General features: G+C 47.4%; 3 protein-coding genes across 7 annotated transcripts; 1 reads left to right on the top strand and 2 right to left on the bottom strand.

Annotated features, from left to right (window-relative positions):
• Positions 1–275: 275 nt before the first annotated feature.
• DSCAML1 (DS cell adhesion molecule like 1) lies at positions 276–162556 on the top strand. Of its 2 annotated transcripts, XM_082200201.1 has the most exons (33): positions 281–477; positions 10797–11114; positions 14008–14154; positions 105574–105720; positions 107351–107629; positions 109120–109395; positions 111148–111444; positions 113815–114087; positions 118334–118612; positions 121757–121876; positions 122196–122372; positions 132811–133010; positions 133315–133411; positions 134295–134423; positions 135826–135993; positions 137079–137149; positions 140644–140884; positions 142677–142823; positions 143897–144052; positions 148825–148964; positions 150524–150677; positions 150779–150896; positions 150984–151147; positions 151537–151635; positions 154475–154663; positions 156267–156554; positions 156655–156810; positions 157403–157433; positions 157782–157900; positions 158819–158971; positions 160454–160648; positions 161132–161443; positions 161983–162556. In XM_082200201.1, the coding sequence occupies exons 1-33, from the start codon at positions 426–428 to the stop codon at positions 162471–162473; spliced, it is 6183 nt and encodes a 2060-aa protein (XP_082056327.1). In that variant the 5' UTR covers positions 281–425; the 3' UTR covers positions 162474–162556. The 2 variants fall into 2 exon arrangements, with proteins under 2 accessions (XP_082056328.1, XP_082056327.1); XM_082200202.1 differs by lacking the exons at positions 118334–118612; positions 121757–121876; positions 122196–122372; ... (20 more) ...; positions 161132–161443; positions 161983–162556 and having other exon boundaries at positions 276–477; positions 111148–111437; positions 113815–113953.
• Positions 162557–163043: 487 nt separating this feature from the next.
• Positions 163044–168730, bottom strand: LOC309519588 (uncharacterized protein). The gene is made up of 4 exons (XM_082200738.1): positions 168124–168730; positions 167202–167312; positions 166357–166408; positions 163044–164214 (listed from the first exon to the last, which is right to left on the bottom strand). The coding sequence occupies exons 1-4, from the start codon at positions 168175–168177 to the stop codon at positions 164093–164095; spliced, it is 339 nt and encodes a 112-aa protein (XP_082056864.1). The 5' UTR covers positions 168178–168730; the 3' UTR covers positions 163044–164092.
• Positions 168731–168880: 150 nt separating this feature from the next.
• Positions 168881–205524, bottom strand: CEP164 (centrosomal protein 164). 4 transcript variants are annotated; one of them, XM_082200207.1, is made up of 31 exons: positions 205391–205524; positions 204933–205044; positions 204627–204738; positions 203412–203625; positions 200407–201954; positions 198085–198243; positions 197843–197950; positions 197046–197123; positions 195957–196031; positions 194944–195045; positions 193587–193666; positions 192061–192201; positions 190552–190767; positions 189287–189418; positions 187988–188204; positions 186683–186760; positions 185994–186125; positions 184719–184841; positions 184370–184513; positions 183195–183278; positions 181362–181430; positions 180446–180624; positions 179287–179416; positions 177551–177612; positions 177116–177323; positions 176213–176317; positions 174933–175047; positions 173381–173734; positions 172218–172280; positions 171246–171353; positions 168881–170311 (listed from the first exon to the last, which is right to left on the bottom strand). In XM_082200207.1, the coding sequence occupies exons 2-30, from the start codon at positions 205018–205020 to the stop codon at positions 171295–171297; spliced, it is 5175 nt and encodes a 1724-aa protein (XP_082056333.1). In that variant the 5' UTR covers positions 205021–205044; positions 205391–205524; the 3' UTR covers positions 168881–170311; positions 171246–171294. The 4 variants fall into 4 exon arrangements, with proteins under 4 accessions (XP_082056333.1, XP_082056331.1, XP_082056334.1 ...); XM_082200205.1 differs by having other exon boundaries at positions 172218–172284; XM_082200208.1 differs by lacking the exon at positions 200407–201954 and having other exon boundaries at positions 172218–172284.
• Between the last annotated feature and the right edge of the window lie 62649 nt (positions 205525–268173).

Genomic DNA, 268173 nt, shown 5'->3' on the forward strand with positions numbered 1-268173 from the left:
TCCTCCGGGCATTCCTCGGGGTGGTCTCCGGAAGGGCGCGGGAGAGCGGGCGGGCAAGCAGCGCGCGCCCAGCCCCGGGAAGGCACCTGCCCGCGAGCGCACCTGCCCCTGCCTGGCCGGAGGTTAGCGCTCGAGGAGAGCGAGGGAGGCGTCCCCTTCCCTCTCGCCTCCCCCCGCGGCCTGTGTGGGCGGGGATGTGGGAGCCCGCCCCGCTCCTCCCTTCCTGCGCGCTCGCTCCTCGCTGGCTCGCCGGCTGACAGTAGCAGCAGCTGGGCGCAGCGCTAGGCGGGCAGGCGAGCGAGCAGGAGGGCAGGCGAGCGCGGAGCATCCGACGACGGGGGAAGCTGGCGAGGGCCGGCCAGGGACACGGGCAGCGGCAGAGGCAGGGCGCCCGCCCGCCCGCGGCACCGGCCCCCCTGGATGGCATGTGGCTGGTCACTTCTTGCCTCCTGCTGCTCAACTCCTGGACCAGCCCAGGTAGGCGAGGGCGGAGGCGCCCCGTCGGGTCGGGAACTTTTCTAGCCGAGCCGCTCCGGAATGCCCGGCGGCTCCCCAACGCCACTTGCGCCCGGCTCCAGGGAGCTCTTCCTCCTGGTCAGCCCCTCGCACTTTCTGACTCTTTCGCGGTGGAAGCGCCCTTCGGCTTCGGGGAAGAGGGTGCTTCCTGACCTGCCAGCGACGGAGGGGGCACCCTACACTGGCGCCCCCACCCCTCCCGTCGCCGGTGCTTGGGCTAGTTCAGACTTGCACTTTGGTCTGCTTTTGACCAGTGTGTAGCTCCTCTTTCTCCAAAGGTGGTTGGTGGGCGTTGTGGAAAACGATCCTAATGTGATCCAGAACTCTAGGGTTTTTTTTGTTTTTGCACGGGGAGTTCTCAGATTTGTCAGGGATGCTATGCTGCTAGCTGTGTCCCCCCCATCTTGAGGTGGGGATGGCCTATATTTTGCTTTGCTTTGTGTGTCTCCCCCCCCACATTCCCCCAAATATATATGTGTGTGTGTAGGGCACCCCTTCTGCCAGGCTCTCCCAGAAGAAGCATCAACCCTGGGGAATGTTGGTGTTGTCTGCTTTTGGGTTTCTGTTCTGGTGAATGTGAATTTTGGGTTAGCAGGGGCTGTGCCCGGGAGCCTGGCACAGGCTGGGCAGGCAGAGAGCAAGTCTGGATCCCTGAGCTGGCAATTATTGCCATTAACTCTTTGTAGCCTCTGAAATTCATTCATCAGGGAAATTAAAAATAACGCACCCCCGCCTCTCCTCAGCCCATCTCTGCAGAAATGTATTTAATTACGTGAATGTTGAATAGATACCAAGGCAGCATCTCCCTGTGTGTTCGAGCAAGAATTCCAAGGCTTAAAGCTGCCAGCGATACTTTTAGAGCTTTGTTCTTCTGTCCCCAGTTGTCAAAGTCAACGTTGAGCCATATTCTAATCCCATAAGATAGTTCAAACCCTGATATGCCTTTAAAATAACAGCCTCCCCTCTAGGAGTGCTTTACTAAATCTAGCCCAGCAGTTGGAAAGGAATCAGATTTGGAAAAGGGGGGATATGAGCCAATTCAGTTGTCAGGGCAATGCAATTCTTTAAGAAGCAAGGTTCTGTTTGGAACTGGAAGCTGGGTTTTGGGGGTCTTCTGTACAGAAATTGGGCCCCGACTAATGAAGCCATTGTAACCAGAAGGGAATTGGATGTTGCATCGGATGAAATTACAACCCGGTTTAGTGTAATCGATCTGTGTTGCATAAAAGGATGGGCAATTTGCAGCTTCTGCCATCTGTTTGGTGCACAATCCACAAGAACAATCATGCAAGCGCTGCAATTTGGGGGGTGCCTGCCTGCCTGCCTTCCCTTTCACAGGTTCCACTGTGAGATTTTATCCTGTCATGCCTTGTGAGCAAAGCAAAGTGTCTCTCCTTCTTTTGGCTCCAATCAGACAGACTGTTAAGAGAGCAACATACAGAAATTGGGTGGTTGCTGTAGAATGAATACCTATTTGTTTGTTTTAGCACATTTTAAATGTTTTGTTTGTTTTGGGCAGAATAGTTATGTGAATGCCAGTTATTAATCATAAAGTAACTTTTTAATTAAAGCTAGGGCTAGTCTGTTTTTGCGGGTAGCATCCCCCCCCCCAGATCTCTCTGTGTTGAGGTTCTGCTTGTCTCTGTCATCCATGCCAGCATCTGATTTGCCTGCATTTGCATTTTGACTGTGCAAAAGGAAGAGGGGGGAAAACACACACAATGTGTGCTATATTCCCTTTGATTTTTTCACAGGCAAAATAATAATTGTTTGTACTAGATTGATTGATTAGTTTCATTCCCAGTGGTTTGGGAAAGTGTCTTTGGTGGTAGCAGCTGTTCAGTCTTTGAGAAGACCAAATTGAGTCTTCCTCAACAGAATCTCGCACAGCCTCATCCCCTTTTTGGAAGCCATGATTTTTTTTAAATGGACCCCTAACTGCTTCTTTGTTAGAAAGTGTTAAAATGGAGCAGTTCCAGAAAGTGAATAACAATACGATAGGTTACATTATATTAGGGTGAGAAATGATATTGCTTAATGCATGAAAAGCGTTTTGGATACTTAATATATTTGGGCATCTAAGCACAACAGTTTAATGGGCTTCTGTTGTAGAAAAGGGCTCTGTTATAACAAAAAAGCAAATAAACATTTGATCCAAGGGAACACTAAAGTTTGAGGGGGAAACCGTCAATGGGTTGGAGCCCATTTCCCAGATTTATATACAGGCGGCTAACAAGTGTATGTGGGTATCTCACTGGGCAGAGAGCTCAGTGTCACTGCTTTTACGACTTGGGAGCAGAGGAGAGGGATGTGAGCAACTCTGCTTGCTTTGCAGACATGTCCAGTGTCATGGCTGGGTATCCATGGCTTGGCGCAGGGTGGTGGTGGTGGTGGTGGGGGGATGCTTGCAATTCTGTTTCCACCCCACCTCTGCCTGCTGCATCCTATTTATGTGGAGCTTTTCTCATATTAAAATCAGGCAGCTATTTAGTTCCCATTTGCACCACTTCTGTTCCCTCCCTTGTGCCTCCCCCTCATTGTGCTTTGTTTGTCTTAGAAATTAAACATGGGATCCTCATTAAGCTGTAGAGAAAGGGCTGGTTTGACATGTTCCAGGTTCTGCTAAATAGCAGCGGCATTGGAAGCTAACGGATGGGGGCAGGGGAAGTTGCCCACCCCTGCATGACTGCTAAGCCTTGATGACCCATTGCCTGGGGTCCTCCAAACCCCAAGTTGGCTGCCAAGCAGCATACCTTTAAAATCTAGGGGGTGATGCCCCCATTATCTATCTCGGCTGGAGCTTTTGGCGCTCTTGAGAGCAAGCTGGGCACAACTTGGCTCCAGGCTTGGTGATGGAATTTAGTGACACGTAGCCATCTCTCCCCCCTCCGGTGTTAACTGCACCGGTGAGAGTGGGCAGAATTTCATATTTGTTTCGTAAGCACCCTCCATACCCTTCTCTTGTCATTATTTCCCCCCTGCTAGGCTGGCATTGGAGGGGCTGCCTGAGCCCCCCTGTCTCATTCCCAGCAGCGGAGGAGCTCTGTGAGAGAGGAAGAGCTGAGGCGTCTCTCACATTCTGTGGCTCAGATCCTCCCAACATGGCGGCCCACACGTTCTGCAATGTGCCAGGAGGTGTGATTTCTTCCCTTCTCCAAACAGCATGGACTAACCACCTGCCACTCTATACCAGAGAAGGAGGCAATTGGGAAGCCAGTTTTCCATATTAGGAAAAGCAGTTTGAAAGGCCTCTTCAATTTCAGTTCCTTGAGAAATCGGAAAGGAGCAAAAATATTTATTGTATCTGAATGGAAGTGGAAAAAAATCTGCTGGATTTCAGCTTTTTCTTCCATCTGTGTTTGTTGTTTGTATTTCCTCATCCTCAGTAAGCCTTCAATTTGTGGCAAATCATGCAAAGAGGTTTTCCCTTAAAATGTAGCTAAATATTTTTCCTTTAAAAAAATGATATGGTGGCCTTTGCCAATGTGCTGAATAGCATTGCTTGGCTGTAATGTCCCCACCAGCTCACTTTTAGCTTACCCTTGATGGAGGTGTGTGAGTGTGTGCATTTGAACCCTGTGTGCATTATCTTGAAGTGCCTGGTAGACATGGCGGTTGGGTGAGATGAACAGAACTCTGGAGAGAGGCTTCTGAAAGCTCCTGCCTTCTCTAGACTTGCAGAATAATAGAGCTGGGTCAGAGCTTCTCCCAGCAAGGGAAGTTGTGGTGGCAATTAGTAATTTGTGTATTCAAAATGGTGCAAACAGCTTATTGCCCATTGCCTAAAATGGAATGGAGCTGAGAGAAGCTGAAACAAAACTCACACTGGGTGCCAGAAATTGGTGCACTGCCCTCCTATGGCTGATCAGCCCAATTTCAAGCAGTGCATAGCCTCTCCTTGTATGTTTTATATTTTATTTTTTCAACTTGTATTTTAAAAAATTCCAGAGTCATTAACATAACAAATCTTTAAAACACAAAAACACCCACTCCACAGATTCACCACATTATCCTTGTAAATTTAATGTGGTGGTTGGTGAGTTTTCCAAGATATATATATGTGTGTGTCTGTGTTTAGCAAGGGGTGTGGGATCTTAGCATGAGACATCGGTGGCAGGGAGGGGAGATCTCATTGGGGCCATTGGGGCGAGGCATGCATTGGATGCATGACTATGCAGATAGTGTTCTGGGTGTGGCAAAGGAGATGCTTGTGCTTCTGCAATTCTGTAATTGCTTCAATTGCACCACAGTCTCTTCCCTGCTGCCGCTTGATTTCCAGTGTTTAGCTGTCTCTGTCCCAGTCAAGACTTCCAGAAGGATGCCAGCTCCTCATTCCCACACAGGGAACTGTTAACCTGGATGCTCTTGATCAGGGGTCAGCAAAGTTTTTGTGGCTTGGGCTGGTTCATGGTCCTGCAGACGCTGTGGTGGGCCGGAGTGCAGGCACACGCACAAATGCGCAAACGCTATTTCCGGCACTCCTTCCGGTGCGGAGGAGGCATGCACAGCTTCCTGCAGCCAACGGGATGCCTGCCAGTGTCACGGAAGGCGTTCCCTGCTTTGCTGCACACTGGTTTAGCGTGGCACACGGGAGATGACTGAGCGGGTGACAGGGGCCCATGGGCCGGTTTTAAACGGCCCCCATGGGCCGCTTGTGGCCCATGGGCCTTAGGTTGCCGACCCCTGCTCTTGATGGATGTAGAGTCTTCAGCACAGAGCGCTTTGACACATGCTGTCCTCTGGAGCAAGAGGCAGGGAAGTACTCTGTCAAAAAGTGCAATGCCCTCCAATATCTTAACCAAAGGGTTGAGGCAGTGGTTGGCTTGCGTGATTTTGGGTGAAATCCTTCCCTTCTCCTCACGGTTCAGATTCTGATAATGAGCCATTGGGAGTGATAGCTAAAAGGGGTAAGGGTTGAAGGCTCCCAGAGGGAGGTTGATCCCTTAGAATTGGTTGTTTGCCTTGTCATCTCGGCACTGGTGTCCCTGACACACTCACTTATTCTGACAGCTGCTAAGGTTGTTGTTTTTTTAAATTAAGAAGCAAGTTATTTAAATTCTTCCTAAGCTCTACGCTTACAGCAGATAGATTGCATCCAAGGAGAGAATAAGTCTCCTAACATAGTCCAAGGGTGGCTGGTGTAATAGCTGGTTATGTCTGAAGCCATTTAAGGGGGAAATAAGGTGGTCTTTGCCTTGCAGTGTTCAGAAGTCCAGTTTACCCCCCTTTTTTAAAAAAAAGAGGGCATAAACAAGCTATGAGGAAGCAAAGGTTGCTGGCAGCTTCTTGCACCTCTTGTCAAAAAGCTGTTTGTGGCTCATTGTTAACTTAGCTTCTAGGTGGGAATGGCAAGGCAGGTTTGGGGGTTCTCCTGCTTCTTCTTGCTCCCCTTTTCCCACTGAACATGTTGTCCAAGTCCATCTTGTGCATTAACTCCACTATTCAATCCCTTCACCATTCAGTGTGCTTTCAGAGAATGCTACTTGGGTGTGGGGGAGCAAGGCGCGAAGGAGGAGGAATTGCTGCCTGGAAAAGACAGCTTACCCTAGAGATGCTCTGCACATTTTGCTGTTGACTTGTTACCCCCTACCCATGAACAGTACCTGTGCACAGTAAAAGCCTGTGATCAGTAGGGCGGGCAACAAGGATGGAGCAGCTTTCTAAGCTCATGGTGAGGTTGAAATTTCTGTACCTGCAAACCACTGCATCCTTTGAAGTCTGATGGAGTGGACAGCTGCCCCACTTTTGCAGCCATCATTGCTGATTCCTACTCAACTCTTGGTGGCATTTGTATCTTTTACCTCTTGTTTTTGAGGATTGCAGCTCCATTTGGCAGAGACCTGCCAGGAGCCTGTGACTTAGGTGAGGCCCTATTGACTGCGGTATTCCCTGCTGAATTCATCTGACTGGTAAAATATAAAATCTCCACTAAAGGCTGCTAACTGGTGGGCTGTAAAAAAATAAAATAAAATAGCCCACTTCCCCTCACATCTCTTCAGTAGGTTTAAGCCATCGTAAATGTCTTTTGACCCTTGCAAAGAAGAGCAATGTTCTTGTCATGCAAGATCATTTTTCCTTGTGGTCTCACCTGTGGACCAAAGGCTGGGCCAGTGTAGCATCTCAGTCTATGATATTTAGAGGGTGTGGTAACATGTGGAAGGGTGAGAAGATGACTGCTTGGAAGGGCGTCAGAAACATCTCTGTGCTTTGCCCCCAAGACGTGTGCTGGATGCAGACGACTGCTTTGACAGAAAGGGACCTTCACCTTTCTTTGCCAGGTTCCTTCTAGCAGTGCAACACTTGAAGAAGTCCAGTGAGGAAGATGAGTAAATATTATGGTAGAATGATGACAAAATGAATCTCTTTCCCCGGACAAAGCCGAAGTATTAATATTTCAATACCTCTAGGTTGTAATTTCCTACAATTTAAGAAGATTGCTCTGTGAGAACTCGAAATGTGTTTTCTTCAGCGCTGGGAACACAGACTGTGCATCTTCGCTTTGGTGCTGCTTCTGTTGCCATCCCATCCTCCCTTCTGTACCAGTGCCGAAGGTTGGGTCTAAATTAATGCCTTTGATATGTAGGTTACAGCCAAGGATTGTGACCAGATGCCAGAAGTGATTTCTGTTTTAAAAATATTGCAAGGCTATTTCTATGTTTTTAATCTCTCCTGGTGATTTGGAGGCAGTTTTATGAAACATGGAATTAGGATGGTGCTCACCGTTAAATGGTAAAGGAGATTAGATGGATTTAACTCTATGCGTCTGTCTCATAACTACTACCAATCCCATAACTTCCATTTTCTATTAAAAATCCATTCCGCCCCTTTTGACCTGCAAAAGCTTTACTAGTAATTTGAATTCCTCTCCTTATTTATGAGGATTTCCTCCCCTCTTTTTCCCCACCCCCATATCTGTGCAACTAACCTTAACATGGTGAGTAGGGTGGGGGACTCACTGCAGAGAAAATGGTTATCTCCCAAGGGGTTGCTGCTCATGGGAGCACTGAATGCAGTGGTGAGAGAATGGGGGTCCTCCTACTGGACCTGAGTGGGCTTTGCTAGCAGCTGCATGAACATGGCTGCCTCCTCTAAGGGCCCCATTTTGACCCTTAAAGCCATTCTTGCAGTGAGCCCAGATTTCTGTAAGCCAGGACCAGGGCTGTGTCTGTTCTTCCCAGTTCTGTGACCCGAATACATTATGCAAATATTTGCTTGGCTGGCATAATTCTGTTTCTGGCAGGAGGTACGCAGAGCTTGTGTATTTATTTATTTGTTATGAAGATTTATATCCTGCCTTTCTATAATATATCCATAGTGGCTTATTAGCAGGGCTGAAATAGAAACACAATAGTAAAACAACAAGATGAAATGCTGTATCAAGTAACAAAGCTTCAGAGCTTTGATTGCTGAAAGTCCAGCTCTTCCCGCCTCCTCTGTTCGAGCTTATCTGCTAGAAATGCCTCTCTACTCTCTTACCAAAAATCTGCAATTCTTAGGATGCTGAATTTTATGTCTTGCACCAAATCCCACTTTTGCACAACTGGGATTCTTTTTAACAAAACAGAAATGCTGGACTAGGTTGATCGAGATTTGATCTATGAAGTGCTTATTTTGGTCTTAGGAAAGAGGGCAAACATTGTTAGCCATTGGAAGGATAATGTGTATTCACTCTACCTCTGTAAAACTCACACATGTTGGCGGGCCAAGGAAATTCTTGTAGGGGAAAAAGCAAGAGAAAAGGGGAAAAGAAAGCAAACCAGGGATGGAGTTCCCTCACTTCATGGTTGAAGCAAAGCTGTGGACACCCTGGAGTGGAGAGGGACTGCCAGACAGTGTTCACACAATAATGGACTAGATGGTTGTTTTCTGACACTCTTCTAGTTAAATTTGCTGTTATGTAGTTGTGATGACCCTGAGTTGATGGTGAGGAGAGACGCAGGAACTCAATGGGTAGCATGTCTTAGGTATCGTGGTAGCAGTAACTGGGAGCTGGCTTGTGCCTCTTCCCTATTGGCAAGGGCCTGTGGTGAGTGTGTGTTGTCTGCCTGGAGTTTCAGAGAAGGGGATCCTTGTGTTTGGGTTTTGTCCTGGGGAGGCTTGGAATGAATCTAGCAGAAGCATTGTTTGGGCCATAACGAAGTGCCTCCTGTGGGCTGGTAAATAGCGGGAAATGGTGTAGCACATCTTGTCCCCCCAAAAATCTTCTCTTGCAGCAGAGTGCCTCCCCACCCCAGCAGTTTTGTCAGGCAGATGTTTGTATCCAGAGCAAGGAGCTTATTCTGAGAGAGGGGCGGGTGTGTGAAGAGCCTTTCCATCGCCTCCTGTGGCTCCATTCAGACAGTTTTTGCTGTCTTGCAGCTCTGTTAACTGCTTCCTTGTTTCTAAGAGATGCACATTAATGTGCCTGTACTATGAAGTAATTAAAACATTCTAGATATTATTTTTCTAATGCCAGCCCAAGAAAGCTGCGTGGTATTTGGACCCATGGTATTAGAAGAGGAGACGGCTTCTGAATATTCACCATCATGATGAAAACAAAAATATTTTTTCCCATCTTGCTTAGCGTTTACGGTCTCATCCCTGCTTTGTGTTGAGATGTGAATTGCTGTGCCCAATAAGGCTTTAATAGCCTTTCCTCAAATGAGCAGTTGGGATGGAGGCATCCTCCCTGGAGGGGCTGGTGGTGGTAAAGTGGTCTGTTAAGAATATTAATAGATGAGCCATTTTTTGCCATTCGCTGCCATTTGTCTCCCTCCTGCACCCCCCCAAGCAAAAAAAAAAAAATACTGGGGAAAATTGAGGTTGTGGAAGGTCCCTTGTGACTTTGTCCAAAGCGATAGTGCTTTTTCCTTCTTTGCATGGTTGTAGGCGCAGCTGGGAAGGTGGCTGGGCTCTGAGCCCGAGGAGGAGCTGCTAATTCCCTGGCACAGATTGCTCCGTCCTCGATCTTTGTCCTTCCACCTACTTAAAAGTAGCACAGCTAAAAAAAGGAGTCAAATCTGAATGGCTTTGGGGACCTCCAGCTGATTCTCAGGAAATATCTGGCCCCATCCAAGCACATTGCAGCCTCCAGCATGTATATAGGTGTTGGTGTAGGTGGGTGTGCTTGTGGCCCTTGCAGAGAAGACAATAGTGCTTCTTTCCCCCAAGTAGGGTGCTCTTGCCCATATCTGAGATTTAGGCACACTGCCCCGTACCCCGTGAATGGCACAGTAAATGGTAGAAGTGACACCAGAGCAACTGACTAAGCCTTCCTTGTTGGGGTGGTGGTGGTATCAAGAGGCTTCCTGCTGGACACTGGAGGGCAGCACAGAGGCCTGGCAGATCTTGAAAAAGACACTGGAGGGAGATGTGGGTGTAATTGGCTGAACTGGCTTAACCTAGATCCTTATTCCTGTGCATGATATTCCTGTGCAAGAGTGGGGTGGGGAGGTCCTTGTCCCTCAACTCCTTCCATTATCTCTTCCCAAGCTACCCTCCACCTGAGCAGCTGTAGATGTTTCCCTCCTTTGATAGCTATTGTACCCTTGAGCAGTGATTCTTCTGAAAATCTTCATCAGTTTTCTCTCTCCCCTCCCCCTGGTATATGTGCTAAGTTACACATGTTCTCAACAACATGACAAATTGGATAAATGGGAAGCTCAGTTCTACCACTCATGGTTATGTGAGATTCATTAAATTGTTTGCTGAAATGTTTAGGGTTTTTTTTGTTTTTTTAATGGGTTTATTCTTTCTGTAAGAGGGCTGATGGAAAACATCACAGGGATCTGGAGTATGTACTTCATGAAGTCCTGGCTGCCCAGTCAGTTATTGAGTTTTGAACATTTGGCAGATACTTCCTCTGAAGGCATTTCAGAAGCTGCTGTCCTTGTGGTTTGAGGGATGCCTGCTGAAGCTTCTGATTCTGTGGTTCTTGTCAATAATTGGGGCTGTAAATCCTGCCCCCAGAGGGCAGACCTCCTGGCATAGCCAAACAGCCTCATTCTGATGTGGCCTTGAGGGTCTGTTTGGCACTTGTAAGCCAGGACCTTGTGAATTTGCACTGGGCTCTGAAACGGAAGTTTAGCAGGCCTCTGCTGGCCTTGCCTTTGGAGAAGGTGTCTCAGCAAGTATTCCTAGAAAAGAGCCACTGTCTCATTTCCTTGGTGCTGTGGGTGAGCTAAGGTAGTGGAAGTATCCAGTGGCAATGACTGGGCTGGCTTTTGGGATTTGCATGAGGGCGCTCCTGGCACCACTCCTCATAATGCTTGATCTCCCATTTTCTTTCCTCTCCTCTGCAGCGCATACAGAAGATGTTGGAACCAGCCTCTACTTTGTGAACGACTCCATTCAGCAGGTGACCTTCTCCAGCACTGTGGGGGTGGTAATCCCCTGTCCAGCAGCAGGGTCCCCCAGCGCCACCCTTCGCTGGTACCTCGCCACTGGGGATGACATCTATGATGTCCCACACATCCGTCACGTCCATGCCAATGGGACGCTGCAGCTCTACCCTTTCTCGCCATCTGCCTTCAATAGCTTTATCCACGACAACGACTATTTCTGTACTGCAGAGAATTCTGCGGGGAAAATCAGGAGCCCAAATATCCGGGTTAAAGCAGGTATTGGCTGACTGGCTGCTCTGGGTCTTGTCTTCAGTATGGTTGACTTCACTTGTAGCGGAGGGAGGATGGTGGCAGTCTTTGGGCCTGTGCCCAGTTACTTTTTTAGCAGAACATAGACAGCTGTGGCTGTGTTTGGTCCCAGACAATCAGGAATATTTTCTAGGAGAGGTAAATGAGTGTCTGTTGGATGATTGTCTGAATGCTGACTTTTGAATTTCAGAGAACTCTTTGTTATGCTGGCTTCTTTAGACACTTTGAATGAAACCTTTTGGTGAGGTCTGAGCTGGGCCAAACTCCTGTCACCTGTATAGGAAATGTTCCTTTGCAGCCATCCTACTTGCTTTGTGAGCTGCAGCCTAAACAGGCTGATGGCTAATTAAGCAGAGGAAAATGATGAGCAAAGTAGCAGCGCTCTTCTGGTCAATGATTGTCAGAGACTGGGTGGGCTGAGTACCCCCAGTGGTTCCATTAGGTAACCTATTAAGCATTGGACTAGCAAAGTGCATACTACCCCAGGGACCAAAGGAGCTTTCTTCCTTCATTGCCTTGCAGCAGTGTAGACTGACATTAAATATCCAGAAGTGAATTATTTACCCGAATTACAGCATTGGTTATAATATTGGGGAGGTGCAGGGCGAGAAGAATGTAAGGACAGAACTTAAGGGCACGGGTTGCACTTGGCCAGAGGAGCATTCAGAATTCTCTTTATGCATTGGTTACCTCCCTGCTTGTGGCTCACACCTGTGAGTGCTGAAGGAGCAATGTGGGAGGGAGGATACAAGTTGGACCTTTTTATGGCAGATGCTTACTTCTTCCCTAAACCAGTAAGGACTCTTTTCTGGTTGACATTTTACCTTTGTGACTCTGAAGAAATGGGACTGGTAGTTTTTCCTTCCAAATCCACAGCTGGAAATAGGCCCTCCCAGGTGTGGAGGTGGGTGGGCAGGCTATGGTTTCTGCTATGGGTACTCCCCCCCCCCCGAGTGCCCTTGTGGGCTGTTGCCGGGCCTGGGCAACACCACCTCTTTCTCCTGCAGTTGTCTGTGGTGCCCTTGGTTTAAACTGCATGTTTAGGACGACAAGCGTTGATCAGCAGTTTCTTTTTGGTGGCTTCAGCATTGTAAAGTATTACTTTATAAAAGACTGATTTGGATTCTGAATATCTTAAAGGGCCTTGTTGGGGAAATCCACCTGTTTCTGAATGCCAAATATCAATTTGCATTCTAACACATATTTCCCAATGGGAAGGGAAGGGTTGAATCATTGAACCCTTAACTCCTCTAACATTTGTTACCAGTTACATCTTCTGGCTAACTTGAGGGTCAAATATCCCTCTTTCCCTGTGGCGTATTATACAATTACGTGAGGTATGAAGAGAAAAGCTTTTCTCTCTTTCTCATATAGTACTGGAACCTGAGGGGATCCATTGAAGCTGAACAGAGGACAAGGCACAAGAGGAACCACTTCTTCACACAATGCGTTGTTAAAACTATGGTTTTTGCTGCCACAAGCTGTAGAGATGGCCACCAACTTTGGAACACATAAGTCTTCAAAAGGAGATTAGATATATTTGTACAGCATAAATCTCTCAAGTAACGGTATCTATATGCTACCTGCAGTATTGGAAGCCGTGTGCTCTGAATGCCAGTTTCTGGGGCACAGCATCAGCAGGAGGCTGTGACGTTTATGACCTCCTTGTAGCCTTTATTTCACCTGGGTCAAAGACCCAGTTTGGCACCCCCCCCATGCACATTTGTGCAAACACATACACACAGGCTGGGAGCCTCAATGGTGACCCTCTGGAGGCTTCACCTGGGGCAAAACCCCCATCTAGCCCCCTCCTCCCAGGTACATCTCTGCTTTGGAGCATTTTCTGGCTGTAGTGAGAAGCAGGATGCTGGACTAGATAGGCCCCCTTTGGTCTGATCCAGCTTCTGCCGGACACTTCTTATGTTTTTCATACATTGTATGTAGGCTGCCTTTGAAGGTTGTCTAGAAACTTCAGAATACAGCTGCAAGATTGCCCACGAGCTGTAGTAGGAACAGGTCTCACACTAGTGCTTCACTGGCTCTCAGCCTGTTTCTGGACCCTATTCAGAGTGTTGTTTTCCACCTTTAAAACCTCTTGATAACTTGGGACCAGGATCCCTGAAGGATCAACTGTTTCCCCATGTACCAGTCTGCACACCAAGGACTTTGCAGGAGGCCTTTTTCTGGTGGTCCTGCTGAGTGAGGTGCAGCAGGTGGTTCCTGAGGAAAGGAGACAGCAGCACAGAGAGTCTTGCCTTCACTTTACTTTGTTATCGTTTTGGCTCCTGGTCTTATTTCCCCAGGCCTTTTAATCTCTTCTAGATTCAAATTGTTTTTTTTTTTATCCCCCCCGTTGTCTTATGCTGATTTAATATGTTTTGTGGCTGATAGTTATTATTTTATGTGTTTTGAATTTTTACTCCTGTTGCAACTTGGCTGTAGGGCATTATATACTTAAAATAAATTTTAACTGCTGGTGTTCGTTCTTCGACCAGCTTTCAGCATATGACAGGATAATTTATTTTCTGCACTGTGATACTTTGTGCCTTTGTTTTACTGAGGTTCTTGTTTGTTTTACTGGGTTTATTGTGTGTTAGGCTAGGTGGCGGTTTGTTGGCTCTGGAAAAACAGCTGGTAATACATCCTGCCCCAATGCACAATGCAGGCCAAAGTCTCTGGGCGCTTCTTGGAGGAGTGCTCCCAATTGAAAGCCACGTGCGAACCTGGTGTCATGTGTGCTGTAGGATGGATGACTGTGCAGGGTTGTGAACAAAGGGGATGAAATTCTGCTTGAAGTGCAGCAATGGCTTCTGGTTTCCACTCTGTCCCAATCACCACCTCCCTGTTTCTTTCTCCCCAGTTTTCAGGGAACCTTACACAGTCCGGGTGGAGGATCAAAGGTCAATGCGTGGAAACGTGGCTGTTTTCAAGTGCCTCATCCCTTCTTCGGTGCAAGAATATGTCAGTGTTGTGTCCTGGGAGAAAGACACGGTTTCTATCATCCCAGGTAAGACAGGAGGCATTGCTGCCCCTCACCCCCTGGTCCTGCTGCTTCCTTTCTTCTATCACATGATATCTGTTGTCATTCTATCTCTAGTGATCCCTGGCCAAGGGGCACAATGGATGCTGGCCAAGTCCCAATGCCAATGGGGCCACAAGAGTGCCCCCCCCATGTTTTTTAGGAACAGGGCCCCAGGGTGGATTCCCTCCTTCCCAGAGCTGGGCTGCCTCTGCATTTAGTCAGCTCTGTAAGGCCCCTTAGAGCTTGGATCTGGGGGCTATGGTGGTGGACTAGCTGGTGCCACGCTCATGCAGAGAGATGAGGGGAATGTGAGGAGGTGATAGTCTTGCTCAGACCACCAAGAAGAGACTGGCTGCTTATCCAGGCCAGCATTCTGTTCTCAGAGTAGACAACCAGATGCCTCTGGGAGGAGGCCTGCAGGCAGGACCCAAATGCAGCAGCTTGAGCTCCTCTCCCTGCCTGAGCTTCCCAGCAACTGGTCTTATTATACTGAGACATGCATTGGCTGATGCCTTCCTCCCTTCAAGATAGTGCCCTTAAGCCAAACAGGAGCCACACAGAACCAAAGATTGTGTTTAGCCTGGAAGTGCCTTAGAATGAAATCCATCAAATGGTTGGGGATGTTACTTTGAATTGTTCTTGGAAGTAAACACTCAAATCAAAGAATCTGACTTGTGTCTTGCAAGACTTTAATTGGTCTTTAAAGGCTATCTGGAGAGAACATTTGACCAGCCCGCCTCAAAGCCCTACTTCTGCAGAGACTGCCAGGGTTTGGGCAGACCCAGAAGAAGGAGGGGGGGGTGCACCAAGGATTGCGAAGGGAGATCCTCCTCCCCCTCTTTGACCTTTTCAGTGCACACTCTGTATTATTAGAAGGAAAAGAAAACTGATTTTATAAATTGCTCATTGATTTGAGAGCAGTGCTTGCCTGAGGCAGCGTCTGCTTTGGTCTGTTGGATAATTCTCCTGCGCAGCTTCTGTGTTGGCTCCCGAAAGCTGGGATGAGCTTTCTGGGGAGCACACACCATGTGGTGATATGCTGTTATTTTGGTTGCATTTCTGGAGTTGAGGTTCCATATTAGAAGACTAACCCAATCAGAGAACAGGCATAGAAACTGTGCCCTGATTTCCAGAGGGCAGAACATGTAATGACTGCAAAAACTAACTGGGAGAGAGAGAAACTATTGATTTGTTCTCATGGAAGAACCACCTAGCCATAGTTCAAAGCCTTAGAAATGCAGTGAGATTCACCAGCAAGTTCTCATCTTATACCTTGTGTTGCATCTTCCCTTTGAGAAGGCTGCCATTTGAGTAGAGGGACTTAAGGACAGTGGGTAGGAGAGGGTAGCTGAAATGCTCTTCTCTGTTGCTGTGTTTCATGACTGCTTTGTGTCCATTTGTTCCCTTATTATATAAGGACTGTTCTTTCTGGATGATGTAGCTACAGACATTGAGGTGCTATCTGATGCTGCCTCTAAGTTTCTTTAGTGTGAAACCATCTTGTGAAGCTGCTTTCTCAACTCTCCTGCTAGATCTTCCTGAGCTGAAGTGGTTAAGGCTGCTGTTGTGAGCCTTGAGTACTGGTGACTCAGAGGAGCCTGAAGGACCTGGGGGAATGGGCTGCTGCACCCTAGCAGACCTGAGACTATGATAGGGCCATACAGGCTATCCAGAGAGCCCTGCCTTTGTAAGCCAGTAGTGTTTGGCCAACCCTGCAAAGACTTGGCAAGGGCTTTGCCCCAAGGCCTGTTCATTGCTGCTGGATGTTTGTCCTTGCAAGGGTCAAGAAATGCCTCTGGTCTCAAAGCTGCCTTGCAGAAGCCTACGGTGGAAGCTGAGAGTATTGGATGTGATGCCCGAGACCTCAACACTTTTTTGTTGTTGGAGACCTAAACTGTGGGTGTTTCCATGGGCAGGCAGTGTACTCAGGTTTTTCCTGTTCTTGGGGAGTGAACAGGCCTCCTTGCAGAGAGAGAAGCCTGTTTTCTTTCCTCTGCTCAGTAAACTTGAGCAGTTGCTAGCAATCTCCTTATCCCTGGGTGGGCTGTGCTTCTCACAGTGGTTGGGGTCCTCAATGTTCCAAGCAGCAGTGGGATTGCAAGAGGGGCTTGTGGTAGAAGGGGTGACATCATACTGTAGTGTCTGCTATTGGGTTGCTCTGAAACCTCTTTGGAAGCAGAAACATACAGTGGCTGCTCCCCTATGTATGTTTGCATTTTTCTGCATGAGAAACACCTAATTCAGGTTTATTTGAATGCTGTCTTTCCAATCCCTTACTCCTTCTTAAGACTTTTACAAGATGCAGGAGTAGTGGACTTCACCACCACACAAACACACACACACACACACACACACACACACTCATCCCCATCCTTGTGTTTACCATCTAACTCGATGTAGAATTATGGAGAATTTGAAAGTTTGCACACAATTTTGTGACATTTTGTTTGGCCAAATAAAGGTATTGCCCTAATGTGTCTATTTGAAGATAAAACCACTCATATCCAGTAAGACCTGTAAACAGTTGGAGCAGTTAGTATGAAGTTTCCAGAACATGGAGTGTGAATGTACTCATTCCATGATAATATGCATTCATTGCTAGGTGCAGACACATTTTGGGGAAGCTGTACCCAAGACATTGTCTCCATGCCATCCTTGTTCCACACTATTAGCTGTCTTAAGCGCATTCTGCAGGATTGGTTTTAATCCATTTTGTGTTGAGAGCATTTGATGCACACTACTATGTAAACTCGGCCACACAATACAAATAGTAATTCCTGTTTTTAGCAACTTTATTACGTGAATGTATGCACAATTGCAAAGCCCTATGTATAAGACGGCTCTGTGAAAAAAAGAGCCTCGTGCATTCCTACATGTGTACATAGGCATGATCTAGTTTGGTTGTTTGGGATTCGTTTCTGTTCTTGTGGCCAAAAGAAGTAGACTCGGTTGTTGCAGGAGGTTCAAATAAGTGTGCATTTGGTTCTTGCCTAATTACTTGTAGCTGGAGAAGACTATGTGAGTCCAGGAGGTGATTAATGCCTCCTTGTAAATAGCAGTCACTTCAGCCTTGAAGGAGGAAGTTGTTTGGTCTCTCCTTAAAAAACCCTCTCTGGACCCGGAAGACTGCAATGTTTATCACCTACTCACAAATATCCACTTTTGGGCAAAGGGCTTGAGTGGGTAGTAGAAGGCTTACTTGTATGCTGCTTGGATCACTTTTCGTTCCTAGTGGTTTACCAAACTTCTTAATGTATACAATGGATTACCTACACATCCATTTCAGTTTCGTTTCAGGATTGACGTCAATGCCAAAACCCTGATGGATGATCTTTGTAAGGAGAGAAACAGGGAAAGTGTGACCTTGTGAATTCTCCATGATATATCAACACCTTTTGATACCATGTGGAAGGCATGGTGATACAGTGTTTCTGCTCCTACCTGCACTGTAGGTTCTATAAATTAGTGATGGAGGATTCCTGCTTGAAACCATGACCCTTGTATCATGAGGGTTCTGCAGGGATCCACCTTATCCTACACACTCCTCAACATCTGTGTGAAGCCTCTGTGCTTCAAGTATTTGGAATGCAGAGCTTTCAGTATGTTGATGGCCCTCAACTCTGTTCCTTCTTGTTGGGTGAAGGCTATGAATATACCAAACCAGTGCCTAGGTACAGTAGTGAGCTGGATGAGGGGTAAGAAACTGAAGCCGGGATCTTTTGATAAAGGGCAGTATATAAATCAATTAAATAATCATCATAAGCTGGATGCTGATATGATAGAGGCACTGTGAATAGTTGGTTCTCAGGCTAGGGAGATCCATGGTTGCCTTCTTTTGAACAAAGTTACATTGGCCATGAAAAAACAAGTGCACAGTTTGAGGGTACCCATAGAATCAATGTTGTCATCACTAGAGACCTAGGTGGCCTTGGTGACACGGAGTGCTTTGGTTAGTCCACTAACTGTGAACACATCTGATCCATGCTCTGGAAACCTTCTGGAAGGATCACTGCAATTTGTTATATGGGGCTGCCATTGAAGATGACACAGCAGCTTCAACTGTTGCAGAATGTGGCTGAATGCAGAAGGTGGTACTATCTGACTTATATACATTACATTAATTTGAAAGAAGCTCCCTGGCTTCCTTTTAGCTTCCGAGCCTAATTCAAGGTGGTGTGCTTACTATTAAGGTCCTAAATGGCTTTCAATGCAAAGACGCGAAGCAGTGGTTCTTCCCCTATCAGCCTGTCTGTGTCTTGGGAACTTCCGCCAAAGCTCTCTTTTAGGGACCTCCTTGCTCTGAGATCCGGAATGCAGCAACAAAAGAAAAGGCCTTTCTTGCAGTGGGTTCCCAGCTGCAGAACATCCTCTCTAGAGAGGCTCACCTGGCACCAACATTGCTATCTTTTCAGTGTCAGTCAAAAATGTTTATTTCTCCCTGGGCATTTTAATCGGCTGTGAATTAATTTTATGGATTGTATTTATTGCTTTATGGTTGTACTGTTATATTTATTGATTGCACATTGCCCTTGTACATTCAATCAAAAAGAATGAAGGGCAGTATAAATACGTTAAAACAAATAAATGCTTGGCTCTGTTCCCAGGAACTTGTGTGATGAAACAGTGTCTAGGGCAACCTGGGACTGACAATGAGGGCCTCCAGAGGTTGTTGGACTCCAACTCCCTGGCCAACAGGGCCAATGGTCAGGGGTGGTGGGAGTTGTAGTCCAGCAACACCTACTATAGAGACTCCTGGTGGCCCAGGCTGTCCCTGGCCACTATGAAGACTGGTTCTTGCCTCTGGGTTTCTTGGTTGCACCTGCTCAAGTTTCCTTGGGTCACCTTTGGGCCTCTGTAAGGTTTTTGTAAGGAACCTATCACGGCATGAATGGAAACTAGAACAAACCTGCCAAATAGTGAATCATGCACCAGGTGTGATGTTCAGGTGTGGGTGGGAAGCAGGCTGTCTGTCAGAAGAGGAGCCCTTTGTCTTTCAAGGCAGTACATGGTCTGTTTTAGTGAAGTTCAGTGGCCAAGTTCAGCTTTCCATTCCAAGTTCAGCTTTGGAATGTGATTTGCTGTGAGACAATGTGCTTCCCCAGTTGCCTCTGCAGGGAGTGTGGGTGGCTGTTCTTCTTTAGCTCCCCAGAAGTATGTATATTGTGGAGAACCCACTGAGGACCTGTCTTTAATAGCCCATCATTGCACAGTGGCAGCTGCCTGCTTTGCATTGGTTCCAGGCTGCTGCAGCTGCAACGGTCTCTCCCCCACCCCAGCATTTGTTAAATTGCTGGCTGCATTATTTGGTTAACTTGGTAACATTGAAATTTACCCTGAAATCAAATATAAATTCTCTTATAGAAGGTTATCCTATACATAAATCACCATTAGCCTGCCTCGTTTTTGTTTAATGCCTGCCTAACTGTGCTGCTGTCTAAAAATGTGTGTTTAGTCAAGTCAAGGGTTGCAGAGAAATTATAGGTTTTTCAAAAAGCCATTTGCTTTGTAGGTCCTCACATCAAAATCAATCTTGCCGTTAGTTCTCCCTCCCCCTACAAATATAAGGTCCCACTTCCTCAGTTCTGGCATTTAATGAAGGGTCATGTTAATTCTGAATTAAGCCAGTGGCACTTACAGAATGGTGGGCCTTTGGTGAGGCTGTCCTGCGCTTTAAGGTTATGGTATTGAACTTTGTGGCTGGCTATGGATCTTGATCTGTTGTGGTTTAAAAATCCGTTATTTATATTAGGGTCAGCTCTCCACCTTGAGTGGGATGTATTCAACTGATTTTTTTTTTCCTGTTTCAGAAGCCCCAAGGGAATGAGGTTCCGTTTTTGTGAAATATGCCACCTTCAGCTTGCAAAAAAGGGGCATTTTTTGAGCTGAGGCTCTGTCCTTTTGCCAGGCAGTGCTTTGGCTAAGTGTGGTTGAGTCAGGAGGTTCCTGATCCCCAGTTTTGAAAGGGAAGGCTGTGGATCTTTCATTGTCGTGGGCCTCAATATGCCCAGATGTCAGTGGACAGCTTGAAAAATACACTCTTTGTTCCAACCCCCTGTGAGAATGTCAGGATTGGGCTTGCTTTGGTACTGAAGGTCAGGAGCGTGAAGTTTAGCCGCATGCTGGATTGTGCTCTCTGCCACCATTGATCACCAATTTGAGGACATCACAGGGCAATGAGTTTGCAAAGGAGAAGAGCCTGCACACTGTTTCCCTCCATCGCTGCCATGAGAATGGTTAGGTAGAAAGCTTAGAATAATGAAATAAGTAAATGGTCCGTCACTGACTTGTTATGAACAGAGAGCAGGTTGTTTGGGCCTGGAACAACAATGCGCTTTGGAGTCAGATATGGATAAAAGGTCAATTGTGTGAATCTGAAAACTTCTTCATGTGAGGAAAGCAGAATAAAAGCCTCAGTGAAAGTAAGGAGCTTTTATTGGAAATTGGTTGAGGTGGGCTTTTCCAGAATCCTTGCTCAGACATGGTTGGAGCATTTGACCTGTCAGAGCTTTTTTCTCCTTCTTGTACCCCAGTGTGGAGTTTCCCCCTCCCTCCCTCTGCTCTTTTAATTATAAACCTCACTATAATAAATAGTATAGGAGTGCCTGTCTGCTCTCCTCCTATGAGGTGAAAGATTGATCCAGTTAATTTGGCTCATCTTCGTGTGTTTGGTGGAGGGGTAAGGTTAACCCATAATTTCACAAAGAAAAATCCTTTTTCTGCATGAGCTCTTCTTGCACTCTTTTTTCTGTCTCTGCCATGTGCTAACATTTAGTCTTTAATAATCTGGAAGCAAATGAAATTGTATATTTTAAAAAAATCATTTTATTTTCTCTGCAAATATAATGAGTGCCTGGAGACTCAGCGTGAGGCTACCCAAAATTAAAGCTACCAGGAATATTTATGGTTGTTGCGCTCCCATTCATATTCAGCTGCCTGCGCTGAGCCTTTGCATCGCGGCTTGGCTGCCAGCCCCAGCCAGGTGGTGTCAACAGGCCCCCAAACAATGCCTACGCACAGCCTAGCGGGCAGAGCTGAAAGCTGATCCAAGGCACGGCCTCGCCTGGGCACAGATAATTCCGCTTTGTCCTTCCTCAATGAGCATTCTCTTTAGAGGGCAGTGATCTCCTGCTACCACAAAAGGCTGGGGTGCTGACACCACAATGGGGGCTGAAAGATGATTCTTGTTTGCATGTCTTCAGGGAGGGGGCAGGCAGCAATCTGTGGCAGAACATTTCCAGCTGCTGGCTTTATAACTCTTTGCCTGCCTGCCTGCCTGCCTGCCTGCCTGCCGAACAGGACTAGTTGGGCTTAATGAAATCATTTTCTGTGGCGAGCTGCTGCCTGAGGTTTGCAGTGTCAGGATGAGGAGCAGCAAATTTGCATGCCTTCCCAGGTTGCTCCCAAGAGTGCTTGTGATGTTTTGCATTTGCAAGAGAGGAGAGCAAGTGAGAACGGGCACCAGCCTTTTCATGCAGGAGAAGGCCATCAAGGGCTTCTAGCCATGATAATTCTGTTTTACCTCCACTGCCATTGCAGGGAATTGCAAGTATGGAGAATGCCATTTGTGTACTCAGGTCCCCATAGGAATCTCATTGTCCACCCTGAAAACAGGATACTGGACTACATAGGCCTTAGTCTGATCCAGCTGCATAGCTTGTCTTAAGTTATTAAGTTCAGTGTGATGCAGGCGTGGAGGTGGGCCTGGGTGAAGGAGGAGGAAACACCAACGAAGGTGTTTCCTCCTCTAGCTGTTGGGGATCCTGAGGTTTCAACTGCAGATTTTTGCTGCCCAGAGAGCTTTGGTTATGGTGTGGACAGAAATGCGATAAATATGTAAATTAACATTCTTAGGCAGTTTACAAAGGCTGTGTTGAAGGCAACTGCAGCTTCCTCTTGGGAGCTGCTAGCTGAAAGCAGGTGCATTGGAAAATGTAAACAGCTGAGAAAGTGAAAACGGCTTCCAGCCTCACTTGCCAGCAGCAGGTAAACTTGCCCACCCATCTCTGGGTGTCTTGCACAAGCAAGGAACCTATATTCATTGCTTGCTAGGTGTGGGAAAGTTTGCACATAAAGGCTTCCTTCTAGAATGTTCTCTTTGGTGACATTGGCACTAGTGGTGTCCCATTTCCACCTGGACAAACAGTGGTTGCCAATTGCAGCTGTCCTAGTGAGCATTTGCTGCAGGTTTGCCTGGCTTTTCTCCTCTGCCTCTTCACAAAGCGACTGTTGTGCTCTGGTGTAAAAGGGAGAGACCTCTGCAGGGAACAATACATGTGACTCTTTCCCAAAAACTTACAATATAACCATATTGCTTTTGAGAAGACATCAGATAGACTCCCTCCTGTGACTCAAGTATCACCATCAAGATCATCACATTATCCTTGACCATTGGCCATTTACATCTGAAGAGCCACAGGTTTCCCAGGCCTGGTCTAGGCCAAAGCTTATTCGCTTGGAGAAGAGGAAAGATCCTACCCAATAATGACTGGAAGCAGTTTTGGAGTGCCAGGACTTAAGCCTCATGGAGAGCATGTCTATGGAATCAGAGACCTGTAGGATGCAGGACACAGCATGTCCTGCAAGGTGACCCAGACTAGTCTCCCTTCCTAGTTTTTGCTAGGATCTTCTGTGAGCTGGCCCAGGTTACTCTGCAGAAGGGACTTGTTTCAAATGTTTGCCACGAGCATGCAAGCTGCACTTTTTGAATGAGGTCAGTCTTTTGGAAGACTGGAGGCAACCTGCAGCTTTTGATTTAGCTTCCCTTCCCGCCAAACCTTGCAAGTCTTGACATGTATGTTAAAAAAAGCTCTTCTGGTCCTTGGTGTAAGAGCGTGGTGAATGTGATGTGCAATGTGAATGATCTGCTCCCTTTGTTTGAATATATTCAGCACATCTCTTTGGGAATTCCTGCTTGTGTTTGATGCATTAAAGGAATCTCTTTGGGGGTCTTGCATGGGAGCTGTTTCCGTACCAGGTAAATATTCCCTGGTATTGCGCTGATTGGTTGATTCGTCACTCCACCTGCTTCCTGCAAAACCCACCCCTCCTGAGGCATCTTGCCTCCTGCCAAGTTCCCTCCCAGCCCCCTGAGAAATTGTGCTCAGGCCAGTTACGGCAGCGGGAAGGAGCTGAAGGTGTTGTCGTCGTTCTCACCAAATGGGGTGAGATTCTGTCTGAAATAATCCCATCCTTCCCCGGAGTCTTGGTGTGAATTTTATCTAATCACCATGGCAACAGATAAAAAAAGGTGTGAGCACCACATCTCCCTCTCTCTCTGCTGTGATAATTCAGATTTAGATATTCAGATAAGATGGAAGATGGAGATTTCAAATGGAAGAGGAACAACAGAATGTTGACTGCTGTTCTGGGCCCTGGTGTGTGATGATCCTGCCCTTTTGGAGGATGGGATGCACACATACTTCCTGCTGGTGTGTTTGAAATATAATTAATTTGTCAAATGTGCCCTGATAATCCAGTTTCATTTTTGATGCAAACATGAAATGTAACCTAAAATAAAATGCATGTTAGCATTCTCGGGGAGGGATTGCTTACTACTTCTGGATGCTAGACAGCAGCCAACCTTTCTTGAAAGGTCTGGAAGGGTTTAAGACAGGGGTCTGCAACCCGCGGCTCCAGAGCCGCATGTGGCTCTTTTACACCTTTGCTGCGGCTCCGGGGCGGATACTAGCGAGGGGAGGAGGCACATTGTGCGCCCCGACACTCCCCACTGTGGCGGGCACTGTACTGGCTGTGACGTCGCATGGGGGCGGTGCGTAACTTCCGCCCCGCTACATTGTAAGGGGCATGTACGCTGGTCACTGTTTTGAAGGGGAGTGAAGAACACACACACACAAAAAGGTAACTTGTTAATTTAACGTTTATTTCTATGAGGAGTAGTAATTCTGAGGGGTCAAACAAAGAAATAATAAAAAAGTGACAAAAAAGTTATTTTTATAATGACGAGTTTTGCGGCTCCCAGTTTTTTTCCCTTCGGAAACGGGTCCAAGTGGCTCTTTTTGTCTTAAAGGTTGCAGACCCCTGGTTTAAGAGAACCTGTTTGGAGCAGGTGTTATGAAGTAAGAGGTGGTTGTTGCTGGCCAGTATCTTCTGCTCCTTCCTGCCGGCTAATCCATCTTGCTCCTTTTCCTTGGCCACCCATTCATGTCCTTTGTAGAGAGAGCCGTCCCCTATTAGTACTTCCTGCTCCCAGAGTTTTAATTGGCAATTAACTCCTGTTAGCTTTCCTATGGCAGGGCCAGGCAATACAAGTCCACTCCACGTGTAAAGGGCTCCTTTTGCTTCTGGGATTTCTGTATTTATTCGTTTTAATGTTGATTCTCACTCTGGGCTCAACATGGTTCCCTGCAGATGCTGCTATGTTGGCTATCACTGGTTTGGTGGTTAGAATGTTGGGCGTTAACCATGGAGGCCTGGCTCAAATCTTTGCTTGTCTACAAAGCTTACTGAGATACTCTGCTCTCTGCAAGGTTGTTGTGAGGAGAAAAGGGGAAGCGTGTTTGCTGCCATAAGCTGCTTGGTGGAAGTATGAAATAAGGAATAAAATGAATGTCTGGTAACAGTACATTGTTAGAACAGTGGCTTATTTTCCTGCATTTAAATAAAAGAAGAAGTAATGCAGTACATATTTATATTCACAAAAGAATCATACATATTCATGACTGCAATGAAACAAAAGAAGTATAGGGTTGAATAGTATCCTGATGCTTGTTAACCCAAAACATCACAACTGAAACCCGTCTTTTACAAATACGTTTGAAAGCTGTTTGTTACTCATTCTTCTGTAGTATATTAATTTAGATAGTATTGCTGTATTTCAAGTTATTTTAATACCAGTACAAAACCCGAGGGTCAGTATTATTCTTATAATTTGGGGCTATAAGAAGGTTAGCTATAAGAAGGTTAACTACCAATTCCAAGTCCACATCAATAATTTATTTCTTTAGATAGCCTAATAACAGTATATTTGGATCTAATGGTAAAAAGATATCCAGTCATTACTCTGATTAGATTCTGAATTATACTCCAGAAAGTCCAGATCATAGAGTATTCTCAAAATATATGTTGAAAAATATGTCCGTACTATTGTGTAAATGTGGTTCAGTCTGTATGGTGTTAAATGCCATTGAGGGCTTGCCTATACTTCTGTTTGTGCCACGATTTCTAGGCACAGGTCATTGATTTGTAGCATGGATCCAAGCAGGGGTTTTTTTTGTCCCATCACCTTCCTTGGGAAAACCTGCTGTTTACTGCTGAACTGGAAGAAATGTTAATTGAGTTTTCTGCGGATTGACGTGTTCGTTCTGATTCAGTGGTAAGCAAGCGGGTTTTCCTGGGGAACACAGCAGGACAAAACAACAACAACAACAACAACAACAACACAACCACTCAGACCCATGGCTACAAATCATGGACCTCTGCCTAGAAATTGCCGCACAAACGAAAGTGTGGATGAGCCTTGATACTGAATTTTAAAGACTTTTTTTGAGAAAAGTCTGCTGTTATTAAATTCAATAGAATTTTAGTTCAATTCCATTGCCTTGGTCTGATTCCTGCCTAAATGTTTTGTCATTTCCCCTATATACCCAACATACAGTATATACTGTTTCCCTATCAGAGTTTGGCTATCTTTAGACCTAAACAATTCGCTCACATTTATTTCTTCCCTCAGCCCTTCCATAGTTCTTAAACAGTGTCAATATTGTCCCTCTGTCCTGGAAGTATTGGAATAACAGGGGTCTTACCCCTCCCCTAGCTTCTGTTGTTGCTTCCTCAGATGATGCTATATTTTGTCCATTCATTCTGTTAGCATTGGAGCTGTGGTTTCAAACTGCGTCTTGTGTAATCCCTGAAAGACTACTCAATTTCTGCTGTTTGTTGTATTTATTTGCTAGGAGACTCCAGGCGACCTTCAGTATGATTTAAAACACATAGTTTAAAAGTTCAACAAAACATTATTCAAGAACAATAATGCTTGAAAAGCCAAGAAGCCTATCTTTGCCTAAAATGTGAGTGGTTCCACCATAGAAAAGACAATCTGGGGCTCCTGCCATCTCTCTCTCCTGGCATTTTAACCTGAATATCATCTGTTCTTTTGTGCCCAATGCTGCTGAGAGGCCCTGTCAGGTCAATTGGACATATTTCCTGTGGTGAGCTGCAGATGAAGAAGATGATGACAGTCCTCCAGAGGGACCACAGGAGGCCTCCTTCTCCAAGCCAGAAACCAGGCCAGTGTATGTAGAGAGGAGAGGAGATGGACTATCTTGGAATGATGGGAGTTGCCTTGTAGTCCATGTCCAAAAGAGTCCATGCTTACAAGGGTGAGGTGAGGCTCTTGCTGGTAACTAGTGTGCAGCTTGGAATAAATGGTGCATGGATTCTCTTTTCATTCACCATTTGCTAGGAGTTTGTCCTCCTGTGGCAGTTACAGGGATCCGTGACTTTTCTTGAGAGGCTGAGGTTTTCAGCCAACGGATTATTGGCTGCTGAGAGAGTAGCTCCAAACTGGAGCATCTGCTTTCCATGCAGAAGGTCCCAGGTTCAATCCCTGGTAAGGCTAGGACTGGCCCCTGTCTAACATCCTGCAGAGCTGTAGACAATATGAGCTAGATGGACCTGAAGGTCTGACATGGGTATAAGGCATCTTCCTGTGACTGAATGCCTTTGAGCAAACTCCATGCTATATGTCAGCCAGAGAGAGGGGCTGGGTGTGTGCATGTGTGAAGCGTTGCCATTTGCGAGGGACAGCAGCCAACCAGATAAGCTTAGTGCTCTCTCCTGCCCTCACCAATCCGAGCACTTAAAGGCCAATTGCTGGGCTCCCTTAATTCCTGTGTGTGTAAATCTTTCAGGGGCTGGAGAGTGATGGCGAGGGGAGTGACATGCTGAGCCAGGAACAGGTGGCCATAGATTAGTGGAACTGTAGGGAGCTGAAGCAAAAGCCAAGCAGCCGGTAAATCTCCTGTCTGCCACCTTCTGCCTGTCTTGCAGGGGAGACGAAATGTTTCAAGCCCCCTTCAGGAGTAGTTCCTAAATCTGCCTAGCAGGCTTCAGCTGATGGCATCAACTCTCAGCGAAAGCCTGCCAGGTTCCATATGGGGTGGGGGGAAGGTCTGTGCCTTTAAAGGCTGTGCGGAAAGGCGGATTTGAGCATATGTATCCTCTTGGGATGACAGGAGAAACTGCAGCGGCCCAAATGCGCTATGTCTGTGCACTGTGTATAGACGCAGAGGAACGTTGAGCTCAGTGGCATTTGGCCACTCTCAGGTAGGAACTTTGGGGGACAGCCAATGAGTGAGGTCCCCATTTGTTGGCCCTTCCTTCCTTCCTTCCTTTCTTTCTTGCAGGGTAGTATGCAGCATATGTGGGCATGGGAGGTAAACAGGGGCCTTTGCTCTGGAACCTCATGCCAGGCTCTTGCTGGAGGAGATTTTCTACCTCCAACAGTAGCTGTATGGCTTCTGCTCTCTTCCTAAGTCTGCAATGCTAATTGCAACCATTCCTGACAGCAACCAAATAAACAGCAGCACATGCAGCAGCACATGCATTATACAGGGCGTTTCTGTGTCCAGGGATGCTTTCCCCCTGTGTTAGATGGACAAAGAAGACTTGGGCTTGTGATGGGACAAGGCAGGTGTTTCGGGACTTTGAGGCAGTTGCTGGATGGATGCTCATTCCTCCCCACCCTGGTTGTTAGTGAGCATGACATGGGTGGCAGCAGAAGCACAGTGATGCCAGCCTCCTTCCCTCCCCCCAGAACAGGCAGTGCTTTATTCCCAAGCCTCTGCTTTCAAATTCTCTTTCATTTTGCATGAGAGACAGATGTGAAAGGCTGCAGGCCTTTTAGTCCCCAAAGAGAGAGGCTGGTTGTTCACATCCTCATCTCTGCACATTTGGGGACAATGGTCGCCCTTTCTCTGTCTGTCTCATGAAATGCACCCTCTTCTTCGAGTAAGAAGGGACTCTCTCCTGGGCAGGAAGCTGACCCAGGATGCCTGTGTAGGTTTCTGTCCTGGTGTGAGGGTGCAGGAATCAGATGATGGGACTAAGGGATGCTTCCCACGGTAAGAGTTCAATGAGCCCTTGTTGCAGACCCATGTTAGGTACCTGCTAAAGCTGCAACATTCAAGGGCAGATGTCCTTTTGTGGATGCTACAGAAACATATTCCTTGCCACCTTGACACATTTGTAAAGGGCTTCTGAGGTGGGGTATGCGTGTGGCAGATGTATGCGAAAGCCCCTTCAGCATCATCACACAGTCGGCTGGCCCCAGGTTCCTACTTAAAAATCCAGTTTGTGGCTTTGACACCATAGCCAAAAGAACCTATTGTGCTCCAAGCCTTGATAGTTTAGTTTTCAAGTTTGCCCATCTTGAGAGACTCTCCACTTAATTTTCTTTCCCAGAGGGGATGGCTTCATTCTTGCTTTTCAATTGTAAGCTGAAATCATAGACTCAAAAGACTTGGAGAAAGAGGTGTAGTAAGCCACCTAGTCCAGGCACGTCCAACAGGTAGATCGTGATCTACCGGTAGATCACTGGACGTCTGTGGTAGATCATTGGTAGATCACAGACTCCCCCCCCAAGAAGCTCAACAACTTTGGCTCCCCTAAAAGAAGCTCAACATTTTTGCCCTGCACCCCTCAAAAACGGGGCTTTCCTCCTCCCTAAAAAAGCTGAACAACTTTGACCTGTACTCCAAAAAAGGGGGTAGATCAATGCCAGTTTTTAACTCTGTGAGTAGATTGCAGTCTCTTGGGAGTTGGCCACCCCTGATAGTCTAATATCCTGTCTCATGCAGGAAATGTAGGACTTCTTCAATTTCCACATGTAGCTGTGCAGTAGCTTCTGCTTGAAGAACTCTAGGGAAGGAGCGCCTTCCCATCAGGGTGACTTGCTTCATTTCTGAACAACTTTTGACAACAGTGCATTAAGTGTTCGACTGAGAGGGACCCTCTTGTAATTTAAGCCCCTCAAATCTGGTCCCGCTCTCTGGAGCAGCAGAGAGCAGCTGTTTGATCTGGCTTTTAGTGAACTCATTGGAATTCTCAGCCCGTTGATGTTCTGGGGTGCCTGGTAATGTGTGGTGCTTCCACACTAGGCCTTGAGTGTGGAATTGTCATTCTTCGTCCACTCTTTATGGGGCACCCTCATGATACTGTCATTTTGAACTTTCCCATTGTTTTCTTCCATCTTTTCCCAGACTTCAGAAAGTCTGACATTTTTCAGAGAAAAGGACAAGTTGCACAAATCTCTACAGGTGTAGATGCCCTTAGTACTATTCTGCCAATATTTTAAACAGGTCGGGCTTTGATCTGGTCAGAGATGTATCAGGTGATAAACCTATCGCAGCTCTGCCCGCTTCCCCAGTAACCTTTACAATGGGTTTTATTTTATCACCCCATTCAATTATTTTTTTTAGTCAATAAGCTGATTAGTGCTCAAATGCTTTTGCAGCTATAATGTGTTTCTGACCCAATTTAAAGTGCTGGTATTAACCTTTATTGCACTAAATGACTTGGGACCAGGCTACTAGATATATTGCCTTCTCCTGACACTTAAGATTTTACTCTTCCTCACAAGCCCTGTCCTGAGTGCCAAATGAAATGAGGCTGAAGTGGTTCCTAGAAGGCCTTTGGGCTGGTGGCACCCCAGTTTTATTGATTTGTGTATATCTGCCAGAACCAAGTTTTATACTGCTTTTATGGTTTTGTATTGCATTTTTCACCTTTTCATTTTTGTGAACTGTTCAGACTATGTTCTCGGGCGGCCATACAACTATAGAAAATGAGTAAAGCTGAAGTCCTAAACCCACTTACTTGGGAGTGAGGCCCATTGAACTCAGTAGGACTTAATTAAATAACTTTTATTGGGTTTTATAAACCAGGAACATAGGAATAATAAATGCTATGAATAAATAGACCAAGTCTTCTCATGTCTTTTGTACATCACAATAATAGCATAAGAAATAGGCAGCGATATCTACAGCATATGGCTAATTGTTAATGGTCAGTGTACAAGTTCTTGGTTCATGGCGTGGTTTAAATAAAAACAGTAACAATAACGAAGGGGAAACAGGATAGAAAAGAGTTAGCAGATAACATTCAACATTGCATAGTTAAACGCCTAATCAGCAGCCCTTGTGGTTGTGTTTAGCTTGAGTATGAATAATAGTCATTTTCCCTCTTATGTTACCCATGATGAATGTGGGAGAGGGGGTTTCATAGTGAATATAATAATTTATGTTTAAATTTAAATTTAGATCAACCAGATTGAGCCAAATGATGGGGTTGTGGTTGTGCATTTTCAGGAATCTTGGCAATGTTATAAAATTAAACCACACCAGGGTAAAGCCATATTTCTTGATCTGTCTGCATGTCAACCATATAGTTTATTTGTTAATCTCTCAAGGAGAGCTGTTTCTGAAACTGTTTTGCACCAGTTGTCTATCTTTGTGCCAGAAAGGTATTTCCAGTATCTTAGGTTATGTTACGTTTCGCTGCTTGTAATAAATGGCTTATTAATTCTTTATTATGTATTTCCAGATTGTTGCCTTGAAATATATTTAATAAAGCTAATTCTGGTTTGACTTCCAATTGTTATTATATTCATTTCTTGAAGTATCAAATTCTGGAAAGGCTGGATTTTTCTACATTCTGACCACATCGAATCATAGAATTGGAAGGGACTCCATGTGGAAATTTCAACTGGGTATGAGGGGGTCCCTCCAGCAATGTGGTGCCAGGATGGATCATTGTCAACTTTCTGGGGGTTAAGTACCACCTGTACAGTAGAGCTTACTGCTGAGTTGATACGGTTATGACTGTAAGTCAGTAACTCCCCCCCCGAAAAGTAATTAAAACAGCAGAATTCCACTTAAGTGAAAGAGTGTTAATAGTGCCATAAAACTAGGCCAATCAATTAAAAAAAATATCTTTCCAGTCACTGCCATTAGCCACCTTGCTAAAATTATAGGGACCAGAAAGTTGTTTCCCCCAAGATTGTCATTTTAAAATTTATTTATTTATAGCATTTGTTCTCAGCTTTAGGCAACCAGTGTACAATAAATTAAAACAAGACAATTCCTGTCTGCAGGGTTACAATCTAAAAAATGTGGCATGCAAAGGGAAAGGGACAGGAAGGGAAAGAAGGTAGGAGAATCAAACTCTGACATTGATTCTTAAGCAGTTGTTGTCATAATGACCAGTCTGCAGTTTAGTGGCAGGCCTGATGGAGCAGTCACACTGTTTCCTTTAAGTTCCATTTTGCTTTTTTAGTATCAAAGAAATACAGAATTGTTGAGTTAATAAATATATTTTAAAATACAATCAGAAAATGTTTTTCTGCTTTATAAAAAGATTGTTATTTTATTATTTTATTTATTAAATTTAAATACTGCCCTAAAAAAGAATAAACAGGGTGATAAAATGGTGCCCACTGCAAAGGCTATAGCAGGCATAGGCAAACTTGGCCCTCCAGATGTTTTGGGACTATAACGCTCATCATCCCTGACCACTGGTCCTGTTAGCTAGGGATGATGGGAGTTGTAGTCCCAAAACATCTGGAGGGCTGACTTTGCCTATGCCTGGGCTATAGTGGATGTGTGCTTAGGCGGTTGCTCAGGTGAATTGGACAGCAGCTAGAGTGCACGGAGCATATTGAGGCACACCCCTAGGAAGAACTCAGTACTCTCAGTAGTGTGGACAGTCAATCGCAATACAGTAAGCTCTCAGCTTGTGTGTGGGTTGTGTTCTGTGGATTTTACCTATAGCCAAAACGACGTATAGCCAAACACGTTGGGTTCCATGCAGGTGGGATTGCCAAAGTCCTTTCCCCCAGACACATGTAAATCTGAATGTGCACAAATTAAATGTGCGTATGTTGCGGGCTTACTGGACTGCTTTGTAGCTTCCAGCTGAAGAGCACTGCTTGGGTAGCAGCCATGGAGAGCATCACTCTTCCTTTTGCAGACATTTTTCTTGAGGAGGGGTGTGAGGAAGGAAACTGAGGTCACAGGCAGGAAGTGCCTACTGTTCCCTGCTGGTCTTCAACTCTTGAGACAACTAGCATTGGGGGCCAATGGCTGGCAAGCTTTTGGAGGCCAATGCTGAATGTGTTCTTTCTCAGCTAGATTGAGGCTGAGAAGGGCTTTGTTTTGGGAGCTATGTTCTCTAGAAGTATGTTCTTTGTGCAGTAGACTTTGGTCAATAAAGGCCATGAAATTAAAATAACTGAGCTGTCCTGTGACTTCAGTTCCAAAACACTTGCCTGCTGATCTTGGATTGGGGCCTCTGCCTGTCCTTTGATATCCTTATGGGGAGCCTCTTCTGCCTGGGAAGCAACTGCTTGTTTGTGGAGCTCTCTCAAAACCTCCTCATTGCCCCTTACATTTCACTTCTGCTTTTGCTACTCCCACTTCCAAACATAAAAATTCTCATCTTTTAATTGCAGCCTAAATAATTGCTTGTTTTGTGTGTGTTTTTTGAGCTCCGGCTCTATGAGGCCTGAAGAACAAGGCATCACCAGGCTGCAGGTTTTCTAACTTATAATTATTGCTTCTTTTGTCATTCTGATGAATCTGGGAGAAGGCCCTCCTTTTAGTGTAGGATTTCTTCTCTGCTGCTTTGTTTTGTAGACAACTGAGGACATAGGATGGACTGTTCAGATGCTGTGCTTGTGTGCATTTACAGAGGAGTGCTGTATGAAAGCAAAATCCAGAAAATCTTCCCAAGACCTTTTTACTTTTGGGAGCTGCGTCATTATGTGTTATGGAGGAGTGCTTGTGAAAGGTGTGAATCGCTGCCCATGGCGGTGCTCTACTTCTGCAAGCAGTACCATGCTGGCAAAGCTGAGTCGCAGAAGGCGCAGCAGCTTCCATGCACAGGGCTGACTTGTCCCTATGCTGCATCTTCTGTGAGTATGCCTTGCCGACATGGCACTGCTGGGACAAGTAGGGCACTGCTGTGAGCAGTGATTCTCAGGCTTCAAAGCTGCTTGTTACGTATGAATCAGCTGTGGGATGCAGCAGTTCCACGTAACAAGCTCCCAGTTTGAATGAAAGTCCAGCTCTGCTTTTGAAGAAGTAAATTATGCCCCATTATTAACCTTTCTATTCTTCAATCAAAAGTTTCAGGCAAGAACAAAGTTAGAGATTTGCACTGATATTTATTTTTGGGTAAAGACGTTAAAATCACAATTATTTGCACAAGTGCTGAATTGTCCATAATAGCTCATCTGTGTTCTTCTCCAAAGTGGAAAGGAAATACCTTCCTGTGTAAAGCTCACATTGCAAATCCACAGCAAAAATCAAACATATATGCCCATATATGAAATCTGAAATGTGGGTGTCTTTTGTCTACCTTTAATACTTTTTTCACAACTGCTCCCATCCCTACAACTGTGCTGCACAAGAGGGGCTTTGTGGCTTACAGAGGATTAAATCCTGGATTTGCCCGTGGCCTGGCTGCCCGAGGCCCCAGAGTAGAACCTCCAGGGTGTTGGAGGGTGCCTCTCCAAGACCCTATGTAGCACCCAGGTGGCAAGGCTGGGAGGGGAGACGACTGTTCCCTTCTTGTTTTGAAATGGCAGTGGCTCCCTTAAGAGGGAGCTCTTCATTTGAATCTCATCTGCATTTCATTTGAAGCAGCTCCATGCTGGGCTCCAGCCTTGTTATGTTTCCTCTTGAGCAATCCCTTCTCTCTGCAGCTGCCCTTCAGTACTCTGCTCTGGAAATGCAGTAGCTTCCTCGCCACTGAATCGTCTCTCTGTGTGGCAGAGAAACAAACAGCTGCATCCATCATAAACAGTGGAGCAGAACTTTCCTGGCTAAATCACTGTGCTCTTTAGCACTTGGGTTGTGGGCAAATTCAGGCGTCTCCCAGTCAACCTTGCCTCCATTGCCCAGCCCTCAAATGGTCGTTTGGCCTTGCAGATTAAATCTGGCCCCAACTGCTGTCCTTAAGTGAACACAGCTTCAGGCACCATGCCCTTGACACCATTGCCAACAAGGTGCACAGTTCTGCTCATTCTGCCATGGCTGCACTAGCTAAATTTTCAGAACCAGGTATGAGCACCCACTGTGGGGTGAGCAATCCTGTTTGAAAAGCTGATCTGAAGGGGGTGTGCAGCTGCTGCTGCCCCTTGTCATCTCTCGACAAGTATCTCATTGGTTGGCCTTTGGGGCGAAAGAGTTAATCCTGCTGCTGCTGCTACTACAGCAGGGCTGTGGACTTCAGAGTTGTTAACACTTGTGCCTCTTATTCCCCTGTCCCTTCCATGAAAATGATCCTGACAACACTTTGAGTGTGTAGGAGGTGCAGCAGCAGTAGCAGCAGCAGCTGGGCTAATCCAAAGTGCTTGTGGCACAGTTCTTTTCTATGGGAGGGGGGAAGTGGATGACTTCGGGAAGTGCCAAACAGGTCTGGTGGAATTTCCATCCATTCATGTAAGCTCCTGCCATTCTCATGTGTAGGAAGGTGAAATAAATTCAGGGGAAAGTTTGTTCATGGGGCAGCAGCACATTAAAAGGTGCTTAGCCAGCTGCTTGGTGCTTGACTCCTGGTGATCCTTGGTAGCTCTGCTTGTTTCATAATTTTCCTTCTCTCTGTGGGCTTGGCTGGCAGTAGGGCTGGTAGTGCCACCTGCTATTAGATGCTGCTGCTGAAGAAGGAAAGGAGAGAACATGTGGACTGGCCTCATGGCTGAGGCATGGCAGCATCGCACCTAGGCTTCTGGGGTGCTTACGGTTCCGCTGAGAGTCCGTTTGCTGGGAGGTCTTGGCCAAACCTCCCCTTTATGAAATGGACTCTAGTCCCTGCAAGCTTTTATCTTAATTTGTTAACATTTTTAAGGTGCCACAAGACCCTTCGAACACAGTTTAGCCTCCAAACGAAAGTCTTGTTCGCCTGGACCATGAAAACCCTGCTGCCCCCTGAGCATAGGATTTTCACCAGGTGAAAGCCATAGATGGCAGCGCTTTTGTTTTGAGCTTTGGTAATACACTGCAGAAATTGTGCTCTTGCTTCCTTGTGGAGAACTGCATTTTGTGTGCAAGGCATGAAACCTTTTGCAACACTTCCAAATGGATCGGCACCTTGAAATTCTGGGGTATTTGCTGTATGGCTTTATATAGCTTGTTTCCCTCCCTAGCTCTTTAAAGCTTTTCATGCAAAATCTGGTTGTTGTGAAGGTGTTTATCCTGAAAGCACAATACAGTTTAGGGTTTGGGTTTTGTTGGCTGATAGCCCGCAGGGACAAGGTGACGTGGCGGGGTGACCGTTCTCTTTTTCTCTTACTGGCACCTAACACTTTGTGCTGGTGCTTGCGTTACATCCCAGCAGAGTGACCCTCTTTTCAGACTGGTGCTTATGCAGGGGGGGGGGGAGAGCTTCTCTCTGAAATGTAGATTTCAGTTGCAGTTAGGAGGCATGTTCTGCTGCAGGCTTTGAAAATTGGTGACACCAGCAGAATCACTGGCTGCGTGTTGTCATTGAATGTCCATTGGATGAGTGTGTTCTGCACTGTGCGTTTAGCCAGGGGTGTGTGCCGGAGCCCAGAGGCATGTGTGACATCTGCCCCTTTCCCTTTTTGGCTCCTTCCGCCAATTGTTCTCTCTCTGCCTTTGTATTGCCAACCTAGTTTCAGCATCACTCCCTTAGCAGCTGTCCATTTTCTCCATGTATGAGAAAACTTTGGCGGCAAAGCCTCACCAAAGCTGATCTCATATTCTCCTGGTTCTTGGTGTGGGCTGGATCATGTGTGTGCATGTGTTTGTGATTTGAATGTGCTTCTAGGTGAAAACCTTAAAAGCGAGAAAGGGTATCTCCTTCTGAATTGGTGGTTCCAATTCAATTCTTATGTCTGAAGAAGAACCGAATGGGGGAATGAGACAGCTGCTCATATAAAATGGAGGGAGGAGCGTGTGATTGTGCTTCTGTGCTGCATCTAGGAGCTATCACTGTAAGTGAAGCAAGTCTTTAGTTCTCGGTGCTTCAGAGTAATATTTCATAAACATCAACTTCTGCCCCTTCCTTCTCTGGATGCAAATCTTCCATTTATCTCCTCTCGCTGCTAACCTAACTCCATGTGCTTTTTGAAGGAGGGGTTGAGTGGTTTGTTCAATCTCCAGATCTGTCCTAGCTCTTTCAGATTCACTGAAAGCTAACAGAACTTGTAGACTTTGGTGCAAGTTGGACCCCACCTTCCTTGGAATATTGATCATTGCCCTCTCCTCCTCCTGATGCTTCCCCTCTCTAGCTCCCACACAGGTGGAGCAGCAAGTGCTTTCTAACATCATCTGGGAGAGAATGCAGTACCAACATTCACTGCAGGCTTGTTTGCCTCTCTGTATGCCTAAGGAGGAGCTGTACAAATAAGCAAGGAGGGGGTAATGGTGGTATCAGCAACATCCGCACCATATGGGTAGGCGGTGGTGCCCTTGGCCCGGCAGATCTGCGTGTCAGAGGCAGGAACCAGGATGTAGGGAGTGGAGATGGAAATACAGCTGTCATAGCTGGGTGTGTGTTAGTTTCTGTGCAGGAGCAGTTGGGTGTGGTTCCTTCCAGGGCACAAAGCTTGCTTTGGATAACTGGGGCTTGTTCTTGTAGTTCTGTTGCTCCTTTGCTATGTTTCAGCCTCCTCAAACCCCATTCTCCCCTATGAGCCATCTTGTGCCTGTTGTTTAATGCAGTTTTTGTTGTCAGGTACCTCCTGCCTGGGTGAAGGGATGGCTCTTCTTCTTTAATTAATATTTTATTATAATAAATGGGTGGGGGAATAGTTCTAATGAGAACCAGCTGGTTTTCTACTGGGATTGCATGGGGAAGTACCCTGATATTTGACCTGTCTTCAGATTTAGATCATGGTAGATTCTGCAGGCCCAGTCCATGCTGGTGGTGGCTGTTGCAGCTAAGGCAGAGAGAGGAAGCTGCATTTCGCAGGGGTTACAGATGCATCCCCTTGGGCCTCCAAGCTTGAGTTGGAAGAAGGGGCTCAGTTCTCCAAGCCACGTCTTGTTCACTTAGGAAGCTGGTAGTTCAGTTCCTACTGTGCAGCTCATCTATTCTCTTACAATTTAATGTGAATTACTGTCTTTAGGATAGGGGAGTGTGGAGAAAAGAAGCTGGCTGTTTAGAAGGTTCCCCATCTGACATATTGCAGCCCTTTGCTAAGGAGGAGAGCGTTGATGAGGCAGCTTGAGTGCACTTTGCATATGACAGTCTGGAGTGTGTTTGACCTTTGTTTACCTTGTAAGACAGTTAGCCTCCCTTGGCAGAAATTAACTTCCTTCCTCTGGCCGAGTCTTGCAGTTTTGACTTTGTTCCAGCCTCCTCACAAGGCCTTGCGTGATAATGCGCTGCAACCACAGGTGATGCCAGAGAGAGAGAATGCTCACTGCCCTTGCTTCAGTGCACATTGAGGCCTCTGTGTCCCCCTCCCCTGCCCTGTAATGAGAGCAGTTCTAGTAATGAGGCTCAGAACAATCTCTGGGATCATTTTCTGCAAGGTGCTGGGCCTCTGCCTCTATCCCTTTGTTTGCTGACACTGGTGCCATTCCATAAGAGCAAGGTTTATTGCTGACTTCTCAGATAAAGCCACTCTCCCTCTCTAAGGTGCTCAGCTGTTGTCCTCCTAGGTCAAACTGGATGCTTCTTGCATGTTGTTCACCAGCATACCTGGAACATTCTTGAAAGAAATGGCCTTGGCATAGATGGATTCACAGCGTATTCCCTGGCTCAGACCCATGATGGCTGCAACATGGCCCACTCAGGAGCCTGGAGTGGCATTGACTGGTCTCCTGTGAAAATGTACAACCAACTCACTTGTGTTGGGCTAGTGGTGGATTTCCTTAAGGCTGCTTTCAGGTGGGGGAGGGAACTCAAGAGGTCTGTTCCAGAGTCTTTGGGCCTTGCACAGAGACCCACTCTTCCAGTCCAGGTGACAATGGATCACTTCTGAACCAATGTAAACAAGACACATTGGTTTCCCCATTAGATTCCAGTCTTCACACATTTGAGCTTGTTTTCTGATGCTTGGATCCAAACTGTCAAGCCCATTTTCTCTAGGAAAAGCCCTTTTTTTCCTTAGTGTTGATAGAGTCCCACAGAATTTCATTGTAGTGCATGGATCTAGCCTAAATCTAGCAAAAACAACAAGCAGTCTTGCAGCACCTTAAAGACTAGAAAAATTATTATGGCATAAGATTTCATGAACTAGATTCTGTTTCACCAGATACATTTGATAGAGTAGCCCACAAAAGCTTCAGCTGAAATAAAACCATCAGACTTAAAGACTTAAAGTGCCACAAGACTCCTCCTTGTTTTTGCTGCAAGAGAGTGGGTGAGACGGCTGCCACCCCTTCAGAAATTGTTGTTGATCCTGCAGAGAAGGAAGCATGACACTAATGCACCGATCTGCCCCACTGTGATGCAGGCAGCGAAATCCTCTGGCTGGGCCTTCATTATCCTATAATTAGCCAGCAGCTTCTCCTGAGTGAGGCCCTTGTGAACAGTGTCTGTGAGCAGTTGGGTGGGTGGGGGTCTTGACTTGCTCTGGGGTCCTTACTCATAGAGGGTGTAGCGGGAAGTCCATCCATAGTGTTACTAGTTGATATATCCCCCAACCTTGAGGAGCTGCATCGTTTGGATGCTTCATGGCTGATTTCAGTGATTTGCAGCACTGGCTGGGTTTTTGGGTAGCAGTTGAAACCAAGAACCTGTGAAACCTAGTTTAAAACTTTTAAAAACAGTTTTATTTCTGATTTGCAACAGAATAAAAACACACACAAAAGAATCAGGAACTCAATCAAGTACATCAAGCAGAGACACTAAGGATAAATTAGGACACATTACTGAATATGTTTTTCTTTTGTTGATGGCCACATATTTTTAAATCTAAGACTGTCTTTCTATAACTGACCATGGGTAAATGGTGAGTGACTCATTGCAAGGGATAACAACAGGCCTCTATTGACTGCTTGATTCTCTTAAGAACTGATATGAAAGATTGCTACTAAGCAAGACAAGGCATACACCAGAAGAGGAGAGAATTCTTAGGAAACCACTCATTTGGAATTGCTCCCACCATGTATGGTGAACTTATCTCTTGCACATGGTTCTGTCCAGGAGTCAATCTCTTCCTCTGCATATGATCCCAGTCTATCCTGACAGGGATCAGGGTTATGGCTTGGCTGTTTCAGCCACCATGCCAGGAGACTTGGGTGGAGCTTGGCCCAGTGACAGAAGACACAAACTTTTGTTTGTGCTTTGTTAACTGATGTATGAATCCCAGTGAGCTATTGACATCTTTAGTTCCTGCTGTTCTCTTCATAAGGGAAAGGGACCTTCCTTCTTCCTGTAGGGAAGAGCCCCAGGGCCTATGTAGCTGAACAAATGACAGAGCATTCGTAATACTGAAGTCCAGAAATCTTGGGCTTAAAATGCTGTTGATTTTAATGGAATGTCTTGTTTCTGAACACTTTCACTTGGAAGTATATTCCACAAAAGGAATCCCACTTTCCTAGTACATGTTTTTTATTTTCTCACATTTTACAAGTTTATATGGTGATTTGTTAAACCCTGAGAAACATGAGGATAGTGTGAATTTACGAAGATGCTTCCTTCTCACCAGGATAGTCTCCAACTGGCACCTCTCTTCAGGATCCCTCCAATTGCCTAAGATGTCAGAGGTTGACCTGGGGATATTAGGCATGTAACACAGGCGCCCTCCCACTGAACTCCAGGAGTTGCTGGTGCTCGCCTCTGTGGTTCACCCTGTTACTTCTATACTTTTAGTTTGTGGGCAGGTATAGAAGAAAAGCTGAATATGAGGGTGAAGTTGTCATTGCCCAAGACCTTTTTATATTTTGAGTGTTCAACTTACACTTGTCACCCGGTGTGAGGAATGGCAACAGGTAATGAAATGATCTTTGCAACCTGCTTCTGGTGGCCTGTGACTTGGCTTTCACTCAGGAAAACAGGTTCCTAAATGCATACTGTAATGCCTGAAGCTCCATGCACCTTGAGAATCTTCTCTTCTTGGCTTAAAGATAAAGATATTAACAAATGTAAGGGAGTAATGAGCGGAGATGCAAAACACAGCTTTTGTTTCAGTTTTCTGTGATGCAAATGGATAAAGGAATAAAGGAGGAGAGGAGAAAATAATCGGATTCCCATTAACCTTCATAGCCAACCAGCTGTGAGCTGGCTCAGAAAATAGGGGATAGATTGCAATGTGTTTCCGAGCTCTGCTTGCCTTGTTGTGCTTATGACAAGGCCATAAGGGGATAAGGTGAGCATCCTGAAATGAATGCTTTGCTTCCTGCATGCATGCTAGCAATGGGATAGGGACGTGTCTCTTGTACAAAAAGGGACCTTGTCAGAACCTTCAGTGTAAGGGAAGGTGACTCTTTCTTAAACTGAGACTGAGAAATGCCCAGGCTTCACTCCACATTTGCATGAAGGTAGGGAAAAGGAGTAGAATTGGACAGTCTGGGAGATGTCCCTGATGGACCCCTGCCTAGGAGGAGGGGTTGTTAGTGCCAGCATCTGATTCCACTGAAGTTATTGACTCATTCATTGGGGGAAAGTAGGCAGGTTTGGGAGACCCACCATCCTTACCATCACCCCTTTGAATGGAAGCTCTTCCCTCTCCACCCCTAGATCTAGAGCAGTGATGGCCAAACTTGGCCCTCCAGCTGTTTTGGGACTACAACTCCCATCACCCCTAGCTAACAGGACCAGTGGTCAGGGATGATGGAAATTGTAGTCCCAAAACAGCTGGAGGGCCAAGTGTGGCCATCACTGATCTAGCGGATAAGAGGACAAGAGGCACACGCCAATTAGGTGAGCTCCACAGCTGTGTGCATTGTGCTTTCTCAGAACTTGGTCTGAAATATCCTTGATCGAGCATTGTCACTGGAGTCTCAAGTGCCTTCAGTGTCCAGGGGTGGTGTTTACTAGCTTTGGAGGGTTCACCAGCCACAGCTGTTCTTGACAGGGATAGTTTGGCGACTGTGGCCCATTGCATAGGTAACCTGTAGACTTGGTTACTGTAATGTGCTTTATGAGGGGCTGTCCTTGAATATGCTCTGTAAGCTGCAGCTAATGCAAAATGCTGCTGCATGATTACTCTCTGGGGCAACCTACTGACAACATGTGACTCCTTTTTTGAAAGTGTTGTGCTGGGTGTCAATTTGCTACCCAATTAGTTTCAAGGTTTTACTACTACTTGTGTATAAAGTCCTGTAGGGTTCTGGACCAGGGTATCTGAGAAGCTGCCTCTCCACCTATATCCACTTGTATTTGTTAGTGAAGATCTGTTGATGGTGCAGTAAAGTACTTTATGACTCAAGCACATGTTTTTAGTTTTCCGGCACCAGTTTTGTGTACTTTAGAGTTTGAGACTCTCGTTGGAATACCTGCAAAACATGTTGTGATTCTGTGATCTCGGGCACACAATCTTTTTTTCAGTAGGACTCTCCCCTCTTTGCACCAGCCCAGAGCATGGAGGGAGGCTTGGCAGGGGCTGAATGTGCTGTCTTGAAGGACATGTTAAGCCATAGTGCACAAATGTTTGTGGCCTTCCTTTCATCCTTTCTTTTGGAAGGTGCGGGTATGAGCTAACGCATCTACCCTCTGAAATTTATAGCTTTTAATTAATTCAAAATTGCAACATAGCTTTTTATGATAAGTGGAGGCATTTCAGCAAGTCAGGGAATGAGCCTTCGCAGTGATCCACGCCAAATCTTGCAGGACTTAAGTATCAGTGCAATAAACAAATAAAGCTGGAAGGTATAAGAAGGAAGCAGCCCAAGACACCTAAGTATTGTCTAGAACTGAGACAGAACTGATTTTTCCAGGACCCATTTCCCACTTCCAAAATCTGTAACTGTAAGACCCATTACTTCTGCACAAGCCCCACACATAACCTTCCATGGCTTTTTAGAAAATTCATTTCTGCTGTGCATATTGACAATAATTTCTTTTCTCTGCTTTAACTACCCACAAGCACTAGTAAATTTCAGTGCTAGACTGTCTTGCTTCATTAAGGTCTTTCATTGCACTTCTGGCGTCCTCATACTTGTAAGCCTGGTGCTCTAAACTTGGCTTTTGATGACTTCTGAGCCCAGCTTGTTTTAGAACCATTCAAAGGGCTCAGATGCTCATAGTGTGTGCCACTCCACAAGCTAAATACAATGAGATCTCTTGGGCCAAAATCCTGCTCAGTGTAGTGCAACCAGATCCTCACTGACCAGGGGCAGCCCATCCTATTTTGCTGCCTGAGGAGAAATGGGAAGGTGTTACCCCATGCCTTCCTGCCCCACTTTGCTGCCCCTGCGGAGGCCTCGCTTACTGGGGGCATGGCTGTGGCTTTCAGGTTCCAGAGATATGTTGCGAGAGCCCCACAATATCTTGTGGTGCTCTCTCACCATCTTGTGAAATGGTTCGAGGAAGAGAGGCTGCACACTGCCAAATGAGACAGGAGCTGCCATGGAATGTGCTGTTGGTTTCCAGCTGCCACTCAACTCTCCCAGGCTGGCTATGAGATGTACTGAACGTGTGGCAGAGGTGAACTTTGTGGCTCGCTTCCAGATCTGTAATACATGTTTATCTGTGTTCCGCCACAAGGGTATTTCCTGGGTGATTTTAACCCACTGACCTGCTGCTCCCCCAAGGGGACAGAATAAACTAAGAGAAAGCAAGTGGATTATTTGATGTCTGCCATAAAGCAGCTGTAAATTGCTGTCAAGGGAGGGGAAATGAATATGGGGATTTATCGCTGATGGTTTTGAGGAGCAAAGAGCAAGTGCACCTTGTGGATTCCTTGCAGTCCTTTGAGTGCAGGCCTCTAGCCTCTATCCCTATAGATGTTGCTGAACTACAACTTTAATCAGTCCCAGCTAGCATGGCCAATGGTCAGGGATGGGTAGTTGTAGTACTGCAACATGAGAAAGTGTTAATGTGAGCCTTCCCACTTCTCTATGGCTCCCTCTGTGTGAGTCTTGTAGGGTGAGCTTAGGGCCATGCCAAATTTTCTGTTAAATGCATTTTCACATGTTCGTGTTTTAGTAGTACTGTAGCTGTGAAACCCTGATTTGGATTACACCGTGGAGGAGGGGTAAAGACGTTTCCGTGCACTGAAATTCTGACACGGGCAACTTTCCTCAACCTGCAGTTTTCTGCAGCAGACATTTTCAGGGAATTCTTGGGATTGTAGTGCAAGAGGAAAACATCCCCTCTACTTATGCAGTGATTTGGATCAGAGGCTAACCCTCCAGGGGCTGCATGCTGATTGGCCGGATGTTGCTGTTTTCGGAGGCATGTGCCATTTGTACTTTGTGTGTCCTTCATGAACAGCTTTGCATGTCCTCCTTATGTTTCCTTCTGTTTGGAGAGACGGAACTCTTGGAACCCCTGAGTGTTAAAGGGCGACCATACCTGCCCATCCAGCATGTTCCTTCTGATAGGCTTCCTTTATTCCTAAATAGTTTTCTGCTGGTGGTGGGTGAAACATGCTTTTGAAGATTCTTCTGCCATTGGAGGGAGGTGCCAGACTCAGTGGGTGTTTCCTCTGGCCTATTAGCAGTGCTCTAGCGGTTGCTGTCTTTGTCTAGGGGCCCCCAGTTAGCCTTGGGTGAGCAGCACTGGAGAGCAGGGGAAAGGCACTGGAGGTGCTGGGCACACTGGCTGCCTAAGTTATCTGAATGTAAAAATGGGTCAGTGGGGGAATGCTAGACTGTGTGTGTACCCAGGATGAAAATATTGGAATCAGCCTGCCAGCGCTGTAAAGTGAAGTTTCTTAGCTTGCAACACGCTGTGCATTGGGTCTCTCCGGCTTGGACTGATTAAGCTTGCTTGAGCTTTTAAGTGATTTGGGGAGGAGGGGGCAAAGGGGGTCGTTTCTTGTGCGTAATGGCTCCATCCTGGCAAGAGCTTTGGACCCACATAGCTCCTCTGGAAAGGGGCTCCTTATGGCGTGAAAAGCCCATCTGAAGAGAAGCCGAGTGTGGGGTTGGTCTTGGAATGTGCTTTTAGCATCAATATTTAGAAACTGAATATGTAAATAATGGATCACCTGCGTTTGTTGGAGCTGCCGCCCAGTCACCAGTGGTGACACAGAGACCTTCTTTGGTTGGGATTTTGCCATCCTACTACTATAAGGAGGGAACGTGATGCTCTCCTGCTGCTCAAAGTCCTAGGTTTGCTGCCTTGCTTTAGAAATGGGGTAGGGATGCGGGAGATGTTTTGTGCAGCCCAGCATGAGCAGATGGAAAAAGGCTGAAGTCTCTTCAGCACAGACTTCAGCTGTGGTGCCAGTGGAGTGGAGGTCTATCTGCAAAGGCATAGCCAGGCTGGAATTGGCTAGCTGTTTATTCTCATAAACAAGTTCCTGCATTAACACTGAATATCCTTGTAGTGGCTGGGAGCACTGTGGTTTGTGGGAACTGACCTTTTCCCTTTCTTGGCCAGAAACAAATAATGCCCCCAGCCGATGTAAGGACTTGGTTTGGCCATGGAGTCCCTCTGGACCTTTTCCTAACATCCATGTGCAGGGAAAGACAAGATGGGGAAACCAACAAACATTTCTGCAGAGCTGTACCTTTTATTATTAATTATTATTTTACGTGTCCTTCACCCTAAGGTCCCAGGGCAGGTCACAACAATTTAAAAAGAATGTTTAAAACAGTTTAAAACAAATTAAAGTAACAAGAACGGGGGTGGGGGTCCTAAATATTCATCTCAGGTGTAAAAGGTCAGGGAAAAGAGCCGTGTTCTGCATTTTAGCCAAAATATAAAATGCATAGGTATAGGATAGGGGATACCTGGCTTAGCGGTAGGACATGTGGAGAAGACTTTGGATTTGTAGTTGATCACAAACAAAATATTAGTCAGCAGGGATGTGGCTGCAAGATGCAATTTTAGGCTGTGTTAATAGAATCATAATTTCCAAGTCATGGGAATAGTTCTGCTTTATTATGCATTAGTCAGACCTCACCTGGAGTCCTGTGTCCAGTTCTGGGTATTGTACTTTAAGAAGAATGTATTGCAGACAAATTAGAAATGAGTTCAGAGGAGAGCAATGAAGATGGTAGGGAAAAGGAGTCCTGCAAAAGGAACTTGCTTTATTCATTTATTTATAGCCCCACCCTTTACCAGATGGTTCCAGGGCAGGTTACTAAAACCTAAAAAATAAATTAAGTACAATGTACATTTAAAATCATAAAAAATAAAAACCACAAAAACAGCCAATGCCAGAATGAGGAAGGTTGAAGGAACTGAGCATATTTAGCCTGGAGGAAAAAGACGGGGTGGGAAATGAGAAAATCCTTCATATCTCTGAAGGACAAAGACTAGATCAGAGGACTTAAATCTTAGGAGAGTAGATTTCAGTTAAGAATGAAGGAGGAATTCTCTCTGGTAAGAGCAATTGGACAAAAGGACCAAATTAATGGTGATATTTATGATTGTCCCTCACTGGAGGCCTTCAACAATCTATTGAGGATGCTCTTGCTATGGAGTTGGATGAGGTGGCATATTGTATGATTCAGTGAATTTTGCTCTGCTTAACATTTTAGAATGGAAGTGACCCCCCAAGGGTCATCTAGTCCAACCCCCTGAAATTCAGGAATCTCAACTAAAGCATCCATGACATGTAGCCAGCCAACTTCTGCTTAAAAACCTTCAATGAAGGAGAGTCCACAATCTCCTGAGGGAGCCTGTTCCCTGTTGAACAGCTCTTAATCTTGACCTCTTCTGGTTTCAAAGGGATGGTGGTTTGTGGGATGGAGTGGATGGGAGGTAAAATGTAATGTAACCAGTGGGGTTTCTATGCCTATCTTGGAACACGGTAGGAAACATTGCATGCCCACCACACTTGTGTGTGTGTGTGTGTGTGTGTGTGTGTGTGAGAGAGAGAGAGAGAGAGAGAGAGGATGTGCCTAGCTTCTGTTTGCACTGTTTACAATCCCTGCTGTGCCTGGCAATCTCTTCTTGTTGCTGCTCCTGCTCCTGCATTTTCTTGGGCTATCTGGGATAGCAGGCAGGTTATTCAGAGGGATGATGGGTCTGCTGCAGGGTTTGCTTATCAGCACCATCTTTTTTGCATCTCTCCCCGCCATCCCCAAGAATTGAGCAATTGTGTGATCATGCATGGTAAGCAGCATCTGCTTTCCAGTGAGCGTTGTCTGCATTTTCTGTGGTTCACACGACAGAGGCTCCAGTCCATTGAATTTGCAGGCTTGAGCGGCTGTAAGCAAGACATGCTATCCCCAAAACCCACATGCTCAACCCCACATAATAGCAAATGGTAGAAGAGGCTCTACCCCAGTTGCAAGCAGAAGTTCAGGAAACTACACCCTTTGGCATTGGGCAAGTCAGGGTAGAGGATGGAAACTGAGTGGGCTGAAGCTTGTGTGGGCTTTAAATTGTCACAGGTTTAAAGTAAAACTTTGCCTGTCTCCATATGGGTTCTCACAGCTGTTTGTGTGTGTCCCTTTAACCACACAGGACAAATTCTAATCCTGTGGTGGCAATGTAGCCTTCAAAACATTAGCTGCAAGCTTTTGGGTAACACTGACCTCTTCTGCAGGCTCTGGATTTCAGAGTACCAAGGATCATGAAATACCAAAGATGTTTCAGCTTCAGGCTGTGAGACCAATAGTGACCAGCGGTCCTGACAACTCCTTGTTGTGCAGCGCAAAGAGGAAAGGTTCTTGAGTTGCCAGTTATTTGGTCTTAGAATGCCTGACAGTAGGGCATTGCGGGGCTTCATCTTCATCATCTTCTAATGACCTGAAATCAGGCTGGAGGGTTGGATGAGTGCCATTGGCTTGGATCCCTGCTGCTGGCCAGTTGGCTGGATAGCCTCTTTCTGGATCTTTTGCACTCATTTCACTTCTAAAATTTCTCTCTAGGCTTGGCTGGCTGTCACAGGCAGGGATGAAGTCTAAGCCAGTCTCTGATCTGCAAGGCTCTCCCAGCCCTCTCTCGGTTCTCTGTGGCTCAGCTGCCCCTTCGCCAGCTCAGTCTGGCCTCCGCTTTCCCCCCTAAGCGAGTGGTTTCCTCTGCAGCTGCATCTTCAAAGCTTTGCACTTGTACTACATAAAGAACTTTCATGCTTTTTGCTGAGAAAAAAAGACGGAGAGACTGAGTGTGCATGTGTGGTGGGGAGCGCAAGCTGAAATCCTGAACGGAAAGGAGGGGGACACGAGCAGCTCCCGCAGTTTCATCTGAGTGGCTGTATAAAGCAGCCTCCCAGCTTGGCAAGTAAGATACAGTCAGAAGGTTTAAAGCGGTGACCTTAGCAAATGTATTAGACGGGAGGAGAGAGCCTTTTTGTTCCTCTCTGTTAGGGTGTCAGGGCAGTCGTGGCTTTTAAACCGCATTACATGGGCTTGTCAGCCAAGATGAAATGTTATTAAGATTAAATGCTACATGGAGAACAGTTGGGGACTTCCCGCTGTTGTATTTCAGCCTGGCGGAGGATTGCAGTCTGCTGCATGCTCCTGGGCAGAGCCTGTCAGTGCTGGAAAGATGGATGTCCATCACCTGGAGCAGCAGCAGCAGTACCACCACCACCAGAGGCTTCCAGCTCCTCTGTGCATGCACGGGCTGCATCGGGGGCTGGCTTGTTCCCCATAGCCTGATGATGTGCTGCTTCTTGACCCTTTTCTGGCTCTGAAAATTCACAGTTTCTTTTGTTCTTTCTGAAATGCCCTTTGTACATGTACCTGTTAGGGAATGAATCTGCTCCTCACAAGCTGCAGCAAATACGTCTGTTGGTTTATAGGTTCTTTATTTGAATTTGAATTCTTGGGTCTTTACTGACTGACTTGTGGCCCCCAACATTCTTGGAGGGTTTCATCAGCTCAGACTCTGGAGTTCAAGTGTCAAGGGACTAACGGTCTGCCTCTGGATGGCACGGGTGAGAAAGCAGAATTTTGCAGGTATTTGGCAGCAAGGAGTTCTTTGTCACTGTCAGCAGCCTGTCAGGCTTTCTGTGAGTTGTCATCCTCCCCCATGGGGTATGTTCTGTGGGGGGCTTTTCCTCTGTTGTTGTTGCATCATCAAAACACTTCTGTGCAAGTGTATGTGTGCGCGCATGCACATTCACATTGTAACCTGATGGGGCCTCTGGCCCACCTGTAGAAGATTCACTGTTGGTATGGAAATAGCACACGGGCAACCCAGGGGCCCTGTGTCCCTCATCATGGTCACAATTAGCCGCCACATTCTTAACTTTGTGAGTCTTGCTTGTACTGCAGGTGTTACTTCTATCCACCCCACCCATCTCCTCCTCCCTTTGACTTGTCCCAGATTTTGGTTACCTATTCCTCCCTGTCTTGTCTTTGGACCAGAATGTTTTCAACAGAGCTGGACTGGCCAATAATGCCTCGGTCACTTGTTGTTGTTTTGCCCAGTATTGTGTTGGATTTCTCTGCAGGGAATCCAATTCTTGGCTCTTTTACCTATTGTCACACCCTCCCTGTGTGTTTGAGAAGGGTGGGGGACCAAGACTAAGCTTCCCTTCGCCCCACCTGTAGTGATGGGGGAGCTCTTCTTTTCCACAGATCATCTTGAGCATCAGTCCTTGGCTGTGAGACGGCACAGGAAGCATGTTACAGGAAGGCCCACAGACATGCTGGGAAGGGTAATTGAAAATGAGCAAATTGGCTGCACAGAACATTGAAGGAGCCTGCCGAGCGCCTGGCCCCCTGTTATTAGCAAGACGAAGCCCACATTTAGGGCCGCCAGCCACTCCTTAGTCTAACAGGCAGCACATCAATAAATATTAATAGACTCCAGGCTGTGCCAAAGGCCCCCTTTCTAAATGGGGCTGGGGCTTCATTTGTTTTAGGTGTGTTTGGTTTCTCTGCTTTTCTGCCCGACTGTAGGGTTAGCTAACTGAGATCCTGCTGGCTGCATAGTGGCCAAAAGAGCCCTGAGCAGCTTGCATTCATGGAAGGAACATCAGCAAATGAATATCACTCCTGTCAGTGACCTAGTTGCTCCACGGGATGCAAAGATGATCCACAAAAGGGACACCATCACATGCTAGAACCCTCTCCTGCAATGCAGAGCTTATTCAGCCCCTTAGTTTCTAGTGGAGCTCTTGACAATGAAGCAGGTAGGGAGGCTGTTAGAACACAGGTGTTGGAAAACTCAGTGTGAATCTGAACAGGTATACATACAAGCTCATTACCAAGCCTACAGGGTGGAGGAGACAGCTACAAAAAAAGGAAGAAATTTTATCTGCTACCATTGCTTGCATGGAGTGCCCTCTAGTAGACCCCAAGTAGTTCAGGGCCTGATAGCAGCTTGGCTAACAGTATAATGTGGAGGTACCTGTGGAGGCAGCCTTGGAATCGCACAATGACATATTTGCTAAGCACTTCGAGGCTAAAGCTGTTTGTATCCACCTCGACTTGGACATTATGCTTTTTGCAGATCATTAACGTGTCTGAGCAACATCTAGTCACATTTTCTGGGAAGATTTTCAGTTGCTGTGGTCTGAGTACATGGGCAAGGTGCTTAGGGGAGTGTGGCTTACAGTGTGGCTGCTCAAAGTTTGCCCATACCAGGTAGTCCACAAAATGTAGGGATGGCCATCAACTTGAATGACTTTTAAATTGAGTTAGACAAATTAATGGAGGAAAATGCTGTCAAAGGTTACTAGCTATGATAGTGGTTTATTGCCTTCACAGTTGGAGGCAGTAAGGCTCTGAATACAATTTGTTGGGAATCACAAGCAGAGAGATCACTGTTGTGCTCTCAGATCCTGGTTTCCTGGGAACATCTTGGTGGCCACTGTGAGAACAGGATGCTGGACTAGATGGGTCTTTGGTCTGATTCAGCATCCAGGTTCTTCTTATGTTCTTAGCCATGGCCTACATAACATGTAGCAAGATTGGGTTGACTGATTATCTCCAGAGGTAGGACCTCATTACGAGAGATAGAAGAGGCCCTAGCCACTTTGGAGGAAGTGGTTGTGAAGCTACTCCCAAAGAAGACTTTCCTGGGCCTCAAGGATTTCAATAACTATTTGGCAGGAGGACAAGGTGCTTGACTGGGTGGTTGCTGCGCAGCGCCAGGCTCTCTGCTGAACCTGGTTATCTGGTTCTGACATAAAAATGGCTTTGACCACCCTTATGGAGAGGAACTGGAGAAGTGGATAATTAATGAGCCCGGGACTGGCTAGATGGGTTTTGCAATAGATGGAAGTTTGTTATTTTTAACGATTTGCTGTGTTTTAGCTGCTCTTCTAATTGTCTTGGAATATTGCTGTGTTTGCTTTAATTGTATTGTGGGATTGCCTCACCCAATATATGCCCACCCAACTGCTTCGATCTGTGGAACTGTCATTGTTACAGAAGTCCATAATACTTATTCTGCACTTGTAAAAAAACGATAATTTAGTTTGGCAGTACCTGCACTTTGAAACTCCTTGCCTATTGACATCAGGCATGTACCTTCACTGTACTCTTTCTGGCGCCTGCTTAAAACATTTTTGTTTAGGCCAGAGCAATCCAATATACTGCCTGGGCATGCAGCCCTCCAGGCCTTTTCTGGCACCCCTTGGCAACATTTGACACCTCCACACTTGCACAGCTCTTTTCAAAGCCTGGCACCTCACTTATCTGGATTTGGGAAGACAGAGCAAAGGGCATCAAATTTTGGCCTTGTGTTCACCTCCCATTCAGGCGACAAGATGGTATGAAGCCCAAAGGTTCTGTGTCGAAGTACCACCAGCCATGCTATCCTTCTGGGATGGACTGCTTGGTGGTTTGGGGCACAGAGTTCCAGTAGTTTCTGGTCCTCCTTGAGATACTACTTGGAGGTTTAGGAGAGGGGTGGTGTCATCAATATCCAGGGCCAGGGAAATTATAGCAATAGGCCCTCCATATAGGCTCGGGTAAGTGAATGAAGTGATAATGAGGCTTTTATATTTACTATTGTTTGTAATAAATAGCTCAGTTTCAAAAAAGTACAGAGAGCAAGTCACTCTCTTAGGAGAGTACCTGTTTGCTTATCTTATCTAATCAGCTGAATCATGCCGGAATTCCAGCTTTATAATAAGGCTGGGCAAAATGGAGGGTGGAACTTGATCCTCTCTTTTGATCTGTAACTTTTTTCAGTTACTGAGGGTTCATCCACACTCAGCTTTGCTCCACATTTCTAGGCACACGTCCCAGCCTTCCAGGTCAGTGTGAGTGTCGTCCCCGGTCCCCCCCCCCCTTTCCCAGTGAAAATCCACTCTTTACTGCTTTCTGGACAATCTGTAGAAAACTTGGGTTGCCATTTGTTGCGATTCAGCAGATCAGGTTTTCCTGGGGAAAGTGGTGGTGGTGGGGAAAAAGCACTCAGACACGGCATGGGAGAGTGGGGACCTGTGCCTACAAAGCATGGGGCAAAAAGTAAGTGTGGGTAAGCTCTCGGTTTTAATATTTCAAACTGCTGCTTTGAATTGCAAGGGACTAAATATCCAAAATCAATGCACACAGAGAGAGTGAGGAAAATAACCAAGTGCAAGCTGGATACACTTCTCTTTTCCTTTGGTGGATTTTCTTACTTCAGACTAGAAGTTTAAATCAGCATAGGCAAACTCGGCCCTCCAGATGTTTTTTGCCTACAACTCCCATGATCCCTAGCTAGCAGGACCAGTGGTCAGGGATGATGGGAATTGTAGTCCCGAAACATCTGGAGGGCCGAGTTTGCCTGTGCCTGGTTTAAATGCATCTCAGGGATCCAGCTACCTGAAGGAAGAATCTTCTTCCATATCAACCTGCTGCAGATGCCCTTCTGATCCTCTTCCAAGTGTCTCCTTTGGATGCTGCTCCCTGTCTAAATGGAGGTCTGTAGTGATGGGAGAGACAAAGGGTAGTCTTTTCTGTTTTGGCCTGTCTTTCATTCTTTCCCCAAAGAGGTCTACCTGACAGGTTATTTAATTTTGCAGCCAAAAGAAGAGCTTTCTATTTCCCCAGACTTTTACTATCTGAGTAGTTTTACTATCAGATCTCTTTTTACAGCTGACTTTAGTTCACTGTGCTTTGTTGGTTTGTGGTTTTGTAAACTACATTGACAATTCTAAATTGAAGAGCATTGTGCACAGTTGATTGATTGATAAATAGACAGAAACTGGCCCCTTCCTGCTCTATTCCTGTGGCATTATGGCCAGCAGAAGGGACTCCAAGGAGCCCCCTGCCAATCCAGTGGCCACAGAGCAAAGCAATTGCTATACCATTGCATACATGGCCCATTTCTTCTTTTTGGAGAGTTGACTCTGCTAATGGCCCTTGAGGTGTGCCTGGTAAGACCATTTGAAGCTCCTGGCCAGGTGATCTGCACCTTCTGCTTAAATGCAGAATTGCTGAGGTTGGCAAATTCTTGCTTTTGAATTCTTTGCAAAGGACCAGTGATGTGCGTGTGTGTGCGAAAGAGAGAGGGGAGGGGGCTGGATGCTGATGTGAGCCCTGAGAAGTCATGTTACTTTGATCTCCATGGCAAAACGCAAGAGAAAAGAGGGGGCAGAGCCAGGCTGACCTTGCACCAAGCAAGTGCCGTTCCCTGTAGTTACAAGGCCTGCTAATCCCCCCTGTTGAACTGGTGAGCTTGTAGCTGTAGCTTCAGCTTGTAAGGATGAATATAAAGGCATGGCTGTTAGCTGCCTTATTAAAGGCATGGCGGGCCTGAGTCAATAGGCATGCTTCCCCGGGGCTTAGTGCTGGGATTGTGAAAGCTTCTTCCGACACACATCCTGCCTGGATTGAATGTAAATCCTCCTGCCCCTTCCTCCCCCCCATGAAAAAAAGCTAGAGAATAGTACACTCTCTGCTTTGATGTGGAGACCCACCTAGTCTTGAGTTCTGGGAGGTTTGCCCCACCATGTTCTCTAAAGGAGCCTATAGAATGGCTTTGCAAGGGGGGACATGAGCAGAGGCTACATGATGTGCCCCATTTTGTCCTGGTCCTCCACATCACACGAAGAACTCAAACTTACAGCTCGAATATTGCCAAAGTCTTTAATGCGTAGATGATAGGGGAAGTTACAGGTTACAGAGCTGAGCATGTATATATGAGAGGTAAAATGCATGGCTAAGCACGAGCTAAGACCTGGATCCAACAAGTAATGCCCCCCTCCCCCACTTTTGAAGTGATGGTTGGGCACTGAAATCCCAGGACTGGACAAGTACCTGTAAATGGGCACTCTTCCTAGTGGGTTGGCTAGATAAAGTTTGTTTGCACCTGCCCTGGCATCTCTGTGTCTGTGGTGTCAGAGGATGAATCCACGCCAGAACAGCATCAAATTTACACTCAGAAGGGGGAAGCCTCTTGCATGACAAGATAAGGCAGCGGATACAGCTCCTTCTTGGAATGCAGTGAACTAGGTGTCTTGGAGGGGAGAAGGATGAAGTGCTCTCTGGCTAGCCCACTTGAGCTTTCTCTGCAATGTAACTCCTCCCTGGGATAAGACACCTCCTGTGACTCAGAGGACCCTTAACCCTCTGGTGGCCTCCCCAGGATCTTCAAGCACCAGCTCCCCAAGATCTCCCAACACCTCCAGATCCAACCATGCCCTCCATGACATCTTCATGGGACTCATGACACACTCTGGTCTACTTTATAGTAGCCAGGACTTCCGTGGGTGCCCTGGTCTTGTAGATGCCACTCTGTTTGTGGGACTTGGCATGTCACTGTGGTCTCTAGTGTCCAGACTGGCTATAAACCAAACAACACAGTTCTGGAAGCCTGCCTTTTTTGATGAATTAGGGCCCAAATAAGAGTATAAATGCTGTCCTGGGAAGGAATCTGGGCTTTCTTTTTGGCCTTCAGGACCTTTCTTGGGACTTTTTGCTTTTACTGGGAAGTCCACAGTGACTTTTACTTTAGGAGAACTTCTCTTCCCAATCCTCAAATGATAGTGAGTCATCCATGGCAGGCTTATCTCCAGATTGGTCACGTGATGGCCAAAAGATAATAATTTGTCATGTGATTGCTTGCAGTGACCCTGGAAGTTGCAGATGCTTTTCTGCCTCCCCCAAACATTGACAAGAATTTAATTCATCTCCAAGCCAAAGAGGGGGATTGGCTTATGGTAGTCATTGTCAGGCAGATCCAGGTGAGGTTTGACAGCTTGTCCCTGTGCCTGTTCCCTTCCCCACTCTACCCCAACAAGGTCAAAGCTTGTCATGATGTGGGGTGGGGAGGCAGAAAGGCAGTGCCTGACTAGCTGCATGAATGAATGAATGAATGGCAGATGCCACCATTTTAGCACATGTTCACTACATTGCTTGTAACCAAACTGACATCTGGAATTATGTTTGTGCTTCCTTGAAATTAAATTACTGGCAGCAAGTGATTGATCAGTGTATTGATTGATTGGAATGGATTAGCTCGACGTGACGTGAAGATGGCTAGGAAGAATCTTGAGCATAATCTCTCTGTAATCACTTTGCGTTGCCACAAGAGCCGTCTCCACCAAGCGGTTTCCCTCCATCTGTGGAACTAGGAAGAGGAGACCTCATTGATTTTGTCCCTGCCAAAGACCTTGCAGCTTTTATGCACTTCCCTTCTCTTCTCCCTGCATGCCCCATGCCACTTGGAAATTGAAACAGAGGTGTCTCTATTTCATTGCTTCACTTCCCATGTCAGAATCCGTTGGCCAGGATCTGTGTTTCTTTAAACCTCTCTTTGCTTCCTACCAGCATAGATGCTATTGCCGCTTGGCACTAGAGATAAGCTTCACTCATTAGGCATGGAGGGGTAGGGTAAGACCACAGCTATAGCAGCAACAGCAGCTGTTGGGGAGACCATGTTCCTGGACCCTGTTCTTACTTGATTCGAGTGACCTTCAACAAAGGGAAATGAATTCCCAGAGGCACCTTTGCAGGCTTCTGTACATTGGTTCATTCAGCCAGCACTGTTGTCACAGCTGTTCTAATTGGCTGTATATGCATGTGTGTGCATGCTCCAACACAATGGTTGCGGGGCTGGGTGCTTCTGAACAGAGTCATCATGGAGGGCTGTGTGTGCTTCACACATGTTCTGCACTTGCCTCCATGGCTCGCTGGGCAAAAGGAACACCACAGTAGCCCTTTCCTAATGCTTGCAGCTTTGCAGACTTTGTGAAATAGAGAAGTAGGTAGCTGAGATGCAGGCAACCTATTATTTGCTAAATTGGCTTTGTATGAGCTAACCCAGGGGTCAGCAAATTTACCGTTCCTCGGGCCGGTATCTCCAGTGCCGATCGCATGGCGGGCCGGAGGGCGGGGGAGCACGTTCCCATATGGGTACGCATATGCTATTTCTGGCGCACTTCTGGGTCGGAGGAGCACCGGAAATAGCTTGTGCACATGTGCACGGGCCTCCTCTGACCTGGATGCGCACTGGAAATAATGCGTGCGCATGTGCACAAGCTATTTCCGGTGCTCCTCCGGCCTGGAAGTGTGCAGCTGCTCAGTGCAGCACTGGTAAGAGCGGGCGGTGGTGGTCACCATGGGCCAGATAAACGAGTCCCTTGGGCCTTATCCGGCCCACGGGCCTTAGTTTGGCGACCCCTGAGCTAATCCTTCGTCAAGGCTACACTTGCTGTCATTTCATAGAGAGGTTTGTTTTTAGAGTGGTGATTCTATAGAAGGTGTGCATGTGTGTTGTAGGGGAGTAGGGAAGAACCTAAGAATAGTTCTGCTGGATCAGGCCAGTGGCTCATCTAGTCCAGCTTCCTGTTCTCATGGTGGCCAACCAGATCCCCTTAAGAAACCTGCAAGCAGGAACTGAGTGTAACAGTGTTCTCCACTCCTGTGGTTTCCAGCAACTGGTGTTCAGAAGCATAGTGCCTCCAACACTGGAGGAAGAATGTAGCCATCATGGTTTGTAGCTGTTGATAGTCTTATCCTCCATAAATTTGTCTTTTTTCAAACCATTCATTGGGGGCCACTGCTATCTGTTGTGTGAAGAAGGTCCTCTTTTATCTGCCCTGAATCTTCCAACATTTGCCTTCATTAGATACCCCCAGGTTCTAGTGTTGTGATAGAGGGAGGAAAACTGCAGCGTCAGACTAAAGGCCTACTAGTCCAGCAACCTCACTGGGCAACCATACATTTATGGGAAGTCCACAAGCAGGACCTAGTGCAGCAGCAGACTTCCCACTTGTGATTCCCAGCGATGCATAGTTAAACTTTGCGATTGGTATTCAGTAGGGTTTTCCTTTATAGTAGGCCCACTGACTCGAGAATAAAATTGCCTCTGCTGGTGCTGAGGGCACCGGAGGAGAAAGCCTCCCCACCCAACTCCAGAGTAGGAAAGATCACTGCTGCGTGTGCAGGGAAATGCTACTTCCCCCACCGCAGCATAAGTCACCCTTGTAAAAAGGACAAATTGGTGCCAAGACGTTCTGTTTTTGGGCCCATAACCTAGGTTCCAGGAACTATGTGACAAATAGCTTTTCTGTCCTAATTTCTAACACTGCTTGAATACCACCCTGTAATTCCCTCCCACAATACATAGGGGTGGCTACCAATTTGGATGGCTTTAAAAGAGGATTTGGCAAATTCATGATGGACCCTGTAGTAGTGAATTCCACAGTTCAGCTATGCACTGTATGAAGTAGCTCTTTCTTTTGTTTGTCCTGAATCCTTCAATTTACCACTTCATTGCTTGTCACTGGGTTCTAGTGTTACACACTGTACATCATCTTAATACACTTCTATCATGTGCACCCTGGCTCACCTTTTCCCTAAACTAAAAAGGCCCCCAGATGGTGTAACCTTTCCTCATAGGAGAGTTGCTTCAGCCCCTAGATCATTTTGGTTGCCCTTTTCTAAACATTTTCCAGCTCTACAATTTCCTTTTTGAGGTGAGGCAATCAGAACTGTATGCAGCATTCCAAGTGTGGTTGCATCAAAATGTATAATGACATTTTGATATTGGCACTTTTATATTCTGTCCCGTTCTTAATAATCTCTAGCATGGAATTTGCCATTTTCTGGCCTGCCACACACTGGGTTGCCATCTTCATCAAGCTATCTACTATGGCCTCAAGGTCTTGTTATTGGTCAGTCACTCCCAGTTCTGACCTCATGAGCATCTATGTGATATTAGGATTTCTTCCCCAATGTGTATTGCTTTATTTTTGCTTATATTGAATTGCATTTGCCGTTGACTGCCTAGTCGCCCATTCTGGAGAGATCCTTTCGTAGAACCTTGTAATATCTTTTTGTTTTAACCAACCTGAAGGATTTGGTATTGTTGGGCAAACTTGGCTATCTCACTGTCCACTCCAACTCCTGAAGATTTATGAACAGGATAAAAAGCAACTGGAGGCGCCAAGATGGCGGCGCGCATAGACGCTGCGGCTTAGTGCTATAGAAACATCAAGTCAAAGACAAATAGACTGAAAAACAGTTTCTATCCAAGAGCTGTGGCCCTTTTGAATGCTGTAACTCGTTAGTGTGACCTGGGAGTTTGATGGGTGTGGTGTGGGTGTGGCTGGAATGTGGTTTGTTTGGTTGTTGTTGTTGTCTTGCTTTTGTTGTTTTAAGGGATGGCATCCAATTTCGTTGCACTTTGTGCAATGTTGCACTTGTGTAATGACAATAAAGAATCTATCTATCTATCTATTTCATATGGCCCTCCATTATGAGAACTGTCCAGTCCTACTCTCTGTGTCTGTTTCTTAACCAGTTCCTGATCCACAAGAGGACCACTCCTCTTATTCCATGACTGCTAAGGAGTCTCAGGGACTAAAGCTTTTTGTAAGTTTAAGTGCAAAATGTAAGTTGGATCACCTCTGTATGCTTGTTGACACTATCAAATAAGTCCTCAAGGTTAGTGAGACAGGACTTGCCCTTTTAGAAGCCAAACTGCATCGGGTTCAGGAAGGCTTCTTCGGTATGGTTTGTAATTACCGTATTTTTCGTCCCATAGGATGCTCCGTCCCATAGGCTGCACCTAGTTTTTTTTGGGGGGGGAAATAAAGGAAAAAATTTTTTCCTTTATTTTCCACCCCAAAACCAGGTCGGGGAAACCGAACCAGGTCGAGGAACAGCGGGATGGCGGCACTGCGCCTCCCTGCTGTCCCCCGAGCTTGTGGGGCTGGCCGATGTCTGCCCGGCGCGAGGGGCGCTCTGCTTCAGGGCGCCCCTCGCGCCGGGCGGCAGGCTGCTATCTGCAGCCTAGACAGCCCTGCGAGACCTCCCGCAGGGCTGTCTAGGCTGCGGATGCGTTCCCGAAGCGCCAGGCACTCTGCTTTCAGTGCGCCCGGCGCTGCGGGAAGCAGGCTGCTATCCGCAGCCTAGACAGCCCTGCGGGAGGTCCCTCAGGGTTGCCTAAGCTGCGGGTGTCTTCCTGAAGCCTGGAGAGCGAGAGGGGTCGGTGCGCACCGACCCCTCTCGCTCTCCAAGCTTCAGCGAAAGCCTGCATTCGCCCCATAGGACGCACCCAGATTTCCCCTTCATTTTTGGAGGGGAAAAAGTGCATCCTATAGGGCGAAAAATACGGTATATCTTTAAAAATGGGTTTCAGCAGTTTTCCTTAACAAACATTAAGCTAACCAGTCTGTAAATTCCTGGATCTCCCCTGGATAACTTTTTTTTAAAAATTGGTGTCACATTGGCAACTTTCTAGTCCTCAGGTATGGAAAGCTGATCCTTGGGGACAGGCTGCAATACAGATCTTCCTATGGGAGAGCTGAAAAATAAGTTTCTACAGGCTTATCACCTCTAAGAGTTTAGCTCCCAGCACACAATGCCTTTGCTATGCCCTTGTCACAGTTTAAGTGGATGCCTTAATTAATTAAATTCCCACAGATGGGAGGAGACCTAGGAAGTGAGTGACCTGTCAGCTGCTTTCCTGTCAGCCTGTAAAATTTCTTCATAACAGTGGTCAGCATTTTATTTAATAAGAAGATTTATCTGCCACTTTTCAGCCCTAAAAAGGTGTATTGCAGAATAATTTTTATACAATAAAAACCCTCTGGAGCAGAATAATATAAGAACAAGATAAGCAAGAGGTGGGAGACACACGCACAATTAAAAAACAAATAAGCCCCAAACAAAAAGCTAGATAAAGTTAAAAGGTCAGAACAGCTCACTGAAAGCTGGAAGGGCAAAGGCCAGCCAAATCTTCCTGGGGTGGAAGTACCACAACATGGGTGCCTCAGTAGAAAAGGCCATGTTTTATGCCTCACCTGAATGAGACTGTGGGGCACACAGCAAGGTCTTGGGTGCTGAGCACAGTGGGTGGGCAGGATCATATGGGAGGAAGCAGTCCTTCAGATATCATAGCCCCAGATGGCTTACGGCTTTATAGGTAAGAACAAGCACTCGTACCTTGAAATGAACTGGTGGAGATGAAACAGAGCTGGAGTAATTGCTGAAAAGTCAGCTGAATTTTGCTCCAGCTGAAGGTTCAAAGCACCCAGTGAAGCATGTTTCAGTAAAAAACAAAACAAAACACCTTAAAATGCCCTCCCAAGTTTTCACTAAAAGGTGGCTTCACCAGTGTTGTATGCTGAGGCGCTGGAAAGTCTGACTTGTCTGGATTCTGTTAACATTTCAGACATTTATCCACTCTTCTTGAGTGCTTTTCACATTCATTCTTCTGCCCATACCATGTAGTCCACAAGATGTAAGGATGGCCACCAACTTCATTCTTCTGCCTGTCCATAGTCCCTGGTTCCTGTATGATGATTTTTTGAGTTCCCAAGAACCCTCAAAGCAGCAACCCCACAAAGTTGCCTCCAAGGCTCTGGAAATGTTATTTCTGTACTTTTATTCCATTATTCAGTTAGCAAACAACAATAGATCTCTGAACTATGTACAAAAATGTTAGCTTGAGGAGGGTGAGTTCTTCCTGGCGGTTCTTCTGCTTAGGCCTACCTGCAAAGGTCTGTGGGAGGCTTGTACTTGGCATCAAGTCTGCATAGCGATTCCCTTGTGTGAAGCATGGAATTAGTCTTATAATGTTTAGTACCTGTAGCTCAGCCTTGTCTGCATCAGGAGGTATGACCTTCCAGATTTTGTTGGGACTGAAACTTCCATCGTCCCTGACCACTGGCCATGCTGGTGGGAGCTGAAATCAAGCAACATTTGGAGGGCCACAGATGTGAAAATGAAGGCAGGCCATTAGGCTTTGTACCCACCCTGTTGTGCTGTGGCAGTTGTGTGTGCCACCAGATTGCCCCTCTCCTTGCCCCTCCCCACAACCTCCCAGTGCTTCCATCATCATTTGTGTGGTGTTTTGGGTTAGGACATCTAGCATTTTAGCAGCTCTCCATAGTACTTGTTCTGCCTCAACAGGAAAGCCGGGTGCTCAGTAGTTGCAGCAGAGAAATAAATGTTTCAGTTGTGCTATAAATAATGGAGTGGGTAAAGATGTTGTATAAGTGGTGCTCTGGGTTTTGCCAGAAGGTATGTTTTCTTGTGTTTTACCTTTTTCTCCCACCCGCCAGTCCAATACAGAAGGCTTCACACTGGGGACTGATGGGAAAGCAACACCTCGGTTGGGGAGGCAGCAAGCTACTGCAGCAGTGCTGAAGTCAGTGGCCTGGCCTCTAAGGTCAGGGCTATCCATTTTAGAGGCCATGGAAGCAGCTTTTCGTCCCTTCCTCTGCCCCTCCCTGCCTGATAGGAAAGAGGACAATTCTCAGGATTGCTGTTGCTTTCTTAGCTGAGCAAGTAAGGGCATGGTGGGGACAGGCGAGGCTATAAGTCCAGCCATTCCCTTGAGGCCAGGAGGCCTGTTTGTTGGTAAAAGCAGTGCCTGTCTGTGGAGATCTTGAGGACCAGAGTTGTGTGACTCATGGACTGTTTTTCCTCAGCGGGTTCATATTATAGGGATCTGCAGTTTGCTGAGTATCTTCACATTTCCAAAAGTAGTAATAATAATGAAAGAATGGACTAGCCCCTTAAAGGTTACAATTTCCAGTGATCTGTGACATGGAGCTAACAGTTGAAGCAGCTCTATCTGATCCACAACAGTCATGAAGAACTCCCCTGGCACCAGAGGGTATATCCATTTTGTGCATCAATCTGACAGAAAAGTGTCAAAGGTGTACAAGAGACCCAGTGTGGCTCTGTAGCTCCAGGGCTGGCTGAGAGCAAGGAGTTTTGACTTCTGCCTGGTGTGGTCCCCTCTCTTCTGTAGCGACTGTTGTACTTAGAGGATCCCCAAATTTAGTTTGTGGCTGGGAGTTTCATCAAGAGCTGGGATGGGGAAATGTCCTTCTCTCCAGCCCTTCTACCCTGTGAAAGCTCCTCACCTATCGGCTGTCCTGAGTCACTTGCGTCAGCTTGTGAGTGAGACGGATTACCCAGCCTCATTGCATCCTATGCATAGATTTTCTCCAGCTTTCTTGTGCTTGTACATAATGGTTGCCATCTTTCCCAGCATTCTCTCCTGACCAGCATCCTCAGGTACATATTCAGACAGCAGGTGAGCCCAAGCCCAACACGGAAGGGTGGGGGGGGGAAGGAGGAGGTTCTTCTGGAGAGGTGGTCTCACAAAGAGCTTTTAATAGGACCTGTCTGTCAAAAAGACCTGGTTGCAGCTGCTGTGTGGTAGGGAAGAGAGCAGAACATCTGCCTAGTTTGGCAGCCGAGCAGATGCTGGGAAAGACCTGTAATTTGGTGTTAGAAGATATGGTTTCCAGAGAAGAAGTCCCAGGTTCAGTCTCTGGCATCTGCAGGTAGGTTAAGAAAGGCCTGAAACCATAGAGAGCCACTGCCAGTCAGGGCAATAGTAATTCCCATAATCTCTGACTCTGCAGTGCTGGCTGCTCTGGCTGATGGGAGAATAAGGCTGTTTTCTATGCTCTCTTTTATGCTGCCACCAATATAGCCTTTCAGTTCCAGAGGAGGAGGACCCTGACGATCTGAAGGCATAGGGGTGTTTAAACGCTGGCCTTCTACCAGCCTTGAACCGCAGCACCAAAAAAGTAGGCTGGTGCAGTCTTTGAAATGGGGACACTGATCCTGTTTAGCCAAGCTCACAGGAAGGGAGACAGAAGCCTTTCATCAGGTAGTGTCTTGGTGAAACAAAGGGTCTCATCCTAGACAGGCAAAGTCACATCCAGAGAGATGACAGTGAATCGAGTCGTACCTGTTCAGGGAACCGTAGCACAGAACTCCAGGCGGGTCTCAGTGAACTTATGCTGGCTGGAAAATAATGAGTCTCTGCTGCATTAGGCTCTTGGAAGGAGCTAGCTGGGTGCCTTAAAGTGCCCTGTGCTAGTTTTGGATCCTTTGTCTTCTATAAGGGGAGGAGGGGAGCTGATGCCGGGGATGGCTGGGAGGGCAGGGGACAGAGTACAAAAGGTTCTCTAGGGAAAGTTGCCTGAATCTTGTCCTTATCTAAATATTCCTCTGCCCAGTGTAGGACCCTGGGTTCAAGGGGCTGTGTTGGTGCTGCACCAAGCATCTCTGCAGATTCATAGTGGATGGGGGAATGACACCCACTTTCTGCCATCTCCTGGTACAAAAATGCCAATTTGTGTGCCCCTTATCTGATTGCCTCAGCTCCAAAGTGCCATATTGGAAGGGTTTGTCACTCATTTGTTTATTTTCTTTTGCTTGCACAAAGTCTGGATGTTAGTTTGTTTTGTTTTGTTTTGTTTTGTGGTGGTGAGGGGTGTGTGTGTGTGTGTAATTCATACTATTCTAAAAAAGAGGAAAGGATCCAAATGATCCTTTTGCTGGATATGGAACAGCTCAGAGGGTGTGGGTTAAGCTAGTTGGTGCTTCCTCCTTCCCACTGTGCAGACTGCCACGGAATCCTGGGGTGACCTCGCTATCTGGGCTTTATGCTTCAAAAGGAGCTTGCTAGAATATGGTGCCCCCAAAGTGTGATACCCAGGCCCTTGCTGTGACAGGATGCCAAGCGTCTGCGGACTCTTGAGCAGGCTGGGACTGGGTTCCTTCCCCACAGCTGCTGCCTCCCTCTTGCTGCTGAGATGGGACGGGGGATGAGTGTGTAGCCCTGCTTGTTCTACCTCTTGTTGGCTGATGGGCTGAAGTGTACCCTTGTCCCAGAGGACCTGCCTCCCTCCCACCGTTTTACACTTCATTCCTTTACTAATCACCAGAATCCATTTCTGCCCACTGTCCTGACCTGAAACTGCAAAGCCACTGCCTAACCTTGGAGCCCTGAATGTGCAAGAAGGTGCCACAGACAACCAGGCAGCCCTCATTCAGCGGCCTTGCCTGGGGACTTGGCTTCATACTGAGAAAGCAGGGAGGGGGTTGTGTGTGTTCTTTCTATTGCACCCATTGTTCTTTTTCTTTCTTTCTTGGGGTCTGCTCAGAGTCAGGATCAAACCTGCTCTGTTTGCTTCTCCTGGAAGCTCCTTTTTCTGGTTTGGTTTGAGGAGTGAATGTTCAGAGCAGGACTAGAAGTGAGAGGCTGTGATGGAACCTTTTAATGTGAAAGGCAGAGCACATTAATATTTAACCTCTGCCTCTGGGCTGTGGTGCAGATGGACGTGGCTGCAATTTTGCTTGACAGGTGCCACCCTTTCAGAGTCCTCCCCCCACTGCCTCATTTCCTAAGCCCAGATCTTTCTCAAGTTGTGTGGGTGTGTGCACGTGCACACCCACACATGCATATGCATAAGGGTGGGGTAGCTCAGCCTTTCCCATTCGGGCATAGCTTCCTCTGTGGGAGAACTGTACAAGGCTACCTATATCAGAATGCAGAACAGCAGCGGGAAGATTTTATAGGGAGACAGCCTTGGGAAAGGTCCACAGCTGAGTCGGAGGAAGCCGTCTGCAAGATCTCTGGGCACAGAGTAGTATCTTTTGGCCTTGTGCTGCTGAGATGTACAAAGAGCAGGTGTCTGCATTCAGTCCGAATGGTTTTCACTGGTTGGTTTTCCTCTCTCCTTCCTCCTGGCCTGAGGTGGCTTACCCTTGGCTTGAACCTCCCTCCACTGGCCTGCTAGTGACCCAGTGAGAGCCCTCCTGCCTTTGAGACTCAGCTGGTCTCCGGTGGTTGGAGGCTGCTGGGACTGGTGAGACAATGCTGTAAAGGGAAGTGTCATCTTTTAGAGGTGTATTGAGGATGGGGCGCAAACCCCATGTGCCTGTTAGACACCTCTGTGCTCTGGCAAAGACCCTTTTGGGCTGGATTAGTTAGGCCTGCAAGTGGAGGATTATGCTTATTCCAGCGGGATCGGCTAAGCTTGTCTGTTAAATGCATGTGACCTGAATGGGGTCGTTAGATTGACTGGCCCATAATTATCTTTCTGCCTTTGGTACTGCCCGGGCCTGGTATCATTGCTGTATGCTTGACAATTTTCTCTCTTCCTAGCCTTGCTTTAGAGGGTTCTGTGGGGACATATTACTGATATTTGTAAGCTGCTCTGGGAGTCTTCTGCAGCTTGAAATAAATATAATAAATAAGAGATATAATAAATAAGTTGTCTGGTAGGAATCCATAGTAGTTGGTCCCTTTTGAGGGGAAGGGTCGGGGTTAAAAGAAAATGAGATTTCCCTTTGCTAGACTCTGTGCTCCTGGAGAGCTTGGTCAGCTTTCCATGGATAGATCTTCTACTCCTATTTAATGCCAGCTCAGTTAAAATGCGGCCATTGTTTATAGACTCTGGTGTGTATCACAGAGGTGTAATAGTGCTGACCTGGTGTGTATTACAGGCTTGGAACCTGCAATAGTGGGCAGGAGTGGGTTGGGGGGGGGTTGGATAACATTTTCTAGGAGGGGAGATGGAGTTCCAGGTGTTTGATTCAAGATACAAGCTCTTTTGACTGCAGCTGTTCTGTGATAAGAGGGAAGGACAGTTCCTGTAGCCTGACGGACTCCTTGACTAGGCTGACTGAGGTGGCGTTCAAGACTCCTCCTCCAGCCCCATTACTATCAGCATGCCCATGGAGTCCTCCCTTTAATTTTTTATGGATTTATTTGTTATTAAAAATGTGAAAACACGATGGAATAACTAACATGTTAGAAGCAGCAAGTCTATAAAAGCACCATCAAAATAAAACAGATCGACAAATCTAAACCACTAAAGTGGTAAAGAAGCCTGGGAAATAAAAATGGGGGTACTTGTCTGGAGCTGGAAAGGCATTGGAGTAGGTGTCAAGGTGGCAAATCTCTCTTGAGAGAGCATCCCAAAACTGTGATGCCTGCCACCCCAGGAAAGCCTCTCCCTTCCCTTTCACCCCAAAAGCTGCCTCCCGCACCACAAAATATGGGGGAACTTAGCAAAGGACTCCTAACAGGTACGGCTCAGGTTTTTACATGGTTGTCATGGCAATTTTAGACTTGTCCCAGTGTTTGCTGCAGCTCATGAACTTGTTCTGGCTTCCAGCATTGGACAAAGTGGGAGTGGTCCATGGGCGAGTCTTTTCTTACTCCTTTTATCTCGAAGGGATTTCCAGCTGGTGAAGGTGGTGGTGCTGTGGGGTGTCAGTTCATTTTAAGCTCCATGTGGATGGCGGATGAGTTAGCATGGCCTGCTCTTGAAGTGCTGGGCTGACGCTGCCAGCTAGGACTCACTTAAGAAGTTGACAGAAATGCTTCTCTTAGTCAAGCATCTCCCTGGCTCACTGAAGAGCTGTGGTTAATAAGTCTGCCGGAATAGCATCTTGAGTACAAATAGAGCCCATTTTGAAGGGCTGCTCTGTCTGTGGCAACAAGGATCTTCCCCCCTCTGCCACCCTGGAGCTCCATTCAGTCTCATCTAGTCCATTTTCTGTGGTGAAAGCAGCTGTTTCAGCCCAACTCATAGAGACAGTTTAGCAGAGATCTGTGTAGATAATGTTGCTCCAAAGGGCAGAGATACCTCTTATGGTTTTATGTGGCGATGTTTAATTCTGAATGCATGAGGATGTTTTTTATTTTGATTGTAGGGGGGGGAACATCAAAGTGGTTTACAAAAGGAATAAAACAATGAAATTATCGGTAAAAACAGGTGTTTGAAACTTTTTTAAAAAACAATCCCAATGATTAGGTAAAAGTGGGAAAGTCAGAGGTGACCGCTACTCTTGCCAACTCTGAGCTCAGCAGGAGGGTGGGCTGGAACTTGTCCAAGGTACTCTGAGCACCACCTAGGTGCTCCCTAGCTCTCTTCCATGCTCTGAGCTGGGGAGGGGTACTGTGGTTGCTGTCACGCAAAGTACAGCACTGCTGCAAGGAAGATTCTCCCCTCCTCTCCCCCTTCCCCAGCTCAGAGCTGGGGAGGAGGGCTGGGGCTTGGCATGCATACTAGAGGGGGAGGGATGCTCAGTGTGGCAAGCTAATGTGTGGACCTCTGCCCTGAAGGGAGAGGCAGCTGTTGCTCTCCACGGAGCTGAATATGGCAGCCCTTCTTCACTCCTCAAAGCTGATGAGTGATGTTCTTCTCCCAGGTGTTGAGATGGACTTCTGTTTGCTTTCTGGGACTCCATATGAACCCTTTTTGGGCAGTAAAGGAAGAATTCCATCCCTTGATGGAGCCAACTGCAACACATTTACCTGACTTATTTTAAGACTAGAGCTGAGGGCCATCTAGCAAAACTGAAGATTTAAGGCAGACAAAGTTGTGTGGAGGCACATTGGAATTTCTCTCTCACAAAATGTAGAGATGGCCAACTAGGATGGCTTAAAAAGAGGATTAGAACATTAGTGGAGGATAAGGGAATTGATGACTACTAACCAGGACTGCTGGGATGTGGGTGGCGTTGTGGGTTAAACCACAGAGCCTAGGACTTGCCGATCAGAAGGTTGGCGATTTGAATCCCTGTGACAGGGTGAGCTCCCGTTGCTCATTCCCTGCTCCTGCCAACCTAGCAATTCGAAAGCATGTCAAAGTGCAAGTAGATAAATAGGTACCACTCCGGCGGGAAGATAAACGGTGTTTCCGTTCGCTGCTCTGGTTCGCCAGAAGTGGCTTAGTCATGCTGGCCACATGACCCGGAAGCTGTACGCCGGCTCCCTCAGCCAGTAAAGCAAGATGAGCACCGCAACCCCAGAGTCGGCCATGACTGGACCTAATGGTCAGTGGTCCCTTTACCTTTACCAACCAGGATTGCTATGCCCTGTCCTCAATGCTGGAGGAAGTATGCTTCTGAATACCAGGTTCTGGCAATCACAAGTGGGGAGAATGCTGTTGGACTCAGGTCCTACTTGTGTACCTTCCAGAAGAGGCATCTGGTTGGCCACTGTTAGAGTAGGACACTGGGCTTGATGGGCCCCCTTTGGTCTGATCTAGCAGCCAGGCTCCTCTTATGGCTTGGCATGCCTTGTCTTAGGCTTTGCAGCTTGGTGTTTGCCTAGACCCAGTGGGTGTGTCTCAGCATCTGCTGATTTGCCAATTTGGGCTCAGTGAACAGAATCCCGAGAGCTCGTTTCTGACTGTCAGGTCGGATCCTTGTTGAGGCAGCTGGCGGACAAAGGAAACAAGGCTGAGGGGTTCGTCAGCTAGAGACGGCAGTGGAGGAGGCATCGGTCTGTTGGCCATCACTTCGTGTAGCCGATCACTTCACTTAGCCAGATCCAAGCGTACAGACAGGCCGCCTTCGGGCTGCCCTCCGCTCTCCCTGGGAAGACAGAGTCTCTGACGCAAATAGCTTTTCACGCTCCCTTAATTGAAACTGTCAGATGGGCTTTACCTATTCCTCCCCCCCACTCCTTGGAGATGCCAACATATTAATCCCAGCACAGATATCCCAGCCGCTGTGCAGGATCGATACAGCCAGGTTATAGCTGTGACATTTATATTATTGCAGCGGCACCAGCAAAGTGTGGCTGAAGACGGCTGCAATGTGGCACAACTATTTCTTCTCTGGACTGTGTCTTTTGCGGACAATAAAGGTAGATGTGCTGCCACCACGTCTTGTATTTAGTGATGAGATTTATTGGGCATTTCCCCAAGGATCAAGGCGGCATACAACAATCTTAAGAAAACATAGCTGCAATTAACCTACCACTTTTAAAAACAAAATTTCCAGCACCATGTCAGTATTGTGCAGTGCGCTGCTTATTTGGCTATGCGGCATCACTTCTTGTATCGGATCAGGACTATTGGTGTGTAGCACTAACTATGAAATTGCAATTATCTTTAAATTAGCATTCAAGTATCAGAAAGTTTCAGGAACTAGCAAGGAGGTTGTGTGTCTGTGTCTATGCAAACCTCAGATTTGCTGGATCAGCTTGTGTAGATCCTGTGAGATGCCTATATAAAAAGCAGGCACAGCTGGAAAAAGAGAATGTCATCTTCCAGAACTCCCAATGTAATAGTAAATAATTAATAATAATAATAATAATAATAATAATAATTTATTTATACCCCGCCCTCCCCAGCCTGAGATGGGCTGAGGGCGGCTAACACCAGTAAAAATTACAGTAAAAACATAATTGGGGGCGGGGACAAAAAACCCAATTTAAAATACAGATTAAAATGCAATTTAAAATGCAGCCTCATTTTAAAAGTAGCCCATAGATCACATAAAGGGAGGGAAACATAAGGCTCAGACTGAGTCCAAACCAAAGGTCAGGCGAAACAGCTTTGTCTTGCAGGCCCTGCAGAAAGAAATCAGAAATCAGAGTGTTCCACCAGGCTGGAGCCAGTATTGAAGAGGCCCTGGCCCTGGTTGAGGCTAATCTGACTTCCTTAGGGCCCGGGACCTCTAGAGTGTTGTTATTGATGGACCTTAAGGTCCTCCATGTGGCATACCAGGAGAGACGGTTCTGTGGGTACATGGGTCCTAGGCTGCATAGGGCTTTAAAGGTCAAAACCAATGTTGTCTTAAAGATGGTGGTGGAGGGAAAATGGAGCCAGGTAGTTTCTCCAGGATGAAGTTACTTTAGAGATTGGCTTACCCCTTGTAGACCTGCCTATTCACTTCAGTTAGCTATGCTGCCACTTCCAGGGGGTTCACTGTGGCTCAGGCTGTGTCCACTGCTAATCTGATAAGCTTCCTCTCCATGACCTCATCCATGTCCTTTCCGAAGAAGTTGAACATGGCATCTTATTGGCTTCCTGTTTTTGTTGGCTCCTTTATGGGGGTCTTCACTGAGTGATGACAAACTGAATTACAGGAGCAAGGCTTGGGACAAGGATTGATATTGGCGTGACAGACTTGCGTGCTGCAAAGTGCTCTACTGCAACTAATTCATGCTTATTCGTTAGCAGTAGAGGGAGTGATTCAGTGTGGATTTTCACATTTCTTTCTCTGCTCTGTGCATCTGAATAATATTTGTGATGGTGTAGCTGCTTCAAACTAGCCAGATGTACTCAGCTTGGTGGCTTCCAGAGAGTTTGCTGGGGCATCATCAAGCCAGTCAATTCACTATTATCTGTTTTTTTGCACCTGTTTCTCTGCATGCGTCTTTAGAATGCCTGTAAGGAATTGGGTTTTTGGAAAAGTGGGAGGCCTTCAGAACAGTAAATCTCCCTCCACCCTGCCTCAGAGATGATAGTGCTGAAGTGCAAAAGTAGCTGGTTGAGGGACACATAATGAGATTTCCTTGCCAAGTGTTATGGGGACTGGACTACTTCTCTGCTGCAAGGAGATGATGAGAGCAGAGCCCCTCTAAGGGCTCCTGTTCTTCCTCTCTCCATAGGTGCCAACTCCCTGGGGCCCTGGGTGCCTGAGCACTCACAAAATTCCCTATGAAGGGGCTGGGAACCCACAAATTTCAGTGCCAGGGGCATGCACACTGCATGGCACCCATGGCCCCAGGGACCCACAGTCATAGGGCCAAGCTGGCACTTTCGCCTCTCTCTCTTAAGGGACTTCACTCTCTTTAGCTCTTTTCCATAGGTTTGCCCTACCCTTCTTTCTTGCTTTGCTGCCCTGGCATATGTGCAAAACCTGGATTTGACACTGTCTAGCTGAGCCTTAGGGCTCATATACACTATTTTTCCTCCTTGCTTTCTAGGCACAGGTCTGCACTTTTCCCATTCATGTTCAAGTGTTTTTTTACCTTCCTGGGGAAAGTGGCAGGGCAAGAAAGAAGTGCTCAGACACGGTCTGGGAAAGCCTGTGCCTAGAAAGCATGGGGCAAAAGGTGAGTGTGGATGAGGCCAAAGAGGCATTTCCCATCCCGTTATCTCAAAAATAACATCCCAAATAGTGCTGTAGTGACCTTGGAAAGTGGGGAAGAGTTGGTTTTATTTTTCCCTGTCTGTTTGGTCTCTCCAGCTGCTTTGGACCCCCACCTGCTGCAAAGCCCTTGGCCCAGAGTCTGTCCTTAGTCTGCCTCTGCTGATTGTGATGGATCCGGGTTACAGGTGGCTTCCATAGCTGTTGCACAAACTTATGTTGGCAAGGTGCATGTGTGTGTACTTGGAAACTGAGTGACTGCGTGCCCAGCCTTGCTTACTCTCTGAGGTAAGCACAGGGGCATTACTCAAGTGTCCCACTCTGGGCATGGTGTGTGTCTGTGTCTGAGCAGAATTGGGGTCAGGGGCTGTTTGGAGCTTGGCTTTGCCAGCGTTGATGGTGAGTCTCTGCTCCGCTGACTCCTTCCTTTTCACTCTAGGGCTGTGGAGTGGTGCTTTGATTGTTTTTAAATATCGCTTTCTGTAAAATTTGATTTGAGGAAATGTTTCTCTCTCTCATGCTGTAGGATTGAGGCCGCGTAATCCCTCTTAAATCACATGGAAAAGGTTTGTAGTGCAGTGCGGGTATCAGACCTCACACAAGGGGATTAGCCACGGAAAGTCTCTGGGAAAACCTGCCACACTCAAGGGCTTTTAGCGCAAAGCAGATAAGAGGTAGGACAGAGCCATTTTAACCCAGTTTCTAAGGCTGACAACTGAGCCGAGGGGCCGACTTTAACCCCATGAAGGCTGCCTTCTGCTTGCTGCCCTTCTGCATCTCCATTGCTTTGGCACCAAACTGTTTGCTGCTTCATTGTTGGGGCTCACCCAACCAAGGCTCTTAGCTGGCGAGAGTCACTGTCTTTTGGGGGTGATGACAAAAGTAAGGAATTTAAACTAATTTATATGAATAGATAAAAATTCAAGGCAACTTTAAGAGGGGGGAAAGCTCTGGCTCTTGCTGTCAGGATTTACTGTAAAGTATGGGGTGACAACTGGATTGTCTAGGCCCAGTATCCTGTGGATTGGACCCTCTGCATTTCCCTATGGTAATCTATTGTCGAGAACTGCTGCTTAAGTACATATTTAACCAAAACATGTGTACATACTTGCACACATAAAATCTTCTTCCCCATCCAGCTATTGCGTGTATTTAAAAATGGCAGTGTGCCTCTGGGCAAATTAAGATGGTGGCTGGCTGATGGGGTGTCTCAGGTGTTGCAGTCAGTAATTCTATGAGCACAATAAAAACGAACTAGAATGAAAAAGAATGGGAAATGGCTGTAGGTCTGAGTCCTGGGACTCAGTCGCCCTGGCCTATTGCTGTCCATGGGAGGAGGGTGCCCACCAATGCATCATGCTTTTGTCCTGAACACTGGTCTCACCTGGGCCCTGTGAAAGGGCTGTGGTCTCTTTGAGGTGCCGCGAGTGCCTGCTGATTTGGGAACAGGCTGCAAGCTTGTTTTGTTCCTTATGTGTCTGGGCTTGGAACTTCTCCACAGTAGAGCAGAGATCTAGCACAAGTGGTGCTGTAGTGGTGGAAATTATCCTGTAAAACCTCCCACACTCTGTGGGCTTGGTACTTGAATGAAGGCTGACTCTCTACTTGGAGCCTTCTCAGTGAGCGTTTGAGACAAGACAGGTCAAGGATGCCAGCATCTGCTTTCTCTGGGCCTGACTGTTCTGTCTACTGGGAAAGAGCCTCTCTAATATTCTTCCATTATCTGCCCCTCCCCCCTGTTGCTTGCCTCCTGTGGTGGGGGCAATAGAGTGGGGGCAGGAGTGTATTTAAGCTGTAGCATTAACCATTTGCTGACGCATGTCACTATGACGCCAGAACTTCCAGGGATGCATTAAGGACCCCTTTTCCATCTGCTGCTCCTTAAAAGATCACCCATCCTTGTATGCTGTTAAGATCAATTACTGCTAAAACCTGTCTGATACTGAGATTTGCCAGATTGCTCCATTGTCAGCCAGCCTCCTCTCTCTTTAACAGTGGGGTGGGTACCAGCTTGCACAGGGATCAACCTTCATATCCCATGAGTTTGATGTCTGGGTGAATATTGTGTGGCTACCCGAGCTGAGATGCATTGGTTCTGCTGGAGGTGTTGAAGGGTGCAGAGGTGAAGCAAGCAGTACTGTGTAGGTAGCAGGTGGGCTTGAACCAGGACTTGGCACGGAGATTTTCTTGCCTTCTCTCATTTTGTTAGCTGGTTTCAACTTTCCTGAAAGAAAGAAAAGGGGGTATATAAATACGTAAATAAAAATAGAACGTGAATATAAAATAAAGGAAGACTTGTGAGATGGGTGTCTTTTTGGAGAAGATAAATACAACAGCAAAATACAAAGCACAGTTATCCAGGTATCCTGGATTGTAAGTTTCTCCTTTGGTCTTGTTACTTGCCAGGGATGCCCTCTGGGTGGTGTGGGTTGTCCTTTCCTAACCAGGGTGGGCATGCAGGGCAGCCGGAAGCAGCCGGTGCTGGATTTGGGATGGAAACACTCCTCTGCCTGTTCTTCCTTCCTTCTGCTTTGACAGAAACAAAGCCTGGCTGCCTGGCTTATTTGTTTGTGTCAAGAATATTTTGTCCTGCCTTTCTCAAGGCGACTTACAACAAACAGATCACAATTTCACAGTGAGACTCCAATAACAAGAGAAAATAAAGTCAAATACAATAAAACAGAGCCAGGCAGCACTGGCTTGTGTTATTTAAAAAAAAAAATGCCGATAAAACATCAACTACTCAGCAAGGCAAAAAAGCTGCTGAAATAAAAATGCACTCACTAATCATTGGAAGCGAACAAGCGAAGGGGCAAGCCAGGGTTGCTAAGGCAAGGTGATTTACAGTGTTGGTGTGGCAACCTAGGGGGCTTTGACTCTCCTGCCAGTCAAAGGAGCCTCTTCCCTAGATGGTACACAGGGAAGGGCATCTCTCCCAGATCCTAGACAGCAGGTATGTATGGGAGAAGGTGGTCCCTGAGATATGCTGGATCCAAGCCCTGTAGGGCTTCAAAACCGACAATCAATCCATTGAATTGAACCAGGAAACAAACTGTTAACTACTGTTTCCGTTGCACGATCCCAGGCGTGAGCACCCACTAGCCACTTTGTTGGTGAACTCTGGAATCACTGATCATTCCAAAGGCTCTTTAAAGGTAGAGCCTGCATGTAGAGTGTGTTACATTAATCCATGGGCTCATCCAGACTTCCTTTTGCACCATGCTTTCCAGGCACAGATCCGCCCTGTAAAGCTCTGCTGAGCATGGTGGGCTGGTGGGGATCCAGCTACGGCTGCTTGGCCAGACTGCATAAAGCATGAAGTCAGTGGGAGATGCTAACAGCGGTAAGTTCCACTGATGATATACAGAACAATCAAGGGGAGAGAAAAGATGCTGGCGCGGAAGATGTGGAGGAAGATGGACCTTGAAATTGAAGGCACCTTTTAAAGATCACACTAGGACGTAGATTGTGGGATACATTGCCCTGTGACTTTCTGTATAAAGCAATTAATAAGGAAATTAATAGTGATTAATAATAATAATACAGGGGAGAGGGAGAAGATAAGTATTTTTAGTGTATGATGCTTGGGAAGGCCCCCTTGGGAGTTAGGTCAAGAATGCGCAAGGATGTTCCAGAATGAGTTATAAATGTCTTAGGCTTTTAGTCATGCTGGGAAGTTTTTCTCCTGCCCCTGTGCAGGGTACCCTGACCCCACTGTAGCACAACAACTCCTTAGGTACTAAGTGGCAAGGCAAAGTGCTCAAAAACAAATTTGTTCTGTGAGAGGGGATGCCCAGCATTGCAAATAAGTACTGGGGCTAAGCCCCGGAGGCATACCTGAGAGCTCTCCAGAGCAGTTGAATCAGAAAGGTGGGTCTGGAATATGGGAAAGCAGGTGAAAGTTGCCCAGAAACATAATGAATTGTGTACTCCAAATGATATGTAGTGGGCTAACAAGAATTAGGAAATCAATTATCTCCTGTAATTAGTGTAATGACCTATGCTATTAGAGGTTATTTACACTGGGAATAAAACTCTTGACTATAAATGTCGGCGTGCCCTATCAGGCAGGAAAGGCTGGTGGCTGGCAGGCTTGGGCAGGATTTGGAGGATGGGCTTTGAGCCCCCATAATGCACCAGACACAAAACTCTGGGGACTAATTTGTGGCTCTAGTGTCTGTCTGGTCACTGCCTGGAGGAGGGAGAAGGGGAAGTAGCAACCCCTTTCCAGATTCCTCTTTTTGACTGGAAAAGCCAGAAACTTTGTCTCATGGTGGACTGAGTAGTTTTAGAAGAGGGGAAGACACATGTGTGTGTTGCTGGGCTTGTGGTGGCAGTGCTTGCAGCATTTGGTATTTTCAGAACAGGATCTGGAGCTGGCCTTGTACAGTTTGGCATAGAGCACACTCTTGCGATTATTGAGATATTGAAGCAGCCAGAAGTGGGAGGTCTGCCATTGCCTAGAGGGCAGTTCTATCACCATGGCTCAAACATCACTTTGCATGACACCTTGCAGGGTTATGTAGGCAAAATGGATGGGTCCCTCTCTGCTCATAAGGCAGTTACTATGGAAGCAATGGAGGGAGGTGTTGTTGTTTAGTTGTTTAGTTGTGTCTGACTCTTCGTGACCCCATGGACCAGAGCACGCCAGGCACTTCTGTCTTCCACTGCCTCCCGCAGTTTGGTCAAACTCATGCTGGTAGCTTCAAGAACACTATCCAACCATCTCATACTCTGTCGTCCCCTTCTCCTTGTGCCCTCCATCTTTCCCAACATCAGGGTCTTTTCCAGGGAGTCTTCTCTTCTCATGAGGTGGCCAAAGTATTGGAGCCTCAGCTTCAGGATCTGTCCTTCCAGTGAGCACTCAGGGCTGATTTCCTTAAGAATGGATAGGTTTGATCTTCTTGCAGTTCATGGGACTCTCAAGAGTCTCCTCCACAACCATAATTCAAAAGCGTCAATTCTTTGGCGATCAACCTTCTTTATGGCCCAGCTCTCACTTCCATACATCACGACTGGAATGGAGGGAGATACAGAAGGACAAAATGCCACAACACATAATTTGCGTGCACTGCTCCAGGAGAACTTTGCCCTCAGAGTCTTCATACTCTGGTTCTTTCTGAAGATAGGCAAGGGAGGGATGACAGAAAGGAATGAGCCTCCACCTGTCAACCAAAAGGGCCCCCAGGAGCCATTGAAGGCATACATAGTGCAGCTGGAGTGGTTTCATCTGATGGGAGAAGAAGTAGGAGGCTGTTCCAAAATATGTCAACAAACATTGCCTGACCCTGTTCTGGTTCATGTGAATCAGGGATGTCTGCTTGAGCATCCACCACCATCACTATTTCCCTTTGCGCAAAGGCCTCTGGATAATAAAGTCCTAGGTGGGGCTGGGTGACGTACGGTATCGATACATCGTCCAAAATCAGTTTGAAGTCCACATCGTGATAAAAGTTTCATAATATTTGACATGGCGATATAATGTGAATCACAGTGTGGGAATATGGGGGAAACCGTGAAGCCAGTAATCACTTCTCTCATGATCACTGCTGTCCTTGTTGCTCTGAACTACAGTGGTACCTCAGGTTAAGTACTTAATTCGTTCTGGAGGTCCGTACTTAACCTGAAACTGAGCTTAACCTGAAGCACCACTTTAGCTAATGGGGCCTCCTGCTGCCACTGTGCCGCCGGAGCACGATTTCTGTTCTCATCCTGAAGCAAAATTCTTAACCTGAAGCACTATTTCTGGGTTAGCGGAGTCTGTAACCTGAAGCGTATGTAACCCGAGGTACCACTGTATAAAATAACAGTTGTAACAATATGTTAAAGGTGAGTAAAAATGTATCAGTTTTTAGATCCCTAAGTAGAAGCAGTTGCCAGGACAATACCCCGTTCGCCCCTACGTAGTTACATCCTTATTTCAGAAATTGTGATATATCAGTATATTGTGATGTTTAGCTGGTGATATATCACGTCGTTGAAAGCCAGACATCACTCAGTCCTTCTGGGGACTGAACCTGGGACATTGTCCATGCAAAATATGTGCTGTTCCACTCAACTCTGGCCCCTCTCTGGAACATAGGAAACTGCCCTTTTAGTCCAATATTACCTGCACGGACTGGCAAAATCTGCCCATGGTCTTGAACAGACAAGGCTTTTCCTAATGCTGTTAACTTGAGATGCCTGGGATTGAACCCAGCACATGTAAAGCATGTACTCTGCCACTGAATCATGACTCTTTCCCCAGTGTTACAAGCCACTTAAGGACAGCCTAAGAACGATTTTCAGTGCAGCAGTACTGCTGCCTGAGTCTGGTGGATACTTTCCAGCTGGAAGTGCATGCTGTGACCTCCAGTGGGGTTACAAGGAGGAATGTTTGGCTGAGGCACTGGGATGTGTAGCCAGGCTTCAGCCATACTGGGAGACCACCTCCCAGTCTTGGTTAGAGTAGGATAGGCTTTAGAATTTGCCAGACTTCCAAGGACACTTGAGAAATAGCATTTATTTCCGCTTCACACGGTCTACTCATTTATTTTTATAGCGGCAACAAAGAATGGGGATGTGGGCACGAAAGAGTTAGCAGGTGTCTTAAGTAATGACACTCTTATATGACATTTCATGGCAACCATTCGGCAGGAAGATTCTTTAGCTCCCATGGATCATTGTTCTCTTGTGATCACAGTGAGCCACAAAAACATTTTCCATTTCAAGCTGTTCCTCCAGTCGCCTCTCGTCTGCTTCTAGGGGTATGACAATAGGATTCATAACATAAACACCCTTTATTTGGGAAAGATCTGGATATTTGGTCCCATCTTTGTAGAAAGCCAGAATATGTCCTGGCACCATCCGTTGCCTGAAGAAGCCTGCCTAATTTTTGTTCCTGAATGCATCCCATGAGAAGCTGGTTGGTATAAGTCAGATGAGCAAAAGGGCCTTGGCAGTTTGATTGGTGCAGCTGCTAGATGCTGAGAAGGTGGGAACCATGTAGGTCTACTTTAAATAGGAAAGAGTTGTACAGAGCAGAGAACTCTCATTTTCTGAAGGGTCCCACCATGAGTATGTTCCAAATGTAAAAATTGCCTTCTGGGTGAGAGAATATAATTTTTATCAGCCGACAATACTGTCCTTTTAGATGTGTCGTTCTTGACTCCAGAGGTTATATGTTTCTCTTTAAGTTGGTTAGTATGCTTTTTCTTTTAATGACACATTCTGGTTGGTAAGGCTGAACAAATCCCTTTTCTAGTTCTGTTGAGGGAGGATGAAAGCCTCCCCCAACAACCTCCAGACATATTGTCAGGTGATAGTCCATGACTTCTGACCAGGAGGTGGCGCCATTCGAGATGCTTGGGCACCTAGCATCATTAAATAGCAAGACCCTGTTTTGCTTTCCATGCCCGCCCCATCCATACCACTGGCCATCTTCACAATGCTATATTTGATGTGGCCTGCGAGAGTTATGAGCTTCTGTATGCTTTTGCTAGCTTTTAAAATAAAGATTTTTTTTTCTGATTTTCAACATATTATAAGCACGACAAACAAAGTCCTCTTTTACTCTCCCCCGCTTCCTTCCTCTCGGAACAGACGGTCAATTTATCAAATCCTGTCACATCCTTGTTTGTAAGCTCAGTGGATGCCAATCATTAGAATGTTCATTACAGAATCTTATAAAAGGACACCACATTTCAATGTGCTTTTGGTATTTGAAGTGCCTATCCATTCTAAAGTCCTGCTTAGAAATCTTTGTGGGAGTTATGAGAAAGCTTGATGTTTTTGCTTGTGTCCCTCTTTCCCTTGTGAAATAATGGAGTAGCCTTGCACTACAATGGGCAAATATTTTTTTAGAAGTGATATAAGAAAAAATTGGGGTTGGCTTTTGCAGCCCAGCTCCCCATCGAGGGACCCAGTATCCCCATTTTTCTTATATCAGAAGGAATAGCGTCTTTCAGAAAAGTAAATAGTGATGAGGTTCTCCCATTAATTGATCTATTCAAAGTAACTGTATAATGAGACTTGGATCTCATAGCCAACTGTCCCCATTCTCCTGGATTGGTGAAAATAAATGAGCTTAGTATTTGGCTGTTCTTGCGAGCTAAACTTAACAGGTGCTAAAAATGTACAAGGCAGCAGCTGCCTAAACTTGCAGAGTCGTCGCTGACACAGCTAACATTTGTGTGAATGACTTTTTTTTAAAAAGCTAATAGCAGACTTGGAAACCCTGAGCTTGACGGGGACCCTAGGGTGAGTGGGCAGGGTGGCTTTGACACTTGCTGCAGTCCTGATTTGGATCAGGTCCTCAGATGCACTATTTGCATTGTAAGAATCCTTCCCTTGGCACGAATGTGAGCTTTTCCTACAAGCAAACAACAGACTTGGAGCTCCCAATCAAGATTGGAGCACAAGGGCTGAAAAAGTCGTTGACACAATTGCTAACTGTGAGAACAGCATCTTGTCTAGTCTGGCCTCATGTGTTTGGGGATGGCAGTGGGGGAGGCGGAGGTGATAAATTGTGCACTGGTTGCATTGAAGTTTTTGGAACAATCCACCAATGGACGGCTTGAGGGTATTCCTTCCTGGCAGAGCAGAAGAGCAGCTGCATTCTTGAGCAGCGTCAGCGTCCACTTCTGCTAACTAAGCACACTTGGATGAGTTGTAGGCATTGATGCTTACACAAAAAGAAGCAGGTTCCCTCCTCCAGTGTCTGCAAGCTGAAGGTTTACAGCAGCCTGAGTTTCATGGAGCATCCCAGGGCTGACAGTGGACAGCTCTGAACTTCTCTCTGCTGGTACATAAGCTGTGTTTATGTCTGTATGAATGAACCTCTGCAAATTAAGCACCCCTCTTTCTTTCCTTTGGTTTTGGATGTTACATATTTTTGTTGTAAGACCAGCATTTTCACAACTGAATTCTTTAAGATGCCACCTGAACCTACAGATTTGTTCATTGTTAATCTGTCAGTAAGGCCTAGAACTCTATCTCTTGTCACTATTATTTTCCTCAGTTCTAAATACTCCCTTCCTAAGAAAGTTAGTTCAGGCACAGGGATCTGCCATATATTTTCTGCTGTAAGACAGATGCAGATAATTCCTTCAGCTTCTCTGCAATCTTCTTATCTTCATTTAGCATACCTTTGACTCTCTTGCCATCCAAAGGTCCACCTCCCCAGGCGGTCTTTTGCTGCTAATGCATTTTTGTTGTCGTTGGCCTTTATGTTTTTAGCAATTCACTCATATTCTTTTTTTGTGTCCCTGATTGTCTGCATGCATTCCTTTTACTAAAGAAGACGCTTCTTTTTCTTCTCATTTGGACAAGATTTGTGTTTTCTGAAGGAAGCTACATTGCCTCTAACAGCTTCTTTGACTATGCTCATTAAGCATATTGGCATCTTCTTGGCCCTGGTGGTACTTTTCCTGATCTTCAATACTTTGCCTTACCTCATCCTCTTTTGGATGCCTCCTTGACCATATGGGCTTCTCCCACTTGTCCCATGCATAGAAAGCTCCAGTGTGCCTTTCCCTGTGCCCTGTAGAGCTCCTGCCCATGACCGAGGCTGCCTAGGTTGCACTGCATTTTTAGCTGGGGGCCTTCTTCCAGATATTTTGGACTACAGCTGATGTCAGCCTCAGTCTGCATGGCCAATGATCTTCTTCTTGTTCGAATCATGTGTGTTGCTCCAGGTTGGGGAAGACTGAGCAAGGGCAACAAAGGTGGGAGTGGAAGTGGCCGGGTTTGGTGGTAAATGAATATTGCTATGAGTCTGAGCACAAGGTAGCAAAACCTTCTGATCTTGGAGTTGGCACCTGTGCCTCAAACTGGTGTCTGGGTGGCCTTTGGGCATGGCAGCCCAAGGATTTGTTATCCTTGGCATTTTGGCTGAAGGGATGAACTGGAGCACCCATTGCAGAATCTCAGCTTGGCACAGGGCTGGCTCTAGCAGTGGGGAGTTGCTCCATTTTAGAGTTCTTAATTTTTTCCATAGCCATCCTGGTGTGAGGCTACAAACGCTGTGTGAGTTTTCACCTTTGAAAGAGGGAGAGAACTGAGTTTGTAGCTGATAGTTCTGTCTACTTGAGTTCATCCTGTATATGTTTCATGCGATGTGTTTGTAAGCAAGTTTGCTTTGATTAGGAAATTACCATTTGTTTCAGCTGAACAGACCATGGGCTAGAAGACTGGCTGGCAAGTGGGGGGGAATGTATCATGTGCATTTGGAGTCTGCATTGTGAAGTTTGCATCCAAGTCTGTCCCGAAGTTGCAGCTGACCTACCAGGACTTGACATGATTGTGCCCCTCTGAGCATATGCATAGTGCCATTCTTTACCTCTGAACATCCACAGCTGTCCCCAAGCAAATCTTCCAGGTAGATTTGACTCTGTTTGGAAGATTATTATTTCCTGCAAGGCAGAGAAGAAAGCCACTCATGTTTTATTTAATCAATTTATAGACTGCTTAATATATACTGTATAAAAAATACCCCAGTGGTTTGCGAAGCAAAAATAATAAAACCACAAGGCTAGAATACAAATACAATTAAAAAAACACTGTCCATAAACATACAGAATCAAAATAGTAAATCAAAATACTGATCAGTGCAATCTAAATATTAACAGTCAGGAATGCTTGAGCAAATAACGTTTTTAATAGGTGTGTAAATTATGTCCTGGGGTTGCAAGGCGGGGTGGGGTGGGGGTGTTCCACTGCGGAAAGGAGTTCTGATGCTACGTTGCCATTCAGCAGCAATCCACTAGCTGTGGTATGAGCAGCAGGATACCTCCTCCAATTAACATAATGGTCAGCTGGGTCTGTACAGGGAAAGCTGGTCTGCCGCCCGGTATCCTGTTCTTAAGTTGTTCAGAACTGTGCGCCTCAAGGTGTCCTCATCATTGGAGATGGAATGGGGCTAGTTACTGAAAGACTTGTACCCTTGGGAGGGGACATCCCTTTGCAAGCAGAAACCCTCTGGCAGCCTCCGAAACCCCGCATTCCCTGTTCCCCATAGAGCAGGGCTTGGCACCCTGCTAGCCCTCTTCAGATTGGCATTTCTCAAAGATTTTAAGGACCTCTGCTTTACTGCAGAAATTCTGCATTTAGGTAGGAAGAATCAGATGCAGATTCTGATACACAAATACAGGATGGAGGGTACCTGGCTTGACAGTTGCACATGTGAGAAGGACCTAGGGGTTTAAGTAAAGCACAAGCAAGATTTGAGCCACCATACTTAGGGACTGTGATGTGAAGAAGACTGTCATGTCCCAAACAGGACAAGCTTCTGGCTTAAGTCTAATGCAGTTTTGCATCTCATCTGCTGAAGTATAATGTCCAGATTTTACAAAGTAATGGTGTCACTCTGTTCTGCTCTGGTCTCTCTTCACCTGAAGTCCTTGTCCAATTTTGGGCAGTTAAAGAAGAATACTGAGGGTGGCAAAGGGGTGATATGGCTGCAGACCGATTTCTATGAGGTAAGGCAGAAGCTGATCAATATATTTAGCCTGGAGAAAAGATGGTTCATAGGATGGCCATCTTCAATTATTTGAAGAGCTGACGATGAAGCAGATTGAACCAGTGGGTTCAAATTACAAGATAAAGAATTGATAAAACATTAGGACGAAACCCCTAATGTAAATATGAACTGTTTGGCATTGGGATGTACAGACAGCTGTGGGGAGGTGGCAGTAGACTCTCCTTTGGACAAAGCTAGGGTGGATTTCATGCATCAGCAGAGGGTTGGACTTGACTTTTGAGGTCTGTTGCAACTGTGACTCTATGACATTTTCCAGCCTACGCAGCAGAAAGGATTCTGCTTGGTAATTGAGCAATTGTCTGCATTTTGGTCAGCTGATTGCAATGCTTCAAGGATGCAGAAGCTGCATGCCCATGCTCAGGGAAGAAAGATGTACTTTTGACCCCGAGGCCCAGAGCTCTTCCTGCCACGTTCCACTTCCAAATGGCATCAGATTTGGGTATCAGGTGGACCAGATGTCTATCAATCCGCAGCCTTTTTCTGTGTGTCTGTGATAAAGGAAGATGAGAATTATGCTCTGGGAACCACAGTATTGTGTGCCATTTCCGCCATTACACTAGATTTGATTTTTTTTCTTCCTCCAGGAGACAATAGAAGGCAGCTGAAAAGGCAGGGCCTAGCCACTAATCAGCTAATTTCCCTGTGCCCAGGTTTGATACTTGCCTGCTTGACGAACACCCCCACCCCCCGCTATGCTTCCTCTTCAGCCCCTGACAAGCCAAAGCTTTGGATCATGGAGTCCATTGCTACAGCATCCTGCTCATTAGGCAACCTTGAGTCGGCCTCAGATGTGGTAGTTTGTTGTCATTTTAGCAGAGATGAAAGCAAATAGGGTGGTGGCAGCATGGTGTGCGCCTGCGCCAACTGTTCTCACCTCCTGGTGCGCCGCCACTGATGCCAAATGATAATGACAGGTTCAAGCTTCTCAGCATCACAGATGAATAACATGCAAATGACTCATCTCGGTTGGCAAATAATTGTCACCATTCAGCCCCCTGTCATCCTAGAGGTCTGGAAGAGCCCTGAAATGGTTAATGGGAAGCACAGCCCCTGGACAGCAGGGAGCTGCCTTTCCGCTCTGCTAGAGAGAGAGCCTGGCCGGTTAGTGCAGCGCTGGGTGAAGAATGTCAGGGATTTGTTCCAAGCACTATCGAGATGTGGCTTTACATCTGTAAATCCTTTTACGCATCAGAGCCCAGCCGCGAGGCTCGGCCCACGTGACAGGCAGATCGTGGGGCTCGGGCTGCCTGGCCAGCTGCGGCCGTTGCCCAGCCTGGGTGCCGTGGGGGCAGGAGGGGGAAGGAGCAGGCAGCGCTAATGAGTCGTATTCACTTCTCAGGGTGCGTCTGCCTTGTTTGGGAGGAGAGTGAGTCGTGGGGAAAAGCTGACACTCCTGCCTGCCACCACTGGCTGTCATTGCTTTGCCCATCTTCTGCCCTCCTATGGCAAACAGGCTGGGCTGTGATCCACAGAAGCCACAACATGTTCTCATCGGCGGTGGGGGAGGCGGGTTTAGGTGAAGAGATGGGCTGGGCTGAGCTTTCGCTGTAGGAACTGATTGCCCCCTGAGAGCCAGTGTGGTGTAGTGGTTAAGAGCAGTGGACTCGTAATCTGGGGAACCGGGTTCGCGTCTCCGCTCCTCCACATGCAGCTGCTGGGTGACCTTGGGCTAGTCACACTTCTCTGAAGTCTCTCAGCCCCACTCACCTCACAGAGTGTTTGTTGTGGGGGAGGAAGGGAAAGGAGATTGTGAGCTGCTTTGAGACTCCTTAGGGTAGTGATAAAGCGGGATATCAAATCCACAATGGCAGGTGATAGATTTATTCCTCAAACTTGAAGAAAGACTTTCTGCACTTTTATCAAGGCCAGCCTGCCTTTGATCCTAGAGCTAGAATGAGGTACAGTGGTACCCCTGGTTACGAACTTAATTCGTTCAGGAGGTCTGTTCTTAACCTGAAACCATTCTTAATCTGAGGTACCACTTTAGCTAATGGGGCCTCCCGCTGCCACCACACAATTTCTGTTCTCATCCTGGGGCAAAGTTCTTAACCTGAGGTACTACTTCTGGGTTAGCGGAGTCTGTAACCCAAAGTGTTTGTAATCTGAGGTGTTTGTAACCTGAGGTACCACTGTACATTGCCTAGCGGCAAAGTGATGTGGCAGTAATACATTTGGGTGGTGGTGTTGGCTGGAGGGTTTTGCTCCACTGTAGGAGCTGGTTTGTGTTGCTACTTCAGGTTCACTGGCACCATCAGAGAGCCAATAACTTCCCTTCTGAAAGCCAGTAAGCTTCTAGATGTTGGATTGTCATGAAGGTCTTGTGGAGAGAGGATGGGTTTCATTCACAAATGGATTCCAGTTTTAAGAGCTAAATTGGGGGAAATGTGAAAACAGTGGGAGCGAGTGCCCAAAATTATGTGCTGCATGAAGAAGTACTTTCATTTATCTTTACTGAATCGTCCAACGTTCAGCTTCATGGTTGTCCATGCGTTATAGTGTCCTCAGAATCTTCAGTTGGCATAAGACATGGTAGCCACAGGAAACCTCTCAGCTCGATTGGCTCCTGCTCAGGTTCCACACTCTCCACACCCAGTTCCAGGTGTAGCAGATTTGTTGAGTTTCCCAGGGAGTCCAAAGGATGGGGAAATTCCTTCCCCCCTCTAGTCCCATCTCTTTCTTCACCCTCTGTCTCCTCCTCCTCCTCCAACATCTTAGTGCCACTCTAGTGCTAAAATTTGCAGGATTGTTGCTTTGATGTGTATTGCCACACATTCACACATGTGAACAACTCTTCACACTAGTCAGTGGCCCTTAGCCACTGCTTGGGACCAGTGAAGGTGGCTCAAGTCAGCATCTCTGTTAGTGATCCTAGCAGATGACAGAATGAACATATAAAAATGTATTATACTTAAACAAGACATTGGCTCATCTAGCCATAGTGCATCTGCTGTGATTGGCAGCAAAGAAAAGCCTTTCCTGAGCTTTTGACATTCAGTGCCTTTGCTTAGCCATTGAACTTGGGTCCCTCTTGAACTGTAGCAGCAGCAGCAGCAGCAGCAGCAGCAGCAGCAGCAGCAGCAGCAGCAGCAGAGATTTCCATGCTACCCCTGCAGAGGAAGGAGGGAGGGACAGATGGCTGCAGGGATAATGCCTACACCCCACCGTTGGCTTGTGTGCTCTGACCTGGCTTTATCTGTGCCCAAGCCCTGGCAGGTAGACAGTGACAATTAAGGGGCGAGAATATGGCTTGAGAGTGAAGCCGCTGTTTTGTGTTAGGGTGCTCCCGCTTTCCATCAAATCCTTGTTCTCCCTTCAAAATGGCCTTCTGTCCCTTGCCAAAGGTTAAGCCATGTGCCCTTCCCCCCAATCTTAGGGCTCATCCAGACTTGCCCTTGTCATGCTGTTTTTCCCTGAGGAAACCTGATCTTTACCACTGAATCAGGGCAAATCTCAATTGGGTTTTCTCTGGACTGACGTTTGCTCAGATTTATCACTAAAGACTGGGTTTTCTGGGGCAAAACCGCTCAGACCATTTTTTTCTAGGTGCAAGTCTGGATGAGCCCTTAGTGCTGTCCATCGTCCTCAGTAGCATCTGGTTGCTGCCCATATGATTAAATTCATTCCCTAGCTATACTTTCCAGACTGCCATTTGTGCGGAGACTAATTTCCATATAATAACATTTTGTTATTTGCAATAAATCATCCCTACAGTAAGGTGACTGGGTTATGTCATTATTTGCAAACCTACCGAATGTAATTACCCTCCGCCTGAAAAACCTCCATGCAGAACTGTTGGCAATGCCAACCAGTAATGATGATGATGATGATGAAAATCTATATTGAGCTTGATGTAGTGACCCCTCCCAGGTGCAATTAAACAGCAAGAAGTGGGTGAGTGTGGGCAGGGAAAGATCAAAATGTGTCTTTCCTCATCCCTGCTCCCCCCAAGAAACCATCCCTAAGAACATATGCCTGCACCCACCCACCCTTTCAAGTCTTGACAAGGGTCGCTATTTGTTCTCACTGGGCCCCTTTCCAGCCTTGGCCAGCTTCCCCAAGTTGCAGTGCTACTTCTTAGAAGGAAGCAAGAGGCCTCCTCTGTCTATAGGCAGGATCTTGGGAAGCCGGAGTTGCAGAGACAACTATCAGTGCACTGTGCTTTTCCCTTACCTGTCCCCCAACCCCGAATGAAGGATGGAGCGTTGAATAGCTCTTGGGTCTACTGATCTGTGAGAAGAGCTTCTCTTGGGAGTTTGCCAGTAGTAGCCTGAGTGGGCTGTTGCTGCTGTTCTTCCAGCTCCGTACAACTCGCCTGAGTGCCATAACTGCCAATTTATCAAGTTCAGGACAGTCGCAGCCCCTCTCAGGTGATTTTCTTTAATGTGTTAAAAATGACATTGAACCAGTCTGTCCCTTTTCTGTTGCAAGATAGGCCCAAATGGGCGCATCTTTTCAAAAGGTGCTTGCTGCTGCTGCTGAGTACAAGTGTATATCACAAACCGTATGGCGTAGGAAGCTATTCATTAATAAGTCATAGGAACATAGGAAGGTGCTTTCTTTCGAATCAGACCTTTGGTCCATCTAGCTCAGTATCGTTTATACTGATTGGCAGTGATTCTCCAGGTTCCCAGGGAATGAACCTGGGAACTTTTGCATGTAAAACTTATGCCCTCTCGCTGAGCAGATTTCTTTAGTTGCCTAAAATGTGGCCGTTTCTTCCTAGCCTATATTTGTGTTGCGTGGTTTTGGAATTTTTAGGTTGGCTCGGCTGTGTACAGGCTAAGAATAACCCATAAAGAACACCTGTTGAACAGGTGCAGCTTCAGCATTCAGCACAGATGTCTGCTGTTGGGAAAATGCATCTGAAGGGCTAGCTCAGTTGCCCCATGTAGGTGAGCAGCCCCAGAGGCAAGTGGTATCTATTTCTCATTGCACTCGCATTGGAAGTGGGGCAGCTGCAGGCGAAGATTCTGGTGCATCAGACTCATTTTTCCTCTCCCTCTTTGGATGGCCTCTTTGTGGGGCCTTTATTTCGCCATTGGCTTGGATGGCTTCACAAATGCAATAGTTTTGAGAGTTTGCTTTGTCCTGTCCTAATCTGTTACCAGTTCTGGGATCCTTGCAGGGAAGCCTCACACACATGGCCATAATAATAGTAATAGTAATAATAATAGTAATAGCAATAGTAATAGTAATAGTAATAATAAATTCATTATTCATTTCAAAGTAGTAGTACTATTCCTCTGCCCAATGCTTTTCACTCCCTCCCCCCCAAAGATGGAAGCCAGAAAAAACAAACAAAGGCTTTTGACCCAAATGAAATCATAGCAATGGTTTCATGTTGGCTGACATTTTCTGGCATTTCAATTAAAAAACAACAACCAGTCAACCCAGTGGTGATGAGACCAGACTTGATTCAGAGGATTGCACTTTCTCCATAAACTCTCAGACCCAAGAGGTGTGGATGGTTGCATGCTACAGGTTTTTGCTTTGTTTTTAAAGAAAGGACTGGGAAAAAGGTAACTTGATCCTCTACTCACTGCCACCATGAGGAGACCTGGAGTTGCAAGCTGGACCATGTCACTGGTAACAGAATTCCCTGCTTGTCGAAAGACAGAACATTCTTTATGTATGCTACAACAGCAGCAAGAATACTCATCGCAAAGTATTGGAAGACACAAGACCTACCCACCTTGGAAGAATGGCAGATGAAGGTGATTGACTACATGGGATTGGCAGAAATGACTGGCAGGATCCGAGACCAGGGAAGAGAGACGGCGGAAGAAGATTGGAAGAAATTTAAGAACTATCTTAAGAACTATTGCAAAATCAATGTGTGTTAGAATGAGGCGGCTTTAAAAATTAAATGGAGTACAGCTGTAAACATTAAGTTAAAAGAAAAGAAAGGTTGACAATTAGATAAAATTAAGGGTGAGGATTTGCTGAACTAAATTTTTAAAATGGGAATGCGGAAAGGGGAGGTATGAGGAGGTCGGTGAAGTAAGTTTTAAGAAAATAAGGTTCTGAAATTATACTTGTTCTTTTTTTGTTTGTGTTTGTGTATTGGTTTGTTTGATATTATTTGTAAAATTTCAATAAATATCTTTTAAAAAAAACAACAGAATTCCCTGCTTGTCTTTAGGGAAAGGGTCATGGCTCAGCAGTTGATCAGCTGCTTTATTTGCGAAAGGTCGTGGATTCAAACCGTTAGCATCTTCCAGCAGGGCTAGAGACATCCCTTGGCCCCAGTTCTTGAGCCTTAAGCCTCCTTTCTTTACAACCACTACCACCACCATCTTTTTCTTTGTTTGATGCTTTTAGCGCTGCATTCTGCTGCCATTCAGGTTTGCCATGGTGCCCCAGAGCAATGCTAGGTCACAGTATGCTGCTGCCACCACAGTTGCCCACTAGAGGGAAGGGAAGAACGCACTAGACTAGAGGCATGGCGCTCAGGGCCCCATCAAACCTGGAAGCCAGTCCAACCTCTGGGTAGGTCTGGCAAAAACTCCTGCCTGAGTCCTGGGGAGCTGCTGCCAGTCGGTGAAGATGAACCTTCCCTAACCTTGCACCCTTCAGATGCTTTGGACTACAACTCTAATCAGATCCAGCCTCCATGCTAGTGCAGATACTAGGTTTGATGAACCAATGCCCAGCTTGGGTGTAAAGTACCTACCTATCTTTTGCTTCTTGTGCATTGAGGTCATCCACTGTTTTTCAGCTACTCTCTGCGGTGTACAGCGGTACCTCGGGTTAAGAACTTAATTCGCTCTGGAGGTCCATTCTTAACCTGAGGTACCACTTTAGCTAATGGGGCCTCCCGCTGCACTGCCACCGCGTGATTTCTGTTCTCATCCTGAAGCAAAGTTCTTAACCCGAGGTACTATTTCTGGGTTAGTGGAGTCTGTAACCTGAAGCGTTTGTAACCCGAGGTACCACTGTATTTTAAAGCATTATCTCACCAGAGGGTGTGTTGTGGTGCTATCCCTGGCTTTTGTTGCATTTCCAAGTAGATTTAGGCGGCCTAAAGGAAGGATCTGTCTGGGGCAGCAGATATTCACCTCCTCTCTTGTGTTTATCATTTTAAAGCTGGACGGGGGGGGGGGGGTGTGTCTTTCATGCCCACCCAGCACTGCCTCATCTCTGCTGAAAGAGTCATTTGCTCTGCATGGAAACCATTCCCAGAATTAATTTACCAACTGCAAACAATTTATATTAATGAAAATGCATTTTTCATGGGCGGTGTTCTCGCGAAGGGAGGTGGCTGCTGTTGCTGTTCATCATACAAAGGAGATGGTTGCAAATTAATAAACAAGCGCCTCCCCCTCTAATGCTGCCTGGCCAATCTGCAGTCTCTGCAGCAGTGAGCCCCGTCCATCCACATCGTTTTTAATATGCAAGCTTGTCTCTCTCTTTTAATATCACCCCTTCCTCGGGCTCAGTTGCGTTTTTCTGCTTGAAATTAACTGAAGCTGAGATGGATTCCACTCCTGCACCCCTTCCCCCACATTAGCATATATATCCCAGAATAATTGATACTGAATTCATTTTGCAACCTCCTGGCTTTTTTAAAAGTTTTTTTTTTTATATATTAAGGATCTTGTCATCTGTCCAGATAGCAGCTGGGGCTCTTGACTGCATCACTGTCACCAAAGCTCTCTTAGGCTGTCTGCTTTCTGGCAGGGAAGAGAGGTTGGTGCCACTGTGGGCTGCAGAGCTAGAACCAGCCTCAGCTTTTAGCAGCAGCTCCTCCATAGCGCTGCCCTAGCTTTGAAGAAACCGGGTTCCTATCTTGCGGGGCTCTCTTTGTGGGCTCTACCAACTGAGCACCATCCCAAGCCCCACAGTGACACAATCGCATCTTGTGAACCAACTGCCATATATGAAATGAGGAGGAATCACCCCCAAGGCCTGTGGATGCTAAGTAATAAATAATATTAACAACTCACCCTCTACTTTACCTCCATTCAGCAGCTCTTTAAACCTACAATGCACAGTGGTGTAGGAAGGGGGGGTGCAGTGGGTGCAGTGGCCCTGGGTGTCATCACTGAGGGGGGTGACAAAATGGCAAAAGTATGTTTTTGAAAAAATAACTCCCGCACCCACCACACGCCCCTTTCTACGCCACTGCAGGAGCACTCTCCTCTCGAGTGATTTCCAGAAGCCTGAAGCATCGCTTCCTCCAACTTTGCAGACAGAGCACAGCCTTTATGGCTAGTAGCCTTTGACAGCCCTCTCCTCCATGAATCTGCCTGATCCAGAGGTGTAGCTAGGTGAGGTGGAGGGCACTGGGTGTCACACCGCGGGGTCTGCAGTGTGTCTGAGCCACGCTTCTCTTTTGAGCAGCACGGGGCTTGCTTCTGCCCACTGCCTCAGCCGTCCTACAGCTGAGGGGGAGGCGGCGGAGAGGCTCCACATGGCGTGCCCTGCCTTGGCTCGCCCCACCCCCATGGGCAGCTTGCCCCGCCCCCATGGGCAGCTTGCCCCGCCCCCATGGGCGACTTACTCTGCCCTCTGCTGCAGGGTGCGCACGCTGCCCCGGGCACCCAAACAGGTAGGTACGCCACTGACAACACAGGCACTGTATTCTAGGAAGCAGGATAGTTTGTTAGGGGATGGTACAATAGTTTGGCTCTTAGGATAAACAGAGGCAAGCAAGAAATGCCATTACACAACGCAAGAACCCAGGCGTGACACCTCCTAGCTCCAGATTCAGATCTATCTAGTGGCTGCCTGCTTGCTGGATCTCCAAATTCTGATATCTTTGCTCTTTCCCTTCTTTTATTTAGTCACCCCTGGCAACATCCCATCTCTCAGCTCTTTTAGTCCACTTGCCCTCATCTTATAACTAGGGTTGTTGTTGTTGTTGTTGTTGTTGTTGTTGTTGTTGTTGTTGTTGTTGTTTTGCTTTCTGTTTTTACTTCTCTGAATTTGATTAATTTCAGACGACTATGCCTATTTCCAAAAACTCCACAAAGGTGCTTGAACATGTGAGGAAACTTGCAGCTTAATTTAAAGGACCCTAGGTTTTGTGAATTTATTTAAACAAACACACCCTTGGGCCTTAATTATGTATCTGTTCATGTTAGATCCTTTAATATCTGTGAGGTACAGCCCTATCCTAATTTCGGATTATTCCTAATAAATCACTAGTCATTTTTAGAAGGAAAGCCCCCCTGATTACTCAACCAAGTTAAATTGGTTATAGGTTTTAGCCTTACATGAAATCAAGGCATTTTCTGGGGGTGCAGAAACAAGGGTTTTCCCCCCTCCTAGAAGGGGTCTGAATACTGTAGCTTGCATTGTGTTTCTGTGCAAATTTGGGACAGGTAGCAGTGTGTGTATGGAGGGGCACTTCACCTTGTATCCTTGAGTGAGGGGTAGAGAAGACTTTTTATTACCATCTACTGTTGTGCTTGCCTGCTAAAAGCTGGGGAGTTGTATTGAAAGAGTTGCCTTTAATAAAAGGAAACTTTTCTAGTTGAGGCTATTGGGCTGTACTGGTGGCTGCTCTGCGTCCAGAGCCTTTGAGCGCTTCCAGCAGCCGCCTTTTTCTCTAAGATACAGGTCAAAATGACAAGAGCCTCTTTCTGGTCTCTCAATGCTCTTTGTGGCTTTGTGGGAAGCCCTTTGTGGCTTGTTGCCAGCCGGAGCTTTACTATACTGTTCGGATTAGCTCTTGAGAATGATTGAAAATGTGGAATTACTCGCACACGCTCATACATCCCCTCCCCGGTCTTAGCTTTGTGCTCTTTTTCCCCGGAGGGAAGTGCAGGCGCCTTCATGATTCCTACCTTTTAGACATGCTGGGAAAATTCAGCCTTACTTTCTGTGGAAGCATGTGCTGGTCTGATGTAAAATTCATTCACTCTGAGTAGGAAAATGCCTGTTGCATCTACCCTTGCTGTTTACGTCCCCACGCCTCTGGGCAGGTGTAACAGAGCAGGAGAGAGAGAGAGAGAGAAAGTTGTTGTGGTGTTGTGGGTGGGTGGGTGTTTTTGCAAAAACCTGCGTGAATACATTTTTGCAGCAAAATTTTTCAGAGACTGCCTCATGCAGCTTTTTTGCTTAGGTGGAGTGTTGAAATTCTTTTGTGTTCTAGGGCAACTGCCCTGGGAGCTGGGAGCCCATAGGGACATCCTGCACTCTGCTGCTCCACTTTGCCAGCCAGCCGGCCAACTTGCCTTGTCACCACCACCCATCTCCCGCTCCCAACCTCTGTCCCCTCTACTCTACACTCCCCTGCAAGCTTATAGTGGTGTCACGAAGGGGTTCCTCTTTCCTTTTCTGGTCATTTTGGAAAACAGCTGCATGACAGCAGGCATGCTGCTGAGCCAAGCAATAGGTGCGCATGGCTGGTGGAGCTGGCTTTACAGGTGCTTTGCTGAGCAGGATGCCTGCTGCTGCGGCGGCACTCTTCTTAAAAAAGGAAAACAGAACAAGGAACCCTTTCCTGGTGTGGTGGGGATAGATGCTGGGGTTGTTCTTCTCTCCCACCCGATTGAAAAGGGCTTCCTTTCTCTTCTAAGTTCTTCAGCAGCAGGCACGCTGCTCAGTGAAGCACCTGTGAGCCAGTCCCAGCCACATGTGGCCACCTTCGTCTTCATTTCTGTAGAGAGCCTTTGGGCTCCACATGGAGCTCCAAGGTCCGCTTGGAAACAAAGCCAGAGATCAGGTGTGGTGGTGGCAGCTGGTTCTGCAGGAACTTTGCTGAGCAGCTCACCTGTTGCACATGGGTCACAGTGTGAGCACCAATAACAGCTGATGGCACTTGTTTAATAATAATAATAATAATAATAATAATAATAATAATAATGCTTTGTTCATGAAAATGTCTCACAGTAACTTACAATAGAAATACTAAAGCCAGCTACAATAAGCACAATAAAAACCAACCCCCCCCCCAAATAAAGCACAGGTATAGCAGCTCCTGCCCCACCAAAAGAAGCCACAAAAACTACCACCACCCCCTCCCAAAAACCCCATCAGCCCATCAAATTAAGGGCCAAAAACCCAGGTTAAAAGAAAAGTCTTTGCCTGGTGCCTAAAACTAGACAAAGATGGCACCAGGTGAGCCTCCCTGGAGAGAGCATTCCACATGCTGGGAGCTACCACTGAAAAGGCCTATTTTTGTGTTGCCACCTTTTGGACCTCCCATGGAGGGAGCACATGAAGAAGAGCCTGTGATTATGATGGTGGGGTCTGGGTCAGTTCATGGGGCACCTTCAGATATTGGGGTGCTGATCTGTATAACACTTTATATGTCAAAACCAGAACCTTGACTTGAGCCTGGACACGTAATTGCCAGCCAGTGCAATTGGGCCAGGATTGGTGTTTTGTGTTCAGTCTTGCCCCAGTGAGCAACCTGGCTGCAGAAACCTGAACTTCCTTCAGTTTCTGGACCATCTTCAAAGGCAGGCCTACATATAGTTCATTGCAGTAATCTAACCCAGAGGTTACCAGAGCATAGGCAACAGAAGTGAAGACCTTGAGCTTCTTCAGATCCTGGAGCAAAATGCCAGGAACAATGTTTGTCAGACATCTCTTACCTCTAAAGAGAATTTGTGTTCCATGAAAGGAAGGAAGCATTTGATTTGCACAGAACTCTTGATCACAATGAGAAGGTAGATTTTGTTCAGTTGGCTCCCAAGAAGGTGCATCATGCAGACCCATCAAGCCGTACATGAAGACTTCTTGGCATGGACGATAGCTGAATCTGTCCAAAGATCTGTTGCAAAGGAAATGTTTGCTGGCGTGTGTCTGTGTTATTTCTATCAAGTAAAGCATTCTTGGTGTCTCTGCAAAAATGGATAAGTATATCCAACTAGTCCTTTCCTCTTGAGGTGGGGAGGGTCATTCCCCCCACATTTGAGAGCCTGGCCAGGGAGATGAACTGCTTCAGTGCTTGGAAGCATGTGTTGGTCTCTACACAATGATCCAGAGTTTACTGCTGTAGCAGCAGCAACAGAGAAATGACACTTCTCCTGCAGACAAGGTTGGACCAGCAAATTTTGGCATGGTCTCAGGGGCTGTTGCTTTGGGGAGCTGACTAACCTGGAAGGATAGTTGATTGCTGAATGGCGCCAGCCCAGCTATGTATCAGGGTGAAACTGACCTGCTTTGGGCAGCAACAATAAATTGGGGTGAGGGAGATTGGAGGAAAGAATGTATTCTGGAATTGGTGTCTGACTACTGTAGAAAGACTGAGGCAGAGCAAGACTGCTATTTGGGTTCCACTTCAGGCAGCAAAATGTCTTGTGGGCCTACAAGGTAGCAAGGTTGAAGTAGAAAAACACCCCAGGGAGGGGCAAGGGAAAAATTGTGCTTTCTTAATCTTCACCTAGGGACGCGGGTGGCGCTGTGGGTTAAACCACATAGCCTAGGACTTGCCGATCAGAAGGTCGGCTGTTCGAATCCCGGCTTTATTGGCTCGCTTGGCCAATAAAGTGAGATGAGCGCCGCAACCCAAGAGTCGGTCACGACTGGACCTAATGGTCAGGGGTCCCTTTACCTTTAATCTTCACCTATGGCCTATTTCATACTGTGGGTGCCCTCCATCGGCCAAGTACCGGCAAGCCTTTGAGAACCCTCCTGAGAGAGGGAAGTTAGGCTCCTGCCCATCTATTTAGTTTCTCTGTAGGACCTCCCATTCTTTGGTTGGACTTCTTCTGGGCTTTGGATGGCGACCTGACTGCTCCAGAGTTTTCATTTCCCTGTGATTTCCTGACCATAAAGGGATAATTTAATGAGTATCTGGCTTTCCAGCTAGCTAATTCAAAAGAACTCCCCCCCCCCAATATCCCAGTTAAGCCATGGCTTCTGATGCCAGGGTCTAGGGGAGGTAGGGGTCTTGCTACTGTTGGCAAAGCTCTTGGCTAAATTTAGAACTAAGCGAGAAGGCGCGTTTGTGACTGGGCACCCTTTCTGCCTTGTTAGATGGATTTCCTGGCGTGAAATAATGAGCAGACGTGCACCCCAGTGCTTGCACAAAACCCCCGGGTAGGAAGTTAACCCTGGCATGGAGTGGAGATTTACATAGCAAGCAGCAAAAATCATTAGCCATGCTGCTAGTGTCCTGCTTAATTAAGACATACATCCCTTCATGTGCAAGGGGGGTGGGAGGGAGGGTGGGGAACACAACCTATATTTATTGTAGGTAGGGAGGCATCTGTCACTGAGAGGGAGGAGGAAAGGGGCTTGTTAGCGCCAGAGCAGCTTTGTCCTGGATTTCAGCAAGCTCATATTGCAGTCCATTTCCCCCAAGCATGCAGAGTGGATTTAAAGAAGACAATTTTTTTATTTTAAAGCTATTTTAGACTCTTGATATCTTCATTCTTGAGGACGGAACAATCCTGGAATGCTTCTAATAATTCCCTTTCCTGTGCCCCAACATTTCACAGCAACAAGGAATCCTGCTTATTTTCTGTTGGAGAATATGTTCCAGGGCTGTTGTGAAGTAGATTATTTTTAAATCTGCAGATGGTTTTCACATATTCTGTCCTCAGCTCTTGCTGCAGCTTTCCACCTCAGTAAACTGCTTTATAATTTAGCCAGGGGCTCTGGAGCAACTGTGCTGTCATATTGGGTTGTTCTTTCTAATTTCCTTTGCGTGTTCTTCCTTTCCTTTCCTTTCCTTTCCTTTCCTTTCCTTTCCTTTCCTTTCCTTTCCTTTCCTTTCCTTTCCTTTCCTTTCCTTTCCTTTCCTTTCCTTTCCTTTCACTCTTTCTCTTTCTCTAATAATGAGCTGCCATAGTTAAAATCTGTGCCAAGCTGCCACTTAGGTTGCTCACTTTGTAATTCTCCTGCTTGCTGGACTTAAGAGCCTAAAATCAGCCTCGCACGACACATGTTGACAATCTCTGATGGAGCTGCAGCTTTTGGCTCCTCCCAGGCTTCCTGAAAATATTATGATGAAGACAATGGCAACACTACAGACTGTTGGGGACATTAACTGTCAGCTCTGGGGTGCACTCTCTCTCTCTCTGTGTGTGTAGAGGACTCATCATGTGTCCTTTGTCTTTTCACAAACTTGGCCAGTCTGAGTTGAGTTTATTGATTTGTCTTACTAACAATACTTAAATGCCACCGAAAAACAAAATCTCTAGGTGGCTCACCAGTTTTGCAACAGCAGGAACAGCAGTTGTTCCTGGGTTTCTTGTCTGAACCCCACAACACCAAAGGCTGCATTCCAATGCCCTGCCCGCACATACACCCCCCCTCCAAGTCCTGCATGCGTCCTCCCTTGGGTGCTGCTTGCGCCCTCAATACCTGGCTGTGAAGGGGTGTGTGTCTCCTGCCAGCCACACCTTACCTCAGTGGTAGGGACTGGAGCTGCCAACTTTTTGGCAGGCAACAGCACCGTGTGTTTCTGCGCGCACTTGGCTTTTCTGGAAAGGAGTTCCTTAACCGTTTTTCATTCATTTTTAATTCTCTTCCTTTCCAGTGACTGACTTTCACTTTTTTGACGGGGAGAGAGGGGGAAGATTTGCTTTTGGTGGTGCGGTTGCAAGAAGGGCTGCTGCCTAAGCGGGAAGTCAGGCAGGGCTAGTTTGAACATTTTTCCGGCCTTGCTTAAGTGAGCGATCGAAGAGCCCGAAGCGACCGCCGAGGGAGACCCCCTGCCCAGCAGTTCCTCGAGCAGAGACCGCTTCGGGGAGGGAATAGCCTGGAGGTTCGGCCTGTGGCTTGACTGCCTCTTGGTGGAGGTCCCGGGGACCCTCCTTGGAGCAGATTCCGCTGCAAATCGGCTCTCTTAATGGCCGAAGGGGATGGGTCGCCCAGTGCAACTGGGTCCTCGAAACGGGTCGGCCTGCCGTCTCTAGGCTCAGCCTGCGCCCAGTGTGAACAGAATAGGGCCTTCAGCCTGACGCCCTGGCTCCATAGTGCGAAGGGTGGGGAGGCCGCCGCGTCTTGCTGCGTCGCTCTGCCCCCTTCCTGTCCCAGCGAGTGCCGGAGAGGCCAGCCGTGCATCGCGGTCCCGGCAGCCCGTGGCTGGACTGGGATCGCCATGCCCCCATGCCCCCTGCTGCCCCGGGCGTCCGTGGCGCACCGAGGAGCCCGAAGCTCAGGCGCGCCGAAGTAGGAGAAGGAGCGTGGTCGGAGGAGCGCTGGCCCGTTCTCCTCCCCCGTCGCGGCCGCTGCTGACCGAGCTGACCGGCGTCCCGGAGACCCCGAGAGCTGCTCGCCGGCTCAGCAGCAGCAGCAGCCGCCGGCGCCGGCGCGGGAGGTGCCTTCTTCCTTCGGTAGCTGGCGCCCTGTTTTCTGCTTTGAGATGCAAATTTCTGCACAAGCCCGATCAGATTTTCGCTTCATTAGCATGAAATCTGACTCGTTCCACATTTCAGCTTAAAAAGGGGTGAGTGGGGAGGAGCGCCGCGGGGGGAGCGTTTGCTGAAAACAGCAGGCTCAGCCGTGGTGAAGGGAGAAGGGGGGTTACCCCAGTGCCTCCGTGTACTACACCCCCCTATGTATAGCTGAACAACGAGCTGAGGGGTGGGGGCGGTCTCTTAACCAAGGACTTTTGAGGATGGGAGGCAGACAGGCATTTAGTTGCGCTGCTATCCTGGTGGACGGACGGTTCACCCCCTTTCCTCCTTAGTGAAAAACACACCCCATATATAAAGTGGGCAAGCTTCCCCCCGCGCCCGACGGCTTCGTTTAGGGCTTTCCTCTGTGTTTCTGCGTGGACTTTTGGCAGCGGCCAGCCGCGGAGGGGCAGCTCTAGTGAGGAAAACCCCAGCCTGAAATTTGTATCCTCCCAGGCAATTGAAATACGTGGCTTTAGGAAAGAAAGAAAGAAAGAAAGAAAGAAAGAAAGAAAGAAAGAAAGACAAATTTGCAGGTGACTTGAGGTATTTTGACTTGTGCAAGAATAGTGGAGGACAATGGATTCAGATTTTGAGCCACTCTCTGATCTTTGCACTAAGACTTATCCCTCTCACATAGCAGGGAGGCATCTCAACACCCCCTTCCTCATCAAGGCAGTGCCCCCCCATAAGACACTGACTGTCCTTTTCTTCTGTGTGGCTCCTTTGGCTTCTCTTAGAAACATAAGAAGACCCTTGAAGCTGCTTCTGATCCTGAAGGTCAGACGTGGCTATCAGGATGAATAGACATTTGTGCAAAGATGCAAACCATTAGAATTTTGGACTTCCATTGAAAAGAATCTGTTGGGTTTTGTAGGAGAAATGCTTAAGTCTCTCCCCCAACCCCCAGTGTCTCCTCTGCTCCCAAGGTGCAGGCCTGAGGCTCAGGACCTGGGCTCCGTAAGCAGAATGCATATTTATGCACCCATAAGCAGGTGCATAATTATGGCAAGCAGCTGACAGGAAACTCTTGTCACCATTGGCCTAAGCTGCTTAGCAATGCAGGAGGGCAAAGGGCATCTCCTTTCATAAGGGCATCTGGGTGAAGCTGTGATACAACAGTGTCAATGGGGAGGATGTGCATGACCAAGAGCAGCTCAAATTTGTGGAACCCGCCCTTGACGTTGACTCCCCATTGGTTTTCCTCTAGCCTCCCTTAGCAAACGGGCATTCCAGAGTCTTTTCATGTCCATCAATTGTATTTAGGATTTGGGGGCTCCATAGGGCTTTACTTAGTTCATCTCAGTTCAGACCTGACCATGGTCATCCATTCCTTAGCTACAGCCACACTTGATTATCATAGTAGGTGGGTCTGAAAACTTCAGCTGGGATATTAACTGGAGTGCTCTCCATTTGGAGCATAGCACTCCAGTTTCTATTGTTGTCTGTCTGTTTCTGGACCCAACATCTGAGGCCCTACTCTGCCCCCTACCCTCCAGCAGCACAAAGGGCGTGCGATGCCTTACTGGCTCCCTCACGTTTTATAATTTGGTGAGTAGTGCAGTCTTTCTTGCTCCAGTAGGTGTTTGGCTCTGCATAAGCTGGAATTCTGTCTTCTTGTTCTGCATTTTAATTGTTATTTTAAACTCTCATTTTTGGGGGTCTGTTTTAGTTTTGTTGTAAGCCACCTTGAATGATTCTTCACCAAAAAGCAATGGGGTTCAAAGAGCTTATAAAAGAGAAATAATACTTGAATGCATAAATAACTCACCATCAGTGTATACTTTCCAGACAGGTCTCTGTCCCCAAGGGTCTTACAATCTGGATGTTGCAGCTGAAAACAAATGAGAAGACAGAGAGAGAGTAGAAAGATTCTGGAGCTCTTTGACACAACCTCATTCAATCCATGGCCACACTATGGATCCCCCCCCCCCGTAGCAGGGAACCTCCATCCATGCTCAAGGCACAATTACCCCACTTTACAAAGACATTGGCAATCCCCCCCATCCGCCTCACCCCCTTTCACTCTCTGACACATAATGAGTTTGATAAGAAATTGTCTCACTAACAAGATTAGCCATGGGAATCTCGAGTCCCCTCCTCTTCATTTCGTAACATTCCTCATCCTGTTCTGTAATTTTCTGCTGGTATTTGGCGCCTCTGGACCACCTCTGGGAGCTTAAGTTCTCCTTGTGTTTTGACAGTGTGCAGGCTAGGACTTGGCTGCAGGTGCTGAATGAGAGCGGGGAGCCAGTGTGCATCGCTGTTGTGCATGCCCACCTGGGTCCTTGCTGCTGTGAGCCTCATCCCCTCTGAGGAGCTGGACTACCTGTGTATGTGCCTGCTTCCCTGGAGTTCCTGGGAGTTGGCAGCCATTAGCTGCTCCCTCTCTCCCTCCCTCTCTCTGGCTTTTCAAAGCAAGAGGCAGCCTTTATTCTGACACAGGTGTCACCTCAGGCAGGCAAAGCAGCAGAAACATTCAACAATCTGCTTGCTAAATAACATTAACTCAAAGAGGGAGGGAGGGTCTGGTGGAAACCTGCAGAATTTCCTTTGTTTCTCATCTCCCTTGCCTGGGAACTCTGTCTGCTGTGGACTCCTGCCTGTATTTGGGGTTTCTTCCTGTATAAGGTAAAGGGACCCCTGACCATTAGGTCCAGTCGTGGCCGACTCTGGGGTTGCGGCGCTCATCTCGCTTTATTGGCCGAGGGAGCCGGCGTACAGCTTCCGGGTCATGTGGCCAGCATGACTAAGCCGCTTCTGGCAAAACCAGAGTAGCGCACGGAAACACCATTTACCTTCCCGCCGGAAGCACTGGTGTGCTTTCGAACTGCTAGGTTAGCAGGAGCTGGGACCGAGCAACGGGAGCTCACCCCATTGCGGGGATTCGAACCGCCGACCTTCTGATCGGCAAGTCCTAGGCTCTGTGGTTTAACCCACAGCGCCACCCGCGTTCCTTCTTCCTGTATAGGGCCTGCCTTATTGGTTCCCACAGCCAGTTCTGCGGCATTTTGGAAGATCTCTAGGCTCAGCTTGGCCCGGATGGTGGGCTTCGGACACTCACATGCCTCTTCCTCTTGGCGAGATTTTGTTTTATTTGTTCGTGTTATTCCCTTGGTTGAATGAAAAGTCCTAGGTGTTTTGAGACTCCAGATGTGTTGGAGGTGTCCACTCTTGCATCCTGTTGGCTTCTCAGTTGTTTTTTGGGTGGGCTCAGTGGCAGGGATGGCACTGAGGGCACCCGGAGGCCTGTCAGGATTGCGAAGGGGGAAGGTGCAGGAGAGGAGCAGGGAGCAGCAGCAAAGCACTTCAGAGCCCCAGAGTGTGTGCTTGAGGACCCTGTAGCACCCTTGAGACTAACCCGTGTCATTCTAATGGAAGATTTTGTGGGCAAGAGTCCATTTCATCATCAAATGCATGGCGTGTCATCCTAAGTTGGCAGGAGGTATCTGTATACACACACATATGATTGCAGAGGAAAACAGGAAGTAAACAATGCAGTTGGGTGCCGTGGATGCAGAAAGCGCAGCCTGTGATGATTCAGTCTAAATTTAAATGCATGCAAAATAAACAGTGTCCATTTGCAACAGCAGTATTTGGAGCCATCTTCATGTTCTAGGGAACATCAGCCCCCCACCCCCTTCCCTTCACCACCAGGGGCTGACTGCCAGTTTTGTCTGCGGAGCGCCTCCCCCGCTCCCCTCCCCCCTCCTCCCCAGGGATCCCAAGCAGCACCCAAGAGGCAGCAGCGCCTTCATGGTTTGCTGTCCCTGCACATGCTTGGTTGTGGGGTGGGGGTGGGAGGGACCAGGCTTTATTTCAATTCCCTCTGATTATTACATCCTGTGTTCAGCCCTTTCCTCCTCCTCCTTTCCCCTTTTTTCTTCATGCCCGTTTTCATCTCCCTCTCTCAGAAAATCCATTTAAATGCAATTCCATTCTTCAAACCTCTCCTTCATGCATGTCTAATGAATGTCAGGGAAATGCTATTACAATGCAGCCGAGTAGGATCCAATCTTGCAGAGTGTCTACAAGTCATTTGGAGAAAACCCTGGGAGCGCTCCCAGTTTTATTACGGCGTAATTAGAAATAAAATCTCATTGCAATAGTTGAATGAGAGATGGGTGTTAATCCTTTAACGGGGGAAGATAGAGCTGTACTTAGAGAAGAGATTAAGGGCAGGAGGAAAGAGAGCCGGCCAGGCGAGGAGGCACCACCACGGAGAAGGGAAAGCCCAGGGGTGGGGGTGGCGCTGTGGCGGCAGTGGAGGAGGGGAATACATCTTTTCCTTCTGAATTGTGGCTCCGTGTTTCACCTCACCTCGCTGGGGGTGGGGAGCTGATGCTGCGCTTCGGCTGGATGGAGGAAGCGAAGCTTGCTTTGCCCCTCCACACAGCCATCTTACGGGGCAGACCCTTTCTCCTCAGGTGGATCGCTCCTTTGCGGTTTCATTTTATGTGCATTTTAAAATAATCGCCTCTTGGAGACAAAACTGAGGATGGGAAGCGCAGAACAACCAAAATGATGCGTGCTGTTTACTTTCATGTATTTATTTATTATTTTAAAAAAACATAATCATGCTTACTGCTGTTCCTATTTTTCTTGGGGGTGGGGTTATTGCTTTATTGCTTCACTTGATGACTTTTTAAAAAGAAATGTATGTAAGTGGACAGGAGACATTCTGTTTTATGGAGCAAATAAATCAAATAAATAAATACTAGGTTTTAAAAAGATTCCTGCAGCTGGATCAGACCAAAGGTTCGCCTAATCCCGCATCCTGTTTCCTTGCACTGGGCAACCAGCGAAGGCAATAGGCCTTTCCTGCTTAGTGACGTTTGGAGCCTGGAGGCAAAATAGAGCAGAGGTTCTTAACCTTTTTTGGGTCTCAGACCCCTTTGAGAATATGACGAAAGACCCCTTCCCCAACACAAGGCACATAAACACACACAAGGTTTTGCATACAATTTTGCATGGGAGGGGGGGAATTGTGCCTAGATTATGGACCCTGCCCTGAAGCCCATCCATGACCCACAGGTTAAGAACCCTGGTATAGAGCCATCATGAGTAGTTGCCATCAAGAGCCCTACCACAGATTTGTCAAATCCTCTTCTAAAGCCATCTGAGTTGGGTGGTTAGCATTGGGGGCCCTTGTAACCTTCTGCTCTCCCTTCGTTCTCTCTTCCTCCCTCCACCCCCCAATCAGTTTATCTCAACAAGACCTGGAGGCTCTATAAACAGTGCCATGTTTATCCTCGGTGACGGGATATGCAGAAGCTCCTCTGGCGGCTAATTCATAAACGGCGGCGGCTTTGTATCGATCCCCCCCCACCCCGCAAGCCATTGAAGCCGTGCTGCGTGTAAGGAAACCTGGCCCTGGAGGATGAGGGGGAACTTACCTCATTAGTCTTACGAACTATAAAACATGCTTCCTCTGGCTGCCACGGAGGCTGCGACTCGGATGCCATTGTTTTTATAAATCTATATCGGAGAGCGCAGTAACTGGCAACCCTCATCGATCCTCGTTTCCCCTCCTCTGTATTGAAGTGGTTGTTGTATCCAGGAAGGGCTCAGCCCTCTCAGGGTTTGCAATTCCTCCTCTCTTTGAAGAGGTGGCTGTGTTCTGCGCCTCTCTGGCTCCAGCACATGTCCGCACTGGATCTGGGGTCACAACCTAGGGTGGTTGCCCAGCGTGGGAGGCTGAAGGCCGGTCGGTGGTGGAGCACGTTTTATTTTAGTTACTTGTTTGAGAAATCGCGCTCCTGCTCTTCTCCTGTAAGAGCATGCTAGCTGGATCACAGATATAATTAAAAACAAAACCACAGGTCTCCAACCGCAATCAGATTATAGGATACATAAGGCAAAGATGCTGAGAGTAATGATGATAAACGCTACTGGTTTTCTAAAAGCAGCTGCTTTATGCTGAGTCAGACTATTGCCCCATCTAGCTCAGTATTGTCTGCACTGACTGGCAGTGGCTCTCCAGGCAGAGGACATTCCCAGCAGTACCTTGAGATGTCACTGGGGCTTGAACCTGGAACTTACTGCATGCCAAACTGATGCTCAGAGAGAGAGAGAGAGAGAGATCTCCACCATACTACCTGCCTACATGGGTGTAGCCAGGATTTATTTGGGGGGGGCGCAGGGGGCTTTATGTTGGTTGGGGGGGGGAGGAAGAACCGAGTTATCTGCAACCAGTTGGTCCGTTACTTAAGTATTTTTATGGGGGGGGGGAGCAGCTGCCCCCCCTGCACCCCACCAGCTACATCCATGCCTGCCTAACCTCTGAAGGAAGGCATCCAGAAAATGACAGGCAGGTTTCTATGGGGGGAAGTGGTCCTTTCCATTACATCTGAGGCCCTGCAGGTCATGAGGTCGAAGCACCAGAGGGGCAGGGAGAGCCACACAGCAGGGAAACTGATTCCTACACCCATTTTACAAATGGGGAAACTGAGGCACAGTGTACATCCGTTGGAAAGGAATAACAGCAGGTGAACTAGCTCCTTGTCAGATTTATTTATTATTTATGATTTTATTCGACAAAATGCATGTATTTCTTACTAGAACAAAATAATATGATTGCATTTTATCTCTTGAGGGTAGCTCAGAGTCAGTCAGCCAGCCAGCCTTTAATGCAGTCTTCTAGGGGCGGTAGGCTAACGTGGGGTTATGAGACAACCTTGTTTCCCCAGATTCAAGGGTGACTGATCAGCAAAAGCTTTTCATTTTCCCTCTCTCCTCCCCCCCATCCTTTTTGGTAGAGGGAGTTTGGGCTGATGTTCCTTTTGTAGCAGTGATACTCGGCTGCCAATCCTTTCGGTTCCTTCTCCCATCACTCTAGAGTAGGTCTCTGCTTGATTCCTGTTGAGTGTGGAGCATTGAGCTAGCTGGTGCTGCCAAAGATCTCTCTTGGGTCTTCTCCCTTGAGCTGCTTTTGCTTGCAAAACCCTTCGTGCCTAGAAGAGAGACCTGATGCTGCTGAAAAAGCACCATCAATTAAATGTGCACAAAAATGGGAAAGGGGGGGGGGAGAAGCAGCAATTTGCAAAGCAGCAGTTGCTCATTGCCATAGCAACTACATCCCTCACCTCCACCCTTTCCTTAAAATTCCAGGGCAGCCAAGCTCCCGTGCCCATTGGTTGATAAGAGGTTCTGGGCCGGCTTGTCTCCTGTGTGTGCTGCTGGATGTCCCTCCCAACCACAATACTGTATTTGCCTTCCCTTTGCAATAAAAAGACAGAACGAGGCATGCAGACCCACTTTGCCCCTCTCCTCTTTTGGTTTCCTGCTACTCCCTCCTGGCATGATTTGCACCTCTGGCTTAAACTCTTGAGGCTGCCTAAGTATTTGGGGAGTTCCAAATGTGTTGCTTGCAGGCTAGACCAGGATGCAGCAGGGCTTGTGTGAGTGAGAGGAGATCTCCCTTCCTGGTCTCATTTCTCTCCACACTCTTCTCTACAGGCTGTTTCCAGCACTTCCTTTCCTCCTTGTATGCCAGAGCTGGGTCCTGTACTAGTTTTGTGTTGGGACCAGTCTCAATCTCTGAGTGACAGATGGGCTCAAAGCAGATGAGGACCACTGGGGTGGCTGCATCTCTTGCCTGCACATGATTACGCGAGAGCCCTGCCTTCTGGCAGTGCTGGGGACTAGATAGTATCTGGCCGGGTCAGCCATGGAGCTGCTGCTGCTGCCTGCAAGCCACAGATGAGGCTGTCTTTGTTTGCCTCCTTTAGGCTCCCTCAGGGTCTATTTGTTTTCACAGGCTCCTCAGTAATTTGAGCAAATTATTAACGCAGCAGGATGGATTTCCTTTTAATTGTAATGTGGTTGTTTCAGCGGAGGGCTGGGGTAGTGTGCAGGAGATGTCAGCAAACTTTAGGTTGCTGCTTCCTCTGTTTAGGCTCGTTCTTTGTGCATGATCTGGGGCTCCAAGACCAGAAGTGGCTCTCCTGAATGGTCTCTGGTTGCCATTCATAGAAGGAGGGTGGAAACCAAAATGACTCTGAGGCTGCTGTCATAAGAGGAGAGGGTGGGTGGATGGATGGTGAAGCAAGCCCTACAGCTGGTATCTCACCAATGGCAAAACAGTCCATTGGATGGGAGAGAAGGAGCGAGGGGTGTATATATGAATTTGTGCGCGCGCACACACAGTAGTTCTTGCTGTCCTCTTTGTGTATATATCAAGGGAGGATCCTGCCACCATAAATTTGTTAATCATTTATTAGTATAGAAGTGGTTGGTAAAAAATTCCAGCCTGGCAAGGATGTGCTGTTGCAATATAAGCAGACATCCAGCCAGCAAGAAAGGAAAATGTGGGTGCCTGCTCCTGGCAGCTGCCTGGCCTCCAAGCAAGAGCTCTGCTTTCTTGCCTTCAGACCACTCTGTGGAAGTTCCAGACCTGCCTAGCTTAGCAGTACTGTGCTGGCTCCCTGTTTTTCTTCCCTACCCGTAGCCAGGCCGGGGGGGGGGGGGCTTGGTTTCTCAGCACATGAGCAAGAACACGAATGTATTTTCATTCATTTTCTCTATTTATCTCTTTCAGAAAATAGGTTTTTCATTACTTTCTATGGTGGGTTGTACATATCAGACGTCCAGAAGGAAGATGCCTTGTCCACCTATAGGTGTATCACCAAGCACAAGTACAGTGGCGAGACGCGGCAGAGCAATGGAGCCCGACTGTCCGTCTCAGGTATGTTTTGCTGGGCTGTTTCCCAGGTCACTTAAGCTGGATCTGAACCTTTGTGTCCCTCCCAAGAGAAGAGGGGCATGTGTGATTGTGGCATGTTGGATGGCTTAGGAGTGCTCTTGGGATTTGATGGGCCTTGCCTTGTTTGTTGAAACAGCTGGTTGTCTGTGGTTGGGCTTTCCACAAGGATGCACTGTAAGGCTCACAGCTTCTCCTGTGAAGGCTGCTCCGCTTCTTAATTCCCTTACTCGGGTAAAGATGAGAGCCCATGATATAATAAAGAGGAGGCATTGGATTTGTGGAATGTGTAGCACAGCACTGGCTTCCCCAGTGTCTACTCTGGACTACCAATGCCCTCATGGCTCTCAGAACCACTCTGGGGTGAACATGAGCAGCAGTAAGCAAGTCTGATTGTAGGACAGCCCCAGACCAAACTCTGGTGCTTCCTGACCATTCCACTGTGTTTGGCATAGAACTCCTTCCCCCTGCCCAACTAGGCAAGAATTGCTTCTGGAAGCCTTAATCTAATCTTGAGTTTCCTTAGTCTAAAATAAAATCCAGGGATGTCAATTCAGGCACCTAAAAGAAAATGCCACAACCATGGGCATAGACAGGATTTTTTTGGGGGGGCAGGCTTTTATTAGGGGGGGACAGAACCTCGTATTTTTATTGATTTAGGGGGAGCAGCTGCCCCTCTGCCCCGCCCCCCCCGCTACACCCATGGCCATAACAACATGCCTGGGTAAAATTCCCTTAGTGTTCCTTAGATTCTGAAAAAAAACCCTAAAGGGCTCTCCTTCAGCTGAGCAGACAGACAGGCCTTTGCCCAAATGAAGGCTAGAGGAAGCCTGGGAGAAAAGAAGCCTTGAGTGTTTTTTGTGTATATGTGGTTGCATTTTCCTAGGGTTGTGGAAGAGCTTGGCATTTGGCAGTGGGCATCCAGGCCCTTGGATGGTCTCCTACCTTGCCCCAGGCAAGGAGCAGTGCCCTCCCCAGAGCTTGACCTCTTCCTAAGCAGCTCCTCCCCTGTGTGTGGCCCTTAGTTACCTTCTTCTCCTCCTCCATACCTGGAGCAACTTGAGAGGTTTCTTACTGCCCACCCCAAACCCCACCAAGCTGTATTGCATGTGTGAGTTTTGATCATTCATCTTCCGCTCTCGATGGTAGTCTGATTAGTAGCTTGTGGATTACAGAATGTATTGAGAAAGTTGTGAATGCCACACCAGTTGGGATGCTCTTGAGGGACTCTTAATAAGTTGTGTGTCCATTTGTCACCAGCTCCTACTGAAGGTGGCCTTTTAGGTAAGAGAGGGTGCAGACATCCTGTCCCTCTTATTTGGAACAATTTCCCAGTATTGGGCTTCCTTCCCCTTTGTTCTCCCAGTGAGAAAACTCAAAAGATCATGTTTGGAGTTCTGTCTGGAGCACCACAGTTCAGAAAGGATACGAACTTGCAAATGGATGCAAATCCATTGAGGAGAGAGGAAAAGACGATTAAGGGGAGGGGAGACTAAGTACTTAAAAGGATTTGAGATTTCCAAGCTTGTATAATGTGCTCCATTCACAGAATTTCAGGGCTTGAGTGCTTGATGGTGAAAGTTCTCCCCCCACCTTTTCCCTTTTTTGCTCTCAGACCCTGCAGAATCCATCCCAACCATCCTAGATGGCTTCCAGTCCCGGGAAGCAAAGGCAGGTCAGCTGGTGGAACTTCCATGCATAGCCTCTGGCTACCCTAACCCAGCCATCCGATGGATCAAGGGTGGTCGGCCACTGCCTGCTGACAGTCGATGGACCAAACGTGTCACTGGGCTGACGATCAGTGACCTGCGAGTAGAGGACAGCGGGACGTACATCTGTGAAGTCACAAATACCTTTGGGTCTGCTGAGGTCACCGGGACCCTCACAGTGATAGGTAGGTGGAGGAAGAGCCGGATCTGCAGGCTTCCCATTGAGGCATCAGGTTGTTGGCCCCTGTGAGAACAGAGCGCTGGATGAGATGTGCCCTCCTCTGGTCTGATCTACCTTAAAAGATATTCTTATGTACTCCTGTCTGAACAATGACACACCTTATATTACATAAGATGGGAAGCATGTGGGAGCTGTGTTCATGTAGTTCAGTTTCACTCTACTCCAGGGTACAAGGCCAGTGGTGTGGTGCCTCCTTCTCTTGCAGGCATTGCCAAGCTGGCAGGAGCCAGCCCTGGCCTAGGAAAGAAGGTTGCAGGCATCATCCATGGGATCTCAATGCATGGAAGCTTCTTGCATGGATAAGAGTGACACAGCCCAGCACTGGGTTCTGGAGCCCAGTGCCTCGTTCCTTCCTACTCAAAGCCTGGGTGGTGGGAAGTTGTTCCCAGCAAACATTTGCTGCCACCCTCAGATTTCCCACTTTACTTATCTTGGGGGTGAGGGAAGGACTGGTCCTGCTTTGTGCTGGGCTGCTTTCCTTTGTGCTTCCCCTTTCTCCCTCCCGCCGTACGCTTCTCTGAGCCCAGAAGAAGGGTTCTTTTCACTCTCTCTTTTTTTGCAAGAGAGGTTGCCATGTTCTTGAGCCCTCAACAGTTGCAAATGGAGTGGAGACAGGCAATCCTCTGAAGACCCACTCCCTCCCCTAGATTGGCTCCATGCCTAAGGAGATGAAGGGTCAGAGTTGAGGTGCAGCATGGTGATGTGCCGTGCAAGGAAGTGGTGTTTGCTCCAAGCAGGTCTGTCACACCTTGTATGTCAGCCCTGGTGTGACAGCTCCTTCGTTCTCTAAGTTGACAACTCCTTCATAGCCTGGGAGGGAAACTGATACACCGAGAAGAAACTGCTGGCAGGAGGCGGGGCAGGGGGAGCACTGTGTGCACCTGCCTTATTACTCAGTGACATTTCTCTGCAGATGGGTGTGTGTGAGAGAGAGGAGCCTCTGTTTCTCAAGGGCACCCTCAACTTGCCATCTCCTTGCCTGCACTCCCCAATGGAAGGCCTTGGTTGCTCGGGGGCGAAAAATGAAGGCCACTCTGCCTTTCCATTGCTCAGGCAAATGGATGACAGGAAGAAGAGACTGTGGCTGGATGTGGGTCAGAGACAGGCATTGGGATTTCATGGGGGCATTGCAATGAATCTCTCTCTGTCTTATGGGCTCTGAGCAGCATCTGCTCCCCTCCCCCTGGCCCTGCACCAAGGCAGCCCAGCGCCTTGCACCGCACCCAGTGATCCCTAGCACCTAGTACCAATAAACGGCTGGTACTTGCCTTGAGGACTGCTGTCTTTTCAATCCTACCCTGTGTTGGTGTCTCTGTGAGCCTTTCATTGTGGTAAATGTTGGAGGGGTGGTGCTGTGGGCCATTAGTGGGATGGCCGCTTACTCTGCATGGTGTCGGCTAGCTGCTCTGAGCATGGACCCTGCTTTTCCCGCAGACCCTCTGCACGTCACCCTCACACCAAAGAAGCTGAAGACCGGCATCGGGAGCACCGTCATTCTCTCGTGCACGCTCTTGGGCTCACCAGAATATACTCTCCGCTGGTATCGCAACACAGAGCTGGTGGCGCCAGATGACTTCATCTCCATCCGGGGAATCAACAATGAAACGCTGCTCATCACAGCTGCCCAGAAGAGCCATTCAGGAGCCTATCAATGCTTTGCCAGCAGGAAGGCTCAAACTGCTCAGGACTTTGCCATCATTGTGCTGGAGGGTGAGTTTGGCTCCTTGGTGGTTTCAGTATCCTTGACATACTGGTGTGTGTGTGTGTGTGTGTGTGTGTGTGTGTGAGAGAGAGAGAGAGAGAGAGAGAGAGAATGAGAGCAGGCAGGTGGGCAAGGAGATTCTCTCCTGGCAGGTTGGCTGCCTGATTCCATGTTTTGCTGTGGATGAACATATCAAAGTAGCTCCTAGGTAGGAAGTAGGAAGTGTTCTCGAAGCTACCAGCATGAGTTTGACCAAACTGCGGAAAGCAGTGGAAGACAGGAGTGCCTGGTGTGCTCTGGTCCATGGGGTCACGAAGAGTCGGACACGACTAAACGACTAAACAACAACAAGGAAGTTAAACTCCAACATATTCAAGTTAGCTTTCTTAGAAGTATTTAAGTCTCTTTCCTCCTCAGATTTCTATTTAGATATATTGATTTAACCATGCTAATTTTATGTCTCCTACTGAAATTCTCTAAGGGTTTATAAGTATTTGGGGGGCATCATAGGGGTGCACAACAAATACAGAAGGTGTGTAGAGAGTGGGCAGAGAGGAAGTTTTCTGCAGCTGCCACAACTAGGTCCAGCCAGTGAAGTGGAATGTCCAGAGATTTTGGGAAGAATCAAAAGGGAGGACTTATTCACACAGCAGAAGCATATAGCTAAACTTTGGCATTCATTGTCATGAGATGTGGTGGGGGCCACAGGCTTAGATGATTATAAAGGGGCTGTTAGGCATAGAAGAAACTTGGAGGTCTGTCACTTGCTACTACAGTCATACCTCGGGATAAATACGCTTCAGGTTGAGCGCTTTCAGGTTGCGCTCCGCAGCGACCCGGAAGTAATGGAGCACGTTACTTCCAGGTTTCGCCGCTCGCGCATGCACAGTCAAAATGACATCACGCACATGCGCGGAAGCGGTGAAATGCGACCCGGGCACGTGCAGACACGCTGTCACGTCTTACGTTCTGCTCGGGATGCGAACGGGGCTGTGGAACGGATCCCGTTCACATCCCGAGGTACCACTATAGTCCTCAAGTTGATAGGCACCCTCTTTCAGAGGTTATGTTTGATGGTGGTCGACCTGGAGCAACAGTTAGAGAGGTCTATTGCATTCAAACTCTGCTTGCAAGCTTCCTGATGGCCACTGGACTAGGTGGTCCCCCTTAGGTCCAATCCAGCAGTACAGCTGCTTGTATGTTCTTATAGCTATGGAGTGCTAGAAGAAGGCAGCCAATCGGCAAGCAGGGCCTGTCCATTTCTGCAGTTGGCAGGTGATGTATAGGACATCGCTCCAGGAACTCCATAGCACACTTAGGAACATAGGAAGTTGTCCCATCTAACTCAGTATTGTCTACACTGCACTGACTTGTCAGTGTTTCTCCAGGGTTTCAGGCATGGGTCCTCCCCAGCCCAACCTCGAGATGCTGCCAGGGCTTAAATGTGGGCCCTTCCACATGCAAAGCAGTAGCTCTAGCACTGAACTGCAATGCTTCCCCTCTTCTCCTACTTGAGGCTCAAATTTAGGGAGAGGAAGAGAGAGAGAATACCCTGAGAAGGTATATCCACTGCAAAATGTGGTGGCTGGAGCTCCCCCACAGGCCTTGGACAAGGTTGCAGGAGTTGACCTACTCAACTTGGCTAGAATTCTCCAGCTTTCCTGTCGCTGAAGATATGTGGGTGGGAGGGGAAATGGGTGCTCAGACTTACCCTCACCCCTTTATCTAAAGTCCCTCCCCCTGTTGTGGGCCTCTCTTAGATGGGACCCCCCGGATCATCTCATCCTTCAGTGAAAAGGTGGTGAACCCAGGCGAACAGTTCTCCTTGATGTGCGCTGCCAAGGGGGCCCCTCCGCCCACGGTCACTTGGGCACTGGATGACGAGCCCATTCAGAGGGACAGCAGCCACCGCACCAACCAGTACACCATGTCAGATGGCACCACCGTCAGCCACATGAACGTGACAAGCCCGCAGATCAAGGATGGAGGGGTGTACCGTTGTGCCGCGCGGAACTCGGTGGGCAGCGCCGAATACCAAGCGCGAATAAACGTAAGAGGTGCCTGTCTACTTTTAAATATCAGAATAGGTTCTTCTTGCATTGGGTTTTGGTTCTGGTTTGGTAGAATGTCCCCTTTGTTCTTTGTGGCTCCCCACCCCCACCCACCCACCCACCCCCTTTTATTTTCTCTGCAGTGTTGTTTGGCAACAAGACAATCCAGCAGTTTACAGAGTAAAGTGTTGCTAGAGGATGGTGGAACTCCTGGCCACCAGGACAGTTTTGCAGGGATCCCAGCATATATATTGGTGATTTTATATTTTGACATGTTACAAGTTATGGAAGCTCCAGGAAGGCAAAGGGATTTAGAGAGATGGCAGGGAAAGCCCTAGATAGCTTAGGACAGGCTTCCTCAACCTTGGTCCTCCAGATGTTTTGAGACTACAGTTGCCATCATCCCTGACCACTGGTCCTGCTAGCTAGGGATCATGGGAGTTGTAGGCCAAAAACATCTGGAGTACTGAGGTTGAGGAAGCCTGGCTTAGGACCAGACTACACAAAATGTTTCTGCCTCTGGCAAACACTTACCCAAACCTTAACAGCCTCTTTGGAGGCCCTGATCCTGACCAGATGAAATGGAGCAGGTGACCAAGGAAAAGGCCTTTTTCACTTCTGATATGGATTAGCCTCCCTAGAGAGGCTTGCCTGGCACCTTCTCCATGGTCTTTTCAGTGTCAAGTGAAGACCTTTTTATTCATCAAGTATGTTTTAAATCCAAGCTTTAAGTTGCTTTCTGCTACCTCTGTTGTAATGAAGCTTTTTTGCTGACTTTTATTATTGATTTTAACTATTATTCAAAGTTTATTTAATATTACTTTGAAGGCAGCTAGAGAATATTTATTGATTGGCAGCTATATAAATTAAACAAAGTATCCTAAAAACATATTTAAAGGGCTCTGTAAGCACAGTGGCAGATTTCTTCGCCATTAAAGAACTCAACAGACACTGGTAATAAAAAAATAACTAATCAAAACCCAACTTTTCCTAACCAAGGCATAGCCTTGAGGGCATATCCTGGCATCCTCCACTGTGAGTTTTCCATATTCTACATAGAACTCAAGGTCACTTTGGGCAGATACGGTGGGTGGAAAGGGCAGATTATACCCTTTCCAGCAACAAGTAAGTTTCTATATGCTGGGAAAATAGGAGATCACTGTAAGAGAACATGTCCATATCATGCTGTGCATCCTGTTCTGTGGGCACTTGAGTCTCACAAGGGAAGCTGGCAGCAACTGATGAAGTCAAGTAATAATATGCCAGGAGAAACCAAGTCAATAAAGTCTAGTCACGATAGGGAGTCCAGGCATGGGATACAAGGGCAGATCAAGGCAGGAAAAGTCCACTTAGAAGCTTTCCTGTGCAGAGGGCAGAGGAAAACAAGACCTCTATTAGCTTCAGTTGAACCCTGCTGGTTGAAGGTCTCTCCTACTGAAATAGCAGTAGGAAGATATCCCACCAGGGAACCAAGCCCTTGTGCTTGCTGAGAAGACGTGTAGTGTGGGTAGCTCCACCTCCCGAAAGTTGTTCCCCTATGAAGAAAGGTTGCAGCTTTCAGGACTTATTAGTTTAGAGAAAAGGTGAGTGAGAAGTAACATGATAGAAACTTATGCAATTACGCATGCCATGGACATAGTGGATAAAGTTTGTACCCCTCTCTCTTAATGCTAGTACTCGTGATTCATCAAGAGAATCTGAATGTTCCTAGTTAAACTATAGAACTTGCTTCCTCAACAGGCTGTGATGGCCACCAATTTGGATGGCTTTGAAAGAGGATTAGACAAATTCATGGAAGAAAGCTCTATCTCCACCATCTGCCTCCACAGTCAAATACAATATGCTTCTAAATACCAGTTGCCAGACACTGCAGGAAGCGAGGGTTCTCTTGGGCTCAGGTTCTGCTTGCAGGTTTCCTACAGGCATCTGGCTGACCACTTTGAGGACAGGAGGCTGGACCAGATGGGCCCTTGGCCTGATCCAGCGGCAGGCTCTTCTTATGCCCTTATGCAGTCTTGACTTCTGTAAGCCTGGAGGTATTGCTGTGGACTCATCCTCTGAGTCTGAGGATGGTGAAAGGGCCGAGTCCTTTGGCTGAAGGGGCCCTCAAGACGGAACTGAACGTTGCAAGGTATTAGGGTTGGGACTGTGGCACTGTGTGGGTCTTTTTGCCCCATGGATAGCAGGGCCCTCAGAAGATGTGTACAGGTTTAATGGAAAGCCATTTTGTGATGGTCTCCACTCAGCCACCCAAGCTCCACCTTCTGCCAATTACTGAGCAACCTTGCCTCCAGTTCTGTCTTCTACGTGCAAAAGCCTTTTGCCTTTGGAATTCACCTAGCTTGCTCCTTTCCTCTCCCTCATCCCTCTCTTTAGGCCCCCCCAGCATCCGCGCAATGAAGAACATTACAGCCGTGGCAGGAAGGGACACTTTCATCAACTGCAGGGTGATTGGCTACCCATATTATTCCATCAAATGGTACAAGGACTCACTGCTCCTGCCTGACAACCACCGGCAAGTGGTCTTTGAAAATGGCACTCTCAAGCTTATGGATGTCCAGAAGGGGATGGATGAAGGGGAGTACCTATGCAGTGTCCTCATTCAGCCACAGCTTTCAATCAGCCAGAGTGTCCATGTCACTGTGAAAGGTGAGTGGCTGGAGGCAGGAGCCACAGCAGGGCTGGTGGATCTCCAGCCCCCTCCCAGTGCTGTCCACATCCCTCTAGTCCAAGCAATGGCTCAGCCAGCTCCTGGAGAGTTGGACATGCTGCGGCTATGGTTGTGCCTTCTCTGATGGTAGGCAGTCACAGCTGAAAGGATGGGATTCAAAACTAGGATCAGGTGTTGCTGTGCAGTTGCCTGGTCTAAGGGGAGCCTGAAGACAGCAGGACCTTGGCCAAGCCAAGTAGGATCTCAGGCTCAGATGTTGGCTGTGGGATGTTGGTCTTTTGAACCAGCTACCAAACCCTTCTCTGGCACTGGAGGGCTTTGAGAGGGAACTGCCTCCTCTCAGATGTAAGCAAGTGAAGACAGAGGCTTCTTCCAGGCTTTGCTGTTGGGTGTGTTCCAGGAGCTCAGCTGAATGGGAAACCGCAAACTATACAGCCCTGTTGAAAGGGCCTCACTCTTTAAGAGGGTTGGGAGAGCCAGATTTAGTTCCCCCGCAGCTGTGAAGCTTCCTGGGTGACTGTGATGGACCAGCCCATGTGTCTCAGGCCAGCGTAGTAATGGAAGAGATCCATGTTTGCCACACTGAGCTCCTTGGAAGGAGGGGTCAAAATCTGATAATAGATAAATAACAATGCCCAGGGCAATTTGACTGGGCAACCTGGGCACACTTGGCTACACTGTTGATTCTGTTGCCCTCCTTTGCAACCCAGCCTGCTGAAGAGTCATCCCATCAGTCTCTACTCCAGCAGTCTTTGTGTTTGGCATGCCAGAGGCGTCTGTGTTGACCCATCCTCCCTGTGTGCAGTGTGACCTTGTGGTTCACTTCCTGCCACCAATATCTCCTCTGAGCTGCCCCAGGTTGGTGGAATGGGGATGGGAATGCAAGGATCATCTTTGTCTCCCAGGGAAGAGGGACCCCCCCCTCTCTGATAAAGGCAAGTGAGCTGGGCAGAGAGAACCATGTGGGGTTTGTGTTCCTGCCCTGCCCACACATTAGTTCGGTTACTGGCCTAGGTGTGCCCCCCCCAGGCTGTCGCCAGCCCTGGAGTATCCATTTCCCCCGACAAGCAGCGGAGCAGAATGTACAGTGTAAACATACCAGATTAAAACATCTAACCTTTGCTCAGAGCACCTTTGTTGGTGGTTTTCAGTGTGTAGCTCTTAAAAAAATAATCCTCTCTGTCTTCCAAGCACGCAGAACATCTTAAAAGCTTCTCCAGCCCATCAATTATTCAGCCCCATTCAGGGAGCCATCAGCCCTAATGAATTGCAGTAGTGGAGAATCCCGTCCTTTCTATCCCAGTGACTTGCTGAGATTGAGCTCCATCTCAGGCGCTGCCCTCTTTAAAGGTTCGCAAACAGGGTAGCTTGAGTGAGGTGGTCTGCTCTGTGTGGATGTTGCCTCCCTTTCCCACGTGCTGCTGCCCTGCTCAGTTTATGAAGGGTGCAAAGTATCCTGGAGACAGGCAGGAGGCTGCATGGGCTGGGGAGGTCACCGGTTGTTGTGAGAATTTGCTGCTGCTGCAGCAGCAGCATGGTTTATCTCTTACAAGCCCTCTCTTGCTTAGGATGGTGCTTCTGCTGGACCCAGAGATGGCTCTGACAGCTCCTTCAGCTTGTCTGGATGTGTGTGTGTGTGTCTTGATGCCAGCAGACCTCGATGCCTGTGCTTACACACTGGAAAACCAGCCAAGATGTTCTTGGGTTTTTTTATTAAAAAAATAAATAAAATCCCCCCAGCGCTCCCCCTCTAGTTTTCCTCCAAGGAGCTTAGATTAGTTTACAAATGATTCTTCAGAGCCCGCCTCCCTTCACTACAGCAACTGAAGCCTCTTTTTTTCAGGGCGAGCTTCGTTGTCAGCAGGGTGGCACTCGGCAGTTTTGTTCTCAGAATCTTTGGGGTTTCTTCCCTGGTTGCAGAAGGCAGTTGAGGCGTTGTCTTTTCTCTCTTTTTTAAAAAAATAATATTTATTAATTTTAAAGAGTTACAAAAAGAAAAAACTAAAAAACCCCAGCATATTAAAAAGATACAAAACATCACATCGCAATAATAAAAAAGAAAAGAGAGAAAGAAGAAAAAACAAAAAAGAAATACAAAGAATCTTCCCATAACTTATCTTTCGTTTGCTTAATTCCTTGACCTCCTCACACCTCCCTTTTTTGTATTCTAGTTCAGTTAACTATTTCAGCAAGTCCTTTCCATCTTTTCCATTTTTTGTCCTCTATTTTATCTTAATATAATGTAAATTTTACTTTGCCTCCTTCACCATTTAGCAATCTATTTTTTCTTAATCCTTTCTAGCATTTCTGCTAAAACCACATTATTTCATTCCAACATCCTTCTAACATTCCTTAATTTTACAATGTTTCTGTAAATAAGCTTTAAATTTCTTCCAATCTTCTTCCACCAACTCTTCTCCCTGGTCTCGGATTCTGCCAGTCATTTCCGCCAGTTCCATGTAGTCCATCACCTTCATCTGCCATTCTTCCCGGGTGGGTAGATCTTGCGTCTTCCGAGGCGTTGTCTTTTCTCGGACACTTGCTCCTGCCCTTCTTTCCCCATTGTAGGAACCTTTTCGGGCTGATCTTTACATAAGTGAGGATGGTGCTGAGCAGAGGCTTTGCTTGGAAGCCCAGGAGCCCCTTGCTCTGTGCGAACTGCTGCAAGGGTGCAAGGCTGTTCTGCAGGGAAGAGGGTTTTGTGGGAGGGGCAAAAGGACAAAGCACCCGGCTGCATTCCTCTCTCCCAGATGGGAGAGCAGTGGAGGAAGTCCCTGCCTTTGGAACTAGCAGAGGCAAGGGAGCGACCAGTATTCATTACTGGAGTAGCACAGGGATGAAAGAACTTCAGTTGGCAGGGGAGGCAGGACTGGTGAGAACGCCCACGCCCAAAGCTGGGAGGCTAACACAGCAGACATCTCTGTTTGTTTGGGCCCCTTAAAGATCAAGGGTGATTTACTGGCTGGCAGGGCTGAGTTGTAAATGTGGCATCTGCTGCCGACGCTGCACTCAGGTCAGTAGCTGATCCTCAGCTCCTTCAATTCGCTTGCTTTGCTGCTTGTTCAGGATGTCCCCCCCCCCCTGCACTTAAGAGCAGCGAGAACTGTCCTTTGCTACTTTAGGAGATGGCTCACCTCACCCCCCCCCTTTTGCCACCCCAGTCAGTGGCATAGGGATTCTGCCTATTTTTCTGAGGTAGGGCTTCAAATCTTTCTTGGTCCAATGACCATGAGGGCAGTGTCCCCAGCTTACCGTATTTTTTGCACCATAACACTCATTTTTTTCCTCCTAGAAAGTAAGGGGAAATGTCTGTGCGTGTTATGGAGGGAATGCCTATGGGTGGCATGCCTATGGATTTTCCTCCTCTAAAAACTACATGCGTGTTATGGTCGGGTGCGTGTTATAGAGCGAAAAATACGGTACTTTGAAGCTTTGGGCAGAACCACCAGTGGTCTCTGCTTGTTAGGAGTTGCCTTCCTACTTTGCTTGAGTGCCTGCCACCAATGTTTCTTTGAGGGAATCTAGTGCATCTAGTATTCCTAGGTGGCTCCTGGGGCTCCCAACTGAGAGCCATTCTGGTTACTGGAGGAACCAGTTCCAAGTCCTTTTGCAATGGCATTAGTGGGAGTATTAAGACTGCTGCAGAAGAGAATGAATTCTTTTCCTGATGGGGTGTGAGGAAAGCCGACTGTTGCTTCACAGATCTGATCTCTTTGCATGCCTGCTGCTCACCTGGCAAGAGTGTTCAAAGTGCTCCACATTCTTTTATCTTGTTGAACCCCTTTCAAGTGGGTGAGTACTGCAGGCTGAAAGAGAAAAAAGAGTTTGAGAGGAGTGATGAAGAGTTAGTGGAGTGCAAGAAACTAAGAGGACACTCTGTGAACCAGGAGACACCTTCACCCAGCCGTCCCAATATCTGTCCTGAGCTTACTGGGATGGTGGCCAAAAAGAGGCACTACTCACCATTACAGCCTTGTCACACTCCTCACACCCCCCACCTTTTTTAAAAAACACACACACAGAAAGGAAATACGGCCAGTTGACTTATAAATTCATCCTTTCTTCACATGGGGAGCTGAGGGTAAGGAATTCCTCAGGGCTTTGCAGAGTCTCCTGGGCCTAAGTTCTGTTCTCCTTGGAGGCTGAGCTGGATGAAATCTCCTTTTTCTTGGCTTCCCAGTCGTTTGGGAACAGGTGTGATCAATGCGCTCCTCTCATTGGCAGTCCCGCCTCTCATCCAGCCCTTCGAATTCCCTCCGGCCTCCATCGGCCAGCTCCTGTACATCCCATGCGTGGTCTCCTCGGGTGACATGCCCATCCGCATCACATGGAGGAAAGACGGGCAGGTGATCCTTTCCGGCTCCGGCGTCACCATCGAGAGCAAGGAGTTCATGAGCTCCCTGCAGATCTCCAGCGTCTCCCTCAAGCACAACGGCAACTACACTTGCATTGCCACCAACGATGCTGCCACCGTCAGCCGTGAGCGGCAGCTCATTGTTCGAGGTGAGTAGTTGGCCCCTGGGCTTTGATGTGCTGAGGTTCAGGAGCCACTGGCAGAATTGCCCAGTGCGGGGTGATCGTCACTCTTTGGCTGTGCTCCCCATCTGATCTCAAAAGTGAGTGGAGAAAATGTCCTGTGGAAAGCTGTGAGGTCCATATAAAGTGCCAGTTGGGGTGGGAAAACTGGCTTTGTGAACTGAGTGGAAGGTGGTCGTTTAAGTCCCCTAGTGAAGGAAAGAAAAGTCCAGTTCTGTGGTGCAGGAGAGGAGCAAAGGTGCATCATGAGGCTTCTCTGCCCACAAAGGCAGACAGAACTATCAGGCAGCTGGAGCACTTGCCCTGTATGGAAGAGCTTCAGCTCAAAGGTGACCCAATGGAGCTTTATGGAAAGTGGGAGGAGTTTTCCTTCAGTCTGGCCCATCCAGTGAAATCAATTGGAGTAGAGGGGGCAGAAGTGGGAGATGAGCTCAGGAAGTTTCCCTTGCCTTATTCCAGGCCAGGCTCTTTGTCCATCTAGCTCAGCTTGTTCCGCTCTGGCTGGCAGCAGTGGCTCTCCAGGATGGTCTCAGGCAGTGAGAGCTGTCTTCCTCAGAACCTGCTGCTAATGTGAACCTTTTAATTGGGAATAAGTACTTCCTCACAATTGATCTATGCAGCTCGCTGCCCCAGAGGTGATGGCCACTAGCCACTCGTTTAGACCGTTTTAAAAGGGGATTAGACAACTCATGGAGGAGAAGGAAGGAAGGCGGGCGGGTGGGTCTGTCAACAGCTGTTAGTCATGATGGCTGCATGGAACCTGCTGGGCCAGAGGCAGCAGGCCCCTGAATGCCACTTGCTGGGGGCTGAACTGTGCTTGTGTGCGCACATGTGAGCCTCTGCTTCCTCCAAGTCCTGCTTGAGGGTTTTCTGTCAGTGTCTGGTTGGCCACTGTGGGGAACAGGATATGCTCTCTTTACATTCTTCTGAGGGCAAACGACTCCCAAAGGGCACAGAAGCACAACCCTTGGTGCCCCAGACATGCACTGCCTTCATAAGCCAGGCCATTCCCTGCCATTGCCTGAAGAGCTGGGAGTGTCGATTTCTCAAGGGGGAACCATCATAGTCATCTTTTGGTAGCTCCTTAGTGAATAACAGATGTCCGAAGCAGAAAGAGAGGGGGCATTTAACAGAGGGGGGAAGCTAGGAGAGCCATCTTGCACCCTTGCTTGCACAACGGCTGCAGAAGAGCCCTGCAGTGTTGACCAGTGGCATCTTAAATACCTGGTAATTGCTGCCATCACTCCCTGTCAAGTTTACAGCACCCAAACGGGAGGGAAACCTGCTCAAGGGTGTGTGGGATCCTGAGACAACAGACTCGATGTTTCCCAGCCAGATCCTGTCAGTTTACTCAGGGAGCAAAGCTAGCAGTCAGAGCATGTTCTCTGTCTGTCTGTCTCTCTCTCCACCTTCACCTCCCCACCCTGCAAGAGACCAGAGCAGCCTGTTGTTCTTTAACAACTCCAACGTCACACTCCCGTAGCATTAATCAAATGACACAGGCACATGAGGGATAACCAGAATCCTAGAGGCTGGGAAAACACACTTCAGACCCCAACAGCCCACCTATATGAGAAAGGAAGAAGACAAGTGGACAAAGCAGAATGAAAATAAAATGTGCTCTTTTAGTTTGAATCTAGTTACTTGCAAAAAGGCTTCTTGTCTCCTCATGCATCACACAGCATAGTTGGTCAGTTTCAGGTTTTCTGATGGTCAGTGATGGAGGATGGAACGTGAGGGAAAAAAGCTACATAACACAGCTCGTTTTTAAGGTTTGAGTGGCACCTGACTCTTTTCAATCAATCAGAGTGCATGTCATATTCATCAGATAAAGGGGATTAACACATTTGGGGATAGGGGACATGGCTGACACCCCCACAACTAGCAGGTATGGCTATTGCTGGTGTAAATCATCATCAGGATTTCTCAAACTTTCTGCCAGATGAACTTTTTCTGGGCTTGTAAATTCAGGATCTGTGTTGGGATGCCTGCTTGCTTTGCTCAGCATTAATGGAGGGCAGGAGAACAGATCCTTTTCTCCATAGGGGGCATTGCAAATGGAAGCCTGGTGACCCAGAGAGAAGCATTCCCCCATTACTGTGCAGGGTCAAATGTCAACCAAGTTCATGGAAAGGGGTAAAATATCCATTCAGAGTGCAGGTGATGCACTCCCAACTAGCAAGCAGGGTGATTGGTGTATGTGTACTCTGAATGGGGGAATTTATGCCAGACCCAAGATAGAACCCCAAACCTCCAGTAGTATTAAGCTCACATTTAACCAGTTTGCTAGCCAGAATATTGTATGAATATTGTTTGGCTGAAATCAAGATAAATTATGTCCACGATGTTCCTACCATCCACTAAGCTAGTAACCCAGTCAAAAACAGGTTAGAGTAGCTTGGCAAACCATGTTGGCTTTTCTGTACTTCATTTTTAAAGGCAAGCCACCTACACCTTGCTAGAGAAATAAATATGCCAAATTATCAGAACTCTGGTATGTTAGAAGGCCCCCAATTCATCCAGCAATATTGTTATTCTCTAGTAGCCTTCTGAGTCAAGAAGAAGCTTCAGGTTGGCCACTGTGAGAGCAGAGCATTGGACTAGATTGGCTCCTCTTGGACCAGTCGAGCTACAGCCAGGCTCTTCTGATGTTCTTACCTATCGTGCTTTGGAAACTCTGGTTCTACCCTCCCATATCCAAGCACATGACAACAGTTTTGTGGTGACTCTGTGGCTTATTCCTCCACACTTCTGTAGAGGTGCCTCTTGCTGTACATGCACACATATATGTGCCAACTAAAGAGGAGAGTGGAGTATTGCGTGATGTCTTCTTCACAATAACTTTCTAACCTCTTAGATGCTTTTGGATTCTTCTGGTGTTTTTCAAAAATGAAAGCTTAAGGTAACCCAGGTGTTGAGTTCTGCAAAAGCAGAAAAGGCATTGCCCAAGAGGTGGTTACATCTTGTCTTTCAGACCAGTTAGGAGCTTTGAGGGCATGGGACTAGGGTGTGTGTGCATGTGGAAAGGAAAAGAAAAGAAAGACATGTCAGCAGTGGGTGGTGAGCTTGCTGTTCCTGGTGGTACTTATCTTTGGCACTCCTTCTCCACAGTCCCTCCTCGCTTTGTTGTCCAACCCAACAATCAGGATGGAATCTATGGCAAAGCAGGGGTGTTGAACTGCTCTGTGGATGGATACCCCCCTCCCAAAGTCATGTGGAAACATGCTAAAGGTACGTTGCTGGATATTTTCTTTTGATATTGCCCCCATGCATTCTCCCTTCAGGTTTGCTAATGGGAAGCCTGTACTGGTGGGGATTGAAACCATCCAACACATCTTCTCTAGGGGGCATGCTCAGGTATAGCAGCTGCTATGTGCAAGGGACAGAGGGGTGTTCAGCTCTGCCCAGTGTTGGACATGTTTAAGGGCCAGTGAGAGAGATTGTGCAGGCTCTGCTAGGCACAGCACAGAGGATCTCCAGAGGACCCCATGGCATCTCTGGGTCAACCAAAAGCACTTACAGCATCTCTCACCCTTCTCTTTCCTCCCAGGCAGTGGGAACCCCCAGCAATACCACCCAGTCCCCCTCACTGGCCGCATCCAGATCCTGCCCAACAGCTCACTGCTCATTCGGCATGTTTTAGAAGAGGACATCGGCTATTACCTGTGCCAGGCCAGCAATGGAGTCGGTACAGACATCAGCAAGTCCATGTTCCTTACGGTGAAAAGTGAGTATGCCGGCTGGGCCTGTTCACCTGTCAGGGGTCTCAGTCCAAATAGATGCAGGTCTTCCGCAGGCCTTCTGCCTGGCCTTGGGCAGCACAGCCTGAGATCGCCTTCTCCCTCCATTGAAAATGGGTGCCAGTACTCTACCTTGGTGCCCATCAAGGGGCGAGGGCTGCTCCTGCCCCTGAGGTGCTGTGGAGGCATCTGATTAACGTAGGGCTCTGAAACTCCACCCCTGGTCTCCTGAGGGTCAGGCTAGCATTGGGCACTTCCTGCACTGTCTGGCAGTCCTGACTTCTTGAACCCAGGAAGCTCCTTGTACCCAGCCCTGTCCCTCCCACTGGCTCTTTGCTAAGTTTACCTGCTTCCCTCCACGTGAACCCTGCACTGCTGCCTCTGCCAATGTGCTCCGTCTGCTGGCAGCTGCCTCTGCCTCTCTGGCTGCGAGCCAAGGGCTTGTCGCGGTGGGCCCCGCGTGTCTTGGCAGATTGGCGGCCTCTGTATCCTCTGATTGCCGCCTGTGTTTGCACTGTGAGCTCCTTTATCATCACTTGCGGAGCTTGAGCTCTCCTCTGTGGGCTCCCGGCAGTCGATGTGCAAGGAATGGAGTGCTGGATTGATTCCTGTTCCCTTGGGGACCTGATTCCCTCACACGATCAAAAAACACTTTGTCCTTAATAAAAGCAGGCAATCAATCTACATCGTGGTGGCGCAGAGAGGAGGCAGGGCAGCCGTCTTGCTAATTCCCCACACGGTGGCCTGGAAGTGTTGTTAAGCAACCTCGTTCGTGATCGGATTCTGCCTGGGCCACCCTCGGCAGAGTCAGCAGTTTCCAGCTTCTCTCAGAGCTGCTGTAGTGAAGATAGGAGGACCCAAAGGCTGGGGGAGGCCTCTTAGGTGCAGAAAGGGGCGTTGGGTTCAGGAATTGGCCCTTCAGCAGCAGTGGGGAAAATGCCATCCTGTGACAACAAGCTTCAGCTGCTTAATGGGGCTCTCTGGATAGCGGGCAGAGGGAGGTGAAGGCTGGTGTGCATGAAAAGCAGGGGCCACAGCTCAGACAGGTCCCTAAACAGGTGACCTTTTGCATCTTTTACTTGGTAAAAGATCCAGGTAGGAAGTCAAGGAAGGGGAAGGAGTGGCCCTTGGCTTCTTAACCCCTTTCAGGGTCACTTACCAGGCAGAGGGGAAACATGGATGGGATTGCTGTAAATGAGAGTGCCAGGCCTTTGAGTGACCCTGTTGCTGGATTTCATTTGTTACATGTTCTCTGTCCTTTTTGCTGTTGCTTTTATCATTTAGGCACTGTGTGGTTTTATTGTACTGTTTTATTTTTTCCTCTGGACACTGCCTTGGGAGGGCTTTCCCTGAGAGCCATTGGATCTGCAGGCATCCAGGGCCATTTTGACTGGCCTTCCAGGTCTCTGGTCCGTAGGGCTGCTGCCGCCCAGTTCACACTTCCCTTGTGAGCAGTGCCCTGCAGACTCTTCTCTCTTGGGCAAAGGCCCAGGCCCACCACTCCCTTGCTCAGGAGCTCCCCCTAGTCAGCAGGTGCACAAGGCAGGGTGTGCCTGGAGAGGTGCCCTCACTACTCTGTAAGCATAACTGATTGCTTCCATGCAATTTGAATTAATCTCATGCTTCAGGTGAAATGCAGCTAATCAGTGTAGACAAGAAGCTGAAATGGGTGCAATCAAATTAACATCACAGAGCTGGCACTTCAGAAAGCCCACCCTCTTCCCCTCCTTCCCCTTCCTCTGTTGCTGTTTCCATTTTCTTGCCGTTCCAGCCTGGGCTCAGGATGGAAGAACACCCAGAGCTGTGACAATTCCCTTTGTAGCCGCCTTATCTCAGCCCACCAAATGGGATCAGCCTCTTGTCTGCATCATGTTAACAAGGCACAGAAAGGAAGAGCTTGAAAGGAGAACAACGTTTTGCTTGGCGGGTGTGAAGGGAAGTGCTCTGGCGAGTGCCCTTTGCGGAGAGAGCTTTTACGGTGGGAATGGCCTGGTCCATTTCGGCCCGTGTTGCCTCATAATTGTTGGCATGGTTTCAAAATGGAAACCTCGTTGAGTGTGCTGCAAAACCCAACTCTCCTGGAAAGCAGACAAGTGAAAGGCTCCTTTCTGGGTGTTCATCCCTCTGTCCATTAACATGTGCAGCTCCCTACTGTAATAGTTGACCATAGTCTAGGGAAATAATAATAATAATAATAATAATAATAATAATAATAATAATAATAATAATAATAATTTATTTATACCCCACCCATCTGACTGGATTTCCTCAGCCACTATGGGTGGCTTCCAACAGAATATTAAAATACAATAGTCTATTAAACATTAAAAGCTTCTCTAAACAGGGCTGCCTTCAGATGTCTTCTAAAAGTCTGATACAGTCGTACCTCGGGTTACATACGCTTCAGGTTACATACGCTTCAGATTACAGACTCCACTAACCCAGAAATAGTACCTCGGGTTAAGAACTTTGCTTCAGGATGAGAACAGAAATTGTGCTCCGGCAGCGCAGTGGCAGCAGGAGGCCCCATTAGCTAAAGTGGTACCTCAGGTTAAGAACAGTTTCAGGTTAAGAACGGACCCCCAGAACGAATTAAGTACTTAACCCGAGGTACCACTGTAGTTGTTTTTTCCTTTGACATCTGGTGGGAGGGTGTTCCACAGGGCAGGTGCCCCTACTGAGAAGGCACCCTGCCTGGTTCCCTGTAACTTCGCTTCTTGCAGTGAGGGAACCACCAGAAGGTCCTTAGTGCTGGACCTCAGTGTCCGGTCAGAACTGTTTAGGGCTTTAAAGGCCAGCACCAACACTTTGCATTGTGCTTGGAAACGTACTGGGAGCCAATGTAGGTCTTTCAAGACTGGTGTTATGTGGGATGTTCAGCAACACCAAGGCCAGCCTTCTCAATTTCCGCGGTGCCCAAAGGCATTCCTGCTTTGTTGTCTGGGCAGTGTCTTGCTTGCCCTCCTCGTGCAAGTCACTAACTCAGAGACAGCTGTCTGTCACACAGTCTCTCTCTCTCTCTCTCTCTCTCTCTCTCTCTCTCTCTCTCTCTGGCGGCAGCTGCTGCTGCTGGTAGAACTACTGGAGATCTTACAAATTCAAAGTGTAACGTGAGTGGTAGACCTTAAGGCATCCTATAGGGAAGGAAAGGAGCTATAGCTGTGCCATTTGGAACTTGATGTTTGGGCAGCATGTCTGGCCAGGGAAGAAGAGACGGCTGTGGTGGATGTGAGCTCCTCTGCACCAGTCAGGCTGAAAGCAGTTACGTGTGCGGATTGCAGATGAGTCAGTTATTTGGGAGCATCGTAAGCACCCCACCCAAAGTAGTGGCTGATATGTGGTCCCCTTTGCTGCTCCGCTGTTAAAAGACCGGAGCCAACCCATCATGCTACCGTCTGCTTACCAAGCCAATTGGGTTTGGGAGGTGGGACATCCACCGAAGAGACAAGGCCAGGCGTCTTTCCCAAGGGAGGCTGCTGCTTTGGACCACTTGAAGTGTTGAACTGTTGTGAGGCCTAGCTCCAAGGGGGAGTGGCTGTGGCCCTCAGGCAGATCCAAGCGGGGAGAGAGGTTTCTGCAAAAGGCTGGCCTGCCCCCTCCAGGTATGTCTGCCCACAGAGGAGGGCAGCTGGCTGGCTGCTTGCCATGCTCCTCTCTCCTCCTCTGGCAGTGCTGAGGTGGCACTGTGGGCATCAATCTGGAGCCTCAGAGCTTCTCAAGACCAGGAGGGATGAAGGGTGGCTTTGTCCTCTTCATGCCTCCATCCATCCAAATCAAGATGAGGGTGGGGGCAAGTAGACTTGGTTTCCAGCCCCAGTTTCTTGGACCCTGCCCAATCCATGCCAGATCTCACCTGCGCCTTAAATCACATCTCATTCTTCTCAGCGGGCAGTGCCTCTCTTGCCGTTACAAGCCTGGTGGGGGGCAGGAATGCCAGAGTCGTTCATGCTCCTGGGTGGTTGCATGTGCTGTGGGTTAAGTTGCTTTTGTTGACCTTCTCCCTCTCTGCCTTTTTTCTTAACAATATTTAGAATATTTACATCTTGCCATTTTCTAAAGCTCTACCTGGATGCTACCCAGAGAAAGGGCAAAATGCAGACATTGTACAATGGGCAGCTAGCTTTTTTCAGGCTGAGGGCAACATTGATCCATGATCAACCTTCCTGGGGCCACTTGCCCAAAATGGCACTGCCAAAGTGTAAAAGTGAGTGTGGCTACTTATTTATAAAAGGGGTAAAAACACATTTTGATATAACAGAATCAGAGCAGAGGGCCAGCAGGAATGGCGACTTTTAAAAGGGGGAGGTGGGTTTGGGAGAGTTCTGGGGGACAAGAAAAAAGTAGTATTGCAGTGAAAGTACCTCTTGCACCAGTGAGTAATATATATTTAAATAAATAAATAAATAAAATGGGCTGATTTGGAGGTGCTGGTGTGGGTGGGCACAAAATCCTGTTGGCATCACAATATTGCAGTGGAGACCTATGAGATCAGTCAGAGATAGATAGATAGATGATAGATAGATAGATAGATGATAGATATTTTTGATAAATAAAAAACCAAAATGGCAGACACTAAACTCGTTTTGTCTTCATGGCCACAAAACTCGTTTTGTTTTCATGGCATCACTGCAGGTAACCCATAGAAGCAGTCAAGATTTAAAGAACCACAAAGAACCCGCTAGGGGACCACACGCACCCTGCAGTTAGCTACTCCAGCTGTGGAAGCCAGCTAACCAAAAATTGTTTGTTAACATTTTGATTTTAAAAACCCCAGCAAGCATCACCAAAGCAGGAGCCAAGAAGCAATTACTCATCAGTAAAAGAACCAGGAGTCAGAGTAAAAGTGAAATGAATCATCCTATTAAATGTGTGGGGAAACTAAAACCATTTGGTGGCTCCAAGTCATCCAGGTCTGTGGTCCAGGGTGGCCCCAAAGCAATAGCTGTATGGAGGCTGCCCACCGTCCAGAGGACATTCTCCACGCACCTGTCAGGAGCATTCTCCTCTGCCCATCAGTCCCAAAGGAATCCCTCCATTTCCCACCTTGTGACTTTCGCAGAGCCATTTTTATCTCCCCTTGTGTTCCTTGTGACCCCCAGAGGCTGCTGCTTGTTTCTGTTCTCGTAAACCAGCTGGTGGCTTTTCCCCATTGCGAGAGGCTTCCTCCCCAACCCACCCCTTCCGGCTCCTCTGCACAGTCTGCGGCTGCATGCAGCATCTCCCTCTGCAGGCCTAGTTTTGTGGGGGGTGGGAGTTTCTGAGGCTGGGAGTCCATGCAGCTCCCCGATACGCCCTCCGCGGTGTCCACACGTCACAAACGGGAGTCGCCTGCAAGCCAAGCTTTCCCCGGCTGCTAATTGAATTCCATTGCTAGGGAAAGCAGAGGAGCCGTAGCTCATTAAACCCTCTTGTGCCCCATTAGAACAGTGTGTGTTGCCTTTGCGGATTGTCATTACCATATATTATGGCACTGTTTGTGTATGCCGTGCATTTTTAAATCTCTGCTCCCTGAGCCTGCTTGGCTGTGTGCTCGGCTCCCCACCCCAGTGCTCTTCGGCAAAGCAAGAGCCAGGAGCAAAAGCCACAGTGGGGGCATTCGTGCGTGGCTGTGGTGCCTAGTGGGTAACTGCAAGTACACGGAGAAGCATCAGGGCAGCTCCAGCTGTGATGCTCCAGGCACTGGAAGGGCTGAAGCGGTCTTGTGGGCAGAGGAAGCCCCCCTGATGTGGTGCTGCAGGAGCCGAGGGGGTGGGCAGCAGGGAGCCAATAGATGCAGCCCTCCCCAAAGCAGGCAGGAAAGAAGTGGGGCTGTGGGCCAGGAGGAGGAGGAGGTGCTGCCTCACCCCCCCACACCCCCCACAGCAGCAGACTTTGGCCTGGCTTTCCATTCTCCTTGGATCTCCACTTTGCCTCTTTGCAGGTCAGGCCACTGAGGAGGAGGGCAGGAGGCTAGCCTGGGACGTATTCATTGATTTCGTGATCACTTGCCGCCTTTTGGGGGGCATAGCCCACCCAGCTCACAACATTAGCTATACAGTGGTACCTCGGGTTAAGTACCCAATTTGTTCCGGAGGTCTGTTCTTAACCTGAAACTGTTCTTAACCTGAAGCACCACTTTAACTATTGGGGCCTCCTGCTGCTGCCACGTCGCCGGAGCACAGTTTCTGTTCTCATCCTGAAGCAAAGTTCTTAACCTGAAGCACTATTTCTGGGATAGTGGAGTCTGTAACCTGAAGTGTATGTAACCTGAAGCGTATGTAACCCGAGGTACCACTGTACAGTCATACCTCGGGTTGAAGTAGCTTCAGGGTGAGCATTTTCGGGTTGCGCTCCACGGCGACCCGGAAGTAACGGAGCGCATTACTTCCGGGTTTCGCCGCTCGCGCATGCGCAGATGGTCAAAATGACGTCATGCGCGGAAGTGGCAAATCACGACCCACGGACGCGGGTTGTGTTCGCTTCAGGATGCGAATGGGGCTCCGGAATGGATCCTGTTCGTATCCAGAGGTACCACTGTACTAACACCCATGGAAATTAAATGTCAAGAGCAGCAATACTTGGTTTATTTGTCAGTTTATAACCCCACCTTTCTTCAGAGCAGCTCAAGGCGGAGTACATTGTTCTCCATCTATCCATTTCACCATCACAATCCCTTTGAGGAAGGATTGTCTTAGGGGACAAATTCGCCCTCAAGTCTAGCACTCTGAACTACTACACTGTGCTGTCTATCTGACACCATGCCGTTACAGCAATTCATTGCAACTCTTTTAAAATGAAGCAAATGAAAAGCTGCACTTGCGGAGGCTCTCTCTGCTCTTGGGCTGCAGCCACCTCTCTTTGAACTCTCCTTTCCTCTTGGGCAGAAAGTTTCTGTAGCTGGCAGGCAGCATCCAGGTGGGTGCGCCTGGGAACCCCGGCATCTATTGGGTTGCCCGCCAGAGTGTGGCGTCCAGCCGAGCTCCGTCTTGATTAACTGGAGCAGGAGGGTCATTAAAGGCTCGTTACTCCAGGAGGCCTGCCAGGAACGCTGCTCCTCAGCAGAACCTTTCCAAGAGCGGGTGTGCTGTTGACATGCCGGCTGCAAGGAGCAGCTCCTTGGCAGCAGGGAAAGGATTCTGGAGGGAGGAAGGGAGGCAAGCTGGACTAGAGAGGACCACCTCTCCTTTCTGCTCCTGCACAGGTGGTGGTGACCCCTGTGGAAGAAGAAGAAGAGCATAAGGTGCTTCCTTCTGCTGAGTCAGACCATAGTGCCACCTAGCTCAGAAATGTCTGCACCAGGGGTGGGGAGCCACCTGTGGCCAGTCTTGGTCTGGAGGCTATTTGCCCCAAACTGGGTGACGTCAGCTGGTGGGCAAAAGAAGGCGGGGGTCCTGCTGGGTCCATCTCCTATGGCAGCGGTTTTCAACCTGCGGGTCCCCAGATGTTGTTGGACTACAACTCCCATCATCCCTGAGCTCTGGCCTTAAAGACTCCTTTAAGTGGCTTTGCAATGTTTCCATGGTGGGGCACGGGCGAGTGGAGCCTGCTGCCCCAGGCTAGTCCTCACCACTAAAGCAATATCAGCCCCGGGCGGTGTCATGCTTGTGGCTGGTGGTGCTTGGGTAGCCAGGGCTAGCCTGGTGCAGTGGGCTCTCTTCGCCTCTGCGCTCCACCCCCAGTGAGGGTACGCACCCCAGGCACTGGTGGGACCTGCTCTGTCCTGTAGCCCTGCTTGATCAGAATGACAGAGGAGGGGGCCCAGCAGATGCCAGAGTTAGCATTGCCAAGGTTGCAGGTTCGACCCCTGTAAGGGACAGCTGCCTATTCCTGCACTGGACTAGATGATCCTCAGGCTCCCTTCCAACTCTTCAGTTCTATGATTCTTTAGGGGCTGCTTGGTTCCTGCTCCTTTCCTCCCCTTCCCAACACCCCAGCATCTTCGTCATCCTCCTCCTTGCTTATCAGGTGTTGGAGGGGGTGGAACAGATTTGGAAGCGTCCCTCCTTTGGCTTTTATTTAAATCATGGCCCTGCACATTAAATCTCCAGCATCTGCAATGCAAAGTCAGGCTGGCTTGTTGCTGTGAAAATCTCCCTCTGTATTCTGGCCAGGTTCCTCTGAGTGAATTATGCAAATCTCTGATGGAAAAATATTCCAGGGCACATCCTTGAGAGTGTAAAACCTTAGTCAATAATTCATACTCGCCTGTCTCTGGCTGCGGCTTTTTCTTCATTATAACTTGCGCCTGGTTATTTGTCTTTCACATTTTATTGTATATCTGGGTGTAATACTATGCATTATAAAATTTATCTGCTTCATTATTTTATGATCCCTAGTTGTATAATGCCAGGCAACGTCTCCACTTCTGGCTGCAGTGTTCAGCACTGAAAGTCTCTGGTTGTTGGGGAGGCGCTTGGCCGCCTTGACAAAGCTGGTGATATTGTATCATGGAGACCGAGGAGCAGGAACCCCCTACGTGTAGCACCCCCCCCAACTGGGAATTAGAAAGAAGTCTTAGTTGTTTACTTGTGCATATCCAAAGGCATCTGCAGAGACTCCCAGCTCCCTGTGCTCAGCCAAATGGATGCAGTTCATGCCTTTTCTTTTTAAATATTTTTATTAGGAATTTAAACAAAACATATTAGCTTACAACATATCATCCTTGATTCCCCCCCCCATTTCCCCCCTCCCCCCAACCCACCCTCCCCTCCCCTCCCCCGAATTCCCTCAATTCCAATCTCTGGTTTCTCTATAGATGCTATTCTCTGCATGTTACAAAATTGTATAAATCCTTAATTTATCTGACTGGTTATTATCAATAAAAAGTTTGTGGATGCTTATTCAAAGCCTGCCAAGGAGTCCAGTTCGCTCTATTTCTTCTTTAAATACTTTGTAAAAGGTTCCCATTCGTCTTTAAAGTCAGAGTTATCCTTGTCCCGTAGTTTATGTGTCAATTTTGCCAGTTCTGCATAGTCCATCAGTTTCTCTTGCCATAGTTCTTTAGTCGGGTTTTCCTCGTTCTTCCATCCTTGTGTTATTAAAACTCTCACCGCCGTTCTCGCATACATGAAGATATTTTTCAACTTCCTTGGCAGGTCTTTTCCTACAATCCCTAACAGAAATGCTTCAGGTTTCTTAACAAATGTTAGATGGAACATTTTCTTCAATTCATTGTATATCAGTTCCCAAATTTTTAAAATTTCATTGCAATCCCACCACATATGGTAAAATGTCCCCTCCTCCCAACACATAGGATGCAGTTAATGCTTGTGCTGGGAGTGGGGGTGGAGGGAGAGTCCACAGCTGGACTCCGGCCCCTCCCCATTTGTTTGCTGGGCTCTTGCCCCAGGACTCCCCCCCCCACACTTTGGGCCATGTTAGGGCCTGAGTGTCTCCCCAGTCTTGCCTTGGCTAGCCTGTGGAAGCAGAATGGTGACATAGCAGAGGCTAAAGCTTGGATGTGGGTAGCGCTGTGGTCTAAGCCACTGAGCCTCTTGGGCAGGGGTCGGCAACCTAAGGCCCATGGGCCACAAGCAGCACATGGGGGTCATTTAACCGGTCCATGGACCCCTGCCACCCGCTCGGTCGGCTCCTGTGTGCCATGGTAACCCGGCACGGATCAGAGCGGGGACTGCTTTCTGCGACACTGGCCAGCTTCCCGTTGGCTGCAGGAAATGGCGTTTGCGCATGTACGCGCACACACACACTGGGGCCCACCACGGCTTCTGCGGGACCATGAACCGGCCCAAGCCACAAAAACTTTGCCAACCCCTGCTCTTGGGCTTGCCGATCAGAAGGTTGGTGGTTCGAATCCATGCGATGGGGTGAGCTCCCATTGCTCTGTCCCAGCTCCTGCCAACCTAGCAGATCGAAAACACACCAGTGTAAGTAGATAAATAGGTCCCGCTGTGGTGGGAAGGAAATTGGTGTTTCTGTGCATTCTGGTTTCCGTCACGGTGTTCTGCTGCACCAGAAGCGGTTTAGTCATGCTAGCCACATAACCCGGGAAGCTGTCTGTGGATAAACACCAGCTCCCTCGGCCTGAAAACGAGATGAGCGCCGCAACCCCATAGTCACCTTTGACTGGACTTAACCTTTTCTTTTTTAAAAAAGCTTGGAGCATGCTGGGAGTGTGGTGGTGTTGCTAGAGGTTGAGCTAGACTACGGGTTGTGGGTGTGGAGCAGCTGAGTATAGTCAATGGGTTTCTGGTCTGCCTAAAACCCTGGAGAGCAGTTCTGGACAAAGCTAGTCTTGCTGGTTAGCAGGCCAATCTGGGATCAATCCTTCTTTCCTGGTTTGTTGGAACTTGATTTTGCCTTCCTCCCCTGGCTTCCCCCTCCCCCCACCTTGACAGAGCACCCCTTTGCTCCACCTTCCTCAAGCCCCTCTCTAGTTGTACAACACACACCAGTGCCCTGCTCTTCTGTTTCTTCCTCTTCTCACAGTCCCTGCCATGATCACCTCTCACCCCAACACCACCATCGCCATCAAGGGGCAGGCCAAAGAGCTGAACTGCACGGCCCGCGGAGAGCGGCCCATCATCATCCGCTGGGAGAAAGGGGACACCGTCATCGACCCAGATCGCAACGTCCGATATGCCATCGCCACCAAGGACAATGGCGACGAGGTCATCTCCACACTTAAAGTGAGCAATGGGTTGTGGGGTGGGTCGTGTTGGGTATCTTGTCATTGCCTGTAGGGCCTGATGATCCTGGCTGATTCCCATGGCAAACTGGGAGTGGCTGCTGTGAGCATCCCGCCACCTCCGATCCTATGCAAGGTGCTGCCATTGCCTGGCCAATGTGAAAGAGTTCCTTTCTGATCCAGTTGGAAGGATAAGGGAGGACAAGTGTACCTATGAGTTGGGGCATGGGAAGGAGATTGCAGCCTTTTCAGGCCTGCCCTGGACAGACAGGGGCTCGTTCTGAGAGAGGGTGTCTTGTCCGCAGCTCAAACCAGCTGACCGCGGGGACTCCGTTTTCTTCTCCTGCCATGCAATCAACTCGTATGGTGAAGACAGAGGTCTCATTCAGCTCACTGTCCAAGGTATTGTGTTTCCAGTGGAGCTACTCTAGCGGGTATTTCTGTGAGAGGGAGGAGGGAGGGATGAATCTGTCGCCTCCAGTTTTGCATGTTTCCAGTCCTGACTTGACTTTCTGCATCTCTTTATGATTCATTTTTTAATGTCCTCATGAAAATTCATCAGCATTTTGATGCAAGTCATTTACCCTAATACACTGCATTTTTGTACGTTATTTTCACTAATTATGCATGTTTATGCATGCTGTCCATTAATATACAATATTTTTTTTTGGTTTGAGAACTGTTCTGCAAAACATATATTGTTTTGGGAAGTGTGAATTTATTCTATGTATGTCTGCGTTCGCGTGAGAGGGAGAGAGAGAGAGAGTACATAAAAAAAAATAAGACTTTCAGAAGAGCACCAGTGAGAAAATGGCACGTTCTTCTTTGCGCAGGCCATCAAGATTGCAACCACCCATTGCAGTCCTTTACTGATAGTAGTTTTGTAGCGCTACTGTTGCCTATTCAACAGAATGAGAAACATCAAGGAATACCAATTTCTAATTTCCTGCTCACGTTCTTTTTCCTCTGTGACCTGTGGAAAGAAGAACTTGAGCACAGCTTCTGTGTGTATGTGTTTGTGTGCCCAGCCTTTTACGTAGACCCAGAGCCAGCCCAAAGCAAGATGTGAATGAGTAGTTTACAAGTCAAGGGGCGGAGAGAACCTCTTAATTAACGTGGTGGACGTGGTGCTATTCTATGGAGGCTAATATTGCTTGATCAGCCCCTGCTTCTTTTCAGGAGGCGGATGGGCAAGCAAGCCTAGCAAGCAGGCAGAACTGTTCTGGGATTGGGTGACCAAATGGGTTGTATTTCTCTTTCTGACCCCATGTTTCCCCCCTCGCAGAGCCACCAGACCCTCCCGAGTTGGAGATCCGGGAGGTGAAGGCTCGGAGCATGAATTTGCGCTGGACGCAGAGGTTCGACGGCAACAGTATAATCACAGGCTTTGATATTGAGTACAAGAACAAGTCTGGTAAGCTGCTCTGCTTCTTGCAGAGCCATGAGTGTGCTTGGGTGCAAAGCGCTGAATGATGAGCTTTGTTTTTGCTTTGAAGAAGTAGTCTAGCACACAACTTGTGTGCGCGTCAGGAAGCTTCGCAAACCTCATCTCAGTCCTATTTGCAAGAAATGCTGTTGTTACATTTATTAGCAGCAGTCGCTTGGTAATGTGCTGCGGAGGGAGGGGTGAAGTTCGGAGAGAGAGGCTTGCCTTGAGACCAAAGTTCAATTCGAACTGGGGCGTTCTTGCCTTGCATTGGTGTTGTAGGATTCTGTGTTAAGATGAGGACAACTAAATAATGTTGACAATAAAAAAGTGTTGTTGGAAAACTGCATAGCAAGTTCCGCCACCCTCTCATCCCATAGAACAGTGGTTCTCAACCTGTGGGTCCCCAGATGTTGTTGGACTACAACTCCCATCATCCCTGAGCTCTGGCCTTGCTAGCTAGGGGTGATGGGAGTTGTAGTTCAACAACATCCACAGGTTGAGAAAGTCTGCCATAGAACATAAATTGGATCAAACCAAATGGTGCCATTTGGTCCAGAATCCTGTTCTTACCTCTTCTGGGAAACCCCCTAGCAGGACCTGAATGCAACAGCAGCGCTCTCCTCCCTTGCAATCCCCAGCAAAGTGTACTGACAAAACTGTTGTGACATGTTGGGAAAAGTAGCTTCTATTTTCCAAAGAATACCTCCAGCTGAGGCAGCCACTTGGCCTTGCAACCCAAGCCCTTGCTGCCCAGGAACCATCAGAAACAGGCTCCTGTGTCTTAAAAGCAGCACCTCTGTTTTACCAAAGCTGCTGGTTCCTGTATAAGCAGCGGTGAAAATCTGCTCTGGCACCACACCCTCCTTAACAACAATAGCCAGCGTCTACCTCCCCCACTCCCCAATGCCATTGCCAACAGCTGCATTGGGGCAGCTGGAGAAATCGGGGGCAAATAATGAGTGGGTGGCAAGGCCACGGAGGGTGTTGAAAGTAAGGATGAGTAGCTGTGTTGGATCTAGGACAATCAGGGTTTAAAATCACATGGCTGTGAGTGGATCAGACACCCCACTTCACACCTTTGCCCTCAAATAAGCAGAATTAATAATATCAGCAACAAAAAGAATGTGTACAGTACTTTCAAATGTTCAAAGAAACCCCTACGTCCTTGTTCTAACCTTTGCAACAAACCATATCATAGTTTTGGATCTCCTCGTATGCAAACTCAAGGAGAAGCAGGGGCCACTGCCAAGTCTCACCCTCTCCCCCCCCCCCCCAAGTGCATCACCTCAAACTGCCAGTTCTGGTCACAGAGCACATACAACTCTGCTATACATCTGGGTGTGAATGGTGGGCTGCACGTCCCTCACTAGCTCCCTCTTCCTTCCAGATTCTTGGGATTTTAAGCAATCGACTCGCAACATTTCCCCAACTATTAACCAAGCCAACATTGTGGACCTCCACCCGGCTTCCGTTTACAGCATCCGCATGTACTCCTTCAACAAGATTGGCCGCAGCGAACCCAGCAAGGAGCTGACCATTAGCACCGAGGAAGCAGGTACTTTTCCTCATGCCTCCTTGGCAGGCCTCAACCTGCCTCTCTTCAGCTTGCAGCTCACTCTCTAGCCCCCCACCCCACCCTGCACAGCTTGATGTAAACTCAAACAGGTAATAAATACGGTGACCCTGGTGATGGGGGAAAGGTGGGAAAGAGGGAGGATGAACCCAAGATTAACAACAACAACAACAACAACAACAATTTCAATACAACATCAAACGTTAAAAACTTCCCTAAACAGGGCTGACTTCAGATGTCTTCTAAAAGTCAGATAGTTGTTTATTTCCTTGACATCTGATGGGAGGGCATTCCATAGGGTGGGAGCCACTACCGAGAAGGCCCTCTGCCTGGTTCTCTGTAACCTCACTTCTCACAGTGAGGGAGCCGCCAGAAGACCCTCAGAGCTGGACCTCAGCAGGATTCTTGCTTTAGCCAGAGAACTCTTCTTCCTGTTCTGTAGAAGGATCAGCATTTGGAGAGCACATTTCCTGGCCCTGTGGGACGCTGACCGTGGTCCTGGCTATGCTGAAAGGAGGCATTCTCCTTTTGAACAGAGTTAGCACCATTGCTTTTCTGATTAAGAATCCTGGGACACGATGTCACCCTGAGAAGTCTTAGCTGCATCACAAGACTACAGCAGTAGGGTTCTATGTAGGAATGTTCAATCTACTTTTTGGGTTTTTTGGGTGTGTACACACCACCCGCCACTTTCTGGTGCTCATTGGTCATGCTTGCAAATTATGAGGCAAAAACACCAATGCCTAAATGTCCAGTGGCAGTTGTTGCCTGTGCAAATAATATTTAGGAGGATATTCTGCTTCTCAGCCATACAGAGTAAAGCCTGCGGAAAAACAATAACAGAGACTCTTGTGGTGCCTTGTTATGGCAGAGGCTTTTGTGGATGAAGCAGATTCTAGTTCACTGAAGTTCATTGTGCCTCAATAAAAATACTTCTCAGCTGCTTAGTGTTTTTTCTTCTTCCAAATTTCTAAGTGGTGTACCAACAATACAAAGCACCATAAAAAGTAAAACCATGTTGATGTTAAAAACAAGGCTTCTTTGTGACCCCACCTCTACTTTCACAGCTCCAGATGGTCCCCCCATGGATGTCACCTTGCAGCCCATGACATCCCAGAGCATCCAGGTCACTTGGAAGGTATGTGCATGTTCAGATGCTAGTTACGTATTCAAATCATTTACCATGTGGATGTCAGGGCTGGTTCAGCTGCATGTCAGCACGGAAACTCAGAGACGAGCAGTAAAGTTGACTCTTTATTCAACGAAACAGAGAAACCTAAAGTGAGACTGGCCCCCCGGTAAAGAAGTTGCCAGAGCTGGGGATCTGGGCCTCCCACTTTGCCCTCCCCATCCGGCTGTTTCCCTGCAGTCTTAAACTCCTTTGGGGAGGCCCCCCCCTGCACCCTCTGTGTTCATTCTTCTGCTACATGCAAAAGTCTCCGAGACCTTGGAGTCAAGGGGAGAGGCGAGCAGAATACAGTAGGACCGGCAGGCTCCGGTCAATCTGTTACAGCCTCAACCCCCACCTCCTCCTCAGCTGTCTGTCCTGTACCTGCCGTGCTTTCTGCCTCTTCTTCCTCTCTCTCACTCAAGCCTGTTGCTTGTTCAGTATCCAACCATTTCTCATGGTATAGCCACTCCCTGACAAAGTCTGGCTGCTATAGTGGTGGTGGTGGAGTTGTTTATGTGAATTGTATGTGCTCATATGAGAATGATCATGATTTCTATGAAATGTTAATGATATAACGCATTTATGTTTGTGTTTTTAAATGTAAGGGAGACCTTGGTAACAAGCAACTAGTAAATATGTAGGATGCTCCCTTTATTTGAACTCCCATTGCCTGTTGCAGAGCAGAAAGGGAGGCTCTCTGCTGTGCCATCTTCCTAGGCTTATGCTGACGAAAAGGAAGCCAGGCTAGGGGTGTATGTGAAGGTTTCATAAAGAGCCTCCAGCCCCATTTCTGTCTGCATTGTGGCCAGGACTGGGGCAAAAGTCCACTCCCAAGCACTAAGGCTTACGCGAGGGTGACCCGCTGAGCTCATGGCTGAGTGGAGATTTGGACTCAGGGTCTCTTTGGACCATAGCCCTGCACTCTGCCTTCATGGCAGGCTTGGCCTGGATAACCTCGCTGTGGAGGAACGGCTAAGGGAGCTGGGCATGTTTAGCCTGGAGAAGAGGAGGTTAAGGGGTGATATGATAGCCATGTTCAAATATATAAAAGGATGTCACATAGAGGAGGGAGAAAGGTTGTTTGCTGCTGCTCCGGATAAGCGGACACGGAGCAATGGATCCAAACTACAAGAAAGAAGATTCCACCTAAACATTAGGAAGAACTTCCTGACAGTAAGAGCTGTTCGACAGTGGAATTTGCTGCCAAGGAGTGTGGTGGAGTCTCCTACTTTGGAGGTCTTTAAGCAGAGGCTTGACAACCATATGTCAGGAGTGCTCTGATGGTGTTTCCTGCTTGGCAGGGGGTTGGACTCGATGGCCCTTGTGGTCTCTTCCAACTCTATGATTCTATGATTCTATAATTCTATGATTCTAAGCCACCAGGCAGGTATCTCACCTTTGCCAGATTCTCATTCTTCCACAGATTTTATTCCCCCCCCCCCATGTGGAATCAGGGCAAGGTTGGAGCAGAATGCGAGGACAGAAATGTTTAGCTTTGAGTTGCCTGCCTACAACATGCTCAGGCAAAGGTCGATAAAATTTAGGCTCTGATTTATTTTCCAGAAGCTGTATAATGAAAAATAAAATTGATTAGCGAGTTAGGAATCAAAATGAAGCGGCCAGTCGGTAAATTTAGGGTCCCAGCATCTCTTGCTTGCTTCCGCCTCTCCAGTGATGAAAAACAGATTAATGAAAAATAAGATTCACTTGAAGCATAAGTCACTCTGCTTTAAGGTTGTTTCAACAAGATGGATCACTTCAGCTTTGTAACATAAATTTGCAATCAGCCCTATTGATTTGTTAATGCTTCAAAGAAATATTGTTAAGATCGATTTAGACCTGGTCTTCTGCATTTTTAAGGCCGGCAGACTTGGTTGTGTTTGGGATTTTGTGTGGGGTTTTCCCACCTCCAATCCAAATCATCCAGTTTTGGAACAACTTCTGACGAAATGGAGCCTTTAGCTTCATCAGCCCAGTCTTATGAAATATTCTGCCAATAGGGATTCTGTTTCAATTTTTAAACACCTTCTGAAAACTCATCTATTCCTTCAACTTTCCATGATAGTTAGCCAATGATACCTGACTTTAATTTTTTAAGTGTTTTTATTTTATCTAGATACTATTGTAAAAGGGACGCAGGTGGCGCTGTGGTCTAAACCACAGAGCCTAGGGCTTGCAGATCGGAAGGTTGGCAGTTGGAATCCCCGCGCACGGGGTGAGCTCCTGTTGCTCAGTCCCAGCTCCTGCCCACCTTGCAGTTCAAAAGCATGTCAAGTGCAAGTAGATAGGTACCACTCTGGCAGGAAGGTAAATGGTGTTTCTGTGTGCTGCTCTGGTTCGCCAGAAGCAGCTTAGTCATGCTGGCCACATGACCTGGAAGCTGTCTGCGGACAAACGCTGGCTCCCTCAGCCTATAAAGAGAGATGAGCGTGGAACCTCAGAGTTGTCGCGACTGGACCTTACGGTCAGGGGTACCTTTACCTTAATATTGTAAACCACTTAGGATATAGAAGGATATAAATATTTTAATAAATAACATAAATGAAATTTCCTATGAAGTGCACCCTCTTTACAAGCTAATTAAAGACAGTTTTCATCCTGTATGTCTTTAACATTAGTATTATTAAGACTGTTTATGATTACTGTGTGAGTGTAGCTCACTGAGAATCTAAAGCATAAACAGTTGTTTTTCAAAAATACGAAGCTGACTAAGGGTAACCCTAGCAAACGATTCAGAAAAAGCCAGATGCTGGAGAGTTGTGGCTCAACTAAAGACTCTGGCCATTATTCATAGTGGGCCACTTCGGAGGGCTGAATGCCCCACAAAGGCAGCCTGGCACTTAGGGCCTTTCTGCCTCAGTCACCAATGGGACCGTATTTGCAGGATGTAGCCACTGCTAATGAAAAACAATTCTAAATTCGCAGAATGCATTTATTATGGATGCTTCATACCAGAGGCTGGGTTATTTTCCAACTTTTTAAGTCCAGACTGGGTTCTGGAAAGAGAAGCTCCTACCCACCCAAAACCTGCAGGCTTGCAGGTTGTCCTGGAACACTCTTCTGCCCTCTGCCCTCCCACCCCACCCACTACTGCCCCACAGTATCTCTATGCCAGGGGTCAGCAAACTTTTTCAACAGGGGGCCAGTCCACTGTCCCTCAGACCTTGTGGGGGGCTGGACTATATTTTGGAGAAAAAGAAGAAGAACGAATTCCTATGCCCCACAAATAACCCAGAGGTGCATTTTAAATAAAAGCACACATTCTGCTCATGTAAAAACACCAGGCAGGCCCCACAAATAACCCAGAGATGCATTTTAAATAAAAGGACACATTCTACTCAAGTAAAAACACACTGATTCCTGGACCATCCGTGGGCCGGATTTAGAAGGTGATTGGGCCGGATCCGGCCCACAGGCCTTAGGTTGCCTACCCATGCTCTCTGCCCTCTCTGCCTCTGCAGGCCCCTAAGAAGGAACTCCAGAACGGGGTGATCCGTGGCTACCAAATTGGCTACCGGGAGAACAGCCCTGGGAGCAACGGGCAGTACAGCATTGTTGAGATGAAGGCCACAGGGGACAGCGAGGTCTACACCCTTGACAACCTGAAGAAGTTTGCCCAGTATGGTGTGGTGGTGCAGGCCTTCAACCGTGCAGGCACTGGCCCCTCGTCCAGCGAGATCAACGCCACGACGCTGGAGGATGGTGAGTGCCCAGAAGTCCCCGGGCTGTTCTGAGGACCTTTTTCTCCTTGTCTTGGGAAAGGCCAGGGTTTGTATGAGGTGCCACAGCACTTTCCCACTTGCACCAGAGGTTGCAGTATCCCCGAAGGTTTCCGCAGTCTGTCGCGCACCTTCATCCAAGCCGCGTGATACATCAAAGCGCTGACTCTCGGATTTCAGTTCAACTCCAGTCTCCCAGCTCCAGCATGTGCAAGCCTCCTCATTGTTCCATTTTTTGAAGAAGGTGGGACTTGGGGGAGCACTGCACCTGGTCTTCTCAACCCACTCTTGATTGGCAGGGGGCTTCCAGATGCTTGCAAATGTATGGCACCCCTTCTACCTTGTGGGGGTGAAAAATGAACCAGGAGGGCAAGCCAAGCCACACAGTTGGTCTCACTAGCTGCAAAAGCCATCTAGTCATTTGCTCTGCCAATGCTGATCTAAATCCACGGGCAGTGAGGTTAATAATAATAATAATAATAATAATAATAATAATAATAATAATAATTTATTTATACCCCGCCCATCTGGCTGGGCTTCCAACAAAATATTTAAATACATCAAACATTAAAAGCTTCCCTTTTGCTGGGGATGGCTGAGGGTGCAGGGAGGCACTTAATAGCAGGTAGTAGCTCTCCTGCCTGTTTCCATCACATTATAAACTATCCTGTGTCTTCACTGTGGTCAGATAACTCCTTTCTCATATGGTTGTCAGTTTTGAGCATAGAAGGGATGGTGTGCGCAGAGGCAGGTGTGTCTCCAGCACTGTGGCTGGTTTTCTGTGGCCCCTGGTCCCCAGAAGGCATCTCTGGCTGTCATGTGTGTGTACTTCTTTCTGATTGGCTGGCGGCTGGGCTTCCTGAGCCAAATGGCTCCTCCTTTCTCTTGGGCATGCTGATCAGTGGCGCAGCCTTTGGGAAAGGCGGCTCTTGCAGCTGGTCGAGTCATGGCAGCTGCTGCCTCTGCTGCTGCTGCTGCTCCTCCTCTTCTTCTTCCCAGGATTCTTCCATGAAGCACCTCCTCCGGGGTTTCGCCAGGGAGAGATCGGCACTGGCCTTGGAGTCATTTTAAAAGCAACATAAAAGTTTCTTCCTCCATTTGCTCAGCAGTTTTTCATACTTAATTAAGGCCCTCATTAGCCTGTCAGAGCACGATCATTTCCTGGCTAGATTAGCACTCCTCCTGGGGTATTCAAGGGTCCCTGTTTTAGCAATAGTGTCTTTCCATAATTATATTACCTTCATTTTGTTCAAACGGACTCTCTATTAGTTTATAGCACCCGGCCCCTAATTACACGGTGCTTACAGTTTTACACCTAAGTAATATGAAACAATAATCATTTTCAAAGCAGATCATTAGGATGATGTATCATCATTTAAATGCTCATAAAAATTAGAGTTCTGTCTTTGGGGGCAGTGGGATCTCATTACCTTCATCCCACTTGCTTGCTTGCCTTCCTTGCTCCGTCTTTCGTTCTTTTCTTCCTTCTCAAGGTTTCTCTCTCAATTTGGGGTGGGGTGGGGTTTGTAAAAATATATATGCCAGTGGATGAGCTGTGACATTGGCACAAGCACCCAGCGGACTTCTGGAACTCTTGGGGGGCTGTTGTTGTAAATGAATGAGTTGCTGAGGAGTGAGAAGGAGGAGCCCCGCAGGCGCAACCCTCTCCTCTGTATGGCGGGTGCCAAGGAGGAGAAGCTGCCTGAGCAGTGTTGGCAGCAGCAATGGGGACTTAGGGTTGCACTCCCTTCCCTGACCCACCTTTCTCTTCTCAGTGCCCAGCCAACCGCCTGAAAACGTGAGGGCCTTGTCCATCACCTCCGACGTGGCTGTGATCTCCTGGTCGGAGCCGCCAAGGAGCACCCTCAACGGTGTCCTAAAGGGATACCGTGTCATCTTCTGGTCTCTCTACATGGATGGAGGTGAGTTGGCAATGCCACCCTCTCAGAGCCTTTCAGAGGTCTCTGTCTGCAGAACAATAGTGATGGTGCACGACTCTCACCTCTAGTATGATTCTTACAGACAAAGGTCCTCATTCCTTCTAGGCTCTGCAGTCTTTGTGCCGGTAGAACTGGCTACAAGAGGAGGTGGGGAGGGAATAGGGGACCTCCTTCCTCTGTACCTCCAGCACCTGAACCTGATGTGCACACCTCCAGGCACAGCAAGCGCAGGGTAGCTTGGAACTCACTGCACAAAAGGCTCAGAGGCTGTGCTTGAGTTGGAGCTTTTCAGGTGGCAACATGGCCTGGCCTGGCATTGTGGGTTAAACCACAGAGCCTTGGGCTTGCCGATCAGAAGGTTGGCGGTTCGAATCCCTGCGATGGAGTGAGCTCCCGTTGCTTGGTCCCTGCTCCTTCCAACCTAGCCGTTCGAAAGCACGTCAAAGTGCAAGTGGATAAATAGGTACTGCTCCGGCAGGAAGGTAAACGGTATTTCCATGCACTGCTCTGGTTCGCCAGAAGTGGCTTAGTCATGCTGGCCACATGACCCGGAAGCTGTACGCCGGCTCCCTCCGCCAGTAAAGCGAGATGAGCACCGCAACCTCAGAGTCGTCTGCGACTGGACCTAATGGTCAGGGATACCTTTACCTTTACCTTTAGGAGTGCTCTCATTTCCCTTGAAAGTGTGGCTGTCTGTTGGCTACCTGCCCCCTGCAAGGCCTGCCAGCCTTGAACTTAATCTACACACCTATAAACTTCCCAGTCAAAGTGATCAGAGGCACCTTTCACAGAAGATAAAAGAAAGACCAATCCAAAAGATGCTCACTGTTTTCATTATTATATATCCAATTGGAACAAGGGGTGCGCTTCATTCTGTGCCTGCTGTGGCAAGGCTGTGCAGGAATTCATGTTGGCATGCTCTGCCAGAGGATCACTGTTCTTCTCTGCGGTGCCCATCCGCCCGGCTGTGTGGTGCTTGACTTCAAGCTGGACACTCGTGTGCTCCCAGCTCCTGAAATGTCTGTATGCCTGACCTCTTTCTACTTCCCATACAGAGTGGGGGGAGATGCAGAATATCACCACCGTCCGGGAGCGAGCAGAGCTGCGCGGCATGGAGAAGTTCACCAACTACAGCGTGCAGGTCCTGGCTTACACCCAGGCTGGTGACGGTGTCCGCAGCAACGTGCTCCACATCCAGACCAAGGAAGACAGTGAGTGCTGGACTCTGAGCATGTGTGTGTGAGAGAGTGAGTGAGTGAGTGAGTGAGTGAGAGAGAGAGATTGAGAGATTGGAGAGATTCCTGGATGTGGCCATAGCTTCTCTTCATTGGCCTCCATAGAAAAGTTGTGGCAGCCTGCTGCCCTCTGCTGGCTGCTGCCTGTCCATGCAGCTTCTTGTTTATCATAAGTGGACAATGGTGCCTTGCTCTGTATGTGTCTAGTGTCATACCCTCCAACATTCCTCCGGTGAAAATAGGGACATCCCATTCCATAGTGATAATTTCACTATTTATACCCCACACATCTTACTGAGTTGCCCCAGCCTCTCTGGGCGGCTTGCAACATATATAAAAACAATGTCCCAATAAAAATAGGGACATTCTATTCAATACCCTCCAACATTTCTCTGCTGAAAATATGAGTGTCCTAAGGAACAGCGGGACATTTCGGGATCAAATCAAAAACTGGGACGGCTTCTTTAAATCAGGAACATCCCTAGAAAATAGGGACTCTTAGAGGGCATGCTGTGTGTCAAATTGACTTGTTGCTCAGTTCTGCCTCCCTCCTGCCCCAACATGTCCTCTGCTGAAGAGATGCTGCTTCTTATTATTGCTACTACTACGATTATTATTAATTTTCTGCAGGCCAGGAAAGAATGGGAAATTTCAGGTAGCTTTCAGAGTCCACTTCTTTGAGAAAACCTCAAAGCAGGTGGACAAAGCTTTTTGCCATCCTTGGCTAGTATGTGCTCTCCACCCCCCACTTCCCTCCTCCCCAGCAACTTTATGCTAATAGTGTGTGTTAATTAGAAGTAAGAGGGTTGAGCCTGGAGTGTGAATGGAAGTGCCAGAAGCCTGGTGCAGGTTGAATCCAGGAAAGGAGGGAAGTGTGATTGTCATTTCCCTCACCTTTGCTGCCAGGCATGGAGGATGGATCTCCTTCTGGCGAGAGAGAGCACTGCCAGGTCAGTTGCCTCTGCTGGCTGCAGGTGACACCCTGCGGGGAAGCAGAGGGCACACACCTTTGCTTTCTTCAGGACAGCTGAGACTCTGGCCTGCAGGGCAGCGTGAAGAAGGCCTTGAGGGGAGGGTGGGATAGCCAAGGGGAAAAAGTGGTTAGAATTCATCGCTGGCAAGATGGATGGGGGTGGGGCACCATGGCTTTCATGATTTTGAATTTTGCAAGATCAACCCATTGTGTGTCGCAGAGGGATTGGCTGTATCTGAGAAGGGCTAAGCAGAGTTTTTCTTCACCCTGGCATGGCTCAGGGTTTTTTGCTCTTTTCCTGTTCAAGTGGGGATGATCCACCTTGTGGACAAGTCACAGGGACTTTCATTCAGCCAAAGGGCAGGAGCCTGGGAGCCCTTGCCTGGGAGGAGCAGTCTGAAATGAGCCGGGTTCCTGGTCTGAGCCACTATAGTGGAGAAGATGCTAAATGGAGGAGGGCCTTTTTCTGCTTCTGCCAGGTGCTTCCTTTTGTCCTGCTTGGCGTCTCTTGTCAAGTGGGCTTCAACGAGTGCCCTGCCCTGAAGTCTTGGCTTCCTTCTGCTGCTCTCTGGCCCCTTGTTCCACCCAAATGGCAGGCAAAACTGGAGTTGTAGGTTTTGTCTTGGGCCTGCGCCAGCCTCATTCGCTTCCACCGTCACCCCCTCCCCACCGCCCACATCTCCATATCATGGAGTGGTTGAGTGGCTTAAGTACCACCCCTTCCTCCCCAGCTGGATCATCCCAGTCAGCTCTGGTCTCAGTGCCCTCATTTAAAATTAAAATCTGTCTCATTCAGCCTCAGCCATGAGACTGAAGTGCCTGCTTCTGCCAGAACAAATTGTGTCACTGTTTTCTCCCTGCACCCCCTCTTCTGCCCTTGGTCCTCCTGGGCTTCTGCTTCTGCCTGAGCTTAGGTGCGTGAGCTGAGCTGGAAGTTGGACTTGGTGGCGGGGCTACATGAACCAGATGCTTTGCATCTTCACAGTCTCTTCCCCCATCCAAAGAGGGACTGTGAGGCAGCAATGGGGAGAGAACAGCAGCAGAGGAGGGCAGGGGATGCACCATTGAGAGCAACTCCTAGTCCATGGGTAGGCAAACTAAGGCCCAGGGGCTGTATGCGGCCCAATCACCTTCTAAATCTGGCCCACGGACGGTCTGGGAATCAGCGTGTTTTTACATGAGTAGAATATGTCCTTTTACTTAAAATCCATCTCTGGGTTATTTGTGGGGCATAGGAATTCATTCTCTCCCCCCAAAAAATATAGGATGGCCCCCCACAAGGTCTGAGGGACAGTGGACCGGCCCCCTGCTGAATAAGTTTGTTGACCCCTGTCAACAAATAGGGATGCTAGGACTGTCTGGGTTCACAGGAACACATTACCCAAATTAGACAATACAGGCATGTCTGCTATATGTACCTCTGGGGTTGCCTGCAATCTCTCCCCCCCCCCAAAAAAAAGAAAACAAAGTTCATGGGTAGTAGAGCTCTTGCATGTTGCAGGGACCATTGCAGGTATATCTGCAGGAGCAACCAGGTGTGGCCCTCCTTTACCTGCCAGGCATCCCTTTGTAGTCCTCCTGCCGGAGCTCAGACAGAGGGTTTTGTCCTTGCTGCAATCTTCTCTTGGTCCTCTCTTTAGTGGAGCTGCTGGGGAGTCAAAGCAGACCCCGTCCCGGGCATGCAGTGCTTCCCAGGCCTTCCCCCGGTTGGCTGCTTTAAACACCTGGCATCCTCCTTAACAACCAAGAACCTCAGCAGGAAAAACTAGCAGGATCCACCATTTGAGGTCCAAGCAAATGGTCAGGGGTTTGTTGTAGACCAAAGGAGATAACCACCAACTTCAGCTAAGGACATCTCTAAAGAGGGGTGGGATGTTGGCACCAGGGCCAAATTCCTAGAACACATTAAGGGTGTGCCTTGCAAGAAGCCTGGGCATGTGGCATGTGGCATGGGGTGCGAGCCAGGAATAAAATCTTTATGGAACGGCCTGGGAATGAGTCCTGCAGCCCCTGTGGACGACTCTGGGGGTGCATCCACTATTATCTTGTGCCCTTGAGGTGAGGATGAATTCCTGTCCTGTCATTTGTTTCGGCTGGATGCTGCCGAGGGTCCTTCTGCTAGAGAAGCAGCTAGGAAGGGCATTTGTTGATCATTCTGTCCTGCCACTTGGAAAGGCACTGCTGTTTTCCCATTCCCAGTCCCCCGTTTACTTAGCCAGTCCCAACAGAGACTCAGGAATGTCCCGCCAGAGTTCCAGCCTTCCTGTATCCTTTGCCAGAGCAACCACATCTGTACTGTTTCCCCACAAATGGGTCTCTGCTGGGCTGCTGGGGCAAAGGCTGTTTGGACAAGCAGATGGTCTGTGGCTGATTGGTACGAAGAGATCCAAGAGGACGGCTGTTCACTCGCTTGACCATTCCCTGCCTTCTCTCCTTGCCCAGGTCAGCTGGTGCACAGATGCATTTTTTGAAGTGGGGAGCTCTGGTGTGCTCGTACTCTGCACATCCGTGACGCATCATGTGGGAGCGGATTGTGCAGTCAGAATTCAGCATCCTGAGCATCTTGTGGCACTGCTGAAAAAAAGGCATCTGCTTGGTGGAGCTCCACATTCTGGCACTTGAATCTGTCCTTTTAAATGTGTTCGTAGGAGGGAGTGGTGGTTTTGAGTTCGTTTTGCTTTCGTTCTTGCTTTTATTATGCATTTTTGTTTTGTTTTTTATCTTGTGTTTTTATGCTGAGATCCGCCCTGAGATCTTTGGATGAAGGGTGGTATAATAATTAAATAATATAAATACTTCCCCTCCATGCCTCCCCATTTTTAATAATTATACAGCATAAAATAGTTAGATATAAGCTGAAAATTCTGAATATCCAGTACATAAATCGCTTCCCCAACCTGCTTATTGACCTATTGTTCATTTATTACATCTTTAAAGCTGCGCCATTTCCCCCATCTGCCCTGCTCCGTGCATTTTTCCCGGTGCTGTGGGCTTAGGAGCCCTTCCTTCACCCTGCCTGGCCATGCCAGGCTTCCTCAGCTGCCTCTGCCACCATCAGCGAGGAGCAGCACAAGAAGCCCTTGTTGGAGCCCCTCGTTGCTTAAATATTTACACCGCCTGCCTGGCCTACTTTGGAGTCCATTAAGCTGCTCCCAGGTGCCCCTCAGCCTGCCTAGTCCTGTGGCAGGGAACAGCCTTGTGGCTTTGAAGTCCCAGACCTGCCATCCACATGGAGGCACCAGGTGCAAGGAAGAGCCTTCCGGCTGCCTGCAAGGATGGTGTAGGGAGCAAGGATTCAAGGCACAGGGATTAAAAGCTCACAATGCTGGGGTGTGTGTCTCTGTGTGTTATTCCTTGGCTTCCAGTGCAGAACTACCTGTGGAGTGTGAAAACCCAAACAGGCGCACCTCCTAGAGCAGCCTTGTTCAATGGGGTGCCCCCTAGATATTACAGCTCTGATCAGCCTCAGCTATCAAGGCTGCACGATGATGGGACTGATGGGAGTTGTAGCACCAGGTTGGCAATGGCTGTCCTAGAGGAACCGGTAAGCTCTCCTGCCCTCTACCTGCCCAGGTACTGCAGGTGTGCTACCCCCCACAGGGCCACCTTTGCAGGATTTTTCCGAAGATGCAGACTTCTCTGGGAGTGACCTGTTCAGAACCTCCCTTTTCCACCTGTCTGCTCTTGCACCGCTTGGTTGGGAAGGAAGGACCTGCTGTGCTCCATCTCTGCTCCTCAAGAGTCACTCTCCCCTCTCTCGTTCTTTCTCACCCAGTTCCCGGTCCTCCTGCTGGGATCAAAGCGGTCCCTTCTTCCTCCAGCAGCGTGGTGGTCTCTTGGCTTCCCCCCACCAAACCCAATGGAATCATCCGGAAATACACCATCTTCTGCTCCAGCCCAGGCTCTGGGCAGCCGGTGAGTTGGGCACAATGAGCTTTTGGGAGGGAGGTGTGACTAGGACCATGCGATGCCATGTTCCTCTGAGTGAGAGATGGAAAGATAGCACACCTACTCAAGAGGATGTTCTCAGTCAGTCCTGGGATGAGGAAGAGGCACAATGTTGTGATGTACGACATCCCTCCTCCCTAGGCTTGCTGGGGGGGGGGGAGGGGAAAACCACTGCTGACCCTTGCAGGTTGCACCCTCCCCAGCTCTGACAAACAATGGCAGCATCTTCAGGGCCACCTCCCATCAGGCCGAGGGCTGCAACGGGCTGGGGTTGCCTTGGGTAACCAGGCCCATACATGCCACAGTTATGTGGTGGTGCAATCCTGGCAGCGAGCAAAGCCGTGGGCTCCTTTGCTAGAACCTTGCACTGATTTAGAGGCAGCAGCTGCAACAGGAACTGCTTGGGGGGCATGAGGGCACTGGCTAACCTGTTTTGGATGGGAATGAGAGGGAGAGGCCAGTTGCCCGTCCTGGCCTCTGACCTGGCACCATTTCTGCCTTTCGGGGTGTCACTGCACTGCTGCCCCCATGCAGTGGGGAAGAATGGCAGGGGGCAGCAAGGAGAAATGCTGCGCCCACACACCAGGGGGATAAATCTTAATTCCCCCCCCCCCAGGCTTGCAGGGGGCAGGGGCATCCATGTGTGGCGCTCGCAGTCTCCTTTGCTGTCCCCACCCATTGTGCTCCGGAGTCCCCCAAGGGAAGTCCTGCAAGGGAGGCAGGCTGGGCAGAAGGGTCTGCTTATCAAAACCTCCAACTCAGGTTCATTTCAATATCTGAACTGCTGGTTTCCAGGGCAACATAATCTTTTCATCAAAGCAACTGGTAAAACCGCTGGGACCCAATATTGTTTCCTTGGCATCTTGTCAAGACTGTCATTTGGCTTAAAAATTATGTATGCAATGTAATATTTATGTTTGCATATTTAAATATTGGTTAGGTTTTAAATATACTCACAATGTACATGCGTGTGTGTGAAGTGCAAGTCTCCTGATGAGCACATGAATAAAATGCATGCACGCCAGTCAGGGATGATGTCTGGAGTAACTGCAGAGAGTCAGCTCTGTCTTCTGAAGCCCAGAAAACAAGCTGCTCCTCGCAGCCTTGCAGTGTCTTGTTGGAAGGCCTGACTGGCCTCTCCCAGATTGCTTTGCTGAAGGTGCTGGCATTGAAGCTGGGGCTGCTTGCTTCTTACCTGCAGTGGGCTTCATAAAGCAGGGCGGGGTTTTTGCTCATAACCTCCCTTCTTACTGATGCACGGCCTGGCTGCAGATGAAGCACACAAACGTAGAACCTTTCTCCAAAACACTCAGTAAAGCAGGTTAGATATGAACTGAGTTGCATTAATTGATGTGCACTTGGGCTCGAAATGCCACATGTGAAAGCTCAGAAGAGCGTTTTTCAAATTATATCCACCTGTGATTCCTCGCACATGAAGAACCGTTTCCCTTAAAATGCAATGCAAGGTTGCTGGCTGGCTGGGCCAGGACCCCAATGAGAGGTTGCTCTTTGGTCTTCTTTCCCAGGCTCCCAGCGAGTACGAAACCAGCCCCGAGCAGTTGTTCTATCGCATCGCACACCTGAACCGTGGGCAGCAGTACATGCTTTGGGTTGCAGCCGTAACCTCGGCGGGACGTGGCAACATGAGCGAAAAGGTCACCATTGAGCCTGCTGGAAAAGGTTTGGCCCAGGAGGTGGGGGACACCCCAGGGGTGGGGCTGGGGGAAGTCTGTTTCAAGGGGGACGGCACCTTCCTCACCTCCCGCTCCTCCCGCTTGCAGCCCCAGCCAAGATAATTTCGTTTGGTGGCACTGTCACCACCCCGTGGATGAAGGATGTGCGCCTGCCCTGCCATTCAGTCGGGGAGCCTGCCCCAGCAGTGAAATGGACCAAGGACAGGTAAGGGGAAGAGGGAGTCCCTGGCCCCTGGCAGCTGATCCCTCTTTGTGCTGGAACTGTTTCCCACACGATTCTCCTCCTTTGCAGTGACGACTCTGCTATTCCAGTGGCCGTGGATGGGCACCGCCAGATCCAGACCAACGGCACGCTGATTCTGCGCTCTGTGAAAGCAGAGGACTCTGGATACTACACCTGCACAGCTACCAACACATGGGGGTTTGACACCATCATTGTCAACTTGCTGGTGCAAGGTGAGCCAGAGGGAGGAAGGGTGATGTCGCTAGTTCAGCAAGGGGCTACTGGCCCATCCAGCAGAGATCATGCAAAGAATGGGCCCTCCTCCTTCTCAGAGACCCTGGGCTGCCTCTACACGCCTGTGTGCCTGTGTTTGGGCCAGAGGCAGAGTGGCAAGCCTGTTTTCGGCCCTGTCACCATCTCCTGCAGGGGAAGTCTCTCCTTGAAACATCCCCCTTAGGGCTTTCCACAGAGGTGCCATCTGCCCACACCACCATTTTCCAGGCTTTCCTGCCAGTTTTTTGTGGGTCCACCTTCACAGCCCTCCTCGCAAGCTCCACAGAGCACGTGCTGAACAGAGTACTAGAACTGGATTTGGCCAACATGCTGCTTGTCTTTTTTCCAGTCCCCCCTGACCAGCCCCGGCTGACGGTATCAAAGACCTCGGCCTCCTCCATCACCTTGGCCTGGATCCCTGGTGATAATGGTGGCAGCTCCATCCGAGGTAAGCACAGGGGCTGTGTAGGGTGCCTCTGTCGGTCTGTGAGGCAGTTCTTTCCCCCCAAGCATCAGGAGGGTTTGAGTGGTGAAGGAAATAACTTGGGCTCCTCAGCTGCAGGAGAAGCTGTTCTGTCAGGCTTGCCAGACCCTCTCAAAAAGCTTTTAGGGGTGTGGGAGAGAATATTTTTATTCCTAAACTCCTAACTGAGAGCCCCATAGAGCATTCACTTGGAGAAGAGTTGTGTGAGCGGGAGAGAGATGGGTAAATAGAAGTTTTGAATTATATTTGATTTTTGGAGGGCAAGAGGGGCTTAGCCAGGGGCCCAAGGACCTCAGAAGAACTCCGTTCCCACCACTGTCCTTGTTTGTGCAGATGCGCTGGAGCAGAAGGGCTTCCGTGTTGAGTCTGGTTTGTTTTATTTTATTGATACAAGTATTTATATACTGCCCTCTCATAAATATCAGGGTGGTTTACAGCCGCGTAAAGCAGAAAACCATTAAAAGCAGTGCAGAACACTCAGCGACTACTCAGGAAAATGTTAAAACAACTGCATAGCTTGTCAGGCTAAAAAAGAGGCGGCAGAAAGAAAAAAGTGAGGCTGCCTCTGCTGGAATAGTGTTCCACTGCAGGAGACCAGCGACACTAAATACCAAGCTTCTGACTGAGGTCAGATGGGCCTCCATAATACAGGGGGTGACTAACATTCTCCTCTGGTTGATCTGAGTGATCAGGCTGAGATATAAGGTCACAGGCTGTCCTGAAGGCATCCTGGACCCAAGTTGTTCAGGGCTTTTCTATATCAGGACAAGAGCCTGGAAGCTGGCCAGGAGCATATGGTGGGCAGCCAGACCTGATATTTTAGCAGGAGATGTCACATGCTGTCGGCCATCTGACCCAATTAGCAGTCTAGCTGGTGCATTCTGCACTGCAAGGCAGCCCCGCCAAGAGTGCATTGAAGTAGTCCAGTCTTGAGGTTCCGAATGTGTGGACTACAGCAGCCATGTTTTCCCCGATCTAGATATAGCCGTAGCCAAGACCGATCCAGGGCAACTAAGCCTGATTCAGTCCTGACACCAGGCCTGAACCCAGACCAAAGTGGGTACAAAATAATTAATGCCACCCAGGAACTTGAAGTTGCTCTGCAACCACCCTCTCTGCCGCCTTCCCCCAAACTGGGTATTGGTGACTGGCCAGTAATGACTACTGACCGTTGTCTGTGTTTATGATGATTACTAATTTGCTTCCAATCCTCCTTCCACCCACCTCCAGCCCATTTTAGGCTCCCAGGCTGAGAGAGCCTGGCCCAACGAGCCTTTTGGCTAGGTGGGGATTTGAAGCCGGGCCTCCCTGCTCCGTGCCCAATGCCCTGCTTAGGAGATCAACCTTCCTCTTAACCATTTCCAGCAGGAGGATACTTCATGCCTTCATGCAAAACAGCAGCCTCTGTTCTTTTCTAAGCTGGTGCGAGTCTGTGTCCCCTGCCCCCTCCCTCAGCTCTGGAGTGCTCCCAGGGCAACAGCTGCAACCCCAGAAAGGGGGTGGGGAGGGTAGAGGATGGAGCCTTCCTGCTGCAATTAATTAAAAGCATGGAAGTAATTACAAGCCCGCCTCCCTAGCCAGCAGTTCTCACTCCAGTGGCTTGATACATTTCCTTTAATTGGATTGGAACTACTGAAAACAGCCAGGTTGTGCAACGGAAACCAGCAATGCACTAGGAAAGAGGCTGGTTGTGGTCGCCCCGCCTTCTCCCCCAGGGAGGCAGGCAGGCTGTGTGGGGCAGGCGAAGGGAGGAGCCTTTCAGGGCCAAGCAGGAGATGACCAAGTGATGCCACCTGCTGGAGTGGCGAGAGGCTTGCTCATTGCTTTTTTTCCCACTTTTGCTTCTGGCCTTGCCCACCAACTGCATGTGTCCCTCAGAAGGGAGTGTGGCCCTCAGGCATGAGAAAACTAGCAGCTGATCCAGCTCTGCTGTGTCTCTTGGCATATTTTTTACTGATCCTGGACCTTCTACCCATCTGCTGCCTCCTCCCGTGTCACATGATATAAAGTGGGGGCGGGGGCTTTTTCAGGTGGCCCCCTTCTCTCTCCTGCTGCTCTTAGCTGGGACTCTTGGGTTGGGGTTGTCCTGAAACAGCCCTGACACATTCTGGCTTGCTTGGGTGGCTGAGCCCGGCCTTTTCACAAGGCAGCAATGGCAGAGTATTTGAGGGGCCTTTACCCTGAAATGAAGAAATACCTGCAAGCACCGACCTTTTCCCTTCCTGGACAAGTTGGTGGGATCATCAGGGGTAGCCTGAAACTCAGTGCCTTGGAGGTGTGGGGCAGAGGGAATGGCAGTTTAGGGCCTGCTTTGGCTTTCATGATGGAAGAAAAAGCACAATATAAACGTTAAGATAATAAATAATAAACCTAGTGTTCTGGGGGTTTCCATTTACAGTGGTGCCCCGCAAGACGAATGCCTCGCAAGACGGAAAACTCGCTAGACGAAAGAGTTTTCCGTTTTGGAGGTGCTTCGCAAAACGAATCTCCTATGGGCTTGCTTTGCAAGACGAAAATGTCTTGCGAGTTCCTGCGGGTCCCCCCCCTTTTTCTAAGCCACTAAGCCGCTTATCCGCTAAGCCGATAAGCTGCTAAAAGCCGCTAATAGCGCTACTCCGCTAATCCGTCAATGGGCTTGCTTTGCAAGACGAAAAAACCGCTAGACAAAGAGACTCTCAGAACGGATTCTTTTCATCTTGCGAGGCACCACTGTAGTAGGGTTTTCTGGCTAGTGCTACCTCCAACTCTTCCTTTGAACACGGCCCCCGCCCTGCCCATTAACCCTTCTCTGCCGCCCCTGCAGGGTTTGTGCTGCAGTACTCTGTTGACAACAGTGAGGAGTGGAAAGACGTCTTCATCACTTCCACAGAGCGTTCCTTCAAGCTGGAGAGCCTGAAATGCGGGACTTGGTACAAGGTGAAGCTGGCGGCCAAGAACAGCGTTGGCGCTGGGCGCATCAGTGAGATCATCGAGGCCAAGACCCATGGCAGAGGTGATGAGGGAGGTGACAGGGAGGTTGGGGGGTGGGCATCTAGCGCACCAGAAGCCAGGCTAGGCAGGGAGGTCAGCCCTGAAGTCGAGATGAAGCAAAGCTTCCATGAAAGCCCTGGAAGTGCCCAATAAGACACTTGGATTTTAAGAAATTGGGTTTATTTATTTTTAAGGAAGGTTGGAGGGTTTGAGCCTAGGTGGGGATTGTTGGTTTGGGCCAGCGGGTGGATGGGAGGAGAGAAAGAAATGTTTGCTCCTGGATGTGGCTCCCTCCTTCATTCCTTAATGTGGCTGCAGTCAAGGCTGGGGTGTTTGTACTGAAAAAGAGAAACAGCTAAGAGAATGTGCCTGATGAGCCCTTCCCATCTGGCTAGCGTTGGTGGAAGCCCACTCCCCTAAATGAGCAAGTGCCCACAACCCTCCTCCAAGACTTGGTGCTGCCCCACCCACACATGCATCAGCAACATGTTGAAATATTTTAGACATTTATACCCCACCTATATCTTCAGAGGCAGATAACAGTAATCAAAAAACAGGAAAAAACCTCAATGCAATGCCCTACCTGTAGTAACCTAACAGTGCACATTGACAAATTCCAGCAGTACAAAAATAACACACAGCTGAGCCAGCAATTAACCAAAGGTGTGTTTTTAAGTCAGGTTAACAACCTGAAGTGGTATAGTGACAGGGGCCAACAGACATTGCTCAGCACAGAATAAGTGCTGCTGCTGCTGCTACTACTGCAGCAGCAGCAGCAGCAACAGCAACAGGAAAACGACACCAGCCGCCTCTCCCAAGGGTAACAGATTTGGGACCGGGCCTCAGCTGATGATCTAAGTGTGCAGGGAGGAACATGTGGGGGAAAGGTGGTTCCTAAAGTACCCATAGGGACACGGGTGGCGCTGTGGGTAAAACCTCAGCGCCTAGGACTTGCCGATCGCATGGTCGGCGGTTCGAATCCCCGTGGCGGGGTGCGCTCCCATCGTTCGGTCCCAGCGCCTGCCAACCTAGCAGTTCAAAAGCACCTCCGGGTGCAAGTAGATAAATAGGGACCGCTTACCAGCGGGAAGGTAAACGCCGTTCCGTGTGCTGTGCTGGTTCGCCAGATGCAGCTTGCCACGCTGGCCACGTGACCCGGAAGTGTCTGCGGACAGCGCTGGCTCCCGGCCTCTAGAGTGAGATGAGCGCACAACCCTAGAGTCTGGCAAGACTGGCCCGTACGGGCAGGGGTACCATTACCTTTACCTTAAAGTACCCATATCCCAATCTGTTAAGGGCTATAAAGGTTGTGGCCAGCGCTTTGATCAATGTGAGTGAATGAAAAGAGATGACTGAAAACTGTGATTGCAAAGCTGCCAGAGGTTCAAGAGCAAGAAAAGTAAAGGGGAGTCCCATTATGGGTTGTGTGTTTCACTTCTAATTGGTTCCAAGTCAGCTGCATAGTTTTCAAGGCCATTTTAAGAATACCGTAAAACGAATGTGGGGTGTGAAGCGTGAATGAAAATGTGACCTGTGTTAAGTTTCGTTGCAACTGATGCTTGCTCGGCTTGGCTCTTGGATTCTGTCTCCTTTGACTCTGGAAACCCTCATCATTTCCCTTCCAGAGCCCTCCTTTAACAAGGACCAGCACCTGTTCACCCACATTAACTCCACACATGCCAGGCTGAACCTGCAAGGCTGGAACAGTGGCGGCTGCCCCATCCTGGCCGTCGTCCTAGAATACCGGCCCAAGGGCACCTGGGTCTGGCAGAGCCTGCGGGCCAATTACTCCAACGAGGTCTTTCTGACGGAGCTGCGCGAAGCCACGTGGTACGAGCTGCGCATGAAGGCATGCAACAGCGCCGGCTGCGGCAATGAGACCATGCAGTTTGCCACCTTGGACTACGATGGCAGTGAGTGGGGGCAGGGCGGGGGGAATTGGGAGGGGCTGGGGGCAGGGCGGGGGAGGCCTCCCTCTGAGCCAGGGCTTGAATGCCTCTCCTGCCCTAACAGGTACCATCCCACCCATCAAGTCTGCCCAGGGGGAGGGTGACGACGTGAAGAAGCTTTTCACCATTGCGTGCCCCGTCATCTTGGCCACGCTCGGCGTGGCGTTGCTCTTTGTCGTCCGTAAGAAGCGGAAGGAGAAGCGCCTGAAACGTCTGCGAGGTGAGGCCTGGCCTCTCATGGGGTCCCCACAGAGACACTCCAGAGAGAGGGACTGAGTAGCAGCAGCAGAGAGACCCTGGGAGGGAGATGGGTGCACACACGGTAGCCAGAAGTGTCTGCGGCTTGTCTGCTTAGCTGCTGCAGGTGGTGGCACATGGAATGGAGCCCAAGCCCCTGGGGAGGTTCTGTGGACTCTTAGCAGCCCTGGGCAGGAAGCTACAGGGGTTTGCGCTGGGTTTTCCATCAGACAACTCCATGCAAGGCTAAGCCAAACGAGGCTGAGCAGGGCTGGAACTTGGCTGCCCAGCTGGGGGAAGTGTGATATCACTTGCCCCCACAGGACTGGAAAGCACTAAGGGATCTCAGCGCTCCTCCCACAAATGACTGTAAAGTATTTTTGGGATTATTTTAGGCAGAATATGGCCACTATTGCCTTTGGAATCCTTGGGGGGGGGGGGCTTAGTTTTGCCAAGTTGCAAAGGATTCAAGCCCTAGAGGAGCAGCTGGGGTTTGGGGTGGGAGAAGAGACATGACTCTGCCTTTTTACCAGTGTCTCGACTCATAAACAGCTACTCTTTCCCTCTTCTTGCAGATGCCAAAAGTTTGGCTGAAATGCTTATCAGGTAGGTATTGCCAGGAATCTGCTTAGCACGACACTCTTTTAAGACACATACATTGATAGCATCTGGACTTGATACTCTCTCAAGCTTTTCTGCATGGGGCGAGGGTGCAGTCCCACTTCACTTAGGTCCTCTTACCTGCATGGGCCCAAGTTTTCCCCACCGTTGAATCAGGCCTTCTTCCTGGTCTGAAGAACACCATATGAGCAGCATATCAGGGACTGTTGCAGCCTCTTGCCTCAGTCAGGAAGCTGGCCACCTCCTGTTCGCATGAGATGTTTCAAGGCAAGGCTGCAGGAAAGGTTCACCCAGCCCCACCTCATGGTTGCTCTTTGCCTTTCTTCTTTGCAGTAAGAATAACCGGAGTTTTGACACGCCAGTGAAGGGGCCCCCGCAGGGCCCTCGGCTGCACATTGACATTCCCCGTGTTCAACTCCTCATTGAGGACAAGGAAGGAATCAAGCAGATAGGTGAGCTCCCAGATCTCAGCAGCCATTTGTGGCAGGTTTTCCTTGGTGAGGTCTTGAAAGGTTACATGCTGGACTGTCAGCCCCTTTTTTGCATCTTGCTCTGGTCACTGTCTGTCCCTGGTCCAGAGTATGGCTTCCTCTGGCCAAGCCCCTGTCTGAGGCCAATTGCCTTTGACCTGTGTGCAGGCTCCGCCCCAACAAAGCAAGGGCTGTTTGAAACTAGCACTGCAGTTTCTCCTCCAGCCAAACCTATAGGATGGGACTAGATTCAGGTAGGTAGCCATGTTGGTCAGATGCAGTAGAAATTTATAAAAAAAACAAAAAAAAACTTGTCCAGTAGCACCTCAGAGACCAACTAAGTTTGTTCTTGGTATGAGCTTTTGTGTGCATAAAGCTCATACCAAGAACAAACTTGTTGTTGTTTAGTTGTTTAGTCGTGTCTGACTCTTCGTGACCCCGTGGACCAGAGGACACCAGGCACTCCTGTCTTCCACTGCCTCCCGCAGTTTGGGCAAACTCATGCTGGTAGCTTCGAGAACACTGTCCAACCATCTCGTCCTCTGTCGTCCCCTTCTCCTTGTGCCCTCCATCTTTCCCAACATCAGGGTCTTTTCCAGGGAGTCTTCTCTTCTCATGAGGTGGCCAAAGTATTGGAGCCTCAGCTTCACGATCTGTCCTTCCAGTGAGCTCTCAGGGCTGATTTCCTTAAAGTTTTTTTATATATTTCTATAGGATGGGAGTGGGCAAAGCCTCACACTGCACCCTGGGCAATGGGAAGAGACAAGGCTCAGCAATTTGCAGTGGATCTTTGCATGTGGCTGAGGCACACACAGGATAAGGCCAACTAAGTCTCAAAAAGTGGGCTTTCTAACACTGATTTTAAGATGCAAGCTCAGTTTCCGAACTCCTTTTCCATAGGAGATGACAAGGCAACCATCCCAGTGACGGACACAGAATTCAACCAGGCTGTGAACCCACAGAGCTTCTGCACTGGCGTTTCCCTGCACCATCCAGCACTCATCCAGAACACAGGACCTCTGATAGACATGTCTGATATTCGCCCTGGCACCAGTAAGTAATGGAGGACAGCTTCAACAGCCAACTACTTCTGCCTCTGCTGGCCCAAACATGAGAAAGGCTCACGATGACCTATCAAGTAGCAAATGTGTGCCACAGTTCAGATCAAGTGTTTCCAAGATCAGGCACCACTAAGGCCTTGTTGGGACTTGTGGCAATGTCAGCAGCAGGGAAGCAAGTGCCTCTGACCTATGTTAAGTCTGTATATTGCACCTTGGGTTTCTAACATGGTTCCTCTAGGGTGGAATCACTGGAGTGGCACTTCACTAATGCTGCTGCAGGAAGCCAGCCAGGTAGGTGGAAGTTTCAGGTAGCAAACAGGCTAAGGAACGTTGCCAATCCCTAACACAACTTCTGCACAAATGGCTTTTTACAAGACGGGAGCAGGCATGTCAGATGTCAATGGCAAACTAGTCCAAAAAACATATTAACCAGAACTCTAGGCTGAAGGGGCTATCTAGAAGGTAGGCATGCATGCATTAGCCACACTCCTCGTGATCGACCCTGGGACTTTGCATTTGATTTCTTACCACAGTCAACTTGGTGCAAAAAAAGCTTTTAAGCTGTCTGCCTTACCAGGCTCTGGAAGGCTCTTGTGAGATCTCAGATGGCTCCAGTTCTTTGCCTTGCATAGGGCGCAAGGCAGGGACGGTTGCACAGCAGCAGCTCCAGGTTTGCTCTATCCATGATTGTGACTTTGCACACAACCTCCTGGAACGTAAACCACCCCCCAAGTTGTAAGCCTGCTGTACATGAAACCTTAAGAGTACAGGAAAAATGGGATGGCTGTGGTATTGCTGTAGTTAAGTCTTTTGAAAATGATGCAAGATCAGGATTGGGGGATGTGTGGGGAGCCTCCAGCTCTTGCTAGGCTACAACTCCCATCATCCCTAACCATTGGCCATGCTGGCTGCCAGGGCTGATGGGAGTATGTGGCATCTGGAGGGCTGCAGGCTTCCCACCCCAGTGTAGGAAATACCTTTAAAATATATTGTTTAGTCGTGTCTGACTCTTCGTGACCGCATGGACCAGAGCACGCCAGGCACTCCTGTCTTCCACTGCCTCCCGCAGTTTGGGCAAACTCATGCTGGTAGCTTCGAGAACACTGTCCAACCATCTCATCCTCTGTCGTCCCCTTCTCCTTGTGCCCTCCATCTTTCCCAACATCAGGGTCTTTTCCAGGGAGTCTTCTCTTCTCATGAGGTGGCCAATATATTGGAGCCTCAGCTTCAGGATCTGTCCTTCCAGTGAGCACTCGGGGCTGATTTTCTTAAAGATAGTGCAGCACAAATTATTGGGCCTGATGAAAAGCTAGTTAAATTGAACATCACTTACCGCAGACTTGCATAAATACGATCTCACTGCAGTGGCAGACTATGGAAGCAACAGCAGCGCGGTGGCAGAATCAAGTTATACATTGGGAGTACCTGTCTGTGTTTGCAGAGCCTAAGTGGTGCTCATTCTCTCCTCTTCCAGATCCGGTTTCCAGGAAAAGTGTGAAGTCTGCACATAGTACCAGGAACAGATACTCCAGTCAATGGACCCTCACCAAGTGTCAGGCCTCCACCCCAGCACGGACCCTCACCTCTGACTGGAGGACAGTTGGCTCCCAGCATGGCATCACGGTGACAGAAAGCGACAGTTACAGTGCCAGCTTATCCCAGGATACAGGTGAGTCAAGACAAGCGCATGTACTACAGAGCATGCTTCTTCTGGGGAATAAATACAGGCCCTCCTCTCTTGCTCTGGAGCCAAGCCCCACTATCTCAGCACCTTCACAGGGAGTGGGGCTGGGTGATAACTGGTTTTCAACATTGTGATATATCATCATATCTGAAATAAGGATGGAGCTAGGTAGAGGCATTGGCTGGCTTCACGGTTTTTCCCTCATTGTGATTTTTGCACATACAAAATCATGTTTTGCAGTATATTGTCAGGTGAATATATTGGTTTTGGATATACCACCCAGCCCTGAAGAAACACAGGCTTTTTTGCCCCAACCTCTGAGGGATGCATTCCTCAGTTTCCAAATAATCTTACCACACCCAGGAAGAGGTGACTAGAGTGCAACGGAACTTCTCCCATGGGTGCACCGAAAGGGCCTCCCATTTTCACACTGGTTCTTTAACTCCCAGTTTCTCCTTGCTTCCTTAGACAAAGGGCGGAACAGCATGGTGTCCACAGAGAGCGCCTCGTCCACTTACGAGGAGCTGGCACGCGCATACGAACATGCCAAGCTGGAGGAGCAGCTGCAGCATGCCAAGTTTGAGATCACCGAGTGCTTCATCTCTGACAGCTCCTCTGACCAGATGACCACGGGCACCAACGAGAACGCCGACAGCATGACCTCCATGAGCACCCCATCGGAGCCCGGCATCTGCCGCTTCACGGCCTCCCCGCCCAAGCCGCAGGACAGCGACCGCGGCAAGGGGGTAGCTGTGCCCATCCCTCACCGAGCAAATAAAAGTAAGTACTAGGCAACAGCAGTCTTGGGTACTGCCCCTGCCCTGAAATGGAGAGCATCATAGACAGCTGCACTGAATGAGAGAAAGGTGTGGGCAGCTGCGTAGCCCTGCCTGCGCTCCTCCAGATGTTTTGGCCTACAACTCCCATGATCCCTAGCTAACAGGACCAGTGGTCAGGGATGATGGGAACTGCAGTCCAAAACATCTGGAGGGCCAGAGGTTGGGGGTGCCTGGTGTAGCCCTTAATCCTCAGAGCTGTAGGCAGAGAATGCCCTCCTCACATAGACTGTTTTCTGGCCTAACATTTCTTTTGGGTAGCATTTCCTGTTTCAGCAACATCCCTGCCCCCAGTTGCTACCATGGCCCTTGCACTAAAGCGAGGGGCTTCTTGGCAGCCACTGTTCCTTCACTCACAGCCGGTCTTGACGGACTGGGCTGCTTGTCACCCTTCCGCTTGTGCTCTCCCCTGAATGTGGTCTGGCTTTGCAGAGCACGTTCCGGCTGAAAGCTGCCTTTCCTTTCACCCTCTTCTTTCTGCAGGCGACTACTGCAACCTGCCTTTGTACATGAAATCCGAAACTTTCTTCCGCAAGCCAGACCTTCATGACCCATGCCCAGTAGTGCCGCCCCGCGAGGCCTCCATCCGGAACCTGGCCCGGGCCTACCACACGCAGGCCAGGCACCTAACGTTAGACCCCAGCAGCAAAGCCTTGGCTGTGCCCCACGTGAGTGCAACCACGACTACCTTACCTCAGCGGACTCTGGCCATGCCTGGCTCAGCAAGTGCTGCTCCTCCTCCTCCTGCCGCCGCCGCCGCTGCTGCCGCCGCCGCCACCACGGCTACTGCGCCCGTAGCTGCCCCTGCCTCAAGCACTGAACCTGCTGCTGCTCCCAGTGCTGAGCCACGTTTGCCTCCCCACACCAAAATGGGGGGGTCTAGAGACTCGCTACTAGAAATGAGCACCTCTGGTATAGGGAGGTCCCAGAAACAGGGAGCTGGCGCCTACTCAAAATCCTATACACTGGTGTAGCAATGGACACAAGACAACACAGACTTTTACTCTTTTCCTGAGTTATTTATATTGAAATAAAAGAAGCTCTTGTACAGAATGGACTTTTTTTTGTATAAATGAAACTATTTTCTTCTTCTCCAAACCTGAGGGGGGAAATCAGCCAAGGTTGCAAAGCATTTGGTAATCTTTTTCACTGAAGGTTTTGCTGTTTCACATTGTCTTTGAAGAGAGCACAGAAGTAGACTGTGTGGCTCTCTTCTCTCTCCCCCTATCAAGCAACCCTGTTGGTTTTGAAGAGACTCCTTTGAGACACTGCATGTTGTTTTACTGTTTGGAAAACCATAGGATTTGCTTCAAGTTGCATCTGCCTCTGTGTTAATACATTTTTATATAAAAACAAAAAGCCAGCAGTGTGCAATAAAAGTTATGTTTCTATAACATCAGAGCCCTTTGTTTGCGGTGGGGCCAGATCCATCATGGCATGTAATGCAGGGCAGTCAAGAACTCTCCTGAATGTGGGAAAAGATCACACAAAGTGGGGTATCCACAGAGTTACACGGGAAAAACAACGTCCCTTTTATGACAGCAGTAATGTCTGCAGAAGAGAAGGAAACTGTCAGAAGGGACACTATAGCATAAGAGCTCTTGCTGTTCTAGAGTTTACTTGACCCAGAGGTACGCCCTGTAGTTCTTTACCTGCACAGTTATTAAAAGGCAGTGCATGTCACTGCGTGAAGCTAGCATGTGAACTCGCACACATGAAGCGGTTTGTAGTTTTATACAAACACCTCTTAAACATTACCAGCTATTCAAAAGCTCAGATTAAATTCCACCTGCCTTAGAAATGTCGTTTCCCTTTCAAAGCAAGTAAAACCCAGCTTGTCTAAAGGGGCTAGCTATACAGCACAAAGAGGCAACATGCCGCCATTTGCTTCCTGGAAATAGAGGCAGCTCTTTTGACGGGCAGGTGCCAATAAAGGGCAAATGACCATCAGTCTTGGTTTTTTGTTTCTACAGGTGGGGGAAATAGCTGGGCATTTATACATCAGGCACTTAAACTGTATTCTGCTAGCCCTGCTTACTAGCAACCAAGTTTCATAGGGCATGAAGGTTTGCACACAAGAAGATGGCAGTGGTGCAAGACAGTGTCAAATTGAACAGGGCTATGTTCCAAAAACCAATTTTAGAAGCGTTTCCCTTAGTTCCATAGCAGAGGGCCAACCTCCTGCCCCAGATGTGGCACTCTGCCACCCTCCACTCAAGGAGGGTAAACATTTAGCCTCTTCTATAACTGTGCTGCAGCTCATCCTTAACCAAAGCTCTGCACCTAAGCACCAATTTGCAATAAAACCTCACCTAGAAAGCCATCAGCAAATGTGGCACAAGGCCATCCCCATCCAGCAGTTGTCTTACTCACAAAGCGGTCAGGGCCCCTCATGTGTGATCTAGAGACTGCAACGCATTTTTAGAGGACGGCAGAAAACTTCAAGACACTCGGCTATACAGAAAAGCTGTCCAAAAGTTGAGTAAAGACAGGCTTTACTAGCACACAAAGGTCTTTTCCCCCTTTCGTCCCACCCACCCCTTTCTCCAAAACCCATGCTTCTCTTGCTCCCAAATATGGCGGAAGCTGGCTTCTACTTTCCATGCTTGTGTTGGTGATATTTACGATAGTGAGTCTGGATGGTCACAGCTGCCCTCTCGGTTGGATCACTCACTTCCTCGCTCCTGCTGCTGCTGGATACAGGGCTGGAGTCACCTAGGGATACAAGGGAAGGACAGCTCACTAGGAGAAAGGGCATTGCCGGCAAAATCAGAGCAGCCAACACCACCCGGGCCGGGATGGAGAAGGCAGAAAACAAGCCAGAACTGAAGAGGTGAAGTGCAGCTGGGAGGAGAAATGCAGTGTGGGTCCCTTGCCGTATTTGGATGTTCATGGTAATGATTACTTGAGCTTCCCACCCACAGGATCCATGCGCTTGGGAGCATGTCTGCAGTGAGAGCTTGCCAAGGAACATGGACCGCCCTTGCGCCTGCGAGACAACACCTGGAGCATTTAGGCTGTCCTTGTAAACTGAAATGCTGAGGGCATGCAGTGGGTTGCCCCTGCTGCTGAGATGTCCCTGAAAGTCCAAGGCACTACTCTTACCTCACACAGTGACCAGTGTGCATCATCTCCCAGCCAGCTGCCCTACAGGAAAGCTGCTCTCTGCCTAAAACTGTCTGGCTCGGGAGATGTTGGCTGAACACCCTCACCCTGCAAGCGACACAATGGAGGTAGCAAAGCAACGAGATGGCAGACAGAGCAGAGCATTTTAGTGTAACGCTTACGTCGGTCACTGTCCTTGCAAAGAATGGGTGCTTATCCAAGCCCCCTTCAACGTCATGGTTGAAGGTGTTTTTCTAGGCTATAGCTAGGCCCCAGAGACAGCTCTAGAAAAGGTGGTGTGCTCATGTGTGATCTGTGGGGCTGGGAGGCCTCCAACTTTAGCACCTGAGGTGAGGAGGGCTCTAATACCAGCAGGCAACTGGGGACCACCCCCGCCAGACTGCAGATCTGCAGCATGAACTGCACAGCCACGCGTATTAGGAGCAGATGGTGCTGCCGAGAAAAGCAAAAACACAAAGCAGGTGCTCTTTGTGCTTTCCCCCCAAAAGGGGGGGAGGGGAAGCCTGGAATGCAATACCTTAAGCGTCTTCCCACCTCCAGCTGTACAGAATATATTACTGTTGTTGTTGTTATTATTATTAAGCATCTGTTTGTTGCTTTTCACAAAAGAATCTCAAAGCAACTTAATAACCAGACAAAATACAAACAGGTAAAATCAATTAAAAGACAACACTGCAAAAAATTTGTAAACTCCCGGTGTCTGAAGGTAGGCTTGTTTTGGGAAGGTAGGCTTGTTCTGGCAAAGCCCTTCAGTAGTATAGCTGCTTCCACCTAGTGCAGAGACTACGCTGCAATTGGCCAAGCAAAGAAGCTCCTCTCGCCTCTTCCTATTCCGAGCTCAAGTCTACTATGGTGCAGGGAGTGATCACTCAAAGCCAGGTCTATATCATTCTTCTGGGGACAAAGGTTGTTTCCTGCAAAGTGTTTACTCCAAGCCCTGCCTTGTTGCACCCATGTTACACTCAGTCTCCCTGAGTCCATGCAGTTATCAGTACGTAGCAAGGCCAAGCTCTCCCCTTCCCTTAAAAAAATATGCAACTTCACAAAAAGCCCATCACGCCAAAGCATGGCAGGAGCAGAAGTAATCACCCACTATCAAGGGGTAAGGGGGAGTAAAAATATGGAATTTAGTGACATCAACCCAAGAGACCTGACTAGCTTGTTCACCAGTGTTTGTTAAAACAACAACAACAACCCTACTCTTTAATTTTCTCTGTGGACATTACAAATTTAATCTCATTTGGTCACTTGCAGAAAAAGAGTGCATTCTCTGCACCCGCCATTCCAGCTCACCACCTCTAATCCGATTATCATGCAAGAGGCACTGAGAATAGCAACATGAAAAGCCTATTTGCTCAGGACATGACTTTGAACCATGGCTGCAAATTGTCCAACTATACCAAAGGGGGTGCGAGGTGTGGCCACGGGCATTGGGGGCAGGCAGGGAGATGTCTCATGGAGGAGGGAAGCATCTGAATGCACAAAGTGTGTGTGTGTGTGTGTTTGGGGGCGGGGGAAGAATCCAGCACGGTCTGAATAGATCCACTGATTGAGATAAATGCTGGAGGAAAGCAGTGTGTGTGTGTGTGTGTGTGTGTGTGTGTTGCCTGCTTTTTTATTTTTTATTTAAAGAGAGGCTCCTTCATACACCAAAAACAGTGGCAGGCTAGTTAGAAATCCCTGTCCTCCCCCACTCAGTGCCTGTTGACCCTGAGTTTGCGGTACTCTCACCTCTTCGTCCTGCGACCCCGTAGATATTGTTCTGCCGAGAACACCCACCTTTCTGGAAAGAAGAAGCAAAGTCTAAACAGACAGACAAGGGGGACTGTGGTGCTCAGCCAAAGGAGCCAGCATGATCACTGCTGGCCAGTCATGCTCCAGAGAAGTTCACAAGCAGAGCAAGATGAAAAGAGCCACCCCCATTGTATGACCCCACAGCATTTAGCAACCGGAAAGCTGCATGTCACCAACCTGGGTAGTAGCTGCTGATAACAGATGTTCCTGAGCATGAATTAGTTTGACCCCGTTACAAAGGGACCCCGGGGAGAGGCCTCTGGTGGCACTTCCCTTTATTAAGTCTGGTTATTGAAGCAATCCCAGCATCAACTGCTGAGTACAAGTTTCAAGCAAGCTGGAAACAAGACCCAAGTGGGTTTGGTCTGGTTTTCGCTCAGGGTTAAAAATCACTGTTGCTGCAGCAACATGGGCCAAGAGAGTCTTCATGCATATTCATGCATGAACAGTTCCATATTCTGCCTTAAGAACTGCCTTAAGGGGGGAGGGAGCCACAATAACTACTGTGCTGCAGCTAGCAGCATCCTCCTCTGTACTTCTTCCTCTTCTGTAGCCCCCTCCCCGTCAAGAGGGCCTATTCCTCCTCCTCCTCTTGGCTTTCATTTGCAGCATTTCCCTCCAAATATCCCGACACCTTTCCAGGAACTGAGCCTTTGTCTCCCTTGCCCTTCTCTTTGCATCCATCTTCATCAGACAGAGGAGCCAACCCAAGTTTGAAAGGGAACAGCCATGCTCATTTCCAAAGCCTCCAGTGGCCGTCACTAGTAGGAAAAGAGACATACCCCACTGTCTCTGCTGGCACGGCGACCCGGAGTCACGCACTGGACCTGCCATGGCAAGGGCTGGTGAACAAGGTAGGGCAGCGGCTCCTCCTGGAACAGGCTGTTGCCAAGCTGGGCAGAAAGCAGAAGAGTACAGGTTCATATTAAGCAAAACCAGGGCTCCGCCTTGTCCCTTCCCCTCCAACATACCCCCTACTTTTACCCATTTACAGGTGTCACTATCACGAGGGACCCCCATGTTTCAGAAGACAAAGCAACCACAATGCCCACTCCAGAATCTCCTGGTGCAGCAGAAAATAGAAGCAGCCCTATCATCTATGGGACTGCAATTTCAGCATCGATTCCCGACAACAAAGGGTCCCTGAGTGGCTTGCCCAGCACCTCGAGGCCTCTCTGGCAGAACCTCTTCTTGGGCCACAGAGGCAAGTCCACCTGCCCACGGGATTTAGGAAGAGCCAGACAAGAGGGAAGTTGGGCCCCAAGGCAGCGCCAGGACCCTCAAGCAAGTCATCCAGATGGGAAACAGCAAACTCTGCTTCCTGCAACTTGGAAGGTGCTGCTTGGGCCAGCCAGAGGCTTGCAGTTTGTGCAAAAGCTCCTGGCATGGCCCTGCAGCTGCTGGAACCCCCCACCTCAGCAGCCCAAATCAAGCTGCCCCACTTGCTCCTCTACTGGTATCACACATGGTACTGCTGGGCAACACCCAGCTTGCAATAGATTAAATTCCTAGAATGAAGCCTCGAGCTCCAGCTTTCGGGAATGCCATGTTGGGTGGAACCGGCACCCTCCTTTCTAGTAACATCACAGCAAAACTACACCCCCCTCCCATGCCCAAATAAACCACAGGGAAGGGAGCCATCTTCTGCTTTGCTTTCTGTCATTACTTCCTAAGGCCTTGCTCTAGAATGAAAGAAGTACTGACCTGACCCAATGCTTTCACCATGAAATAGAGTGCCGTCATCAGTGTCCCCAGCATGGTGAGAGAAGTCAAGAAGCCCCCCACAGAAGGCCAGCGTGCCTCAGGTCAGTCCGTGACGAGCCACACTCCTGGTGCGTCAACAGGGCCAGCCGCTGCCAAATGTCCTAATGAGCTTAGAGAGAAGGCCTGTCCTATTTGAAAAACCTGCTGCCCTTGGGAGCCTCTAATCTCCAAACACTTAGGCCCAAAGAGCGTCACGTTTCCATTCACTCTCTGTCTCGCACACACATGGAGAGCACTGGGCAGGAGTAGATCAGGGATTAGGAGTCAAGAGGGAGGCTTGTGGTTTTATTTGCTTTCCCGGGGATTGCACTCCGAGCAAGGGGCTGCATTGCCACTGAAAACAGAGGAAGCGTACAAAAAAATCTGCCAATAAAGGGATTCTCTATTTATGGCTTATCAGAAGGCAGAATTCCGCAGCCAGCAAAAGGGCAGTGTGGTTTGTCTATTGAGTGCATTTCACATTTTTCAGACGTTTGTGGATGTAGCTATCGGTAACAGCGACTTTCTCCTCCATCCCTATCCTCCTCCATGAGGGCTTCTGCATTGACTGCAGAACAGAAATCTGGCAGCTGGAAAAGTGGAAGGCTCAAGAAACAGTGAGTGGATGGGGGATACCAGGTGAAAGGGCAGGAGGAGGAGCAAGTACCCACTAGATCTAATGCAGTGGAGAAAAAAAGGGGCAAAACCAACACAGATGTACAAGCGTCCATTTAATTGGTATACAAAATACAGCCAGTAGCTGACGGCCTACACCAGTTCTCTTGCCATAACACACACTTTGACACAAGACAAGGATGTAAGCCCTTTCTATTGCTTGGGTACACTCCAGAAGGGGACCCTCATAAAGCTATAAGGTGCTGTGAAGGAACCATAGGAGAGCAGCAGGACAACTCGCAGCGGAGATCTGCATGGAGAAATGTCAGGAACGGAGGGAAGAGAATGGAGAGAAGCCCCTGGGCATGCTGAGCGTGGGTGTTGCTGAAGCACCCGCTCTGGGGGCATGCTGCCCTCTTTGTGCCTTAAAAGCCAGAGCCAGCTGGAACCTCAAAAGTAAGACAGCAGCCAGACATCTGGCCTAAAAAAAATGAGGGACACACACAAGATTAAATTTTCCGGAGGAAGCTTCGGCAAAGAGCTTCCACTACTTTCAGTAGGTACACTGGAGTTCACATGTGGCCGCTGCCCACCTGATTTTGTGGCTCCAGCACAAGCACATGTGGCTCTGGGACCAGCTGGGAATACCGGAGAGCCCCTGCTGTCGCCCTCAGGAGCATTTGCCCAGCTAGCTCTGCTGCTTGGAAAGCTAGATAACCTGAGCAGGGAAGGGAGCCTGCGAGACCCAATGAAAACTGGAAGATTCGGCAAAGTAGGAAATTCAAGTGCAACCAGCTCTTCTTGCCTGCTTCAGCCTCCGCTGCTCTCCACCCTCATAGGAGTTGCAAACTGCTCACCCAAGCCCGAAGGAGGATATCTGGGCTGGCTGGCTGTGTGTGTGAGTGTGTGTGTGTGTTGCAGCTTTGGAAGACAAGACTTGCTTCAGATAAAAATATTTTGGAATAGAAGCCAATAGCCAGAAGACACTGTTGCATTCAGGACTGGGAGAGGCGGCAGCAGCAGCAGCACAGGCAAAGCAGCTCAAGGCTTCAAGGTTTTGCCATTTTGCTGTTCATGCTCTCTCAGGCACTGTCCTCCTCTGGGAAATTATCACCTCCTTCCCTCAAGGAAAGTGATTTCACCTCCCGGCCACTTCCTCGAGTTAACAGAAGACCAACCAGAAAGCTACTGGTTAATAATGCTTTGATTGTTTCCCCCACTGAATTCATGGCCTGTCTTGTGCATTTGGACCAGGCAAATCTCCTGCAGCTGCCCTTCTCTTCAAAGAGCCAGGCTCGACGGCCCGGACACGGCTCAAGAAAGCAGGCAAGGAGGCTGCCAGGTACAGGGGAAATGCCATGTATTGTCAAGCAGGGAGAACTCCCAAGTCTTTGCTGCTGGGAACTGCCTTTCAGTTGGACTTTGCCCAGTGGTTCAGAAGTTGTAGACCTCGAGTCGGTTGCTCTTGTCCAGTCTGAGCTGAAGCAAACCAGTGCTGCTGGTCAAGGGCTTTGAGGGACTTGGCAGGAGAGGGCTGACGGTCTGGGTGAAGGAAAAGCCCAAGAACATAGCAGAGGGGATCAGAGGCTGAGGATGCATTCCACTCATGACAAAGGTGATGTAGCTCAACAATCCTTACAGCAGTGGTCGACTGCACAGGAGCCAGAAACTGCTGCAGGAAGCCACCATGAGAGAAGCCAGAAACTGCTGCAGGAAGCCACCACGAGAGGCAGCTCAGACTGCGCCCTCTGCTGTCAAGCAATTAAATCCCTGCTTACCCCCCCCCCCCACTATACTGCTTTAGAAGGCACAAGGTGATGTGCACAATGCAATAAAAATGCTTTTTAAAACAGTACCAAGTAGGCACCCAGCTGGGAAAGACAAAAATGTCTACATTTGCTTTTCAGAAAGTGCAGATCATTCCACAGAACAGGGCCACACTAAAAGACCTTCTGAAAGTTACTGTGGAGCAGGCTGCTGATCTCTTGGGAACCTTTAAGAAAAACTCTCCTGCAGTGACAGCAGTGACCTACTGGGTATTGTAAGAGATAAGGCAGCTTCTCAGGTAGCCTAGTCCTGAGTTGTATAGGGCCTTACATGCTAGCACCAACACGTTGAACTTGGCCCAGTAGCAGGCTGGGAGCCAATGCAAGTCCCGCAAGCAAGGCGCTATATGCTGGAGGTAGCTTGTTCTGCAGCAATTGCAGCCTCCAAACCAAGCTCAAGGGTAGCCTCACAGAGTTCACTGTAGTAATCCAACCTTGAGGTTACCAACACAGGGAAAACTGTGGTCAAGTACAGACTGAACGTATTGCTGGGTTGTTAAACACCCACCCATATAGATGGGTTCAAACATCATTTCTGCAGGCTATCTGTTTCTTTGGGGAGGTTGCTAAAGTTTGAGCAGGCAACTAAGTGCTTTGAGGTTCTGGTCCTAAGAGAGAGGCCAGGCAAGAACAAAAGGATACACTCTGGAATCCTGCTTGAAGCTTTCTAGCCATTTCTTGTTGGCTTCAATCATGCTCTGGATGTTCGGCTTCTCCGCCCCACGGCGCTGGAGCAGGCGGACTTGCTCGCTGTCAAGAAGCAGAAGGGTGGAGGGGATGAATAATGAAGAGAAGAATGGTCCTTCTGGATCAGGCCAGTGGCCCACCTAGTCTAACATCCTGTTCTCAAAGTAGCCAACAAGAATCAATCAAGTGCCCTAAAAGTGTAGGTATCAAGGAGCACGCTAAGAATGAGGTAGTGCAGCAGTCAAGCAAGGTGGTGTTGGAGGTGTTTAGGGAGAATGAGACATCCTAGTGGACTATTCAGGCCACTGCCCTCTCCAGAAAATGTGCTGCTGGCCCTTTCAGATACAAGGTGTTCCCACTTCCCCTAATGTGAAGGCAAGGGGGAAGAAGGGTATTTCACAAGACAAAATGATTCTTCTAGAACAGGGTGTAGTGCCTTAGAACAGGGATGTCCAACAGGTCGATTCACAATCAACTGGTAGAACTCCGCAAGGTTTTGGTAGATCACGGTCGATCTCTGGCTCCCTTTCCTTAGCGCCGGAAAACTGACTCCTGCCACGCCCCCTCGGCCCGCCCTCCATTGTTGTATGATTTCTGGAAGGGAAGACGGAGCTTCCTCTGTGCTGTTTTGATCCATAGTGATCTTTTTGTGAGTGACTTTACCCCTTTTGTCCCTTGCCTTTAACCTCCCAAAAACAGAAATCCCCCCAAAAAATCTTTTTTAAAAACCTCTAAAAAGGGGAGCTTTTCTCCTCCCTAAAGAAAGCTCAACAACCTCAAGCTGAACCCCCCCAAAACGGGGGTAGATCACTGCTAGTTTTAATTCTGAAAGTAGATCCTAGTCTCTTGAGAGTTGGCCACCCCTGCTTAGAATATCCAACTATTTAGCCTGACTGGTCAGTTGTCAGCAGTATAAAGATGCCTTACCCAGGTGACACGTAGCCCAACGTGCCATCCAGAGGTCCAGGACTTCCAGAGGACAGAGGGAACCTGCCTGGAACAGAAGAGAGTATCAGTTTTTAGCCCAGCATGGGACTGCCAGGCTACCACTGCCCTGCCACTTGACGTGCATGCGTATGGGTCAGAAGCAACTCCTGCTTTCCCTCTTAAGGAGAGATGAAGCAGGGCATTCAAGGACCTCCAAAGGTCCCTGCAGGGTGAAGGGCTGGCTTGTCCCGCGACTCTTCTGTTTGGGAGGAGCTCTCAAACTCCCAGGCTGAACAGAAAAGAGCAAAAACTTCTCTTGTAAACAAGTTGGTCACCCAACGAAACAAAAACCATAAAAAATGGCGAATGCAGTTCAGTGTAAGCTAATGTAAAGTGATGAATACTGGGTCAAAAATTCCTAATTTCACATATATGTTTCTGGAATCTGAACTGGCAGTAACTAACCAGGAACGGGGACGCGGGTGGCGCTGTGGGTTAAATCACAGAGCCTAGGACTTGCTGATCAGAAGGTCGGCAGTTCGAATCCCCATGACGAGGTGAGCTCCTGTTGCTCGGTCCCTGCTCCTGCCAATCTAGCAGTTCAAAAGCACCTCAAAGTGCAAGTAGATAAATAGGTACCACTCCGTCAGGAAGGTAAATGGCGTTTCCGTGCGCTGCTCTGGTTCGCCAGAAGTGGCTTAGTCATGCTGGCCACATGACCCGGAAGCTGTATGCCGGCTCCCTCGGCCAATAAAGCGAGATGAGCGCCGCAACCCCAGAGTCGGCCACGACTGGACCTAATGGTCAGGGGTCCCTTTACCTTTAACCAGGAATGAGACCTTGGGGTCATAGTGGATAGCTCAATGAAGATGTCAATCTGGTGTGCAGGAGCCGTGTAAAGGGCAAATTCTATGTTAGGCCCCATTAGCAAAGGGGCTGAAAAATGAAACAGCCAGTATCACACTTCCCCTTTGGAAACTAAGATCTCAGGCCATTAGGTGTTGTTGCTGCATTCAAAAACCAAAGAAAGAGACCTCTCTCTCCCTGCACCTCTGCCCTAAGCCCTCTCCACTCCATGTATATTTGCAATTTCCCATTGGCTCATAACTGCCATTAGGACCCTCTGAATACTCCAAAAGAACAAAACGCTGACACATTCTCACCTGGGAAATACTTGCGCCACTTTTCCATCAGCATGGCGTCTACTGACTGGCCTGCCGGAGCAGAGGGGCTGGGACCTGAGCCAGCCCAGACCCACTGGGGGATAGTGTTGGGTACAGGCGGTGTGGCAGAATGGGAATCTGCCAGAGGGCTACAGGTAGCTATGGGAACTCTATCTCTAGGCAATGTGGAGGTGGGAGCCTGGGTGGAAGTGAAGAGGGGAAGCGGCTGGTTGCAGAAGGAACTCAGGTGCTGGAGGACAACCATCAGGTCACTGGTGAGGCGCTGCAGCGAGTTGGCCAGGTACTGGATCTCATCAAAGGGAAGGAACTGGTGGTCTGGTTTCATGTCAGCGACTATGGGGAGAGAGGAAGAGAGAGAGTGACGTAGCCAGAGACTATGCAGTAGAGAACATTTTCACCTGCAAGTCTGAAACCAACCCACAGCTCACACACGACAGGCAGAGTCCAAGTAGTTCACCCCATCCCTGGACAAAAGAGGCAAGGTTAGACTTTACCGTGGCTTCCTAGGATAGGAAGTGTGCAAAGCTCAGCAGCCAAGGGAGAATGTGCTTAGTGATGTTAAATTCTCAAGAATATTCTCGAGAATATTCTTGATTAAAGAGAATATTACAGAATTTTCATTTAAAATAGAATACAATGCCCAGCAATGTAACTGGATCAAAAAACTCATTACTCATTGCTTACACTGGCAATATCACAACTTGACTTATTATTTACTAGATTTTTAAAATGTGGGTTGTAAAACTGGTTCTTACGTTAGAATTTACAGTTTGTGGAGAATATTCTCTGGAGAATTTTCTAGCAGAGAATATTCTTATTCTCGATTCTCTGGAGAATATTCTCACCTCAAATCACGAAATGTGCTGACCCCCAAAATGCCACATGGCATTTCTGGTCACCCCAGGAGGGCAGAAGGGAGGGAGTGCTGACAAAATGGAAGGCAACATCTCCCAGTTGAGAGGCCAAGAACTGGGGCAGAGCAAGAGAAAGGGAAAGCGCCAGACCCATTTCACCGCCAAAGGAACTTCTAACATAAAAGGTAAAGGTACCCCTGCCCGTAGGGGCCAGTCGTGTCCGACTCTAGGGTTGTGCGCCCATCTCACTTAAGAGGCCGGGGGCCAGCGCTGTCCGGAGACACTTCCGGGTCACGTGGCCAGCGTGATGAAGCTGCTCTGGCGAGCCAGCACCAGTGCAGCACACGGAAACGCTGTTTACCTTCCCGCTAGAAAGCGGTCCCCATTTATCTACTTGCACTTTGACGTGCTTTCGAACTGCTAGGTGGGCAGGAGCTGGGACCGAACGACGGGAGCTCACCCCGCCGCGGGGATTCGAACCGCCGACCATGCGATCGGCAAGCCCTAGGCACTGAGGTTTTACCCACAGCGCCCCTAACTTCTAACATGTTTCCCTCTAAAACACAGCTAGTTAGGGGGCACCTTAGAGATGGCAGGTTGGTGTAAAATGGGCAAAAAGGCACTGAATGCTGGTACTGTGATGCCACTCAGAGCATTTAAAAAAAGCGAACTCTTACCTTTGCGGAGAGGTTCATCTGTGTTCATCACACCACTGGTGTCTTCCGAGTCAGTGACATCAAAGGTCACCACCTTCTTGCAGGCCATTCCCTTCAGTGTATCTTCATCAGAGAGCTGGGAGAAGGAAAGAGGACTTCCTTACTACTCTAGTGAGCACTTCCTGCCAGCTAGAAGGCAAAGCAGAGGCTCCAGGGCCAACTTTTCCAGGCAGTCAGGAAAAAGGATGCCAACCCAGGTTCTCACAACTAACGTGTCTCTTCCCCTGCTCCTTATTATTTAAATATTCGCTTTATATTTCCATTTTATTTTGCTCCATTGAAATGTTTTCCATAAAAACCAGTGTAAAATAACCAGCTTAACTTGTCCCTTACTCACAAATTCTACTTTTCCTTATGAGAAGTTTATGGGGTCCCCGTTCCATGTGACTGGCAGAAGTAGGGATGGAAGCTCCCTCCCTACCCCCAGAGGAGAGATCCTAAAAGCTGCTCCCCATTTTGGCCTTTTCCAGGACACACTCACAACGCAGGAGTGCTCTGGAGCTCCTGTCCTGCTTCTGGGTTTCCCAGAGGCATCTGGTCATACACTGTTAGAACAGGATGTTGGACTAGATGGGCTACTGGCCTCTTCCAGTTCCTGTACAAGCTGAACTCCATGCTATTCCAGGCAGGTTGGAAGACAAAGATGGCCACTCCGGTTGGTCCAAAGATAGCAGGCACCCCTATTAGGTAAAGGTAAAGGACCCCTGACAGTGAAGTCCAGTCGCGAATGACTCTGGGGTTGCAGCGCTCATCTCGCTTTACTGGCCGAGGGAGCCAACGTTTGTTTGTCCGCAGAAAAGTTTTCTGGGCCATGTGGCCAGCATGACTAAGTTTCTTCTGGCAAAACCAGAGCAGCGCACGGAAACGCCGTTTACCTTCCTGCCGGAGCGGTACCTACTACTTGCACTGACGTGCTTTCGAACTGCTAGGTTGGCATGAGCTGGGACCGAACAGCGGGAGCTCACCCAGGATTCGAACCGCCAACCTTCCGATCAGCAAGCCCTAGGCTCAGTGGTTTAGACCACAGGGCCACCCACGTCGGAAGGCACAAATGGAAGCAGAGTGGCTCAAGCACCCCCAGGGGATTTACACCCTGGAAAGCAGCTAAGGCAGTATACAGTTCCTTCCCAAGACAATCCTGGCAAGATCTTGGACCAGTTGCTTCAGTGGGCTCTACTCCTGACGCCTCTTCTCCACTCTGGCTTGCAAGAACAGGCATGGCTCAAGCAATGTGGAGATACCTCTTCCAGCGAGGACATCAGCTGGCTCAGGACTTCCTCGGTCTGCTTCACCAGCCCTTTCCCCTTCTGCATGGTGGTGTTCATCTCATCCAGCGTCTTCTCTTCCTGGGGAGGAGGAAGCATCTCGTTATTTTTCAGCATCATTCTGATGACTGCTGACAATGGCAGTGAAAGAACCAACAAATGCTGTTTGATTTCCCCCAGGACTTTAAAAGTGTGTTTTGAGCTAGTTTTAACTCTGTCGCGATTTTAATTTTTTGCTGCTTTTTTATTTCACTTAGTATTGTTTGCACTGTGCCTTGGGAGTGGACAAACAAACAAACAAACAAACAAGAATGGTGAAATACTAAGGCCCAAATGAAACACAGTGTTTTCTCAGGATGGGGATAAAATGGAGAGAGAAGCCAGGTTTCTGCAACACACAGTGAGGATTTGTGAATGTTATACAACAGTATTTTAATTGTCAGATTTTGCTGGGTGATTTTATTGTACTGAACCTTTCAGATTTTTGTCTATATGCCAATAAATGAAACACACAAGGTTTATGGGAACCCTATGGGTGCAAACACCCACACAGCCCCTGCTCTACGGCTTGCTTCCACCTGCTGCTGTTGTTCCATTCCTCCCTGACTTGCAGCAGAATGGCCACTGCCAAAGAGCTGCTTTAATTCTTCCAAGAGGCAAATGCCAAAATGGGCACAGGTGTGCACATCCACCACACTGTAAGACAGTCTTCCCTTCCAACCAATTCTCATTGGAGAATAGCACAAAACCAGCTTGTCTACCATGCTGGAGTCCAGGAGGGAGGGTCAGTCTGTGTCTCCCCACCCACCCTGTGAGGCTGGCCACTATCCAGCAGGCTTGATCAGAATCAGCCCAATTCTTTTCAGGGCTGCAACTCACCGTTTCCAGGCTCTTGCGTACGCCATCCAGCCGCTGGAAGCGTCCAAAGTCTTGAGCGGTCCCTGGTGCCTTCTGCGGGTCGAAAGGCCAATGTTGCTTTGCTGCTCTCAAGGCAGTTTGCCTTCTGTGCATGGAGCGAGTATTGCGCACCAAGAACTCCTTGGCTGTCTTCAAGGTAGCTCCTTCAGCAAAAACGGTGCGCTGCACCCTGCAGGGAGGGAAGATTTGAGCAAGGCTTCTTGACGGGTCCCAAAAAACACCAAGCCACGTTCCTTCAACTCTGAAGTAGCCCATGCTATGTGGGGCTCTCAGAGAACAGCACCATCAGCCTCCCATGGGGAGGCCAACCAGCCAAACCCCACTGCTTTGCCCTCAACAACTGTCCAAGCAGCACATTCGGCTCCGCATGGAGCATCACAGGTTTCCTTCACTTACTGTTCCAGAAGGACACTCTTTTCTTCATTGCCCTTTGAAGTCGACATCTCTCCAGGGGAGGGCTGGAGGGTTTAATGATTATTAAAATCTGTTAATTAACAGGCAAATAAATGCTGAACCCCATTCTGCCCACAGAAAATGATGGCACCTGGGACTAAAATTATGCAATCATCAACAACAAGGTGGACCTAGATTTCAAAATGGGCCAACAATTATTTGAGAACACAGCCCATTCCCAAAGTTCATCCTCTTCTATCCATCATTGCAGTTGTAAATCACCTTTGAGCCCCAACTCTCTGGAGCCTGCGAAGCATTGGATGAAATTGCCTCCTTTCAGGGATGGAGAAAAGACCCTCTCTTCCTTAGTGTTATTTTACACATTTACATGGAATCTTCCTTGGGGACTTCTAAAAATCCATGCATAACGATGGCACATAAATAATGATCTCACTACTAAAACCCTTGGATAGGCCATTCTGCCACTATAAATTTCATTTTCAGAGAGTTCACAAGTCTGCTGTCAATGATAAGTGAAACCGACACATTTTAAGAATACTGGCATTAGTGGGCAATTATTGTTATTTATTTATTAAAATCTGCATTTGTTTAGATCTCTTTACAACAACTATGTAACATTATGCCACTCGCTCAGTGTATTAGCTACAACCATTTCATCAGTTCTATACTGATACCAAATAAAATAGTATCGAGTTCTGCTAAAAACTCTGAACTGGCCTCCCATAACTGTTCATTCTAATGAATAAAATAACTATTTAAAATATCTCAAATCTTCCTCAGCTAATGATGAACTGTTGAAACAGTACCACTTCCCTAAAGCCTGGCAATTGTGATCCGCATATGTGATACCAAAACAACCAACTTTTCTTATCCAGTACTTTATGTTTTTAAAGTCCGATCCTGTTATTTATCTGATGGTACCATTACTTTCCTCCCAAAATTCCTTTATCAAACTGCTGTCCCACCCAAATGTGGGCAGAACTACCTTTTATTGATTCAGACATTATAGGAAACATTACTGAGAATCTTACTGGCATATAATATACCACCTATGTATGGTTTTATAAAAAGCTACCTTTAATGTTGCACCTATCGAATGCTCTGGCCCATAGTCACACATCCAATTCCACTTTCCCTCTGGTATGGTATGATTAAACAATCCCCCCCCCCCACCATTTGTGTGTGATTGAAGATGCAACAATATTATAACCTGACAATGATGTCTCAATCCCAGATTGCTCTGCTATCCAAGAGCAAATGTCCCTAAGTACCTGAAACCTCTGTGTTAATGCGACTAATATTACTGCCTAATAACAGTTCAATATTAGAAACCAAAATTCAACTTCTCCTACTACCTAAATACATTAAATTGAAATTTGAGTCTCGGCACCATAAAATCCCAAAACTATTTATTTCAGATTAGATATTGGGATTGGGTCCCTAACCAACTATGTTAAAAAATGAAACATTAGATATATATATTTGGGATAGTTATTTCATCTTCACAACTCCCATCCTCCCAACCCAATAACTGGTGATTATTTATACACTGGTTTGCATCATATGGACAAAAATTATGTCACTTTCTGAAGAGGATGGATCTGCACATCATTCATTCCCACTACAAATCCAAGTCCAAGTTTTGGACCTGAAAATTGGGTCAATGGTAAGGACTGGCTCCACTTCCCCACCCAACACACCAGCAATACTCCACTGACCGCTTGGGCACTCTCTTTCAGGTCCTCAACCCGGAGGGCTACCTCCTTTTTCTCTGGAGACGTCTTGTTGCTTTCCACCTCCACCTTATTCAGCAGCTCTTGCCTGCTCTCGATGGCTGTCTCCAGCTCACTATAAACAGCACAGGGAGAGAGATAAAGCACAAGCACACAGAAGCTAGAACTGCCTGCGGTTCCACCTGGCATCGAGCTCTGGTAGATCCTCACTCAAAACCTGTGGGCTAAAGGTTGGGGACATGAGACTAACACAAAGGAGATGCCTTGGAGCAGCTCTATCCAGGAAGGCAGGAAGGGGAATGAATATCTTTTGGATAGCGCCTTCTATGAGTGTGCATGATGCAACTGCATTATGGACACTCTCAGCACTTTTGCAAGGAATAATAATAATAATAATAATAATAATAATAATAATTTTATTATTTATACCCCATCCATCTGGCTGGGTTTCCTCAGCCACTCTGGGCCGCTTCCAACAAAATACTAAAAATACAATAAAACATCACGTTTACCTTTCTCCAGAGACATTTCTCCCTCTGATCTGCCTGCCACAGATCTTGCAGAGGAAGGAGTTAGAAAGGCACACTGTGAATATTAAGACCATCTTCTCCCTCAGCTGATTCCCACCTGTCTCAACAGCAGATGGGCATGAGAGGATTCAGAGGGTCAGATGAAATCCAGCTATAGGCTGCAGCTGGCCTATGGGTTCCCCATTCAGTCAATATTACTGCATTTATTTATCATCAATAAACTGTCTAATCTACTTCAGTTAGTCTTGAGTCTTGTCATTGTAACTAGCCAGGTTTATCAATGACTGGTTGCCAAAGTGTAAACTCAAACTCCAGATTAAGTTTCTCCAAGAAAGTTTTTTCCACTTACTTTATCTGTACCTTTGTAGTTTTTTTTTTTAATTTTTTTATTTACACTAGCTTTCTAGATCTTATTGTACTATTAAAAACTTTAATAAAAATCTTACTTACTTTTTTTTTTTTTACAAAAAGAAAGGTCTTTTGGGGGGAAGAGGAGCTCATCACCACTCCCAGATATTTCCCAAGACCTGGTAGTAACTGTGGCTCATAAGGTAATCTCTCAAAACCAGTTTGGTCTCACCAAGAACAAACTCATTTGGTGCCAGCACACACACCTGACCCTCTTCTGCAGCTGCTGACTCTGTAGCTGTAGTATCTCCACCTGGGATTCCAGCTCCGATTTCTGGTCCTGAAGCTCCACCAGATCCCTACGCAGCTGCCGTGTTGTCTCCGCAAGATCCTCCTGCTCTTTTTGGGATTCCTCGAGGCGGCGCTGAGCTGCCAAAGCTGCTTCCTGAGAAAGTTCCAAGCATTTGTTGTTTTTCCTCTCCTGTGTATGAAGGCTATTATAAACCTGAAGTGCCACTATATAATACTCAAAGGTGGTGAAATGCAGCTCTTACTGCACATGTCACAGCAAAGGAAAGACCACTGGGGAGGTGAAAACCCAGCAGAGGCCATTCTCTGCTTCTACAATGGCCACGACTGTTTTATCAAGGAAGGAAACAAACCCAACCCTCCCTCCCTCCCTCTACCTCTAAATCAATGATGAGAGGAAGGGGAGGCGAGGAAGAGTGGCCTTGGTGGTTTGGCCAACACAGCAGCTAACTCCAAGTGTCTGGCTAGCCCAAGTTTCTAGCTCAGGGCTCGCTTGCCCCTGCCAGGAACTAAAGTCTTGGTCTTATCTATGGAAGAGGCGATCCACCATGTTGATGAACAAGGGAAACTCTGTGTATACACAGCTCGGCTAGAAGGATCCATGGCCTTACTTAAAACAGGCAGCATCTCACCACTGTACACGCCAGGCCAGGCCAGTCAGGGAACCTTGCCTACCTCTGCCCTATGAGAAGTGGCTTAGAAGAGGAAACCAAACTCCAGCTTCAGTCTTGGATTGACAGAAGCAGGCATTCGGAACCTTGGTCTCCTCCCTGATGTCTCTCTTACTCTGACTAATGGTGAGAAAACGACAAGCACACCCCTGGCACAGGAGAAAAGGGGCTCTCAGTCCTTGTCAGAGCTGGCAACACCTACATTTCTTTCTTGCTCCAGCTCCTTTTCTTGCTCCAGCACCTGCTGCCTTTTCTTCCTCAGGATCTCCTCCTGCATGGGAACAAAGAACAAGAAAATGAAGAAGGCAAATTGGTCACTTGAGGAAGGCCCAGCAGCTGGCACAATTGACAAGTCCTTTCTGGAGTCGAACACACATACTTGCAAAATTGGTGGCAGCCTGCCACAATGACAATGGAGCAGACAGACCCACCCAGGAATTCTCTGGGCTCCTGGTGGTGTGCACATGTGTGTTCCATGTGTTTGTGTGGTGCCCCCCAAACTCAACTACTTAGGGACAACACTGAACTCCTAGTGGGTCTGTCTGTTCCGGTCCAAGCTAACCAGAGCACGGTAAATTCAGTTTCCCATTCTCAGTTAGCAGGGAGTGGAGTGGACAGAAGAGAGACGTCCAAATGCAGTAACTCCAGATGTTGGCAGATGTAAGTCCTTACAGCACCTTTGGCAGAAGCCTCCTTCCAAATAAGGCATTGTCTGTAGCTGCCCAAGTTACCCCCTGGCTGTATGCCTCCAAAATGAACCCCTTCTCCTTCTTAAAACAATTCAGAAATTTGAGGCCCCAAATTTTCCTCCAGGCCCTGTTCTTTTTGTGGAACATGGAGATGGAGAAGACCCAGAGAATCTTTCCAAGCATGACACCTATGTTCAGAAGGTATCAAACAGCTGTGATAAATCTTTGGTGTTGGATTCTTGGGAGATTTGAAAAGCAACGAATCTGTCCAGAGGAATGGAACTCAAACACATACTCATGCAGTATAATCTACAGCAGTGGTTTTCAACCAGTGTGCCGTGGCACCCTGGGGTGCCTTGAATGATGGTCATGGGTGCCATGGGCAACACTGGCTTCTGTCCCTCTTTCCTTCCCTCCATCCTCTGACGCCCTCTCACGTCTCTGCCTCCCAAAGGCTTGCACAGCTGTTTGTTGCAGCAGCCCTGGCTACAAGCTCCCCAGGTGAATGGTGCCCCTGGGGCTGGCCAGGGGGTGCTTCTCAGTGTGAACAGACACCTCTCTTTGGGTTGGGGGGCAGCTCAGATACCAGGGGTGGCAGCTGCAGCTCCCCAGAGGACTCCCAAGGAGAGGGGAGAGGAGAGGAGGCTGAGGGAATACTCCAAAAGGGAGGGTGTTTGAAAAAGGGTAAGAGGCTGCCAGCTCCGCAGGCAAGGGGTGACATAACTGGGCTTCTGAGCCCCACAGGGGTGCTGCCAAAAGAATGTAGTTTGTCAAGGGAACCGTGGACTAAACAAGGTTAAAACCTCTGGTCTACAGGATGCATCTGCCTGAAGTCAGATGCTGAAGCTTCCTTCCATGGGAGAAAGCCTTGGGTCATGTTGAGGATGTCTTGACCTATTTTGTTGGCTTCCTCAACTGGAGTGCTAGATAGTCAGTTGGTTCTGAAAACTGTTGGGTGAAGACCAGATTGAGGAGGGTGAAGTACTTCAAAAAGGTCTAGGATGTATAGAAATGTTGGCTGAAACCTCTTCTGGCATGAGAGGGCTGGTGGTCTTTCATCTAGTTCTGGAGAAGCCCAGGAGCAAACAATTAGATCTCATGTAGAAGGATGAGTCAATAATGGGAGGTGGCTCCTCTACCAGGAGTGTGTTACAGACTTTCCGGTCTTCTCCCATCCTCTGCTAAGAACAGAAGGACAAATGTACATAGATGCAGGAGCTGGTGGCAAGGCTAGAATCCAGAGTAGGGAGATTTCCCACAAAGTCCAGGACCTTTCCTGTTCCAATCTCCAAGGACGCCAGTCTCACAACCATCAATGCAGCAATTAGCAGCACATCTGTGCTCACCTGGGCATGGAGCTGAGAGAGTCTTGCCTCCATTTCCTTGGCTTGGAGCTCCAGTTCTGATTTCATGCTCTGGACCTTTTGCTCCTGGTACAAAGAGAGTGATTGGACATGCAGGTAGGTACTGAAGTCTTCCACAATATTCAGCAACAGTCAGTCAATAATGTCACACAGAACATGGCAATCACATGTCAAATAAGATGGAACGAAGAGGAAGACTTCTAGCAGTATGACAAAACAACTTGCAATATATAAGAGGGGGAAGAAGTACCCACAACCCTTCCTGCACCATATCATGGGCTAGCAGATTGAGGTTGAATCCTGACAAGACAGAAGCATTGTTTTTGGGGGACAGGAGGCGGGCAGGTGTGGAGAACTCCCTGGTCCTGAATGGGGTAACAGTGCCCCTGAAGGACCAGGTGCGCAGCCTGAGAGTCATTCTGGACTTACAGCTGTCCATGGAGGCACAGGTCAATTCTGCGTCCAGGGTAGCTGTTTATCAGCTCCATCTGGTACGCAGGCTGAGACCCTACCTGCCCGCGGACTGTCTCGCCAGAGTGGTGCATGCTCTAGTTATCTCTCGCTTGGACTACTGCAATGCGCTCTATGTGGGGCTACCTTTGAAGGTGACCTGGAAACTACAACTAATCCAGAATGTGGCAGCTAGACTGGTGACTGGGAGCGGCCGCAGAGACCACATAATGTTTTAAAGCTTTTAATTTTTAATAGACTATTGTCTTTTAATATTCTGTTGGAAGCCGCCCAGAGTGACTGGGGAAACCCAGCCAGATGGGCAGGGTATAAATAAATAAATTATTATTATTATTATTATTACTACTACTACTATGTTTCCACTTCAGAGATACAACTTGGGAACTGCTCTCTAATGAGCAGCTTCCACACAGTTGGTGCAATTTTTAAAGACCTAATTCCAGGAGTGCTTTCCATGGAGTTAGTAGTCTTGTGTCCCAGCAGGGTGCAGATTCTGTGGCTGGGACCTGTGGGCATGCAAGTCATTTAAACTACTGGCGGGGAAGCGCCTCCAATGGGTCTAGTTATGTTTCTGCCCCCCAGCCACAGCACTACAGTGGGGGAATAAGATCCACGTGCCCCTCTGAAGGGACTCTCATGCTGTCCATTCTCCCCCGCCCATTTCCACCAGCACCTCCCTTCCCTACCTGGTCCGAATGTCTCTTGTGCAAGTCCTCCAACTGTTCAGCCTGCTTTTTCTGCAAGGCATCGAGCTCTGCTTTATGGTGCAGCTCCAAACGCTCCTGCTCACTTTGCAGGATTGCCAGCAGCTCAGTCCTCTGCTTCCTCTCCTGCCACACATCAAGCACAAGACTTAGCTCTAGCCATACAGTGGTACCTTGGGTTACAGAGGAAGGCAGGCCACACTCACAAGCAGAGCTCTTTCCCCAATCCTCAAATGCCTTCACCCACACATCTAGGTTACCGCTGTGCAAAAAGGACATAGCCACACGCAGCGCTCACTTTCCCCACCAAATGGTTTGGCTGCAGGCTTACCTCATCCTCGTTTTGTGCCTGGATCTCGGCTATGGTTTCCCTGTGTGCCTCTTGCATCTTTTCCAGCTGCCTCGCATGGTTGCGCTCAACTTCCTGGCGCTTCTCCTTCAGGAGGTCACTAAGCTGTAGGGATGTCAAAGGAACCCTGGCTAAGCCAACATTCCCAGTGGTTAAGCTGCCATTCCAGCAGTGGTTCACTTTTCAGCGGACATGGGCTGCTGGGAGTCCCTTGCCTGTGGTGCTTCTGAGCTTGAGTGGGTAGCCAGAGTGCTGCTTCTAGACACAATCTAAGATCCTACTTGCTACCTATAAAGTTCTGAATGGCTGGCTCTGTGCATGTGGACAAGCCACCACCATCCAACTGCCTCAACTGGATATTGTGAAGCACAGAGATCTCCAAGTTGCCTTGCCTCCTCCATGAGGATCTGGGGGTACCAGCACAGAGACTGATTCCCGCCTTTATGGTCTTGGTTGAGGTCAGTAAAGGGCAAGGCCCAGTAGCTGGAGAAAGGAAGCTTGTGGGTCTAAAACCTCAATTGCCTCTCCTGATTCAAATGGAACAGAGAGATTAAAGCTGGGATGGCATCTGCATACTTCACTGAAAATCTACTAATGACAGCTCCCAGAGGCTTCATGGGGAGTACAGTACAATTCCCATGGCACCGAACAGTAGCCTCCTATAACTTTCTGTAAATGGGCCTCAAGGTAGGTGTGGAAGCACAGTGCCCCCTACCACCAGAGATGCTCTAGAAGGACACAATGTTCAACAGTATTCAAAAGTGGCTGAGAGATTGAGGAGAATGGGCAGAGTCACACTCCCCACCATTGCCTCTCTTATAAACCAGGATAGCCAAGGCAGTTTCAATGCCCAGTGTTCCTGGCTGCTTTTCTTCACTGGATGAGAAACACAAGGGAAACCCTCCTGAAGGTACTCTCTGCACCCCAAGGTAAAAGTGAGGATATGCAAAGAACTATTCCTAGTGCTTGCCAACTTCTAGGCTAGGAATTCTCAGCTCTTCCTCTTGGATGCCTAATTGAGCATTCATGGCAGGACTCTGTGTCCACCAGCAGACAGAAAGCTGGCTCTGGGTGCTGCTGCTCTTAATCACGAACTGGATTTTGGGTTTTTTGGAGTTACTTCATGCAGTGGCTCCTCCACACCATTCAGCATGCCCCACCCTTGCAAGCAGATAGCACAGACTGGCTCAGAGTGATTTGGACTCTGCATACATGTGGGATGCTCAGCAAATCCAGGCTCTGTTTCTCCCTCATTACCTCTCGCTCATACTCTGCCACCTGATTCCTCTTCTGCTGAACATTTTGCTCTGCACTCTCCAATTGCTTCTGTAATTCTGCCTCCTCCCTTTTATGGGCTTCTGCTATCTGCATCTGGAGAGCTGAGACAACCTGCCAGAAAAGGATGGAAATCTTTATTGAACTGTCACCAAATGTGTAAAGCAGGCAGCTTGCTGTTTCCTACCAACGTGCTCTAAGCCGGTAAAGCTAGAAGTTTCCTTCAAGTGAGAGACCGGAATGTTGGTTGCTGACTATGTTGGCTGTTTTAATTCTTACAACAATTAATCTTCTTTTACTGGAAAATGACTGAGTGCCAGTTTGTTCTGCAATCAAGTTGTCTGAAATGCTGCTTTGAAATCCAGATGTGGTGAAAAACAGGATATAATTTTTTAAAATAAAATAAAACTTAAATAATAAATAAATATTTGGCCCACATCATCTGAATGAGTGCAGGCCCCGTCATGGTAGAAAGGGGAGCAAAGTGGGAAAGAAAAACAGAAAAGTGTCAGGGTTTTATAAAATAGAGAGCTAAAAGGAAGAAAGAGGTTTCTTGTCTGGGTTACTAGACAGACTTGAACTCAGCAGCGGTTGTGCGGCTTGTCGGTCATGAAAATGTTGCAGGTACAGAAAAAGGCATGCAGGCAGCACCTTCCATCCCGATAATTTACCTTTTCGTGTTCTTCTTTTGCTGCAGATTTCTGCAGCTGAATCTCTTCTGCAAACTGTTCCTTTAGTTCCTGCATAGCCTGGAAAAGCATGAAGTAGTCAGTCAGTGTCTATGGGCAGTATCCAAGGCACGCATTCAGTCAGTGTCTATGGGGAGTATTTCACCTTGCACATTCAACCCCCACCCCTAACCTGGAACCCTCTCCTAATCTGCTCCAGAGGGTTGGGAGCAAAACCCAGAACATCTTTAGGGGATGTGTGTGTTGGCTATTTGCAGTATAGTAACGCTGCAGAGAGCTTGCTGGAGAGACCATGCATTAAAAAGGGACTCAAAAAGTACTTAAAGGAGGTTTTAATAAGAAAAACTCCATTTACACTAAATACATCAATAAACCAGACCCAACCACCAACCCATCCCCCAGGGTAATGGGAGAGCTAGGTGCTGCTCCTTATATACTACACCCAATTGCTGACACAGCTTAATCAATACAACTCAGCAGCACCTGCTATGTTTCACAGCTGTAAAGCTGGGTCTTGTTACTTTGCTCTGGCCCTTGCTCCGGCCCCTTAAAGACATACACATCGAGTGGAACAATGATGAACCTTTACATTTAAAGAAACCATTCAACAGTGTGGGGAGAAGAGAGGTAGAAAAGTTCCACTGCGCAGCCAGTGTGGTTCTGGTCCCCATTTTATCTTCTCAAAAACCGTGAAACAGGTCAGGCTGAAAAACCATGACTGGCCTACAGCCCTGACTGGCTTCAGGGCTGAGTGGGAATCTGGATCCGTATCTCCCCGTCTTTGTCAAACTTTAGCCACTATGACACACTGCTTTTTTGCCACTGCCCGAGGGGGCTTGAACCTCATTAATTTCAGTACTCTCAGCTAATCATTTACCCCTTACTTTGGTCCCATTCACAATAAACTACAGCTTGTTTCAGACTATGGCTTGACAATGTGTAAACCAGGCGTTTGTGGGTGTGACAGCTACTCCCAAGCAGGTCAACAACATCTGCACCAGATACAGTCAATGCTGACTACCCAAGATCTCATGCTGACCAACACTTACCCTGCAAGCCACCCTTTTGAGAGAGAGAGAGAGAGAGAACAGACAACCCCTGATACCCGTCTCCATATACTGTAGACACGGGCTGACAACAGCACAAAGCCGGAATTAAGAGCTAATACAAGCGCTTGCAGCTACAGGATCCTACTGCCGCCCTCGCCCTCCTCTCCTTAGTTTGCCAACCGGGTTCTTCCAGAGGCAAATGCTGTGGCTTCTCCACAGCCTCAACGCAGAAGCTCACCACTTCATGTTCTTTGACCAGCCTCTGCTTCAGGTCGTTGAAGGTTCTTTTGATCTCCTGCTCCAGTTCCATTTGTTCTGCCTGCTCAACAGCTTCTGCTTCCTTCTTCACCCTTTCCAGAGAAAGCTGCTTCTGTGCCTTCAGTTCATCCTCTTCAGACTGCTGAAAGGATTCCAGCTCCTCTCTGAGCTTCTGCAGAGCAGCCTCCTGGGCCAGCCTGAAAAGCAGCCAGTTAGACTAAGAGAGAAGCAGACCCTTTCTCCCTTCCCCTCTTGCCAAACCATGAACCAAACCAACGAGAGGTGGCAAACCTCAGGCCCTTGAGTTTGCCAATTTGCTGACTGGGGAAACGCAGCCGGGATGCCAGATGGAATGTGGCACCCCCTCATAATTTATGTGACCCAACAACAGGGTCAAATTCTTCCACCTGCTGCTAAAGAAAAATCAACGGAGCTGGATATGATCCCCAAGCATTACTGCTCAATTGCTTGAAAACTATAGACTAAAACAAACAGACCACAGAAGTTTTCCATCATAAAAGCACTCATGGAACCTACTGTGGCCTCTAATTGCAGTGGCAGCCAAATAACCTCTAATGCTTGCAAATACATAGATAGGATCGGGGCCAGCTGGACTCATGAGGAAGGCAATTCCACAAATGGGGCACCACCAGAGAGAAGGCCTTATCCCATGTCGCCACTGAAAGTACACCCCTTTCTGTGCCTTCTTGTATTTTAAGAGCACAAACATAGCACCAAGGTGGAAGGGTGCGAAAGGATGACCACCCCAACCCCCCCCCAGCAACAGCTGGAGAGATGGCAAAGGCCTGCACCTGGGCCCTAGATTTCTCAGTTGTGAAAACCTCCCTGGCATTGACTGCTAGAAGGTTATGGTGTCGCAAGGGATAGGCAGCCCACAACTATAATGGCAGGGAGACACTGGAGTGCTCAGCAGCACACGGTATCACTATCCTTCATTCAACCCCAACCATTTTCACCCGAGACTTTTATGGAGTCTTGAGAAATGTTGAAGCTGCAGAATCAGCACTATCTTGCCTTAACACCAAAGTCACTGGTCTGGAACGAAGGCTACCTTGGTAGTGACTTTTCCTCCAGTGATTTTTACAACGAATTGTAAACAGTGTACATTATCAATGGTCTCCTAGGCTGGAAAGGGTGCACTCATTGCACAAAGCTGGTTTAAACACAAGGCTAATCACTGCACTGCCAAGGCCACCAGCTTCCACCTCCACAGCAAAGGATGATATCTGCAGAAAACCCTGCCTATTCAAACCAGCACCTCATCCTCGCCTTCTCGGCCTCTGCTTCAGAATGGATCTGGGTTTGGAGTTTCAGAAGTTCGTCTTGCAGCTCCTTCCTCAAGCGCTCCTCCTCCTTCTGCCTAGCAGCCTCCAACTCAGCTTTTAATGATCTAAGAAACAAGCAGAAAGTGATTTTTTTGGAGGGGGGGTACATCTCCTTGCAGCAATGGGAGCACTGCTGAAGTCTAGTAGACAACTTCAGTAGTGTGCAGCAAAAGCGAAGACAACTAGCTCACAATTTCCCAAGCAATTCAAGTGTGAGACTGATCCAAGCAACTGGGATTTGTAGAAGATTCTACAAAAGAAACCTTCCATCAGTTTAGGATTCAGACTTCTCCACATTCTCACTTCCCACTATGGCCTTGCCCTTCAGATGTCAGCCAGGTGCTCAAGCTTCACCTGTAACAATATGCTGCTTTAAGACTGCTACAAATGAAGATGTTGCTCCATGCAGGCTTGGGACAGATGAGGAGAATGCAGAAAGCCCTTTCACTAGAACCTAAGCCATGAAAACTGAACCACCAGCTGTATTCATGCCTCACTCAGTGGCTCAGATTAGGATTAGGATCTCCCTCTACACCTTTGCCACAGAGGATCCTGTTCAAAATTACACACACACACACACACAGCCAGCACCATTTTCTGTATTTTTGTCCTACTACTCCCAGCCTCTTTCTCTTCCTGACTAAAGTCATTGTTTAAGTGGACTGCCCTTGATTATTCAAGAATGTTTTATCCAGTAGCCTTCTGCTGTATGTGGCAGAAAATGTTTTTATGCCTAGCTTGACTGCTGACCTTGTCCCCAAAGGTCAAGCAATGCAAGAGAGGCCATTGCAGGTGTGTCACAGTCCTATACAGAGCACAAGTGAGTAGAGAATCAAATGAGATTATCGCTCCAAAGTAGCAGCTGTTGACGAACAGGCATAGCAAGACTAGCTGCACAGATTAGCACCAAGAAAGCAATATGCAACTTTCTCTAGTGAGGAGCAAATGAACTTCCTAATGAACTCCAAATAGGAAGCTTCTGTTGAACTTTCTTGTTGGGAATCTGGAGTCCAGAAGTGGCAGAGACTTCTTTCTACCCTTGCACGGTGGGGGTACCTAAAAACACTGAATACTTGCAAGCTGTAAGACACACCACTCCCATGGACTAGCATCTCTTCAAAAGGCCTTCCACCCTCTATTAGCGGATTCACTGCAGGGAGGAAAAGAAGCAAAACAGCTGTATGTGGATGGAACTCACTGGAGGGCATCCTTTTTCTGCTGATTGAGCTTCTGGATCTCCTGTTCCTCTTCCTGCTGTAGTTCTTCCTGCAGCTGCTGCATTCGAGTCTCTTTTTCTTGCAGCAAATGTATTTTTGCTTGTTCCAGCAAAGTGTGATGCGCTTTGGTTATTTCCTCAAGGGAATCCCCAGCATGCTTTTCCCAGGACATTTGCTTATCCTCAGCCTCAAAATTCCTGCCATTAAGAGAAACTTTCCACATTTAACACTCAGATTAGCTTGGAACAATATGGCAACAAGCACACTTCACAAAGCTGTCTTCTTCTTCCACCAGAGAAGTCAGCCTTCCCAATACACTACTATCTCCACCTACTGTCCCAGCTTCATGTGTGGCATGAAGAACTTACAGCTGTACCATATGCTGCCTGCCTGCCACAGGTAGAATAAATCTCATCTACCATGCACAGCAAGGCACAAATTTCAAGATCATATTTTCTTAGAATCTCAGGAGACTACTAGGCATCACAGCCATAGAAGAGCATTCAAGAGAATCTAGAATTCCAAATCCATGGCAGCTGCTTACAGTTCAGAACTTACTTTGAAAATGTAATGGTGCCATACAGCTACATTTCCTAGTCCAGAGCTTTGATAATTCTGCTGCATATCCATGAAAGCTGCTTTGATGGTACTGGACTGTCAGGCACTAGATGGAGCAGGCACCAGGCTCAGAAAGGGCAGGCAACTGTCCACATGGTACACAGCCTGGAACCCTGCCATGTTACCAGGCTTTTAGAGGACTGCTACATTTTCAGCACAAAACTCAAGGCCATGACTAGTTATGTTTATTTTACTAGTGACACTGCTTTCACTTGGGTTTCTGAGTTAGGAACCAAGAGGAGAGACTATGTTGCAAAGGGCCACTTGGACTGTGTGCAGCTGTAAAACTTTCCTCTCTTCCTAAAATTCATGGAAAGCCAAAAAGAGATGCTTTTAGGCAAAACACACTTAACTTGCTTTGCATCAAATGCATGTTGTTTTATGAAACAAAACCTGTGATAACCGTCATAAATTGCTTTGGTGGGACCTTGAAGAGGAGAGCAAAGAAGGGGCTCAGCTGAGCCATTCGGGCTGAAGAGCACACTGCCCAGTTATTCCAGTGAACCATTTCATAGAGAAGAAATACACTAGAACATTACACAGCACACCTCCATCTTGCCACCATTAAGTATCAAGTAGGAAATGGATTAGGACACAAGTTTGTAAAATACACATTCTCTTCTAGAAACCCTGCCCCCCTCCCTGTATTTATAAGCAGTTGCTTTTGGAGAAGGGCCACAGGGCAGTGACTGAGCGTCTGCTTTGCCATGTTCAATCCTCGGCATCAGTATGAGCAGCTTCCTATGAATCCAGTGCAGACACTTTACTGGGAGGATGACAGAACTCAAATGAGGTGTGCACCTCAATGTCCCTCCCTCCTCTTGCAGAAAAGGGCCCCCTAGACAGAAGCATATGCCATTGCATTCCCTTACTCTTTGCAGGATGGGTCTCGCTCATTCAGGTTCACCAGCCGGTGCTCAATTCTCATCTTCGTTTCCAAGGTGCCAGAACCTACCGAGACTGCCTTCTTTTCAGACCCTTCAGAACCACTTGGGCAGCTTTTGCTTCTCTCCCTTGGTGGCAACAAAAATGCAAAAGAACAAGGATTTACAGCTTGCCTAATTACGGAGGGCAGAGCCTCTAGCAACAGGGTGCAGTTCTGGCATGCAGCTCTGCAGCCCAAGAGACAAGAAAGGTCCTCCTCTACACAAGAGAGATGTAGGGGGCCGGTCACTACTGGGTGCCTGGAAACCACGGGGAGGGAGCCCCAAGAGGGGAGCCATTGCCATGCAGCACTAATTATGCATATCACCATTTTTTAAAAAACTTAGTTGGAGACAACTCAATGTATGTTATCCAGTTGCTGGGATTTAATGTATTTCTTTCGAGTATCTGGATATCATGTGGAATTTATCATCTTTTACTAAATTAGAATAGTTTGTTTTCCTCCAGAAGAAGAAGAGTTTGGATTTGATATCCCGCCTTTCACTCCCCTTCAGGGGTCTCAAAGCGGCTAACATTCTCCTTTCCCTTCCTCCCCCACAACAAACACTCTGTGGGGTGAGTGGGGCTGAGAGACTTCACAGAAGTGTGACTGGCCCAAGGTCACCCAGCAGCTGCACGTGGAGGAGCGGAGAATCGAACCCGGTTCACCAGATTACGAGTCCACCGCTCTTAACCACTACACCACACTGGCTCTCCAGTGTGTAGCTGGCAATTTATAATGTACTGTAATTGTAATTGTTGTAGCTGGCAATTTATAATGTACTGTAAATGTATATTCTTCAAATGAAAATTTAGTATGAACACCCTTTCCTTGGAACATCTACTCAGTTCCTTCTAAGAAGCTTGCAGCTTGCAGGCAGGTAATTAAGAATTATACCTCAACTCTGTATCACTACTTTAAATCTGTAATGCCTTTTGTATTTTGCAATGCTTTTTTATATATATTTTATTAGTTGAATATAATACAAGTAATCAAATTTGGTATGTTCTTATGCTACTGACAAACCTCATTTATCCTCTTCTGTAATGTTCAACTAATTTTATTAAATAAAGGAAACATGGGGTTGCACTCAGGAGTAGAACCACTGAAATTAAAGGCCATTACTAACAGGTCCAACTAAACTTATGCCTGGGGCTGATCCCTGGATCCTAAATTTCTGTCTGCAGATATGGAGGGGAGGTTATTTCTCTGCCTCCTTAATGTGGCATCTGTAACAGAGGGAAGGAGGGTGCTGCTTAACTGACAAACCTAGGGCCTTGCTATATAAAAAGGACATCCCACCCTGAACAGAACAAAACCTGCTGTCAAGACACAAAAGGGATTCTGAAGAGGGATAGGATGAATGAGGAAATAAAGCAAGAATGTGCCCCTGAGAACCAGGGATTTTGACAGCTGGCTGCTTTGTGACAATACTGTGTGGAATGGATGAAAAGCGTTGCAAAAGAGCTGTACCTCTTAGCTGATCCTTGGCTTTTCTCCTCTGCTAGGCTGCCTTTGCTTTGGTCCTTCTCCTGTCCTGACCAGTCATTAGTCTACCAGAAAGATAAAAACAGAAAGAAGGGTTTGCCACAATACTGCCATTTCAATGGAAGGTGGAGACAGCCAGAGTCATGAATAGAATTGATCCTTCTGAGCTGTGCCTACAATAAGTGCTGCTGAAAGACAGTTCCAGAGTACAGACAAGATGGTGAAGCCTACAGCTCTGTCTTCCATGGGACAGGATTACTTCACTGGATCAGGCTATCTGTGTCTAGAGAGAATGACTGACTGTGTGTGAGAAAGAATAAATGAACTACCCCACGAGAGACCTAACACACGACTTGGCTGGCTGATTCAATAGTGGGTGCTTTTACACACACAAACAATTGCTGTGATGCAACAGATTCCATTAAATGTGCAATAAGACCACGCAGAGACTGCAGAAGCAAGGATGAGAAGCCAGAAACACAAGGCTAAGGGTCTGCAGATGTGCCCCCAGCTTATGTATGGGTATCCCATGCAATCTCTTTCCCCAGCCATAACACACTGCCTGCACTTCAAATAGCCCCCAACCTACATGGTCCTCTCTACTCCAAATCACCAAGGAAAAGGATACAGCAACATTAAGATGCAGAAAGGAAGGATACTAGTTTTTATTTTTCGGATACAGCGATGGGGAACCTCCAGCCCACTGGTAAAAATCAGGCCTAATGGGGTTTCTAATCTGGCCTACAAAGCCATTTCTCCCAAAGTCACACCCACCTGCTGCCATATATGGGGAGCTAAAAATGTGGCTGCAAAGACAAAAGCAGAAGTACTCTTCTGGTTACTCTTGGCAAGCAAGGTTTGCGGCAAGCCACCGCTAGTATTGGTTGTGCATGATCAGCAACTCCACGGCACAGCCAATCCCTGTGGGGCATGCTCTAAATGCTGAGCAGCTGAGTGGCATGTATAGGACACCTCAACCCTTCACTCCTGTTCTATCCTAGAACCATGAGCTTCTGCAATCCAAGTTTCAACCACCAGCTTATGGGAATAGGCACATCTTATGTCTGTGTGGCCTCCTCACCAGCAGTTCTCTGCATACCTGGAAATGACCTGATGGATGAGCAGAGGTATATAGCAGGACTTCTGAGACAGGCTCACAACTTTGGGGTGGCTGGGAGCACTGCCAGTTAAAAGTGGACATTTGTTCCAGCTTAAACCTCTGTGAGACCTGCCCCTTTGCTTCATACATTACTTTGCACTCTCCTAGCAAGTCAGCTGTAGGAGCAAACTCCAAGACAACATGTTCGAAGAGGAGCCCGTGCAGCTCCACAATGCCACTTACCTGTTCCTTCCAAGTGCTTTCAACCATGGCTCTGCTCACTGCAAACTTTGGAGTTCCCAGGACTGGAGGCAACACATCCATGATGTTTTCAAAGCTTGGGCTCTGGGAACCAAAGCCCCCAAGAAACAAAGGGGTAAGGAGAGATTAGCATTCCAAGAGGATTCATTGCTTCAGCTCTCAAAGGTAGTTTTGAATATGGTGCTGAGGACCCTCAGGCTGATAGCCTTGGGGGTCCCGAGCACTCAGGCTGAGGCTACCTTCTCTGGGGCAGCTCACGACCAAGGCCTCTGTGACAACCATGACACCTTGTCTCAAATGAACACTGGACCAATACACAGCGCAGGACTTGAGACCTGATCCTCTGAATTGAACAGGGTGGTGCTTAAGGGGGCTGATCTGTGACTGGGGGAGCAGATAGTGACTCATCTTAATCTACTTAAATATGTCAGAACAGAGCTGGGCATAGGGACCTTGGAGGTTACCAATGTCTCCTTGAGGAATGGGGTGGTTCTGACTGCTCTGAAGATGGCAGCAGTGAGGCTTCTGTTGAAGAAATCTGGTTTAGATATCTTAGCCTGAGATGCGCTATCAGCTAGTCTTGAATGTGCCGGTCAACTCCAAGCAGTGCTGTTGATATTCACTGTCTGGATCAGACCTAGTTTGGGGGTGGAGATGGTAGAAGTCATTTACCCAGACAACCAAGGCTAACGAACTTGGGGTGTGGGTGGGGTGGGAGAGTGTGCGGCCCCATTATTCTAGACCCTCTTCTAGGCCAAGAGACCGGGGCTTTGGACCTGAAGCCAGCAATGATATTGATACTGGGTACAAAGCAAGGTGCAATGGTACTTGGAACTTCATCCACACAAAAACAGACCAGGAGAGTTGGTAAGAAAGTCCTTAAAAGGGCCAGCCCAAGAGTTATGCGCTCACCAAGAACTCCCTTCTTATTTTTTCGAAGAAGTTTCTATTTCTTCTTCCTACTCTCTTACTACCCATGTTACTGGCAGACTCACCACAACGCTATGCGGCTCAGGGTCCAAGTGGTCAGAAACCTGCCATTCCTTCATTGGATTGCTGCCTTCAGAAACCTTCAAAAGCAAAGGGACACACACCCATCATCAGCTTTGCACACTCCGACTGACTGGAAAGCAAACTAAAAAAAGTGAGGAGTGACTGACCCACAGCATTCTAAGGTGAATGCCTTGAATATTTTAACCCACAAAAATACACAAACCACCAATGCAGCAGCGAAAGTATCTGAGATACCAAATTGCTCCTCAAACCCTGCAAGATTTCTCCTAGGGGAATTTCTCTCTTGGTCATCCAACATCACATCCATGGCATTTGGGGCTGATGTGTTTACTATACCCCAAATGCTGCTCCTCTTTTAAAGATGATCTGAGAATTGGCTTTTACTGGGAAGCAGGCACTTTAAGCCCCCAATACCAGGAAACTATCCAAAAAGCAGGGTGGATAAAAATCAATATTTTTAAAAAATAAATAAAAAATTGGATTTTTTAAATTTAAATCAGATTTATAAAATAAAATGCTTTTGGAGGAAAAATCTTTCTACAGATAGTTTTCTATTTAAGTTACATTATAGTCCAAAGGATATTCATCAAGAAATAAGGATTTGTTTTAAGTTTTTCATGTGTGCTAAAACTCAGTCTAAGGTTTTTTTTAAAAAAATATCATTTAATCACATCAGTTAACAAACATGGATGAGTATGCTATAATGTTATTGATTTAGTTAAATAAATTGTTTAAATTGTTATTAAGGAAATGCTTATTTTTCTCCTTTCAATAAAGTACAGCAGAAAAGTTGTCCAAATATAAGCAGTTAACTTATTAAACCTCACAATAATTTCATAATTAGCTGTCAAAGCATTTCTAATAGTATAACCAAATCAGTAAGTTTTGATATAACTGTAAAAACTACTCTGATAATTTATTATTCCAAAATGAAATTTTCTGCTGGTTGTAAATATTAATATTATACCAGCAAAAATGAGTCTTTCTGTACAAAAAATGATTTAAATCAAGTCTTAATAACTAGTAATTTAAATCAAATTGATCCACCCTGCCAAATAGTAAGTACATACCTCATTGTCAAAGCTGGCACCAAGGGCACTAACATCCATATGCAGGTTCTTGAGAAGCCCACCTGTCCCACGAGGGCTCTGGACATGCAACAAGGAGCAGAGAAATGTTCAGCTGTGCATCCAAAGCCATACCTGAAGAACTGACACTGGGGACAAAGAAGGCAACAAGAGAGGGTCCCAATCTGCTCCCTCACCCTAACCACAAGCAATGTAGTGTAGGGATCTTTGGGGGAACCAGGGCTAGAGGAAGTAGAGTGTGGATTTGGATTTATATGAGCAAACTGGCCCCTTCTCAAGGCTGGTGAGCCTACAGGTACATGGGCATAATGAAGCCAGAGTCTGATTACTGCATCAAGAGTTGGGCCCTTCTGGGAAGGAAAGAATTTAAAACTGCAAGAATCGCCACTTATACAAAGATCTAGCTGTCCTGCTGCACGTTCCACTTAGAAGCATGCAGTAAAATAGGCATTGCACCAACTCTTGTTTCTTTCTGTGCAGGAAAGCCAAGAGACTTGAAATGGACAAGCATCATAGTTGAGTGGCAGATAATCTTCTTTGCATGAGGACTCGGGTTCAATCCCCAATGGAATTTCCAGTGGGGTACAGAACAATCCCCATTTGAAACCCTGGAGAGCTGCAAGTGATCAGTGCAGGCAGTACTGAGATAGATGATCTGACTTGGTATAAAGGCAGCTTTCTATGTTCCAGTGTGTCCACCATTTATCAGATCAGAAAGGAATACGCACAGCCCTCCATCCCCATCTCATACAGCAACTCTATTTATCAAGCACTACTACCTCATTGCTGCAATCTTCCTTTTCTGCCCCATTAGGAGTCAGCTGGTTTAAGGATGCTTCCTCTTCTTCATCCACAGATTGAAACAGACTTTTCTTGCAACTGCCAAGCTTTAAGAGACGAAAACATGCATACATCAGAAGGACATTAAGTAGATAATGCAAAGCAAAAGAGGCAAAAAGCCACACAAACAACTTTGCATGTTCATAAGCACACCAACACAAGCCAGATTTTAGTTGTTTACCATTGTGATAGTATGTGCTGGTGCCTTCGGTTCCATGGCACTTCTCCCATTTGTATTGTGTAAGTTGCAGGGTGCACTGACTGGAGCATCCACAAACCCACGTAATGGAGCAAGGCTCCCCAGGGGAGACTGGACAGGAGCTAGTATAGGTCCTGGAGACTGGAAGATTTCAGGGAGGGGGAAGACACAGTAACAAGGTAAGCAGAAGCTGTCTATGACTAGGCTAGAAGTTCAACAGCAGTCTGACATGGCTTCTTACATGCTCTTTCTCTACCTCACACCTCAATAACAGAACTGCTTTCCTGGATCACAACAGACTGAAGTTTGAAGTGTCAGCGTGAGCTGATCTCATTTTGGAGAGGGGACAACAACGCAAGCACACAAGTGTGTGGCTTGCATTAGCAGTGTTTCTCAAACCTGGGTCTCCAGCTGTTGTTGGACTACAATTCCCATCATCCCTGGCTAGCAGGACCAGTGACCATGGACGATGGGAGCTGCAGTCCGACAACAACTGGAGACCTAGGTTCTGTGTTAAGGTTTAAAAAACAAAACAAAAACCCACACCTGTCTGAAAAAACTGCAGTAAAGTTGTCCCTTGAAATAAGCTGATAATGAAACCTAACGGTCAAATCAGGTTGATTCACTCCAACGTCAAAAGCTCTTTCAGGAACTAATAAGCAATGCAACAGGGAGGCATCTATCTTCATTTCCACTTTAAAATGACTTATGCCCACGCAACACAGCCAGACTGTGCAGCATCTATTTATTTGCAGCATGTAAAGGGTTTGTCTACAAGCTTAGAGGAACCAGCAGTTGGCAAATGCTACAGATACCTTAAAAGGCTACATCTACCACCAGAGCCACTGGTTATGCCACCTGCAGAAGATGGCACCCTTGGCCACCACAAGATATTCAGTTCACTTCTGAAAGAACTGAAACAAAACGGCTAACCCTTCCACTTATTTATTCTGTAAGTTTATACCAGGCAGACAACTAAAAACACAGGAACATTTTTTTATTGAGGAGATTTATAATTCATCCTGTATTATGGTCAATCCCAGAGTAGAGTGCAACGTTAAAATACATGACACAAAACAAAGCAGAACAATCTGAAAAAATCAAACCACAACAACAGTAAATCAAATTTACATCACACCACTGTGAGAGTGACAAAAAACCAAACACACTTCTGAGCAAGATGCATAAAGTCCACCAATTAACTGTGAGGGGAGAAAGCTGCAGACCAGCCTGTGCTGCCTACCAATGCCATGCATGTGATTGGAAACTATAGGCACATGACTTCTTTCTGCCTATATGGCCAATGGGACTCGACTGGAGGAATTCCCACTACAAAAAGGGCCTGTCTTTATCAGTACAGGTTGGCTCCCCCAGAGGTGTTCAAATAAACACACTAGATAACACACTGGCCTTGTGGTGCATGAATGCAACTGGGTAGCCACAAGATTATTTGCAGGTGCTCCTCAGACACAATGACTAGGAATTATGTGGGAAACCCAAGGATGGGAAAAGGTGCAACCTTAAGACACCAGAGGAGATCTGGGTAAGCAGATTCCTTGCAATTCTACTCAACAACTGTCACACAAAAGCCATTAACCATTCCTTTCCCCATCCTAAACTTCCCATCAGATTTTATGAGAGACTATTATTGAGGATTATACTCAATGAAGTAGCACTAATGAGAATGTTCTGCCAGCAAAATGATTTCTCCTTGAGCAACAAAACCTTTGCAGGCTCTCTCCCTTCTGCTGTTCCCCAAAGCTGTTTTGGGGGTTCCCCACAACACTTCACAGCAGATTTGGGGATGGTGCAGGGGGAGGAGAGGAATGACCCCCCTCCCTGACAATTAAGTGAATTTATGTTGTTGAAAACTGCCCTAAATAAACTGTCTGTCTCCCTGGGCTCCTTTGAGAGGAACAGCAGGATAATATAAATGAATATTAATTTACTCAACTATTTCAGTTATCCTTCTTTTATAAATGGGATAGGTTTATCTCTTTATCCACAGTCTCCCACGGACTGGCAAGATGAGCAACAATTGAGTGTCAGTATTGGATCAATACCAGGGAATGATGTCTGATAATCTTTCCTTTCACCTTGCAGCGGCCTTAGTGAGACCAGGATCCAGATCTCCACACAGCCACAAAACATATTGGATTACTTCTGATCACTCTGTCTCAGCCTAACAACCTTGCAGTGTTGATGGAAAGACTAAAGGGAGTGGGGGCTCCATATGCAGCATCCTCACCTCCGCAGAAGAGCAGAGATACTATAAAATAAACATGTATAATCTAAACTGCCTACCTCTTCACCTCCATTTCCTCCTGGTGAAAGCTCAGGCCAGCTGTCTTTCTTTGCCAGTGTTCTGCTCTGCACTTGCTCTCCTTCTGCCTGCCTATTTTGAATGAAGAACACCTGACCCTCGACTGGACTCTGGAGTACCCCTGCCTTAAAGACTGCAGCTCCTGGCCTAGGCCTCGTCTCTGCTTCCGCAGCCCCTTCCTGAGGGATGTAAAGCTCCATGTTCAGGCCAGTGACAAACTCTTCAGAGCCACTTTGCTGTTGCTGGAGCGGTTCAGGTACAGCCAGCTCTGCTCCTCTGGACCTCTTCACCATATGGACCATATGCCGATAAAACTTCTGATCCTCTGTGTAGCACTCGCTTTCCGAATGGTCATTAGGGATGCTCTGAGGTTGGGTATGGGAAGCTTCCAGGAAAGTTCTTTTGGCAACAGCCAGAAGGCCCATGGGGCGGTCAGATCCATGAGTGCTCTGTAGGTCCCAGGAGAAGTTGTCAACTTCTCCCAAGATCTCAGAATCAAGATGGTCAGCCAAGCTGCTTGTCACGCTGCCGCCACCACCACCAGAGTGCAGCCGCTCACCATGTCTCCTTTCACTCCTGAGCTGAACTGACAAACCTGCAGCAGCCAGCAGAGGACTAGCTTCCCCACCTGTTCCAGTCCCTACTCCCAGCCCAAAGGTAGAAGTCTGCTGCTGGGTGCCCCCTCTTCCACTCATGCTGAGCTCTGTGGCATGGCACTGCTCTTGGAATTTCCTTCCCTTTCTGCTCTCCTTCACTTTAGAGAAAGGCCTCGGGTCATTCTGCAAAGAATGGATGTCACCTTCTTCCATGATGTTGGGCTCGTATGTCTCACCAGCCAACACAAGGGAAACAGCAGGAGGAGGAAACCGCTGAATTTCCCTTTCAATTGTATGCAATAATCCTCTATCCCGTCCTATGCAGCTGAAAGGCCCCATCACCCGCTCTCCGGGTGAAGAATCAGGTGACTGGCAGAGGCCACCTTCCTCCATGTAACTATTCTCTTGGTCCTTGCCTAGCTCTTCACCGTCGAAGAACAGGGTTCTCACCTTCGGTGTCTCCAGGGCCAGCACAGCCCCATCATCAGTGGGTTCCTTCAGTGCTTGGAAAAGTGGCACAGCAATCTTGGAGCCATCTAAATCAGGTTCTGAATCTGAAAAAACACAAGCAGCTGTACTTCTGATTTCTGCTGTCACATCTTGGCATGACTGATCTGGTTTGCTAGAAGATGAAGCTCTTCCAAGAATCTTCTCCACGTCTGCCAGGATCTGGCGAGTCCGTGGGGTTGACTTGGCTGGCAGAATAGGTTGCAGCTTACTAGGGACAGGACCCGAGTGCAGCCGGGGTGGGTCACTTGGATCAGGAGACATCCCTGAAGCCTTTCCTTTGCGGTTCTTCAGGAAGAGTTCATTCCTTGTCATGAAGCTGCCCTGCTGCTCCAGCTCAGGACTTGCGTGGCCTGATGACAGGGCAGGGGATGACACTCTATAAAAGGATGTTGAAGGAAGAATCCCTGGCTCTGACTGCGTCTCCTAAGCAGATAAAGGCCATTAAGCAGACTTACAGATTGGTATAATTTGTACAGGTGCCGGTCTTTCTCCCTAGGACAGAGTCTCCCAAGGAAGACAAGTTACATGTAGGAATACCCATGGCAGAATTCCCAATAATATGACTCTTCCTGCATATCCTCCCCCTGCACTTCTGCTGCCCCAAATGTGGTTGGTCTTCAGAGATCTTCACAGAAACCAGCTGTTCTTACTGACAGCCTAGCTGTTTCCAACCTGGGCTCCCCAATCAGCTGCAATGGCAAACTAGGATGGGGTGGAGATCACCACATGCAACTGCTACAGTGTGGATTATGGGAGAAAACATGCTGTAGTCAAATGTGACTTAACCCCTGAATGTTTGGCAGAAAACACAAAAAAATGAATAGGATCCTAAGTAAGTCTTGGCTAGCAGCTTTCTGATAGCCATATTCACTGAGCTGCACAAGGACAGAAACTTAAGAAAAAGGGGCCCTGTTGAGCCCTGAGCTCAAAAACCATTTATTTGCTCAGCTATGTTTGAAAAGATGTAGACAAAACAAGCCATATTTTGATTAGGGTGGGTGGCAGTGCTACCTTAGCAGCTGCCTTACAGCTGGCCTTGACTACTGACCCACACCTCCTGTGCTGAACTAGTGCCAGAAGTCTAGATGAAACTCAGCTTGCAGAGAGGGGGTTGCATAGGGCTAAAACAGATAGATTAAAAGACCTCCAGATTCCCAAACTATCCCTGTACCTTTGATCTCTATGCTGACCTCTCTATCAGTTAAGACTTATATGTCTTAGGCTGCATCCTCCTCCCAACTTCCATCTCTTTCTCACAACCTCAAGATGAGAGGGTCATCTTGGAAATGTCCTCTGAAAACAAAGGAGCAAGCATAGCTACCTTTGCCTTCTCTAGATTAGATAGTTAGCTTAGAACAAGAAGCATTTTGATCTAAGTTATGTACCTCCTATAAGACACAGCTTTGTTATTTTCTTACTTTAGAAGTAACTCGCTGTGTGTGATTGCAACAGGTAAAGTCTACTCTCTAGCCAAATTCACAAGCCACACACTGCACAGCAATAGTCCAAGCAACTAGTACCCGGGTTCAAATCCTCATTCAGCCAAGAAGCTCACTGTGTGACCTTGGGACAGTTAATTTATCTCAGCCTAATCTACCATGTGGGGCTGCAGCGAGGGTAAAGGGGAGGCAGAGGTTGTGTCTACACCATCTTGAGCTCCTTTAAGGAAGAGTGGGAAAAAATTAATAATGACACTTAAAGACTAAATCCCTCTTCTTGTGCTGAAATAAGGTGGCCCTCTTTTAACTTGGACAGGCACCAATTACAGAGAAAAGATACAGGGGTGGGAGAGAAGCAGGAACAGCAGGAAACATGCAAGAAGTCTGCATTTCCTCTAACACCCAGTTCCATCCGGCCCTGTATCCAACTAAGGTACTCACAACTGGATGTTTCAGCAGGTCTTTCTCTTTTTTCTCTTTCTTCTCTTTCTTCTCCTTTTTCTTCTTCTTCTCTTTCTTCTTGAGACCTCCCTGATCCAGGAGCTTCTCCCTCTCCTGGATCACAAGCTGTCGGTAGCGCTCATCACATGGATGTTCCCACGTTGACTGACCATTGGCAAAGTTGAAGTAATAGATGTCCCCTGTGATATCTTGGCTGAAGATGGACATGGAATCTAAGCAGCCGCATATACATGCATACATGTGTGTGCACGCATACATATACACAGGCTCAAGAATATCCTTGCCTTCCTAATCTGAAGGGACTTCCAAGGTCCCCCAAACCCACTAATAGTTTGGAAGCATCCCTTCCTATGTGAGAGGCAAGTGAAATGGTAAGAAAAGCTAGATGTGAACAGTTGCCTTTGAGCCTCCCAGTGTAATGGTTATTCTTCCCAAGGAAGAATATGTGATTTGATTACACTTTCCCCCACAGTTATCAGGAAGGTATAAAGCAGCTAGTACAGTGTTTGGAAGGATTATGCTCTAGAAATGTAGCCAGAAAACAGCTCATGGCTTAGGGTAATCAGTACAGCCCATATTGGAGAAATTTGAGCATCATCCCTTCCCAACACCTACCTGAGCCACCACCCAGATGCACATTATATAAACATATCACAACTGTAGAAACTCAGCTTTGATTCCCAGTTAGCCTGTGTGTGGTCTGTGAGTGAAATCGGGTCTACACAAAGCAGAACAACTAAACAGAAAGGTAATCTGTACTTCAAACAGCAGGGAGGGGTGATTGTTGTTATTGGTTTTTTTTTATAAAAAAGACATACCAAAGGAAGGAAACAAGCTAAGTTTTAACCTTGCGCTGTGGTGCACATACACTATCTGCACATACACTATTTTTATACACTCACAGATTGTGGGCTTTGGGGGGTCTTTATGCCACAGAGATACAGATGAACATGAACAAAAATGACAACCTCCTCCCATGTTCTGCCACCTCATTCTGCAACATATACAGGCTGGGCCTTAATTCCACTGCTGAAATAAATATTGCTCCTCACCATTCCAAGCCTAACATTAGCTTGGATCAAGTCACAACTGCTTTAGCAGGCTCTGTGGAGTGTGAGATGAGTGGAGTGTGGGAGGTGGGTGGGGGAGAGAGCAGCATAGGGATGGATGGCCCAACGGGCAGCTCTGTCTTACCAAGGTTTCCATTCAGCGGGCAAAGGGGCCACAATGCCTTCTCGGGCCAGCCACATCAGCTCTGGCTCGACCTCCGGGTCGATCCCAATCACTCGAGCAAACTCATTGATTTCTGCGGATGAGAAAAGAAGCATCAGGCCGGCCAGGCTGACAGCCGTCCTCAGGAGCCACCTAGGGCCACCCTCCTCCATCACCACCTGGAGAGGCGTCATCCTGCTCCTGTCTGGAGCCACAGGCCCCTCTCCAGGTGCTCTGCTCTCCTTCATGGCCCCCCCTGAGGGTAAAACTGCTGGTGCTCTCGCTCACCTTGCTCGCTGGGGATGTAGGTTTCATCGTAGTCCTCTTCCAGAATGAGCTGGTCGCCGATCCGTATTGCAGGCCCAGCCATGGCCATCCCCGGAGCGGAGTCTGCTTACACCTGCAAGGCACCACCCGGGAAGGAAGGAAGACGCCGTCTGCCAGCGCAAGGAACGCGGGCAAGCGGGCCACCCTCCCACCGAGCCCACTAGTCAGGGAGCGGCCCTGCCTCCCGCCATAGCGAGGCACCGGGCCGCCCCCTCCTGCCCACCCTCAGCCTCATCCTCGCTGCCTGCTTGGGGGCCCTCATGGCCGGGCTGCCCAGGAACGAAAAGCGGGCAGAGGCGAGCTCCTTCGCTCGCGCCGCGGACGGAGAAGAGCCGCCCACGGGAGCGGCCCTGCAGCGCCTTCCCCGCCCCACGAAGCGCCCTCCGCCTGCCGGCCCCCGCCGCGTCCCCCCTCCTCACCCCGCTCCGGTGCGGGGCCTCAGCGCGAACGCCGGGCCCAGGCAACCAGGCGCGCGGCTCTGCAGTTGCCATGGCTACCCAAGGCAGTTGCACCGCGCCGGCCCGGCCGGATTCACTTCCGGCATCCAACCTTGGCAACAAGGCCGCCCGGCGCTCCATTGGCCGAAAAGGAGCATGGGAAGGGCCGCCGATCCCTGCAGGGCCTTGTGGGAGTTGTAGTCTTTGGGGCCAGCAAAGCAACGCCGCGAGACGTCAGAGAGAGAGATGGAGGAAAGCTGTTCCTCCACCACGGAGGGAAATCTGATTCAGGGCTAATTAGGTGCCTCCGTTCTTCCGAGCTGATTCAAGGTTTGTAGTAATTGCAGCTGCGGCCTACCCGGCTAATTAGCGTCAGCCGAGAGATCACAAGAGGCACCTATTACTTCTGCTTGGTACAGAGACTTGTGGCACAGCAGCAGCAGCAGCAGCAGCGCCGGGTCGTAATTAAAAACAAACCCTAAGGCTAATTAGGCTCATTAGCCCGCCCCCTCATTAGAGTGCCTAATGAGACCCGCCCCATTTCTATTTTAAGCACCTGCAGTCTGGTTCCATCCCGATTCAAAGTGGTACATGCCCGGTTTGTCGCAAAATATTCCACGCTCCTGAAACTAATAATAATAATAATAATAATAATAATAATAATAATAATAATAATAATATATTTATACCCTGACCATCCGGCTGGGGTTTTCCCAGCCACTCTGGGCGGCTTCCAACTAAAGATTAAAAATACATTAAAACATTAGTCATTTGAAACTTCCCTAAACAATGGCTCTCAAAGGGTGTGGCAGGAGAAGACGGCCCTCTCTTTCTTCTCTTATTCCTTGTTTCTCTCCTCACCCCTGCCTACTCTCTACTTCCCAGAGGTGCCAACTGGAATAAAATATTGCGGGGACCCAGGTAAGCCCCTGCATAATTGATCACATGGCACTGTGCACACACTCCACTTGAATGGCAGTGCCCATCAACTTGGAGGGGGTGGTCCAGCTCCCTTAAATATTTTATTGGGGAGCCGAAGCCCCCTTGGCCCCTAGGAATTGGCTCCTATGCTACTTCCCTTCTGTTCCCCCTGGATCTTCTCTTCCCTCACCCTCCGAGCCCCTATAACTTAGGTCCAGGGCTGGGCAGTCAGTAGCCCTCAAGATGTGATGGGTCTCTGACTTCCAGCATGGGTGATGGTGATGGCAGCTGTGGTTCAACAACACTTGGACAAGGGTCACAGGCTACCCCCATCACCGTAGTGAAGGCAAAGCCTGTGCAGTTGGGTTGACTGCCCTGCCTGCCACATGCTGCTTTCATTTCTCCCTTCCTCTGCTGTCTCACGGTATGTTGCTGGCCTCTCATAACTTCTCTTTGCAAAATGCCCTACACAGAGATGGTGCTACATAAATAAAAAGAGGAGGGTTGGATGGAGTTAGGCTAAGGTTAACATTCAGAGTCACTCTGCATACACCTTGGGGTTTAAGTGTTGGGTGTCTTGGGCTCTGCTGCACACTCTGGCAGTGGAACCGCTGATGAACAAATGCTCTGCCTGAGTGCAGAAGGCAGCTGCTACTCTCTTCTCCACAGATGGCTTCTTTTTACCTCCTTCTCTCATTCCTTCAATCTTTCTGAGGGCCTTCTGGCGGTTCCCTCATTGCGAGAAGCAAAGCTACAGAGAACCAGGCAGAAGGCCTTCTCGGTAGTGGTGCCCGCCCTGTGGAACGCCCTCCCATCAGATGTCAAAGAGATAAACAACTACCTGACATTTAGAAGACATCTGAAGGCAGCCCTGTTTAGGGAAGCTTTTAATGTGTGACATTTTAATGTATTTTTAATCTTTGTTGGAAGCCGCCCAGAGTGGCTGGGGAAACCCAGACAGATGGGTGGGGTACAAATAAATTATTATTATTATTATTATTATTATTATTATTATTATTATTATTATTTCTCTCTGACCTTCAACCCTCAGAATCCTCTCCATTGCTCTCAGACTTACAACAGTCCCTGAGGGCCAAAGAGAGCATCCCACAAAGAGATACAGTGCACAAGGTTGCAGAAGCTTATATATTATGAGTCACAAACATGCAGGCTATGGATTTGGCAAAGGGGGGGGCACGGTTTCATTATAAGAGGACAATGAACACCTTAGAATCACTTATTTCTTATTATTTAGTTATTTAAAAATTGGATACCGTCCTATACCAACAAGTCTCAGGGCAGTTCACAGGATAAAATCACGATATAAAACCACACAATACATAATCAAAACGAAAACAAGAACGTCTGGCATCTGTCACGTGGCTTGTACTTATCAAATGCACCTGTGCAAAAGAAGCTTTCAGCTGAAATACAGGCAATTTGTGGAACCAGGTATTTCCCTGTGCTATTTTGGGTTGTAACATCTCATCGGTTGCTCTAAACCTGTTGGTAAGAGGCTGCAGTTATACTATTATGCCACCAAATGGCAGCAGTGAGTAAACAGAAGCTTTAGTTATACTTGATTTCTCACTCTTATTTTCCCAGTCTTAAGTTTTCGCCACCTATCCCCAACAATTTGCATTTCATTAAAGAGTCCTCATGAATTCTCACCAGCATTTTAGTGCATATATATTCTAATATACACATTTTATATGCAGTTTTCCCAGGGCTGTTTTGTAAGAACCTTCACCCTAATATAATGCAATTTAGTATGTTATTTTCACTGATGAATACATTTTAATGCATACTTCCCCTTAATATACACACTTTCGTCTGTCTGTTTTGGTTAGAGAGAACTGCAGATTTCAGAGGGTGGCTGGGTTTCAGTTCCCATATAGTTTCTGCAGTGCCTCTTTTCTAGAAAAATAGGTGCCAGTACTCACCATGAAGTTGTTACAGTAAATGCCACACTTTTTAACAACAAAAAGAGGTGCTGGTACTGTGTACCCTTGAGTACCCCCTGAAAAAAGCACCGAGTTTCCAGAAGTGCAAATGAGACAGGTTCACATTAAAATGGGAACTAAACCAAATTTCTCCCCCATCCTTACCACTGAGAAGTCATGTGCTGCAGAGTCATGGCTTCTTGGCATCTGTTGAAATACTCATGCCAGAAGAATTCCATCTGGAGGATATAGTTTTGCTGGTACCAAGGAGAATTTGAGAAAGGGATGCAATCACCTATATATGTGTTTGAATTTCTGGTGAGTGGAATGGTGATGGCCACATCAAGCTGATTGCTCCCATCTTCACCCAGCATAACCTCTGCCATTTCCCCATGCTTGCCCCCCCACCCAACCAGCAGCAGAGCAAGCCGATCGGGTTCCTGGGGTGGCGCGTGTGCCCAGGGGCAGGGCAAACCACCTGTGGGGCGGGGCCAGGCGGGGCAGGACACTCTGTGAGGCCTCTGAAGAATCTGCCTGTCTCCTTCCGGCTGCCCTACAGCTGAGAGGGAGGCGGTGGGCGGACCGTTTAGGGCAGTGCGGAGCCTGCGGGCACCCAAGCCACCATGTCACTCCCAGGAGAGACATGTGGCTCGGGCATGCTGCATGCCCCCCGGTGAGTGCCGCCCGGCATTTTGTCACACCCCAGTGGTGACACCTGGGGCTGCCCGTCCCCACCACACACCCCTTCCTCTGCCCCTGCCCCCAACCACTTTAATTGTGCTCGCACCCCTCATCTACCATCTCTCTCTGCTCCAAAAAACATAACTTGGCATTGATGGCAGAGGCAACGAAGGCAGCAGCAGGGTGGAAAATATATGGGAACGCAGAAACAATATGGGAACTGAAACCCAGCCACCATTTGAAATCAGCAGTACTCTCTAACCAAAACAGACAGACGAAAGTGTGTATACTAGGGCAAAATGTGCATTAAAATGTATTCATCAGTGAAAATAACATACTGAATTACAGGTGGGCATTCCCAGTCCCCAGCAGAATCCCTAATGTGAATCTGACACTTCCAGCACCCTCTACGGCCTCTTTCCTCTCAATGAATCAGTAATTATGCAGTTGGAAGCAGCAGAAGGCAGGGACAAGGTAGTGAGGAAGCAGTGATGATGGATGCACCTGGTCAGAGGAGGCGGCTATGGTAACAGGTGCATGAATATTCAACAGGAGAGTATTCAACAGAGAAGCATTCGAGTGGTTGACTGTAGAGGCTGCTCCATTAGGGCAAACGGGGCATTGGCCCAACAAGCTCAGGCAGCTCCCACTTTCCTGGTTTTGTTCTTACAACCAACCCAGGGGCTGGCACTGCCTATCAGCTTCCCCGTTCTTATTGTGAGTGTTGCCCTTGTAGACTTCAGCAGAAAGGAGGATGGGGATAAAACTAGAATTAGTTGTCTTTGCCTCTCACCATGCACAAACAATGGGCACCAGCTGGCACTGGTGTTTGATGAAACACCAGTGTTTGATTGCTCAAATGAGCACCCATTCCCCGCTGTCATTTATGCATTCCTCATCACCACCCTAGGCTGCCAAGGGCTTCTTCCTAGAGTGCATGTGCTTTAAAGCTATACACCTAATCGTTTTTTATTTGAAGTTTACATCTACAAGTGTGAATGTGACAAAAGAGGTGTTTGAAAACATGTTTCTCAAAATAAAATGCGATGCCATTCATGCAATCAACACTTAAAAAAAAAGTTAATTGCAGGCAAAGTGGTGGGAGATAGGCAGGCTTGTGGTTCTGATCCAGATTCCCCACCCCTTCACTTTTGAAAGCAATTCACACAGTGCAGTGGTGGCATCACACCTAATTTGGCCCATGCTCCCGACACACAAGCTCTCCAGAGGGATATTCATATGGTTTCTTGACTCTCATTCAACATAACAACTTCCAAAGTGCAATGAGTGCTGAGTAGTCATTAAAATATTTCACTGATGGGAAGTAAGTTTATTGATGAAACCAACTGGATCCAGGGGGCCATTGTAGCAATTGTTTTCCCTGCCTAAGTCTACTGCCGTTTCCTCTTTCTGTAGGGTTGGCTTTCCAGAAGTTATTAGTCAACTCTCCTCATCCCCAGCCAGCAAAATCAATAGACAAGGATGATGGGTGTTGTCATCCAGCAATATCTAGAGGGCCGCAGTGGGTCAACCGCACTGGTTCTATTGAATCATCTGTGAGTCATTAAAAAGAAAGAGTCCAGCATGGCAGGGCAGGGAGAGATACTGGACTGAGCGTATAAGGATTGGAGATGTCTTTTAAAGGAGCCTATACGAAAAGATTTTAAGGAAACTGGTCATCACTCACAAGGCTACAGTAGAAAGAAAGTTCTTTCCTCCAAAAACACAGTGAATATTGATGTCAAATATTGGCTGGATAGTTTATTAATAACTTGAATATACAAAACTGCATTTGATATTCAGTTATATTTAATTTAAATATTGGCTATTTGGCAGTGCTTGACATGCAACAGGTATTGGACAGTATTTGAAACTAACATTCAAGATTTGACCATAGTTGTCTGTTGACATGCAATGGTGTTTAGTATCTGATATATTCAGTGACTTGAGTTGGCATTCAATTTCTGATATATTTGACGGCATGCAATATATTTAATAACTAATGGTGGAAAATTTGTGGAGCGTTCTTATATGGGTGATTTTATAAGCTTGCTTGGAAGAAGAAGAGCAATTTAGACGATGATGACGATGATGATATTGACCTCCAATGTAATAGTAGTAGTAGTTGTAGTATTTATACCCTGTCCATCTGGCTGGGTTTCCCCAGCCACTCTGGATGGCTTACAGCATATATAAAACATAGTAAAATGTCAAATGTTAAAAACTTCCTGTTACAGGGCTGCCTTCAGATGTCTTCTAAAAGTTATGTAGTCATTTATCTCCTTGGCATCTGAAGGGAGGGCATTCCACAGCGAAGGTACCATTACCCAGAAGGCCTTCTGCCTGGTTCCCTGTAACTTTGCTTCTTGCAGTGAGGGAACCAGCAGAAGACCCTTGGAGGAGGACCTCAGTGATGGGGGTGAAGACGCTTCTTCAGGTATACTGGGCCGAGGCCATTTGGGGCTTTAAAGGTCTGCACCAACACTTTGAATTGTGCTTGAAAACGTACTGGGAGCCAGTGAAGATCCTTTAGGACTGGTGTTAAATGGTCCTGGCGGCCGCTCCCAGTCACCTGTCTAGCTGCCGCATTCTGGATTAGTTGAATTTTCCGAGTCACCTTCAAAGGTAGCCCCACGTAGAATGCATTGCAGTAGTCCAAGCGGGAGATAACTAGAGCATGCACCACTCTGGCGAGTCGGTCTGCAGACAGGTAGGGTCTCAGCCAGTGTACTAGATGGAGCTGGTAGACAGCTGCCCTAGACACAATGTAGCATTGAGTTAAATTAACTAAGTGGTATATTTGTTCCACTGCTGAAATATTTTGCACCAGTGGAATATACCGCATTGGCCCGAATATAAGCCTCACTCTTTCTCCAAATTCCGACTGTGAAAAGTTAAAGTGTGGCTTAAATTTGCAACCTTACAAAAATTGGCTTTTACGATATTGCTGCTGAAACAGTAAAACGGAATGGGTGTGAGTGCCTGCGGAATTTTAAGGGAGCGGCTTATATTTGGGTATTGTCTTTTTTTCTCCCTCCCCTCCCTTGAATTTTAAAGGTGTGGCTTATATTCAGGCCAGTACGGTAGTTGTACAAGAGAACGCATAAGCAAATTGCTGGTAACTTTGTTCATGAGTTTCAACTACTAGGGCAACTGTTGCATTGGATTTCTGTGTTGCTCATCATTAAATAATAATAATTTTTATTTATATCCCGCCCTCCCCAGCCGAGGCCGGGCTCAGAGTGGCTAACAACAGTAAAATGATAAAACATTCTAAAATCATTCCATTATAAAATTAATTCAAATCAGATTAATGGCAACCATTGGGCTAGAGTTCTGTGAGGATTGCCAAAGGAGGGAGTCAGGCTTTGCCCTGGCCAAAGGCCTGGTGGAACAGCTCTGTCTTGCAGGCCCTGCGGAAAGATGTCAAGTCCCGCAGGGTGCTAGTCTCTTGTGGCAGAGCATTCCACCAGATTGGAGCCACAGCCGAAAAAGCCCTGGCTCTGGTTGAGGCCAGCCTAAACTCTCTGTGGCCTGGGACCTTCAAGATGTTTTTGTTTGAAGACCGTAAGTTCCTCTGTGGGACATACCAGGAGAGGCGGTCCCGTAGGACTCTCATATAACTCCCCCAAGCATGAGATCCCTTGCTAGCGGACAGAGAATGCTGAATACAATCCAGTGATGATGTTGGTTGGTGCGAACGAGGGAGCATTTCCACTACAAAAAGGATAATCATGAGTCAACTCTTTAAGTATTTTGTTTAAATGTTTTCCTCCTAGTTCCAGAGGGTTAAAGGTTCCATCTCTAAGTGCAGAGAATCCAAAACCTAATGTAGCAGCTGCATTTACTGCTCTGACAGTTAATACTTTTGACAGGAAGAAGGCCATCTGGGTTTAAATACACGCAGAACGTTTTCAGGCGGAATTGAAGAGAAAGATTTCATGTAGCGGCCAAGTTTGTGTAAAACCACACGGGAAAATACAAGAAAGCCAGGGCTTCAGTCCACCAGGGGACGCCGTTATGAATGAACCTAGCTATTAAAACAACACAATTTAAAATAACCCAAGCATTCTGTTCGGAGAACTCAGTTGATCCAGCAGGCAAAATGATTATTAACAATGATAAGCACAGGTAAAGAGAACTGGATGGGGGAACTGAAGCAGGCTATTCCCAAGGAAAACATAGAGGATGTTACTCCTATCCTGACAAAGGAAGAAAAAGAAAATAACTGTTTTTTAAAAGACTAAATGGAATCAACTCTTGTTGAAAACTATAGTGGATTGTAGCATTTTCTCAAAGCATATTCTAGGCTTAAAACAAGCAGAAGACCAATAAATTGTAAACCCAGTAGCAGATGGCATTGGGGGGGGGGCGGCGGCACTTACCTGACCTCCCAACACCTGACTCTCTGCTGTACCATGACATAAAAGCATGGGAAATATGTCGCTTGATGAGTTTTCCCTGCACTCGAAGCCCACCTAGTTGCTTCAGCAAAGGTTAAGAGGCCAAGGTGACCTTCAATTTTTGGGCTGCTTTTCTTTCCCCTAAGCTGTCCATATGCAATCACCTTTCCTCCCCCTTCATCTTCAAAGTGAACTTAGAATGGTATGTGCCAACTCATCAGTCGACCTCTGTTCAAAGGTGTCTCCTTTACAAGCCTTTGTGGTCAGCCCTTCAGATACCAGGCCTCCTTGCCTTTCCTTTTATTGTGAGGCCAGCTCCAGATAAGATTACACCCCCCCCTTCAGATATACGTATCCATGTGCATTATAAATATATATTGTGCTTTATTGTTCTTCAAAGAGATTTGGAAGACAAGATCTAAGCTCTTGCACAGGAAAAATCATGAACTGCAGGAACAAAGGAGCCCTGTGCCTCATAAATGAAAGGCATTAAAAGAGAAAGGTTTGATCTTCTTTCAGCTTGCAGTCCTCTCATAAACTCCCATGCTGAAGGTTGATGTTGAATCCTAGAGGTTACAACATGTTGGGTTTCCCGAAGGGAAAAGCATGCTTGAATCTGGAGAACATGTATTTCCAAAAGTATGATGGAGACTCTTTGAGTTTTCAGTACAATATTACTATTGTTTATTCAATTATTGTCCTGGCATTCCTCCCAAAGGAGCCCAGCGAAACAAACACATCAATACAAATACATTTTTTAAAAAATTAAAAGCTGTTAAAAACATTCGTCCAGTGATTGCCTGTTGTCAGGATCTGTCTGCTCTGCCAGTGAAACAGTCCAACCCAAATTAAGTTGTTTTAAGTGCCATTGATGTCTTTTAATTGGTAAAGAAGCATTAATATGCACACTTGTGTATTTCCCTTTTTATTTTGTTGGTGGATGGACACTTCTGAGTATTAGTGACAGTATTTAGCATTGTTGCTGAAGCTGTGACAAATCCCCAATAGCGAATGATGAGTGACAAAGGGCTAAGCAGAGGTCTTCAAGTACCCAGCATGCAAGGGGACCACTGTGATGTATTTTAGTATTTCACTTGCAGTTCTGAAATGCAAGGAAGTCACAGGTCGGCAAGTAACAAAATCCAATTCCTTACAACCATATGAAGCCATTTCCATCTCTGCTTGCCATCCCTTTGTTGCTCAGCCAACCTATAATGTCCCACAGAGTGTGCCCCAAGCGTGATAGCCTTCAGTGGGCTAATTTTTCTAAGTGGTAAGCTGATATTTCTGTATAAAAAGAACATCTGCAGGGGAACCGCCATTAAGTGTTGCTGAATTATGGTTCCAGCTTATGCATCACTTGAGTGCTACAATCACCTTAATGTTTTCCCCTCTTTCCTTTCTTAATGAAGTTTTGACTAATTGCTTCCGTATGATTGGCACCCCAGGAGACTGACAGCAAAGCAGTAAACCTTTTGGCATCATATTTTACTTTTAAAAAACAAACAAATTAGAGAGTGGCAGCTGCTCGTGGAGAGGGTGGGAGGAGTAGGTGAGAAGGGTTAGTGGATGAGGGTTAGAGAAAACTACTTTTTTCTTTAGTAGATTTACAAAAAAGCAAAACACACACCAATATATAAATTTTAGAGAGCGGCAAGATTGGATGTGACTGCACAAAGCAGGGTTCCCCCTTTCTGCTCCTCCTTTCTTTCCGCCCAGGGTGGCTCTGTGCTCAGAGCCAGTGTGACACACAGGGCTGGGCCTTGGCGCCACAGCCTCTCCTCCTCCTCCTTGCTTGCTCTCCAGCAGCTGCTGCGAGCTACGCAAGGAGGAGGCCATGGGATGCTCTCTCGCAGCCACCACTGATGCTTAGAACAAGCACCTGCTCTTCCTCCTCCCTGAGCTCAGCATTGGCAGGGGAAATAGGGACATTCCAAGATCAAATCAGAAACCAGGATGGCTTTTGTAATTCTGGGGCTGTCTCTGGAAAAGTGGGACATTTGGAGGGGATGCTTACCTGGACCAAGCTTTCTGCCTGCAGTCCAAACATCTCTCCTGTTGATTGTGGCCATGTGCAAGGAAACACTGCAGCTTTTAAGGTCATCGGCAGCCTGATATCCTCACACAGTCCCATTGGTACAAGGTGCCAGATTAATGGACCTGTAACCTGTGCCATCGTGCTGGAACAGCCATTGGTACAACCAGCCCACCAGGTACTATAATTGCTGAAGTAGGGAAAGCAGGCCTTGAAACTGTATAAGATCTGGGACATAATTAATGTCATAACAGTCACTGGGATAAAGGAACCAGCAAGTAGAAAAGGGAGGTTTTTTCCCCACCCCCAAAAACTTGATTTTAAAAAAACCTTTTCTGGGGAAGGGGGATATTATTCAGAAGAGCTTAGCTGCCATCTAGTGGAATATCTATGCAATATAATGATGTTCAATGTAGGATATTTTAACAGACATTAAATGAACAAAACTCTAACCATGCTGGCCAGGATCTCTCCTCCTCCTCTTCTTCTTTTGAATTTTATTTATAAATTTCAAAAAATCACAAATTTAGTACCAAACACATACTTCCAATTAATATTCAATTACCATTTGACTTCTCCTCTATGGTTTCCCCATTTCTAATATTGCTGCATATTAGGGCATATTTTATGCCTTGTCCTTTCTGTTTATTTCCAAATATATACTTTACTGCTGTTTTTCATTCAAACCCTACTTGTGTTTTTACATGTTTACAATGACTCTTTAAATATTCTACAAAAAGTTTCCAGTCCTCCTTAAAACCTGCCTCTTCTTGGTCTCTAATTTTCAGTTAGATTTGCCAATTTGGCATATTCTGTCAATTTAACTGCCACTCTTCTTTTGTAGGTATAGCCTTGTCTCCCTATTCTTGTGCATGTAATACCCTCACTGCCATCGTTCATGCTGGCCAGGATCTCATCTTGGTGCCTTCAGAGTTTTCAAACTGCAAGTTTAACTGTTGTGATATCTGTGGGTGTTTGATGGTTTTTCCTTGTCAAAACTTACAGGTTGAGGCCAGATAGCCAGTTTCACCAGCTGCCTTGACTCAAAGGAGAGAAATTCTGAAACCATAGTAAATAATGATTTAGAGGACATACATAAAGGTAAAGGGACCCCTGACCATTAGGTCCAGTCATGACCGACTCTGGGGTTGCGGCGCTCATCTCGCTTTATTGGCTGAGGGAGCCGGCGTACAGCTTCCGGGTCATGTGGCCAGCATGACTAAGCCGCTTCTGGCGAACCAGAGCAGCGCACGGAAACACCGTTTACCTTCCTGCTAGAGCGGCACCTATTTATCTACTTGCACTATGACTTGCTTTCGAACTGCTAGGTTGGCAGGAGCAGGGACAGAGCAACGGGAGCTCACCCCGTTGTGGGGATTCGAACCGCCGACCTTCTGATCGGCAAGTCCTAAGCTCTGTGGTTTAACCCACAGCGCCACCCGCAGCCCAGAGGACATACATAGTGACATGCTAATTATGGTAATAATTCTCATTAAACTCATCCCTAGTTGCTGCATGCTAGGTCCTGCTGAAAAAACAAGCCTCACCTAGGATTCTTCATGGTGTCTTGAAATTCCTTTGATGTGTGTTATATGATTCTTTTAACTGTCTGCCGATGGAGCTACTTAAATAAAGCAATATTGTCATCTGGTGGCAGTTAGAGAAATAGATACTTCTGTATAGATAACGCCAGTAAAGCAGACATAGGAAACCTGTAGCCCTTCAGATGATGTCAATAGTCAGGGATGATTATACCCAGGAACAGCTTTGACTGGTAAGGGTAGCTGATGGGTTTGAAATCCTCGGGGAGTTAGGGATTTCCCCTGCATGCAAAGACAGGCTCCAGTGGATTGAGTGGATGGAACCAATAGTGATTCCAGTGGTCAAGAAGGCTGTTTCTGCACATGCTGTAGAGCAGACATGTTCAACCTGTTGACCACAATCAACAAGTAGATCCCCAGGTGATTCTGATTGATCGCGGGATCCTTATCGATCGCGGGATGAAAAGAACTGGGAAATGAATGTCTCTGTCCCCCCTCCCCCCTCTCTCTGTCCCTCTGTCGCATCCAGTGGGCGGTGTTTGGCGATTTCTGTTGGCGATTGGGAATATGAGTAGATCAGTTTTTTTATACTGGGAGTAGATTGTAGTCTCTTGGGAGTTGGACGTGCCTGCTGTAGAGGAAAGTGTGGCTTGTCAACCTGGGAAAGTAGCCCATCTAGATTCCAGAAGAAGGAAAACCCTGATCCTAAACCACTGCCTTGCGGGACATCTTCGGGAGAAGAAAAGGCCAAGGAGTAAACCCTACACAAATTCAGAGTGGAGGCCCTAAGGCGGTTGAACGATGCCTTGTACACCCCCTTGCAGCAACTCCTACAGCTAAGCTGGTGCCAAAAGCATTGCTCTGCTTTCCTTCGGACCACATCAGTGAGGCTGAGAGATGGGTCTTGTGCTCTGGGCAGTCCAGGACCTCCAGACGCACTGCCCAGGCTTGCATCCTGGGGAGGTCACTTTGGTGCTGCTAATGCAGCAGTTTGACTTCACCCGCACTCTCGAGCTGCACTCCATTGTCTCTTGAGACAGGCAGATGTGCACAACAGCAACTCACCATTATTGCTTTATACTTGAACGACTCTAATATATGTGTATACAACTTTAAATGGAAAAGGACCAGAGCATCACACAGACATCACCTGCTGCTCTTTTGCCAAAGGCACCTGCACATAAAAGGCTGTTTGCAGCTAGTTGAGGGTTAAGGTGAGTGTCACACCTGCAAACTAGCAGGCAGTTGGATGACAACATGTCTGCTCAGTCAACATTTTCCTTCTCCTGCAGTTCTGGAAATGCCTGTTACTTATCTACTTACTTATTTAAGAGATTTCTATCCCACCTTTCAACCCCTTCAGGACCCTCAAGGTGGCTTGCAGTACCGTTTCAAAACAAAAATATCCCAACACAATTCTAAAATGTTACAAATACATCACAGAGTAGCACAGATGGCAGTTCAGAAAGTTATTGCAGTGCTTCAACTTGAGCTTGAAAGGAAAATTAGCTCAGTGGTAGAACATCTGCTTTCCTGGGGGGGGGGGTCACAGCTCCTACCCCAGGCATCTCTAACTTGGGCTAGGATAGATGCCTCCCTAAAACCCTTCTGTGATGGCCTGGGAATCCGATTCAGAGGCCGAACCGGAGGAACTCCAGCCTGCACAGGAGTCCCCGCCTCCAGGGCCGGCTGAGCTGGGGCAGGGCCTTGACTCTGAGGCACCTGCACCAGATCCTCAGGAGCAGGCACCAGGTGAATCTACTCTGGCTCCGGAGGTGGTTGAGGACTCAGTGCCTACAGGTGAGTCTCCCCCTGGGTCCAGTAACCCTTCAGCCTCTCCTGAACTGCAGAGGCTCAGGGCAGAGAGGCAGAGGGAACTGGTTTCTCCCAGGAGGAGTGCTCACCTTAAGGCCAGGAGAGGCGGGTCTCCTGGGGGCCGGGACCGCCCCTGGCCTCAGAGAAGATAAAGGCCAGTCATCCCGGTCCCAGGTTGCGGGAGCAAAGTCGTTGAAGAGCTGTTTCGGCCAGCACCCAGTCCGGTTCCCCCAGAGTTCCTGTCCTTGCCCGGCTCCTCGCTGTGGACCCTGCTTCGCCCGTGGAGGACTGTCTGCCGGCCCTTGACTCAGGTCCTGGACCTCGCCCCACGGTAACCTCCCCCCCGGACCAGCACACCTGCAGAGGCGCTGCCAGGCAGTGTAGACAATACTGTGGCAGGAAGACCAATCGTCTCAGTATAAGGCGGATCCCTACGCTGCAGGTGATGACATTGGCTGGGATCCACTTCATCGCCTACATACCTCCATCCCTCTCCAACAGGCGCACTGGCCCACAAAGGGTTGGCGCTACAAGGCTGAGGAGTCATGGAGATGCACCAGGAGTAAGCAGCCAGGGACTCATTGCTCTTACCAGTGCTTTTTTCTGGGGGGATGCAGGGGTACGCATACCCCTAAACATTTTGTGAATCTAAGTTTGGCCTCATTGCGGGACAGTATTTCAATATGAGTAGGAAAATGAGAGTACCCCTAAACATTTTTTTTTAAAGAAGAAAAGCACTGTCTCTTACAGAGCACCAGTGACATAGCGTGTGTTGCCAGGGTCAGGGGCAAGGCAAACATTATGCCCCACAAAGCATTAAAAAGTGTACAGTATTGCGGGTGGCCCTTCAGGGTCCCGACTTGTGTTTAGGGCCAGTATAGCTTCCTCACCCCCACCCTCACAAAGTTTTGGCAAATCCTGACATGATGATGATGATGCAGTTTTGCAACCTAAAAAATAATAATCTTTGTGAATTTTGGAGATAAGGTAAAATAATTTCCATATATATAATATTTGCTCTGACATGTCATCACATTACTGCTCTTGTGTGCACGTGTGACTGGCAGCTGGTGCTCCCTGTCAGTGTCCCCCCCCCCCCCCCCGCACGGAGGGAAGAGCTCAGGCAGGCCTTCTTACCAAGATGCTTGGTACATATTGTGCGCAGCTCCACGGGAAAGCCCTGTAAAAGAGGGCAACGACACCCCTCCCCATTTCACTGGCACCAAACAGCCTGGATAAAGGGGAAGGGTCCCCAGAATTACTTCTGTGCAGTCCCTCCCTGCATGACTCACTCAAAAGCCCACCCTGGTTTAGCAGCTGAGCTGAGGGCTGGACACCATTTCACCTCTGTCTGGAATGCAGATGTGGATGACCAGCTCTGGGGCTCAATGACAGGGCCTGGGCTGGCGGCAGTGTTGCCCACATCCAGCAGTAACATGCCCAGAGCAGCTGCCAGGGCTGAGGAGAGGGTGACAGTTTCCTCAACTGTCTCCTTTGATTAGGCCGAGCCGGCCTGAGAGGAAGCGAGAGAGGGGAGAACAAAACACAGCTGCATTGGGAAGGCCTGAAAGACTGAGGGGAGGCGTCTGTGGTATGGCTACCGCTGCCAGGCAGGCGGCAATTCACTTGAACAGAAATGTTCTCTTCTCCACACAGAGACTTCATCACAAGCCACTTCTCTCCTTTCCCCACAACCCCCACATTTTCCCTTCAAGAGCAGGAGGATTTTACACCCCACATGATTTCTCTTTCTCCCCTCCCCACCACTCTTGCCTGCCCCATTGAGGCTCCATAGCTTGTCACCAAGCCCCCTTAAACACACCCAACATTTTCCCCTACCCTGCACACAGAAATGCATTTTTTATTTAATTTCTGCAACTCATTTCCTGCCTTTCTGCATCCTATGCATTCAAGACGTGTTTCAGCGTGTGCAATAATTCATGGTAAATGCTACATTTACAATATATTGTGTGTTTGAAACATACAGTCTATTCTCTACAGAAAACGGGTAAACTGAGCAGGGGGGCAGAGCCCCCTGGCAAAGATAAGAGTGCATCTGCCTTTTTAAAAAACAAACAAACGTAAGGCATCTGATACATGAGGGGGTGGGCAAGCTCACAAAGCTTTGCTAGTATGTCTCCCTCCAATGCACACTGCAAATCTGGGATCACACCACAAGCGAAAAATCTGTTCCGGTTGCATTTAACAACCTCACATTCTCTGCTTTTGCCCTGAAAGAGCAGCATCCCTGTCAACATGCTACCGCCAGGTGGTAGTAGAACCACATATAAACCCACGATTGTTGCACAGATTTAGATCTTTTTGTTTGTCCAGCCTGCTACCGAAGGAAGTTCTTGCAGACAGTTGACTGGCCCTGCCAAGAATTTCAGGTTAACAGGCTAAGTCAGTTTAATTTTCTTGGGGAAACAGTTGCTGATCAGATAAGGGGCCAGCTGGGCTGGGAGCTGTGAGGTTGGAGCAAAAAGGAACACAGTCTGATAAAGTCCGAGGAAAGATACGAACCCGCGCTCAGAAGCCCTTAAGACACCGTCGCGCCGTGTCCTCCGAGTTACATGAAATCAGCTTGTCTCAAAAGGGGCAGAGGCCCTCTTCTCTTCTCTTGCCCCAGATGTATAGTAAAAGCATGCATACCAGTCTCCAGAAGGCTAGTTCTGAAATAAAAGTCCAGGATACTGGCAGCATTGTGTAAGTATCCCTTGTTTCCTTATTGCCGAGTGCAAAATTTTACGGATCAGATGCACCATAATGTATGTAAATCTTATGTTTGTAAGCATAGCTTGGTGGTAGAACATCTGCTTTGCTTGCATGCAGAAGGTCCTAGATTCACTCTCTAGCTTCCTCAGATGTGGCTGGGAGAGACCCAGTCACAGCTGCCAGTCAGTGAAGACAGTCCTGAGCCAAATGGCCCAATACTCTCAGTATAAGGCAGCTTCTTGTGTCCCTAAAGGAACTGCAAGGGAACCTGCAGGCTGCTTCAGAGAACACAGTACCTCTAATTAGCGTTGCTCTGCTTTCCTTTGGTCTACATCAATGGGATCTTCTTGTTTGGGCAGCCCAAGATCTGCATTCACACTGCCCTGGGGAGGTCACTTCGGTGCTGCTAATGCAGTGGTTTGACTTCATCTCCAGAGGCACACTCCATTGTATTTGGAGATGGATAGATGCCCACAAGGTACTCTGAGACACTTGCCTGATGATATGATACAGGGAAAAGAGCTTGGTGGGGTTTCTCCTGGCCCAGAGGCTTTCAATGGTTTGCAGACCACAGTTCTCCATGAAAGGTCAAGGACATCTGTACTTGGCTCTGCACTGACTCCCCCCATAACAGAGATTGAGGTCATTGTGACTGGGCCTGGATTTAACACGTACCTGGCTTAGGGCCATGATTCTCCGGAAACTGCTAGTTTTTATGCTGGCGGTGGTTCACCATGACCCCCAGCAATTTTCAAGTTGTCCACAAAAGACAACTTTCTGGATGATAACTCTTCATTTGCCTTCTGATGCCTTCCCATCCCTTCTGCCTGAAAAAGGTTCCTTCTCAAGGACAGGGAAAGCAGGATAGATATCTGCCTGCTTCTCCATTGCCTCCTTCTGTGGAGCATCCAGGAGAATAGGGCACACCTGGATTTCCCCGTTCCAGCCACTGTCTTGACTTTCTCTCTGCCTCCCCGCATTATTAAAAAGAGATCTTCATCCTTCACTGGCACCCATGGCATTGGGGCGCTTCTGGTCTAGCCATTTAAATTGGCTGGGCAAGTCAGACCACCAAGCCACGAGATGGGAGCCTTCTAGGCTGAAGAGGATGAGTCCTCTCCCCTTTAGTTTCCAAGATCATTTGCTTATTTGGTGTACATTTAGGTTCTCCCAATCACCCATCATCCAAGGTCCCAGGTGGTCTACCGTCCAGGCACTGACCAGATGTAGAGCTATGCAAGGTGGCTGCATCAGCTACCCTCAGACCATTCTTCAAAAGCACATGCGTCTCTCTCTTGCCGGACCAGTGCTTCAATGGGTGACTATTGATCTAAACCAGGGGTAGCCAGCACCTTCAGGAATTGGACACCAACCCCCACCATCCCTGGCCATTGGCTGTGCTGGCTGGGGTTGGTGGGAGTTTGGATTCCAATAACATCAGAAGGGCACCAGCCTGGCTATTCTTGGTCCAAACAATGAAACTGAACTGGTTACAGGGAACCAGGCAGAGGGCCTTCTCGGTAGTGGCACCCGCCCTGTGGAATGCTCTCCCACCAGATGTCAAAGAGAAAAACAACTACCAGACTTTTAGAAGACATCTGAAGGCAGCCCTGTTTAGGGAAGCTTTTAATATTTAATAGACTATTGTATTTTAATATTCTGTTGGAAGCTGCCCAGAGTGGCTGGGGAAACCCAGCCAGATGGGCGGGGTATAAATAATAAATTATTATGGTATTATTATTATAGTAGATAATGCATGCAAACAATGCATATCCTTTTAGGTTTTTTAAATATATTCTCTCTCTCTCTCTCTGTGTGTATATATATATATATAAGATAAGAAATAGAGTATGGAAGAGGATTGATCTGTGTTGATAACACTGCAATTGTTTCCATGAGAAAAAGCAATCACAATAAATGTTTTTGCAATTGTTCCTTATTTTTCTGCAGCTAAATTTCAAAGAGGATGCCTTTCTATACATTGCTGAGCACCAGGCCCTTCCCTTGCTGAAATCTGCAATTCCCATGTTAATATTAGTTTCCCATGATCAGTTTCTGTGTGGCAGGGTTCTGTTAAAGGCACAGCAGCAGCGCTAGTAAAAAAAAAAATAAATAAAAATGGGAAAGGTGACAATCTGAACAGCACATTAACGGTGGTTCCTTCCTTCCGTCCCCTGGTGCTGGCCTGTATATTATGGACTGACTAAATCACAGACCATATTTGCAGCTCATGGGTGTTGACAGGAATGCATGGCTGTATAGGGTTCTAAAAACCAATCATGCCCAGAATAAAGAGTCAGCGCCTGGCAGGATTGAAGGCAGCAGTGTGGGAAGGGATTAGAGAGTGACAGACATTATGGGCTGCTCAGCAGAAGCGATAATAATAAGTGTTTACATGCTGGAAAGGTTTGCAATGCAGCTGCAGCCGGGGCTGGAGCACAAGATGGTATCAGCAGCAGGAAAGCGTGTCTGGTGTCAGAATGATGGCTCAATGGACCTTTTATTCCTGGCCTGGATAGGAACTCTTTCATTCGGTTTGTCCGCTGAGGTGCTGACGCAGGATGCAGAAAATGTCCGATGCTTACTGTCACTGTAGAATGGATGGAAAACCTCCCCCTCCCCTCCCCCCCCCTCTCTCTCTCTCTCACACACACAGAGAGAGAGAGAGAGAGAGAGAGAGAGAGAGAGAGAGAGAGATCACACAAAGATTATTATTTGGCTTGTTTGTTTCTCTTTGCATTTAATTCCTCTCCTTCTTCTCCTTCGATGCCTTGTCTAAACAAGAATGTCCAGATTTTCCACCAAAGTTTGTTTCCCAAGAGACTGGGCAGCAGAAATATATGGCCCACTTGAGGTTATGTTCTGATGCTGAAGCAATAGAAGTTAATGGGGGAAAATTCCTCAGAGCTTCACCTACACATGAAGCAGCAACCTCCCAATTTGCAGCATGCTTTTTCTGACAGCAAAATTCAGTGGCAAGTCTGTTCAGAAAAACACACAGTCTTGATGAGAAAAATTGGGTTGCATTTGAGAGAAGGAAGAGGAACGGGGGTGTGGAGGAACTGAGGGGAACCTGTTCCTTGAACTCAACCTGCTTGCTGGAACATTTCTGACGCTTACAGATTTGTTGTTGATCCAGCAGCACAAGCTGTGAGTGGTGCAGCTGTTGCAGAAGGGTGATCAGGGGTTCTTTGTTTTTTTAGCAGGGGATGGGAACTTGTGGCTCTCTAAATGCGGTTGGACTACAATTCCCATCAGCCCCAGCCAGCTTGGCCAATTGTCAAGGATGATGGGAGTCGTGATCCAACAGTAGCTGGAGGTTCCCCAGTCCCCCACCCCTGCCTTTTAATTTAATTGTGCTTTTTAGCATCAACGGCTGTACAGTGGTACCTCGGGTTAAGTACTTAATTCGTTCCGGAGGTCCGTTCTTATCCTGAAACTGTTCTTAACCTGAAGCACCATTTTAGCTAATGGGGCCTCCTGCTGCCACCACGCCGCTGGAGCACGAGTTCTGTTCTCATCCTGAAGCAAAGTTCTTAACCTGACGTACTATTTCTGGGTTAGCGGAGTCTGTAACCTGAAGCGTATGTAACCTGAAGTGCATGTATCCCAAGGTACCACTGTAATGTGTTTTACAGAACCTCCACCAAGAGCAAAACACACTGGGACCTTTATTCTAGGATTACCAACCTTTGTTTTCAATAAAGACTATTTCCAACACCACTACCATCCTGGATGGAGTATGGCAGAGAGGAAGGGTAAATCTCACTGTGCTTAGAGGAACCTGACAGGTCCAGCAGCAGGGTCAATAGCCAACATCTATCTCAGGCCAGCTTTAAGATTACTGACGTTGCAGAACTCAGCACTAGTTTGTCAGTATTTGGCTTTGCTAGTTGGGCATCCATACTAGTTCACAACAGGGATGGGTCACATGCAGCACAATATGTATGTGAGACAGAACCTGCTATGCTGGTGCTCTGTTGCCTTCCAGGCTCAGTTCAAGGCATGGTCTATGACCTCCAAAGTCATAAAAATCTTGGCACCAGCATAGTGCACAGGCCTTCTTCACCTCCTGTGGCAAGTTAAATGTATGTCTTGCTCTGCTGGGGTCAGACAAAAGGGCCATTAAGTCCAACTTTCTGATTCTAGCAGCAGACCACCTAGAAGCCCCTGGAAAGCTTACCGACAGGACATGCATGAATCTGCTATTGCCCAGCTCCTGCACCATACAGTCCTTGGAGACATAGCACTTTTCAGTATGTTGGTCTGTGCTAAGACTGCAAAAATATGAAGAGGAAATATTGCCCCTCAACTGTGGCATGTCCTTCCTTTGGAATCTTGCTTCCCACCCTGGAGGTCTTGTGTTGTGATGTGAATAGATGCTAGGAGACAATATATTTATTAGATATTATCATTCCTTCTTCATGTTTGTGAGTTCAGCAGAGTGCCACCCCTTTGCAGCTTAAAGGGAAACTCAGGCTAGCTCTAGCCTTTTAGTTTAAGTAATCCAGGATGCTTTAAGGCAGACTGAATTCTCCTGGTATTTCCCTCTTTTCTGCCCCTTAAAACAATAACAACACAAACCTTCTTGCAAAAAGTAAAAATTAACATTTACTCACCAGGAATACTTGTTGAAGAGTAACAGATACAGCAGCTTTGTTCAGGCAGGCTTAAAATGATAATTTGGTTACAAAGACGCTTAAAATGTAGTCTCAGACTTTCCAGATGCTTCCACATTGCTGTGGCAATGTGGAAAGAGATGGAAAGAATAAGAGAGGAAGAGCATGCCCAGACAGGTAGGGGAATATCAGGGCACAGAAATGTCTCTCTCAGAGTCTTCTCTAGCAAACCTATAGGAAAACTCTGTGAACTTCAGCTCCTATCATATGCCTATCATGTTACTGTTGTTTTTGAGTGTATTTTAAATATCCCACATATTGGAGCAAAGGCTGGGCATGGTGATTTTTGCATAACACACACATCATGATTCGCAATATATTGCCAGATAAAAAAATATGAAACCGATATCACGATATGGACTTCAAACCGGTTTTGGATGATATATCGCTATATCTCACAGCCCTAAGTTTCTACATCATATCAGGTTTACTGCCTCCCAGATTTGATATTCTGTGCAACACATGCACCTACTGTATCTGCATTGATCCTATCCCATCACTCCTTTGGTTAGAGCTAATGAACACCCTTGATGCGTCTCTCCCCACCGCCCCCCAATTTACTGATTGAAGCAAACGTTCCATATTACTTCAAACTAAAGTTGGTCTTGATTGATGGAGTTATCAACCTCAACTCCATTTGCATTCATTGCTCCAAGGCATAGCACTGCTTTCCTGGAAAACTATAAACGCATTGAAGGCTGGCTTCCATCTGGTAAGCATCAGACAAAACAAGGTGTTCATACGCGCAACATCCTGATCAGCTATTCTGATCCTTCTTTCCCACTATGTCTCCTAAGTCTTCTCATCATGTAATTACCACTTCGATTTCAGTGCCTGAGAATGCAACCTGAGAACCCTTGGCCAGGGTATTGTGGTCTGTCTGTGTGACTTTAGCACTGAAATTTCCCTGGTTTGCTAGAATTCACTTTTTCTGTCTGGAACTCCCATGTAAAATGAAAGTCTGGCGTCCTCCTCACCCTGCATTACCACTCACATTCAAATATGACAGCATAAAATAAGATCTATGAGCCCAGAGGCAGAAATTCACCATTTAGCACTTTAGGTAATGGGTCATTCCAGCAATCTGCTCCCTAACAAATTACAGTGGAGGCCTCTTCACCTCCTGATGTGCTTCTGAGAACTTGGACAGGATAGCCACCGCTCAGCTGGCCAAGCCTGAAGTCTCACCTTGGCCTGCTGAGCAACTCCATTAAGACCTGGAAGCCTCTGGGTCATTTGGGCTGGCTGTTGATTTATCTCCTGCCAAGATGGGAGTGACCTAGAACCGAGCAAGCAGAGACTAGAGACATAACCTGTGCTGTCCATGACCTGGCCAATGTCATCTACAAATCTGTGGAGCCCTGGTCTCCAAGGATTAAGCTGACTCCTAAGTGACAGCATGGAGCATTTATTTAGTGCTGGGCTAGGCCAGAAATCCTCAAACTTTTATTGCAGCAAATCCTATCCTATCAAAAACAAAGGCGGCTCATGTTGGTTTGAAAGAATACTGTCCACTGTGGGAGGTGACTCACCTCAGCATCAGCCCCTCTGGAATCCTGGGTCTGAGTTCCTTTGCTTCTTGAGTTTTCATGCAGATAAATGTATGGGCAGGGAAGGGTCTTTAAATGTGGAACCTTGGGACAATCTTTCTTGGTATATTTCTTGTATTATTTTATTGTTGTTAGCCACCCTGAGCCTGGCTTTGGCTGGGGAGGGCGGGATATAAATAAAATTTATTATTATTATTATTATTGGTCCTTGAACCATGGTGTAGAGGGGCTAGTTATGAGCAAATCTATCCATATAAAATTCTCTCTGCTTGTCATTTTCCAGCTTTAAGTTCAGTTTACCATTTTTATTATTATTTTTTAAAAAGAAACGGTACTCACAAAAAATTCATTTTAATATGAATTGTGTCTTATGTTCACATTTTGTATGCTTTTTTGCCTGGTACACCTTTCTCGCCTAATGATAGGACTGGCCCTGACTATAATCAGCCTGAAGTAGCCAACAGGGCATGCTGAAGGAGTGCAACAAAGGGACTCAACCCTTTGGAACTCAACTCAGCCATCAAATCTTGGAGCAGGTAAGTTGAGTGCGAGGGGCAGTGGTTTTTTTCTTTAAAAAATGTTTAGGGGTGCTCTTTCTTCCGTCTGAGACTCAGGAAACACCGTGGCAGGAAATGAGGTCACCATCGGGGGTAGCAATGGAACTGACAGTTCACCGTGCTAGAGAAGAAACCAAATTTTTTAGTTTCTTCTCCCGTTAGATTCACAAAATGTCTAGGGGTACCCGTACCCCTGCATACCCCCAGGGGAGAGGCATCTAGGAGCTGCAAGACCCAACCCTGGAGATGCAAGGGTCAAATGCTGGACCTATTTGCCTTGAGGTGGTGAAACTCTGGACCTACTTTGGATCCCACATCTTTCAAGATGAACTTTGGTTTCATAGACATTTTGTCTCTGCTAACCTGCTTGCCTGCTTTTTTATTTACTTACGTATTGTGTTATTCTGATAACATTTCAGCAAGCTCAGAGCTTTCTTGCGCAAGCAGCAGAAGCAGCAGCAATATGTTAAGCAGCCTTGGAAGAGGGAGGAGGTAAGAGTGCTTTAAGCACAGTTATCCTGTTAATATGCTCAAGCTCAGATTTGGCTCTGGGAAGCCCACCAAGCGTGGGGGCTGTTCTGTTGCCGTGAATGAGAGTGAGCGAGCACTTGTACATTATGATAAACCAAAGCACCTCCGTGCTGTTCATTAGGCGTGGCTGGAACTCAATTTATTTCTCCCTCATTCAACAAATACAATATGAAAAGGGCTGCCTACGTTTATCTAGTCTTGGCTCTGGCAGCTCTCGGCTTGACTGAACGTAATGGAGGGAAATTGGCCCCAGGAGCCCGGCTGTGTTAGGGGAGGAAGGAGCAGGTAAATTGCATTCATTAGGCAAGGCACTTGCAATTCATGTTAAACTGGGAGCTGAGTGGAGGCAATGGTTGGAGCTCATGTGTGTGGTGTGTGTGTGTGGAGCTGAGAAATGATCTCCCAGGAGGCCTGAATGGTTGCTCTGGAATGGTAGACAAGTCCCATATTTATTGGGTTTGCTCTTTTCTTTTTTACACAGCAGAAAAAGATTTCCCCAGTAGCCCAGTTCATGCCTGCAGGGGTTCCCCTAAAGCTGCTATTTCCAGGGGATTCCCAATTTAAATTCTTGAGGGTGGGCGTCAGTTTTTTAGATGGGTAATTGGCTGCATTATTTAGGGTACTAGAACCCATTTTTCAGGGCCATTTCCTTCTTGTGTTTTGTATTAACAGAACTTCTCTAGGCTCATGGAAACTGCTTAGACAGGGCTTTAAGGGAAATACCTGTGGACCCAAAGTTGCTGAAGACTAACAGTGAAGGAAAGATCTGTGTACCTTGCTGTTGGAACCAGTGGCATAGCGTGGGTTGCGTGGGCCCAGGGGAAGGAGAGTATTGCACCCCCTAACTGGTGCCTCCATGCAGTACTGTTGCTGGTCTTACTGTTGGATGGAGCTTCAGAGCAGAGGTGGGACATGCATGCAGACCTACTTGGGCTGGGGTGCTACCACTGCCACTGTCAGCACTGTGAGTCTCACTGTCTGCCTGCCTCCCCTGCTGGCAAGGGGCACTGCTTGGCTGAGGGATGCAAGGACCCAGCCTCTTCCACCTCCTGCTTGGTGTGTTGCTCAGGTGAGGTGGGCAGGTGGGATGGGGAGCGCTTCCAGTTGGGGAGGCAGCTGCAGAGGAACACCCCTAATTTTTTTTGTCCCTGCGGCAATTGCCCCAGCAGCTCCCCCCCCCATACTTCACCTCTGGTTGGAGCCTCCTTCCTATCTCTCACACTCTGCCTTCTCCAACTCTGGAATCCAAAGATGCTGGCGGTTTCATCTGCTGCTCTGTTTAATTCACTCACATGGATTGTTTCTTTTGTTGCTGCCTTAAGGTTTTATGGGGAGTTTTGTTGCAACTTTTATCACTCCCTCTAAAAGTGAACATAGCTGGTGAGTGCTGACATATTGTAGTCAAACTGGGCCATGGAGCGTGTCTTGGTAAAACCTGAGGTTTGCAGAAGTAGAAAAACAACTTTATGGAGGGTGGGAGTCTAAGGGGGCAAATTCCCACAAAAACAACACTGTGTGAACTGGGCATTCTCATTGGCCAAAGAGTGCTGAAGGGCTGGTTTTTTTGGAAGGGCTGGTGAAAGGATGGAAAATCAGGAGTTCATGGAGTACAGATACCCTGGAGGAGCCTTCAGGAGAAGAACTCCACATTGCAATACTTTGGTGCAGGTCCCACTTGTAAATTGTGAGCCATATCCTAAATTATTGTAATTAAGAGGAAGGTTAGAAATGGAAGAAGAAGAGGAGGAGGAGGAGTTTGGACTTGATCTTCCGCCTTTCACTCCCCTTAAGGAGTCTCAAAGTGACTAACAATCTCCTTTCCCTTCCTTCCCCATAACAAACATTCTGTGAGGTGAGTGAGGCTGGAGACTTCAGAGAAGTGTGACTGGCCCAAGGTCACCCAGCAGCTGCATGTGGAGGAGCAGGGAAGCGAACCCGGCTCACCAGATTACGAGTCCATCGCTCTTAACCACTACACCACACTGGAAGGAAGGAAGGAAGGAAGGAAGGAAGGAAGGAAGGAAGGAATAATAATAATAATAATAATAATAATAATAATAATAATAATAATAATAATAATAATTTATTATTTATACCCCGCCCATCTGGCTGGGTTTCCCCAGCCACTCTGGGCGGCTTCCAGAAGAATATTAAAATACTATGATACATCAAACATTAAAAGCTTCCCTAAACAAGGAAGGAAGGAAGGAAGGAAGGAAGGAAGGAAGGAAGGAAGGAAGGACATAGTTGCTGCCTTTGTAATCCCAGAGGAAACTATAGCATGACATTTCTAGGTAGGATAGAAGAAGACCCCTCTTGAAACCTTTTAGAGATATTGCCAGTGAGTGCAGATGAAAGCAAGCTAGATGGACTAGTGTTCTGATTTGACATGTGGCACATTTATATTTCCCAATATGAAGAGTCTGTAAATGAGCCAGGTATGGGAATCCAATTAGCTTGCATGGTGCCGATCGCCACTCTGCCTCCACCACTGCCCCTCAGGTAATATCAGGAATTCTGCTTCTCCTCGATTACACTTCCCTTGGCTGTTGCTATACATCAGTTTGTCTGCCAATGAATTCCTGCACCTCTGCCACCGTAGCCCTGTGCACTGCATGGGACTCAAGGCACATTCAAAAGTGCAGACTTAATTCACGCACAGGATTTCTGTCAGGCTTGTTGCATTTCACCCCGGCCACATGCAAATGGAGAGCATATCCTAGAACAAGCTCAATACTCTTTTGGGGTTGAGCATTACAGAATAAGCTTCTCCATTACTATTGATTTTGTTTCCACCAAAGATCCCTGGATTAATTCCCAGAGAATGTCAGGATTCCCCAGAACATACTTAGAAAATCACTGAATTAGATTGCAAACCTTTTGGAGGGGATTGACTCATGTTTTGATATAATAATTGCAACAATGCCAGCCTGAGCTCATGAGTTAGCAGCAGCATGGACTATGATACATACATACATACATACATATTGCAAACAATTTCTCAAGGTCCAATATTTTGTAATCCTCCTTCAACCTCCTTGAGTCACACAGTTGCACACAGGCAAATGCAACACACACCGAAAGGGAAGCCACATGATCAAGGGGTTGGAACACCTTCCTTACAGGGAAAGAGGCAGAAGCAGTTCTTCCCAAGCTCTAGAACACCCATCCAGCATGGTCAATGGGTAGGGATGGGCACCAGCTTGGGGAAGGTGCTTGGGTTCTGGTTATGTGTGCTCACTTGAAAAACCAGTTGCCTCCTTTGAGTATTAGTGTCAAACACTATTTCCCAAAAGGCAGCTGAGGAAGATCCCACAAGCACCCATGGGAGCAGATAGAGCAGGGATGGGTCCTAACTGGCCCCCAGGACTCTCCCCAGATGCCCTCCTTAGTCAGACACCTCTCAAGCCCTCCTTGAGAATTTTTCCCTGAACGGGATATTTTTTTAAAAAGTTTTTATTAATTTTGCACATATATGAACAACAACAGCAAACATTTGTATCCCTTCCATCCTCCTTCCCTCCCCCTCTCCCCAGACAATAAATATACCCATAACTATTCTTATACCAATGTGATATTCCATAAATTTCCATGAGCAATAGGTGGTCCAACGCCATGTTCTTTCATCACTGCGTATGAAATAAAAACCAGGCCAATGCAAAATAAAAGTTGTTGGTTGTGCTGTTTCTCCGTCTCGCTCTTATTTCAGAAGTCAATATTTCCATAAGTGCAAGCTGCCAGGCCTGAGAGGGCTGTTCCAGCGTTGCCTCTAGAGAGTGATCTCCAATGTTTCACGATTACTAGTCAGGCGGCGGTAATAAGATGGATAATGAGTTCTTTGGAAGCCATGAATGGAAGGTCCACATCGGAAATCAAAAGAAGAACAAGTTTAGGACATAATGGCAGTTCAGGCATATTTTTTGAGAGATTGTTTGGAGAGCTTTTTTCCAGAATAACAACACTTTATCTCAGGATGCTGGGATGTGTTCTTGAACTCAGAGAAAGCTTCTTATTTGTCTGTATAGACAAGGACATGTGAATGTCTGTATAAACTAGTCCCAAACTAAAAACTACATATACATTTGTTGCTCCACCCATTCCCCCCCTTTGGCACTGGAAACCATTGACATCTGCCCACTCCTCAGAAGGTTTCCTAGAACAGAATGTGACCCTTTGGCTGAAAAGGGTTCCCCATCCCTGAAATCTTGTGCCATGCTTGAAGTACCAGCATTTGTACAGAAAGGCATGCCTAGGCTATGATAGCCAAACCTGGATGGGCGCCCAGCATGGTCAATAGAATCCTAGTCTAGGGTTGCCATGTTTCCAAAAGTGAAAATCCGGACAGAGTTGTTGAGCAGACCTAACATGCCAGTGCTTACTGGCATGAGTGCTCACTGGAAGGACAGATCGTGAAGCTCCACTACTTTGGCCCCCTCATGAGAAGAGAAGACTCCCTGGAAAAGACCCTGATGCTGGGAAGGATGGAGGGCACAAGGAGAAGGAGACAACAGAAGACGAGATCGTTGGACAGTGTTCTTGAAGCTACCAGCATGAGTTTGACCAAACTGTGGGAGGCAGCGGAAGACAAGAGTGACTGGCGTGCTCTGGTCCATGGGGTCACGAAGAGTTGGACACGGCTAAATGACTAAACAACAACAACAACATGCCAGAGTTTGGGCAGAGCAAGACGGATTCCTACCCAGCATGTTGAAAGCATGAATCCAAGTCAACTCTCATTCCTCAGGTTTTCCTCTTTCTTTTGGCAGATCAGATAGTGTTACTTTTACTAATAAGGTGATTTTTTATCTATATTTTTTTAAAAGGTGTTTTCTCACCAGGACGAAAAAAGAAATCCTGCTCGAGAAAAGACATATCTAAAGCATTTTTATCAAAGAGGGAGGAGGTGGAAAAAATATCATGCCAACCAAAAACCCACATCAGGGAACTGCCTCTGGGACAAATGATATTATACACTGCACAGTGAATACTCTGCTATCCATTCAATATCTTGGAGGGCTTACCACACACCACTCTGCACCCAGGGGACGGCTAATGCAATTCCATCCAAGCTTCTGTACTGTCCCAGGCTGAATCTTAATGCAAACGAGATGGGAGCGCAAGACAGGTAAAATAAAGACATTAAATGCCAGCAATATGCTGGGATTTTCCTTTCCAAATCCCATTTTGATCCTTTGCATCTGGGTGGGGTGCAGCAAACGCTACGGCAGGTCTATTTTGGGTTGCTTAAATGCTCTCTTTGCTTGAAACAGTTTCCTTCCTACTCCCTTCTCACAGGCTTTCCCCTGCAGCCATTGCCATTTTTGCATGGCTGAGGTTCCCCTCACCTCTGTTCAGAGCTTGCTGCTGTGACTTCTCCACCTCGTTGTCCTCTACTGGATCTCATTCCATGCAGACCCTCCAAGTGTCCCTCTTTTCCAGGGACAGTCCCAGATTTACAGAAGCAGCCCAGTTTCTGATTTGATCCTGGAATGGCCTCATTTTCCTTAAAAAGGTAAAGGGACCCCTGACCATTAGGTCCAGTCATGACCGACTCTGGGGTTGTGGCGCTCATCTCGCTTTATTGGCTGAGGGAGCCGGCGTACAGCTTCCGGGTCATGTGGCCAGCATGACTAAGCTGCTTCTGGCGAACCAGAGCAGCGCATGGAAATGTTGTTTACCTTCCCGCCGGAGCGGTACCTATTTATCTACTTGCACTTTGAGGTGTTTTCGAACTGCTAGGTTGGCAGGAGCAGGGACCAAGCAATGGGCACTCACCCCATTGTGGGGATTCGAACCGCCAACCTTCTGATCAGCAAGTCCTAGGCTCTGTGGTTTAGCCCACAGCACCACCTGCATCCCCTATTTTCATTGGAGAAATGTTGGAGGGAGGTTGATGGGGCATTGCCCCACTTGCCCTTGTGGACCAGCCTCCACTGTTGGTAGATTGATTATATAACATTTTGCCAGGTGGACTTAATGCTTAAACCATAACCAGTGGCACCTGCAATAAATTGTTGCATTGTACTTCCCTGCCCCACTAGGAATGTTCATATTCAGGCTTCCAGCTGACTATACATAGCTCAAGCCAGTGGTGGAGCATATGCCCGCGCTACCTGGGGCAGGCAAATGGGGCACGCCCATGGGGGGGAAGGGGCGGAAGTGTCAGGAGCTCAGCCTACACTCGAGTAGGACCTTGGTAGAGACACCCGACTGGTATGTTCTCTCCCTCCTGGTCGTTTGTTTGGGAGCTTCAAAAGCTTTCTTCTGCCCGAACATTACAGTGACCGATGCCAACCGACACCGGCACACTTGAGGAGATTTCACCCCTCCCATTCCAAGAATCTGCTGATGTTCTCTGCTGATTCTCCAATGAGGAGGGGGCGGTTTCTGCTCTCTACTTATTCCGCTCCAGCCTCACATCAAAGAGAGAGAGAGAGAGACTGAGTGTTAGAGAGAGAGTGTGTTATCTCTGTATAGATAAGGTTGCTACTAAGAACAGCTGCAGACACTCAGTGCAGTTCAGCTTCTCAATTTAGCTCTGTATATAGTTTGGGACGCGGGTGGCGCTGTGGCTAAAACCTCAGCGCCTAGGACTTGCCGATTGCAAGGTCGGCGGTTTGAATCCCCGCGGCAGGGTGCGTCCCGTCGTTCGGTCCCAGCGCCTGCCAACCTAGCAGTTCGAAAGCACCCCCGGGTGCAAGTAGATAAATAGGGACCGCTTACCAGTGGGAAGGTAAACGGCGTTCCATGTGCTGCGTTGGCTCGCCAGATGCAGCTTGTCATGCTGGCCACGTGACCCGAAAGTGTCTGTGGACAGCGCTGGCTCCCGGCCTATAGAGTGAGATGAGCGCACAACCCTAGAGTCTGTCAAGACTGGCCTGTATGGACAGGGGTACCTTTACCTTTTATAGTTTGTATGATAGTTGTAGATAGAATAAAAGTAGTTATTCTACAGAGCTGTTGTCCAAGTGGTTTATGCTCTGCTGTACTCTGCTGTGCAACGACTGTCTTCGAAGTGAATCCGGTGCTCACAACTCTAAGCTGTGAGTCCACAGCACTTTGACCTGTTCCTGTGCAGAAGGTGGTCTCTGGAAGTGCTACCCAGCTTTCCTAGCCCAGTGGGGGCTGAAGTGTATGAGTCCAGTTGGTGGCACTGGCTCAAGGGCGATGATGACAACACTTAGGGATCCGCAGAGTCTTCACAACTTGCATGACAGACCTCAGCAACTCAGCATGTTGGCTAATCTACTTTATTTACATATAAACATACACGGAGCACTGCCACATGGCTCCCTCTCTCTCTAGCATCAGACAGCAAAGAGAAAGGACAAAGGACAATAGTCCCACTTCATGGAACACAGTAACACAAACATCCTGTCTCCGTCACTTCCCACTCTGTGGAGTCGAAACATATACCGTCATATGATAGACAACAATCCTATGACTGCAATAACGGAGCAGGAATTCTAACAGGAAGGTGCCCTCCCATGTGCCACAGTTCCGGGTAGGAGGGGCAGGGAAGCTGCTGCTCACTCTCCTCCTGCTCTCCGCAGTCGGGTCAGAGCTACTGCAGAGGGGCAGAGCTACTGCAGCTGGGCGCGAGGCGCCAACTCCAAGGCGGGTGCGCGGCAGCACTGCCACCCAGTCGCAGCCCCGTTTCATTGAGTTTGTTGACTGAACTAAAAAGTTTCAATACGTGTTATGTTGACTTGTTGAGGTTAATTAATTGTCAAACGAAGTTATTAAACTCGTTTTAAATATTTTTTAAAAAAGAAAGTGCCGTGAGCCCATTTTTTAACCCCCCCCACATATTTTTTGCCATTTTGTCACCCCCCCTCAGTGATGACGTCCAGGGCGGACTGCACCCACCACACACCCCTTCCTACGCCAGTGGCTCAAGCAAGCCAATTAATCTCTGGGTCATCACTGAGTTTGTTGAAATGGAAGCAAATTCCATTTCTGGGTCTTGGAAGTTTACGAAGCAACTGATCAGCTAAGGGTCTTTGCTGGGTCCTTGCTTTGCTGTGACATTGCTCCATATGGACAAGTCCATTTGGTTTCTTTCTGTTTGATTATGTATTTTGTGTTCTCATTTTGTATTTCTGTGTTGTAAACCACCCTGTGTTCTCTGAATGAAGACTGGTGTAGAAATTTAATTAGTTAGTTAGTTAATTATATAAATAGTAAATAATGTCTGGCTCTTTTGTTAGCCCCAAAATGGAAAATGAGCGAAGACTCAACTAAAGAAGAATGGCAACCTAAACTGATAGAATATGCGCAGCTTGCGGATCTAACATATAGAATAAGAGAACAAGAAGAACATCCATTTAAAGAAGATTGGAAAATGTTTGTTGAATATATGGGGGGAAATTGCGTACATTTGAAAATGTGGGCAGCATTAAGATAAATTCAACAGTGCAAATAAGTTTTGATGGATGTAATAATGGTTTAGTTTATATAAAATATGCAGGGATTTATGTTATGCAAAATAAACCATGGAAAGAGAAGAAGGGAAGCCATTGATATTTTAAGGTTGTTTAAATGAATATTCTAAAATGTAAAACAGAAAATTTAATAAAAATTGTAGAAAAAAATAAGTAATGTCTGGCACACAGGGTTTCTGGGGGGGGCCAAGAGGGAAAACTCTGGACCACACCAGGTCCTACCTGTGCATCAGGAGAGTGGTCAATCTAACTACCTCCTTGGTGTGTTGGAAATGTAAGAACTGGGCATTGCACAGTCTGGGGATGCCCTAGTCCAAGTCATTATGACACCTGACTCCCATACTATTTCTGGACCAGGCTCAAAAAGTGGTGAGCAATCTACACTACCTTTAATGCCAGGGATGGTACCAGCAATCATGGTCCCAAGCAGGACCCAAATCAGGGGCTGGACTGAGGAGGAATGGTGGGAACCCCCCCTTTCTCGGCACCTCCTCGGGAAGAGCAGGACAGTGTAGATTTAGAACAGTGGTTGCTGAAGGGCATAGTCCAGAGGCTGACGAGGGGAAAAGCTGGGATATATTGGGGGAGCAGGACAGGGCCAGATTTATGTTTGATGAGGCCCTAAGCTACTGAAGGTAATGGGGCCCTTTATATGTCCAGCTGTCCTTTGTCAACAACAAATTGTCACTGTTTTTTGTGTTGAATATATGCTAAATGGTAATTTATGGACCTAATAGGTATCTGAAGCCATTTGCACATAACAAAATATGTATTTTATTAGAGTAATTGTTGAACTCAAATACAATTAAGAAGAAGTATAGTAATAGCAATTTTTTGGGGGGGCCCCAAGAAAGTGGGGCCCTAACCTATAGCTTGTTTAGCTTATACATAAATCTGGCACTGAAGCAGGAGGAAGGAGAAGCATTGGGGGAGAGGCAGTTAACAGACTCAGTGTCTTTTGAAAGCATTCCTGACCCCGCTTCTCCCAAAACTAGACGGGTTGTGCGAGTAGCAGAACAGAAATCTGAGAGGCAGAAATGCGCAGGGGTGATGTATATTAGGAGAGACTGAAGAGGTGGGACTTTACTTGGAGCAATGCCATCATTATAGAGACACTCTATGTGAATACTGAATAAATTACGTGGTAAGAACTCATTTTTGTCTATCTGATTACTATTCGTCTATTGATTACTTCCGGAGGGAGGGATCATAATTCCCCGAAGCCTTGCCAGAGCCCTGACAACCCACTATTGATTCCTGCCCCCTTTTATGAATGGAGTCTAGCTGTCATTTTATTTTCTCCAAACTTGCCTGGTATAACATCTGGGGGTATTGGGGGAACTGAAAGTGTCTGCCTTGCCCAATATGAAGCATGAACGTGATCCACACTGAAGCCTTCTCCAGGCGCTGAGTCTGCGCACTTGATGGCAAAAACGTATAGATGAGGATGCATATGTTGACCCAGCACCCACTGCCGCAGGGTGCACCCCCTAATCTTTGTGCTACATATTAAACTGTTGGAGTGGAGCGGATGTCAATGGTATGTAAGGAGATCCTGGAGATGAGGCTGACATCTGCAGCCCTATCCCTCTCTACCAGGGCCGGCCCTGCCATGAGAGTGAGTGAAGCTTCATGCAACAGAAACTGGGGACCAGTGAGTGGTGTTAACAGATTGGAAGACAGAGCTGTGTGTGTGTGTCATGTGGCCTGTGGCGCTTCTCCTAAGCTAGCCCTTATAGCCTATAGATGCAATGGTGGATTCTATCCCATCACTTGGGTTGAAGTAAGATTCAGCTGCCAGTCCAATTGGATTCTGTGTTTGGAATAGAGCAGGGGCTCCATCTTGTCCTTTGCCTCTGGCGGCAAAATGTGTGGGGTCCAGCAATGCCCCCTACACACTTTTGCTCTCATGTGTCCAGGTTAAAATTCTTGAAGGGGGCTCTGAATTTGTTGAAGGTGCCTGTTGAGTTTTCGCTTCACAGCAGACTCTGGTCTCTTCCTTTTAAATATGTAAATAAATAAAAGGCTATTATGGGTCTATCACCAAGCGACTGAACTTTTTTTCTCCCTCAATTAGCAGCTTAGTATCAAATATCCAGCAATGGGCCTCTTTCTCTGTAGCAGCATGCAGGCCTCCCCCCACCCCAATGTATACTGAGGATCTAACCATCATCTCCGTGATAATGACTTTTTCTTGATTATTTACCAAGCAGAGAGAAAACAATTAAAAGTGTGTTTTTCAGAAAGAAAGAAAAAAACAAAAAACCCAGCTGGGTTACAAAAAAAAGCTGCAAGAAATCTGAGTCCATATTTAATCTGAAGTCTTCAAAAGTTTCTTGGAAAGCTTAATTAAATGGTAATTCATCTGTGCATTGGCACTGTCTTGTAAAGCCTGATAATGCCGGAGTCTTAATTAAAAACTAATGCAGCTTTTAGGGCTTTTTTTTTTTTTTAATTCTGCTAGTTCAAGAGGAAAAAAAAAATATCACCAGGCAGGGCTGTCAATTGAGCTGAAAGATCTCTTGACGCTGCATTGATTTTGCCCTCTTTAAATGCAGAGTGTCAGTTCAGGTAATCATATTAAAAGGTATTCCATATTTATTTATACGCTCTTCTGGACAAATTGCAAATGGTGGTGCCGGAGGATTCAGAGCTGTCTGTAAATATTCAGCATGAAAAGCAGCATTAGTGAATGTTCCCATCTGAGTTAACCTTCAACTTGTGGCTTTCAGAGTAAAGAACAACAACAAGAACCCCAAAACAACATGGAACATGCAGAAATAGGCATTGGGAATTCCACTCTGGGTGAAAATAGTAGGGGCTATTAATTCTTTTAATGGACAGAGGCTCCGTGAAGAGCAAAAATTCTAGAGCAGACACAGCTCATTTGCAGAGCATATTCTTTTCATGCAGGAAGTCACCAATTCCACATCTCCAGGCAGGACAAGGAGAGGGCCTTTTGGGAAACCCTGGAGCATCACTGCCAGTCTAGACAAGGGGTAACAAACATGGTGGCCTCCAGATATTGAAAATATAACTCCCAGCCTAGGGACATAGGAATCTGCCTAATACCGACTGACTGGAAGCCAGTGCAACTGCTCAAGTACTAAATGTTAATGCTTTCCACGCTTGTAATGAATCATGGTTTGGTTCAGCTGCAGTTTTTAAACCTTCTCAAAGGGCAGCCCCATAAATAGAGTCGTTTCAGTAGTCATACCAGGGGTTACAAATGGAGCTGCTCCAAGCCTTTATTCTGCATTTGTTTTGTCAGGTCTCCATTAACGAATGAGAAAAGAAAATGCATTTAAAAATGACAAAGGATCTATATATGGACGAGGGAAAGGAATTCTCATGGGTAGGCAGGGCTGTTGTTGTTGCAGCTGCTGTGCGTAGCTATTTTCAAAGTGGCTAAGGCATGCCTGCGAGCATCCTTTCTTTAATTTGTTTTATTTCTTATTTATTTATTCAGCTTATACACTGCCAAAAACCCGGAGGTCTCAGGGCAGTTCACAACAAGATGACAACATATAAAATCAAACCAAAAGCAATTAACCCAATAACGCCCCCCCCCAAAGCCACATTCTAAAAACGTGTTGGATGTCAATAAGATCAACCAAAGGCCTGGTTAAAAAGGAACGTTTTTTCCTGGTGCCTAAAGGTATATAATAAAGGCACCAGGCAAGTTTCCCTGGGGAGAGCATTTTGTAGACAGGGAGCCACTGTAGAGAAGGCCCCGTTCTTGTGTTGCCACCCTCCAGACCTCTTGAGGAGGAGGCACACAAAGGGAGGGTCTGAGAAGATGATCTCAGTGTCCGGGTAGGTTCATCCTTTCTTCCCTTCTACAAATCACCCCACGGGTCTAAGGAATCAGGGTATCCTATTAAAGGGATCCAGGGGTGAAATGCTTCTGTCCGCATGCACAGAGAGGGGCTGAGGGGGCCATAGCTTCGCCATGGTGATCCTGGATGGGCTCAACCTGATTTGGTGAATGTCATAGTGGGATCTGTAACCTTGGTTATCCCTGCAAAAATAATCAACAACCAGATGGGTTGGTTGATTCAGGATGCCTACCCAATGCCTACCCCCAAACCTGTTGACATCTGTAATCAAGAAAGTTGCAGCCTGTTTACATCCCATATGGTTAAAGGTAAAGGGACCCCTGACCATTAGGTCCAGTCTTGACCGACTCTGGGGTTGCGCCGCTCATCTTGCTTTACTGGCCGAGGGGTCATGTGGCCAGCATGACTAAGCCGCTTCTGGCGAACCAGAGCAGCACAAGGAAACGCCGTTTACCTTCCTGCCGGAGCGGTACCTATTTATCTACTTGCACTTTGATGTGCTTTTGAACTGCTAGGTTGGCAGGAGCAGGGACCGAGCAATGGGAGCTCACCCCGTCACGGGGATTCGAACCGCCAACCTTCTGATCGGCAAGTCCTAGGCTCTGTGGTTTAACCCACAGCGTCAGTTCCACCATGCTTGGGTCTCACTGCACCTGGGCCCCACAAAACACACATACCATCCCCATGTCTGTTTTGTACCTGTTAGGTAACCTCAGCTCTGCACCCACCAAAAGGGTAAAGCAATTCTAAAGCTCTCTCAAAACTGGCAGGAAAATGGAAGCCTCTTTCGCAGGTGAAGAAGAAGTTGGAGAAACCGGAGGCCAGGTTTATGGTACAGCACTGGTTAGAAGTGCCTACGTATTTGCCTAAGGATTCCCTTGCTGTCGTTGCAAAGTGAATAACTTTTCCTGACTTTTGCTCTGCCATTTCCAGTGGCCCCTCAGTTCCAGACAGTGATTTAGAAGCCTCTTTAATGTTCATTAGTTTAATGACGCAATGGATTAAAGCACAATTAGAACAAAGGAAAAAAAAGAGCTTCATTACATTCAAGTAAAAAGCAAAAATAAATCAAAACATAAAAGGGGTAAGAAATCACCCAGTCTTATTGTGTCCTTCTGGAAAGCAAAGATTAGCCCCGGCCCCTTAAGAAGGAACTGATCACAGGATAATTTCTCTCTGCTTTTATGGAGATGCCATTTGTACTGTATACCAGCAGATATTCAGGTTCTTGCAAGGAGTGCCTTGAGGAAAGAATGACACTGAGTGTGTCTAAGCATCCCTTCATGTGCTCCCAAAGGAAGCCTATCATGGCAGCAGCCTCAAATTTGACGTACCCCTTTGAGTTGCTGAAAGAGGCAAATGGTGGAGAATGTGAGTAAAGAGGGTGAGGACCATGCAAAACCCTATATGGGTGGTATATTCATGCACGGTTAATTAATTGTACACCAGACCCTATTTTCCAGGGACATCCCTGATATAGAGAAGCCGCCCCGGTTTCTAATTTGATCCCGAAATGTCCAACTTTTCCTTAGGATGTCCCTATTGGAAGCTGCCCACAGTGGCTGGGGCAACCCAGTAAGATGTGTGGGGTATAAATAGCAAAATTATCATTACGGAATGGGACGCCCCTATTTTCATTGGAGAAATGTTGGAGGGTATGTGCACAGTGGGGCTGTGCGTGGGTTCCCACCATTCAATTCTGGTCCTCATCTGATGCTTCAGTGTGGTTGTGATCTGACCTGGGGATGATCTAGGGCTGACCTGACCCAGATCTGGCCCCTGAATCAATTTAGGGTGTTGCACATGAGGATGGGAGGGGGAGAGGAAATGCATACAAGCTTTCTGCATGTCTCCTTCTCCACCCTCTCCTCATTGCCAGACAGTCCCCCTTTTGACACACCTGGGTCACTGCAGGTGAACGTGAACCCTATCCAACCAGAGCAATCCCACCCTGCTTTAATCAAAATTTGGTCTGGAATCCAGGATTTTACTTATGGTCCCCATTAGTAAAGCCTTGATGTCCCCCTCATTCTTTTTCTTGTGTTTAAAGTCGCATCATAGTGCTTTAAATGTAAGGTGCGAATGTAGCCAAGGTACATGTAGCCTAGCCTCCAACTCCCATCAGTCACAGCATGGCCAATGTTCAGGGATGATGGGAGCTGGAGTCCAACAAGATCTGGCAGGCCACAGTTTCCTCACCCAGGCTACAAGTAGTAAATTCACTTAATCACTTATTTTAATTTTATTATTCCGAGGAGCTCAAGGTGGTCTACGTAGTCTTCCCCATTTTATCAAGCTCACAGGATCCCACTTCTCTCTCAGCACACATTCAGGCAGACACATGGAAATCTCCTGCAGATCTGGTGGGTCCCTCCCGCTTCCTGCCTCCTGAAGGCTACGGCAGGGCCCACCTGGAAAGGTAAAAATGTGTAGCTTTGTCATTTCCCCTGGAGGTGGAATGTTTAGTGATTCAGCCTGCCAGTGTCACAATTAGAAAATCTGACTGTGCCTGGCATCATTGCCTTGACATGAAAGGCCCGTTGATGATGGCTGCTCCAAGCGGCACATAATTTGGTTTAGAAATTGTCAAGTTTAAATTATTAACAAACAGGCAAGCTCAGCAGGAAAGGGAAGGGGAAGTCTCTCTCCCCCCTCTCCCCCTTTTCCTTCCTTTAATGTAATATATTTTATCACCAGCTCGGCTCTTGAAATTGTCACCATGTGATACGGAAGATTCTCTGATGTTATTCATGTTAGGAAGGAACAATAGTATTGTTTCCCCCTCCCTATCTCCCTCCACAAAGATGGCTTTGTTTTTCTGATTTGATATGTTTCAGTAATAATTGGAAATGGTCTAAGTTGAAGGGCAATTTTGTTTCTGCTTTTGCTAAGCTCAACTGAACTAAACATGAAACGTAGGGAAATATGGCAAGCAATTTGCTTCAGTCTGAGGATGCTGAGACATTGTAAGACTAAAATTACTAGGATGGTTCTTGGATTTTAATGGGCTTTATCTTTGCAAAGTGCAGTCGCTCACGGCTGATAGGCTGAACTCTAACGTCTATATTGCACCTGCAGCAGGGAAGTCTCTGTTGAGCTGCTGCAGAATGTCCATGGATAGTCCAACTGCTCAGGGAACAAGCTGCTGGCAACAACACATGCGCTAAAATGAATCGCAGTCAGGCCTCTGTGAAGGAAGGGACAGTTGTTCGCTTGACTGGGATTAAAGCCTCACATGGACTCTGTGGAAGAAAGAGCAGTTTGTAGAAGGCTAACAAAAATGGAAAGTTACTGGGAGAATTATTAGCGAGAGATAGTTTGGCAGGGGAAGAAGGTTCATCAAATGACATATAAGAAGCAGCCTTATATGGGGTCAGCTCACCGATCTGTCTGGCGTAGTATGATCTCCCCAGCTGGCAGTGACCTCTTAAAGGTCCCAGACAGTAGTGTTTTCCAACTTGGCCACTCATTGTCCTTGAACTGCAGATACCAGGCACTGAATGTTAAGTTGTGGGTGAACATATCAGACGACACAGCGATTCTTCAAACAGCTCTTGTTTATTCACAGGCCAGAATAGAACTGAACTGAAGGGTTCAGTCAGCCTGCTTATATAGAGCTCCAGTACAATGTAACTGTAACAATTTTCTAACACTATCCAATCACTGAACGTCATTTTCGATCCCTTATTTGCATAACTATCTACAGTATCCCCCTGCTGGCCCAGGGTGAGAACTTCAGTACATAACACTGAGCAAAACTAATGCTCTTTTGTTGAACTTAAACCATGGGTGGCCCAAGGGCTACTTGCACCCAATGTTAATGGTTCTGGAGGCCACATCCCAGTGATTGGTGCGGCTAACAGTGGCCGTGGGCACCACCACACTCTTTGCATGCACAGAGACACACAGCCCCTCTTCCTCAGCTGTTCCAAGCAGATCATTTGTGGAGAGGGTGCTATCAATTCCCTCCCTTCTCATCATCAAATGACCAATCTGCTGACCAGGTAAGGGGTCATTTGCATCTGTATCAGTCTGCAATGCTATCTTTTACTTTTTGCATCTGCTGCCAAAATCAATTCTGGCAGAGGGGTGGAAAGAGAAACACGTCGCCCTTGCCTATTTTCAAGTATAAGGATAGGGTCCTGTTCAGCTGCTTGGAAGCAGGAGCACATTTAAGCTACAGGTAAGTCTCTGGGAAGCAGAGCGGGACCTGTGTAATAAATAAGTAAATTGCCAAGCAATCCTGCCAGCGCTTCGGCATGTATTGAACTCTGCATGGATCTAGCCAGCTGACTTTCATCCACCTCTTTCAGCTTCTCTTCCATTTGTCCTGTCCCATTATTTCCTTAGCATAACCATTCTGTGTCTCAGATGTGCTTTAATCCAGATTGCAGCAGGGAAGATGGTCCCCGAGTGGCTTTCCTTAGAGATTTTTCATCCATTTCCCCCAACATGACTGCTTAGCCATAATGAGAATGCCAAAGTGGCAGATAGACCGGCCTGCTTGATGCCTCTTAAAAATCAGCCCTGCAGGACGCAGCCTTTGGTGCTTTGCAGGGAAATTGGAAAGTTCCTGCGCTTTGGGCAGCGACTTGCATCAACTTCATGATGTCTACATTCTGACTGGCCATTATGTGAAAACAAGGAAAGGTGGTTTTGAATTGCCATATCTATCAGTTCTAAAAGAATTCTCCTTTTGCTTTTTATTCTAGGGGTTTTTTTTGGTATTTTTCTCTCTCATTCTTTCTCCCACACACAAACACTTCTGCCTGCTCTTGTTATTGCTGTTGTTATATGCATGTCTGTTTCCTTGTCTGTGATGCACCGGAAGGAAAGAAAAAATGAGTTTTTGGGGAGCTGTATAGATACTAAAGCAAAGGGTTGTATCCAAACAACTTCTACCCAGAGTAGATCCATTGAAATTAAAGGGCCTATGTTAGCTATGCCTATTGATTTCCATGGGTCTACGCTGAGTAGGGCTAGCATTGAATACAACACAAGTTATCCTCTTGTAGACAATATTTATCTCATTACCCTTACTCATTTTATGGAATGCACACTCTGCTTTTTGAGTCTTGACTTCTTGAACAACTGGTAATGCATATTTGGTTCCATTTTCTACACAGTTACTGGGAGTGGAGTTTATGTTATTCAGTACAGTCGTACCTTGGATCCCGAATGCCTTGCAAGTCAAACGTTTTGGCTCCTGAACTCTGCAAACCTGGAAGTGAGTGTTCCGGTTTGCAAATGTTTTTTGGAACCCGAATGTCCGACGTGACTTCTGCCACTTCTGATTGGCTGCAGGAGCTTACTGCAGCCAATCAGAAGCTGTGCCTTGGTTTCCGAATGTCTTGGAAGTCGAACAGACTTCCGGAATGGATTCCATTCGACTTCCGAGGTACCACTGCATTACTATTATAATTATTACTGAATTTTATTCCCTATAAAGAACATAACAAACCATATAGGATCAGCATACAAAGTACTGCCCCCCCGAACCCAACCAGCAACGGTACCAGAACAAACACCATAATAATTTCCTCATACTGATTTTACAGCTTGGCATGCAAAGCACATTGTCTGGGTTGAACATCAAATAGTGGTCCAGGAGGAAGAAGAAAGCTGCCTCCAGCCAAAGATGAGAAATAGTCTATGTGTATGATGGCCAGATCTGTAATGCTGCTGCAGATAAACTGAGGAAGGAGTTATGTGTGTAGATTGGGAGGTTGAAGATTTTCCCGTGTTGGTAAACTCACCACTGGCAGATTCTATTTTTGTCAGCTATATGTATGATAGGCTGCCATCAGTGAGACTGAATCTCTTGACAAACCCTACGCTTTCCAGCTGCTTGAGAGAAGGGGTTCTAAGCCTTACATGCTAAGACCTATCCCTTTTGAAGGATGCTTGCATTTTGGTTCACACATTGTTTCAGAAAACACGAATTAGGTATGTTTCCCTTTAAAACTGAACTGAATCAAACTTCTTCCCCACCCCTGTTTACACATTTATCTGTCTAGCTCACCGTTGTCTATGCCAACTCGGATAATCTCTCCCAGTCCTACCTGGGTACTGAATCTAAGACGTTCTGTATGCAGAGTAGGCTTTCTGCAGAAGGTCATGGGAAGTAAGATGCATGGATGCCTGCAAGCCCCCAAAGCCATCCAGTTACACAGGTGATTGCCAGGAAGCAAGCTGGGCTGGTTTTCAACTTTTGCTCTTGTTGAGACAGCTCTTCTGCAAAATAACAAACTAGCTATGATGTTTTGCGTTGTGTGATTGTTGCCAGCTTGTAATAGCGTGAAGAAAGCAACTTACCTGCCCAAGTGTCAACAACCCAATGGGTTAAAGGCACTGAAAATTCGAGGATTTCTCCCAACTCTGTTCTGGGAAAGCTTCAAGAAAGCTGCCTGCCTGCCCACCTGCTACTTATCTGGCCAGTGCTACGAATAAATCAATAATCATTTCTGGCTTTTCACTTGGATATTTTGAGACAGCCTTTGAGCTGTCTCACTTCCACTCAGTATACCAACCGCTTGCTGCGTACACGGATCTTCTCAGCTTGGAGCCTGCCTGCATCTTAGATTCTCCTCCTCCTCACATCCAGAAAGGCAAGCCAGTCTCTCCTAACTCAGCATGACCGACCAGATTTTCAGCAGATGTCAACACAGCAGAGTTCTGACTTGCAGTTGTGGCTCAATTTATCTAATTAATGGAAGTTTCTTTTCTCCAGCCTGGATGTGAAAGCATTGCATTGGGAATGGGTTGTCCTAATTGTGAAACAAAGGAGATTGAGAGCCAGTGTGGTGTAGTGGTTAAGAGCGGTGGACTCGTAATCTGGTGAACCGGGTTCACTTCCCTGCCCCTCCACATGCAGCTGCTGGGTGACTTTGGACTAGTCACACTTCTCTGAAGTCTCTCAGCCCCACTCACCTCACAGAGCATTTGTTGTGGGGGAGGAAGGGAAAGGAGATTGTTAGCCGCTTTGAGACTCCTTAGTTTAGTGATAAAGCGGGATATCAAATCCAAACTCCTATTGCTCCATTCATACATGAATCACACCAGCGCTCGTCCATCCCACAACACACACACACATTGGGGTGACATGGACATGAGTTGGCATTTACAGGAACTTTAGACATGTGGGAATATTTTGACATGTAGAAGAGCTTTGCTGGATCAGGCCAAAGACTCACCTAGTCCAGCACCCGGTTCTCACATTGACCAACTAGATGCCCATTTGAAGCCTGCAAGCAGAACCTGAGTACAACAGCACTCTCCCAACCTGAAGGTACTCAGACTGTGACTCCATAAGTCCTATTTAATATCCTCTGAAAGGGTTTGTGATGTGTGAAGCCCCCTCTGCTCAAGTAGTATTGGACACCAATAATGAGCTTCCTCCACAAACTACAGGAGAGCGAAGGATCAAAATCCCCTGTAAGAATTCTAGATTTGTTATGTTTCGGAGACATAAGGTAAAGGGTAAAGGGACCCCTGACCATTAGGTCCAGTCGTGACCGACTCTGGGTTGCGGCGCTCATCCCGCTTTTTTGGCCGAGGGAGCTGGCATACAGCTTCCGGGTCATGTGGCCAGCATGACTAAGCTGCTTCTGGCGAACCAGAGCAGCACACGGAAATGCTGTTTACCTTCCTGCCGGAGCGGTACCTATTTATCTACTTGCACTTTGACGTGCTTTCGAACTGCTAGGTTGGCAGGAGCAGGGACCGAGCAACGGGAACTCACCCCGTTGTGGGGATTCAAACCGCCGACCTTCTGATTGGCAAGTCCTAGGCTCTGTGGTTTAACCCACAGCGCCACCCACGTCCCCCTTCGGAGACATAACCCCTCAAATATTTTATGGGGGTGGGGCAAGGGATCTCAGCCCTTAGGAGCTGGCTCCTAGGCTTGCATCTGAAACCTTGGAGAGCTGCTGCCAGTCTGTGTAGTTAGTGCTGAGCTAGTTGGCCAAATGCTTAGTGCAAAGTAGGCCTAGGACCCTCGTACCTACGGGACCACCTCTCCCGGTATGCCCCACGGAGAGCCTCAAGGTCCATAAATAGCAACACCCTAGTGGTCCTGGGCCCTAAGGAAGTTAGATTAGCTTCAACCAGAGCCAGGGCCTTCTCAACACTGGCTCCGGGCCTGGTGGAATGCTCTGTCTCATAAGACCAGGGCCCTGCAGGATCTGATTTCTTTCCACAGGGCCTGTAAGACAGAGTTGTTCCGCCTGGCCTTTGTTTTGGAGCCAATTTGATTCCCTCCCCCTCTTTCTTTTTCCTTTCTCCTCCTGTGATGAGGCTGCATTTTAATGTTTCAGTACTTTAATGTTGTATTTTAATCTTGTTTCTAAGTTGTATTCATTCAACTTGTTTTTATTATTGCTTGTTAGCTGCCCTGAGCCCGGCCTTGGCTGGGGAGGGTGGGGGTATAAATAAAAATAATTATGATTATAAAGTAGCTTATCATGCCTTAGCCTGTGTAAGATAGGTTAGGTTGAGAGATAGTGGCTGGCCCAAGGTCACTCAATGAGTTTAATGACTGTGTGTGACTTTGAATTTGGGGATACCCAGTTCTAGTTCAGCACTCTAACCATGGCACTGTACAGCAGCACGAAGCTCACCTGAGGAGGTCAAGTCTGGTATGTCAAATGATATGGGAAACAAGATGGAAGAACTGTAGAGAAGTCAGGCAGCGTGTCAGGCAGCAGAGGAACCAACCCCCATGGCAGGTTGCCAGGAACGGATAAGACAAGGAAAAGTCCTTACCATCTGCTTTTTGTTCAATATTTACAGAGAGAGGCTTGGGAATGCAGCCTCTTGGAATAATGGTGTTGTCCAAAGTAAATCTCCACGCCCCTTCTCTCCCACTTCTGTCACTCATCAACAGCACAGTTGCCACTAAGGGCCATCTGTCTTTGAGCTCTTTGCTCTCCTACTTTTAGGACTCGCCGGGTTCTGGGAGATGGTGGGTCTGGAATGCTTTCTAGTGATAACGTGTCAGCCAGCTGCTCTGACTCTGCCTCCTCCTCCTCCTCTCCCATTATTCCCCCCTCATCTTCCTCTGAGCTTTGACCTCCCTCAAACCCCTGTTGTAATTCTGAACTGTCTCCTTCTTCTCTGGATGGGTCAGGCTGGGGAGGCGGTCTCCACCATTCCTCCTCTGCCCAGTCCCTGACAATAAGGAAATCACTCCTGGAATGGACTAAAGGTCTGCCTAGCCCAGCACTGTGTTCTCACAGTGGCCAACAGAAGATGTTTGGGAAGCCCACAAGCAGAGCATGAGCATAATAGCACTCTCCCACTTACATCCCCTGGCAAGGGATATTTAGACATAGGGGCTATGATGCTGGAGATAATATACAGTGGTACCTTGGGTTACAAACTTAATTCGTTCTGGAGGTCGATTCTTAACCTGAAACTGTTCTTAACCTGAGGTACCACTTTAGCTAATGGGGCCTCCCGCTGCTGCCACGCCACCGCCGCACAATTTCTGTTCTCATCCTGAAGCAAAGTTCTTAACCCGAGGTACTATTTCTGGGTTAGCGGAGTCTGTAACCTGAAGCATCTGTAACCTGAAGCATCTGTAACCCAAAGTACCACTGTATTGCTAGTAGTCATTGATAGCCTGAGCCTCCATGAATTTGCCAAATCCAGCATTAGAGCCTGCTAAATTAATGAGTATCTCGTGGTAGCGTCCTCCATAGTTTAACTGTGCTGTATGAAGAAGAACTTTTTTTGGTCTGTCCCAAATCTCCTGCCATTCCACTTCATTGGATGGCCTTGGGTTCTAGCATTATGAGAGAGGGAGGAAAAAACACCCTGCGCCATCCATTTTCTCCACCCCATACGTGGAGTGATTGGGAAAGGGGTTGGGATTCCATGCAGAGGGTTAACATAGAGCAGGCTTTGCTGGGTGATCAGAGAACTGGGGAGGAAAGTGGAGAAGAGGGCTTGGGATGACTAATTGCACATTCAAGTGTCAAAAGCCAAACTAGGACACGTTGATTTGCAACAAGAGGAGCTCATATTGACATCTGAGCGCTCTTTTGGCATGGACTGTGCAACCTGCTTCTAATTAGATGGCAGAGAGCAAAATGTGAGGTTTGTCCCTGGGCTACAAGCAAAAGAGTGTTCAGCATAACATCTCCAAAGAAGAAAGGCAAGCGCATTTGGAGTGCAGGGATGAGGAGGGAGCAGGCGTGAGGAAGAACGCTCCCGGCAGGGCAACAGCGGCACATTCCTCTGATGGTAACAAGACACAGACTGGCTGCCATGCTGAGCACTTGTCATAGTGACATATTCGTGGGACAGCCCTGACAGGCATCCTGGATTCAGGCAGGGAGCCGAGTTCATCTCTGCTCAACACAGCACTGGAGGAAAAGGAGAATGTAAGCTACACAGAATCCTGAGCTAGCCAAGACTCCTCTGCTTATACTTACTTATTCATATATTCATGTATATTTTTTATTTAACATGATTTATATGGCTCTTAGTAATAGCAAAAAAATCTGTAAGCAGTTTACCTAAAACGGTATAACATAGTAATTAAAAATAGCATCATATCCAGGCATTGCGGAAATCTCTCTGACTATTGAATGCTGGTATTGAGTGGTCTGGGAAACAGCCTTATTGGAAAAGCTGGTCTGAAAAGTTAGGGTTTTGTAGGGATGAAACAAAAGATAGAAATTTACTTTTGTCCAGTACAACTTTGTAACATGCACAGATACTGAACAGTATGTTAAGGCTCCAAATAGATATTACTAATGTGAGTGAGTTCTTCCCTCCTGACCCTTCCTCCTCTTTTCTATCCTACTGGAATAGACTGGATATGTTGCATCACAATAAGGCAGACCATTTTACACAAGAGGTCAGCATATAATGCATTATACTTCCCTGGTGATCAGTACAGGCTTATATAGAATTATGGTTTTAATTTTTTATTCTGATGATTCAAACTGCTTAGATATGACAACATACTTGGTGGGGCAGCTTGGAACTGTCCAAGGCACTGTTTCTGTCTGCTGTCTGATCTAGACTGCATTCTTGACCAGATATTGCCAGCACCCTTGCAAACCCCTGTGGAACTGGAAAAAAGGAGTCAAACACTATTAAAAATCAACTTAAAACTGAAACAAAATTAAAACACAGTTAAAACTGAGAGGCCTGCACTGTTGAATGTATTTGAAAGTCCCAGATGAATTGAAAAATCTTCATCACGCTGTGGAAAGGCCAGTAATGATGGCATTCTGTTTTAGCATTAAGTAATTGCGTTTAGCCTAAGCCTGTTTACTCCCTCAGCTCATTTATCCCCCCCCCCCTCACCTTTTCTGCTCTAGCATGCTCAAGAGGCTATCAGAAGCTATAATAAACTATAATTAGACTAACCACAGTTTAGGTTTCGGCATGCAACACTAAACTATGGTTAATAAAACATGGAATATAAAGCTGCCAAATTCTTCCTTACTTGTAGAGGGTCAGAAGGAGGGTGGAGTGCAGAGGACCAAACCTGCAGCAATAATGCCATAGTTTATCATCAATCCCGTTGTAGCAGATGTCTCCTCAAATGCACAGTGGTGTAGCAGTACATTTTGAAATGTGGGAGCTTATCATGATAGCCCCAGTAGCCACGCCCCTATGAGATTTCATAGCCATGCCCCAATTACCCACCTTATTAGGGTCAGCATGACCGCAACCCTATGCATTGTTTCCTGGGTGTAAGTGCCATCAAACTCCGTGCTGCTTACTTCTGACTGTGTACATTCACCTTGCCAAACGCACTGAGGTTTTTTTATAATATTTTTATTAATTTTAACATATAAATTATAAAATGTACCACAAAACTTATCACTTATACAGTCTTTTTAGACTTCCCTTTTTAATTTTTTTTATTCAAAGTTATAACAAAACATATTGTCAGGGTTGCTTCCAGATCCTAGCTCACAGAGGATCACGCCAGCCAGCGATCATTAAATAAAAGTCTTTATTGAGTTACAGTCTCCATTCTCAAGCTGCTGCGCGCAACTCTACGTCTTATGCTTAGATCGGCGAAGCTCCGTCTGAGTCTCCGCCCCTTGTGCACCAACTTAATATCCTAGCCCTGCTCCACCTTTTCCGCCTGACAGTTCTCCTCTGGGTCCCTCTGCCCCCCGGGGTCTCTTCCTTCCGGGATTCTTCTGATGCTGACCCCCCGGACCCTTCTGTCTCCTTGCGCCGGGCTTTAGGACCTGGCTCCCTTTCCGGGCTGCCTACTGCGCCACCTTCCTGTGCATTTGAACTTGGCGCGCGCGCCCAACCTTCCACTTTCCGTCTAACCGTCTCTTCGCTCCCCGATGGAGGTGTGGCCACTCCTGACTCGTGCCCTCCCTCCTGTTGTGAGCTGCCAGCGCTTGATCCCTGGCGCCCTTCCTCATCCCTGCTCTCTGGCGGTGACGCTGGTCCGATTTCCAACTGCTCCCCTCTGAGTCCCCTCTGGCTCTATCTTCCTGGGGTGTTCCCCTAGTCTCCCCCCTTGCCCTGGCCACTGGTGCTCCTTTTTGTGAATCTTCTGATTCACTGGAAAGACTCGGAGATCTCGGGTCGTTGTCATCACTCATCTTTTCTTCTGCCTCCTCCCCCTCGCTCTCTGTTTCCTCCCTTTCCCTCGCCTCTGCTCCTGAACCCCTGACACATATTTTCCAAAAACATATCCTTATTTCCCCCATTTTTCCTCCGCCACCCCCCACAAAACCCATCCCCCCACCCCACCCCCCAACTTCCCTCTGTTCCAGTCTTTGGTTTCTCCACTAATGCTATTTTCTGCATGTTACAGAGTTGTATAGATCCTCCAACTGTTTAGCTAATTATTACAGTGGTGCCTCGCAAGACAAAAAGAATTTGTTCCGCGAGTCTTTTCGTCTTGCGATGTTTTTCGTCTTGCGAAGCACGGTCCGTCGCAACTGCGCCTTTTCAAGTGACTTTTTAAAAAAAGCGCAAGACATTTTCGTCTTGCGAAGCAAGCCTATAGGGGAATTCGTCTAGCGAAGCAACGCAAAAACGGAAAACCCTTTCGTCTAGCGAGTTTTTCACCTTGCGAGGCATTCGTCTTGCGGGGCACCACTGTATCAGTAAAAAATTGTGGATGTTTATTCAAAATCTGCCAAGGAGTCCAGTTCACTTTGTTGCATCTTCAAATACTTTGTGAAAGGTTCCCATTCATCCTTAAAGTCACTGTTATCCTTGTCCCGTAGCTTATGTGTCAATTTTGCCAGTTCTGCATAATCCATCCATTTTTCTTGCCATGATTCTTCAGCTGGGATTTCTTGAGTCTTCTATCCTTGTGCTACCAGAACTCTCACGGCCGTTGTCGCATACATGAAGATGTTTTTCAACTTTTTTGGCAGGTCTTTCCCTACAATCCCCAACAAAAATGCCTCAGGTTTTTTAACAAATGTTAAATGGAACATTTTCTTCAGTTAACTGTATATCATTTCCCAATTTTTAAAAATTACTTTACAATCCCACCACATATGATAAAATGTTCCCTCCTTTTCCTTACACTTCCAACATATGTTTGAGCTAGTTTTGTACATTTTCCCTAGCTGCACTGGTGCTGTATACCATCTGTACATCATCTTCATGTAGTTCTCCTTCAATAGTGAACAATCTGTAAATTTTAAGTCAGTTTTCCATAATTTAACCCAATCCTCCATCATAATATTGTGACCTACATCTTGTGCCCATTTAATCATAACTGATTTTACCTCTTCATCTTTCGTCTCCCATTCTAATAGTATGCTATATGCGGCCTTCAGTAATTTCACTTTCCCTTCAATCACTTCCGTTTGTAACCTAGATCTAGTATAACTAAATCCTTTCTTACAGTCTTCTTTATATGTTTCATGTAATTGTCGATAATGCAACCAACTCTGAAAGTGGTCTTTGATCTCATCATAATCTCTTAATTTCCATTTCCCATCATGTTCCTTTAATAAATCAGCATATGTGAACCATTTTCCTTTCTTTCCAAGTGGTTTGAGCAGTAATGCTTCATGTGGTGAAAGCCACCATGGAGTCTTTTGTTCCAATAAGTCTTTATATCTCTCCCATACTCTCATTAATGATTTCCTGATTATATGGTTGTAAAAGCTTCTATGAATCTTCCCTTTCCCGTACCCTAAGTATGCATGCCAACCAAATCTGTTGTCATGTCCTTCTAGTTCTAGTGCCTCTTGCTTGTCCAATCTCATCCAGTCCCTGATCCATACCAAACAAGCAGATTCGTAATACAATTTAAGGTATGGGAGGGCAAACCCGCCTCTGTCTTTTACATCTGTAAGTATTTTATGCTTTATCCTTGGCCTCCCCCCCCCCCAGATAAATCTTAAAATCTCTTTCTGCCATTGTTTAAAGCATTCATCTTTCAGGATGACTGGTATTGATTGAAAAAGAAATAGCATTTTAGGTAACACATTCATTTTAATCACTGATATTTTTCCTAACATTGAGAGATTCATTCTGCTCCATATTTCTAAATTTCTTTTTACCTCAAGCCAATTTTTTTCATAGTTATTTTTAAATAGGTTTATATTTCTTGATGTTAACCAAATCCCTAAATATTTAACCTTTTTATGGACTTCAATCTCAATATTTTTTTCTAATTCGGTTCTTTCTTCTTCCTTCATGTTTTTAACTAATAATTTAGTTTTATTCCTATTTAGCTCAAATCCTGCCACTTCCCCAAAATTCTGATTTTTTCCCATTACTTTAGGGAGTGAAGTTTTAGGTTCTTCCACTGTTATCACTAAGTCATCTGCATATGCTTTTAACTTGAATTCACTTTTCCCAACTTTTACACCTGTAATCTCTTTATTTGCTCTTATGTTTTTGGCAAGTACTTCCAAGACCAGAATAAACAGTAATGGTGATAATGGGCATCCTTGTCTTGCTCCTTTTTGGATCTTACAATCATCCGTTATCACCTGATTTATAATTAGTTTAGCTTTTTGTTCTGAATAGATTGCTGCTATTGCTTTTAAAAACTTGGAACCACTTCTGATTTGTTCTAACAACTTTATCATGAACTTCCAAGAAACATTATCGAAGGCTTTTTCAGCGTCTGTAAACATCATTGCCACTTTCTTTTCATTTTTAGCCTCCAAATATTCTATTATATTCAAAATATTCCTTATATTCTCCTTCATTTGTCTTCCTGGTAGAAACCCAGCTTGGTCTTGATGTATATATTCATTTAATATTTTTTTTTAATCTGTTAGCTAGGATATTTGAAAACAATTTGTAATCATTATTTAACAAGGAAATGGGCCTATAGTTTTTAATTTGCAGCAAATCTGCGTCTTGTTTTGGAATTACTGTTATATAGGCCTTTTTTCCATGTTTCTGGGATTTCTTTTTAGACTTCCATCAGCACCTCTGATGATCCACCGTTTTAACCACTTCTTAATTTTATATTGCCTTAACATCTCTTAACAAATCAGCCTCCCCCTTGACCATTTTTACAATACTTCTAATAATACTCCTCACAAAACTTCTTGCAACCCTACAAACATCTGTTCTTCACAATTACTTTTTAAATAGTCCGTAAATTTACTCCAGTCTTCCATGAGTTTTTGGTCTCACCGGTTTCGAATCCTTCCTGTTAGTTTATCTAATTCTGCATAGTCCATTAACTTCATCCTCCATTCTTCAATCGTCGGTAACTCTTCATGCTTCCATTTTTGGGCCAATAATATTCTTGCTGCTGTTATTGCATATAAAAAGAGCTTACATTCCTTTCTATTTATGTCACTCCCCACAATGCCCAATAAAAATGCTTCTGGTTTCTTTATAAATGTATATTTCAACATTTTTTTCAACTCATTATATATCATCTCCCAGAAGCATTTCACCTTTTTACATTCCCACCACATGTGATAAAATGTTCCCTCTTTTTCGCCAAACGCATTGAGGTTTAACAAAAAAGTAGCCCGTTGAAATACAGTGGTACCTCGCAAGACGAACGCCTCGCAAGACGGAAAACCCGCTAGACGAAAGGGTTTTCCGTTTTGGAGGCGCTTCGCAAGACGAATTTCCCTATGGGCTTGCTTCGCAAGATGACAGCCCATAGGGAAATTTCCGGGACAGCAGGGAAGCGCAGCGCGTCTTCCCCACTGTCCTCGGACCTCCTCCGAAGCCGGGCGGTGGGGCGGGAACGCCTCCTCCCGCTGCCGCCGGGCTTCGGAACGATGCTCCGAAGCCGGGCGGCCAGGCGGGAACACCTGCCCCCGCCGCCGGGCTTCGGAACGCTGCTCCGAAGCCGGGCGGCGGGGCGGGAACACCTTCTGAAGGCGGGCGGGGGGGCGAAAGTCTTTGTCCCCCCTGCTTGCCTTCCCAGGGGCTTTTAAATCACCCCGGAAAGCGGAGAAGTCCTCCGCTGTCCCAGGGCGATTTTAAAATGCCGCCCGCCAGCATTTTAAGATCGCCCGGACAGCGGAGAAGTCCTCCGCTGTCCCGGGGTTTTTTAAAATGCTGGGGGTGGGAAGAAAAGCCCTTGTCCCCCCCCCAGCCTTCAGAAGAGGTCCAGGGACAGACTGTCCCCGGACCTGGTCTGAAGGCGGTTTCCCTAGGAATGCATTAATTGATTTTCAATGCATTCCTATGGGAAACCGTGCATCGCAAGACGAAAAACTCGCAAGACGAAGAGACTTGCGGAACGAATTAATTTCGTCTTGCGAGGCACCACTGTACAAGCTTTAGTTATTAGTTAGAAATGCAAAGAATCTTTCAAAGAAGTGTCACTGTCTAAACTGCTAGTATGAATTAGGGACCCAATCAAAGAAAAGAAGTATATAGACTGCTTGATTATTTTCTTCCTTTTCTCTCTATGCTAATCTGTCACAAACAAACTTGAAAACCTCACTGCCGCTTCATTCCTCCTTGCCAGAGCATGGAGGAGCCATTATTTACCCTATTGCTGCAGCAGATATCATTGTACACCTGCTGTGAAAAAAGTACCAGAGCACTGCACCCCTCCACTAGACCACAGCAAATGCAATACTTCTCAGCTTCATTATTTAGTGTAAAGGAGCAATAACAGAGCCACTGGGCTGTGGGACAACTTGCATGCATAGATTGGTACCAGGATTGTTTAGTAGTAGTAGTAGTAGTAGTAGTAGTAGTAGTAGTAATACCCACCCTTTATCCTAACACCACTACAGGGCAGGTTACAACAATTCAAAACACAACAGGAAAAACAATTCTACAATTAACACTACATTCACAAAAATACAGTTATTTCTTTATTTTATACTTTTAAGTCCTGTTTTTAAATATCTATATACTTTCCATCCTGGGACTCTCAGGTGGAGAGCAGTCACAATAAGTAAATAAATATGTCCTCTGCCCTTCCAAAGGTAGCACATGCATCATGTATGAGTGATCGACCTTTCTTTCTTGCACCATGTGAAATGTACAGTGAAAGCAGGCCGGCAGGGAAAGAGACTTTGCATTTTGTCCTCCTTGAAATTACAACTTGGGGCCAGGCTGGAAGGGAGTGAAAGGGTGGGTGGGGAAGAAAACAGCAGATTAAAATCTTGCCAGGAGGCAGAACTGACTGAGAAATGGCAGCCCTCACTTTCAATAAGAGAACTTGTCAATAACACGGGGTGACTTTTTCCCAGTCTTTTCGTTGCCTCTGCCAACTCTTTCCCTTCTTCTTGCTCAATTTATGCTTCTTCCAACAGCCCCCTTATTGCCATGACTAAATAGACCCCAACTCCACTTTCCTTTCATCTTCAATGTAGCCACTCTCCTGTTGCCTCCCCATGTCCGAAACAGTGGTCCATTGACATATTTGAAGCACATTTCTTAGTAATGCCATTTTCTTCCCCAAAACAGGACTTGTAATTGTATCATCTAACATTTCTCAGTTGGCTTTGCATATTCCTGTCTCAAGGCAAATCTAAAAAAATGTAGTATAAACACTGACAACTGGGAAACACTGGCCTGCAAGCGCTCCAGCTGGAGAACAGCCTTTACCAAAGGTGTCATGGGCTTTGAAGACACTCAAACTCAGGACACAAGGGAGAAATGTGCTAAGAGGAAGGCACGCTTGGCAAATCCACACCGTGATCAACTCCCACCCAGAAACCAATGTCTCCACCGTGGAAGGATGTGTGGATCCAGAATTGGCCTCCACAGTCACTTATGGACTCATTGTTAAAACCGTGTTTATGGAAGACAATCTTACTCGACTACGAGTGATCGCCAAAGAAGAAGAAGTCCATTGCACAAAGCATGACAGGACTTGGAACTTAGGCTTTAGTACAAGAATGTTTGCAATATTGTCATCTTGGAACAAGTTACACTCCCATCTTTGAACACTGCAAGACACAATTACATTGGAAAATTTTTAGGCCATCTGGTAGACTTTTATCTTGTACATGAATGAACACCACTCAGAACAACTTATATTATTTTCCTATGGGATCGTGAACCCTTGAATTTACTTTTCTTTCACTACAAATGTATGTGATTTGTGTCATCTCTCATCCCCATAGTTCCTTTTTCATTTCCCCCCTTTGTGCAATAGTGTTTATTTTGCATTAAGCTTTTGCAATTAAAATCTATCCGTATGTGCATGTGTGTATACATACACGCACTGTGTGCACACATGCACACACATTAAAAATAAGCCTTTTCTTTTCAGTGGCAATAGAGACACTGAAAAGAAAATTTAACAGCCTTTTGAAAATGCAGGATTTACCGGTATGTTGGTGTCTCTCAGCCAATACCCCATATCCCACCTGCCAAGGCATCTCCAAAAGGTTCAAGTACAGAGAAGGACTATAAGCCTAGGCTTAAGCTGGGAATTGTGCAGGAGGGTGACAAGGAAGCCTTATCAGACCAGTGCAGCTATAGCTGGGGCCTGATCTGCTTCTGCTTTTGTTACTTAAGACTCTCTTAATATGAGCGATGTGTCTGTCTTGTGGAGGTCACACTTACATCAGTGGCTGACCAGTGTTGAACAGCAGGTCAGCTCTGTTCATAATCTTCCCTCCTCCTTTTTCTCTCACACATCAATCTCAGAAAAGATTAGAGGCTTGTAATATTGCTTTGTTCCCCTCTCCTCTTTATTTACCATAAGGATTGCCTTTGTTTTCATTGCAGTTGAGTTTACTCCTTTTGTCTGGGCTTTTTCTCCCTCGTGCAAGGAAATGGAGAGTTGTTAAAGTAGCATCTGGACTCCCCGCCTCTTTCTATTTTGTGTTCCAGCACATCACTGGTGGGATCAGGGCTGGCTTCAGATTTGAGGGCGTTCTGAGTAATGTGCCCTCTGGGAGTCCCAACCTTCATTCGCTGATGGGTCTAAGTGGGTTTCTGTGGAAGAGGGAGCTGTGCTGGCCCTCATTCAGGCTCCTGAAGCAAAGGCAGCCAGTGGTGGGAGGGAAACAGGAATGGATTTTTCTATGAAGGGACAGAGACCACAAAGACATCCTGTCAATTAATTCTAGGTTTTATATCCCTGAGCCTCAGCAAAATTAAGAGACTCTAATGATGAGTGTTTTATGGAAGAATGGATGCCTTTTTCCGATTACTTAAAGAAATATTATAGTATGATGAACTCGCAAGCAGGATATGAGCTATGAGCAACAGAAGTAATTAGTTTATAATATTGCGGTTATGATTTAATAGATAGGGTGCAGCAGAAAGGGAGAAACAACAACTCCATAGAAAATGGGGTGGGAAGTCGACAAAAATAAGAGACAAAATTGTGTTTTGATTTGTATATGTTTGAAATGTTGAAAATTACTAAAATATAATTGGGGGAAAAATCTCTGGGTCCCAGTGTTTCCAGCTGTAAAATGGGAATGTTGGTATTCACTATGGTTGTGGGTGTGGGGTGGAGTGAGGAGAACTGGGGAAACCTCAGAGCCCCACACCACCCCTTACCTCAGGGGAGATGTGGTGGGTCCATCCATCTTTTAGCCAGTGTTCAAATACCCTTCTCATCGAGGGAGCTCCTTCCACACAGAACCCCACTTAAGTCCATCACTCCCTTTTAGCATCCTGCCCCTCACTCTCTTGGCTTGCCAATGAGTTCAGAAACCTGGCCTCCTTAAATTCCTGCTCCTACTTCAGCTGTGCCCTTGGGCTCTGCTATGGCTATTGCTAAGAAAACAGAACCCAGGAAATGCCCTCTCCACTCCTCTTATGCAAAAAGCCTTAGCTCAGTAGTAGGGCACTTGCTTTGCAAACACAAGGCCCAGGGTTAAATTCTTAGCATTTCCAGGAAAAGCTGTCTGCAATCCTGGTGTACCACAGCTAGTCAGCACAGGCAGTACTGAGCAACACGGTCCATTGGTCTGACTCAGTATAAGACAGCTTCCTATGTTTTATTGCATAGTTTAATGATGAATGCTTATATTTTAATATGATTGTTTTATTGTGCATTTTAATGATCCATGTTTATATTTTAATGTTGTGTGACTGATTTTTATACTTTTTAAACTGCTAAGAATCCTATTTCAGTGTTAAGCAATATGTACATTTAACAAGGCTGCTACTGATGATGATAAAGGTGATGATAAAGATGTCCCCAGGCCAACGCCAGTTGAGTCTAATCTTCACAGGGACTTTATACTTGAAATGTGCTGATGGTCTTGCAAGCTTTATTATTATTATTATTATTATTATTATTATTATTATTATTATTATTTTATTAAATTCAGCTGTGGTGGGTCTTGTGCCCATCATTTGTCTTTCAGCTTGAGTGTTCCCCACCTAAAAATGTTAGCATTCATTGGGTGTCTTCAAACAAGTGTTTGTGCATCTCTTGACTAACCCAAAGTCCCTGATTATTAGCCATTCAGATGTAGACATGTGCTTTGTTATGCAAGTCCCTCATGGGTCGGTCTCATGGGGTGGAGTCGGAAATTGACCCCACCCTCTGAACCACCATTTTGGCTTGTGAACCCCAAAACAAAACTTAGCTTAAAAAACTGAAGTAGTTCCTACAAGCCTCAAATGTCCTCATCCTTGCTTTGTACCACTTGATCAGGAGGATCTGACTACTCTTCTTCGGGTTTGGTAAACTTGTGGCTACGAGATGTTGTTGGACTCCAAATCCCATTAATCCCAGCCAGCATGCCCAAAGGTCAGGGATGATGGGAGTTGTAGTCCAATAGCATGGAATGACCACACAGGTTACCCATCCCTGCCCTACTGTGAAACAATATATTCTGGAGTGATATGCAACTTTCCAGGTAGCCTAAGGAATTCAAGGAAGTTTCTGCAAAGATTTCAGTATGCAGCTCCTATGGTTTGGCACATATGATCTTTGCAGATCAGTTACATTGACTGATCAAAGCACACATTCACAGAGCTACATCAATATGAGATCTGTCTTTACTGTTCTGCTGAATGGTAATTTTAAAAATCTTTGACTTAATTTTTTTTTTTAAAAAAAGAATCTTTCGCCTAAACTCACCCATAATGTTATGAAAAGTGCACAGATCATAGAGGTCTTTTCCTACTCTCTCCAGGTTCAAGTGCTTTATCAAAGAGAAAGTATTATATGTGAATAATTTAAAAGGTGCAATGAACCAACACATTTTTACCAGAAAGGATGTTAGGTAGGTATGGCAACTTTTAACATAGTGGGGTCAGATAGAGAAGAACATGTTCTCAGATGACAAAGAAAGCTTTGCTGTCACACTGAAAATTTGTCTTCTATTTCCAAATTAACCCCTCTAGGTTGTTTTCACCCATTTCTATTTCCCCCTCTTTATAAATAGAATACAGGCACACATAGCATCTTTCCCAGCCATCGCTGGTCTTTAGTAAGATACCCACCAAGTTATTAGGATGCAGTAGCAGCTGGTGGGACTGCAAAGGCAGAGACAGCCTTGCTGACCTGGCTTCCTGTTGCTGCACATCACTGCCTGTTACTGGGAAGGGGGCAAGGCAACAGGGAGCTCCGTGCGATGCAGGCACAGCACAATGTCAGTATGCATCCACTGCTGTGCCTGCAAAATGCTGAGCTCTCTTCTGCCTTCTCCCCTCCTCTCTTCTCCATATTCTCATTTCCCCCAATCATATCTTCAGTTCACCTTATTTCACCTGAAAATCTAAACACATTTTCTTGTGTGTTTCTCTTCATGTGCATTTTTTGCATGTACCGTATTTTTTGCTCTATAAGACGCACCAGACCACAAGACGCACCTAGTTTTTGGAGGAGGAAAACAAGAAAAAATATATTCTGAATCTCAGAAGCCAGAACAGCAAGAGGGATCGCTGCGCAGTGAAAGCAGCAATCCCTCTTGCTGTTCTGGCTTCTGGGATAGCTGCGCAGCCTGCATTCGCTCCATAAGACGCACACACATTTCCCCTTACTTTTTAGGAGGGAAAAAGTGAGTCTTATAGAGCAAAAAATACGGTAACTTACTGTGCTTACTGTGTAATTTATACGTGCCCCCTAACACAACAACATTTTGTACATTGTTTCCCACAAATGAACACATTCCCTGCAGGAAAGCCACTTCCAAAGGAATGGCCTGGGACCAATCCTGCTCCTTTGTCTATGCAGCAAGGAGAGTCAGGTGGCAGGCTGCTCCCTTCTTCTGGAAGCCAGGGTAGATTTCTACCTTTCCATGGGGCTTTCCCACCTGAAGAATAATCTAGACTTGGAAAAAGTTCATAAAAGGGCTACTAAAATGATTAGGGATGTGTGGAGTGGCTCCCCTAGGAATATAAGGTTACAATATTTGAGACTTTTTAGTTTAGAGAAAATGCGAGTAAGAGGCAACATGATAGAAGTTTATAACATTATGCAAGGCATGGAGAAAGTAGACAGAGAAAATTATTTCTCTTTCTCCCGTAACATTAGGAATCATGGACAACCAGCAGAGCTGAATGTTGGAAGATGAAGGGCAGGAAAAAAAAGTACTTCTTCATAAAGAAGGTAAAGGTAAAGGTAAAGGACCCCTGGATGGTTAAGTCCAGTCAAAGGCAACTATGGGGTTGTGGTGCTCATATTGCTTTCAGGCTAAGGGAGCCAGTGTTTGTCCACAGACAGCTTTCTGGGTCATATGGCCCGCATGACTAAACCGCTTCTGGCATAACAGAACACCGTGACGGAAACCAGAGCACATGGAAATGTCGTTTACCTTCTTGCTGCAGTGGTACCTATTAATCTACTTGCACTGGTGTGCTTTCGAACAGCTAGGTTGCCTGGAGCTGGGACAGAGCAATGGGAGCTCACCCCATCGCGGGGATTCAAACCGCCAACCTTCTGATCTGCAAACTGAGCCAAGAGGCTCAGTGGTTTAGACCACAGCGCCACCCGATTCATACAGCACATAGTTAAACTAAGGAACTTGCTTGCACAGGAGACAGTGATGGCCACCAACCTACATGGCTTTAAAAGAGGACTAGACAAATTAGGCTATCAATGGCCATGATGGTTATGCTCTGCCTTCACAGTAGGGGGCTGTAATGCCTCTGGGTACCAGTTCCTGGAAAATACTTGGGCGGAGAGGGCTCTACTGCGCAAATGCTGCTTGAGGGTTTCCCACAGTCATCTGGTTGGCCACTGTGAGAACAGGATGCTAGACTAGATGGGCCATTGGCCTGATCCAGGAGGCTTTTCTTATCCTCTTATAATCAGTGCTTCCCTCTTCTTCTTGCCTGATGCCCCACCATTTGGCAGCAATGGATCACTCTGGGCCCTCCTCCCCAACCTGTATCAATCCATGGCTGTCTGTACCTGACTCGCCCAATGCCAGTTGTTGTTTAGTCGTGTCCGACTTTTCGTGACCCCATGGACCAGAGCACACCAGGCACTCCTGTCTTCCACTGCCTCCCACAGTTTGGTAAAACTCATGTTAGTAGCTTCGAGAACACTATCCAACCATCTCGTCCTCTGCTGTCCCTTTCTCCTTGTGCCCTCAATCTTTCCCAACATCAGGTTCTTTTCCAGGGAGTCTTCTCTTCTCATGAGGTGGCGAAAGTATTGGAGTCTCAGTTTCAGGATCTATCCTTCCAGTGAGCACTCAGGGCTGATTTCCTTAAGAATGGAGAGGTTTGATCTTCTTGTAGTCTATGGGACTCTCAAGAGTCTCCTCCAGCACCATAATTCAAAAGCATCAATTGTTCGGCGATCAGCCTTCTTGATGGTCCAGCTCTCACTTCCATACACCACTACTGGGGAAACCATAGCTTTAACTATATGGACCTTTGTTGGCAAGGTGATGTCTCTGCTTTTTAAGATGCTGTCTAGGTTTGTCATTGCTTTTCTCTCAAGAAGCAGGCGTCTTTTAATTTCATGGCTGCTGTCACCATCTACAGTGATCATGGAACCCAAGAAAGTAAAATCTCTCCCTCCTAATTTACTCAGTTTGGCTCAGAACTCAGGCCTTGGTCAAATTCAGTGCAGAGCACTAGTATGTGGAGGGAAGGGAAAATTGGGCGGCTCCCTTCCAGGTGAAAGATTGCAAGTACGCCAAGCGCTATTGCCTTACTCCCCCATTTCAGCATTCAGATGATGTCTCTTCCATCTGCATGAACAAAGCATTTAATGTGATGCAAGCGAACAGGCTGAGCAGTGCACAGGAGTGTGGGACATCAAAATAAGAGGTTTTGCCAATTAGTCTATTCATTTTGAAAAACATTCTGAAATTGCTGCTCACCAGGTAGAATTTGGCATCTCACTCAACGAACCTGAGCTTCAACATTTAATATATGCAGCAAACAGCAAGATCCAGCCAGATGCATCTCCGTGTCGAACAGATGCCTGCAGTGTTTCATAGAGCTACTTCCACATCATTGATTGCCGGGGCTCACTAGTGCTAGGTACAGCCAATCAGAATCGTATCAAGGATCTCGATAATAAGAGTGTGGCATTCAGGGTCAGTCTGCCTATAGCATAAGTAATACATTAGCTCCAGCTGACAGCTGTCTAACAGAAGAGGAAGCCATTAAGCAGCTTCTGGAGGAAAATAAGTGAATACCAGCTACCCCTAGGCTGTGTCAGTGGTAGGGGAAGAACTTGGAGCCAAGTTCTATGGTTTCTGTCATGGGAACCTCAGCATGGTAGTAACCCACCGACGTCTCCCGAGCTGCAGAGACTAAGGTCTGATAGAAGGAGAAACCTGAGTAGTCGCAGTACGAGTGCTCGCCTTCAGGTGAAACAGGGAGGTGAGTCGCCGGGGGATCAGGACAGACCATTACCCCAACAAAGATAAAAGGCTGTTGGACCCCACCCCAGGTTGCAGGAGCAACATTGCTGTATGCTAGATCCTGTACCTGTCCTTGCCTGGTTTCCTGCCTTGTGTCCTGCCTTGGCACTGTCGGACTGACTCTCAGTGGAACCTTTGGATTCTGGACCGGTCCTGGACCGCGTTTCACGAGTTACCCCCAGGCCCAGCACAGGCTAATACAATGATGTGCTGCCTATGCATATAGGCCTGTTGTGGCGACACCAGTGGGTACAATCAGTGCATCCATACGATCTACCGCAATGACCTTGCTTATGCAAGTCATCACATGGATGGAGGGCAATTCCATGTTGGGATCATCAGGAAAGGGCTTGTACATAAAACCGCAAGCATCATAATGCAGTTATACATATCTAAGGTGAGACTGCACATGGAACAGCTCTGCTTTCTTCACCTTTTCAAAAAAGGATAGTAGAGCCAGAAAGTTTCTGAAAAGAGCAACCAAGATGAGGCAAGGTTGTTGGCATTTGGGCTTTTTAGTTTGGAAAAAGAGGAGCATAAGGGGTAGGGGATATGATAGAGGTGTATAAAATTATATGGAGAAAGTCAATTGGGAGATGCTGAACATCTAGTGAAGTTGAATATTGGATAGTTAGTTCTGGACAGGCAAAAGAAAGGACTTCTTCACAATGCACAATTGTAGAATTCTCTCCCACAAGAGGTGGTGATGGCCACCAACCTGGATTAATTTTAAAAGAGGATGATACAAATTCATGAAGGATAAGTCTATCGTTGGTTCCTAGATGTGATGGCTGTGTTTTGCCTCTACTGTTGGAGGCAGTATGCCTCTGAATACCAGCTACTGGAAATGACTGGAGGGGGAACTGCTGTTGTTTTCCATAGACATCTATTTGGCCACTGTGAGAATAGGTTGCCCTTTAGCCTGGTAGCCCTGATGCAGCAGGGATCTTCTTGTTTTCTTATGAGGATAATAAACATCTAAACTAGACTTTAGACCCAGTATTAGTGTAATCAATGTTAAGGAACTAACGTCGCAAACAATGCTGTTCTGACATTTCTTATGGACTTTGCAATTTGTGATGGCACCATTTGCTCATGTCTCCAAACTACTGCCTGATTCCATGAACTTCTAGAATCATGATAGCTCCCATCCCTTCAGGGTGCTAATCTAGATACTAATGGAATAAAGCTATCTAATGAAATATTGTTCATCAATACTCCTGTCCAGTCAATTTGTTTTGGATTACCTCTGGAATCAGAGCTAGCATGTAGCAAGAAGGGACATTTGAAGCATCTAGAGAGTAACCACACAACATCTGCCAGTGTAGTTTAAGATTAGACCACTTGACTGCTAACCAAATCAGTGACACAACAATAGGATGAAAGGAATAATGACAGAGATTCTGTCCACATTAGCAATTGCTCACTCCTCCTTCAGGAGAAGAACTTTGGGGTTAGATGTCCTTAGGGTACATTGTAAGAAAGGGGGGGAAGATTGTCACATCCACATGATATAGTAAAGGGTTGCTTCCTCTTGTATTAGCCCTTGTTTATATTTCCTAATATCACCTAATTTGTTAATTGCATTTTAATCACATTGATCCTCTAGACAAGGAGTCAAGGTAGCAGACATGTACATATTATCCCAATCTCTCTCTCTCTCTCTCTCTCTCTCTCTCTCTCTCTCTCTTTCTCTCTCCCTCCCCCCCCCCCCCGTGGTAGGTTAGACTGAAAGATGTTGACTGGTCCAAGCTTAATGTCAAAGCATGGATTTGTATTCTAGTCTCTTATGACCTGGTGCAACATGCATATCTTCTACATTTTCTCTAATTGTTTGTTATGTTACATTCAATCCTTCTTGCCAGCTTTTGCTTAATGCCTCTTGATTGCCTTTGGTTTTGAG

Source organism: Podarcis vaucheri (assembly GCF_965113315.1).
Source record: "Podarcis vaucheri genome assembly, chromosome: 15".
Taxonomy (NCBI): Eukaryota; Metazoa; Chordata; class Lepidosauria; order Squamata; family Lacertidae; genus Podarcis; species Podarcis vaucheri.

Excerpts from the sequence above, each read along its gene's own strand:
- DSCAML1 (XM_082200201.1), top strand. The coding sequence starts at position 426 with ATGTGGCTGGTCACTTCTTGCCTCCTGCTGCTCAACTCCTGGACCAGC. Across the intron at positions 135,994-137,078 it reads CATTAGCACCGAGGAAGCAG|CTCCAGATGGTCCCCCCATG; the intron begins GTACTTTTCCTC and ends CTACTTTCACAG. Across the intron at positions 156,811-157,402 it reads GCGCCTGAAACGTCTGCGAG|ATGCCAAAAGTTTGGCTGAA; the intron begins GTGAGGCCTGGC and ends CTCTTCTTGCAG.
- LOC309519588 (XM_082200738.1), bottom strand. The coding sequence starts at position 168,177 with ATGCTGGGGACACTGATGACGGCACTCTATTTCATGGTGAAAGCATTG. Across the intron at positions 167,313-168,123 it reads TGGTGAAAGCATTGGGTCAG|CTTGGCAACAGCCTGTTCCA; the intron begins GTCAGTACTTCT and ends CTTTCTGCCCAG. Across the intron at positions 166,409-167,201 it reads GTGCCAGCAGAGACAGTGGG|AAAGGTGGGTGTTCTCGGCA; the intron begins GTATGTCTCTTT and ends TCTTCTTTCCAG.
- CEP164 (XM_082200205.1), bottom strand. The coding sequence starts at position 205,020 with ATGGCCATGGCTGGGCCTGCAATACGGATCGGCGACCAGCTCATTCTG. Across the intron at positions 201,955-203,411 it reads ACCTGCTGAAACATCCAGTT|GAGACGCAGTCAGAGCCAGG; the intron begins GTGAGTACCTTA and ends TTATCTGCTTAG. Across the intron at positions 197,951-198,084 it reads CAGCACATACTATCACAATG|CTTGGCAGTTGCAAGAAAAG; the intron begins GTAAACAACTAA and ends CGTCTCTTAAAG.